This window comes from Hirundo rustica, chromosome 6 (genome assembly GCF_015227805.2).
Source record: "Hirundo rustica isolate bHirRus1 chromosome 6, bHirRus1.pri.v3, whole genome shotgun sequence".
Classification (NCBI taxonomy): Eukaryota; Metazoa; Chordata; class Aves; order Passeriformes; family Hirundinidae; genus Hirundo; species Hirundo rustica.
The window spans coordinates 44,932,701-45,221,058 of NC_053455.1; the positions used below are offsets into that span (position 1 = coordinate 44,932,701).

General features: G+C 41.2%; 3 protein-coding genes and 2 long non-coding RNA genes across 13 annotated transcripts in view; 1 reads left to right on the forward strand and 4 right to left on the reverse strand.

Moving 5' to 3' along the window:
• Positions 1–18,076: 18,076 nt before the first annotated feature.
• PPP6R3 (protein phosphatase 6 regulatory subunit 3) lies at positions 18,077–70,506 on the reverse strand. 7 transcript variants are annotated; one of them, XM_058421048.1, is made up of 27 exons: positions 70,367–70,506; positions 59,043–59,136; positions 56,668–56,838; positions 50,999–51,126; positions 48,848–49,080; positions 47,651–47,837; positions 46,691–46,828; positions 46,070–46,135; positions 45,095–45,207; positions 44,497–44,610; positions 43,692–43,821; positions 42,458–42,610; positions 40,378–40,527; positions 39,807–39,871; positions 37,266–37,381; positions 36,789–36,874; positions 35,500–35,586; positions 33,800–33,897; positions 31,805–31,859; positions 30,995–31,125; positions 30,250–30,368; positions 28,768–28,921; positions 27,626–27,732; positions 26,566–26,716; positions 23,710–23,727; positions 23,258–23,380; positions 18,077–21,293 (listed from the first exon to the last, which is right to left on the reverse strand). In XM_058421048.1, exons 4-27 carry the CDS (start codon positions 51,008–51,010, stop codon positions 21,242–21,244), a joined length of 2,658 nt encoding a protein of 885 aa, XP_058277031.1. In that variant the 5' UTR covers positions 51,011–51,126; positions 56,668–56,838; positions 59,043–59,136; positions 70,367–70,506; the 3' UTR covers positions 18,077–21,241. The 7 variants fall into 7 exon arrangements, with proteins under 7 accessions (XP_058277031.1, XP_039923718.1, XP_058277033.1 ...); XM_040067784.2 differs by lacking the exon at positions 50,999–51,126; XM_058421050.1 differs by lacking the exon at positions 23,710–23,727 and having other exon boundaries at positions 33,800–33,846.
• A 12,014-nt stretch (positions 70,507–82,520) lies between these two features.
• On the reverse strand, positions 82,521–85,860 carry LOC120754360 (uncharacterized). Its single transcript, XR_005701401.2, has 3 exons — positions 85,745–85,860; positions 82,972–83,097; positions 82,521–82,818 (listed from the first exon to the last, which is right to left on the reverse strand). It is a non-coding gene; the product is annotated as an uncharacterized LOC120754360 (long non-coding RNA).
• Positions 85,861–85,979: 119 nt separating this feature from the next.
• LOC120754361 (uncharacterized) lies at positions 85,980–87,471 on the forward strand. The gene is made up of 3 exons (XR_005701402.1): positions 85,980–86,099; positions 86,276–86,397; positions 87,299–87,471. It is a non-coding gene; the product is annotated as an uncharacterized LOC120754361 (long non-coding RNA).
• Positions 87,472–97,212: 9,741 nt separating this feature from the next.
• LRP5 (LDL receptor related protein 5) lies at positions 97,213–230,648 on the reverse strand. The gene is made up of 23 exons (XM_040066760.2): positions 230,460–230,648; positions 199,074–199,470; positions 185,636–185,833; positions 181,884–182,080; positions 179,609–179,740; positions 163,927–164,323; positions 163,302–163,473; positions 124,808–125,024; positions 123,028–123,317; positions 120,772–120,998; positions 120,276–120,460; positions 118,756–119,079; positions 117,801–118,003; positions 117,294–117,505; positions 115,218–115,408; positions 111,625–111,834; positions 109,264–109,389; positions 106,063–106,299; positions 105,398–105,508; positions 102,542–102,778; positions 101,141–101,280; positions 98,178–98,275; positions 97,213–97,672 (listed from the first exon to the last, which is right to left on the reverse strand). The coding sequence occupies exons 1-23, from the start codon at positions 230,545–230,547 to the stop codon at positions 97,411–97,413; spliced, it is 4,851 nt and encodes a 1,616-aa protein (XP_039922694.1). The 5' UTR covers positions 230,548–230,648; the 3' UTR covers positions 97,213–97,410.
• Positions 230,649–269,191: 38,543 nt separating this feature from the next.
• C6H11orf24 (chromosome 6 C11orf24 homolog) overlaps positions 269,192–288,358 on the reverse strand; it is a 20,687-nt gene continuing 1,520 nt past the window's right edge. Inside the window, exons 3-7 of one of the 3 annotated variants that reach the window (XM_040068546.1) lie at positions 285,375–285,471; positions 273,271–273,509; positions 272,118–272,234; positions 269,978–270,982; positions 269,192–269,465 (exon numbers count right to left, since the gene is read on the reverse strand). In XM_040068546.1, the coding sequence (XP_039924480.1) occupies positions 269,221–269,465; positions 269,978–270,982; positions 272,118–272,234; positions 273,271–273,427 (1,524 nt within the window). In that variant the 5' untranslated portion in view covers positions 273,428–273,509; positions 285,375–285,471 and the 3' untranslated portion in view covers positions 269,192–269,220. Of the gene's footprint in view, positions 270,983–272,117; positions 272,235–273,270; positions 273,510–285,374; positions 285,472–288,358 lie in introns of all 3 variants that reach the window. The other 2 variants (XM_040068547.1, XM_040068548.2) reach the window with 2 other exon arrangements.

Below are 288,358 nucleotides of genomic sequence, written 5' to 3' on the forward strand. Positions count from 1 at the left end.
GAAGGGATGCTTGAGTATCAACCAGGTCTCTTGAACACCCTTACCATCTAGATCCCTACCCCATGGGATTCCTCCAGGGAAATCCTTGAGGAGGCCAAAGGTATCTCTCCTGAAGCCAAGGGTTTTGATCCCATTCATTGCCTGGCTTCCTCCCTGTTGGATCCTGTACTCCATGGCACTGTGGCCAAGGTTGACCCCAACATTCACGTGGTTAATGGTTGGACTTGGTGAACCTGGAGGTCATTTCCAGCCTTAGTGATTCTATGATTCCCCAGCCAGTCCTTCCTTGTTTCTCAGTACGAGTCCAGCAGAAAACCTCTCCTTGATGGTTCCTTCACCACCTGTGTCAAAATGTTACCATCAGTGCTCTGCCGGAACCTCCTGGGCTCCTGTGTGCCCACATGAGTTGTTTTTCCAGCAGAGATCAGGGTGGTGGAAGTTCCCCATGAGCACCAGAGCCTGTGGCTGTGAGGCTGCTTCAGCTGACTGGAGAATTCCTCACTGTCTTCCTGTTCCTGACAGGGTGTCCTGTAGCAAACACCCACAGCAGTGTCACCCACGTTGTCCCTGAATTCTTACCCATAAGCTCTTGTCTTGTTCTTCACCCGGCCCAAGGCAGAGCTCAGTACATCCCAGCTGTTCTCTCGCATAAAGAGCAGTTCCACCACCTCACGTTGCTGGCCTGTCTTTCCTAAAAAAAGTAGATAGCCATCCACGACAGCATTCCAGTCATGTGAGCTATGCCGCCACGTCTCTGTAACTGCAGTGAGAATGTGCGCACAGATCTGTAATTCTGCCTGGTTTTCCCCTGTGCTGTGTCTGTTGGTGTACAGGTATTTCAGAGAGGTAATTGATACTGCTGCCAAAACACTCTGAGTGGGGGCTTGTCACTATTTTTTTTAACCTTATTTTCTTTTTTTGTGTGTGCTGAGGAGCCTCCAAAGTGTTTTTTGTCAAAGACCTGGTTTGCAAGACAAATGCAGGAATCGATTTTGTTCTGCCTATCCTCTCAAATGACAAAGCACAGGACAACCTAGATGTGGATGGAACTGACAAAATATTTGCTCATGGAGAGACCTAATCTGGATCCTCTCAGAGATACTTGGTTATTTGTGCACAGAAACTGCACACTCTGAGTTTTGCAGTAGTTATAAAGTGGAAAAATTCTCAGGTATTGGAGCAACGTTAGAGCTTTATCCTGGCGAATCAGCACTTCTACATTATATGAGCACCTTGATTCTATGCCATTTTCAAAACTATCTGTTAATGCTGATAGCCAAACATGAATTTTCAGGCTTCAAACTGAGTGTTTCCTCCCACTTCTATCCAAGGATAATATATGTTTTCAAATATATATATATACACACACACATACATACACACACAATCTTTTCTGATCCAATCTATATGCATTACATACAATCTCTTCCGATATTATTTCAAAGGACTTGAACTTCCAGAAGAAGATGACTCATTTGTTTTGAATGAAAGTTAGAGATTTCTTCTAACTACTAGCAAATAGCTGCAAACTCTTCAAGAAAAAAAGCAAAAAGCAGTATCTCCCTGAGTCCTTTGGATTGCCATCTTTGGAATTACCACGCATGTTTATTATGTTGTACCAAGTAAGTCCAGATGAAGCCTGCATTTTATCCTTTCTATTTTCCCCATCCACACCCATTTAATTCTTTAATAATATTTTTTAATGGGTAAAAAGGAATAAATTTGAAACACTTACCAGAGGAACATGTTACCTTCTTTCTGGTTGTTGTCTTTGTTCTATGTTTCCTAAGAGTTACTCGGGGATATTTTGTTTTCACCTGAGGGTAAAAAAAAATTATTTTATTTTTCAAGTACAGAAAATCATTATTTCATACACTTCAGCAAGATTGTAAAGTTTAGAAGTACTGTTCTATGGGTATATTTTAATCAACTTTCACTTCTTTATTATCAGTGTAAGAAGGCCATCAGAAAGTTTTGGGATTGTTTTTAAAGAGTTTGAACCAGCAGATAATTTTTAACTTGTTTTGCTTATATATATAAACATGTATAAGGCAAAAAATATTGAATTTAGTATTTACTAAGTCACCTTCACTGGATCACTTCTGTATGTTGCAACTCAGAGTAAAATTGTTGCCATCTTGGTCAATGATTTTATATTAATTTGCAAAAAAACCCCTTAACTCCGAAAATAAGAATGCTTCATACCTCTTTTGGGACTACTATTTCGAACTCTTTATAGGTTCATGAAGACAGCATTGCAGTTCAGATGTATAAGTACCTAAATTAGGGATCACTGAGGTCTCAAGAAAGGGATTCTGAGTATTTGTTAGCAATTTCTCTCTCTGCTGAAAACACAAGCGGCTAAGAATTTGTATTCAGTCTTGGTTAAATTCCAAAGATTAATGGTGTAAATGCCTCTTTATTTAAACAAAAAAATAATAAAAAAATTACCCTTGCCTATATTATCTAGCAGCCTTTAAGAACATATTAAAGGTATGTTCTTCAGAACTTCAGCCACCAATGCCTGACTTTATAAGTCAATCTTCACTGAAAGATTAAACTTCTTCCCTTTTTACAAACAGTAGAAGTTTATCATTCACCTCAAAATTTAATTCTCTAAATGTACAAATGTTGAGGTAAAACAAATGGGTAGTTTTTCTTTAATTAGTTCTGTGTGTTTATTCTTTATTTTTTCTTTCTTTCAGCACAGCAGTTCAATTATTACTGAAAATTTACAGGCTCCATTTTCCCTAAATAACTGAATAAAGCAAATTAAATAAACCAGAAGAAAAAAAAAAAAAAAATCAGAAATAGGCCTGTCAGGCAGGTACTTTACTAGTTTTCTTGAATAATTTAATAATATTTCTCAAATAAGATTTGTAGAACTGAAAAAACAAGAAGTATTATGAACTGTGAAAACAGTTTTTCCTGTTCTTCATTAGAAATCTTCAGAAATTTCATAAAGGTTTCTGTAATGAACATTTGTATCAACGTAGCCTTTCCCAGCATGATGAAAGCAGGAATATTGATGCTTATTCTTTTTGCAGTTGGTTTTCCTCTGTGTGTCCTGGGTATCTTTAATGTATCATTGTAAAAAGAATTCATATCAGTAGCTGCAGAGTCTGGCGCGTCCCACACGTTAACAAATAAATTAAGCAATGTGGGTGCGCTAAAGCTTTGCCTCCACTCTTGGGTAAAGATGTGCACACGTGCATAAAATGGACCTTTGCTTTTCCCTCTGTTTTTGGCTAACCAAAAATGGCTTTTTCTAGTCTTTGGAGGTTAGTAAATACACACTCTGGTGAAGGTTATATGGAAATGTGTCATAATCAAAGCCCTGACATCAAAAAACTACACATTTTAACGGACATCTCAGTTGCAAGACAATACTCTGTGGCAAGAAGAGTGTTTTGCCAATAGGAGGTTTTTATACTGAGAATTTTAAAGATTGTATCTGGTATTTTGAATTAGGAACAACAGGCAGGTGAAGAAAAGTGGATTGGGGCAGGGTAAGAAGGGAAGAAGTTGACTTTTTACTTGCAAATGCCTCTCTAGGCTACAGAAAAGGACATTTAAACACGAGTAACATTTATTTCGCCCTCCTACCTTTAGGCAGCTGTGCTGAGCTGGTAAGCTACTCCGATTAAAGAGAATGCTTCAACACTGGAACTTAGAGTGCAAATCCATCTCTAGATAACTGTGTACTTCAGGATGAGATGCATCATCTTCTGAATTCCACTGGCGTGTTGTCTTTCAAATACAGTGCCACCTTGAACAACAATTTCTTACGTAAATACCCTGTTACTTACCCAGTGGTGAAAACAACATGCCAATTCTAGTTACTTTATGGAAAATGAGAATGCTATACTTGTTTACAAGGGGAGGACTTTGGTGCTCCACCAGCTTTAGGTTGTCTGTTCCAACTCGTCACCTTTGTAGGTGTACTGGTCTGGGCTGGGATAGACCCGATTTCCTTCATAGCAGCTCGTATGTTTGAAAGCACAGCAGTGTTTCAGCTATTGCTGAACACCATCAGGGCTTTCTCTGCTTCCCACTGGAGTTTACAAGAAGCCAGGAGAGGGTCCAGCTGGAATTCCAGTCCCTTCAATAGATCTGCAATGTATATCAATATTCTTCCTATCTGATTGGCGTGGCAGACTGTTTGCTCTGGCTTCCTCACTGACTTTGTCAGGAAATTTGTTTGTGTCAAGTAAATGTAGCCCCCTTTCAGAAATTTATGCTGGTAACTTGTATTCTAGGCCCTGGTAAGTAGAATCAGTACAGCAGTCAACTGTGATAGGAAATACATTCCTCGTGTTTTGTAAGCAGGCATTTATCCTCACTGAGGAACTGAAGACTGAGGTGAAACTGGACTCCAGCTGAACGCAGAGAAATAAGATGAAGTAACAAATCTGAAAAGAGCGTTGTCACAACTGAGCTTATCATCTTTCAAGTTTTTTTGAACTAACATTAAAACGGTCTCTAGAGTCCCACAGACAAAGAACTGCTAAAGACTTGCTGTTTGTATTTTAAGAGCTAAACTTAAAGCATCAGCGGTTGCAGGATTTCTCTGTGTGCTGTGGGGAAACAAAGCAAGTGCTGTCTCTGCCTGATTTAGCAGCAGACATCTTCTGAGTGATCGGAGAACTTCCCTTGATCTTCCTTCAAGGGAAAATGAGATAGCCCCTCTTCCTTTGCTCCTCTCACATATGCCAAGATGCCTCAGTTTTGAATTAGGTCATGCCAGGTTTCCACTGGGAAAAATAAATGCTTCAAGAGGAGGAAGAGAATGGAAGAAGGATCATTGTCCCATCTGTTAAATGGCAGGATGTCTGATTAGACACTAATCAAAATGACAGTGTTTTCCTTATTTTAACTTTTTACCATGCAAGCAAACTGAAAATGCAAAACGAAGTAATTCCTTTGCCAAGGGATTCTGAAGAATATTACTTTTGATTAATCCTTTTTCTGTTACAGACTTCAACATGAAGAAAACTGGTTTGTTAATAAAGCAAAACCCCTAACCATTAAGTTGAAAAATTCATTTTATTGTTTCCATTCATGAATGTAGTTCCAGATTTCAAACTGTGCTTGTTAAAATGTGGTTTTCCTTTTTCATTTGTAACCCAGTTAGTAATAAAAAGTCAGTTAATGAAAAAAAAAAAAAAAAGCTGAAAGATTGTGCATAAAAGAGCACAACACATATTAGAGCTGGTTTCATCTATTGCAAAGGTCCTATAGATACTGTGCACATAATACTTTAAAAAGGTATTTACTGTCATTTTCGAAGGCTAAGAAAAAACTTATCCTTTGAGGCGGCAGTTCTGGTTTTTTTCTCACATGAACCACAGATACTAGAAATAGCTAGAAAATTTTCTCTTCTGTGATTTCTGTCACCACAGAGATCTTCATCTTGCTTTCACTAAAGAGCATCCCATTTTTCTGTCAGTTTTCACTGTGTGGCCTAAATGACATTCATGGTTTATAGAAATGAAATTTACTCATTTTGTGTATATTTATGGTTAGCTTACTTATTTTATTAGCATTTTATTCCTGCATTAACTCCTATTTGAAAAAATGTATGTGATATTTAGGGAAATTTTAGTGCTTTGAAAGACATTTCAATATTTAGAATTGTCTAGAATATTTTTTATTAGACTTTTGTAAACTAAGACCTTTAAAATGCAATTGGTGTCAACCATGAAGCCTTGTGAGTCATTCTGGGCTATTAAGAAGCAGATTCATCTTTTCTCAAGATGGCATTTTTAAAACAAAGTACTAATTCACAGAATATTCAGAAAATCCTAAATAGCAAACTAGTCCTCTCATTTGCAAAATAATCCCACTGTAAGCAATGTGAATTACATTTGTTTTTGTGCACTTCCATGCATCCTGATCACTGTTTTTTGGACACTGCTTTATTGCTCAGTCTGATTCATTGGATATTCTCCATATTGAGTTTTGCTGAAATAGTTCTCACCCTTTGCCTTTTTGTTTCCCTTCTGTTTGCTCTGAACTTCTCCCTCCCCACTCTGCATCCCCATCCTGGCAATGAAACTGCCCATAAAGTTTCAGGACTTGGCTGAAGATTGTATTAACACTCCTTGGGGTGTAGAACTCTTGTCCCAGTCATACATCAATCGGTTCTTTTAAAATAAGCCTTACCTTTAAAGCAAATGCAGTATGGAGAGGTGTTAACCTCCAAACTTCCTCATTAAGCCATGTTTAAATAGAGTTCAAAAAAATAAATCCCTAAATTTAGGGTTCTAACTCTGTATTAGGCTACCTTAATATATTATTTGATTACCTGTGAATTCTAATTAGCCTCTTTGCATCCACTTGCATGAAATATTATGTTTTTGTAAAATTGTAACACTTACTCTTTAGTTAAGATGGGACTAAAAAAGTCCAATCTATCAGCCTACATCCAACCTTATTTATGAAGCGTCTCCATGTAGCTTTACCTTCTAACACTCAACAAGTATTTATAATTTATACAATTTAAAACTGCTACAGTCAGATTTAAGAAAAAAATATCAGATTACCATTCCTCCCTGAAATATTACTTTGGAATGACATCCATCGTACCAATCTCCCATTCACCCTCACTTTCCTTTCTTTAGGGGATTTTTAAGACAAATAAGGAAGAGTGTCTTTAGTTATTAGCCTACATAGGGTCATGAAAATCTGTAAGTATTTTCCAGTTTCAGTCACCGTTGGGATCATTCCTTCGGCTCGGTTCCCGTTTGCTGCATTGTTTTCAGCAGAGCATGACCACAACACCTCAGTGCCACTCCATCCCTTGTTCCACGTCTCCCTTGTCATGGTAGACAAAGCTCCCTCAGTGTTTCTGCTCCTAAGGTGTGCAGACAGTTTGTCCCTGGTGAACCACAGCCAACACAAGCATGCCCTCTTGCTGAACTTTGTTTTTCAGTGTTTTACCCACAGCTGCCCAGGGGAGTGGTAGAAGCATCTCTCCTGGAAACACTCAAAAAGGTGTGAAGGTAGCACTTGGGGATCTGGTTTAGTGGTGCTGGGTGAACAGCTGGACCTGACCATCTTAGGGGTCTTTTCCAACCTTAACAATTCTGTTATTAAATTGCATTCACTGGTGTTGCTTTTTCAACCATGACATTCACTGTTATGCAGTACATGAATAAAAGCACATAATTTCATGTGTATCCTTTTTAGGCTGCCAACAATGATATCTGAGTGAAAACAGGAAAACTGGGATAAGCTATAATTACCCAGACTGGCCTTTGAACACAACACAGAAATCTGTGGTGCATTCATGCAATGAGTATTATGGGATGTTGTTGAGCACAGGCACACAGAACAGCTCGTTTGGGAACCCAGCCACAGGAGCTCCTCCTCTTTCAGCATCTGCCCAGTGCTTAACACAGCCCTAGCATGCAGTCAAGCTGTAGCTTTTTGCCTTTTGGGTGGCAGCTCTTTTGGGTGTCGGGTATGAAGCTCTCCATGTACCTTGACTACAGATGTGCAGGTTACATGGTCTTGACTTCCCTCCAAGCATTGAGCTGTGTGACATCCTTCCCCTTAAAACTGTCCTTCCCCTACGCCTTTCATTTGTTGCTGGATATATTTCCCTTTCTGTATTTTTTCATTTAATCCTTTGCTTGGGGGTTTTCCCATTACCTATCTATGTTTTCAAACTTTGCCTGTTCTGTCACAGGCACATTCTTGTCATAAAGGTTCGTCTTCACTTTGTATTGAATAAGTAAGGATGTGGCTTCAGATCCCACTCAGGTGCTTTAAATCTTAGGCAATTAAAATGTTGTTGGTACACATTGAGAAATACCTCTTTAAACAATATCTTGGGATGTAAAAGCCAACAATCCTTGGCACCAGTACTGAACACTCTTTAATTTTTACCTGATTTCCTGCAACTTGTAGCCCAAAATGGGCTGACATTCATGCAAAAGGAGACAGTGGGTCCCAAGGAGTTCCTCCACATCACTGTAGAATGAACCTTTAACTCACAAAATCACAGAATGGTTTGGAGAGGACCTTGCTCCAACCCCCCTACTGTAGGCATGGATATCTTCCAGTAGATCAGATGGAGCTCAAAGCTCCATCCAACCTGACATTTCCACATCTCAGAGCAATCTCTTCCACACAGCACAAACTACAGACTTGTTATTTCCTCTAGCAGTACAGTTTCTGCAAGACCTGAGGATGAACAGAAGAACAGCAGCAGCACAAAAGCCAACAACTGACAGGGACTCTCCTTGAGACCTCTCTAAATTCAATTTTGAACAGTGAATATCTTGTCTGAAACAAGATTTGTGACAGGAGGATTAAAAGAAAGATTGCAAATAGTTACTGTAAAACATGGGGAATATGATTCCTGACCCAAGTTCAAAATATCTACAGACACAGAATATAGGAGAGGTATGTTCTGTCTCTTGAATCTATTATCTTTTGAATTAAGAAATATAAATTTCTGAGATCTATAAAGTCTTAGGAGAAACTATAAAGGAAAAAAAAAAAATCTTATTTTGAATTCTTGCTTCCACAACATCATGATTTTCATTTCTGCAATAGTTTTGTGAGCCAGTGGGGTGGTGCCAAGCAATCAGCTCATAATGCAGCTCTGTTTCATTTGCTACAGCAATTTTGAGTAACATAATTGCAAAATTACTCTTTTTGCATTTTCCTAATGAAATGATGCATCCTCCACCCTCTGAAGACTATTCTGATATTCTGTTACCTATGTCGAAGATAACAAATGTATCTTCATATGATATAAAAAGGAGAAAATAAGCTTCTTGTGCAGCTTGGAGTCTGGATTGGGGTTTTTCTGTCCTAGATACCTTTAGCCTTATTTTCCCCATACACTTTTACAAGATTTTTTTTGCATTGCTACCACCTAATGGTCATAATGCCTTGTCTTAACTCTAATGGTAGTAATTTTGTCTCACTCATGTCCAGCTTTCAGACAGAATTCATACAATAGTTTTTGTCTTTTTATAAAAAAGTAGAACAGTAGTAAAATACTAAAATTACTGCCAGACTTTCATCCCCCATTTTTTCTATTTGCATGCTAAAGTCTTTTTCCTCAGTGCTCCTGAAATTCTAATGACAAAGAGGGATATGATTAATTTGTAGATAGAATACCCCTTTTGTAAATGCATACTGCTCAATAAATGAACAAGCTGCTTACAGTAATTAAAGTAATGTCATGCTGTGCTCAAATTGCTTGTGCTAATAAAGCTAATTGGCAACAGCAAGCATTAACTGTGATTAGTCATATGCATCTAATGTCATCACCAGTGCCTATAATTTTCCCCACAGAGGGAATTTCACATCTGTTTTAAATCACTTGTCTGTTGCCTGCATGGGTGTTCTTTCAAATATTATTAAATCATAGGTTCTTTTACTACAATAGATGATAAAAAAGTCGATTTTCTTTTTTCAAAGAAAAAACTCTGTAGTAGAGAATAAGATACGAAGCCTTTCCAAGTAATTTATTCTGAAAAAAGTGCTCGATTTCAGTTAAATAAGCAAATCTGCATTTTCCTTCTTTTGCATGTAGTCTGATATTCCCTTCAACAGAACGTACATTATTTGCAACAGAACATTCATTTTCTCAATTTAGACTGCGCACTGTATTTCCCCATAAAATGGATGAGTCAAAAGATCCATTTTGTATTTGTTTTGGAAATCTGCAAACAATCATTATCAGGAAGACAACCTTTTGCACCATACAGTAACTCTTAGCCGTAAATAGAACAATAATTATTTGCTGTGTCTATCCAAAAAGGTAAACATTAAATGATCAAGAATCAGGAGGCTGAAAATGGAGTTTTAGAGACCAAAATTATCAACAATCCATACAAGTGTTTTTCATGAGTTACATTTACTAGACCTCTCCAATTTGCATAGCTTTCCAAGCTGTCCAAATGGGTACATTTTTCTACAAACACAGAAGTGTTCTCCAGCTGAGATATTTTCCCTGTGCTGAATGAATATTTTGTGCATTAATCTGTTTGCTGCAGTTCTTAGTTTGCTTTTGTCCAGCTGTTTGGATTTATTGATCTATGTTTAGCTGATGTCCAGCCTTATGGCTCACAGCTTCCTGGACGATGTAAAAGTGCGGAGCTATCCTGCCACCTCAGGATCAGCAAAGGCAAACCAATCCACTCAAACTTACACAGGGAGATATCTCCAGGAAAGGAAAGAGAACATGTGCTCTATGAACAGTCATCCCTCTTTTTTTTTTTTTTTTTTCTTAACAGCAATTTACCTGACTTTTTCCATTTCAGTTCTATGTCCATTATTCAAAATGTTACCTAGCTGATTGCAATTTTTTTCTATCCCACTTCAGAGTACGATCAGGTCATGACCTTTCTTCATCATTTTTCATTTTCTAAGACTAAGTTCCAGATGTACTCATAAAAATCCTCATAAATTTGGAATTTGACATGATTATACTCAAATGCATCACTGTGACCCAACTCTGTGGTAAATGTGATGATACTATCAGCACTCTTTCATAGAAGAATCTTAAGTTTTACAATATAACTTAATTGTAAAGAGGTAAATATCTACCCATAACAAAACATGTAGTTTTGAATCGGCTTCAATTTCTTGGATTGCTTTTGCTTACATAGACCACAAATGGTTTCCTTTTGTTGGGGTTTTTGAGAGATGCAGTAAAAATCAAGGATACACATTTGAAATCACATCTAGAAATCTAGAACTGCAGGTATTAACTTCCACTTTATTAGATGATGACATCAACTTCATTTTTTTTTTTTTTTAATTATCTAAGCAACTTGTTTGTGAGCTCAGAGGACATTTATCATATGGCTCACTTTTACCTATGTGAGTAAGCAGCTGCATGGTGTTGAGTTGCTGGCTGGGGTTAAGTCATGACAAGCCCAAAAACTGCAGGGTTTTTTGGTTTTTTTTTTTGACAGCTCAGACAACTTTTCAAGTTCCCAGAGCATTTGTAATGACAGCAGTACTTGTATTTTAGGAAGTAATAGTCCTGTTTGCTTGGGCACACAAAATCAGTAATCTACCTCTGTGAAATCTCTAAAAAAACCCCCAAGATTTTACCCATGCATACCCAAGAGTACCCAGCATTTTTTTTTCCGAGCTCATCAGCACCACTAAAAACCAGTTCACTCTTTCTACCCAATATGGTGAACTCAGGTACTTACAAACACTGTCCAGGGAGCACAGATAGGACTCCTGGTCTTGTGGGTGACTGGGCAAAGGTGGCTAGCGAGAATGTTTTATAATTGAAGACTGCAGGACCCAAGTTCAGATGCTCTCTGTTACAGACGTTTACTGTGATTGAAAAGACAGAGAGAGTGCACATGATCAAATATGATGCAACCACAAAAATAACTGATGTTGAGACTGGTTATGAAGAGAAACTACTTAGTCTGTGACTAAAGGAGACACTGCAATGACAGGAAAAACTTTTAAGTTCCTCATGCCTGCTTTCAGGGGGGTTGGGTGGATACTCTGCATTGATTAATACAGCGCTGCATTTGTTGTAATCTGCCTTCAAGAGGGTCAAAATTCCTCTGACAACAATGCTGCCTGTCAAAGGCAGAATAAAGAGTAACTGGTTTTGGCTGATTAATACTACTTTGTACTAGGAGTGGAAAAGCACAAAATAGGGGCTATTTTTATGGGGCTGTAGGGAGACCAAGCTAATAACAAGCATAGGTTGTAATAAAGAATAAAATCAGAAAATAAGCAGATAAATGCAATCTTTCTGGCAAACATGGAAAGTTAAAGGGAAGCTGTGCCTCACAACTGTGAGATTTGATATTAGAAATAGGGTTGTGACCTTTAAAGCTAATCCTAACAATAGAAACAGATCACACATTTAATTTTTTTTTTTTTTTATTTTTTTTTTTTTTTTTTAATTACTGATCAGAATCCATATGCATCTGAGGCCCTTGATTTGTCTGGTGCTACTTTAAGATGTCATACGATGGTTACTTAATTCCTTTAAACTTTTCTAGTCACTGATTCATCTTGCTACCCTTCTCAGTTTGAAAGCTTTAAGGTTCTTGCCCTCACTTTGGATATTACATTCTACAAAGTTACCCACCAGCCTAACAGGTAAGTAGAGCAGGAAGGGGCAATTTGACCTGCCTGAGAAGGAAATGCAGCACACTGCTTCTTATGTAAGTGCTGTTCAGTGCTAAAGAATACCACTCACATTTTATTTGTACTTAATGTTCTGCTGACTAGAAAGCAGAAAATTTGAAAGCACGATTGCCTTCCTCAACACAAAATCAATCTATTCTCACAAGGATGGAGGAATGGGGGTAAAGAGCATTCTAGGGAGAGAAAACTCAGTGTTTTTGTGGAAGTACTCTCTGTATTGCTCAGTCTTAGTTAATGTAATTACATCATTACACATGACAGATACTTCCGTAGGCTTCCCTGATAACCACTGGAGAAACAGGTTCCCCTAGAGCATCATTCAGGATCTACTTAGTGCAGCTCAGGAATACTGCCTTCTCAAACACAAAAACCACTTAAGTCCCTTCTCTCAGACTAGATAAATATGACAAGGATGGATAGAGATATAGATGGATATAGGCAATCGAGGTTATAGAAGTTAATCTTACATCAACTAATAACGTTTGCTGATGCTAACACACCACTCATTCACAAAATGTGTTATCCTGGTCATTGTTCAAATGTTTTCTGCAGAAAAGTGCCAAGTTCTGACTAAATGTCAGTTTAATGACTTGTCAGACCTTTTAAATTTTAACATATGGGGAGCATCATAAATTCCCTGGCCATACTTCAGTACTACAGCCAAGACTCTGAGTCTTTCGGGTTTGGGGTTTTTTTTTTTTTTTTTCAAATGGAGTTAGTAAAATTATTTGTGTGTATTTCATTAAGAATTTTTAAAAAAATCTTGTAAGATAAATTTGTCCACCTTTTTCTTCCTTATGCTTTCACAGCCACAAGAGTCAGATTATTGATTGCAGTGTAATGGATGATATGTGCAATTGAGGAGTTTTACCATGCTTTTTACTGTGTGCTCAAATTGTGAAAAGGAGCCGTTTTTCCCTTTCCTGGTTTTGGAAGGACAGCTGTGTCTTCCAATATCACATTAACAGCTGCTGGAGAACATGCCACAGCTACTGATTATCTGAAGTTGTAAAAAGCTGTAAAACTTGATGAAAATAACAAAAGCTTTGATCTCAAACCCATTTAAGCAGTCATATTTTTATTTAACAGCTCTAACCTATTACAAATAAGTTTGGATCTTCTAACTTAACAAATGCATTCCTTTAAAGATACTGACAGTAGTAAAATATACTATAGGAACTCATTTGGAAACTTTTAAATACTTATAAAGTGTGTAGAAATGCATCGTGGGGGGAAAAAATGCCATGGGTGGGATGAGTGGTCACATTTTCCTTTCTCATTGTATTGTAACTTGGCTGTGCAGCTCAGGTTTTGAAGTACTGGCTACTATTATCTAAGCAAATTGAACTGTACAAAGCCTCACTGAATTCCATGTCATCCCATCTCCATTTTATTGATGGTTCCGAATTTTGGTTCAGAATTTTTCCTTCTTCTTATTAGCATTTCATTTCTTCAATTTCTTCTCCTGTCTTCTAGTTTCATATTCTTTCCTGATTTCAGCACCTCAGAAGTATTATTTTGGTAAGTTTTACTTATTTTCAGTCTCCCATAGAGGAAAAATACATCCTATTTGGATTTCTAATATTCTGCCATTTCTCAAGTCAGTGAGGGCAGGGAGGAGAAATAGAGTGAGAACTTAAAACATCAATGATCTTAATTATGGTGTGTGAAGTCAAGTTAAGCGGAGTGCTTCACAGAGTTTGTGACAGACCAGAATTCAACCTGATCTAGAATGAAGTGAAATTCTAGTCTTTGCTACAAAGATTTGTATAAGAGATATCATTAATTACCTCTTCCAGCTTTTACTTAGCAGCCATCACATCTATTTAACTTGCAACATCTATGAAAAAAGAACTTTGTCAGAACTATGTCCTGAGAATGTGGTTTTTGCAGTCCTAATAACAATTCATTCTATCTTTCCACAATCCCAAATAGTTCTATGAAATCTTCCATGAGAAATCAGGCAAAAGAGATGCAATACTGCCAAGATTCTTAATGGAAAGTAAGGAACAGCTCCCTGTAAATAATTCAAAACCTGCAAACATTTATCTGTCACCCTATTTGTTATTTTCATCCTCTGACTGTAAAAAACCCCAACATTTCTAGCACTGGTTCCTTTTCCTTTATTTCTGTAAGAAATTATCCTGATATAGCACTTGGAGAAAAAGGATACAAGTTTCCTCTAATGAAAAGCATTGGGAAATGCTGACTTGGATTTTGCTCTCCCCTTTTTTCTTAGACTAAGAGCGGTTTGTGTCAAAGTTCAAGTATTATTACTGTAGGAGTTCATCAGTCCCATCGTCAGCCACCACAGAAGCTGCTGTGGCAGCAGCAGAGTGACTCCTAGACACATTCAGTAAAGTGAACACCTAATAAATGCCTGTCAGCTTAGCAGTCAGTCTCATTACCTTTATTTCTCCTCAATAGAAAAGCAGTAGCTAACAGAAATGCTTATTTTTGAGTTTCTAAGACATTCTTAGAGGTTTGCAGCACATATCAAGGCCACACATTGTTTATAAACAGGTCATTCTTGCTCCATTACCCTTTCTGCTCCGAGGTCAAAAAAAGGGGGTTTTTGTCATAAAAACATACAATGCAGATCATCCGAGATACCAGTATTCAGGCAGTGAAACCCTGGTGTCAAAGCTGGGGCAAATCAAAAGTCCAGAGGCCATACTAAGTCCTACAGTCAGGTAAAGTACCTGTGGAATACCTTGATGACACATATGGCTGGACATTATGATAGTCGCAAAAATAATCTTAAAAATTAACTAGTTACTCTTTCAAACATGCCATATTATCAGATGCACCCTTTATGAATAAATGAAGATTAAATTCACAGTCCTCACAGCAAGTTCAGACAGAGGAAGGTCTCGTAAGACAACTGATGTTAACACAAAACCAATAGCCTGATTTTGTCTAGCAGCAGCAGTCATTCAAGTTTCTGAATCTTCACATTCCAGAGGGCCAGATGTCACTTCGTAACACACAGCCACAGCGTGAGTATAAATTCTGACTTCATTACACAACTTACTCAGAGGATTTCATTAGCGTGTAATTTCTTCTCCTATTGCAACTTACAACTTCAGTCTTTTCCCTTCATGAATAACATGCCACAGGCATCACTGCCATGAACTATGAAAAAGAATTCTTCCAGGAGCCCAAGGCCACTTGAGGATTCTTGTTTAGAGCAATGCATTATTTCACAGGCAGCCAGCCAGGATGTTTTCATCTTTTTCGAGCTCACTGAAGTGCTACAATGACCAAAAAGTGAAATGAGGCCTTGCCTGAGATTAAGAACTTCAAACTGCCTTTCTCTGCAATCAAAGCTTTGCCATTTCCCTGCTTTATTTCTTTCAAGCCAGTATCTTGATACTTGAAAGCTATCACCTTTCCATTTGAGGGTTGCCTACCCATAACCTTTTTGCACACTTGTGAACACAGACTTCTCGCTCCCAGTAAAGGTTTTAATGTGACTAGATGATCTAGTTTCTGTACAAGTGTCACACTACACCATCACTTTTTTGATTCCTTTCCAAATACTTGGCAGGAAAATGTATCCAGAAGTAGCTGGAGTACTCCTCTCACTGAAGGAACTGGTTAGTCACTCAACACATAGTCCATACCTTCTAACATAACAAAAAAATATATTAGAGAACAGCTCCGATGGAACAGCACCAAGCATGCACACGGACAAAGTCATGCTTAACATAAGCCTTGCCCTGCATTTAGTTCTACAATCCAAGTCCTTTCCTGAGTTACTCCATTCTAGATCATAATTGAAATTATAAGAGACTCCCAGTGGGATATGTCTTACCACAGGCTCATATCTGTCAGGCATCTGGAATAAGAAAACATCAGAGAAATCATCTGACAAAAGCTGAAGTTCGCCTGTGACACCAGAGGCACCAGTTCTTCCTCCCATCAAGCTGGCTGGCCAGAGACCACTGACAAGGTTTACACATACAGACACAAGCTTGAAATGCTTTAGAATGGGCTGTAGCCTGTTATTTGTTATTTGTTCTTCCTGGTATTCGACAGTTCAGTGCACTTTGGAAATGCACCACAGGCACAGCAGCAGCCATGTTGAGAGACTGTATCCTACACACTGACATGCACGCACACAGGTGGAAATCCATAGATACTTATTTAAATAGTTAGGCTAAAAATTGTCCTCAGTGCTTGTACATAGAAATAAGTATGAATTCCACATCAATTGTGTAACTAAAGTTTGAAACAATTTACTTACCAGGAAGTCACTCACCACTTTCCAAGTTCAGAGATTTATCTTTAGAGTAGCTCTAACTAGACAAGCAAAGTACTAGAATTAAAAAGAAAAGTGGCACATTTCATCAGCCCTTTTATCTTTTCAAGCTACTTTATTCTGAAGGGACTAAAGAGAAACAATAAAGCCCAACAGCCCCATGAATATCTCACAGTTCCCTGTTACTACCTCATCTGTCAATATGCACAGTCCTCCATGGCTCACTCCAAAGCATAGTACTTCTCATCTGAAAGCACATCTCAGAATTTTACGTTCTGTAGTGACTAAAGAAATCCAACCCTTTTTAACAAATACAGCATTAACAAATGTTTCTATAAAGATATAGGAGGAAAGGTGCTTTGGAGAACTCCCAGCAACAGAAACAAGGTGACTTATCTTAGCAATCTCGTGCCTGTGTCTGACATGAGAATCAGTAGAAGACAGTCAACATTTTTTATCTTTCATTTGAAAAAATAGCAGAGTGATTTCCCAAACACTTAATTCTGTTTGGTGCAAGAAAAAGCAGGTTTTATTTACAATGTCTGCAGTCAGGGTTCGGTGCCCTTGCAAAAGACCCAGACTAGTGCATTACCCAAGGTGAAATTGTAACAATCTTTGACAGATAATTGGTGTAGATAAGGGGAATGGAAGATCAAAGTGTGTAAGAAAGGTAAAAAAGAGAGAAGTGTGGCACATAGTGGAGTTTAAAAGCTGACCTAACAAATCCACAACAGGTCCAGGTTCCATCTGAAAAAATGATGTCTGTTAGACCCCTTCCCCTGTACAAATGGGCAAACATATCTCATGGGACAAGAGCGACAAAATCTACACAACCACAGCTAGGCAAGGTGTAGCTTTCTTATTCTGGATGGCTGTATGCCAGGAGACAATCACCATCTAAATTACAGTCTATGGAACCATGATTTGAGACACAGAAAACAGAGATCACAGGAAAGCACCCACTCCATACACAACTCAAATCCAGAATGAGGCCCTTAGAATCAGAATTACAGTACTTAAGCTATAGCCAGACAAAGGGAATCCCACCTCAATTTGCAAGGTACTTAGCCACTCGGACAAGACAGAAATACAGAAAGAGTATTTCTCCTCTCCAACAAAAAATATGAAAATGCTAAGCCCAGACCCATCTAAAAGAAAAATTCTGAAAGACACTATAAACAAAACCCAAGGTAAAGTTTGGGTCTTAGTGCTTTAGCTAGTGGCAGGAGAGTAAAAAGTACACAGGTCTCCTTTGGATTTCATTAGAAGCGTGACTACATCCAAGTCAGTAACAAAGACTAAACACAGGGCAAATCACAATTTGAAACAAGTAACAGAACCCGGTCTGAGCAAGTCCAAAAAACGTCATGAACTGTCCTACCTAAAGGAGACAGAATAATGCCTCTACCTTCACAATATTTTTTATTTCAATTTTATTGCCTTCATATCCTTCCAGGCTGTAACCTTACATACTCAAACAATAATGGAACAGGAAGATGCCAAATCCTTACCTGATAGCAAGTAAGATGCAGAAACTAAAAGATGTTAAAACCATTACCAAAAAAGGGCATTTTGCTGCCACAGTCACAGCCATTTTCCATCCTAGTTTGGAAAATAACACAGACACTTTCATAATGAAACTCAAAGCACTTATACTACACTGGAGAAAGCACTATTTATTCTGAGACAGTCAGAAGTCATTAAATCTATTAATTGAGGCAGTTATATACAGTAAGTACGTCCTGATATAACTGTATGAGACATATGTCAGAAAACAAAATCTCCAAGGAAATTAATGCTTTAAAATTTAAACAGAAAGGTAAGTTTATAATGAATGACAGTAAGAATCTGATTCATCTTCCTCACAAGTCTCCTCAATGGATTTCACACAAAGAATGAATGTCACAGTAAGTTTCCACAGAAGTATGCAGATGACAACACAGAACTCACTGTTTTCAAGAGGTAGATACAAGGTTTAATAGGTGCAAAAATGTAGACTTCACTCAAGAGCACGGTCACATGGGATTCCATGTACAACGACATAATGAGATTGTTTCCACTATCTTGTTATCTTTTCAGTGAATTAAGAGCAATGTTAGCCAAGATGATGACTTATGCTTTTACTTAAATGGAACAATCTTGCTATAAAACTAATCCAGGGCTTACACTTAAAAATAATGGTTTCATTGGTCAAGAAGGCATGATTCATCCACTCTGCCAGGTGGGAAGACGCAATGAGCTACTACAGGTATTACTGGTCTGGCCACTTTTGAAACAGACTCTTGCTTGAGCAAAAATCCTTTACCAGAGAAATCTTGAGGGTTAAACCCACTGCCCATTGACATCAACTGACACCATTATTGAGTTTCAAGTGACTGAGCTTTTACCCATTTCAAAGAGCACTGTGGAATGTGGCAGTGGACAAGCCTTTCAAAGCAAGCTCATTTCATGCTAATTGCTGCTAAAAACACTGTAGGAACTCAAACCTACACAAAGGTACTAGACTTCAGTCCACGCTGCAAGTACATTAAAATACCTTTTCATGGAGAAAACTCAAATCCCACTGCAGGCAAGTCAAATCTGATTAAGCAGGCTGGTGTAACAGCCGTTCAGGATTCTCGCAGTACGTTCAGACCTTCGTAAGGCTATGTGAGCAGCACATCAGCAGCGGTGTTGATAAAGGACAGCAAAAGAAGTGCGTTTACACCACCCCCCCCCCGTACACCCTCCCCTCCCCCAAACACACCTCCAATGCTTTCAAGTTCAGGATTCCTGGTGCAAGTAATAGAGTGAGTAGGTAAAACACACCCTACACTTCCTCAGAACAGTGGACTGATATGACAGTTCGTGAACAGAAGGACAAATACAAGACTCTGCTGAACTGAAGGCAAAAGGGCCCAGATTCAATTTCATCTACTGTGTTCTCCAGTTTTCACGGCTACAGAGCTAGATAAACCAACTTTTTAGCATGGGACAAATAGTTCCACTGGAAAGGACTCAAGTTTTTCTCCTTACAAACATCAAACTTATGCCAACCAACTTGTTGCTTGCCTGTATTAGGAATTTCTACTTGACTCCAATTCCTGTGTCAAAATAAGCAGTTTTGTTTCCAAAGCTGCTTGTTCGGTGACAGATCAAAGTGACGAGGATAGCTGCCAACCTTAAAGCTAACACACAAAATGGTTTTGGTCAAGCTGATCTGAAAGTAATTCTGAACTGATAAAGAAAACTTAGAAACTGACTGGGTTCCATCATTTATAGAGTACAAATAAAATGGCAACCATAGTTACCAATTCCACTTATGATATTGTGATTTTACGTTTTCACACAACTGATCGGTTTGCAAAAACTTCCAAGGACGAGTGCACTGAACCTTGCAGAAAATGCAAAAGAGAAAGCAGTAAGGGCAGCGACATACATGTGGGTTTTTTATTTCTGTATGCAATGTAATGTTTAGGCACGTTGTTTGGGACGCCTTCTAAAATAAATCATTGGCCATTGTTTAGAATATCCTTTTGGCTTTAAATACTGGTCAGGAAAACAACTGATGTAAAAAATAAATGAATATAACTATTACAGAAACAAAAATGGTTTTGTGTCTGAAAGTGCAGGAGTATTTTAACCCTTTCACCAGACAATGTGGCAATATACAGTATATTGCTTCTGTTTGTTTGAGAAGGCTGTTGGAATTTTACACTGACATAGAAAATTATAAATTACACAGAATTAGTTTCCATAATCACTATATATATACATAAACCAGCTGTGAAAAAACTGGTTTAGAACATACAAATGAAAGCCTCACACAGATCAGTACAGTGAAATTACCAATTAACATGCTCTGCTGCCAAAATTTGTATTAAAAACACTATTTACTTTTAAAATGCAGGTACTGTAATTATATTAGCAGCATGAGCATTTCTTTTACTTGACTTGTCTAAAAGGATTATAGCGTTTTAAATACGCAGATTGTTCTGAAATGTTCCATTGTATAATGCTTGGTATTAAACTAAATCTTGGTGAACTGTTTAAAGGCAGGTGAATCACTTAAACACAACAAGCCATGTGCACTCCAAATATTCTAGTGTTTCACCCGGAAGGTATTGTTTCAAGCAAACTAGACTTAACAGAACATATGGCTTTACAGTAACATCAATTTGTCAACTAAGCTGTTGCAATAAATACTTTAAATCTCTACCAATAGACTTACATTTTTGATCTGTTTTGAACAATACAGAAAACAATTACCAATTAAAAAACCTGTTGTAAAATGTTGAACACCAAAAAATTCTTATTTAAATCACTTTTGTAGGCTAAACCAACCAAAATAACATTTATAGGGCATTTCAGTTTCAGAAAAAACATGAATTTTCTTCTTCTTTTTTACAAGGTGAAAAATGTAAGAAAACTGCTAAATACTTTGGTCACACTAATCGTCAAATAGTTATGTCTCAAATACATTAGATTTTTGTATTCACTTTTTTATAAAACTATTCTTACAGCCATTTTAACTATAGTAACACTACTGTCATCATTACATGGGTAGCAGGATCTTATTTCACAGGCCCCCCGTTATTTAGAACAATACAATATAAACATACGCAAAAATTATTGGTATTTCTCAATGTGCAATATTTTTACACTTATGAATTTCTGTACAGTGTCTTAAAATCTAGAATATAAATGTTGCTGGTCCTGATTCCTTGCGAAATTAGTGCAGCAGTGACTGGCTTCAACAGGGTCTAGATGATATCCTCGAGAAACACTCAAACACCTGGACATCAGTTCTTTCTCTTCAGCCAAAGCAGTAGACATCACATATCATACAGGGCCATTAACAGATGCCTCTCCTAAATGGGTGTGTTGATCAGTCCTAAGAGGCCAAAAAAAAAGAGATGTAAGTACATGAGAAGAGTCCAAGCAAATTCAGGTAGGTGCAATGAAAACCAAACCAAAAACCAACAACCCCAGATCCTGTGTAGCATAACCCGTGAATGGAAGGAAGGAAATGTGCCAATAACACGCTCATCCCAATTATCTTCTGCAGCCCAGCATTTCTGGAGTCCTTATTTCCTAATTAAGCATAGCACTCAATTAACTGAGCACACCACTGAAGAATGTGTGATCTCCATTAACTGAGATAAGTGATCTCTAGAGCCGTGGTATCTCAGAGAATTACTAATAAAGAGCACATTTCTGATACTTATCCCAATCTTACTCTGTGAGGCAAAATGTGATACCAGGAGTATTTAAGTTGCACTGGAAAGCCAGCAGCTAAGACACAACAGGAAAAACAACAGCATCTTAGAAAGTTGCTTTAGTTATTAATCTAATCTACAAAGAGCCTTTCACAAACACTTTGAATGTCAGTCCGTTAGGATGAAACGTTGATGAAGTATGGAAGAAAATGGAGAGCAAACCTAAAGAGTGAAAACAGTAACAGTATATACATTTCTAGATTAAAGTTTAGTGTCAACATGGGCTCAATTGCTCTGGACTAGCACAAAGAGATAAAACCAATGCATGAGGACATTAAAAATACGCAAGCAACAGAGGCAAAAAAAATCTCAACCTTCATTCAGTGCAAGTCTATGGAATACATCTGAAGATTCTCTAGAAGAACGCAAATACTGCTTGAAACTACAGATGAGGAAAGTTACCTGTAACTCATGTTCTCTGATGGTGGACATCACAGAGAAGCCACTCTGGGGTCCGTGCTCTACATGCACATGACCAGCAGGAGCCCCCTAGCTAAGTCTCTGACTGCTAAGCTCTAAAAACACTTTTTAAAAAACATATGTGAACATTAGAGAAAAGACAGACAGAACTAGACAAAAGCAAACACTTTTTAGAGAAACCTGGAAGGTAACAAACAAATGTTGCATGGACAGGAAGTGTGACAGTCTGTACAACCATCACTCCCTTATAAACTGGAAAGAAGTCCATGACAGAACAGGGCTCCTAGCAGAGATTACTTCTGCTAGCCACCAGCCAGAGACCAACCTAGGGGACTCCTTCCACTAGTCATATGTACATGGAGCCCCAAATGCACCATTAGGTTTATCTTGGTATTTATCCTGTGCTTATGAGGATCTACTGCAACAGCCACCTTTAGAGAAAGTTCTGAGCTTTGCTGAAGCCTCTGCTGAAGGATTCAGCGAAAGGAGTTCCTTGAGATTTCCCACAAGCTAAAGGCAATCTAGCAAACTGCTAGCTCTGAGAATCCTCTGCTGGTTCAGAGAAGCGTCTTTACTCAAAAGGCAGCCACCTAGTACCCAAGGACTTCTTCCCTACAATTTAATGCTTATCAGCATTAAAAAAATATTGTTGTGTTGATAAAGACAGCATCTCTAGGAGACACTGTGAAAGAGGTTTTGGGTTTCCCCAGTTTAAATATGCAGGGCTGTTTTTTCTGATTAGAATCCCCTTCTTGATCAAGTTCGAGATTTATTCAGAGCAGGAAGTTAGAAGTAAGGACCTAGTTAAATACCTCATAAACAAGCCTTAAAAACCAGAATCTAAATTTTTCAAACATGCTAACATCTTTTTACTCTATATATAGTATAATCAGAACATGCATTAGAGTTCTGTGCATCAATTCACTATTCTAACTTGGTAACATTGTCACAAAACAGAATGGGGATATTTACAACTCCCTGCAAGAAAAATACACTGCTGATGACTCAAGAGTCTTATAATCAACTGAAAACATGACTTGTAAGAATTTAATAAAACAAAAGCAAGACTGAGCTAAACTCAATCTCGTTAGATCAATCCTATTAGAAAAGCACACAAACTGCTATTTAGAGAATTGAAAACATCCTTGAATGCAGTTACCTCTGTTCTGGACTGCTGTTAGTAGGCTGAAGACCTGAAGGGACCTCTTCTGCAACCTCTGTATTCTCTTCTACTACATATTTACAAGAAGGATCCTGCGAGGTAGTCAATTTTCCTTCCTCACTTAAAAAACAAACAAAACAAAAACAAGAAGTTATTTAATGTATTTAACTTCGAAGTTTATTTACAGGGAGTTTCAGGCAACAGGAGAAAACTGAGACGGGTCCATATTTCACATGCAAATGGATTTTAAGTTATGACTGCAACATGAAGATCAAGCACATGGCTCTAGATTTTACAAACACCTAATGATGCACTGGTGTTTACATCCATTTAAACTTGACCGGATAAAAGGGAAGGAAACACAGTGATTGCAAATAAGATCAGAAAGAAAAAAAGGAATGTATGTGATGCCTGAAGTGGTAACAATCACGATCCTTTACTATACATACCGATAGGATTTCAACACTCTGAAGCCAGAAGTATGCAAAAATGGAAGAAAGTATAAAAGAAATTCAAGATTCCCTCAGAAACCAGCATTAATAAAGTCTGTCCATGAAACATACCAGCAAAATCATTAACTCATCACTATCTCACATAATAAACTTCCCAGTAACTCCACAGTGAACACTATGTACGGTTTATGGGGTACAAAGAGTGCAGCCCAATCTACTGCACAAACTTCCTCTTGTAGACAAAAACAAAGTTCAGTGAAAAAGCTGTACACTCACACTATGTAAGACAGTACCATGTAACCAGGCAGCCTCAAAAGTCATTAGCTAACAAATCTTCTGGTTTGCCTCTAAACCCAAACTTTTCTGTCTCTCTATTCCACCCTCTTCCACCTCAATCACACCATTATGAGCGAAACTAAAATACAAATTTGAGCATATATACCTGCAAGAGATAGTTATAAAGTAGCTCTGAAGTAGACAAACATCAATCTTATACCTCTGTGGCAACAAATCTATTTATTCAAGAAGTGCCAACCTCCTCTGCTGGTTTTCTTCCTATTCTCACAGTTCTCCTTTCCATGGGTCCTTTAAATTTCAATGAATCCTTCTCTTTTCTCCTTCTATCCTGCAGAGCCTGCAAAAATACTGTCTTTTGCATTGCAATCTCTCGTCAAGTTTTCCCCATCTAATCTCCCCATCTCACTTGCCTTGATACTCCTCACATTCCTTCCAAATAAATTACTTGTCACCATCACCATTGAAAGTGATGTCCTATTTTTTTTTATTTTTCCTACTTGTTCTTCACTCTGAACTAAGTTCAGAAATCACATTTTTGTCCTTTGCGGCTTTCCACAAATGAACTACTGCGCTTTTAAATCCCCTCGAAGCTGACTTCAACACCATCAAATTTCTATTGACAGAAACCTAGATAAAGCTGAAGTCTGGAAGTATCCATTTTGAAAGGCAAACAGGGCAGAGTAGGACTTCCCCTCACTTCTCTACATGTACCTTAACTTAGACCTTTTCCTAGCAAGTTGGTTTAAAAAAGGCCACTTGAACATTGACTCACTATGAAGCTGCACATCTGTATAAGAGCAGAACAGTCTCTACACTTAAGACTTCATCTTTGAGCACCCTTGTATGTTTCTTTTTACATTTCCCTTACAAATCAAGACCCTAGAGTCCCCATTACTAGAGAGCCTGGTAATCTCGTCTGGGCTCCCTTTCCCATGAAAGACTGAACTGGATAAACTGTCGAGGTTCCTACAGACTGGGGCAATTCTATGGTATTGCCTCCCCTTGCATCTCTATGTCCTTTTAACTACAGCTCCAGCAGGTAATTACATGAAGGCAGGCAGGAACTGCCACCAGATCCTGCCTCCTCACAATAGTTTTTGCACCATTATCACAAGTCACACAACTTGAAAGTGCATGTGAGCTAAACTAGTTTAAGGAGAAGTTTAAAGACACCATGGATAACTAAACCAAATTTGTAAACATCTTAGAGTGAAGACCATGTAAAAGCATGGTGCAAAAGACAGAACAAATTGGAGAGCAGACACATCATTTACTTAATCAGCAATGCACTACGGATGGCTTCATGTCACATCGATCTGCACAGAGTCCTAACACTTCTCTAAAGTGCTGTGGTTCATCCCTCTATCAATGCCATTTGATTTAGAAGCACTGTGCAGTGATTTTCCCTCCTCTGTGCTGAAAATCCATAAGAAGTCACTCAGATAATCAAAAGGATGGAATCAAGAGTGACGGAAAGCTGTTTGGTTTTCAAGGTGCATTCATTTTGGATGGTTCAGGAATTACCTCCCACCACTAATGAAGTAAATTAATTTAAACAACAGGTGATGTAAGGAGTAACACTGGAAAAGTTTCTTATACTGGAACTGACTTGGGGTTGCTTTTTTTTAAGCAACTTCCAAGACATACTGACAATTTCTTTTTAGTATATGAAGCTAGAATAGGGACAGATGCAAGGAAGTTATTCTAAAAGAATGAGAAGAGGTCTGCATGCTCTACCAATGTGTTCCAATTTGTCAGCATCAGGGTGGCAGCAGGACACACCAGCCTCAATAAAGGCAAAACTTTTGCACGTCATTCTGTTTGTAGCATCTTTTTTCCTACATAAGTATTTAATACTAAATAAAAAACACTTGATCATTAAATCTGAGATCACAATATCTTAGTAGATGGGATGAAGCAGACAACACTGAAATGTGCTTTATTCTCATAAAAGGATCACAGTGTTGATATAAAATTTGACTATGTTGTAAGACACTAATTCCTGAATCTTGGTATCAGAAGACAGCAAAATTGGGAAGTTACTCTTCCAGTTATTCTAGAATTCCATGTGCAACCTTTAGTCCAGAACAGATTTAACACCATCGTGCATACCACCAACAGCGATCACCCCAGTGTCTGATGAGCTACACTCAAAAGCAGTGCCTGGCTGGTCTTCAACTTTTGCCTTCCATCCTCCTGGATGAGAAGAATCAAATTCCAATCCAAATCTAAGAATTATGTGCAAAATTTTAAAAGCTTCGTTTTGGCATGCAAAGTTAAAAAAGAACTGTACGTGAAAAATGCACAATAATGTGCATTATGTACAAAAGCTGATGAGTCTTCTGCTTCTAACCTTCCACTGAAACTAACACTTGATAAGTAAAGTTGCAAGTTATAGTAACTAACTAGAAATGAAATTTCAAAACAATTACTTTGAAAGGTTTCTAGTTAAAGCCTCAGGAATTATCATTTAAAAAGAACTCTCTTTGATGATACAGTGCTCCATCAGCAGTGTTCTATTTACATGGTGTGAAGACAATAAATAGGCATTCTCACCTTTTGAAAACAGCAGTTTCAGTTTTAGCATCTACAGTTAGGCTCAGTGTCTCCTTCATGCTGCCATTCATGACTGTCTCGGTTACCTTGTCTGCATTTTCCACATCATCCTCTCCATCTGAGCTGGCCTCCATAGCAACACTTCCTGGGGCTGCAAGTAGAAATAGAAACAATTGAGTACAAGGCTGGTTGTGCTTCTATTTCATGTGCAAGCCACTAAGCCAATAGAACAAGTATTTTTGCAGTTTTGCACACTTCTTGAATTCTTCCTTAGAGAGAACGTTACCTTTCTGCAGGTGCCACATAGAGAACATGAATATTACTCACAGATGGCCTAAGAAAAAGCCACAGTCTGCAGCTTTTTTCATTTTGACACAATGCTTACTCTAACAGTTTTGCCTTAACAAGGCCTTAGTAGGATTACAGTGATGAATTATTTTTCTGTACAGTCAAATTCATGACAAGTCTGCACAGTACAAATTTGACTCAAAGCTTCCAAGTATTGACAGATCTTTGGGATGTCCAGTCTGCCTGGACTTCTCACCTGCACTTCTTATTCTCTCTGATAATAACAGATACAGAAAAGGCTCATTAAAATATTTTTGTCCTTTTAACCAGTTCATACATGTAGAAAAAACAATTAGGGCATGCATAATGAAGATGGCTTAGAAAGGCATAAGCAGGAAGGAGAAGTTTGAACACATTGAGGCTACTGGCCTACTGCCACACAGGACAAGACTGGAGGCTACCATTCTTTTTGGGCATCTAAATACATACACAGGTAAAAAGATTCTCTAACAGGACAAACTTGGTTTCTTTGTAATGCTTTCCTGTTCATGACGTGCAGACTTTTTGGAGATATCAGTAACACTGACTTTTGTTTTAAATTAGAAACTATTTTAAATAGTTTATAAATTCTTTGAAAAGTCACTTTTTAATACCTGTCACAACAGCCAGAGAAGAATCTCTGGAAACATAAAATCTTGAAGTTCAGGAAGCTTTTTCTTATGTACAACTCCTACAATCAAGCCATTTGCATTTGGGAAAGCAGTTTACTTACTCTCTAGCTGTGGTGTTAGAGTAGTTGCATTTGCACTCAAGGGATCACCGGGATCTGCGTTTGTTTCCATTTCCACAGGAGAATTACTTCTTAAGGAGTCTTTTGAGCTTCAAGTAGAGTAAAAAAATTTTAGAAACATTTCTGAATAGCGAAATGAAGTGTTCTTAAAACAGTATTAGTCCTCTATGAAAACTATAAGGCCTATACTGAAAATTAATTACAAGTTTGTTTCTAAGAGTGCTGGAAAGACATGCTAAATAGAAGTTCAGTAATGCAAAATGCACCAGAACTGAGCTGAGGGTGTTTGATGGTAATTTTATTTTTACTTGGCTTTGTTACATTACCCATACTAGTGGACATGTCCCTGGTAACCAAGGCATACATGTATCACCAGCTCCCTGCAGTGTTTCCAAATATTTTTAACTGTTTTGCTAAATGCTTTTTCCAACTTGATAGGTCTCTGTCAAGACTGCCAGTGCAGTCATGAACTAATACAAAAGTGATTTCACCACTTGGTTTTATATACAGTGTAGCTACAAGTTTTTCATTCTAAAGAAACTCAGGTAACAAGATTTGGCCACTTGAAAAACTTCTCACCATTTAAAGAATCTATCTCCCATCCAGTTACGAGGTAACTCCAACTCTTCATTCTTTAGGCCCTTAATCTGATTATCAATTTACCTGCCTCAATCATCAAACACTGTTTAATGCTGAAAAAATCATACTTTTATATCTGAGCTGTTTTAATGCCCAGACAGAAAGTCAAAAGCCAAATGTATAAAAGCCAAGTCTTCCAACATGAGAAGGAATTAGTTCTGGACTGCCAATATTTGGCAACTCAAAAGTGACACCTATTTGATTAGGTACATACACAAGACTTCAGCAGAGTGTAGAGTTCAATCCAAAAAAAGAACAGCATTATCTTGGGTGTTCCCAAAATCATGCAGAACTACTTAACCTAGTTATCACTATTCATAACAGTATGAATTTAAACCCAAAACACCAGTACCCACCCCTCCTGGAAAGGGAGATCATACAGACACATGCTGTTAGAACACTTTACATACACCAGCAACACGGGCTTGCGTAGAGATGGACATCCCACGAAAACCAAACTCACCCTGAATAACTAACATTCTTACCTCAAAGAGGATGTGAAGTCAGAAAAGGAAGCCCAGCCAGTTTCTTTAGCTGGCACAGGTGCTTCAGTACTCCACACAGCAGAGCCAACAGAATCCAGACTGGCACCATGTGCAGTCTCCATGGGTACATCGAAGTTTGCTGACCAGTTAGGTGCTGAAAAACCATCATGAAGATCATTGGGAACAAATTTCTACAAAGAACGTGAGTGCACATATGCCTAACACACTGATTCTCTCTATGTACATTCCATAAAGAGAAGCAATATTCATAACTAGATTTCAAAGCACATGCAGAAAAATCCTGTACATCCTGTTTAAAAAATGAAGGTATTCCCTAAAAGGAAAATTCTGCTAGTAAGGCAGAATTTCAAGATCAGTAATTCAGAGTACTCCGCTAAAAAAAAAAGTTTATCTGAAGAACAAAACTAATAAAACTTATGAAACCACAAGTACAATCCCACCTTATCTTTTAAATTAACCTCAACATTTGTTACCATTTTTCAAACATTTCTATAATAATGAAAATCATGAGTTTTCATCCCTTTTTCAATTTCTCATGCACTAACACCACTGCTAAGTTTCAGAAAAGTTTAAGGCTTTTTACAACTTAAAATACTTATTGGTATTTTAAATTTGGGAGCAACTGTGAATAGCATCTCATTTAGGATAGGTCAATTCAAAATATTTCACCTACCCAAGGGAAACATGTTTTTCATTAACACTTACATACAAAAAAACAGGCTGAAAAGGAAGCTCTGACTAGCAATTAGAAATTCCAACCCAGGCAGATATGGGAGGAGACCCACATGGATCAAAACTTGTTTGACACACAGATGCCAACGACACCAATCTGACAAAAGAAAAGAAAACCCTTAACTTTTCCTTCTAATTTAATTCCTTACAGTCTAGATAAAACACAGGGCTTTTACCTACAGACATTTCCAATTTAACAAAAGCCAGTTTAGTATGACTTGAATGTGAACACTCTTCAACCTATTACATCAGTTAAGATTCCACGTAAGAGTCTTTTGATGTGTATCTTCCATTCACATTTGAAACCAGAACAATGCAAGTTCACTTAGCTTCTGTAGGAAGTCTTCTAAAAGAGCATTGTTAGACAAAAAGCTGGTCTAAAAGGCTTCCAGTAAAAATACTATCTTTTGGGTTTGGATAGTAACATATTAGGTCTTTGCAGGCACTCAATATTTATAAATGAGTATTTAATCCTCCCCTTTCTGACTATTCCTCCTTTTTTACCTCTTAAAGAATAGAAATATGAATTTTAGAGAGAGTAAGTAATTTAAGACACATAAGGAATTCAAACTTCCCCATATGTGCATGCTCTGTGGCAAGTAAGAAAGACTACTTCAGGACAGTTGGAATAAAAGCAGTAAGCAGTCATCGAGGAAACTCCTACAAAAATCAGGCTGCCAGATCTAACAATCTCCTATAATCCAACCAACAGGGAAAAAAGCTACGTACGTTCACTTAAGTCTACTTCCATTTTGTCCTCTGTATTGGTGTGGGATTCGAACAAGTCTTGTTTAGTTCCATCCTCTTCTTCAGAATCTGTACTTTCTTCACTGTCTGTACTGCCCGAACTTCAAATACAAAGAGAGAGTTTACATTCTGTTCTTAGTATAACACCCTGGGCACAATGAAATACTGCAGTTTCAAGCTAGAAAGAATTACAATTATTTCTGATAGAATACTTGGGGTATAATCTTTAGCTCTTAGTATTTCCCTCATTTCTCTCCCAAAGAAACAAGGTTTAAGATTTTTCACTTGATCACATGAAGAGGCTTTCAGCAGATATTGAGGGAGGCAGCACAGCCCTGAGTTTTGGGGACTAGATGCTCCTTCCACTCAATGCATTTTCCTTTGCTCACAGCCATACTGGTGCTCTAGTGAGGACAGCAAGGCGTAATAGAGGTGTGGTGCTGGGCTGCCTTGTCCAAAGCAAGGACATCTGGGCCAATTTAAAAGCAGAAGGAAAGAATACACAGCAAGGAAAAAAACCAAAACCAACAAGCTACAAAAGCCAAAGTGCATCTTCAGCAAATTATGGCTGGTAAACAAAGCACTAGAGCCACATCTCCACTCATTTCTCCACAGAACGGAAATACCTAGTAATGCTGGACAGTCTGTACTAACAGACAGAACCAAAAGTCAGGTGCATAACTGCAGGCTCACTACAACTGCTATTGGAGTGAAACACCCTTCTCACCTGGAACGCCTCTGGGACTCTGGTGCAAATGCAATATGTTTTTCTTCCCAAATGTCTTCTTCATCAGAGCCACCATCATCAAACTGCTGTATCCGCTCCTTACAGCATGCCTCAAACAAGGCTATATTGCCCTAAATATAGATAAAGTATAAAATCCATATTACATTAATAAAGATCTTGAAAATACATGACTATTCTGGAGAGAATCTTAAGCATTTCTCTAAAAGCAGCAGAAAGCCAGTATGTCTTAATTTAAAGCTTGTCAAGAAAATATGCAGTGTTGTTTGTTTTACTTGGCTACTAACAAGCTGAGTGGACCAAAGAACACTTAGGATTTTCCATCATGTTTAAAAATGGAATGTGCAAGTGACCCCAAAGAGCTTTCCAGATAACCAGAGCACAAAATATTCCAGCTTTATTTTCCATAGTGGGGGGTCATTTGAGCTCAACCAACAAATAATATCGAGGTTCAAAGACTCTGTTCTTACTTTCCAGTCACTACAATCACACTGAAGATTTAAATAGCTTCTAATCATTAAAACACAAGTGTGCAACATGCACAAATCAGATCTAAGCCCAATCTTAAACACAGTTATACAAATTAGAAGCAATTCTGCTTAATACTGATCAAAAAGAAAAATAATAGTGACTTCCAATTAGCAAATCGCATGATATGGGAATAAAGTAGCATAATTATTTTCTAGTGATTTCCACATAAAAGGATTAAGTATAACCACTGCCAGAACTTTGAGGTCATGCCAAAGTTGAAAATATAGTAATTTTTCTGGTAATACTGGAACACATACTTACACTTTCATTTGTATTGAGGGTAAAGTTGATGTCCGAAACCCGATCAAAAGAAACACTACAAGAAAAAAAGAAATGTACTCAATAAAACAGCATTTTCTACTGTGACATGAAGACATTTAATTTCTCTTTGGTTTCTTATTTTCCAATAATCTAAAAATAGAAGATAAAAGACAAAGTAGTCACCAACACAGAACAGTCAAGATTACACACCAAGAAGGCCTGGCATTTCTGTGATTTTTTTAACTGTTAAATATTTTAAACAAAAACACAGAACAATGCCATCTACAGTTAGGTGCAAAGATACAACAAGCCTAAACAAGCATAACTGAAATTATATATCCAACATGCACTGGAAAAAACTTGGGCCTAAAGAATGCCTGACCTGACTATGCTCTACCATGATATACCTCAAAATCCTGCAAATATCTGCATTTGCAGTTCTTACATTTTTTAACTGATTTCACCCTTCTATCAAAGACCTTTTCAATAGGAAGGGACAAAATGAAAAATATCAAATTCTGTTTCCTAACAACAGAACCCCACAAATATATTTTTTAAACTAATCACTGAGGCATTTTCCCAATCATAATGCTATATATTAGGCTTGACACATCTTTACATATCAGAAGAGTTCTTATATTCTTTGTCTAGGCATGAGTGCATTCAGCAGAGCACACACTACTTCTCCTATAATATTCACTGCATTATGAAGTAGGGAAAAAGGTGAGTGGTCTAAAGGAACCTAAGTTGCAAGTGTGACTGTACTACTGCACAAGACACCACCTGAATTACTGTACAACCCTATGCAGGTAACTTAGAGTGTAATTGATTCTTGCACAGAAGGGACAACTTCAAAGTAACTTCCCCTAGAGCTTAATTCAACTCCTAAGTACATCATTAGTGTTATCTGTCACAAGTCTCGAGATCTCTTTATATAAGTAGTCATCTTCTTTCTACCAAGAGAACAGATTTCCAAAAGCATGAATTTAAAGGAAATCCAACTCCTATCCCTGCCAAAATCCACTTGCTTCTGACAAAGTTCAGTTCCTCTACCATCATGTCTTAATCGCTAATCTCACCAGGTTCTGTGGTGTAAAAAGGCAGCAATGCTTCTTGGATGAAGATACAAGCTTAAGTCAGACATCACTTACTAAACATATCTTATAGAAGAAGAGCACTGAGATTATTACAGAAATTACATTCCTTCTCAAAACCACCTTGACGGAATGTTCTTTATTCCCACCTGCATGTTCTGGCATCCCGAGCCATGAAATCTTATAAAAACCATGATCAACTCTAGCATCAGCAAGAACCCCTATTCTCCCCTTTTCCCTTTACTGCGGCCATTTACTTACAAAGATACCTGCTTTTGTGAGGGGTGTTCTCTGTTGTGTGCTGGGTTTTGTTTAGTTTGGGGTTTTCTAACCTTAGCAAGACTGTTCTCATTTCCTCATCTTTCACCTAAGGCTATTTGTAGAAATCAGTCTTAACTTCCTTGATCTTATAAACAAAGGTCAACTTCCAATATCCTTCCTTCCTCTCCCCTACAGAAAAGTAGACTCAGAGATACGTTGTTCCTGTCATTTCTTCTAGGAAAACTTAGAAGTAGAGCTAATGATCTGGTCATCAGCAGGGGAAAAAAATCCACCCTGAGACAAAGTGAAAGTGACCCAAACAATGGCAGGTCAACAGAGAGCCATAGCTCTCTGTTAAAAAGACTTTGTTAAAAAGCAGTTATAATTCAGTTTTTTCTTCACAAGCACAGCATTCTCAACATTGGCACAACCAGGAGATTAAAAAAGAAGAGAAGCTGTTGCTTTCGTCTGTTCAGGGAGGCTTCTGCCAATGCACACAGATGGCACAAAAAGACAGGACTGATTGGCAGCTGCTTCACATCAGTAAATGTACTTGTTATCAGCAAAACCACAGCCAAAAACACAGCAAGAAAGAAAACCCACAAGACTATAGCCAAATTCAGTGTAATATTATACTCACTTGCCAATGTCATCTTGATCAGCAAACTTCTCATCGTTGAAGCCAAACTGGTCAATAAAATTGGACGTCATTTGTTGCATCTGATAATCAGAAAAGGCCTGGCAACCCCAGGACCAACGACAGTGATATAATGATTCTACTAATACTCTAAAATCTATTTGCCCATTTTGCTTCAAAGAAATAAGTCTATCTAAATTAAACATAAAAGGACAGGAAAAGGGTTTTTTTTTAACCTCTGAATTTTGAAAGGTAGCATCAACTATGACCCTACTTATATTTACTGACTTGAAAGCCAATCTAACAGCTTTCAATAAAAATTTAAATCTGTATTTTAACCACATTAAGCAGCACCTTTCCAAATGCACCCCAAAGAAACAGAGAAACAACACTATAGAAAAGAAAAAGCTGTCTTTGCTCAAAATAATACAAAGTTATAAATAGTAAGAACCAGAAAAGTAAACTATATGTAGATACTGAAGCACAGTTGCACATTTACGATGCAGATATCACTAGCAAAATCAGTCTCGGGCTCACAGACCAGCAGCATCTATTAAATATTAGAAGAATGGAACCACTGAACATTTTACATCTCAGTGCAGTGTCACTGACACAACTGTGCTGGTTTTTTAAATAAAGATGACAGTTTCAACTGCCAGCAGATTGGTATATACACTATGCTACATGTGGGCATCATCTAGCCATAACAATAGCTTTTGTCTCTTATTTCCCAGGACTATCATTAAATTATAAATTACTACACATCCTCTAGGGACTTGTAATAACGTTATTTCCATGTGTAAAGTCAGCCAACGCTAAGATATTCTAGGAAATAAGTTGTCACGTCAACTTTCGGTTTCTTGCCCAGGTAGTTGAGGGGACACAGTATGGTGGTAAAGTTGAACAATGTGAATATGGAAAGAAAACGAAAGAACAATCAAAAAACCCCAAGTTTAGATTAAGGCATTATGAAAACTGAAGGAAAAAGAAAATATATATAAAAGGAGGAGGTATACAGCAAGACAAACTTGAAAGAAGCAGCACTGGACCATCTGCATTTCTCCAGATTAACTACCTGGAACTGCTGGGATTGCCTAGGCACAGCAGGTCACTAAGGGGATGCATGAAAAGCACAGAGATATTAGAAGATCTTACTTTCTCACTAAAGCTGCTACAGACAGCACCCAACTTATCAAGTTTTTGTACAGGTGCACCTTACAGGTACAAAAGCACTTAGTCAGACAAAAATGCATCAGATTCTTTAAGACTGAGCCACCACCCACAATTAAAATTTAGACAAGCAATTACTTATTATAAAAACTATAGAAAATGCGTGAAATACCAAAGCCAGTTTTAGACTAGGTAGTTACTACACAGCTGTTAGTGTGATCTGAAAGATTTTGGTTAGTCACCCAGACAAATATTGCCATCTAAAGCATGTGATTCCATCTAAGTGATCTATTGGCAATCTTGTGCCACAAGGCTCCCGCTCATTCACTACCAGCAGAAGAATTCAAAGAGATGCTTATGAGTCTGGCAAGACAAAGCTGTGTGCATGCACACATGCCTAGGTTTTAATTTAAACTTCCTGGATTTAGATTTGCTTGTGAGAAAAAATAAAAAGTTCCACTGCTTTTAAAAAAAAAGTCTTAACTTACTTTTACAGAAAGCGCAACTTAAGCTGTTAAAAGAATTCAACTCACCTGCTGCAAAGAAGAATCCTGTGAGAAGCCAGTTTCTTTAAAGTCTATTTCATCATCGCTGGAAGAATGAATGTGGCAAGTAGTAACCTATACAAAGATATTGGGTCATTGGCATAGTATGGAATGTATTTGTTTATTTCAGATAAAAGAAATTGTTTTAGTGCTCTGTCTTTCTATTCTACTGAAAACTGTGGAGTTCAGAGATAAGTTTTCAATTAAGTTTTATTGTTATCAAGTACCTTCAAGCACATTATTATATATCTAAAGAGCCAATTAGTGTCATTTTTTATAAATTCTTCCTCTTCATACGATCCTTCTCTTGATTTTGCCCAAGAAGTAGTTTCTACCCAGAGGAAAAGTAACATTGACCTGCATGCTGTACACACTTCTTTGCACAGGCTCAAGAAAAAAATGCCTTAAATACATCTTTTGGTCCTGTTCACAAGTTGCAGGGTTTCAGATGAAATTTCCTATTGCTTTCATTGACACCTATTAACATCATGCTCCAGTTAATATTTATGTTGTAATAGCTAATTATGGACTACTAATAGTCCCAGTAACACAGGACTAGCACAAGTTAATAAAGCCACATGCAAAGCACTGCATTTCTGAAGAAGTCAGGTAAAATAAAATTCATTAGTTGGTCTGTTGACATCAGAAACTGCCTCTGCTTATTAAAGTCTCCAAGTGATTACTCTCAGACTGTATTTGTAACATGATTACAGAAACCTCCTCTACTTAAGTGTTTTTCCAAAAGTGTAATTGCTACAGCTGCATGTAGAAGAAATGTGGCAGGTGCACGACAGTAAGCAAAGTTACTTAAGCAAGGTCAGTAACACAGGCAGTGGAATGCAGGTAGCACTCCTCTGTTAAACTTGTACTGGGTCATTTACATCCTGTAGGTAAAGCAATCAACACCAGCTCTGCACTTTTAGTTTGTACTCTCCAGCAGACAGGAGTTTTCAAGGACACTACCTTGAAAGAGGTACCTTCTTTACCTCAAAGAGTTAAAGAAATCCTCCTCCTTGCAGATTGCCTGGGATTAGCTACACTAGGTAATGAGCCAGTTAGCTATTACAAGCTGATCATCTGCATTATGCCGGCATAAATATTAATGATATGGCTTTTAGCTGAAAAGTAAACTAAAGAATTATCAGTTCCACAGCTCAGCAACTAGAGGGACTCCTTACAAGCACACTGGATTCTGGGAGACTGACAGTGCTGCTGACAAAACCAAACTGTCCAAGTAAAGCAGCTGCAATTTTCACACCTTACCCATCACTACTTACCAGATCCACTGTATTCCTCTTGTTGGTTTCTCCTAAAGAGCTTGTGCAGAATGTTTCCCATCGCTCTCTGACCTCCTCTGGAAGCTCTAGCACAGGAAACAAAAAAAACCAAACCAATTAGAAACTACCAACAATGAATCATCACTTAATTTTCAAATATATTTTTCTGCTCTAACAAAAATACCAGTAAGAACATATACATCCTCTTAAACCCAGAAATTATACTCCACCTAGCAAACAAGTCCAAATTAAGCAATTCAGCACCTCTTTGCCTCTATTTCAGGGAGTTTTAATGCTATTTGAAATGAAAATACTTAAGCATTTGTTTAAGGATGACTACTTTAAATTGAATGCTTCAGAAGTAATCCAGTTATTTTCTTCTTTAATGCAACAAATACCTTCTAATTTAAGTTTGCTTAACTTCCTCAGCATTTGATAATGAAAGCCCTGAAGATAAAATTAAGAATGAATAAATACCTTTGATGAGCTGCTGGACTAGTGTGCTGTTTGGCCCCTTATCTGTACTGTGCACAATGCAGTTTGCTATCCTTGTCAGGTGACCCATGTAGCCGTGCCTCCTTCCTCCTTCAGCCCTGCAAGAGACCGAGAGAGAGTTCAACTGCTGTGCTCAGAGCAACACTGATACCATATGCTGTTGTAAAACACTGCCAGAGCCAAGATGCACACAAGACAATGAACTGGGTTATTAAGTTAGAGCTGCATCCTAAAATACCAGGTTCACAAAAATACTTTAGAATTTAAGGTATCAACTGGTTTGACTTCACTGAGCCGGTTCTGGAGACTTAACAAGCACATCAAGTACCAAGAAGGACACACAAGTGTTTGTACTGCCTGTGTGCATGTAGAAACCAAAATGCACAGCATTAGCAGAACAATGACAGAATTAGCAACCGATTTAGAGTTTTTAGGATATATCTGTTGCTGCGAGTATTTTGCAAAACCCCAAAACACCAAATATTCGCTCACTTTTCAGCCCATGATCAAAGGGAAAAGTATTCTTAAGCATGCCTTAGTATTTCAGGGCTTCTTAGCATTACACGTAGCATACCCATTTAAGTTAGGGGCACTGTTTTTCTGAAGTTTAGGAACAGCATTTACATGCTTTTTACATGCTTACCAAAGCTAAAATTATAAAGCCAATTAAATATTTCACACAGAACTGCTCTGCAGAAACAGAAAGTACTGGATGTTAGAGTAGTACTCTGAACACCTACTGCCAGTCGGAACCATTCTAAGTCTGACCAAATAGCGATCATGAGAGGTCCAGCTTGAACTGATTCTCTAGCATTTGGCTGCAAGCCAACGAAACTTCTGCTGCATCAGTTTAAGGTTTTGTGTTTTAAACAAAAACCAAAAGACCCCCTCACACAGCTAGACAAACCTGCCATGTCTGTAATCTTTGTAAAGTGACAGCAGCTCATGAAGTACCTTACGTTATGCAAACACACATCACGTGATTTTATTTTCCATCATCAACATCTAACACACGAGGTAACTGAAATTATGTCTATGCAAGATATCATGAGTAAACTAGCACACTGTTTATGGCTTGCTTAGGTAACAAGCACATTCAAAACAAGCAGCATGTGATAACAGCAAAGGTTATAGTTTCTAATACAGGATATGACACAGAGTGCTTCTATTTGACAAACAAGACTGACTTGTCATTGCCTAGCCAGAAAGTCTGGAATACAATTATATCTTTTGTTAGCAAGTGCTCATTAATCCCAGCGAACCAAACAACTTTTACTATGTCAGATTTCTACCAGCAGAAAACAGTCACCCTTAAGCTTCTAGAGCTGCTTGAAATAACATTAAGTGATAAAATACAAAAGGACTAAAAAAATACCCATTTCCTGAAACAGCTAAGCTAAAAGTACCCTTAAAGATTTATCTTTTACAGTTGGAGCCACACCTCTACAAGACTGGAGAAACAAGTGAACTCATTATGTCTGTTTTCACATAAAAGCATTACCTAAGGTTTGAAACACAATTTTCTTCACCAGTATTCCAAAGTGTGAGATTAAATATTTAATTAAATCATTCATATGGTAAGCACTGGATCACAAACAGTCCAAGTAAAATTTAAGTTTTAGGTTGGAATTACAGGGAAAACTTCTCATATTTCTCTCCTATGAGAATCTAACTGCCAGTAAAGTTGGCAGTTCTCTATAACCTCAAGAGAATTGATACAAAAAGGAAGACATTCAGGAGAGCCTGTTTTCTACAGTTAAATTTAGCACATTCGTTTTTTTATTACCCTCCCTCTTCACCATCCTTATTTCCAGGTTAGTTATATTAGCCATATATTTACTATCTGATTCACTTAAGATAGGAACAGGGATGTTTCGGGGAGTGGAACTGTCTCACCATTCCACCAAACCAGCAGCACTTCCCCAGCTAGTTAACTCACTATTTTGACAGGTCAGAACTAACATTTACTGTTCAGTATCTCCAGAGTTAAAATTATTTGGCCTTCATGAGAACATTTTACCACCTCAAGTGACAACTGAGGATTTTTTTTCCCCTGCTACAAGAACAGTTTCAGACAATGTTGGCCAGTTGACGCTTACCTCCTTTCAAACACATAATTTTAGAAGGTATTCTACTGCTGAGGAATTGGCTTTTACTATTTAAGAGTCTGATGCTCCCCAGTATGTGATATGCTTTGATGTGTTCATAAGTAATTCTCAACTGCTTACTGGGGAAAAGGATCTCCTGTCCCCTCAAAACTTACAATATGCTTCTGTACTCAAACATGGGTAAGCTTTAAAGTTCACAGTAATATCTTATACATGGCAAGAAGGACAACTCTTGTGCTCTCAAACGGTCACAGGAAAAAGAATGCTACCAAAAAGTACAAAAGAAAGCTTTAACCCAAGTATTAACATATAAGTGATTTCAGAACTGGCTAGATCACTTAATTGGTTATACATTCATTTCACAACTCAAGTCTTATTTAGACAACTGCAGGGAATGAGGAAACTAATTACTCACTGCTTCTTCTCATTCATCTCCCACGCTTCAAGTATTCTTTCTATTAATCGGCACTTAAGGAAGAGCTGTCAAAAAAAGCAATATATGCTTAGCAGCAGTAAAACAGAACACTATTTATGCATTTTACAATTGATACTAAAGTCTGCAAGACTATTAATTTCACATTCAGGATGCATACTTTCATTAAGGGTTGAAAGTCCAGCAGTCAGATCACAACCCAAAACCTAAAAGCTAAATCTGGATTAATTCTACTCCTCTTTCTAAGTGCTGAGTTGCTGTAGTAGCACAAAGCTACTGAAATAGCAATTTTAAGCCTTAAAAATAGGAGGAACTTCAGGGAAAATAAATACTTGCAGCTCTTCACCATGCTCACTTCAGAGCAAAACAAACAAAAAAAATCCTTACTTTATGGCAGTTTCATAACATTTTAAGTAACTGAACTAACATTTTAAATAAAACCAGAAAAATGCTCTTTTCCATTCTATACATTAAGTAGAACTGGGGTGCATTTTATATAAAATTAACTGCATGGAAACAGGAAAATTCAAGAGACTCACAAAACACAACTTACATGTTTCAGTAAGAGATTGTCCCCACTGGACTCCTGATCTGTAATTGTGCCGTTTTCTGTGTTTTCAAGAGGACTTGCAAGAATCAATGCAATACAGATTTCTACTTGAGTATGCAAAAAGTTATTCCACGTATACTTAAAAAACATGTCCTGAAAAACAAATTCACTGAGGTTTACACAAAACAAGATCTTTTTGTTAAATGTAACCAATAGTCTCACCCACTGAATCATTTGAGTGACTACCCTGGAAGAACTCTTCAAAGTTTTATACTAAGTATTACTGTACAAGAGAAAAATCTGTGACCCACAAAACCAGTAACTTTTGTGCTTGCCATTATCTGAACACAAGGAATACTATACGGGATCAGAACAAGAATGCAACTAACTGGATTTATTGCAGGGGTCACCAGTAATTAATGCACTTGCCGACTATGAAGACAGGGAGAAATAATGCTCCCCACTTACATTCCCTCCACCAGCTGCAGCCCAGAAAGCCCCGAAGTTAAGAAGTGTTATTTATGACCTTAGAAGCCCTTGACTTTTTTGCGTTCAGTTAACCTTCCCAGTATCTATTATATCCTTTTATAAATGTGCTCATTACTTCAGTGAGATTCCTTACGAAATTTTATCTGTTTCAAATCCATCATCCACAACCTCAGATAATCTAGAAGCAGTTTAAGATTATTGACAAAGCACAAGACAAATACTGAGGTTGAGATACAATAAACAGCATCCATTTAGTCAAGTTCCTGCTTCTCCCCATTTCTCTTAAACGCAAGAAAGGTTTTTGTGGAGCCTAGTTATTTTAGGCTACTCATTGCAAAATTCAAATGATTGCTGTCACTGGTAAAATGAAATGAGTTCTGGAAACACGTGCAGTGATTAGAACAGTATAGAGCAATGTTAGGTCTCATTCAAAGTACAGCTAAAGGTCTTCAATCTATCTTCAGTCCTCCTAAAGTAATGACACTCTTCCATAACTTTTCCTAAGTCAAGTCTGCCCAGCAAAACATGTGCTGTTTCAGCAAACAGCTTGAAGCACTGAGAGTTCTCTGGCTACAATTACATTTTTCCTTATGTAAAACCTGCAACAGAAAAGTGTGTTCAAACCTCACTGAACTTAGTTTACAAATTAATCTATTTACAAGAACATTCAAGTATTCATAGTGTGTATGCTCCCTTAGACAATGGATCTAGGAAAAACTTCAGCTCCAGTGAAGTCAGCTATTTGTATTAAAGTTAGTACCTGTCTGCAAACCCAATTGTGAAGAAAATTTGAGATGAAAATACTTCAATCACACTATTAATCAGTCACAAGAAAAAAGGGGTTTGGACTAAAATGAGGGAAGAGAAAGTATTTACACTTCAAGCTTGCGACTGCCAACTTAGAAGTTTACATATTGTTATTCAGTAACTAACTTAAGTTCTACATGATTTGCCAGTTATTTTTAATCAGCCATTTGGATTTCTTGAGCGAACCTAAACACAAAGAATAATCTGCTATAGTAGAAATAAGAGGTAGGAAGTACTCAAAGAACATGTTGACACCAGCAAAGAGCAATGAGTTAGGTAACTGAGTTTGTTCTATACCACACCTTGCTTTGAGGTTTGAAGGAGTATAAGCTACTGAATAAGAATAACTGTTCCTTTACAGGACACTGCTGGGATACCATTTTGTAGGCCATATATTAAGTGAGAAAAAAGGGCTTTGAGGAAACAACTTAGGGAAAAAATGAAAATAGCAGTGAAGCCTTGAATATGGCTGAAAATTTGATAACATCCAGTAGAAATTAAGCTTCTTAAGAAAACCACTTCATGTACTTATGAAGGTGCAGCAAGTAAGAACCATTCAAGTGGTCAGAGGAAAACGCTGACCTCAGACTGACTGATTAACAGTAAAATCCAATATTAAAAGTTCTTAAACCAAGCAATAGACATCACAATACAAAGATGCTGAAAAGTCAAGCTGGAAAATAAGTTAGACTGGAAAATTATCTGGGGATAATTTCACATTCAGAAAAAGCAATCAAGATCTTAACAGCAATCCATAAGGATAAAGAAGACCGCATAAAGTTCTTACCAGTATTACTCCTATGCTGTTAAGTTCTATGAGCTCCTGATTCACACTGCTTGTATTTATCTGTAAAAGGCTAGATATCAATCTAATCACATTTAAACGAGTGTTTCCTACAGGTGGATCCAGTACACCCCAGGTTGTCTTCATGACGCTTTTCTGAAAAATATTAATACATAAATGCCTTAAAATATCTTATTTAAAAAAAAAAATCAGATTATCATTACTACATACAATGACTAGCGCTTAAAAATAGATACATTTAGTCCTTGAGCAACTGTCTTACCTTCATTCTGCAAAAAAACCCTATTTTTAATTCCAAATACTGTATCTTATTTTAATTCCACAGACAGGAAGCACTAAAACCAGTCACATGAAAGCAACAACTTGGTAAAAAAATGATTGCTAGCTACAGACAGGATCTCAAAGTAGATGAAGTTGACCCAATCTCGACAGGAATTAAGAGAAGTTTCTCAGAAATAATTCTCACTCATTAATTCAGCTATATTCTACATTACTACAGTATACACAGAACAGCTAGGTGGACAGTCTAAATATATTATAATGTCTCAGCAACCCTAACTTCATATATTTAACAACAATTTCACGTTCATTTCTCTGTTAAAATCTGCAGCACCCAGTTCAGGGTGAGGTGCTCCAGCTGAAATTCTGCACTGAAAATGTAGAAAATACAAATGGATCACAGGTAAACCCTCTATTTATACTTTTTTTTATCTTTGGAAAGAGCATGACATAGGTAAGTTGCTTAAATCTGTTAAAAAGCCCAAGGAATTTACCATGCCTAGAGTGCAGGGATGTGTCATGGAGCTAATCTGCTTGGGTCCTGGGAAAGTCAAGAGAATTGCATGAGCCTAATGTGGGCCATTCCAAAGTTCCAAACAACTGCAGCACCTATAGTCCGTGTTTCCTACCCAGACGGAATTTCCAAGCAGAAAATAGGACCTCCCTTGAGAATATATAGCAAATCTCTTTTAGTTGCTTTTAAAAAGAAATAACTGCCGCAAGGTTACTTTGCTAATTAAAGTTTGTGCTGGAAAAGCACAAAACATTGCTGTTCATTATTATTGTTTGCCTGAGCCAAAGCTCACAACAAGCCACAAAGTAGCCTGGGTATTTGCCTGAAAGTTGTCAGACTGGGTTTTGTTTGTTATAATCTGCCTAAGACAGACACGTGGTGAGTTTTGCTTCAATTAATTTGTTAAGACAAGATTTCACTTACTTTTGGAGGCTCTAGTAGGAGCTCATGGAAGGATGAAAGTCGTGCTTTTATGGCTTCTAAAACACTTTTGTTGACAGAATATGTGGAATTGCTCATGCCTGGAGGACAGATCTCTATATGGCCCTCAAATCTAAAATGCACATAGGCAAAATTTGATAATTAGTACAAAAACTAGTTGTAAAACATCTCTGAGGTATGTAACAGTTCTGAAAGGGTGTGAAAATAACAGAGGCAAAAAATGCAAAAACACGAGGTTACACACTTATAAAAATTAAGCCTGACATAATGGTTGAACAAGAGATTTTCCCAAGCACTAGCCCTAGTATTTCTAGGTTTATTGTGCTTGAAATCTCCAAAACAGTTTTGAGATTAAAAATTACATTTTACTTTCCTTATTGAAGCAGATAAAGAGCTCCATTTATCTACCCAAAATAACGTAACTTGAATAGACCAGAGAGATCTGTTCAGCAGTTTCTCCATACGAAGTTGCAATACCATTACAAATAACTTTTTAAAAGGTCAATATTCAGTCACTACACTGTACATATTTACTCTATTTCCTGTATGCAGAAACAAACTGATGAAATGTAGTTAGTCTGATCTATCTGTTGGTACTCACACTAGCTTCTAGAAAAAGCTGCACAAAGACCAGTCATTTGGTGAAAGTGTAATAATGCCAACCACAATCACTTGATTTGCATTTTCACTCCTTCAGCTACAACAGGTCACAGAAATGGTTTGGGCACAAGCACAAGGAAGGCATTTGCTACTGCAGGCAGAAACCAAGTGAAATAATAACACTTACGTCTGTCGCCTTGTCTCAAGTAAGGTCAATAGGATTTGGATTGCACTGACTATTGCAGATTCATTTTTTTCTTTATGAAAAATATTAGACAGAAGCTGCTCTATGATTTCTTGTCTGAAAAGAAAAGCATTGGCAATAGATGAAACTACTTCAGGATACAGCTGTTAGCAGAAGTAACTACCATTTGCCTACATAAAAAAAGGGAGAAGGGAATACAGGACAATCTTTTCTGGCAGGAACATACTTAATTAAATGAACTTAATTCAATTAACTTAGAACAAGTAACAGAAAAAGGCTGAAGTCTCCCATATTTAGTCTTCACAGTATCAAGCTGACCTCCACATGTAAGATACCATTCAACGCGGCAGCACAGTAAATAATTTAATGAGACAAATCCTCTCCCACACTCCCCACCAGAAAATCCTCCAGGTGTGCTCTGCTTACTTGCCAAATTATTTTTCATTACACAAACAAAAGATGAGCGGTCAAGAAAATTCACCTGAAAAGAGGGTGTCATTTCCGTAGGTTTTCAAGGTCAAAAGTTAAAAATTAGTTTCTTATGAAGTGAGAATAAAATCAAAAATTCAAACCAACTTACTTCTCTAAACTTGCAAGCAGTGGATCTGGTTCTGAACTGTTCTGTACTTGCAGCATCTGGTCTCTGCTCAGACGAATAATTTCACAGAGTGACTGTGATGCATTTGAATGCCTCTGAAACAGAAAAACAGCACTTTTCACTATAAGAATAGCAACATGCTGGATTCTAATTCTTCAGTTAGAAAAGGCGAAAGCTTCAACATGGACAAGAAGTCTCCCACCCAAAAACCCTAAAAAAAAAAAAAAAAAAAAAAAAGCATTGAAGCATGAGGCAAGAATCAATTTCCAATAGTAAGGTGGCAAAACATGAGAGCTGAATCTTCCAACAACTCCAAGCATGCCTTATCTTCAATACAGATCTCAAAAAAGGGGGCAGAGAGGTAAACAGAACCACATAACCTTTCTCAAATAACCACGTTTAATACTGAAATCAGCTTACTGAAAAAAGCAAGCAGAAAACAGTAAAACTAAAAGTTCTTACACCATGTTGTACAGCTGAACAGGCAGACCCAGGAGAGTGCCAGTGATGCCTTAAGTTTCAGCTTTTATATTTTTCAGATCCTGTACCGCATTAGTGTGTAACTCTGAACTTCATCTAGAATGTTAGTAAGCTCTCTGCACACTTTGCTCAGACAAAACAATCCTTCCAGGCCTGAAAACCAAAGTCACCATCACAGCCTCAGGCCCAAAAAGTATAAACAAAAGTGAATGATGGGGAGGGGGGGAGAAGCAAACTGGGGCAATGTGACTTCAGTACCTGAAGCTATAATTGGACAATTAACTTCTGATATGCAAATAGACCAAACTTACATCTGTCTGAGAAAACTCATGACCACCTTCCATCGTGGGTATAGGCTCCTGCACTGCGCAAGGTGTATCTGTTCAAGGCCTTTAATAAACACCCACCTCATTCTCTAACTCTATCTAGCCTCTGTTCTAGGTAGCCAGTCCAAGGTATCATCAGACCCATACTTACGTCTTCATCTTGAGATGGGTGTACGATTTCCACAAGCCGCTGGATAATTCTCTCCTCATTCAGCCACTGTAAAAATGTTTGTGGATGTTAATAAGAATTTCTCCCAAGTGAATGCATTAGATGAACTCACAAAATTGAAAGGAGCCTTTAGACAACTGCCGCAAGTCATAATGTCAATACTTCTAAATAAACATTAACAGTACTTCAGAAAAAAACCAAAAAAGTAAAACTTTTTGTGGCATTTCTGAGCCACAGTAAAAAAGAAACTCTTTGATTAATTTCAACAAACTTTGATGCCGTAAGTGTTTGGTAAGGACCAAAACAGTTTTAAAATTGCATCCGTCAGGTCCAAGTTAGACATTAAAGACCACAAGAGACCAGCCACTCGGATTCTAAGTTGTCCCCAGCAGCACTGGGGTTTCACTGGAAAGGCATCGGCAGCTCAGAAAAAAATACAAAAACCAAAAACAAACCAACAAACACACAAAAAACCACAAATAAACAAAACCCCACACATCTATTTTCAGCATATTTAAGAAATAAACTTAGTAAAGCCAGCAGAAGTTAAGACAGCTTAGAGTTCACACAAGTCAGAGCAAATTTCTGTGACATTTTACTTACATTGAGCACCTCTTGCCGGGGCTGTGGAGGTTCTATGCAAGTCAGTAGCCTGAGCAACAAGTCCATGATAGCAGAGGTCCCTATGTGCTTAATAATGAGGTCTACAAAATCATGCTTCCTCTTTAAAAAATCCACAATCTGGAAATGAAAAAGTAAGCTTATATTTGCTGTATGTATTTTACATGATAAATTGCACCAATCACTTAATTTCACTCTTCTACCGAACCAACAAAATAGATGAGAACTTCTTAAATGCTTCTGCCACTTAAAGCCTGCAGTACAAGACAAAATAAAAACCAGGCAGAGAAGAACAAAAGCGGCACATGGCAGATCCATACTACATGCAGTGTGTCCTGGGTGTCCTCTCAAACCACACTTGCTGACCATAACCTACTTATAAACCAATGCAGAGTCAGGTTTTCTTTTGATCTGAATCAGCCTCATCTCATCTTAGCGGGCAAAGCTCAACACAGCAAAATTCTTAAAACAAACAATATCTCAGGTTTGAGAGTCAAGTCATTGCAGCTGTTTGCAGTACTGCAAACGCACTGAGTGTAAGAGCATTTCAGAGCAAGGACTCCAAGTGTTTCTCTCCTTGTTCTAAATAATTCTTCACACCAAGTCAGAATCACTATCACTGATTCAAGTACTTTACATTTGCTTTTAACAGCAATAAATGCAAATGTGATCATATAAAACACTGAACTAAGCTAAGGCAAAAGGTAGGCACTCACACACTGATTGCATGAACAGCTCAGGCAAATCTAAACCAAATACATCCTACTCAAAGCGTATTTTTTAACAGTGGGCATGATGAAAAGGTGTCTTCAGCTAGGATGGAACCTGAATGCTCTTTTGACTCTGCTGCTATCCCCCAATCATATAGTCTTAAAGCAGAATTGCTGAGAACTACAGCTTTATCTGAGCACTTATTCAATTGGTAAGTTTGCAAACAGTTACCTGTTCTGGTTTTCTGCTGATAAGAATGCTTAACACCTTGCTGAAGAAACTGGCCAGTAGAGGGTTTAGAGGAGATTCATTTAAGAGGAAGCTGTACAGTTTCAGGAGTAAGGATTCTTCTTCTCCCAACCTATCATTGATCTGAGAGACATCTGATGTAAGCAGCTCACATGATATGTTTGGGTATCTAGGGGAAAGAAAAAACTATCCATTACTCATACTTTGGAGTTGTCATACTTCCAGCTCTGAATTCAGAACCTGGTAATGCATCTGACTAAATTATCAAGCAGGACTGCTCTACACTAAAGTAGCAAACTAACACAAAGTAATAAAACTGCACAGTCAGCCTATAAGCTCTGTTTTCATTTCAGAAGGGCATTACTTTAATCTTCAGTAGCAACAGAACACCAGTAGGGAAGGAAAGAGAGAAAGGAAAGAGCAAGCTTTCATGTCAAGACCTATTGTTAAATCCATCTCTTCAAGTACTGACTTCTTATTTGCTTCTATTTCCAGCTCTACTACATTTACAGGAGGCTTGGTTTACCAGAAACTGAGAAGTTCTGCAACTAAGAGCGTAGCTTATTTCATGTTAACACACCATTTTAAGAAAAAAAGCAGCTTTCTGTATGGACAACACTAAATAGGCCAAAAGCAGAAGTGCTTTTCTACAAACTGCTAGACAGATTTTGAGTTTGAACCTTCTCAGCAAGCCAAAAGTCATGGCCACATAGGAAAGGAAAACCCTTTCATTTAGACCCAGCATTTCGACCCTAAGGACATTCTTCCAAGGAGTACCACAAATCTTCTAAAATGCATCTTCAAAACATCTCACAAGTCAACAAAACAAACCTAACCATTCAGTTATAGTACCCAAAAAGGGATTCTCAATTATTTTCTTAATCACAACAACAGGATTCTTCATGTGAGCTCTGGTTGGACCTTTTTTTGGAAACTCCTTTGGATATTAACTGCTTGCGGAAGCATTTGTGGATAAGAAGCTTCCATTTGCAAATGATGCATATATTAGAACGATTTACTTAAAAGTTCCGTGAAGCCTCTTGAAAACATACTTAATCTAAAACACACCAATATTGTACTATACACCAGCACACAGGGATTCACACTATCAAATTAACTAGATTTTTACAGTCCTCTTTCCACCTTCCAAATCTCCCCCAACCCCAAAAGTTTTCCTACTTATATCGAATTTTTTCATCCATGTCTTGAGATGGCTCTTCAATAATAAATGAAACTAAGTCTTCCAAACATTCTGACTTCAGAAGAAACTCTATAAGTTTGCGATTCTGAGCCTTGCACTCCTGTAGAACATCCTCTTCATCCATCAATTCCTTCAGTGTTACATCTTCTCTCTCTAGAAGTGTATCTATGTGCGATGATGAATGGAGATCAAATTTCCAAAACATGCTGGTCTGTGTAAGAAGAAATGCAGTATATTAGCAGTAGCCATTATTCTAACATTCAAAGGTAAGAGTTAGACAGTTTTACTTACATGAAAGGCACATGCTGATTTGCATTAAAGAAAAAGGTATGAAATTTGCTTCTCCCATCCCTTGCTTTTAATCTATGCATTGAGTCAAATTTACAATGATTTGCTCAGCAATTAATCAAGCTGGACGAAGATGAAACAGACAAAGTAACTGCATTGAAATACCACCCCACCATTGTAAAAAACATCTATAAAGGTAGAGGAAATAAAAGAATTTTAGCTTGCAGGAAGCACACTTCAGAGTACAGGAGCTAATTTCAACACTATGCTAATTGTCCCTACCTCCACAAACTTGATAGAGGAGGAATATCAAAGGCCAAGACGTGTTACACAAAGAAGGGCAGTGGCCCCAACCACTCAAACACTCTAAGAGGCTGTAACAGATTTGTAAGAATGAACAACTTCACCTTTCCCTATAAAATGTTTTGGCACCTCTATATTAACTCTGTTTCTCCAAGACACCTTTTGAACAGTTGCTACTGAGACTACTGTGCTATCAGAAAAGATTATTGTATAAATTCTTGCTGTCACCTCTCATTAAGCTCCATACAAACACTTCATTTCCCTCCAGCCCTGAAGACAGGGCTTTACCATGACATTTGACCTTTGACACAGAATTAACTGGGCTTACATGAATGAAGATTTTAAGTGGACTGAAAAGAGATACTAGAGATACTACAAAACAGTAAGAAAAACTTTCCTTTTCTTACAGTTGAAAGCAGCAGTTTTGAGCAGCACTCTTAAAGAAAGAAACACTCCTTTTTTTCCATTAGTAAATATTTTCCAAATGTGAAAGATTAATTAAATGTATTAGTAACTGTTGTGCATTGGCAATATCAGCTGTGAGGACATGTAGTTAAGGCAGGGAAATTCAGTGAATAGTATTATTTTAGCAAGGACACTTCTGTAAACTGTAGGCTATATACAGGAGCAAGCTTAAAGGCAATAATCCAACTATGCTGTTGTCATAAACTCAAAACACCCCATTAAATTAGAACAGAAATATCTAATTCTTTTGCATCTAAGAGGCAACATTAAAGCACTTATTTCCAAGCTAAAATTGATTCAGCATTGATTCAGTACTTGAGCAGTTTGGAAACAGAAACAACCTCAAGGATCTAGAAAAATCTTTCCACAATCTTTTGACTAGCAAGACTTTCAGTATTCAGCCTAAATATTTTAAAGCTTGATATATTCCCTATGAAGACATTTTAATTGCTTTTAATTGTTGCTTTAACCACTACATACTCATCACCTTACTCCACTCAACCTTTTTTCAGAAGTTAGAACATTCATAACTGGCCCTGATGACATAGTTTTCTGTTTATAAAGACATGAGGTTCAAACAAAATCTATCAGGCAATGCACAGATGTATTCGTCTGCCGTATTGGTACTAATCTAACATCCCATGCAAGCATTAAATGATTAGGAAGCAGAAAAAAATTATTTTGCCCTAGAAGTATTAGTAAACTTTCAAGCAGGGTTTAACACACCTGCTCTTACAAATTAGCTTAAATCAACTTACACAGTTATGAAAAACACTAGCTTGTGGGTAATGCAAGCCACATACACACTTATTGTAAGGAAGTGGAACCAGCGCATTATTAAAGCCAGAGGATATTTTTTGATTGGGATTTTTAAGCCTCTGGAAAGTAGATCAAATCCCTCCCCTTGGCCAAATCAGTGAAAATACCATCATCATAACTATCAATGCTAATTCCAGATGTAACAACCTCTATAGTGATTAATGCTCATTTCAGTAGCTTCAGTGTATTTCTCAGTCAGTTATTTCAAGAGAAATTCAACAAGGAAAAGAGCAATAACAAAAAAAGAGGCGTACTACTGCAAACATGTTACTGCGTTATTTCACAAACTGTCTCCCAGGCAAGCTCTTTTAGGGGCTGCTCCCTCAACATGTCAGGTGCCGGCCACAGATTATTCCATCACTTCTCAACAGGAGCCCAGGTCCTTTGAAATAAGGAAAAATAAACAACATAAACTGTGCCAAAGGGAAAGTCCAGGAACCCTGAAGAGAAGAGAATTTTCTTAGGCATTATTACTGACAGCAATCTGAAATCACCCTAGCATAGTTCTGATTGGAAGTTTTAAAATCAAAACATGTTACTGCTATTTTTCTCAGAATCTACTGTTCTACCCTCCCTCCCAAAATCTATTAATTCTGAATCATCATCATGCTTTTTCAAATTTCAGTCCCATTTACAGAGTCGGTATTAGGCCTTCTGCCTAAATTTATAGGTGTGCTCCTTCCAAAACTTCATTACCTGCAAATTTACAAAAAACTCAATGGGACAAATGGGTTGTATTACTCCCAATGTTACTTCACTTTCAGTCAGAGCAGAACAAGACATTTGGACTCAATGCAAGATACACTGGCCTTCCAAATACTAGACATGCTCAAGGTTAGAAAATACAAGAAGCAAAATAATCCAGGATGATGTTAAAAACTCTCACACGTGTAAAGACAAAAAGGGGTAAAGATGGTAAAGGTGCTGCATGTATTTGACTGTCTTTTGTAACATGTTAGTTTTCTATAACCTCTGAAAGTTCCCAGTAAGCAAGACTGACATTCAGTTCATTAAACAGTACTTAGAAAAGTTTACATCAACTTGCTCATACACAACTTATGCCAATTCAAGATCCTGAGTAACATCTAATATCCAGAAAAATACTGCTGTTTTTTCTTAATTAATATTGTTAACAGATTCTTCTCTGAATGAATGCTGAATAGCATCCCACGTAATAAACACTTGACTTAAATCTGAAAGGAAAAATGCAGTTTGAAAAAGCAAAGGAAGCCCGCTTTCAACTGCTGGCATACAGGTAACAGAAATTCTCACTTTTATTATGTGCTAAATGAAAGAAAAAAAACTTAGAAACAATTGTTTCAGACTAAGAAGGAAAATTAGATCTTCTGTTACAGGGAACGAATCTGGTACAGGGAAAGAAAACCACACAAGTACTTTTAACACTAACTAATCAGTGGTTCTTTCTGGAGGTCAAGTGCTTTTGCAACATTTCTATCAAAAAAAGTTGGTAACAGTTGTATCACAAAGTCTCTCTGCAGCTTCAAGCGATGGTAGCTGTCATGTCACACGCCTTTCCTGTATAGACACGCTCCTGTTTTCAAGCTTCCAGACTAAGGTGAATTCCAGCCAGAAAAGCATACGGCTTAATTTTGGACAATGTCTCCTATATTGAACCTTTTACAAAACAGATTAACAAGTCTTCAAGGCATCCAGAAGTCTTTTCAGTATAAACTAAGCTGTTCCTTTGAGATGAACTTTTAAACATCACACTTTGGTTAAACAAACATGAGAAGGATGTTTTACGCTGAGTTCCTTCTGACTCAGCACCTCAGATTTCTACATAAAAGTTGAGTATTGGAAGCTCCAAGCAGACATGGCCATCTAGACCAGTGTAGAAGGAAATCCAGAAGGATTTCAGTAGCCAGCTGAAGGTTCTTTACCTAACAACTACACAGATGTCAAAAGCATATACATAGAGCTTCAGGTAGGAACTTCACAGATTTTACTGCAATGCCCAGTTTCATTTTTGAAGCAAGCGACATCTTAAGTGTATCAGCGTCAAGCTGAAGATTCTGTAGTATGTGAAATTCTGAGAAATGCTACATACAGAGTTGTAACAATCACTGCATTATTTAAAAAAAAAAAAAAAAAAATCAAACTCAGACTCTGTCACTTTTCTGTGGGCACTATCTTATTTTCTTACTATAGGGTTCAAATACACAGATGGAAAAGAAAATCAGTTACTTTTGCACCAACAAACATTTTCACAATTGAAACATCTTAAGTGATACAAACTACTTCAGCAAAACAGGATTTATAATTTCTGTGCAGCAACTAGCAAAAGCCAACCTAGTTGTCGGATGCAAGGAGAACAACCACCAAAGAAGTCCTTGATTTTAAGATGGTCTTGCACTTCTTAATGATAAAAGCATTTCCAACGCCTTGACTCCTAAAAACCACGTAGGTAGGTAAGTTTAAGGAAGGACAAAGTAAAGATGAAGATAATTTATTAAGCTTTTATAATTAAAAATTTTGGTAGATTATCTTCTAAGTCCTTTAAACACATTAAGATACTTATTTCAAATGCCAAGCATGCCCTTCCACCAGCTTCACATAACCTCACCTAGTTACTATCTAGGTATGAGATTCCAGTTTGGGGCAGAGGGTCCCCTTTCTCCAACCAATGGACAGCATTTATAAAGTGCTTATTTTGACACTGAAAGTGGGCCATCTGTTCAAAACAAAACTAAGCATGAATGCACGTTTGGAAAAAAAAAAAAAAAGAAAAAAGAAAAAATCAGAGCTAAAGAGAACTACCAGTGAATGAAAACGAGAGAAGACACTCTAGCTGCTACTTTTTAAACTGCCTGCTGTACTCGGCAGATCATCACCCACTGTAAACTTGCGGTCTACAACTGCCTGTCCTCACGAGCTATTTGGAACAAATTTCTTTTCAATCAGAGCAGTGAGCTTCCCTAAGTACTATTAGCTAGAAAGATGTAAGTTGGCATTCAAAATCCCTAGAATTAATTACAGTACTTTACAATTACACCCAGCAATCACAAAAAATAAAGGCAGTAATTAATGAGCATTTTCATGGTACAGTTGCTGCAATTCTTAAACAAAATGTAAGATCAATTTCAACAGAATACGAGTCTCAAGTGAATACAAAATAACATGCAGCTGTTTCTTCTGTGCCAGAACATCCTATTCACATCACAAACCTGAGACCTAGTAGAAAAGGAATACTTTATTACTTATAATAAGCTAGTGAAGTTTCAAAGAAACTCTGTGGAGAAAAGAGTGAATAAATGGTTTGAAATTAATAGGAATTAAATAGAAGAGAAAACAGAAACATCTATACCTCAACAATTTAATACATACTTCTAATACCATGCACATACCTTTCTAGTCCGTGGGCATAACAAACTAGAAGAGATACTAAAAAGGAAACAAAACCAACTAACAATTTTTTCAGGAAGGCTGGGAGATCTTGCGCAGGCTGGCTGCACTTCTTTCCTCACATCAGGAATTCTGGATGCTTCTTCTCAGCCACTGCTGAGCAGAGGGGGCTGCAGAGTGGGAGATTACCAAGGGTCTCTGACCCTCCTGCCAAACTGCTGCCACTGCCTCATGTGGGGGACCCCAGACACAGGATGAAGAGCAGGCTGAAGCTCAGGCACATGAGGGGAGGCAGAGGGCAGTCCCTGTGCCCAAGGAGCGGCAGGAACGAGGGAGTGATCCCTGAAAAGGGGCCCTCAGTCTACCTAAGCCTCCTTCTCCCACCTGAGCACATCCCTCAGGCCACAGCCTCCCCAGCTCCCAGGACAGCCATACTTGGCCACATTCACTCACAGCACAGATGCTCCTCTGCTAACTACTACTATACTTACAGAGGGTCACTACATCCTCTTGAGAGAAAAGCAGGAGATGCCATGTTGCAGTCTTTTCTTGACTGGGAGAAAAACATGCCAGAAAACTGTATGAAGACAAGGTGCCACCTCCTACTGGGGCAAGTTATTAAGCAGGGACTTTCACTTCCCTCTCAGACATGAGAAGGAGGAGTCTGCTACTGTTACAAAACAGTTAAGAAGCAAAGCGAAATCACTTTTAACCTTATTTATCAACCCAGTCTCCCTTATTTATGAATCCCAGCTGCACTCCTATCTAGATGAGAACTATAAAAACACATTTGTGGATGAGTCAGCAGTGTACCCTTGTGGCCAGGAGGGACAACGGTATCCTAGGGTGCATCAGGAAAAGTGTGGCCAGCAGGTGGAGAAAGGTGATCCTGCCCCTCTATTCAGCTCTAGGGAGGCCACATCTGGAGTGGAGTGCTATAATCAATTTCGTTTCCACGGCTCAAGCAAGAAAAAGAGCTACTGGAGAGGGGTCCAAGAGAGGCCACAGAGACTGATTTGAGGTCTGAAGAATCAGTTATGAGGAGAGACCGTGGGAGCTGGGCCTCCTTAGTCCAAAAAAGAAAAGCCAGAGAGCATCTCATTCTTGCATACTAATATCTAAGCTGGGTGCCGAGACTATGATGCTGGACTCTTTTAAATGGTGCCCAGCAACAGGAATCCGGAGCAATGGCCATAAGCTAAATGACAAGAAGTTCCACCTCAACAGAAGGAAGAATGTCTTCACACCAAGGGTGACAGAGGACTGGAACAGGCAGCCCAGGGAGACCATGGGAGTCTCCCTTTCTGGAGACACTCAAACCCCACCTGAGAACGCTCCTGTGTCACCTGCTCTAGGTGACCCTACTTTGGTAGGGGGGTGAATTAGATGATCTCCAGAGGTTCCTTCCTACCCTAACTATTCTGTCATCCTATGACCTTTTACATAATACATTATATATATACACATACATTATGTGCATACACCCCCCCCCCCGCGCTTATGACTGAATGCCCCAATAATCAATAGTTTTGACATGCTGAAGTCTGTAAATAAATCCAAACTAGCTGAAGTTTACTCCAAGACACCAATCCTCCAAAATTCAAGAGGTTCAACAGAAGTACAAGAATCAGGTGAAATCTACAGTCTGCAGTGAATTTACAAGAGCAATTTTATACTAAGCAACAACTATATCCTCATCAATTCCTACACTATCTCAAACCACAGGTTACTAGGTGTTAATAAACACAGATCTTAACTACCTGCAATAACTACAAATTAAGACACTAATCTCTCCTGCCCAAGTAGAGAAGATGAATAATTTTCTAGTAATTCCACATCAACTGCCAATTACAGATAGAAAATACTCACTGGCAACAGAATGCAGTTAGATTTTTCCTATTCTGAATTCTTCCAATTAGCTTCAAAACAAAAATGAAGATATCTTTGCACTAGAAATGTACATGATTCCATAATAATATAAAATGCAAGTTCAACAATGCATAGCTATCCAGAAGACACTTTTACACTGAAACATTACGTTTAGTACCAAAAAATGCAATTGCAGAAGACAGTATTACTTCAATATAATAATCTATAAACATCACTCATACCTACTATATGTCAATTCATGAACACATTCGCTTTGAAACTCTTTCAAAAAGGTTGGGCAGCAGATACACTTCCTGGTACAAAAGCAAAACAGCGTAAGACAAACAGAGTATCCACAACAGTGTGCCTGGAACACCCCTGATTGTCATAGTAAACCAAAGCAGGGTAGAGAAAGAAGACAGTGTAGCAGGGTAGGTTAAAAGACAAAGCTAGAATCAACCAGCTAGAAAGTAAAAAGCTGCAAGCAAAGGGAAGGCATGGCCACAAAGCCTGAACTGAAGGAACTGCAGCTTAGAAAGTGGTAAAAGTGAACCTACGAAACCAGGTGACTAACGGACATCAGGGACATGAAAAGTTTTAAACTTAAGTGGTTTCTGAATGCTTTAGGGTAAGGCTTTATAGATGCAGAAGCTAAATCTATTGCTGTAGGTGAAGTTTAATAGTTTCTTACCTGTTAAACACAAAAGTTTTTAAAAATTAAAAAATCAGAACGTTTTGTACTCTCTCAGGCTTCTTGCCCATTACAGGGTATCCTGGCAACAGCAAAAAAATCTTTCAATCTACAGTACTAGCAGATTAGCAGGACTGAATTAGCATTGAATTAGATGAAGCAGATTTCTTCCTACAACGACAAAAAAAAATTGTGTAATTTAATATTGTTAATAGGTTCTATTCAATAGCTCGACAACTACATGAATACTAAGGACTGTTTTGCAACAAATTACAACACGTGAACAGAGGAAGGAAACAACTCGCTAGGAAGAAAAGTGTCAGTTCAGCGGAGCACTGAAAATAAAATGAAAAGCAGCATATCATCTGAAATACTTATTTACTTTTAGACCAATTTTAACATCTCCCTCCATTTTTGGGAGTCAAAGGAAGAAACTTCGTCCCACTGAAATGAAACTGCCTTTATAATCTGCATTTCACCGAAATCTAACATAAATTCAAAATTTTTAAAAAGACCTATTAGTAATTTCCCATAAAGTAGCATCTTCGGATCTGGAGGATCTGAAATACCCATTCCTAGAGATTTCTGCAGTAGTTTTCTTCCTATCTTCGTAACTATTCCCTTATATTAATGTCATTTATCCACAAACCTGCACAGAAATAAACCAAGAAGCACTAAGAATGCCTGTAACGCTGGCACAAGTCTATAAAGAATTCAGTCAGTTTCAATCTGAAAACAGGCCAACTTCAAAAAAACCAACACAGACCACATCCAGGCTTCCAAGGTAACAAGCTGAATTAAGAGAGCACTCAGTCACCATCATGAAAATCTCTGCTTTTGATAGCTTAATGTTCATTTGTTTTACACCGGAAGAATTAAAGAGTTCTATCAGGTGTCCTTAACCGGCTTCGGACTGATGCTTACCCATCTGTGCTTTAATCAACACCAAATAGGCAAGAAAAAGCATCCTACAAACTGACTTTTCTAATTAGCTGTTTGTAGTAGTTGAAGGAATAATTTCTTAAAAAAAAAAAAAAAAACCTTCACCTTTACTTTCTAGCACTCTGAGGGGCTTTTTGATTTTGCTTTTCAACACAGGTTTCAAGCAATACAATACTGTGGTTTCTTTTGGGAACATGGGTGATATTGTCTATGGAAAATACAGTACTAGCAACTAAGAAGCATAGTAAAATTTGTGACATGCTTTATTAACTCAGGTCAGTGACTACCCACTATTTGGCTGAGAAGCTCTGCTATCAGCTTGTCACAAGTGTATCTTCAGTTAAAAAACCCAAACTATTCAGCCCAAAAGCATTTCAAGTATTCTGCCAAAGAGAAGAATGGTTTTACACCTTCCATGTTAAAGATAAGGAGCTGTGTCTTCAAAGCTGGTTTTTGATCTTTGCAGGTGATTTAACAGAAGATCTCCGACAACCTAAAGATCATGGATTTAGAGAATAACTTGGGTTGGAAAGGACCTTAAAGATAGTTACTCAAATAATCTGAGAAATTAACATACACATGAACTGAAGCTCAACGTAATACACTAACCATAACTCCCCTAAAAGTCTTTTAAGTGTGTTTTTTCACCTTCAGACCTCAAGGTCTCCATTCCTGACGGACCTGTCAATCCCCTATGAGTCAAGCGATGAACTAGAGCAGAAAAAGTAAACAAATTTTCTGGACTCAGTTCACTTTGCTAAAGTTTTCTAGGTTATTGCTTCTGCATTTTAAAAGTGTATCTACGCTCCAAAGCAGAGCTCCAAAAAGGGAAAGAACATCACTTCTTCAGTTATATCACACGGAAACAAGAAGCCTGCTTAGCTTAATGCACTTTCAGAAAAGTTTATACATTCTTAAGATCCACAGATTTCAATTGCTAGTAGAACTATCCAAATGAAAACCAGTATTATTACTCCCGTTACAAGGATGTCTTTGTTATTTCTCTACTCTGTTTCTTTAAACTCTTTCTGTTTGAAGACTTCAGTATCTAAATACCATTGTCTAGCACTAGAACAGATGGCTTCTGAACTCAATACAGTAAGATTACATAGTAAATCAGAGACACTAGTGTAATCAGAATTAGCAAGATACTTGGAGCACACGTATTAGAGCATACCCTGTGAATGGTGTGCCACCAGAACCCTGCCTTGGTCAGTCAGGACTTTTTTAGTCCACCTCAGAATCTGCAAGAGTAGAAAGCTTGCTCTAAAGACTGACTTACACTTAGTGGTACATATGGTTTATTAACTCAGACTGTTCCTCTCTGCAGCACAGATTAGGTATTGCATTGCATTATGAAAAAAGGGACAAACTCCCACCCCCAAAAACCCACAGGAATTCTTTCCATAAAATAATGTAAAAAAAAGAATCACCTGGCTGGATGAGGTTCAAGTCCATTTAAATCTGACTTTCCTACATCCAGGGGCAGCTTACATTCAGCAATAGTTCAGCCAAGTTAATACAGTCCTGTCATGAAGAAGTATCAAAAGATGGAAGGTCAAAACCTTAGACCTGAAGGTAACACGCAAAGGCACACGACAAAGGAAGTATTGTCGTGTGTACAGATAGATTACATTCAAACACACAGCTATGAAGACTCGTCACAACCAGGACCGCACCCATGTTCATGTTTATCTGATAGACCCAGAAAACAAAGCAAGACACAACTACCCAGGGCATGATCTATCTTCACACGAAATGCAATAGCATGGCAAAGTCTGTTTCAAGTATTACCTAACAAACTTTATTCACACATTTTTAGGTAAGAGAATCACTATGTGACCAGTTGCCATAAAGAGGACTAAACTATATTTATTAATGCTGCATGAACTGGGCCATGTCTGTTTCTGAAACCACTCCCATGCCTTTCTATTGGCCCAAACACTGCAACCAAACAAGTGCCTCTACTAATAGAAACCAATGCAACATTTGTGCATCCCGGTTAAAAAGTGCAAGAGCTGCAAGCTCCCGAATAGTGCTGCTCTTACAGTAATTCACTGCATGCATTAACTTATATAACTTCATATATCTGAAATAAAGTTGTTACATAAGCTTGGCAAAACCACTAGCAGAACACCAGCATCTCTTCTGGAATGTAGGGGTCTGGATGACAATTAGCAAAGGGAAGCACAGCGCATGGGATGGTTTGGTTCTATCACATCTCTGGGCCAGAAGAAGTCCAAGAATTCTTACGCAACACACATGAAAGACAGCTGAAGCACAAAATGGTAGAATTTTTTTCCCTTCTTCCACTGGCTTACTGGCCCAGAAAGATCTGCCAGTGAAATTACAGTCTACAATACAAAACTGTTTAAAGTAACATTATGCAGAGCACTGTGAAATCATAAGTTAAAACTCAGCATTGCTCCCTACGACACCTCTCCAAATGTCAGGTGAGAAAAATCAAAGTAATGTGCACTCCTTAGAACACTCATCTGTTACCACACAACCTGGAACATCTCTTCCCAAAAACTTTTAAGTAACCCCTTGGACAGACGGCTCTCAAAGAAACTTGACCTGAAACTGCTGTCCACAACCATCAGTTTGGTAGTGGTGAGAGCTGAAGGGCCAAGACATTGCTGCATCTGAACTAGTCTAGAATTCTCATTTGTGAACTAATTAAATTCACAGAAAAATCTTCATGATAACCAAGGCAATTTTTAAACATTAAGAAGGTCACACTTAAACTTTGACTGCTTTGGTTATCAATTTCCAACACCTTGCTTAGAGGATACATTTGTATGCTGAAATGTCACCACCACATTCAGAATGAGGATAAGGACTGAAATTCCTCACAGTCTCTCACAGGAGTGCTTTAGGATGCTAAATTAGCTTATGCAAAGCAGCTCTGTTCTACCCCTTGCTGTGCAGTCAACCCTCTGTTGGCTCCCCAACACTGATGAAACTTCTGCCAAGACATTTCCAAATGAAAAAAAACTACTCCAAAAGTGGCAAATGCAGGAGGAAGAAGGGAAAAGAGGTTTTCTGCCATGGCCGTGGGACGAAACAACTCAAAGGGTCAATCAATCACCAGGGCCAGTGCAGCCATTAGGGACAGTGCCATCAGGGTCTGACTGTTCCATCTTTGTCCTAAATTATATCACCTCAAGCCTGCTCAGGATTACAGAGTAAAAGCTCTCCTGAATACAATAAACAAGACGGGTGATGTTGAATTTGGACAATTCAGCATCAGTTCTACTGTAGTCTCAACCAGTTGATAATCTGCAAGTGTAAATTAGTCCTGAATTCCTGTACTAGTACTCCAGAAATGCAAAAAAACCCCAGTAACACTGACTCGCTGCTTTAGCAGTAAACTTACCTTTTTTGTTTGAACATTTTAGAAAAAACTACTGTAACTTAAAGAAACAGTCTTAAGATTAAAGGCATGAATTTTACCAGAGGTTTCTTTTGTAAGCATGTGCTTTATTGTGTTCACTGTATTAGTTCAAAGACAGCATGGGTTTGGATTTTTTTTCCTCAAGTTCATCTTCCATTCCCCTTGTGTACTAGGCCTTGAAAGTCAGACGTAAATCAAATCTTGAGGCACACGAAAAATACATGGGGGTAAAAGAAAACAACTTCAGCAACTTCTAACCAGGACATCAGTGCTCTTTCTGTATAGACAGTGCATTCATGTCTATTATTTGCTTTATTTTTTACATGCAAAATCCCAGTCTTGTTAAAAAGAATATTAAAGACCATTTGGGGTTCAGAAATGGAAGTCAGCAGCTTCCAGGAGCACATCAATGTTTTGCCTCCTGAAGCTCCAGTCAGCTACAGCTGCTGCCAGAACTAGAGTGGATTCTTGCATGGAGATAGCAACTTCAAAATTAAATACAAAGCAATTTGTAACTTCTTGCATAACTCTTCACTTTCATTAAAGGTTTCTGGGACCTGTTGTTCAGGTAACCTGAATTTTCATTGTAAGTTACATGAACGGCACTAGTTAAAGGCTCTGGGCAAAGAGTATCTTCCTGGTTTTCCTCATACTAAGCCATCAAAACAAGTTTTGTAAGCTTCAAGTTCTCAAGTTCTTCTAATTAGGATATCAAGAAATGCTACTATATCCTGAAAAAAATGACAGAACTATTCAACCCACCCTACATGAACAAAGAAGCTAAATATTCCCTTAATGACAGTATCATAAACACGTTTTGTTTTTCAAAATGAAAGTTTGAATCCCTAACACTCTTCAAAGAGTGCTCAAATCTAACATCGTGAAAAGTTGAAGATATTTCTTCTTTTAATCTTTAATTTAAGCAAGTTAAAAAATCTTTTATTTTGGTTTGCTCATGGGCAAAGACTACTAAAATGACTGGATTTACCAAAGAGCTTAAGCCCCATCTATACTTTTTTCTACAATACCAGCATTTTCAAGTTTAACAACACAATCCCTAAGACAAAAGTAGAAAAGTTCTTCCAATGCCAAGCAAGAGAAATAAAATTCAGAAGCAGCACCTAGATACAAGGGCAGTGATGCTACTTTAGCATATTCACCTCTCTAGATTTTGGTATTTGCATTTAACAAAATGCTTTAGTGCCACCTGGAATCTTCCCCTGCCTAGTGCCAATCTTACAGCTTTATTTGAGCCTTTAACCAAATAAGAACACCGCCTTCTTCCACAGAACATACCCTGTATATTCAGGAAAAACAGCTTCCCTACCTCTGCAGATATCCTGAGGATGAAGGTAAGTACTTAGAAAAGAAAAATATTCTAATAGAATGTCAATTAGGTACTTGATGCCGAAGAGTCAGATTACTTTATCAAAGACTAAGACAGCTGAATAGTAACTCAATATCCTCCTTCTGTAATACACAGTGCTACAAAGACAATTGTCCAATGTTACTTAAACAACGAGCACTAAAAAAGCATGAGCAGCCTGACTTTTCTGAGACCCATCTTAGAAAACAATGCTCTAAATGGCAACATTTCACCAATTCTCACCTATATAAGCTTAATGATTTACCATCATTTTTATTTAGGTACATGCAAAAATATGTTCCAGAAAAGAAATTAGAAACCCAGCCACATCATGAAACTTCAGTGCAAAAAGCATTGAAGTCTGAAGTGGCTCTTAAGCTAATGCTATCTTTCTTTCCCACTCCCCAGCCCCACAGGCAGTTTATATTTTGGAGACTCCAGTAATGCAAGCTTTGCCATGCTGTGCTTTTACAAACCACACACAGAGAGCAATCACACAACATTTTTTTAGGCACAGATGCCTCTGGTATCTCAACTGAACAGAAGTAATGCCTTCACCATGGAACTCTTCTATTTTGCTGAACAATAGTATAAAAATCAAGACTGCCTAACAGAGTAAGACACCTTCTTCCAAGTGAGCAGCACTCACCCTAGTTTAATGGAAAAAAAAAAAAGAAAAAGCCAAACCTACTCTTTTCTCTGTGATCTTTAAAATAGTATTTTTAAAATTCTACTTCAATGCTTCTCTCTGGAGCATCAGAGAAGCAGAATTGAGTGCCTTTCAGAATTCCAATGCAGTGGCAAGTGGCAACTATGAGGTAAGTCTGTCTCAAAGATTTAGCAGCAGTTCTTAATAATACTGTTTCCAAAGGGTGATTAGTCTAAATTTTTACAATGAAGTGATCATCAGCTGTGCAATACCATAAGGACACTAGTATGTACTTGGAAACAGAGTTTAAAAAACCCATTCAAGCCATTAACACAGTTAAGGGACACAGTGTCCTTTTGAAACGACTCTTCCTTCAACTGGCTGTCTTCTCTTTCATTTCCTTGGTGCCCTTTCAAGAGAGGGCTACCACAAAGTAACTCACCACAGTACATTTAGCAACTACCAATCTATCTGCCAACAGTCTTCTTCTGCTGCAAGAAGAGCCTCGACCAAGTGTTACTTTACTAACTAGAAATTACTGAACACACACTGTGAAAACTAATCCCAATGCAAAACTGAAAACAGCACTGATAAGTCATAGTTATACAAAACTACAGTGATACTTCTATGCCCTACGCCTACTCAAGGGATTTAAAGCATAAAGTTTCAAAGAAGCCAAGCAATTTAAAATGCAAGCTCAGAATTTAAAATGGTATTTATGACAGCATTACATGATAGAGCCCTAAAGAGAAATACCCTGCTGAGCCAAAGACTTAGAAATCAATTTACCTAAGACCTGAACTTAAGTCTTCTTAGGGTTCCACACAGACTTTTGTCAATACAGTCTTATTACCATTCCAAAAAGTCAAGTTACTGCTATGCCAGGTGGCACAAAAATTAACTTAGTTTGAAATACCTTGAAGTGTATAACAAGACCTCTTAGGTGGTTTCACTCAATGTTCACTACCTACAATAATTTTTTTAAAAAAATTACACATTTGGATAACCTATAATCCCTTCTTCTTATGACGATGAGATCAGTACCATATTACAGATTTTTATTGTCTCTATAAATAATTTCATTGCTGGCTGCATGGGGCTACAATTTCAACTTGGGAGGGAAAAAACCCAACCCTACTGCATTCTAATCTCCAGTTCTACAGCTAGGACTGCAAGTTAAACGTAGAATTCCCAAGTCCGGAAGAGGGGAAGACTGGACCAGTGCATTTCAAAGAAAAAAAATCTCATACAAGTATTAACATCATTGCTTTCTGCTATGCCCTAAAAGGCATCCAGTTTCCCATAGTGAAAAACATCTGCAGGTGTTTCCTATAATAAATAAATATATAAGTAAGTAAATACATAAATCCCATGGGTTTTTCAGACTTTGAACTTTTTTCCACTGACACCCTCATACATAAAAGATTCAGAATTACTCTTGTCTGCCTTTAATAGTCTATCTCTCCAATTCCAATCTGGGCAACTAAATTCCCTAGTCAATAACCAAGGCATTAGGGATTAATTTATACTTATAACTTGCATTTTTGCAAATTATAAATTTGCATTTTTGAAGCAGAGCATCCAAGCCAAGTGTAGCTGGTACTCAGTTCAGCTACGTTAAAGTTCTTTGGGTTTTTGCTCTCAAAATAAGTAATATTTAAGTACAGCAGGAGGGCATACTGGACAAGGCAGACACAGGGGAAAAAAAAAAAAGTGCCATTCTATGACTGAAGTCATATTAAGATAACTGCACCTGGCACAACTACTGAGTAATTAAAGCAACCAAGCATTAATGGGTTGAGAAGTTGTAAGTTCAGTCTTCAATCACACATTATTCATATCAGAAAAAAATGTATAAACTTTTCTATTGTGACTCTAGAAGAGTCTTAGCCCTTACAGACTTCTTTCAGGCAAGCAGCCTAAAAAGACACATTTAGTTTTTTATGCTGATCATTAAGAAATGCAGATCTCTCATTAATATCATCACCTTTACCATCTCCTTTATCAAACGAATTTTACTAAACACAGAGTTCAATGAACAATTTCTTGGTATTTAGATGTGGATTAAAGCTGTAACAAAGAGCCCATCATCAGCATCAAGTAAACACTGAGAAGGATCCTTTGATGAATGTTTGCTTGTCACAGCCAAAAGGAAGAACTGATACTTCAGAGCCAGGTCACTGTACCTTCCACAGCTGTCCCTCACAGACATGAAAAGACACCTACATGTCATTACCCCTTAGAGCTGCCATGAGCAGTGACAAACTCCTCCTTCATAATAGCCAGAAAGAACAGAGAAAGACAAACAAGGCCAAGGGGAACAAAACCCTTGTGCTGTGGCAACTTCTAGGTGCACTTCCATCTAGACTGCCCAACACTGACATGAAATGGATGTTGAGTTCCTAGAGAAAGGAGATGCTTACATCAGTAGGAACCCCCCCTTACTTAAAAGTGGGTCTGTTCCTGCCATTACCACAGCTTTGTTTTAGCTGTCTTGAAATTTTCCATCCTTTTCCAAGAAGTCTGGTGACAACAGCTGAAGTTGTCAAATGTAACATACAACTTTTTACTTCCTAGAAGACTTAGCTTTCAGTTACATGGACATCCAGCAGGTCCGTCAAGACAGTGGCCAAAGAAATAACAGGAATTCCAATTCTGCAGTTCAAACCAGACCTAAAGTTTACAGCTGAACTCTTAAGATTGGGAACTGGTCAAAGTGGTAGGTACATGGTGAGCAAGAACAGAATATGGAGAGCATTACTTCTGCAAATCACAGAAAGAATGCGTTTTTTCACCAATACCTCACCTATTATTTTTGCCTTAATGAAACATAGAGTAACTGAAACAAAAAAAACCCACACATAAAAAACCCCCGCACTAATTATATTGAAAACACAAGACTTATTTTCCACTATACTTACAAAAAAAAACCCAAATAGCACTGTATTTTCACCGTTTCTATGAGAATCACTAGTTGTATAAGCACTCTGCTACAAAGATGCAGAAATCCACACTCCGGAGGCAGTGGCTTACACTCCTTTCACAATGCAAACAGCACTGAAATAATATCAACTTGTAGCAAGGCAAGCCTTGAGAGTATCTGTTACTCCCTTGTTTTCTGCTCTAACAAAGGCTCAAACCAGTTACAATACAATGGAAAATGCAATCAAACCTGCACTAGCATTGCCCACAGCCACTGCATAAAGCACTACTTGAAGCTTTTAATCTATCAATTAGGCTACTCCCACAAGAGAGAAATGTGCAATACACAACTGAGGATTAGAATCTTAGGCTTTGCTCTTCTAAAGGAACCTCATGCACTTTTACAAAATAGTTTAGGAAATAATGGTATTCACTTCAAAAACCCACAGCAGAAGTTAAACTTGTACAACAAAATCTCATTTTATATACTGGTATCCAGTTAGAAATCCTGCCAATGGTCATTTAAGAAGGGGACTCACCCACTATGTAACAGTGGTGGGACGTCTGGGATTCAATTCTGTAATTAACAATCAGAATGCTTTTAGTACTGAAATAGCGATTCCAGAACATATTTAATTAACTCAGAAACTACTTTTTACTAAAAAATTTGAAGTTTTCATCCTCCATCCCAAGTGTGCTTTGTTACCAAACTGGAAATCACATGGCCATCTCTCAAGCCTCACTCACGATGGGCCTGGGCATCCTAAAAAGGCTTTAGATTTCTTCATATTTAAAAGCATCTTTTGGCACAGGTGACAATAGATGGCCTACGGTGTTTCTGTCCTCCTTTTCAAGAGGTGAACACAGGCCAGAGACCACTAGGCCACGTACTCCACCTCCTTACAGATGCACAATTTAAAATGCCTCCCATTCAAAATGAAATCAGATAAAGTTTTAACAACATTCCAAGGAAACTAATCAATCCTCAAATCTCACCACTGGGCAGTTTCTGCTTGTGCACACATACATTTTTTTAGTCTCCTTCCCTTCGTTAATCAAATCCCCACTATGCATTTCCCAGGCACTCTTCTCTGCCATTCTGCCAACACGCCTAACAACATAAATCTCCCCTCCAGTGGAGTGTTACAGCATCACTGGTCCATAAGGTTGTATGCTGAGCTGCTTTTGCTATTCTTTTCCACAGCTGGCATGCAACGTATCCCACAGATTTATCACTGAGCATTGCAAATTCAAGAGGAGAAGATATATCCCTTTAATATAATTAAGGGATGACCGCATGTATGAACAAACAGCAAGAAAAAAAAGTCAAAGCATTAGAGAGCAACTTTTTCACCTACTCCAAATCACATACACCATTTCAAAAATGCTTCTTGACACGTTATATAAACTATTAAATAATCAAGGGTCACGAAAAGTCTTGTATTTCATACCAACAATTTTTTTTTGCCAATATTATGTGAAGAGCTATTCCATAAACAGGGAAGCTTAAACCACATGTCCTCCCAATCTTCTCAAATCAGTCTATTCCACTTCCTGAGAAGTGTCCCAAACTAGCTATAAAGCTACATATAATATCCAAGAGTAGAAAAATATTTTACTTCAGTTGCTTAGTAGCATATAGTTTCTAAAACAGATGCTGGCACCCTGACACACTACAGAAACAATTAAACATGCTACGCAGAGCTTTCAACATGATGTTCATGTTCTCTGTGTGTCTCCTCCCTGATCTTTCAGGCTTGCTTCCCATCCCAAAAACATTAGGATCACTAGTTTCTCAAGCTCTTTGCTCTTTTCCTCCAACTCACCAAAATAAAAAGACACAAGCAAGATATTATTTCTCATTCACCCATACTTGATTTATTATTGGGGAAAGTTCTGCCAAAACCAATGGCTCTACATCTTGCTCTTAGGACAACCCAATCAGACATCGGTTCTTCTAGAATTTGGGTGTGAGATATTAACTTGAGATAACACAGTATTTTTAAACCTGGCATATGAGATAGCTGAGTACACAGCAAGCTTAAGGATCACAGGTGAAGGGGCTACTACAAAAGACCAGAGGGCAGACAATGCACTGAAGCCACCCTACCTTACCACAAAAAGAGACCACCATGCTCATACCGGCACCTCTCGTGCCCAAGCACAAAAGCCATGTTCGCCACCATAGTTCTAAAGGCCATAAATTAACTCAGTTGCCCAAGAAAAGTCAATACAAAAGTCTCCCACCTACAAAGATACTGTGTACTACGCTGAAATACTGAAGCTAAAAAAATGGCTGATTGCAATATAGTTAACTATAGAGTTAAGTACATACTTCAAGGCTTTTTAAGCACTTGGACAAAACAGGACATTAATAGACAGGAAGGTGAGTGGACCAGACACTTCACATTTCTCCCTTCTGTCCCAGCCTTCTGACTGGTTGGTTTTGAGCCAGCTCTTTAGCATTTCACAGAACATGCACGTCAAGCTTAAGCTGAGTAAATAAGCAAAGATGTTGAGCCATAACAACAGAGTTCACTCTCTAAACATCTGTCACTACTAAAGCTACATACACAAATTTCTGCTCTAATACTGATAAATTCAGGTTCCATTTACTAATTCACTTGCATTTCACTCTTGGAACGTGATCTGATTCTCTGAGTGGTACACAAGCTATAGCATCACCGCCCTTAAGTGTAAGACAGAAGCATTCCAAAGGAAAAAGTCACTTTTGCTCATTTCAGCAACGCAGCAGAAGTGAGCAGCTTGCAGGCAGTATTGTGAAAAGACACATAAACTACTCGGTATCTTTAATTCCAAAAGGGAATAAGAGCTAGTTGAATTGTATTTAAAAAAAAAAAAGTCCAAAGCTGTGATGCTTACAGTAGTTTACATACAAATCTAACTGGCTTGTAAAGAAGCTCTAATGCACTACCCTACTTAAAGGCATTCCTGTTAAACAGGTTGCTTTTCTGGAATTTCTAAACTACGGCTTTCACTTAACTCAATGTTTTCCTTGGTCATTGTAAAAAGACCTCAACAGTTCTTCTGGCCCAAACAGTATTTCCAAGTAGTTTTAGAAAATAAATTCCTTTGGTAACTCAAGACAGTGAAGCATTCAATGCCTCTACATTCTGCTTTTCAAATAGAAAGCAAATAAGAAGAATCCCTTATGTTCAAATACTATCACAGATGGGCAAAACAAGTAACTTAAGTGAATGTAAAAAATTACTTTAAAAAATTACAAACTGTCAAGAAAAACATGTAAACTGGATATCACTTTTGCAAGGCGTCTCATTAACAATTTACATATTGAAAGATAATTCTGCGGTGTTATTTTCTACTTGTATAATAAACTTTCGTAAGCTTCAGTTAGTCCAGGTCTTGCTACTGAAAACATAAATAACACAGCGCTAAGCAACTACTCTAATTTGAATGTCTGTCGCACTGGAAATAGACCATTCAGTTCAAATAACAGGAGCAATCTTTCTGTTCCAGAACACTGAAACAGAGAGACTCCCCATCTTTCAGCATCCCAGGGGAAAAACAAAAAAACCCCAAAAATACAAAACAAAACAAAAAAACACCCAAAAAACAAACAAACAACCCCCACACATTTTAAACCTAAGCAATACCACCAGCAGTAATTTTTCCTTTTTAAGTTGTCAACATCTCAAAGGATCCCTTCCAAAAGCTATCCACCTACTCCTAAGTTTTCCCCACTCTTCCACTCAGAACACTTTTTTAAAATAGCAACACACCCATTCAAAGTATCTCACTATTCTGACTTAAACAACATTTATGCTGACAGAAATGATCTTTAGCCTCAATTGCACTTATGTCATACAAGATAGTCTCATATGACACTAAATAGACTAAAACACTAATTCACACTTACACTTCGGAAAGTTCCTAGCAACCAACACAAAACAAAACCAGAAAAACTGGCAGGTTCTAAGTGAGATTTTGCCAAGCGTATTTAACAGCAGTTAAAGCTTACCCAAACACTGCTACGCTCTTAAAACATTATAGCTCAAAGAAGCTGCATCGTTAAAGCCCCAGAACAACCCGGCTGTCCCAGCAGAGAACCCCCGCGCGGCACCCGGGGGCAGAAGCGGCGGCGGGCAGGGAGGGCTCCGCGGTGCGGCCCGGCCCGGCCCGGCCTCCCCGCCGCGCCCCGGCCCCCGCGCCCCGCAGCCGCGCCCCGGCCGCTCCGGGCCCCGCGCTGCAGCTGCGGGAGGCCGCGCACGACCGGCCCCGGCGGCCCCGGCAGGCCCCGGCCCGGTGCCGCCCGAGCAGCGCCCGGAGCCCCCGCACGGCCGTGAGCGGGCGCCAGGCCCGCGCCGCCGCGGAGGAGCCGCCGCCGGAGCGCCGCTCCCCTGGAAGCGGGGGAGCGGAGATCACGGCGCCGTCCCGGCCGTACCTCGGCAGCGCGTCCCCCACCACAGGCCCCGGGTGCCTCCGCTCAGGCGGGAAAACCTCCGCTCGCCACCATCACCGACGCTCCAAGATGGCGGACATGGCAGCTCCGGCGAGCCCTCCTCTGCCTCCGCCCACCTGCCAATCACTATGACCCGGCACCGCCCTTCTCCCGGGATCGCCCCTTTCTATTGGGCGCTGTGCGGAGCTCGGCCTCTCACTGGCCGTCTGGCCAACGTCAGTCACCCGGCTACGCGGCTGCGACAGGGTGAGACGCTGATGGCTGCGGGCCCTCGGCTTCCCGTTGGCCAGTCAGCGCATGGGGCGGGTGCACCTCCATTCCCACCTTCCCGGCCTAGCAACAAGGGAACGTCACGCTGACAGGCGTCTCCTTCGTCCAATAGAGAAAGCAGATTCCTTTTAAAAATAAACCCGTTCCGTCCAACCCGGAGCCGAGGAGTTCGGAGGCCGCGGCGGGGGCGGGGCGGGAACCAGCGGTGGCGTCCGTCCCGCAGCCTCACCCGCCGCGCCTCGCCATTGGCCAGCGCGCCGGGCCACGCCCCCGGGGCGCGCGCGGGCGCCAAACTGCCTGACAACAGGCCGCGGGGGGGAGGGGCGCCGGTGGTGTCAGAGCGCCCGTCTGGGGTGCGCGAGGCGGCCGGATCGGGGATCGCCTTCTGCACCTGCGGGATTGGCCTTTTTCTGAGCCTGCCTCCGGACAGGTGCCCCCGAGCCCTCCAGTGCCGCCTAAGATCCGGCAGTGCGTGTTTTATGAAACCACAGAACCGTTAAGGTTGGAAATGACCTACCTTTAAGGGGATCAAGTCCAGGCGTCAGCCAGCAACACCACCGTGCTTACCACTAAACCAACTTCCACCTGCCTTTTGAACACTTTTAGGGATGTTGATTGCACCACTTCCCTGGGAAGCCTGTTCTAATTCATGACCATTTTTTCAGTGAAGACATTTTCCCTAATATCCAATCTAAACTTCCCCTGGTGCAGCTTCAAGCGATTTCCTCCTATCCTGCTTGCTGGCTGGGAGACGAGGCCAGCCCCCAGCTGGCTACAACCTCCTTTCGGGTGGCTGTAGAGCGTAATAAGCTCTCCCTTGACCCTCCTTTTCCCCAGGCTGAGCACCCCCAGCTCTCTCAGCTGCTCCTCACAGGACTTGTGCTCCAAACCCTTCTCCGTCGCCCTTCTCTGGACACGCTCCAGCCCCTCAATGTCTTTGTTGCAGTGAGGGGCCCAGAACTGGACACAGCACTCGAGGTGTGGCCTCACCAGTGCCCAGTACAGGGGGACAAACACTGCCCTGGTCCTGTGACCATGCTATTCCCAACACAGCTCAAAGTGCTCTGGAATAAATGTGTGTGAGATCCAGGGTGGGTGCTGAGCCTCAGCCTTGACAAACCTCCCTGGCCTCCACGTGAGGAGCTGCTGGTGTGGCTGCTGCCCTGCTGCCGTTTGGCTGAGCAAGGCGGGCAAGGGCCTCTGCTGGAAAGCTCAGGTGACACACACCGGAACAGGCAGCCTCTTGTGCCCCACAGCTGGCACAGGACACCCACGCTGCGTGTTGAGCACCCCGTGTCTTTAACGCACGAACAAATCCTGACCATCCAGGATACCTTTGGCTTTCTCTCACAAACCCTCCCAAAACAGCTCTGCCCAAAGAGGTGGTGACCCCTCTGGCTCCAGTCCCTTGGCTTCTCAGGGCAGCCATCCTGGTTTCAGAATGTCACGGTCAGGACGACATCCGTGTCCCTGTCGGAGACCACCCAGCTGTGGTCAGCAGCACATCGCCTCTGGGCAGAAGGTTACCATCAGGTACCTGCCTGGACTGGTGTCCACAGGTTTTGTCTAGTTTTGGTGGGCTTTTGGCTGGCTTCAATGGGATTTTGTCAGGTTTCAATGTGGTTTTGACTGGATTCTTATTAAGAGGGCATGGGCTAGTTAAGGCAAGGACTCATTTAATTTATTTATTTACACTGAGGAAAGAAACAACAGAACTGAAATGATAGTTTAGCATTTAGGGTAGTTCTTGCAGGCCCCTCATGTAGAGGATGTGAAAACTGAAGGGTAGCACTGTGTTTATTTCATGTACCGAAGGGAAGGGAAAACAATACCTTTCTTTAACTTCATTATGAATCAGCAGTTTAGGATAAAGCAACTCCACTGCGAATAATGTATCTTCACATCTTTCACGTGCTCATCTGACAAAGTTAAGCTCAGTACAGGTGTGCTTACATCTTACTGAAAAACAGTCAGCAGGTCTGCTCCCATTAAGACAAACCTAGTGATATTACAAAGAGAAATATTGAGGGTGCTGCTGCTCAAAACAACACCTTCTTCAGGAGAGAAACAGTGATCGAAGCTAGAAATGGACTCAAACCTTGGTCTACAAGAATAAGGTAAGGGGAGCCTGTCTGTACATAAAACATTTTGGGGTTTGTACAAAGGGATGGTGTAATAGCAGCAAATGCTTTACAGTGTTTGCTTACCTTTCTGTGTGTGTCCTTTTCAGATCAGAGGGACTCCACACCTCCTTCACGATGGTATTCTGTTCAAGAATTTCAAAATAGGCTCTAGGCTGCTTGGGGCTTCTCTAAATACAGAAAACCAGGTTAAGACGCTTGCTTCTAAAGAAAAGGTAGCTACCAGATTTACAAAAGCTGCAAACCGGCTAAGGTGGCCTGGCCTTTGTGCTTTGTCCGGAGACTCTTGCCAGCTGCTCAGGTGCTCGGTTTCGTAATGCTTATTGCATAAAAAGCTGGCCACAGTGTCAGCTTTCTTTGTGTTACTGCGTCTTTCCTAGCAGTTGACCAAGCTTTGGCTCCTGTCCTCTGCAGGCATTACTGGTTCTCCCAAAGACTGAGTTGCAGCGTGCATTGTCCTACTGAGAGCTGTGCTTGTGCTTGCTGCTCTTCAGTATATGATGGCACATCCCTGTTTTACAAAACCTCTGTGAGCAGAAGCCCTCCCCAAGCTGTGAGCCTGGTGGGTTGCTTCCCTTAATAGAATTTTGTTGGCTGCCAGCACAGACACATGATCATCTCATTCTGCCTGAATAAGTTAGTGGAGCTGCAGCAATTATGGATACATGTGATCTTAATGTGTCACAAACACAGGGTAAAAACTCAACAGTGTGAAATGTATTTTGTATCTACTGCACACAGTTACACCGTTAGGTCTCTGAGAATACAGCCTGGTTTTTGCTTTCTTTTTCATACAAGCAGATTTGTTCAGTAAAATGTACAAAAAAAAATACCCTTAAAACAATCAATATGAAATGGGACATTGTTTCTTTATTCATCATTTCAGCGGGTGGTCAGTCCAGAAATCTCTCTAGACTGTATTTGTTCCACATTTATTGTAGCTGTCTTCTTTTTGTTTTCTTTCCTTTCACTGTGTCTGGGTTTTTTTTGTTTGTTTTTGGGTTGGTTTTTTGTTGTTGTTTTGTTTGGGTTTTTTGGTTGGTTGGTTGGTTTGTTTGGGTTTTTTTTTTGTGGGGTGGTTTTGTTTATGTCATACCACTTGCATGTTCCAGCAGAGAGTACTTGCACTACCTATAACAAATGGAGATTTCACAACATAAAATGTGTAGAGGCAGTTCTGGTTGTGTTGTCAATTATAGTGTGTAGGAAAGACCCTGGAAATTGTGAGTAGAGACTTAATAGGAAAGAATGGGTCTAAACAATGGATGGATGAGTGTACCATGTTAAATGGCATCCCCAGGACAAGCAGGTAGGTTGTTAAAAGAATAATGAGATTATAATATATATATATATATATAATATAGCAAGCACCAGAAGTGGTATCTGGAGACAGGATTAATAGCTTGAGTGTAGAACAGTTACAACAGTAAAATAGTTAGGTACCTAGTATAGTTTCTATAAATATTAAACATGACCTCACAGGTAACTAGGGGTTAAAGTGTGCTGCTGTGGGCACGTCCTTTATTGTGAGCAAATATGCCCTGGCAGCAAGGGTTGCATCTCAGCACAGAAGAGGCAGGATAATTTTTGCACTGGCACATATCTGATTTTCAAGGGTCCTATCACCACCATCACAATTCCAGAAGTTTGGGACTTCATAGGCCCTGTTTTTATCTTAGAGATTTCCTATCAATATATTCATAAATCTTGATTTTGTGCAATTATTTTTTAAAACTACAGCTGTCCAGGTGAAACTGCCATTACCATGTAAGTTGCTAATGCCAGGGAGCTACTGCCTCAAGGTTGAAACACCTCGTGTCTATAAAGAGTATCTCAAAATGCTACTGAACAGCTGGGGGAAATGGGCAGGTTATATGGCTTGCCCAGCATCACACAGTAAGCTGAACTGGAGGCAAAAGAATAAAATCCCAGTCCTTTATCCCTGGGAGTTATGTGCAAATCTGAAGATCTCCACACCATTCCTATGCCTGTGATTACAAGCAAATCAGAAACAAAAACCTAGCCTGCTTCAGTTGACCAGTATTGTATTGCTGGTGGGGGAACTCTTTAGGCAATGGACCTGAAGCTTGATGGTGTTTTACTAAATCACTAGGCTAGGGTTTCAAGTGTCAATATCTTAACTTGGTGATGGATACTGCCTGTGGCACTTTGAGAGACAGCACTTCTGATGAATTCCTCTACTCCCTCGAGTAAGCCACTTCCTCAGCATAAAGTGACAGGCAAATAAAAAATTACAAATAATCAGCCTGCTCAGTCACCGTCCCCCCATCAAAGGATATTGTGTTTCCTCAGTGTGCACCTTTAACCCCCCAGCCATAGCTGTGCTCCCTCCAGGAGCTGTGGGCTCCAGTGGGCTCCCTGCAGGTGCCAGGGGAAGCATTTCTTAGGGCTTGCTGTGACTCAGCAGCTCTGCCACACCTTGGAGAACAAACTCGTCTTCCCAAGAGTGGCACAGCCTGCCAAGCCAGCTTGTCCCGTGGCTCTGCAATTGCTGGATGTGACAGCAGAGGAGGACAGACAGGACTGTAGCCTTTCAGCAGCATTTCACCATTAGCAGCTGCTGCTGCTCTCATGGAGCCTTAATGTCAGCATGAGCATGTGAGGTGTGTTTCTGCTTCAGCTCTGCCAAGTCAACCACAGTCCAACATGTTGTCTTCCCTTTGTCTCCCCAGGGCAGCTGAGGGACCCTGTGAGAGGTTATTTGTTCCAGTTTACCCAGCTTGCAGGCTTGAGCTTCCCTCAGGCACAGGGAAGCACCAGTGCCTGCAAGGCAACGGGAACACCTGCACACAGGTCTGGAGCTGAACCTCCCCACTGGTGATATCTGGCTGTTCAATCAACTCAGGCATAAAATGAAGTCATAGCTTAACCTCTTTGAATCTGGTTGAGGTTCACTCTTCTGAGTTGAATGTAGGAAACAGACATAGAAAAAACAGGACAATTGGGTGCCTTGCACCAGAGTCCCCATCTCTGTTAACACTGAATGAATATTTGTAGAGTAAGGTCAGCCAAGACAGAAACACCTCTAGTTTAAACATAGCCCTAACAAAATCCATTGTTCATCTTATAGTTCAGGAGAGAATAAAGTCTATTAAAGAATTTTAATGATTTAATGTTTAGCCCAACATCTTATTAAAGTTGCGAAAACTAAGTAGCTTTAAGAAGAGAGAAGGAGCATTACTGAACAATAACTTCATGGTTGTGCTCCTGAGTGCGAGCATGGATGTTTGACTGCACCAGACCCACAAGTTAATCCATTTAGTTGAAACAAAATGTTCAAGTTCAGTTTTCTAATCTCATTTCAAGCATTGATCCTATTAGCATTTCTAAGGCAAAGCTGCTGGGGAGTAGGGTAGGACCTCCACACCATGCTTGTGGCCCTGCTGAAAAGAACATAGGCTTAGAGGGAAGTTTTGGCACCAGCTCACTTGAGTGCTTTGGCCATCCCCCTTCCATCTCCATGGGAGAGCTTATATCAGTATTGTATCATTTTCTCTCACTGCCCAGCACTAGCAATCAATGGCGTATCATCTGGGAGCAAAAAGCAGACAGAACCTGTTAGCGTTGCTGACCTGCCAGCAAAGTGCACAGTGTGGGCCCAGCATGCAGGTGTGGGAGCCTGCTGGGTGGCTGCACAGGAAAGTTGTCCTGACTAACCAACCCCATCCCTCTTGAGATGGATCCTCTCTGAGAGGATGCTGAAGGCTGGCAAGGTATGCCAGCGCTTTGGGCAAAGCACCGATTTCTTCCCTTCCGTTTTCTAAAAGGGCAGAGGAAGCAGTGATTGCTGAAGGCATGGTCAAAAGGCCATTTGATGTAACTTGTTGAAGAGTCCTTATACATTACTACATGGGAAAATGGGTGAGGAAATGGAAGCCTAATGATCCTAAACATTAGGTCCTGGTGCTACCACTGTCCCCACACCACCCATATATGCAGGCTGGTTTCCCTTGAGCCTTTGGGTTATTTTGTCCAGATAAAAGGGTTGGAGGCTTACAGTTTATCTCCCATCCAAACATAACACTTTGGAATCATGGGGAACCTGATTACATCAGTTATTAACATTAGAAGCAAATTATGCTCTAGTAATAAAACAGAGAGTGTACTGTAAGAAGAAATAATGTATAAATTCCAACAAGCATCTGATGCTGAAACCCAAGTCTAGGGATAAAGGTGAACAGAACTTAATTTAACATCCGTTAAACAACATACACGTGCAGCACCCAGTGCAGGTACAGAAAAGTTGTCCCGGATGACCAGTATAGAGCACTGCTCATCCTTCTCTGGTCCTAACTGACCTGACAGGAGCCTGGCAGAACATTCCCACCCCGGGAGAGCTTGTAATCTGGTGATTATAAGTACATTTGGGAGGTGCAGGCTGAAATTTCCATGGCAAAAGAAAGGAATGGGAGCTAAACCACAGTCTCATTAAGACTTGTATAAGAGGAGCACCCATCTCCACTTCTTTTCCCTCTGGCTGTACCTCAAAAGAAAACATCCCCCAGGACTCCTGAGCTCTAAGAGTCCAGTATCCTGGCAGTAGGCCTAGGATTTGGCATGCTGACCAAACCGAACTCCTGGGCACTCAGGCCAAATGATACAGAGCTTCTGCACCATGATTGAGATGTCACCTCTTTGGGCCTCTCAGGGCCCTCCCAGCGATGTTTTGCTACCTTAAAGTTTACAGTGCAGCTAAGCAGGATTGCAAGATTGCAATTTTAGACTGCAGTGTCTTAATCCCATTCCGAGCAGTTAAATGCTTTTGATACAGATACTAATATGACAGAGGAGAAAAAAGAGTAAAAAGCTGCTAGACAAGTTCTTGAATATAGATCCCAAGAGAGAGAGTGTTCATTTTTCTTTTGCTTCATTAGATGTGCACTGGGTACTGGTTTTGTTATGTAGTTACCTATTAAAAGAATGTCACACTGTTCAGCAACACTGCTAATTACCAGCATAACCACATGACCACTCTGGTCTAATGATAGTCCTAAGCCCATGTTATCTTTTAATAGCTAAGCTGATTAAACTAGCACGGAGGAAAAACAAGTTAGAGAAATTACCTTCACGGTACTTTTCCTAGGAAAATTAAGGTGCTTTTCAAGCGTGCAAAGTGCGTATATTGTGTCATTTCCCAACCAGCCATGATACAGCTGCCTAGTAACTACTGAGTTTCTGTGAAATGGTAGCAGGGGACTGAAAGAGGTGACAGAAACAGGCTGGATTACCCAGGCAAACTTGTGAACACAGTCATCTAATCAGGTGTATGTCATAAGCAGCAGTTGCAGGTTATTTTTGCTTTACACTTTTTCTTTCTCTTCTCTTTCTTCCCCTTTAACTCCACCACAGAAAAGGGTGTGTCATTCCCCCAAACTGGTCAAGATGAAAACTTGTACATAGTTTAAGTACTGCAACCTTGAAATACAGAGCCAAACTCTGGTTTTAACCCATTTTTCCACAGGTAGGAAGGAAAAAAGGAAGATGTTTCCCTGTCTCAGTGCCGGGAAGGAGCACTATGATCAGCTGCCCCATCTTTTGAGAACTATGATGCCTAAATGAGCAAAACAAAGTGAAAAATTACCGCCACAGTACTTCAGGAAAAAATAATATGCTTTCTCTTCCATTCTCTTCCTATCTGTCCTGACCTGCTGCTCTCATGGTGTGGAACATGTATGCAAAGATGAGGAATGCCTGTCAAAGGGATTAGGCTCCTAAAAAGTCTGAGTGCAATTAACTCTGCAGGTAGTTCCCATCTCTAAGATAGGAAATGCCTTTGCAGAGATCTCATGACCCACTTGACAATGCTATTTAAGCCTTTTTAAATTAGGAAAGTGGCACAGGCACACTAAGGATGCCATATCCAAGCTGAACAGAGCTTGAACTAACCTTAGGATGGATCAAGACAGATGCCAGAATGCAAGAGTAGGTCTCTAGCCCCTGCTTGAGAACAAATATCTTCAAATTCAATTGATCTCACCAAGGACTTGACTGTAGCAAATGTGTAACACTCCCTGACTCCCCCTCCAAGTCTGGATTTTAGATAGGTGATTTAATTCCTCGTGTTTGAGGATTTCATCTACAGCTTCTTTCCAAAGAGTAATTTCACTGCTGGTGTGAAAGAAATAGGACATTAATGAATAAGTGTTTTTTAAACTGTGCTTGTTGAAACGTCCTGCCCCAGGGAGCTCTGAAGAGTGCCTGGTAACTGTTCTGTGATACCCCCAAACAGATAAACACCCCACCCATATGTTTTCTGCAGCATTTAAAGTATTTCAGAAGTTTCTCATTAAGGCATTTAGAAATCTATAAAAGCTAAGAAATGTTCTGTTTTCTGAAACAAATTACACAAAATAATAACAGACCATTGTTGGTTTTTTTTTTTTTTTTTTTCCTGAAAGGTCTTTTGTGTTACAGTGAGTCCTATAGCTTTCTTCCTCTGGGGATAATGTGGTATCAGGAGTGATCCTTATGTGCTGGGACTGCTTTTATGTCTATCAGAATTTGTCCTCATTTTTAAAAATAAATTAGAGACTATAAATACTGAATGACTCTACCCTGACCTGACCAGAGAAGCCCACCGAATTTCCTCTCATCTCCTTTGCATCCCATCTGTCCTGACCTTCTTGCCACAACAGCATGATTAGGTTCCTAAAAATTGTAGGTGATTGTAATTAACTGTTCACATAATTTCAACATCTGAGAAAGGGAATGCCTTGCAGAGACCACCTGATCTGCTTCAGTCTTGCTATGGAAACTTTTCCTGTTAAGAGAGACATAAGCACACTGAGGACCACATCCTCAGAAGTACTTGCAAGTGTCTGTCTTACAAGGACGCAGAAAGACATCAACAGGAGTTAGTACTTAGCCTTGAGAATCTAGGCCTAAATAATGTGCATAGGGCTGCTGAGAAAAACCTGGAACATCTGTCCAAGCCTTGCAGATGGATAATAAGAGAAATTCTGCTTTAATTGGGTGTTTTTAATTTCATTTTTTTCCTTTTCATTAGCCCCTCCTCTTATGTGATTGTATATACATTTGTGCAGGTAATTTTATTTTTTTTTTAATTAGTCTAAAATAATAGCTCTGTATGGTGTGTTAGAAGAGCTCTGTGTGTACTTGAAGGATTTCTGTCAGGCTTCTAAGGCTCATTCCTTGCTGTATTACTTGGCTTTATTTGTGCATTGATGCAGTGTCGATTTTCAATCACCCCCCCGAGGGCAGAAATAGGTGACCTACTTTTCAGCCCTGGACATCTGCTACGGTAGCCATCTCTCCCTCTGTCCTTTAACCCTTTCTTCCCTCTTTCCCTCTCTGCAGAGCATATGGTGTCTCCCAGCCCTTCCAGGGACCTGTGGCTGTCCTGCAGACTCCTTTAGGACCGTGGGGACTGCTCTGCAGCAACAGGCAGATAATCTAGGAGGCAGTGCCGGGGAAGGACTGCACACATGACATCAAAGATGGTTGCAGTTCTGCCTCTGTGCTACAGAATGTCATCTCAATAGCATCCCAAAAGCCACCCAGGCCCAGTTAGCAGCTGAAAAGTCCCAGGACACCTCACCTCCTTCTCACAGTCACCCAACCACTTCAAGGCTGACCAAAAGTTGAAGCATGTTATGGTGTCTCCGTTGGGAATTTTCCCTTTCACAGAGGCAGCGCTTCCTCCCAGAGGCCTCCTCTGTTATCACTGCTCTTATGAAGCAGATATTGGGCGTTGCTTTGTAATCTGCTTCTGCAGCAGTTTTGCTGTCCTGGCTAGACCATTCCTTGCTCTGTGTTAGAAACTTTCAGCTGGAGGGAGCAGGGGTGTTTGCTTGCACTGTGGCTTTTTTAGGCAGTGCCTATTTCGTGCTTTGGCTCTGGATGGTAGGCAGTAATCTGCAAGGTTGTCCAGGCTCTGACCTTGCTGGCCCACAGCATTTGTGGATTTGCAGGTCAATAGTGACAAAGGATGTGGAAAAGACAGTGCTACTTAATGCCTTCTTTGCCTTAGTCTTCAGTAGCAAGACCAGCTGTTCTCCAGGTACCCAACCCTCTGAGCTGGAAGACAGAGATAGGAGCAAAACAAAACCCTCATAATCTGGGAGAAAATGGTCAGTGACCTGCTACACATCTAGACACACACAGCTCTAGGGCCCCGATAGGATCCACCCAAGGGCACTGAGGGAGCCGGTGGAAGAGTCTGCCAAGCCACTTCCAAACATTTGCCGGCTGTCCTGGTGAACCAGGGAGGTCCCAGCTGGCTGAAGTCAGCAGCTGTGCTGCCCATCTACAGGAAGGGTTGGAAGGAGGATTTGGGGAACTACAGACCTGGTGCCCTTGGTGCCAGGGAAGGACGTGGAGTAGATTGTCTTGAGTGCCAGCACGTGGCACATACTGGACAACCAGGGGATGTGGCCCAGCCAGGCTGGGATTCCAAAATGCACCTGCTGCTGGACCAGCTTGATCTCCTTCTGTGTCAAGGTGACTCACTTAATGGGTGAGGGAAAGGCTGCCTTTGACAGCTTTTTCCACAGGATTGTCTTGGGGTAACTGGCTGCTCATGGCTTGGATGTGTGCACTCCTTGCTCAGTAGAAAATTTGCTGGATGGCTGGGCCCAGAGATGGTGGGGACTTGAGTTAGATGCAGGTCATGGCTGTTCAGAGGTGCTGTCCCCCAAGGCTCAGTGTTTGGGCCAGTCCTGTTTAATATCTTTATCAATGGTCTGGATGAGGGGATCGAATACCCTCAGTCAGTCCACAGTCCCAAGTTGGGTGGGAGCAATGGCCTCCTCAAGGGTAGGAAGGCTCTGCAGAGGAGTCTGGACAGGCTGGATCAAAGGAACAAAGCCAACTGCATGAGGTTCCAGGTGAAGTGTCAGGTCCTGCCCTTGGGTGACAATAAACCCAAGTAATACTACAGGCTGGGGGAAAATTGTTTGAAAAGCTGGCAAGTAGAAAAGCACCTGGGGGTGCTGGTTGACAGGAGCTGAACATGAGCCAGCCGTGCCCAGGTAGCCAAGAAGGCTAAGAGCATGCTGGCCATCAGAAATAGTGTGGCTAGCAGGACTAGGGAAAGGATCTGTACTTGACACTGGTGAGGTCACATCTTGAATCCTGAGTTCAGTTTTGGGCCCCTCACTCCAAGACTTTGGGGTGCTGGAGTGAATCCAGAGAAGGGCAACAAAGCTGGAGAAGGGTCTGGAACACAAATCATATGAGGAATCATCAGCTGAGGTAGATGGGGATGTTCAGCCTGGACAAAAGGAAGCTCAGGGGATCTTATCAGTCTAGAGAGGTTGTCTTAAGGTGGGCGTTGATGTCTTCTCCCAAGTAAGAAGTGACAGAACAAGAGGAACTTGCTTCAAGTTGCAATACGGAAGGTTTAAATTGAATGTTGGGAAAAAATTGGGAAAAATAGTTGTCAGGCATTGGAACAAGATGCCCAGGCAAATGATGGAGTCAACCATCCCTGGAAGTGGTCAGAAGGCATGTGGATGCAGCAGTTTGGGATAAGATTTTGTGGTGAACACAGTGGTTCTATGCTAATGGTTAGAGCCTATTACTTGTAGGTAATTTCCAGCCTTAATGATTCTATGATTCTAAGGGTGCAGTGTTGCCAGGTGATTTTTGTACAGAGGCCAAGATCAGACTCTAACCTGTGGCACCCAGGACTTTTGAACGGTTTTGCAAGGCAAATACAATTCCAGTTTGGTTAGTTTATGCACTGGCTTTATTGACTATACATGTCTCCCTTCTGACAAACAGCAGGTGGCATGTTTTGATCAAGAATATAATTGCTTTCAGACTCTGGGGAGGCAAAGGAAGATGCAGAGCGATTGGGGGGAAAAAAAATGCAGTAGAGATGTCCTTTCTCTAATTTTTCATCTTAATTTCCAGCTGCCACGAAAAAATCCATTCTCCTGGGGCAGTTCTACCTCTTCTTGCTAGTGATGGTCCAACAGGAGGGGAAGTGTAGTGTTTCCCCTTGCAGCAGCCCAGATGAAGGTGCTCAAGCACCTCAGCCTGTGGGAATGGCTGAGAATATAATATGCCCATGCTGACACACTGCTGCTGCATTTTAGACATTTGGTGAAGTTCAGTGGTGAAAGCCCACACAATGTACAGAAGGAATTAACAGCAGGGGCCAGGAGTAGACACTAAGTTCTAACTACTTACATGTTCCCATTTAGGTAATCAGTTGCTGTACTCCCATATGACTCATGTCCAAGGTGTGAGTTCATAGACGTTTCAAACTTCTGATTTCCCATGCAAGGAAGAGGAGGACTTCAGGTATTTCATCAGCTACAAAGAGAAAGGCCACCCAAAGTAAATCTCTGCCCTCTGGACAGAAAAAACAAAGCAGCTCTAGAAGTTTAATCTCATTGTTGTTGAATTAAACTCTGGACTTCTGCAACGGATAAACAGCACAGTTTGGAGCAGGCTTTGCTTAGACACATTATTCACAAGGACCCAGCCCTGAGTCTGGCTCTTTCCGGCTCTGCCAGCTCCTGCAGCAGCCTTGGGACCCTAGAGAATCATTCTTACGTCCCTGAGGTTTGATGTGCCTTTTGAACGAAGCCTTCACAAAGGACAGGAGACTCAGCACAGCCATTTAAGCCTATGGCATGGAGCAAAGCTCAAAGAAGGGACAGTAGAGAAGTGATGAACAGGGGAATAAATGTATATTTTCTACATGGGAATCTGGCTTGACTTAGGATATACGGGGGTTGATTTCAATTCAGCAGTCAAGGATAATTAGTTGATTCCTCGGGATTCCCAAGCGCTCATATCTAAGCATATATAGAAATTATAAATATATATCTAGAGAGATATAGTACACATATTTACATTTATGTTTTATATACATAACCTCCAAAAAGGGACAGTACAGAAGTGAGGGACGGGGAAGAAACTGTGTATACATATGTGTATAGACAGAGCACTATTTTCAACAACACCAAAAGGATCAGTTGCCAGAACTTTTTAATGCCACACAGATATGCATTATTGCTGGGTGTCTTTCTTTTCAGAAGTAACAAAGGCAAAACACTGGCTCTTCCAGCCCAAAGGACCAGGATGTCTGTGGGCAGGTTGGGCACTGTCATACTTCTTGTTAGAAAGAAACTGAATAGTCTACATGAGAGAAATTATTTCCACCTGCTGTCAGACAACACGCACTCAGCAAACAGAAGTAGCTTCAAGTGTCTGCACTTACTCCATGGTAGGCAAAAGGAAAAGAGAAAACTATAGATCTGCTGATGATTCCCTTTACTGCACTGCTTTTTCCCGGTTATGATAAATCCTACCTATGCCGCTGACAAATGCAGGTGTCTCTGCAAACAAGTGCTATAAGGACAGTCTCTTCTTCCCCCCCACCCAAAGATCATTTGTTCTCTCTGGGTATTTGTCTTTTCCAGATTCTCATCTCAGTATTTTCATGCTGTCCATGTTTCCCTCCAAAGAAGAAAGTGAGGGGATAGATAAATAGATTGATTATCTTGTTCTGAAAACCTGCATAAGTCTCATTATATTAATGCTGAAATTAAGCACCAAACTATTGCCTAGAAGAGATGCTGCTTCCACCAGCAAAAAAGGGGATTGGTTTACTGTTACAGATTTTCTAGGGCTGAGAAAAATGACCAGGAGCAGCAAAACAATGCCATGTAAGTATTTGCCTAGTAGGGTTTTATTATATAACAAAAACTTCACTCTCAGGAAAGCTACACCCACCATCAGTGTTTACTCTGTGAAATCAAATGCAGGGGTGGAGAGAGGCAGAGTGATTCCCCCTTGAAAAGGGAAGCGCTGGAGCTGTTTGCTTTGGGAAATGAAGTTTGGTGAAACTCTTCAGAGCAGATGATTGTGCCACCTTGTGGCTTTGCTTAGCACTAAGCTCCGAAGTATTTATATGTATTTTAACATGGATGTCTCCCCATAAATGTCAGATGTGCCCAGGAGGACTAAGGCAGTGATTGTCCACCTGTATTGGGCACAGGGGAGGCTGCATATAATTTGACAGGTTTCAAAAACCAGAAGTGGGTGACATAAAAATGTGAAGGTAGAACATGCCACTCCAATTAAAAACACTAATCCACACTCAAAAGATACTGTAACTTAAAGTGTTTTACACAACTTCAAATGACATAGAACATATGAAGGAAGTGAAAATTCCTTTAAAAATTACTGTCATTTATTTTTCTCTAGGCAAAGAAAAAGTAACCTTTTTGCAAAACTGGAAGAAAACATACTGTTCCTTCGACATCTGCCCTCTCCAGTTTTTTGTGGGTTTTGGGTTTTTTTTGTGAGCAAGCTGAAAAGCCATCATGTGCCTCTTCAGGTCTTTCTTCCCCAACCTTAAATGCAGTCATGCAATGAAATCCAATCTTCTGTTGTAAGACTGAGAAGAGGTTGTCCCTGCACCTGCTACTGTCTTTACAAGGCCTCTGAGAAGTACTTCTGGAACAAGACTAAAGACAGATTTCTAAACGTTTCCTTGTTTGGCTGCTTCTCTAGAAATCCAGCAGGATCTGGAAATAAACTAGACTCTTCAAGTGCTCAATTCACAAAACCTACCATCAACTCTAGATGGAAATAAGATACCAACTTAAGAGACAAAATACAGTATCTCTCACAAGGCCCAATTTGGGACAGGGTGCATATATTCCTCAGTCTCATTCATCACCAGTTCCTGATTTTTCAGGTCTGGTCCTCCAAGGAAGTTTACAAGCAAAGACAAGTGGGTTCCAGTTCAAATTTCAATTGATGTGTGCTGCTTCATCCTGTACTGACACAGCAGTCAGCTTTCTACATTTTATATTCTCAAACTTGGAACTTCCCTGAACCCTGTTTAATTCTTCCAGAATTTGTTCACACACAGTATTCACCCCCCAGGTAACACGGTTCCCCAGTAACTGGCTGTAACAAACAGGTCCTCTGACTACTTGCTTACCTTGCCTCTAGCTTTAGACTTCAATATTTCATGGATACAGCAGCCAAAAGTGCAGAGGAAAGGGGTAATACTAAGGACTAAAATCCATGAAATACTCACATATCCACCAGACTTCCTTACTAACCTTCCTGTAAGGGCTAAGCTTAATATTCAGGTTGAGAAATGCAAAACACCTGGGCTTCAGTTTATTGCTGGCTCCTGTAGTATATCAGGCATTAACAAGAAGGAATGGGAAGGGAACCTTTCTACCTTTCCCCCTCACTTCTGAGAAGAAAGGGTTTCTTTTTCAGTTGGGGGAAAAGTGTGGCAGGGAGAGGGAAGCTTCCCACCATTGGTTTTCATTATCTTGGGCTTGGTGAGCTTTGTACATGTAAATCACCCTCTCTTTTTCCACTTTTTTCCGCTTTTGTTACAGTGTTGTTGCTGTCTCGGTGGGGGCGCTGAATTGGAGAGTACCATCCCGAAACCATGACAGCACCTCAGCTCATGAACTCCCACCTACCTGAACATTTCTGTCTGACCTGGATCCAGGGACTCCAACTACTGAACACTTGCCACTCTGTTGTTCCCAGTACTTGGGCTTTTAGTACAACCACCTACAACAGGAAGGAGAAGCTGAGGATATCGACCCTTCCAAATGCTGCAGGCTATGTGTATGTATGGGAATTGACAAACTTTTGAAGCCTGATGTCCAAATTCTATTCTGATTTTTAGTGACTGCTTACGTACAATGCCTACAGTAAAATGAGCGTAAGCATTAAATCTGTTTCCTTACAACCTAGAAGGAATTCGGATCACAATGAGAGAAATTGTCTAAGAATTAAATCCTATTTAAATCTGTAACAATAGCCTGGTAAACCAAATTAAAATACAACGGACAGCATTGTCCCTGTTCTCAGGAGTCTTTCTTATACCCTTCTAGGCCACGCAAAGTTCAGTAAGCATTGCTCCCCAAGTAATAGATTGTCAAAGCTGTTGCTATCCCTTAAATCAGATTTATGCCAAAGTAGCTCTGCCTTTGGGAAATTGTAACAGAAGGCATTAACCTCAATTAGTGCAAGCCCAGATCCCATCTTTTCAGGCTGTCCAGAATATATGTAGACAGCTGATAATTTCTGTTCCAAAAGCCACTCTAGCTTCAAGCCTATTTACTATTCAGGTTAATTACAGACAAGAGACCATTCTCTAACTGCAAGAGGAAATTCAAGGCCTTGTCCTGCCCTTGCCATGCCTCTTCCGTGTGTGTTGTGTTCTGTGAGGAATCCACCAAAACCCAAATTGGGCAGGCCAAAGTAAATTACTTGTCCTAATCTTCACTGTAGCTGTGATCTTCACCAGCTGATCTGGCAATACCCCTTGCAGTTATGATCCTTGCCTCATTCCTTCAATATTCTCAAGAGTCCAGCAATTAGCCTGGTTCATCAAGCCTCCATTTCTCAGATGCTACCTTTGTCTCTAGTCTTACAGGCAGGTGCCTTTTTGTGATGCCTAAAACCACAACAGCATTGGCTCCCGTGCACACCAACCCTCTTTCTGTCTGTGCCTTCTGAGCAGATTCCAGCGTCCACCCGCCCTCCTCAGTGGAAGGTTGTGCGCCGCTCCGTGCCGTCAGCAGCGATGTGGGCAGCCTGCTGCAGGGCTGCTCCTGCAGAAACCACAGAGCGTGCACTGCTTTGCCTCCACCCTGCTCTCCACAGCACCGCACACGGCCTCAAAGGCTGCCCCACCATCCCCTAGGTGTTCACTCCAAGGACAACCTGCATTAAACCCCTCCAAGCACAGGTGGACGGAAAGCAGCCACAGCTGGGCAATACCTGTCCTAAAAAGCTTTAGTTTCACATGAACTCCTCCCCCTAACTCTAAGTGGGCTTTTTGGCAGCGTGTGGGCAGTTAGCTCACTGTATTGGGTCTGCCTGAGATGGAGCTCTTTTTCCCCAGATCACCTCTCACAGTGCTGTGCTTTGCATTGCTGGTAAAACCCCGGTGTTTTGGCTACTCCTGAGCAGTGCTCCCACATCACCAGTGCTGTCTCTCCAGCACTAACCCCTCATTAGTATGGTGTTGTGTGTTTTTAGGAGCGGAGCTGAAGCCTAAAACCCAAGACGCCTCCCCGGTGGAAAGGCCGCTTGGAGAAACTCAGGCAAAGCAGTGAAGCTCACACATGCACACACGCCACGGGGCCGGCTCAGCAAGGAGGGGCAAGAAGGCCTTCGCACTAGATCACTTCCAGAACGGGTTTATTTCCAGGAGCCAAAGGCAAATCCAGAGTGGAAGGAACAGCACACGTGCCGGTCTCAAGGTTAAGTACGAGCTTCAGCAGCCAGTGGCCTGGAGGCACGGGGGCAGAGCAAAGGGCAGGTAAGGTCAGGGCCCCATAGGGAAAATGGGGCTCCAAACCCAATGGAGACACAGAGGGAAGGAGAAACCAAAGGGCCAGGGGCATCAGGGAGGGGAGAAACCGGGGCAAAACATCACGTACAGAGCACCCCTGGGAAGTCCTCAGTCTGGGCAGGTGACTCTGATCTGTCCTGCCAAGGCCAAGCCCTGGGTATTATATCAAGGAGCTGCAGGGACCCCACACACCAGTAGGTTGGGGGGTGCGCAGGATCCTGGGAGGGGACACCCCCCACACTGACCGAAGAGATATATATATATATATTCCATATGATACAATGTCTGCTCAGCAATAAAATCTAGGAGAAAGGAGGAGAAAGGAAGGGCAATGGTTATTTATGATGTTTGTCTTTTGGAGGAACCACCATGTGTTCAGAAGCTTTGAGGCTGGGATAAAGCATGGAGCTGAATAGGTTAGGACCAGGCTGTTCTTGAGCGCAGCTTTGAGCCACCCATGCTGTGGCAGAAAGCATTTCAACCACTTTAGCCACCTGCTAGCACATCCAGACACAATTAGTTCAGTGATGCTGCACAAAATCAGCCAAACACCTTGCTCTGCCCTGCCACAGACAGTAACAGCTGGGGCAATTTCATAAAAGATCAGGACCAGTGGATTTGGAATTAGGCACCCTTCCTGTGACCACAGGTTCAGCCCTGAGAATGTATTCAGATTCCATTCAGACAAATGATGTATCAATCAGCTTTATTTCTCAATTACGTTAAAAAATCTGTAAGCTGTGGGAGTATAAGGCTACAAAGATCCATCCAGACAGCTGAGCAAGCTTTTCTGCAGCAAAAAGAAAATACTGTGTCCTCTGGTTTCAAGAAAAATCTGGGATTAAGGCACTCGAGGAGTCGGAATGATAGGTATGCTGTGCAGAAATCTGTATTATTGCGTGGGATATATAAATCAGACACCTCCCTGCAACCAGCCAGTGTCAGACAGAGTCCGCTCCAAGAGGACCTTGTGCATCTTTTCAGGAGAGAAAGCCTACAGCCAGGAGTTCCAGAAAAAAAGAGTGGGACTGTTCTGCTTCAGGCCATATGAAATCCTAAAAAATTTTCTCTACTTCTGGGTAATTTGGTCCTGTCGGGTTTAATTCCCCGGCATTCAGGTGGTTTCAGAGTCTTTTGCCCCACCCCCCACAGCTCTGAGCCAAACCGAAGGAAGAGACGGAGTCTTCAGGTTTAGATTTTTCAAGGTTGCATACTTCGTTTATTGTTTCTTATCTTACCATTTTCTCAGTCCAACAAGATGTTTGCCGTGGCTTGGACTTCTCACGTCTCCCCCCGAGCTGGGCTGTCTTTATCTTTTATACTAATTGCTACGTATTTCTTATTTACTGTTTCTTGCCAATGCCTATCACTAATACTAAACAGGTCATCTCTACTCTGACCCAATCCTCACTAACTACTTTGTGCTACATCACTGCAGAAAATGAAGTGAGGGAAGGAGAAGGAAGAAGAAGGAGACAACGCCCCAAATTCTCCATCTTGTCCCCATTCACTTCAATGCTATAAACCTAAATATACTGGTTTTTTCCACCCTGTGATATACTAAACAACAATCTTTCACACTCTTGTGGCCTGCAATACTTCCTGCAGTGCAAGAAGCCTCTCCCATGGACTGAGATCAAAGCCAATGTCTCTCTGAGCTCTGGGCTGGGGTCCCAGACCCCCCTGCCCAGGTCTCTGACCCTCCAGGGCAACCAAAGGAATGCCCTGGACTCCAACATGGTCCAACTATTCTAACACAATAGGATGATAGAAGGCCTGTTCCAGGCTGAGCAGAGCACCGAAGTTCAGATTTGTCATTTTCCTTCTAGCTACAAATCCATCCTATCAGCAATGGTATAAATCACTAGGTCTAGGCAGTCACCATATGACTGCTCCAGGTTCCATTTATGTTAAGCATTATTAGCAAGGATAATGTGGTTAAGAGGAAAAATTCTTTTGACGTTTTCTGATTCAGTTTAATGCAAAACCTGGAGGAACTTTGTAGGAAAAAAGCAGGTCTCTGAATGTCTATGCTCCATTTTTTCTCTCACCTGGAAAAATCAGAACAGAACTGGACTTCACCACGACTGCTGATGACTGCTCAGGAACACTTCAGTCTGAGTCCCATCTAACCAGCACCCAGGAGAAAGGATATCTCCACTAAAAATCATTTTGACTTCTAGGTTAAATCACAAATCTGAGACCAACAATACTGACTGTACAAATCAAGACAAAACTAGACTCAATGGAACTAGTTCTCAAGTGTATTCAACATAAAAAAAAGAAGCCATTATTGAAAGTTTATTTTGATATCCTATAGCATCTGTTTAAAAGATATCATACAATTAAAAAAGTAATACAGAGCAGATCTGGCCTAGTCGGAACAACTGAGATTGTTCCTGTGGAGTGTAACAATTTTTGTAAGGTCACGATGCTGTCAGACTTTTGATAAGTTCTGTAGCTAACAGCTCTAATTCTAAAGGTGATTTCCTTTCCAGCTCTCACTGTTGTACATTTTAAAATTAAAACCATGGAGACAGCACTATCCTTATCTTAAATAGTATCTAAAACAGTTGTGATACTGGCTGGTTGTCTCTACTGTAGGTGATGAAACAGCTTTGCTCATAAAATGGCTGCTAAGCATTTCTTTTTAAAGCATTTATTATAAAACAAAATCCACATAATCTATAGTACAAAAGCAGAGTCTGTTATCTGTACAAATATTTATACAAAATACCAGTTACTTCAAACAAGCCTTTGGTTTTGTTAACATAAAGAAACATTGCAGTTTCATGACCAGAAAATTGTTAACGTACAATGGTCTGAAGTGATGACAGCCTCAAACATTTTTTTTACAACAGTATTTTGTGTGCTAGAAGGCCGTGCTTGGAAAAATAATTGATACTTTCTGTAACACAATAAAGATTTTATGGCTCTAATGAAAATCGTGACATGCTGAAAACAGCATTAATTTAATCCCCAAACATGTAAATATCAGTTACTGGATTTTTTATTTTTTAAAATGCTACGTGTTTTTGACAGGTATTGGGATGTCTGTTGAAATAGATATGAATATATAAACCAAAGTGAACTCGAAAGAATGCATTTGAGAGAAACTCCAATATATAACAAATTCAAAACATGCATGCTCTAAAAAAACCTCCAAAATTGTAAGCTTTCAGTTAGTTCCACAACTTGTGGCTGTATGTATTTCAACTGAAGAGAACCCTAACAATAATACAAAGCTTTGTTAAAACCAGCGGAGTACAATCTACTCCCCGCCCCCGGTTTATATGTTAACCTGTTTAAAATACACAAGGCACTGAAGTATTGGGTTTGGTTGTCTTTTGAGGTAACAAATGCTACAAAATGATACACATATAAAGCTGTAATTATTAGGCTGTTTGCAGAATACACAATTTAATATAAATATAAAAAGATTACGTGTGGGTTATATAAAAATTCTTGGTACTCTTTGTATATTCCTGTACATTTACAATAGCAGCAATTGCGATACAAGTAAGTGAGTAGGAAAGCGGTCTGGGTTAGAGTCGAGTTTATGACACCCCCCAAATTTCACACAGCCGTCCTCCCGCTTTCAACGCTTTTTGTTTTACCTCCACAGGCTGATGAATTCCACGTTCAGCTATTTACAGGCTGCAGGGCCTCTGTACAAATCAAATGGGAATATCGCTCCCTTCGTCAAACGCAGCCACCCCAGGAATGCTGTCACCAGAGCGGCCTCATTCTTATTTACAGGAAGGTGCATCAGTGGGAGCTCTTGCTTTTCAGAGGTGTCAGTGGCGCCAAATTAGTCTGTCACTGGAGCTGTCAAACTTGCTTTTCTCCTCTGACAAGCCCTTCGAAGCACATTCTCTGCATGCATTTTGTCAATATAAACCGACCTGTTTAGGAATTATCATTGGGATCTTCTATCCACCAGGATTCTGTGTTGGCTGGTGAGGACCTAGCCCTGACTCCAGAAGTGGGCTGCAACAAGGGCCGTGGTTCATGCTGGGAACAGCCAGGATGTGGCAGCTTGTCACAGGAGGTTGGGAGCACCGTCAGCATGTCAGGACATGGCATTTTGAAGGATTTTATTGTGGAAGGCAGAAGACGTATCAGACTGGTTTCCATCATTCCTATCAGCAGGCTTAACATTGATTTATATATATTTTTTTTTTTTCCCCTTGCAGGGAGTATGATTCTATGTGAAAAAGCCCACAGCATAGCTGGCCAACCTCAAAATAAACAAATGAAAGAAAATCCCCCTTTAGAAAATCTAGAGTAAGCATTCTCAGGAAGGAGAGGTAGAACACCTAACAGGATTGAAAATATCTATGCCTATTAAATATTTCTTTTTACGTGTAGTAAATACTTCAAGCTGTTTAGCTAAACTTAAAACTGCTGTAGAAAGGGAGTTTCGTATATAATGATGAACAGAAACTGTTGCGGTACCCAAGGGAACAGCAGCAGAAACAGCAATCACCTCTCAGAGTTTATGATTCAGCCTTCCACGAATCTCTTAGAGACAAGGCAAATTTACAAGGAGGACTCTACTTATAATTCATAATTGAGTCACAACCCACAACCACCAAATGACTGAGCTGTAAACAGTTACTTTGACTGTTGTCTAGCTTGTCTAAGGCTCTGTCCACACATGGACCTTTATAAAATGTCCTTCAGCACTGTAACAGCAAGTATATTCTAATTCAGGGCTCCGTGCCAGGCAGTCGTGCATGTTATTAATTATTGGGAACATGCTTGCCTTCTGTTTTCATTTCCCAACATTAATTGATGTCATTTGTAGTACAACTGTAAGCACAGCTACACATTTGGACTGCCTCAACATAAACCCCAACAAAATGACAGAAGAGATCTGCTTCCAAAAATGCTTGAGGCCAACAGGACACACAACTTTTGTGATGTTTAACTGAGCACACTTGTGAAGTAGCACAATAAGCTTGGAGAGGCTCTGAGGAAGGACAGCACAAGAGCCCTCTCCAGCAAAGGGATCGGACCCTGCAGGTCACCGAGGAGTGACATCCGCCCAGTGTGACCAGCTCTCACTCGAGTGCTCCTGCTTGCAAATCCTTTCTCACTGCTGTGCACAGAGCATCAGAATGTCAAAAGCCCCAGAATCCAAGAGGCACCAGTTGGCATAAAAATGGTGAGAACATCAGGAGTCCTGGACCATGCACATGACATTCTAGATACGAGGTGGAAAACAGATCTAGGGTAAACAAGACTGGAGATTTCCAGAAAGCCCACCCTAGGTCTGTAAAACAGGGACTGGGGGAACAGACCATTTTCTTTGAAAAGAAGGAGAACTTTTAGGGAAGTGCCAGTACCTTTGCAAACCACAGGAATGAGGGCTTATTACTGAAAATCAATTCCATTATTCCAAAAGAATTTTGTTTCCCACTCATTTCTGCCGTCCACTTTAGAATATGCTGATAATGGCATAATCTCATTTTTAGACGCAGAGCATTTTGTACTATAACACTATCCTGGAGAAACTATTATTTGTCATATATACAGATTTAGCTTAATCTTAGCCTAAGAGCTCTCTAGCGATCTGTCCAGAGAAGAAATCTGAGTAAGAAATCTAAGTAAGGCAGCTGGGATAGTGCTCATGAAGACTCCTCCAACTCATCCAGAAAAAATTCACTACCTCTACTGCAGATTTAAAGGTGAAGTGGCTATAGACCAGTCTAGCTGAAGTCAAGCTATAATTTGCACAAATTGTTCCTTGAAATGAAAGAATCCGTGACTGTCAAAGATGATTACTTGCCCATTTACCTTACAGCCTCACACTGCTGCCACACCTGCCCTGCAGAAGGGACAACTTGTACAGGATGGAAGACCCAAGTGGCTGCTTTCATGACAGCACTGCAGGACAGGTAAGCTGCTCTCTTGGGCCATCTGTCCTTTAAATCTAACACAGAATCAACCGTATCATTTGCCCATTACTGGCTGCTCTCCAGACATCTTTCCTTGTTACACCCTGAGTTGTTTCAAGTGCTAATATGCAGTCACAATGGGCCTGGAAAGTAGTGGTTGAAAACACTGATTGAAGTACTCACAAGCTCACACAGGTAGCTGAATCACTTGTATCCCTCTGCAGGTTAGTAGAACTCTTAAAATGTTTCAGTCAGCTTTCTCACAAAAAAAAATCCTGCATTATTAAAACTATGCTTAAGCCTCGCCAAAATGCAACTTTCCCTCCCCACATTTCCTATTCATCCCTGAACTGCCCAGAATTTGTCATATGCACTCACTAATTCCCTGCAAGTCCTTCTGTCATCCTTATCTAGAAGAAAATAGCACCTACTTTCTGTGCTTTAGCCTGAAAGTTCACAGGATGGAAACCTCTAGAAGGACACAGTGGGGATATTCTGGAAAGAAGTTGTTCATCCTGTTGTTCAGATTTTCTTCCTGGTCTTTTCTAACACCAGGAGTGCAGTAATACTTTAAAAGTATACAGTCTACAGAAATCAAAAATAATATTTAGTATTTAAATGTTGAGATGCCAAATTGGTATAAAACAGTTTTTTGGAAAGGCTTTTAATGTCAGTAATATGGAGCAGTATGAGGCTTTGATTTTCATCACCAAACTTCAAGTGCCTCAGAGAAGGCAATTCTTCAGCAAACATCAACAGCAAGAGGCTAGGAATGTTCAACTGAAATAAAAATGTACACTTAATTCAGCAAGTGCTTCCTTCCTTCTTAAAACCTAAGCTCCAAAAGAATGTGACTCTTAAGGTAGTTCAGCTCTCAGTAAAAATGCTAATTTTCTTGGACTCAATTCCAGTGTTTGTAATAGGACACAAATCTTCAAATGAAGCGGTTAGGATTCTTATGGTTATGGCTCTTTAAAAAGATCACTGGTTTAATTAAAAAAAAAAAAAGTAATTCTGCATCCAATGTCATCACAGGAATACAGGAAAATTAATGTGGTATATCTCTAAGCTAGAAGTGTGACGTGAAAGAACTCATGAATTCATTATAAACAGTGAATAGTTATCAAGCAGAAAACTACATATGACATGAAATTGGACTACCAACTGCTGCAATGCGGAACAAATACTCTTTTACACAATTCATGTGGCACATAAAATACCCTGTGGACATATATTCCTAATTTAGTTAATTGAAACATGATCATATGAGAATTGCTTTCTTTCACCAAACCATCAGTTCAGGGATTGGCTAAGTCACTCCAAGAGTAACAAACTATGACCTTGCCCATCACAGCATAGTAAAAAACTGCTAATGTTGATAGGGAATGAGGAAAGAACCCATTTTTAAACTCCATTTCTGTACTTTTCTCTATGAAAAATCATCTCTCAAGTTAAAATTTAGACATGAAGGTAGTAAAAGCTACTTTAGGAGTTTTTTAGTAACACACTAGGGATACAGCACAAACCCTATCCCTGAACTATGCAGACTGGAAGAACAGATCTGCACTAATAAATCTGAAAATACAAAGTGGATCAGAACACTGTGGTCCCAGCCCTTCCACCACCACAACAAAGACCTCTCTCCTGGAGCTGTAGGGTTCCTCTGATGTGCTTTCAAATAACTTGCTGAAAAGACCCAAAGCCAAGTACAATTTTAGTTCAAACAAGAAGAAATTTTCACTGCTGCCATCAATATTAAAGCTGCTGAAGGCCCAACACATCTGTTATTGAGCAGCTGTGGAAACAGGTGCAAGTTTGCATATTCAGAACTTCCCTCAGATGCCCCAAGCAGGCACTCACATTATCATCACCAGTGCTGAATTTATGAAGTGCCCAATCCTTTTGCTATAAAGAAAGAGCAATTAAAGCAAAAAACTGTCTTCTGAATTTGAAAGGGACTGATTCTAGCTCCCCCATTCCCTAATTCTTTTTTTGTAGGAATGGGAGCAAGCAATTTGCTGATCTTGATGTCCTCAGGTTACAGCAGTTTGTACGAGTTAATAATTTTTAGATCAACATGAATAGAAAAAAAGTATTTCTCTTTTCTCACTCCTCTGTTCTTTTTTCTACCTATTTCTAAATCTGCATCATGTGGCAAATTTTTATGATATATGACTAAACTGATTTTTGATTTGAACTACGCAGATAAGATTTTTCTGCAAACACCAGTTAAAACCCAAACAACTTTCCTCATCTGAATACAAGTGGCCACTTTGTTCCACTTTAGAAAATGAATATTAAGAGATGAAGCAATTCTTTGATCAAGTCAACACGGTTGAACACCTCAGAAACCTGGCACAGTGATTACAGGACTTTTGAGAAAAAGAAAACTAGCACTGTGTTTTAAGAAGCTGCTGACTGTTACAGCTTCTTCCCAGACAGTCACCAAAGCTTCACAAGGAAGGGTGAAGGAGCTTGGTTGCATCACTGTGAAAACGGTGAGTCTGACCAAATCTGCAGTTTGTTGGGCATTTCTCTTAGCTTAAATACCACTTTACACTTGACTCTTGCTCTCACCCACAGCTCAGTACAATTGCTCCTGCGACCATTCACCCGGTCCGGTGGAGAACTGGTTGGGACTAAATCGGGTTTTTTAGGACTGATCTTATTTAGCCTGAATCAATTACAGAATTGGCCACGTGCAGAGTGCCACTGACATGAGGTAGGACATGATGCCTGTGGGTTTAGTTAAGCTGGAAGGTTTGGCCAAGAGAAGTGTTCTTTCAGTTCAATGCTAAGCAGATGGAGAGGGAGGTTTGAAATTCAGGTCTCGGCACTCAAGTTCTGCTGGGAAGCATTCAGCTCACTTGCATCTAAGGGTTGTGATCCCGCGGGTTTTCTTCCAGTGGTGGTGAAGGGATGATACTGACAGTTGTACTTAGATGGGTTTTTCTTCTCTAGGGATAAGCCTACATCTTTCTTTAGATGACTCCCCTTCCCACAAGCCACTTAGTTTTCTTGTCTCACATTAACAAAAAGAGCTACATACACTTTTTGCATGTAAAAAGGTGACTTAAAAATGCAGAAAGTTTCAACATTCCCTCCCCAAATCCTTTGGAGACTGAGTCAGATACATGACTTCAAAAAGGCAAATATGGCACAAAAGAATGGAAATTAAGTTAAAAAAATCAATTTTATAAATATTCTTCCTCTGTACAATTTTTCACAGCCCCAACCCCTCCCACCCATTTTTATTCACATTTAGTTTTGTTTAATTCCCCTCCCCCCCGATTTATTTTTAAATCATAAAATATATATTTTAAATCTGTTCATATTTTAAAATATTTACAGGAAAAGTTCCTTCTGTTGAGGTCATGAAGAGTCTGTACAAGGAGAGGGTGGAGGGGGGTAGAGGTGAAAATAGCTTCGTTCCGTGGCAGGAGATGGAGGGCAACTTTCTTCTGCCGACATGTACTGACTGCGAGGTGTGGGTGGAGGGGGATAGGGGTCTGAGTCTGAATTTAAATCTATATAGTATTTGTTGGCCTTCCATCGACTCGTAGTATAGTCACTGTCACAGACATCTGTGCTGCAGGGGGTTGTGGGTGGAGCTATCCCTCGTATAAGGTACGGCCTGCACAAAAACAAAAAAGAAAAAAGTGCAAGTGTTAGCTGTAATCTGGGGGGAAAAGAATGAAAAAAGAAAGAGATTGAACAGCTCAGTGTGTTTAGTAAAGATCCCTGCTCATTAATACCACATGAGCCTTAATTCAGACTCACAGAGAAATCCAACAAAAGCTACCTGAACTGTGTCAATTTTGAATGGCACAACTACCTCTGGCAGCAGCACGTTCTGCCAGCCCCTAACCTACCAGAGGGGACCACCGTGACCATTTAGCCCAGTCACTTACAAATAGGTTGACTCATGAAATTGTTTTAAGATAAGCTTAAGGGAATGAGCAGAAAACACCAACCTCTATACAGGATGCTCAGGGACTGTTACACAGCAATGTAACGTACATAATTTGAATGGTCATTTGTTAAGAGAGGAAAAGATTTTTAAAAGAAGTCTGAACAAGATCCAAAACTAAAGGCAGATAAATAGAAGATTTAGCAAAACCTTTTTATCTGAACTGTACCTGTAAGATCTTGTGTTTGAAGGAATGTTTGAGGAATAAAACATCTCTGCATTGTATAGGGAGCGATCGGTAGCTGGGGAAGGAGGCGGGTTCAAAATCTAGAAACAACCGGAAAAAGAAGTGTGAAATTTTGGGTTAATGATACAATTTTACATCATTTGAAAACACTATTTATGCCTTCACCCTGTCATTCATCCTTATTCTAGTTTCCTCTCCTAGCTGCTTGGATGTGTTAATGCATTTTTAAAGATCACAGATGTTCATTACAAGACTTTATTTTGGATTTAGGTACTGTGCAGGCATTCAAAGTTCTCAGTACAGGGAATTTTCTTCCTTGCCACATCTGTTATTATGCTGGAAAGCTGGAATAAAGCTGGAAACGAACCCAGTTTGGCTGAATCTGAGTGCACTTCCCTGGATATAAAGACTGATAGCATCCTCAGCAGATGCTAATGGTAAATAAAGTATGTTCCACTCCCAGACCCTAAACATGTCCTTAGTCAATAGTAGGGTCAGGAAGCCAAGTTCCTTGACTATAACTAATAAAACCCCATCCTTCCCTGAATGCTTCATTTTTACTCTTGTTCTGTAAACATATAATTTTGGCAGAATTCACAATGCAGAAAGCCTATGAGCTAAAAAATATTTATAGCCTGTCTGTGTGTGCATATAGGCAGCATACACACATATGCCTCAGCTGTGAGTGCTTACACACGGCTACTGGTAGCCTTCACACAAGGAAAAAGTTTAGCAGGTTTCAAAATTATTTAGGATTCTTCCAACAGCAGGAAGCTGAACCTCTGACACAGCCATCAGGACACTGGCTTAAACCCAAGAAGAGTATTTTATCTCTTCCAGTGTGTAAAATTACACCATTGCTACTGATGCGTGCATCTTGTACACTGCCTGCCCTGGGCCAACTCATGGCCTGCCCCACTGACCATCCTTCCTCTGTCTCTGCTCTTCTCCCACAAAAACACTCTAAAATCACTGGAGTGGGGATCATTGTTTGGGTCTTCACTGTGCAGCATCCAGCAAAGTGATTCCTGGCCTTTGAGTTGAGCTCACTGTTACTAATACCAACAAGCCCTGCATCCAGATTCATGTGAAGGGAGACAAGCTTGAACAGCCCCCTTCACCAGCTGTAGGGAGTGATGAGTAACTGCCCCAAGAGCATCTTTCAGAAATCCACTGCATGCTACTTGTGGATTCACTCCTACTGACACCCTGAGCTGCATCAATACCACTTCATGCTGAGACTAAGTACAGCAAACAGTGCCAGCCAGGATGCCTGTATCCAGGTTCTCAGGCATATAAACTGGCATAACTTCATCGACACCGACTCTTTCCCAGTCTCTAGTCACTGGAGCACCTCTCAGTACCACTAAGATGTGTTAAACAAACCAAAAAAGCCAAGAAGCCTAAGATGCTCAGATCCGTCCTTTTGATTATTAACATAGAGCTGGGTAATTAGCTACCAGGCAGAACTCACCAAAACATTTGGATCAAGCAGTACCTTAATGTAACAACACCCTTGCAATAGCTTCCTCCTAAGAACCCAGCATGCCTTTCATGAAGGAAATGCTCTATCATCCCTGCAGGCCCTGGCTGACATAGCAAAGTGTGGAAAAAGAATTCCCAGCAACAGTCAGATTAATTTAGGCCAAAAGTCAAACGGAAGAGTTGATCTTTTGGCAACCACAGACCCCATAGAATCACAAAGGCAAATCAGCTCCTGGGCTTCTTTTCTCTTTCAAGCTTTATTTAAGTACATGTTTTTTCTGTTCATCCTTTTTAGTGTAGTACTGACACATCAGTCAGGTCTAGCATGACATTGTTCAGCACATTACAGAGACACTGGTGATGCATGAGACAAGCTAAATTAGGAGGGCTGCTGAGTTCCAAACATCTGCTTCTTAATGGCTTCACAGAGAAGGCAATGCAAGAAGTAAGCACCCAATTGTACCTTACCAACAGATAAGCTCACAAGCCTCTCTTTTCCATTTTTTGCCCTTCTTAAAGGGAAAGGACCTTTGTAACTGGCCAAAATGCTGTCCATCAAAATGCCCACACAGAGCCTAACAGCTTAAGTGAAAACACAAATGCATGTATACCCACACAGCATGTGGGCTCCTGATTCAGTACTACACAAAAATCCCCTCCACAGCTGGCAGATCAACTCTGGCAGCTTGTTGTGGGTACCCAAAAGCCAATGGAGGTATTGATCAGAAGCACAATGGAAAAAAAAAAATGTCACGACAAAATATGCTGACAAACAGGAACCTTTGTACGTCTCTCCTACAGATTCAGAGAGGACTCTTTCCATTCAGAATATACATCTTGGAATTTGTGGAACTGTGATATGGGGACAAGAATTCTGTCACTTCCAACAATAAAAAGTCAGAAATGGAACTAAATCATAGCTGAAAAAATGCAAACAAAGTAACCTCTTCCTCACCCTGCTGTACCAATTTTTTCTCACAGTACATGCATTTGGTTTTCTGAATCAACAATCGACACTTTAGCTAAACAGCAAGTCAAGCTTATTTCATACACGTTTGCATTCCAGTCCTGTTTCATTTTGCTTGCCTTATTACTCCATGTGTGCCTGCAAGATTAGGCAGTGCAAAATGTTATTGGGCCATGGCCATCAGAGTCAACAAAGAACAAAGGAGGTGGCATCTCCAAGGGCAGAACAAAAATATCCAGGAACAAACCAGCTGAGTATCAGTGATAACTAAACAATTTGGACACTACTGTATAGTCCTGAGGGCACTGTATAATCCTAAAGGACTGCAACAAAGCCCTTTTGTGAAGTTCAACGAGTGTGAAAATGAGCCTGCATATCATAAACAGTAACACCCAAGAGTTGTTCACAAGCAAGCACAGAGTTTCACCTTTCTTTTCTTCAGAAGCAGGAGATACCTAACTCACCAATAACTTGGTATATTTCCAAGACATACCTGTGGGTAGAAAGTGGCTTTAGTGCTGGATGAGCTACTTGAAGATGCTCCGGTAACATGGTTTCTGTCATACAATGGGGCACCACTGCTTCCTCCCATGAGACTCATGGAGCTAATCATGGACTTTCCACAGGAGATGCCTGCATTTGAACAGAGAGGAAAGCAAGGTTAGATAAACCACAGTGTTATCTATCAATGCCAAACAAACCAAATCCCTAGCTCTGCAAACCCATGCAACGATAATGGTTGTCACACTTTGGGAAGAGTGCTTTATGTAAGAACTTCAGGATTACAAGGAACGACACATTTTGTAAAGAAAACATTTTACCCTCAGACCACCTCTTGTCTCACTGCAGCACTGAACACCTCACAACCTACTATAACACTGCTGAGAAAGGGATCTTCAGAACAGCTGATCCAAACTGTTCATCAAATTAACTAAGAAATTTTCCAATTAAACAAACCGAGGCATTTGCAAAAAAACCCCCAAAAAACTATACCCAAAAATCAAGCTTGAGACCTCCAAAGTTTCAATTTCCACTGCAAGAAATTCAACTGCATGTACATGAGTAACTGCAAAACCAAACTATTTTTATTGAAAATAATCACAGATAAAACTGAAAATCAGCAGAGACAAAAGGAAGAAAACCTGGGTTAGAGAAAAATGGAAGACATCATTCTCTAATCTGTTTTACTACAATATACTCTTAACTCAGATAATTAATTTTCAGCTTCTTCCTGTCAGACCATTCAGTGCTAATGCAACAGTTAAGTCTGGAAAGTTTTCAGAATTTTTTTTTTCAAATTAAGGAAATATTTATTACAAGCAGAGTAAATATTTGTAATCATCATTCATGACTAAATACTCTTCTCAGAAATACCATGATATTAGAAACTTGTCTTTTCTTTAGAATTAACATAAATAGTAAGATTTTCAGCTGCTGTAATTTGTCACTACAATATGGATTACAAAAAGCTAACAAATATGGATGAGAATCAGAATGACAGCTTGGTTTAGCATTTACAGAAGTACAGATGAAAACCACTGATACTTGCTTTAATTAAAAAAGCTTTGGTGTGAAGTCCAATTTAAAACACCCCTGCGAAGATTTCACCTGCAACTACTTCATCCTCTAATTTTATTTTCACAAAAACCTCTCGATAACCATAGTAACATAATTTAAGCAGGAATAGCTGACCATAGCCATTAAAGTTCAAGAAAAGCTAATAGATTTACGTATTTGATTCAAATGACAGATTCATCCCCAAACCATTGAGCAGACCAACGTCTAATTTCTGCTCTTTGAAAACTCCACATCCAGCAGCCTTAATAACGTGTAAAACTCGAAATCCAGACCATGTAAGAGAACTGATTAGATGCAAGGTCCGTAGCACCCTTACCAGTGAAAGTGCCATGTTGAGAACTTCCCGGAGCGATAAAATTGAGAGGGACGTGGGGGGTACCACTGACATACTCATGTGGAAAAGGGCTGTTGGGCCCGGCGTAGCGCTGGCACACCACCCGCTGGCACACGAAGTACATTCCTCCCATGACAAAAAGGGACAGTATTATCCCAATGACAGGACCAATGGCACTGCTGTGTGGCTGGGACTCATCTGAGGCTGGCTTCGATTTTTCTGGAAAGAGAGGAGAAGATTGGAGATGGTCAGCGCACATGGAGCAGTGTACATGCCGCTGTCCTGGAGGTCATTTAGCAAATCAGTCGGCACACAGCCATTCACTCAGTGCCTTTAAAAGCATCTGCATCACACTCAGGAGTCGGTAACTCCAGATATTCTGATTCAACACACAAGACTTCATGCCTCCTCTTTCCCTCCATAAAGCAGTATGGTCAAAGTACTCTTTCTTTTTTTCTAGCAATTTATCTTGTAATGGGATTACTTATCTTGACAGAACAACATTCTAGAAAGTTTCCTTTTCTTTTCTGCCCTCCAAAGTCACTGGGTCAAAGATAGAGGATACTTATTAAGTTCTTAATCAGATAGGATTGCTCTCTCAAAAGCCATTTGGGCTAGCAATAACATGAAGAATCAAGAAAATTTGCCAGTAGGGAAGCTACCATATATATTAATAAGTGGATGTCTTCCTAGCTAATACAGGTCTTTAAATAATACTTTTCCTTCCTAAAATATGACTTGCTTTCAAAGAAACCCCACCTTACAAACTGGAAGGAAAACATAATCCAAAATATCTCAAATACTTTCTACTTATTATTTTTTCCCCCTATGTAGCTGAATGTTAAATAATAAAAAGTGCTGCAGTATTTGACATGAGCTACACCTCACATCTCCCCCTGATTATGGGTAACACATTCAAAATTCTTGCCAGATAAGGCTGACACCTCTCTGTTTTTCACATATGCAATGTTCTTCAGGGAAAGAAAATTTTTCCATGTGATTCACATGTTTGTAATTTTATTCTTTAACATACATTAATAGATACATTCAAAAAGTGGAAAAAAAATCAAAATAAACTTGTCCAAATTTCACATGCTTAGTTCTAATTATAGATCCCTTCCCCCTCGATGACGTTGTAAGAAGTGAAAGGGTTCATGTAAGATTCAGGCTTTCACTTCGTAAAATTTTTCTCCAGTGGTTCTGGTTTTCACTTCAGCGGAAGAGAATGAAAAACAGCTGAAATTTGAGAAGGAAGATAAAGGAAATACAAAGATCTAGCAATAAACTATTAACAGCTCAGCATCAAGAACTTATTTCTGTCTTAAAGTCTTTATGGTTTTTTCACACTTATTACTGCAAGACAACTTTTAGTCAGCTAAGGTCCTAATTTTCAAATAGATTAGTTCAGCCATAATACCAGAAAAAAAGCAAAGTCAAAATTTAAACATGTTCCCAAATTAGCTATTTTAAAACACACAATTCTCATTTTGGTTAAATCTAGCTTCTTTTGAATGCAAGATCTTTCTCTAGAAGGTAGCAACCATTTTTTTCCCCCATTTGAGTTCTTTTCCTCAGTCAAGTGGGAAACCAGAGAATGCTCAACTCTTCCACAAAGAGGTCCAGAGGAGACAATTCTATGTCTACGTTAACATTTAAACCAGTTAATACCTAATTGCAGGACTGGACCTAAAGTGCAAACAGGAAACAGCTGCATTAACTTGGCAGCATGAAAGTTTGCCAAATGCACAAAGAATGCCTTATATTATCCAGGAAACTGGAGGAACTGGATGAAAGCTAAAGAGATAAATGGAAGATGTGGGAGAAGCATGCTCAGTCTGAAATTTCCAACAGTTTCTGTCTCCATTCTTTTAGCCTTTTGTGCTATTCACAACGAGGGCTCCTCCTTTCACCATCCTTACTCATGAATGCTTTTACTTGCAGTATCAACCACAAAGACGGAAGGAAGAAACAAGGCTACCTTGGACCAAACCTGGTGAACCCTCCTCTCATCCCAGCAGTGGCACAGCTTCTGACAACTGGTGCTTCAAAACGTGATAAGATCTAGGATATCAAAAACTTCTCAATCCGCTAAGGTTGGTTCTATAGGCAATGTAAGTGCAGCATTTCTCCACACAAACCCAGTGCAAGCTATTTGTTCCAAATGAACTACAGACAGACCAGCACATCTATTTGCTTTTATTCTAAAATGCTTTGTTCCAACTATTATGTTAAACCACTTGTGTGATCCTAAAGGCTGCCTCCATCTGCCCCATTGCCTGAATACTTCACGCTCTAGTCACTCCAATGGTGTAAAACAACAGAAATTGCAAGGAGAGCAAAAGTAAGTGAATTTTAGTGTCCACTTTGTACTGCAAAGTAACAGACTCTCTAAGGACTAACACAACAGCTGCCATCAGCATGGCTGTAACTTGTGTATAACTACTACCATGAGAATTCAAAGTCACATTTTTCCCAGAAAAATCAACACCTCTCCATATATTCTCTTCACGCCTGCACTGTAAGAGACTGGTTTGTGGTCTCTTGTAGACACTTGCTCATTGCATGTTAGCTCTTCCACATAATTAGCCTCCAGTCTGGCCCTGTTATTGCAGTGGAATAGGGCTGCACATTTTTAAAAGCCACTCCAGGCTTAGCAGCAGCTCTGCAAGTTCCAAGGCACTGAGCACAGTCAAATCAGGTTTCCCTAGGGAGAGTTTTGAAGGCCCTCCTGAAGTTTTCTTCCCTGAAAGAATATTGCTCTGCAAAGACCAGGGCTCTGCACAGGGGTGTAGAACATGCCCAAACACAGCACCTGAACATCAAGAAAAGACCTCTCACCACACATGAGCTCGTCAGAACCGTCGATGCAATCGGGAAAGGAGTCACACTGCTGCTTCAGGAGGATGCACTGGCCGCTCGCACATCGGAACTGGTTGGGCAGACAAATTGCTGCACAGAAAGAAAGGAAAAATCAAGTACTGACAGCACAGGAGCATTTGAGCCTCTTGAGAAAACTGAAAGAAGTGAATTCCGTATTATGATCAGGCAGACACCGGAACACTGCTGTGGGTAAATTGCAAGCCTGTGTATCTCTGGTTCCTCCTCCTTGTTGTTATACATCTTACTCAGTGGAGTGAAAATAAAATTCTGGTCCCAATAACTCCCAATGCTTCATCAAATCAGTCCTGCTGGGGCAAAACTAAGATCAAATCGGCATGAACCTCTTACAATGCCTAACAAGGTGTGGTTGATCACCTGACATGTTAACAAAATGTAGTAATGTGACATATTATGAAACCTTATGTACTCCATACCTATTTTACGTCGACATATTCAATATATTATGCGTAATACATCCTTACTAAGTAACTGCTAAATTTCTTATCTATACTCAGGAACTTCTGTCTCAACAAAAAGGACTTGTATCTATACATTTCAAGAACAGTTAGAATCCCAAAGGGATGCTTGTGTTAGAACCATGAGTTCAGGAAAATCGATCTTACTATCACAATCTGCTTCATCAGATTTATCTTGACAGTCAATTTCTCCGTTACACCGCAAGTGTGCATCAATGCACTGTCCCTTCTCACACTGGAACTGGGATGCAGAGCATATGGGGCAGCTGTCTTCATCACTCTGGTCATCACACTCAGGAAACCCATCACACCGCCACGCCATTGGGATACAGTCGATCTCTCCAGTTGCACACGTAAACTGGTCTGGGGAACAAGTTGGAGGTTCTGGAGAAAGACAAAACAGGTCAGATTTGTATACTCAATCTTATCCCTTTCAACAGAGTAGAAGTATGACAGAGTTTGTCAAGAAAAGCACACTTATTCCTCCCCTGGAGTTCTTCTGTGACTACATTAAGAGTCCAGTTTAGAGGAAAGCATGATTTTGCATAGGGAATGATATTTTACCAATTTCATAACAAAAATTGGATGCATGCTGATAGAAGAACTTTGCTTTAGCAGTCAAGCACTAAACTAAGGACAGGAGCTACAAATACTTACTCTACAAATACTTGCTTTGTCTCTAGCAGCCACCTTTTGGAAGACACTGTCATATACATAAATTCAAAAGAATACTCAATTTCTGATTGCAAACCAGATTCTAAACAATTCTAATCCCTGCAATTAGATTAGCCTGGACCAATTCTTCATTAAAAACCTTGAATGGTTGCATTAATTGGCAATGAATACATCTAAAACATATAATATACAACTTCTTCAGTTTCTGTTCCATTATTTTTCTAGTGGTTTTTACAGAAAAAGATTTCTGAGTCAGTTATGAATAGAAAAATACAAATGCAGAAAAAAAAATCTGTATAGAACTGGTAAACATTAAGCTAAGTTCTCTTGCTGGGAAGTCTCTGGGCTGCAGGTCAGTGAAGGCTCAGAAAACAGTCTAAGGTGCACTGCAGACCTGCCCTAATCTTACATTCTCTCACTACAGAGACCAACCACTTTAACTTAAGCACAGTCATTTTTATGTTTGTTGGAGCTAAAAAAGCTGGGACTTCCTTCAAGTTTGACTCCTCATGGACCCCAAGATTCTGGTATCCCTCCTTTTTACATCCATACTGCTGTTCAAGTGGCAGTGAGGCACTGATAGCATTAGGCAGCAGCTACAACACCATACAGAGATGCAACAATTATGCTCTTATCCATAGTTGCTTTCTTCAGAATGTCAGCAGACAAACACAGTCCAGATCAAGAACTGACTGCAAAAAATGCTCCAACCTCTTACATACAGCAAGTTAGCAGACAATTTTCCACCACTGTTATCAATGAAAGAAACAGGCAATGGGCAAGTCCACTCCGTTGTTATCAGTAATAATTAGTTACAGTCAAAATGTGGGGGCCACCTCAAAACACTCCTGCAGCAATCACACACATTTCCACTGATTTGAAAAGCTGCTGGGTAAAAACCCTGCGCCACAATTAAATCATTTAGCAGAAGCAGCCACTCCTCCCTGCAGCTGCTGTTGCCCGGTAATGCTGAGTAGATGCTTCCCCACTCGGATTTAGGGAGAACCACATCATACCCTGCCTGTAACAACAGAATGATCAAGCTAGAGGCGTGCTCTGGCACTGGATGGTAACACTCCTCTGGAAGCCCACTGGGCTTTTCTTAAGATTCAGGCTCAGGAACAGACTTCACAAAGAACCCGGCATAAGGAAAGTTTGTCAGCTGTATGAGTATTTTTTCTCCTGAGGGTGGCGTTAAAAATTCTAGAATTACATGTGAACAGTTTTCAAAGTGCTGCCGTCCTTTCTTCATTAGGGAGAAAACACCCAAGAACGAAACAAAAGTATAAACAAGAGCTTGAAAAATAAAATGCAAATAGAAATCAAAATGTGCTTGGGTTTTGAAAAAATTATTATTTTTTAAAGTTCCTCATTTATGATTATTTGGAGGACCAGTATGAGAATTACAAATGTAGCCAGTGACCTGACAGCTGTAAGTAAGATAAAGATGTCAGACACACACATTAAGGTAATTCTTGAATTAAGTTTTGATACAAGTGTGCTTGTAATTCAACGGACAGATCACTACTTCTGCATTTAAAGGCACATTTAATGTTGCACTATGGTTGCACTTGGCAAGCACAAACTTGTGCAAAAAACTTGACAAAAGCATTTGTAAGGATGTCCAGAACATGGACAAATGTTCTCCAGCCAACTAAGCTTCTTTGGAACACTGATTAGTGCCTGTTACTGGGACAAACAAGATGGGTTAAAAAGTTGTTGCAGGCTTAGTGAAGGATTAGAATTTAAAAGACACTGAAATGGAGGCTCCTGAATTTTTAGATTTATAGCTGAAGATCCAAAGGAGTGGAATGTGAGACTCTGAGACTCTCTTGCTGTCCATGCTGTGCAACAGCACTACAGCAAGAAGTATAATTAGATTGATCCACCCTGCCCTCCCCATGTAGCCACCACTACTCTAAAACCACATAACGTGTTGTGGTCATGGGAAAGAAAACAGTTCATCATGCAAATGACTGTCCCATGGGAGTCCAGAGTTCAGCCAGAAAATGAAATCCACAGCAAAACAAATACATGAAAAGAAGTCAAGCGGACCAACGGAGCCAAATAACTGAAAATATGATGCCTCCCAAAAACAAACAATGTTTTGTTTTGAATCCCCTCTGCAAGTGTAATGTTAACAGTTTTTAAAAATACTAGGATGGCAAAAAGGGAAGGCTAAAGGAAATGTCTACCATGTGGAAAGAGGAGAGCTACCTTAATTAAAATGAATCTCGATGGAGCCTACATTTGATAAGCAGCCAGTACCGTGTTTCACGCTACAAGGCCAAAGTCATTTCAAAGACTGGAGTCTCATACTGTGGGGATCATAGGTACAATTTCTGCTGCTAGGTCATCACAGGTTGATGCAACATCATCTTATAAAGACTTGTTTAAAGCACAAACCTGTCACATCATACAGTTATAAAAATCGCAGTAGAAGATGCAAGTATTTTAAGGTCAAAGAAGAATATTCTGCTCAGAATGAGAAGTCACATGCCCAAAACCTCAAGCAGAAAACAGCTGGCAGAACTACCAAAGACTAATTTAACATTTTGCAGCACAACATGTACGGAAAAACTGTGTGTAAATCCACATTTTGGATTGCAACGCAACCTCAGCTGCCACGTTTCTGATACAAATTGATTAGCATTGCTGTTAAGCATAACTCACCTCCACATGTTAAGAGATTTTGTAGAAGCACAAGGTGCTCAGGGCATGAACATCTTGGAGTTCCATCCCCTTTGGCAATGCAGATGTGTGAACACCCACCATTGTCACGGGAGCATGGATGCACAGCTGGTGAAACACAGAAAAAGAATATTATGTAGCATGAAAGAATGAGAACTATTCCTTGATAGGGTAAAATCAAAACTACTCACAAACCACTTTTGTCTGAGTAACTAAGATTTCACAACAAATTATTAAGAAGATACATACAGGATTTTTCAGTGCAACGCTTGAAAGCGGATTTATTACTTCGTAAAGACCAAATTTCTCGCCGTCGTGGTAACAGAGCAACCTGATCAAGTCAAAGATGCCCCAGCCCATTGCAGGGGGCTGGAACCGATGACCTTCAAAACGTCTCTTCCAACCCAAACCATTCTATGATTCTATCATATGGAGACCTTTCAAGAACTTCTAAAAAGAATTTGGGAGCTGAAGTGAAGAGAACTGAAAAGGCAGATTTGAGAAGGCTGCATTTACATCTTACCTAGATACCCTACCTGCATTTCTAGGGTAGGCATCAAGAAATAATATATGTCACTGCAGAATGCCAACCTGCAAAACCCTCAGGATTTCTCCTTTAAAGAGCTTTTAATACCTAGTGCCTCAACTTCCCTGTTCCTCACAAAACTGCAGTACAGGCACAAATATTTTTCAGTCTCTTTTTAAAGATAGGAAGCTACACATTTGTGTTCCCAATCAGTTACTCTCAGAAGCACTGAGAGGTCCTAAAAGAACGACTTTTAATGAACACTAGGTGGATACGAAACAGGCACAGACATGGGAGGTCACTGTCTGATGACCCCAGCCCAACAGAGTCAGAAGAGACTCAATTTCTTGCCTGCTTATTCAGGCTGATAGCTGAGCATCTGCTGCAGCAATCTGTGGGGATACAGCCTGTGTTATTTGTGATGCTGCTCAACACTGCATTTTTTCCTACTGCTCAGGAACTAGAAATTATATAGATACCATAATTTTTCTGCCAAACATGTTTTCCAACTGTCCAGGCTTCTCGTCAACCTGCTTTCTACCTTTAACAAATTTATTAGTTTATACAGGGTTTGAGACATGAGTTGTTCACAGAAGTGCAGGTATATATACACCTGTCTGTGCACATGTGTATTTACTCCTCTGTTGTAACAGAAATCACATATATAGAAATTTTTCAGCTGCAAAAGAAGATTAATTTTCCCCATCTTTAATAAACACATGGGGTAAAAGCAAACCTCTTTTTTAACACTGTTGAGAATTAAAGAAAAAAAATCTTTTTGCTTCAGCCAGTATTACCTTTGAAATATACCAATATATGTGAAATGTATTCAGTGGCACAGAAGAAGAAAAGCTGGGTATTGCGAAAGAAAAAAAGAACCTCTGGATCATGATTACCCCATAGAATCTACTGCAGTTTAAATGTTTATGTTACCTGATTTGTAACAGCTTACCCACATACACAACTTCAAAAATACTTCCAGCCATCACAGACACCAATGGATGTGACACAGAGCATTTGTTGTGAAGCTGAATCACTTCTGAAAATTAAAACCTTATACACCAGTGTACCTCCCTATATAAGACAACTAATCACATGCAACAAAGAGACCCCATATCTTTTTTGTGATTTTATATTCTCTTTTACAATCCTGTTAAGCAGGAGGAGCAGTAGGTTGTCACTTTGAGGAGCGAATCCTTGAAGAGGTTTCTGCACTCTCCACCAAACCACAGTAATTTGGACCACTAGACCAGAAAAAGAACATCCTACATGCACGATCCCTTTCAGATGTGAGCACCTAAAATACTCCACCTCTGTTGGGAGAGAAATTCCACATCCACAGTACAACTCATTGTAGGAGCTTCCTCCCCACTTTGCTCCCTCACTGCAGACTTTTACATCATCCACCGTGCCAGGTCAAAGCAGTCATACCTTTACACATGGGTCTGAAGCACCTGGAGAGAAGGCAAGTACAATCCTTTTGGTTCTTATTAGAGGTTTTTCCAAGACCTATTACTTGATTGTACTTAGAAAATTAACCACCAGAATTTTAGGCAGCTATTAGACTGAATTCAGTGTCATGTGAGCTTGTACAAATCAGGTAACTCAGTGCCACGATATCACATGTTCTAGCTGTGCAGCAATAGTCCCCTCGAAAAGAAGGAGAAATTCGTTTCTCCTCCTCTCCTGCAATCCAGACAGGTCAAGTTGAAAACATTCCACGGCTTATTTGAAGGCCACGGGCAACATTATTACACTATTCAGCCAGATGAGGACTTTGAGATGCAATGACCAAGACATCAGATACTGAAACTCACAGAATTCTTCCATATCAAGCTCTTCCACAGCATGAATGCCTGTTAGGTGAGCAATCCGGCCTTGAATTCTCGTCCTTTTGTACCCATTCACTTTCTCCACTCTCTCAATCATCTGCTGCTGACGATCAATCCAATACAGGTGATTCCCCAGCACAGTGAGTCCCATGGGCTGAAGAATGTTTGAGTCCTCCAGGGTCACACGGTTCGCACCTGAGACCAACAAAAACAAAGACTAGTTTTACACCAGTCAACTTCTAAGTTATTCCTTACAAAAACATCACAAAACAGCTTCCCAGCTAAAATCAAACCAAACCTTGGAGACCGTGAGCTACAAGGTCATTGACTTTATCTGTCTCTGCAGACCAAGGCTCTGCTTGTTCGGTCTCATCTCAGGTAAACGCTACCAGGTGCCACATCCCGAGGGCAAGCAGGTAGAACCCAGCTCATCCCTGCACAGACAGGCTGGTCAGCCAGCCATGCTCAGCCTCACACTGACATCTCTGTTATGTGCTACTCTGAGCACTCCCAGAAGCTGATGCAGACTCAGCTCTCAGGCCAAAACTCTTACAGTGCACTCACACACGGCGCAGTACATTTTTTCTGGAATCTATAAGCAAGAGTGAAATACAACCAATTTAGTTTCACTGCCCGTACTCAAATAAAACATACTCATCATGCAGAGCAAGAGGCCAAATCTTGTCACAGCCTATGTGACAACCACAGATACATGATCAAAAAGGAAAACCTCTTTTAAAAAAACCCAACTTTTTTTTATTTAGTAACCCACCAGAAAACCCCAACTTTAAGCAACTCAATATGCTCCTAAATAGGAACACTGTTAAATGCTCAGGCTCTCTGCTTTATAAAAATGCGTAAAAATCAGCTTTAAGCCAATGAGTAAAAAAGAGGTCAAGTAAAAATGCATTTATTATCAGTTTTCACTTTAATTACTTGAAGTCTTCTACTGCGTACTGCCCTACACTTAGAGCCATTTAATTATTGCTTTTATTATTCTTTTCTAGGGTGAAGATATTCCAAATCGTTCTATTAATTCACTGAAACCATTCTGACCCTGTGTATGCCTATGTAACTGGATATATTTGATTTAAAAAATGAAAATTTAAAACAAAAGAACTTGGTGCTGCTTCTGCTCTCATAATTAATTTTGGAACTATGACCTTATGTCTGCTTGTATATAAAAAATGTACGATTTTAGTATCTACACAAAATGAGATTATACAAATACTATGAGAACTGGATTCAACTAATTTGCTGCATAAATTATCCAGAGCTCAGCCAAACATGAGAATGTAACATTAGCACGTTCTATTAGTTTTGCACATGGACCTGTTAGAACAGCTCCAGAGGAAGGTCATGAAGATGATCAGAGGGCTGGAGCACCTCTCCTATGAGAACAGGCTGAGAGAGCTGGGGTTGTTCAGCCTGAGAAGAGAAGGCTCTGGGGAGACCTTAAAGGAGCCTTTCATGATACTTAAAGGGAGCTTATAAAAAAGAGGGAGAGGAACTTTCTGTATGGGCAGATAGTGATAGGACAAGAGGGAATGGTTTTAAACTAAAGCAGTTTAAAACCAGCTTTTGGTCTAACTCCAACTGAAAAATTCCAGAACTTTGTAAAGAAAATTGTTAGATGGGTTTATAGTTCTTTCATCCCTCTCTGAATGTTAAGCACTGACATCTGAGGCTATTCCCTGGTTTAGCAGGATGCTTTTAATCAGGGTACAGCTCAAACTTCAGGAACCTCCACAACCATGTCACCTCTACAAGTCTACGATGGAATAAGGGTGTCTAGACCAATCTAATTGGCATGAAGGATGCTATACACAATTTTGGTCCCATTTATTCAGCAGCCTTAGTTAATGCTAAAAACCTTTTAGTAACATATGCCCATTTTAAAGTATTTTGCACAGAAAATATTATTTAGAGGAAGTAATTCAAATCAACATCACTTTGGCTCTCAAATTTCTTCTGAAGTTGTGATGTGAGAATGAAAAGCATTTTAAAATAAAAATATGCTGCTAACCCGTTAAAAATCAACATCTCAATGAATCAAATTACAGTGAGCTCAGCTGGATCAAATATAACCACAGTTTTCTGGCTACAGATACATCTCTCTCTAGTTTATAGACATTGTTTTCTTTTAATCCTGTAGCTTCCCCCTACATTTATATTACTTATAAACTTTGATTCTTTGGCTGTGACTGGATGTAATTTCTATATAATTTTACTTGGTGCCTCCTCCTTCGCTCTTGGATACCACTCCAGCATATCTGCATAACATGAAGCCTTGTCATCTTGTCATTTCACTTTCAAATGTCTTCCTAGAGCACTTCTTTTATCACTAGAGAAGCCCCTCTCAGTATCTATGATGCATTTTGTGTTATGTGTCCCAATCTGTCACCTTTTCTTCTCAAATGTGGTTTGTTTCATTGGTCAAAGTCTTGTCTTCCTCTTAACTTATTTTCTCCTACAAATCTTTGTAGGTTTCTCTGATGCCTATCCTGGACTGAACATTTTGTGGCTGCTCAGGCAGTTTGACAATACTCCCCTATTCAGCTTGGGAACTGAAGAAAGCCATGGGCTGCTCTACCTTCCCATCTGCAGCTTCATCGTTTTTATCCCCTCTTTGGAAGAGTCCAACCTTGAGTCAGTTTAGGTGCTCAAAAGAAAACTATCCTTGTAAAAAGGTGAACAGCTTTCTGCTGTTTTAGTTCATTGCTTCACTGCAACACAAGGGAAGGATGTGACTACGTGGCAAGAAGAGTCACCAAAATTGGAGATTCAACCCTTTAGGGGATTGTACCGATCACGGTAACAGCCCAGCTTCTATTCCTTCACACTTGTTCCCTTCTCTCTGCACGTCCTTTATGGGTTTCATTTCTCATCATGGATGATGATGAGAGAACAAATCATGAGACAGGAAGTAGGGCTATTGCACCCTCTGTTCTACACTGCTCACCAGAGCCAATTTCTCCACTTCTTCAGCACTCAAGTGCTTTTAAAAGTCAACGGTGAACCATTCTCTCTAAGATCCATGAGATGCTATTGCTTTGTATGTGGAGTAGTAATGCTTTATATTGCTGATGTGGGAAAACTGTGATGAGTTAACATCTCTCCACTGTGTTGCAACAATGCTATTTCAGATGAGCTGTCTTATCATCCAGATTAGAAAAAAACCCCAAATCACTGCCCTTTCTTCTGTTTGTTTTTCTCAAGCTACCTTGATTTACTAAGCTGTAAGCTCCAGAGAAAGAAAAATTGAAAAGTGTGCAAACTTTTCAAACCACTAAGAAAAAAAAAGGGGTACAGAGGAGGTGATTTAGGGGCTCCATGACTAACAACCCTTTCAGAACATATCAAAAGTCAAATGGCTGTCTTGGAGGGTGCCAATCATTACAGTCATGTCTATTCTAATTACATCAAAGATGGGAGCCCACCAGCAAGTGCTGTCTGTGACTGCCTACACAGAAATGGCAACGGTGGAGATCAAAGTCACCAGGGTCATCATCAAAGAGGGAATGATGTCCTGTACATGTTAACACTGCGCTGCAAATGTTTAACTTCATACCACATACCTGACAGGTCACAGCTTTCGATGCGCTTCAGATCTGCATCCACCCAGAAAAGCTTTCCAAGTTTGTTGTCAACCACCAGTGCTACCGGTCGGATCAGGCCGGTTGTAAAAAGCACTTCTCTCTCTGTGCCATCCAGGGCTGCACGCTCAATCTTGGGAGCTCTCTCCTGCATGTTGGTGAAGTACATGTACCTGAGAACAGAGACAGCACCGCTGAACTGGGAGCTCCAGGGGCAGGCGACGCCCCTTTGCGCACAGCGTCTTGTAACCCACGTTGTAAGTGGGAATAGTTTCACAGGAATGGCTGGGGTGACTGCTCCCAGGTGCAAAGATCCAGATCCAAACATCTGCTAACTGACACACTCAGCCTGAAATTAATAGGATTTATCTCTGGGCCACAAAGTGCCTCAGCACTGCTGCACCAGCAGAACTGCTCCTGCATGGAGTCTGGGGTTGTAAGAACTACCACAGACCTTCGGCAACTCTCCCTGGGTAAAGCTGTCCCCACTTACAACTCAAAGAAGTCCTTTCTGACAAAAAAACATTAACCACCACCTCATCTCCTTCTAGGTTACCTCTCCTTCTAAGCAAGTAGAATTTCCTACCAAACTTGAGAATCAAGATTACAGAACAACAACTGAGGATGGCATGTTCCTGACATCTTAGTTCCATTAAATTTTTTCTATCTCTCTAAGCCAGTTCAGTTAGTTGCAAACAAAAGCAGTCTCTGCCCTCCTCATGCATAGAGAAAAAAGAGTTTGTGGACTCCCACGATGAACTGACACCTCTTTAAAAGGAAAAGTCCACTATTTTTCCAGTGGTGAGTTACATGGGCAAACTCTCCAACAGCATGGGCTGCGTTGCTGCAAAGCCTTTCCTTATGGCACCAGGAGGGGAGGCAGCAGTCAGAACATGCAGCCAAGGGAGAGGTGGAGGAAGGAACTTCTGTAACCATGGCAGAAGTTGTTGTAGATCACTCATTCAGCTCTCCCAGGCAGTCAGTGTTTAACATAGTGTCTTCCTCATTTTTCCTCCTTTAATTTATAAACGGATTTAGCGTTAAATCACTTGAAAACCTGACTAGAAAGGTTGAGAGTTTTAGAGATCAACAAACCCAAACTCCCATTTTAATGGAGACAGCAGATAAGCTTTTATAAATACAAACCGTATCCAAGTGACTTAGTCCCAATAAGATTAGAATCTTTCCTCTAATCCCCCTCTCCCCACAAGAGCTTTTGAACTGTGCAGAGTACACTAGTATAAAACACCAGTCCTATAAACGCTCCAGACAGTCTCTGAGTACTACTGAATCCACACAGTTGTGAAATATTGTCATTCAACATCTGTCAAGCACATGGTAAGCCATTTAGCAGTAAACTGGGATTTTAGCATCCAAGTTACTCAAGAGAACAGTAAAGGACCATATTTGACATCTAAGAAGGACCATATTTGACATCAATGTACTAACTACCAGAAGCAGAGAGGGTGTCTGTTGAATCTAACCAAAACTGCTTTGCAGTAAAACAACATATTTTCCTCCTGTGGGAAATCACTCTAGTGTATCCCACCTGCTTCAATTAATTTCAGATGTTTTAAAGATATACATTACAGCAGAACTAACTTAAGGGGTTTAAGTGTTCAAGCCTTATAGTACTTCATTATCAGGAACAGTTGTAACAAATTAGGGGCTCCTTTCTTTACCCCCAGAAACATTTGTTTTATGACAACTAAACATTTTTGATCCAGTTTCTGAGGTGACACAGACTCTTGTTTTTCCTGTTAGGTGGCAGGGCTGTGCATCCACACAGAAAACAGGTTAAGGTGGTTTTACTTTGCTGTCCCCACCTGGGTTAATGCCTCACACGTGGCTGTGAGGACAGAGGCAAAGGAGAGAACAGGAGGAGCAACCTGGACACCTTCAGAACCCAGAACTGGATAAGCAGTCACCTACACCCTGAGCAATTTTCTAAACTTCTCTTTGTATAAACAGACATCTGCAGCACAAGATTCCCACACACAGAGCTGGCACAGGTGCCAGGAGCGCCCTGTACAAGGTAGGAGCAGGAAGGAAGCTCACCCTCGCTCTGCGTTCACGACGATGGCTCTGGGCCTGTCGTGGTCCCCTCGCAGCACCATCCCGATGGATTCGCCGTTCAGCCGGTGCACGTTGACGGAATTTGTGGCCTCACAGGTCCAGTACAAGGTATGGCTGTATATATCAATGCTGAGGTCGTGTGGCTGCTTCTCCGGGTTCTGACTTTGGTTTGGGGTACTCATTACAGTGAAAGGCTGCAAGACAACACATGGGCAACAATTTCCAATCATTATTCTGATGACTGACTGAAGAACACTGATTGCACAGAAAGCATGGTTTACCTGCCTGATGGTTTAGAAACCCCAAAACCCACAATCCTAAAAACGTTCAGTAATTCTCATATATAAATAGAATATCCGTGAGTAAGCGCTGACAAGAGCAGTTGACAGTGATGATCCCTTGGTGTGGCAGATAGAAGAGGAAGGTCAAGTATAAAGCAAAAGCACACAAAAAGACTGACACAAAACTATATACAAGATGTACACTTGCCTGGGTGCCATCATCTTTGGCTCTTTTTATAATATTCTGGCGTCCATCCACCCAGTAGATCAATTTATCTAAGGGATCGTAATCAATAGCCTTGACATTTCTCAGGCCATGCATAGGTAGGATTATATCTGGGCTTTGTTGGTCATCAGGTACCATCCTGCTGATGGCAGATTTCTGGCTAAATAGCAGGAAGCTAGCCGGGGCTGAAACAAGGCAGAACAGAATGCATGAGAAAGAAAGTACAATTCCCAAAAATAGATCCCCACAGAAGAAAGAGAATTTTTAGAACAAATTCGCAAAGAGACATTAATATTCGCAACGAAAATGAAATAACTCATAACTGGGGATTTTTGCTATAAAGTTGAAATGTTTCTTTTATAGTTATAGAAGGAGATCAGATTAAATCTGCAGGACTTGCCTTTCAAAAACTCACCCTTTCATTCAGTTAAAATTGTCTTATATGCTACTATGCACCTGTTTTCTATTCATGTGCCATTTTTACTGGAAACTTAAGTTCCTATTGGTCAACCAATCAACTCATGATGCAAGAAGAAAACAAACTTGCATGTATTTCAAGTGCATCTGCAAGCTGGGCAGTTAGACTATTTACCGAGTGTTATTTTAGCTGGCTTTATCAAGCATTGTAAGAGAAAATGACATTTTTTATCGGTAATTTCTTTTCCACCCACCTACACACACAGCTGAATCACCTAGAAAGCACTTCTGGTAAAACTAGAAAGACCAGACTTGACAGCACTGTCATTTCTAAGACTTGAAATACAAATCTTCAAGCCTAGTACATGTCACAAAAATGGATATAAAATTCCATACTCTGTCCTCATATTCAAAGATCACTTTTTAAGCCAGAACCTTTGAAACACACTTAAGACCCCATTCCTTTTGCACCTGGGAGCCACAAGCACTGAAGAAAACAGTAGAAAATAAAAAGGCTTACAACTACAGTTCCTGCTGTTGGGATCCAAGGTGTAATGAGCAGCACAGCCACACCTAAATCCATTTGGGATGGCAAGGCACAAGTGACCGCAATGGCCGTTATTCTGCACACAATCATTCAAGCCGTCCTGACGAGAAGAATGGAAGACCAATATATCCATCACAAAATCCAGATGGCCCTGAATAAGCGTCCTGTTCTTCCCACTGGTCTTGTCTGCTCTTTCTATGCTGTGAAGATTCCAGTCTGTCCAGTAGATGTAGTCACTGTACTGGGTTAATCCAAACGGATGAGGTAGATCATCTGCTATGATTTCTCGTTCTTGTCCTGCAAAAAACAAGGATAACCACCTAAAGGACAATTCCCATGGCATAAAATGAAGAGTGTGACTGGCAAGCAGAAAAATATTTTCTTTCTTTTTAAAACAAAACCTCATTTTCCAAATCAGCATCATTGGATTCTTTATTAAGGAGTATCTGCTCAAGAGGTAACATAAACAGTTGCATTCAAAAGCCCTACCTTGATACCCTCTTGCCTACAGAGCAATTTGAAATGATGCCAGTCTATTGTAATCCGAGTAAATACTACTTCATATGTCTCATGTTTATCAACCCAAATAGACACTGAAAAACATATTCAAGAATACTATCAGCTCCAGTAATCACTTAGGCCAGTAAAAAAGTCCATTAATATGCATGAAAGCAACAACAAACTTGATATTCACAGAGAAACTGCTATGAGAAATTATGGTGCTTCACTAAGGAAACAAATCTTTTGCAGTGCAATTTAACATACGGCTATCCCAGGAGTTTAGGAAACCATTTGTTTGGCAGAAATCTCGATACTCCCACACTCAGTGGCTCAGTTAGCAACATTTATAACAGATTTAACACCTTCTAGAGGATGGTCTCTGACAGAGATGCATTACTGAAGTAGATAAAGTCTTACTTCAAACCACCTTCCTCAACATTTTCAAGCATAAACCTCTATGAATCTCTGCCATCAAAGATGTAGCCTTTAGCAGCACCATCTCCTTCTGTCTCAGACATCCAATGCTACCTCATTTTTCTTCCTCTGCCCTACTTTCTATTTCACCAAGACTTGAGAAAGAATAAAATAACCATAAATCAGAACATGAACACTGGTCAGAAGCCAGAAATAAGAGATAGTACTTCAACAGAATATTAGGCTAAAATATCAGGGATGATTTACAGTGAACCTGTAAGTTGTCCTCACTTTGACAACTCAGAGGCCATCTCTGCTCTGGTACAACACAGACAGTTTCACATCAATAGAGAGAAATGACACCTTATCTCACCACCATTATAAATCATCATATGGTTACGAATTTATGAAGGTTTTTTTAAATTTTCTCAAACACTTAACCCTCCATTTCATTTTATAAGAAAATATATACACAGGTTTACTATCAGCTACACTGTTCAAATTTCACATTATTCAATTACTTTACTATGGCCAGTGCATATTTCTGTGCTGGCTGGTGTAATATAACATTAGATTACCCAGCATATTTGATGACTCAATCATGCTTGTGTCTAAGTCAGTCCAGTAGAGCCTTTGGTCCACATAATCGATAGTGAGGTCATTGGCACGCCCCACTTTGTCCACCAAAGTGATGCTGTTTGTCCCATCCATGTAGGCTCGAACAATCCTGGGTTTACCTCCCCACTCAGTCCAGTACATGTATCTGCAATGAGAAGTGCAACAAAAACAGGACATCAGCCAGGTACAGCTGCATGCTCTTGCCTTTCTAAATTTCTTGGCAGCACTTGGAAAAACAAAATAACCCACACAGTTACGTGCAGCACCAAAATGCTCCTTTTTTTCCACAAAGGCAGAAGAGCATTTTTGACAATTATTAATTTTTTGTTACAACCCATATGACTGTGTAAGGTTTACTGCCTTTTCAAAGACTCTGAAGAAACAGAGCTGTGCCAAATAATTCATTACACACAAGAACACCCACACAAAGCTTTGAAAAACAACGGAACCCCGTACCCTTTGGTGGGATCAAGAGCCAGAGATCTTGGGTTGTCCAAGTCCTTCCACACAAGGACCTGCCTGTACTGTCCATCCAGGCGGGCGACTTCGATGCGATTGGTTCCAGTGTCTGCCCAGTAGAGGTTCTTTCCCATCCAGTCTACAGCCATTCCCTCAGGATAATCCAGCCCAAACTCAATCACATGTTCAACAGAGCTCCCATTCATGAAAGCTCGGCTTATGGTCTGGAAAACAATGGTGTAAAAATATTAAAGTGCTTATGAATGCCCCAGTGAAATAAAAAAAAATAATTAACATGAAGCTTGGTGTACAAAGAGAAATTAATACAAAAAAATCCAGTCATTGTTACATTTAAACAACTAATTTCTGTTGTCAAAAACGACATAGAAATTGTCAGGAGAAAAACACCTGAATTGTCAGAAAGCTAGTGGTTTCTGATGGCCAAACCAAGACATCTGAAAAGGACATGATTTTCAGAAAGCAGTATGTAGCTGCAGATTTTTCCTTGACCCTTCTCCCTCTCTTCTATTTGCACACAAGAAGCTGTTTTTAAAAATTATTTAATTTGCTGTAATGTTTTAAATCTCAGAAACACATCTCAGTGGTATCTAAATTAAATTGATTCTCACAATCAGTCACCTGGAGCACATTTACTGATCCCATCCACATTTTAGTTATGCACACTCATCAAAATAAAGTCATAGGGCATGGACTGCACACACATTAAGTGACTCCTAACAGCACTGAAATAACTCCCAGGTAAACAGTAACTTCCAGGACCAAATATTCACCCTTGCTTATCAACACTTAGCAATCAGTCTGCATACCTGCCAATATTTCAGTTATTGATTTCTTAATAATTTGATACATGAACACATTGAATTATTAAGAAATCAATATGAATGAATGTGTAAGGGTCAGAGACATTTTATACTTTTAAAGGTAAATGCCAAACCCTGAAATCACATAGTGTGGTTTTTGAAAATGCGTCCTCCTACAACCAGAGGCAGGCGGCGATCAGGGAAGCGGTGGTCTCTGAAGAAAAGGGAGATGACTGTGAGCTCTGAAGTTATAATACCCGCTCCTAAGCAGCAAGATGTGGGGGACAAGGGGATTGAGAACCCAGAGGTGCTGGAAGATACCTGGTATGGAGTTGAAAATACAGTATGCTGGAAAATTCAGGAGGCAACAAAGAAGTAAAATGTTTTCCAGTCCTGCACAAAGTGAGACTCAGATCTACTCACTGATGCAGCTGAAGTAATGTGCTTTCCAGAACAAATGGTTAAGATGTCCATTACTCCTGCTCTCCACGTGCTTGTGTGAGATTTATTTAGTAACTGTGTCTACACTACACTAATTTATGACATTGGCACTCTTCCTGAAGGAATGGTATCCACGCCACAAGCAGCACTGTTAACACTGAAGCACAGCCCTCATCAGTCTTCACAAGAGAGGCTACAGAAACTGCCCGAGCCCTGCAGGCTCCAAAAGTGACCTTTGCCATGTTATGGCTTGGGCACACAGGCAAGGAAACTCTGATTGCTCTTGGAAAACCTATTAAGAGTCTAAATAGAATAATTTAGTTCCAGTGAAGTGAATCTGTCATTTTCTACCATATACTTAGTTCACTGCAAAAGGCCAACTAACACTGATGAAGAGCACAACCCCTAGTTCAGCACGCACCTGGATGTGTACCAAACATCACAGAAAATGTGCTCTGGGGCACACACTGAGATAGAACTGGGGGCAGGTGGGCCCTTAACGCAATGTGGAGGAGAATGAACAAATTCCCTAGCTTTTTCTGTGCCAAGCTGGAGCCACAGACTAACAGCAAACAATCCAAAGTCCACTTGTCAAATGTTAATACTGAGTACAACTGCCTTGCAAGAAAAAACTGGAAGAGGATAGAAAACTCAGGGGCTGCTGAGCTCAATGTTTAAATGACTCTGCTCTCTGACACAAAATCAGCTTTTCTACAGCAGGTACATATATGGATGCAATACATCCAGCATCCCAGATTTAGGCATTCGGTACAAGCAGACACCACTCTGGATTTTTATTTGAAGCAGGAAGATGCCTGTCACCCTACTGTGCATTCAGCAATGCAACTGTCTTCATCTCCAAGGGTCTCCTTGGATGCAATTCAATGACAACACTGGCAACTGCAGGACAGATCATGTAACAGAGACCTTTGTTAGATCAAAGTAACTGCTTTGCGGCTTTATAGTCAAGGAATTCACACGTCAGTAATACCTTCAAACTAACATCAGTCCAATAGATTCTGTTATCAGAGACATCAAAATCCAGAGCAGATGCTTCCTTGACTCCAGTAAGAGGAATAGCAACATCATTATTATTGGTTTCAAGGGAAATCCTATGAATTGCTGCTCTGCTTGTGAAAACTAAGAAGGCTTCAGGAATGATGCAAGTCTTCATGTCACTCAACAGCTCAAGGCCAATGGGACAGGCACACCTGGCCTCCTGGGGCGTAAAGAAACACAGATGGCTGCAGCCTCCATTGTTCTCTGCGCATGAATTAGTTCCTTTAAAAAAATAAATAAACAAAACAACAAACCAGAACAGATATTAGTGCATCGAATTAGTTCCTTTAAAAAAAAAAAAATCAAGAAAACAACAACTAAAACAAAACACATATTAGTACATTGTGAAGGTAAAAGGGAAAGGGGAACACAGGATGTTGAGCAAAAACAGAGTATAACTTTCCAAAATAAGTCAACACTATGGGCTGTCAGCAGAGAATGCTAAAAAAAAAAAAAAAAAGAGAGAGAGAGAGAGAGAGAGAGAGAGAGAGAAGAAAAAGACACTCCAAGTGGATTCCTTCTGTTTACCCAGGATTACAAAGCTGGACCTATCCCTCCTATTGTACAAATACAGTCTACAAACAGATCTCTCTTGTCTCCTCAAACATTAAATCTGAAGACAGATAATTAATTAGCTGCTTTTCACCAAGTACTCCATCTTTGTATCTCTTTGAAACCACCATCTTTTACAAACGTTCAGTCATACAAAAGGGTGAGAAAAGAGCTGGATAATCGCAGTTCTTTCCCACCTGTTTAATTTAAAGCTGAGAAGATTCATTAGCAGAAGCAGTTCCAACAAGATCACCACAATCTCACACTTTTTTTCTCATGTGATGGGGATGGAATGTGTAGGGGAAAGTAAGGACCAACACATAAATGAGTGCCTCTCTCCATCTGCTGGAACCAAGGATTTAGGTATTTTAAGAATGTTACCACACACACAAAAAAAAAATCTCCAAGATCAGTCTCAACCAGGATTCTTTTAATTTTCCCTTTTTTCGGGCATAAATACTTCAGACTGATGCCATTACTTCACTGCAACTCTTCTCAGTATTTTCAATGGTTGACTAATAAATCTGTTTATTGCTATGCCCAAATTCCGATGTTCCAGGTAGTTGGAAAATCTGTGGGGTACTGAAGCCAGGAGGTCCTGTGACACACTTGCTGCAGCAGAGGACCTAAAACACTGGCTGCACCTTTCACAGATGCAGTGGAAGGACACAGAGATCCAGCTGCTGGTACTTAGCTAAGGGCAAGTTTTAGTTGTTGAGATTTAGGTAAAATTGAGTTGTAGGTTAAGGGGTTAAGAGTTAAAATATAAGTGCCACATGCTTTGGGGCAACGTTGTAATGGTGAAACAGTAAGAAGCATTTTACTAACTGAGCATCATGGGACTTTGCCCTGGAAGGAAAGAGCAGTAGGAAACAGAGCATTTCCGTGACAATAATGATCCCTGCAGCATAGAGGAATAAAATCCTCATAAAAATTCAAAGAGCGTAGTGAAAGCTGTGGAACATTTATGTCACTGAAACCTGGAAGCAACTTCTTTTCCAACACTGCATTTTCCCAACTTTAGAAACGATAGGTGCCCTTTTCCTTTCAAACCCATCAGACCTCAGTTATTCTCATTACAAGTGGTCAGCAGCTGCCTAATGAAAGCAAGACCATATATGCATACTCCTAGAGACCCATGCTATGTTGCCCATGCTTACCAAACACTTTGGTGACACTCGTTGCCTTCAGACCCATTAAATCTGGCAGCTGATCAATTATGATGTCTCTGCTGGCCTTTGTCTTGTGAACTCTTTCAATGCTTCGTCTCTGCCAGTCAGTCCAGTAGATGTAGTCCCCCAGCAGTGTGAACCCAAATATATGTGGAAGCTTGTCTTCTAAGAGGGTTTTCCTCATTGTTCCATCAACATTTATGACCTGTGGGATGCAGGGGGAAAAAAAAAAAAAAAAGGAAAAAATAATCTTCTCCAATGTGGGTACAATTAAAATGGCAATATCAATTGTGTTTTGAACAGCTACTGCTATGCAATAACCTCTTGAAATTCCCAGCACTTCCTTTTCATGATCTGTAACTGAGGTTTTAAATAACCTCCCCTTTGCTATTATTTGGAAATTGTTTATTCAGTCTCATATTAAACCTGTACCTTGTAGGTGATTATGCTCCCTCCACCGTGCAATGCTTCTATTTTCTTGTGATTTAGGGATCTAACTTTTAATTAAGTGTTTAAGCAATATTTATTTTTTATTGCAAATATGTGTAACTCTAATGTAGTATAATATTAAACCATTAAATGCCTAAATGTGGGCAGTCAAAATCAACCATCATTTTTACCACAATTTAATAGAGTTGTAAGGCTCTGTTCATATACAGTAAACAGCAGAAGCACCCAGAATTAAATTTTTTCACATGGCAAATGACAATTACCACATCTTTCTAAACTAGTATGTGAATTTCAGTACATTCATACACACACAGTAGATATTCAAATAAATTTAAAAATGAAAACTCCACTTCAAAACTTTACAGTACTCTACAGATTTATGAAAACAATATGCATTTAGATTTGATTGGCCATAAATTAATTTCCCCAAGCTGAGCCTGTTTTGCCTATGATAGTAACAGCAGAGTGATCTCTCTCTGTCTTTATCTTGATTCACAAGCCTTTCATTGCATTTTCTCACCCCTGTCCTGCTGGGGACTGGAGTGACAGAGCTGCTTCGGTGGGCACCTGGCAGCAAGCCAAAGCCACCCCACACGAGGGACATGCACTGGATTTTCCAGCTGCCACCAGCCAAACAGCAGAGGTGAGCAGTCAGCTACTGCTACAACTGTACCCACCTATGCTGTGCACAAAAATCATCGCTATAACACATGTGAATTTGAACAGAGGCTACAATGGACACCTCTGGACTCCTTCCAGACAGAAAGCCTCCTGCTGGAGACAGTTAAAAATAACACTGGCATTCCTGCAAACTAAGTTTCAAGGGAGCTCTGTATCAGCCCATCAACTTATGATTCTTCCACGGCTCGAAGGAGTAGCAGAGCCTGAAGTTTAATTATCTTTTTATTTTGTTAAACTAAATAGAGTACATAAAAAAAAAAAAAAAAAAAAAAAGCTGTATCGGTGGTTGAAAGCCAAATGGTTCTGCAATTATGTCATTCCATCATGTCCCGGCAAACCCCAAATGCTCACTTATTTAGAACACTATCAGTCCCACAGGCAATACTGCAGGTTCAAAAGTTCGTCACGCATACTCAGGTGCTGGAGCCAAACTGGTGCCACACAAAGTAAAGAGGACACCATTTCCTTTACAAGAGCGCATCAGCAGGATGAGGATGAAACTTCCACATTCCCATCTACTTTTACAGAAACGGACAGTAGAGGTACAATTCACATACTAGAGCTGCTGACTAAAATGTACAAGAGAAGATGCACTCAAGGATGCAGACGCATTTATTGAAACCCATGCACATCTGTGGATGTTGGAGACAATGCCAAGCTGTTGAGCTTCAGGAGTCTCATGAGGTTCAACAAGGCCAAGTGCAAGATGCTGCACCTGGGTCAGGGCAAACCCTGGTACTGAAACTGGCTGGGATATGATGGGATTGAAAGCAGCCCTGCTGAAGATGTGGGCATGCTGGTAGGTGAAAAAAAATCTCCACAGGCCAGCCATGTGTGCTCATGGCCTGGAAAGTCACTCATATCCTGGGCTGGACCCAAAGCAGCGTGGCCAGCAGTAGAGGGAGGAGATTGTCCCCCTCCACTCTGCTCTGGCAAGGCCCCACCTGGAGTGCTGCATCCAGCTTTGGGGTCCCAGTACAAGAAAGACTGAGAGCCAGTTCAGAGGAGGGCCATAAAAATCATCAGGAGGCTGGAAGACTTCTGCCATGAAGAAAGGCTGAGGGAGTTAGTGTTGCTCAGCCTGGGGAAGAGAAGAGAGACCTTACTGGTGAGACTTTACTGAAGCACTCCCAAATTACAAGGCTGTTCAACACATCGGGAATGGAGATCCAAAATGTGGAATCAGACAGCAGTAAAACGTTTAACAGCTTGTATTTTGGCTAAAAAAAATGATGGAATAAACATTTGCTGTCTCCCTCTCCCAAACATTCCTCCCCAATACTACGGGAGGAACACCTACACATCCAAGCAGGCTTCCCTTGGATGCAGAAAGGACAGCTCTGACTCAGAGGATTTTTCTGAGCTGGGAGCAATTGAACCCTCTAAGTGGTAGTCACTTGACAGCAACAAGCAGGGAATGCTAACTCTCTCCCGGAGACAATCTTAGAGTAGGAGCCAGGGCAAAGCTTGAACAGGGAGGTGTCACATGCGGGTCAATACAGGTACATGCACACAGTCTTTACTTCAAATTTTGCTGCCATTCACCTTCCCAGAGACGCAGCTCCACTCTAGCATATCAAATGAAACCACAAGGATTCAAAGTAAAAATCTACAAACGAGCCTCACAATATGGCCAAAAGCACAACTCCTGTTATTAAATCAGCACCTCTCATTTCTTCAAAGGGACTGGAATAATCCCGTAAGATCTTTACCCGCTCCAAATTCAAACATCTTCTCAGCTCAACAGATCACTAAAGTTCTCTGGAAATAGCACAACATTTACCATGTTGTTCTTCTGCTGGTGGTACTGGGACTGCAAGAACCTTTATAATGTACATGTACAACATGGAGGAAAGACAAGAAAAGATAATAAAATACCATATTAACTCATCTTTTAATATCTGTCAACTAAGATCTGCTGATTGCAGACAAAAGGGAAGACTTTAAGGTGCAATCCTTATAATTTAGCACAAATTGACTAGAATAGGCTTTATTCTACTCAGGGTTTCCTTTCTTTCTCTGTAAGTGATAAATGGATCTCAAAGGATAAATGAAACACTAAATCTGTTGTGCTTTACACACGGAACACTGAAAGCTCCCCCTGAACAGCGTCACACACTGAAAGCCCCTGATTAGTCTCAAGACTTCAATAACAAATCTCCTAATGAGGCCCTGCCAAGCTCAGCTAAAATCTGTTGTGGGCAAAGTGAAATCAACATCAAACGCCTTAATGAACTGAATCACACAAAAAACACGAGAAGGTGGTAAGGTGTGATATTTTTTTAGATGCTGCTGCAATGTATGCAAAATGATTTTACAAATATTTCTAAATATAACACTCAAAAGCTCTTGGCTCTTTGAAGAAGATTAAAGTAAAACAATGCAATTAAATTCTACACATCAGCATGATTCATGTAGTCAAGCTGTATTTCAGGTGCATCTATGAAAAAACAGCTCTTCAGCATAGATACAGGACATCTTTTGACAGAACAACAAAGAGACCTCTAAGACCTTACCCCTATATTTCAGTCACTAAAAACAAAATTTATTCAATTGCTAAAGACAAAGAGGTAGTCAAATGGAAATCAGTTCTTGGGCTGAGCTAAATCACTACGTGAGCAGACAAAGCAGGTTGGCAACAGTAAAATGTCATGACTGGCATATTCAGGAGACTCATGTGGCGGGCTTGTAGCTCTGACAGTCTTGCAGACCTTGTGGAAAGCTACACTTTTCCAGTGCAGGTGACTGAGAACTGGAACAGCTCAAGGAGGCTGTGGAGTCTCCACTGTCGGAGCTATTCAAAACTGATCTGGTCATGGCCCTAAGCACCCATCTCCAGGTGACCCTACTTGAGCAGGGGTTGGACCAGCTGAGCTCCAGAGGTCCCTCCCAACCTCAACCCCTCTCTGAATGGCTTCTAGGGATTCCCACCAGCAGATTCTGAAATGGCACTTCAAGTGAACATACCCAGCCTTCTCTGGCTCAAGAAAGAACTTGTGAGGTAGATCAGGTAGGCAGCATGGAAAAGAAAACAGCAAAGTTGGCAGGGAAAGTAAAAGAAAAATGGAATGACATAGAAAACTCCTATGAGTAAAGAAGCCTGCCCCAAAAAGAGAAGAGTGAAGCAGCTGTGAGCAGTTTATACCACAGTCCATATTCAGCTGAGTGTAGGCCATTCATTAGTATTTCCAACTGCTGAAACACAGCCATCTTTCATCAATGCTTTGGGATAAAAGTGAACACCTTTTTTTTTTTTTTCTTTTTCTTTTTTTTAACGTCTGAAGGGGCCTAATGTCGGGCATGTATTGGCAGATGCTGGCAAGCAGAAAACGGAGTAACATTCAACCAAACAGTACCAGAAGACATATTATCAAAAAAGAAGAGATGGATGGACAACAGACATATCTGGTAATTTTCCGCAAAGATGGGCTGCTTGAGGCTCTCAGCAAACTGTTGCCTCAAGCATTTCGGTATACTCAAGAATTTATAAAGCAGTTCCTCATCACTGTCCATAGTTCTGACCCCCTTGACAATATTCTGGCTACCTGGTAAAAGCTGCCTCATAAACAACATTCATCAGGTTTCTATTGCTGCTACATTTCATGGATTAGTCCTACGTGTACTGTTGTGGCTCTTCTTTCAGACAAATTTTGATGATGGCATACATTTATATCATTATTTTCTGAATTCCTACATTGCTTGGTTTGTTGTAGTTCCAAACTATCATCATCCAACTACATTCAGAGCAAGCTATGAACCAAGAGAACACCGAGAATCAATCCAAATGATACTGTGAGTGCAACACCCCTGCTGAACTGTGAATAACCATTTGCTGCTTGCAAATGCATGTAGTGACCCATCACCATCCTTTTCTCTCATATTCTCTTCCTTCCTTTCAGAGATATTTCTCCCTTCTCACTGAAGAACATGCCATTGTACCTTGCTGAAGACACAGCATCACAACATACTTCTCTACTGCTACACAGATGGGCCATATTTTTACTCATAATATAAAAGCCACTTTGAGACGCTCGGCAAAGAAAATTCTGAAGAGGATCACGGGATGTCAATACTCTTTTTTTTTTTTTTTTTTTTTTTTTTTTACAATCTCCCTTCAGAAGTACCTTTGCAATCTCCTAGAGCTAAAGCACAGCAGTGGTGGCAAACCATCCCTGGTGCTTGGCTCTCTCTTGAAGCTGTGGTGGTGGCCTTCCATGGCTGTCAGGGCAGATGTGCCAGTCCTTAGAAAAGCAAAGCAAAGTAGGTGATGTGAAATACCAAATTATAGCCCTTGGTAAAAGAGCCTACACTCAAAAGTTTTTCTGACAGTCTTAGAAACAAAATTCTCTACAATCTAGCAATGTCAGCTTCTTGACAGAATACTCTAAAACTTTGCTCCAAAGGCAACAACTCCAACATATTTTCTTTATCACTTTGTTCTGTCTCATGCAAAATAAAATCTCCACTTATAAATTAATGTAAGACAGCTAAGTAGTGACTTGTTAATAACCCATAAACCAACCCAACCACCTACAAAGATGACAAATGCAATAGAATATAAATCTACAGGATAAAACTTGCCTTGAAGACAACTGTTCTCTTGGGTTGGTTGATGGTGCTAATGCACAGAACGGTCCCCCCATTATCCAAGAGGAGGCAGTCAGAGAACTGCTGAGGCGCTTGGATACTCATAAATCTATGGGCCCAGATGGGATCCATCCCAGGGTGATGAGGGAGCTGGCAGATGAGCTTGTAAAGCCACTCCCCATCATTCACCAACAGTCCTGGCTCACTGGAGAGGTTCCAGATGACTGGAAACTGGCCAATGTGACACCCATTCACAAAAAAGGTAGGAGGGAGGATCCTAGTAATTATAGGCCAGTCAGCCAGACCTCAGTACCTGGCAAGATAATGGAACAGTTTATACTGAATGTCATCACACAGAATTTACAGGATGGCCAGGGTCTCAGACCCAGCCAGCACGGGTTTAGGAGGGGTAGGTCATGTTTGACCAACCTGGTCTCCTTTTATGGCCAGGTGACTCACTTGGTGGATGCAGGAAGGGCTGTGGATGTTGTCTATTTGGATTCAGCAAGACTTTTGACACTGTCTCCCACAGCACACTCCTGGATAAGCTGGCAGCCCGTGGCTTGGACAGGAGCACTCTTTGCTGGGTTAGGAACCGGCTGGATGGCCGGGCCCAGAGAGTGGTGGTGAACGGTGCTGCATCCAGCTGGGGCCAGGCACCAGTGCTGTCCCTCAGGGGTCTGTGCTGGGGCCAGCTCTGTTCAATATTTTAATTGATGATGGGGATGAGCATATTGAGTCTTTCATTAGTAAATTTGTGGATGACACTAAGCTGGGAGCGTGTGTCGATCTGTTGGAAGGTAGGAGGGCTCTGCAGAGAGATCTGGACCAGTTGGATGGATGGGCAGAGTCTAACAAGATGAGGTTTAACAAGTCCAAGTGCCGAGCCCTGCCCTTTGGCCACAATAACCCCCTGCAGCATTATAGGCTGGGGACGGTGTGGCTGCAGGAAAGGGACCTGGGGGTGCTGGTGCCAGCAGCTGAACGCGAGCCAGCAGCGTGCCCAGGTGGCCAAGAGGGCCAATGGCATCCTGGCCTGGATCAGGAATGGTGTGGCCAGCAGGAGCAGGGAGGTGACTCTTCCCCTGTACTCAGCACTGGTGAGGCCACACCTTGAGTGCTGTGTCCAGGTCTGGGCCCCTCAGTTTGGGAAGGACGTTGGGACGCTTGAGCGTGTCCAGAGGAGGCAACAAGGCTGGGGAGGGGCTTGGAGCAGAAGACCTGTGAGGAACGACTGAGGGAGCTGGGGTTGCTCAGCCTGGAGAAAAGGAGACTCAGAGGTGACCTTATCACTCTCTACAACTCCCTGAAGGGTGGTTGTAGACAGCTGGGGGTTGGTCTCTTTCTCCAGGCAGCAACTGACAGAACAAGAGGAAGCAGTCTCAGGCTGCACCAAGGGTTGGACAGGTTGGACATTAGGAAAAAGTTTTCCACAGAAAGAGTGATAAAGTACTGGAATAGTCTGCCCGGGGAGGTGGTGGAGTCACCATCCCTGGATGTGTTTAAAAAGAGACTGGATGTGGCACTCGATGCCATGATCTGGTTGAGGTGTTAGGGCATGGGTTGGACTCGATGATCTTGAAGGTCTCTTCCAACCTACACATTCTGTGATTCTGCGAAAAAGTGGTAGTTTATTGTGATCCACCATTTTCCCTGGGAATAATATAAACAGAACATATTCTTATCCTTGTGCTCATGTAATCACCATGTGAAGCAGTTATTTATTTGCAGTGTTGATCTGTTCATATTTTTCCATATCAAAGCACCTTCACACCTAGCATTCTCTTAGGATTTCACAACATTTTTTTAGTTCCACAGAGAGACAGACTTTCCAAAATATGAGCACATGAAATAGGCTGTAGCAGACACTGATAGATGGATGAACTTCTTCTTGTCAGAAAGGCTGCATTAACATGATGGTGATTTTGAACCTGCTTATGTTTTACAAGCCTCTTCTAGGAGCAGCTATTGTCCTCCATGATTTACATCAGCCTGGCATTTCCAGAACTTTTTTTCTTCTTACAGCAGATCAGAGGATTAAGGGTGCAGCTGGTCAATTCTGTAACTTATCTCTCATAACCAGGAACACGATCACATACTTCAAAACTACTTAAAAGGGGAAAAGTTAAACACAAAAAATAATTTATGGCAATGGCTGGCTAGACCCTAAAGCACACAGAAACTACTTAATTAGTATTCCAGTTTTATTTTTGGGAAGAAGTTGCAATTTAATGCACCTGAGGGAAATTTTACCTTCTGTAAATACTTCTTCATTCTCAAATTCTGACCACTCTGAGTTTAAAGGGGCATGCAACAACTCTGAAATTTAGCTAACACCCATTATGAAAACAATATGCTTTTCCAACTTCTAGATAACTAGTCTGGGAAAAGTGAAAAAGAATTTAAACGTTTTACAAGAATATTTTTAAAACTCATGTAGCTTACTTTTTCCCTACTTCTCTCCTGATTTCCTAATACTTCCAAGGGACTGGAATAATCCCGTAAGATCTTCTCTCCTTTCCAAATTCAAACATTTCTCAACTCAATAGACCACTACAAGTCTGAGGAAACAGCACATCATGCAAATATTTACCATGTTGTTCTTCTACTGGTGATATTGGGACTGCAAGAACATCTATAAACGTATATGGATGACATGAAGGAAAGACGTGAAAAGAAATGCAATGAGCTGGATATGAGAAAAAAATTGTGGTAAATGTTTGAGTCCAAAAAACAAATCAGCAATTTCAGCAGTCAACTGGAATTTCTTAAGAAGTCAAAAGGATGCCAAAACCAGCAGCTACAATAGATCTTGATGAAGAAAGTGGCACCAATACTGGTCAATCTTTCCAAAGAAAAAACATGCCTCCTGTCCAATGTTACCATGCTTAACATTAACTTGTAATGAAATATAAAGTAAGATGAATGTAGTATGTACTACTGCTATTTTAATCTTTTTTGTTTCCTTCCCCCAAAATATGTGGATTTTAGTGTTTTTTTCAAAAATAATCTTTTTATGTCACAGACAATGAGAGGTTCCTGAACAATTGATTGAGAAACACTCATCAAGCATGGCCCCCTCCTGAGGCCTTACAATTCAAGGTCTCCTGCAGCCAGCCTCTGTCCACAGCAAACTGAGATCCAGCTACTGGTGTTTTGTCCAGCACAGTGGGACCCCTTGCTCAGAACTCAACTTCTTAGCATTGCCCTGGAGAATTGTAACAGATTCTTTTTCTCAGCCTCACCACAGTGCAATTATCTGAAGTCACTTGTAGCTCTTCACACCCTCTTCATACCGTGGTAGGCACATACTGAGCTTCAAAGAGCTCAGTAATGAATCCCTTATGCTCTAAGTCACCACAAGTGTCATGCACAGAAATTCCCCAGGAAGTCAAAGGTTAAATAGACCCTAGATTAGCTGACATGTCCATTTGTGGCACTACACCTGGAAGAATGGATGCTTTTATCCTAATGTAAAAACCTATCCGCCAAGCCTCATGTACCTTCCTTTGTTATTCCTCAGAAGCTGAATCAAAGTTCTCTCATTAAATATTTCTATTGAGGGAGACATGAAATATTAATCTAATACAAACACAACCAAAGGCAGTGGGCATGCAATGCCACCTTGGAGGGAGGCAGTGAAAGTCGAAGGACTCCTGTATGCATTGACAAACATTCATACCATTCCTCATCTCATTAAGCTTCCTGGCACAAGTAAACAACAAATGCTAATGATTCCCTTCTATGTGTACCATTTATAGAAAGTACATTGCGATAGACTAACCCAGTAAATCCAGTCTTACACACCATCAGGCAGGGTGTATGTCAACATGGCAGAAGTAAAAGCCATGCACAGAAAGCTGAACCAGGTTGTCCACAGTCAGCTGGAGTATCTACAGCTGCACAGAGGCCAGCCTACCACACTGTGCTAACACAACTTCACTGCCATCTCCGGCAGAACTAGCCCAGGTGCCTCTGACAGCTGAAATGTGTCTCCAAAAGAACAGATAATGCCAAGGCCTCCTGCCTTGGTAAGAGCCTGCGCTCCACTGTCACTTGGGATAAGTGACACTATCAATCATATCTATTTGAGGCACTATTAATATTAGTAAGTTCTGCAAAGTAGCATTCAGAGAGTTTATGGAAAAAAATGCGCTTACCAGATGGTCTCCAGTCCCTACAAATGGTTAAAGGCTAAAAAGGCAAAACATTTAACTTTTAGCCATCACAATCTTGATCCAAGCTACCTTCCTCACTGCTAAGCCTGGCAAGACAGACCCTTAGAGGATGTTCTGAAGCTCAACCTACAGGAAACCAAGTCCTGCACAGCTGAAGGTCCTGTCTCTGATGCCTGTGGTACAGAATGCGTTCTGTGGTGTCACACAGGGAGGGTGCCACTACCGCAGCCAAAACGTGTGAGTCTCTGGTGGGGTAAATGTAGCACAAGAAGACGCTCCATTACATTGCTCTCTCTTCATCAGCCCTTTCTGCAGGCCAAACCACCACATGAATTACCAGAATGTTACCTTTTTCATGCAGCTCTCACAGTTGCATAATCTAATTGACCCACCCCGAGGTGGGTTCTTAAACACCTTGAGGTTCCTGATGGTAAATCAAAGTAAGGTTGTTCATTAAGAGCTTCCCAGATCAAACCAACATGAAATAGTGGAGTCAAAAGTTTAGTCAAAATTTAGGATGTCCTTTTAGCTTACAAGACAAATTTTCAGGGCATGATTCCCTGTACCCCTACAATAGTAAATAAAAGAGGTGTATTTAGCCTCTGCTGGTAAGAGAAGAGCAGATATAACATCTTCAGGCAGTCAGCTACAATCAACTGCAACTTGCAAACTGCTCCTCTGCCTTTATCAGGCTGGTCTACGGTTACACTTAAGAGCTCTACTCGAAAAGAAAAGTACCTATGAGTCCCTTCTACCTGAAGTTGAGCAGTTAGCTTGGGAATCAAGAAGATGATTGGGTTTTATAGCTCAAATATTAGACAAAGAGAGATCCCAGTGTGTACCCTCAAGTAAGTCACCCCATCTCTCCAATTATTTCTATGCATGCATGAAATGGATAAATTTTTTTCCTCTTTTCCGAACCTTGCCTTGTCTGTTCAAACTGCTTCTCAATACCAAGGAAAGGAGACAAGATCTTTCACAGCACAGTTCAGAATTTGTAGGCGGTTCTGCTCAGTCCAGTTCAAGAAGAAGCTGCTCCTCCTCACTCCCCTGTTCACATTGACACCTTCTTGCCAGGCCAGCACAAGTACTTGTGTGGCAGAAAATGTATCAGACTGAAAAATATAAACCTTTCTGGCTGGTATTTTTCAGCTGGATCAGTTCCCTGCTGTTTTTCCACATGGCTGCACAGAGTGCTATGCCAGCCAGGACAGAGCAGGAACACACTATGACAGAGGAAGGGCTGGGACTGCCTTCAGGTACTGATGTGAAGAACTTGCGTAACAATAAAGCAGTAAATAATTGATGACTAACACGTTATATACTCGACAACCTTACCCTGGAGGGCTGACATTAAATTAGAAACTAATCACAAAGCTTGTGCTTTCTTAATCCTATGCAAATGCCCCAAAAGCTTATATTTAATGTGAAACCAGCATTATCTGACAACACTTAATCCCAGGTAAAAGGGGCAAAACACAACCTGTGCACACGACTGAGTGACCCACAGGGTATGTCTGCAAAGCCAAGCAACGAAAACTGACCCAACACCAATCTTCCTGTAATCTGCCAACTAATGACTTTCTCTCGGAATACCTAAAATCCAAAATGCCACACTTGCTTTCACATTATTTGTTATGTATGAAAGTTGAGGGCTCTGATGACAGGGAGAAGAGCACAGCTTTTTCACCCTGAACTTGAAGAGGAGGCAACAATTTCAGCTTCTTGCCTCCTAAGATTTGTCTTTCTGCCCTGTATTCCCCTGACTGTGCAAACACTGGACTGGGATAAAACCTTATCTTAACAGAGATTGCAACGTGATGCTTCCAAGTCTAGAAGGCTCCAGCAGAAAACCAGGTTTCAGTTTTAGAGGTGGGGATGAGAAACCTACATTTTAAAAATACTTAATTAATGGCAGTATTTCCCTCCCTGAAGGGCAGCACAACTGAAAACCTGCTACTACAGGAGACTGGGTTTACAAGAGAATGACAATGAAACATCAGTAACTACATTTCCACTGTTTTGGATTGAAGGGCTTGTTTTTTTTTTCAAGGATGTTTATTTCTAAAGGAGTTCTTTCTGTAGCTGACAAGCAGCTGCTCCCATGGCAGCTCAGGCTAGAGCAAGAGTGATGGAGTAGTAGATGGAAAAAATAAAGCATTTTGTGTGAGCCGCAAACACACTCCTCTAACAGTGTATTTTAATGTAGGTAAAGGCAGAACTGCTGATGACTCAACTCCTATCTCCCAGGCACCCAAACTAAATGGATCAATTGTCGCCCTGCCGCGTCAAGGGAAAGCCCCGAGCTTAAAAATAATCGAAAGATGAGAGAGCTATTGAGGTAAATAGCATATGCACACCCAGCTTCTCTTCTTCTATAGATACCTGGTTTGGTTCACTGTTGGAGTTAGAAACTAGGACCAGATGGACTTTGGCCTCAGCCCACATGCCCTTTTAAAGTTCTAAGTAATTGAATAGAAAGTCCTGAAAGGAACAAGAAGTAAAGTTGACTTAGAAAGAAAGGCTACAAACGATCATCTGAGGAAAGTATTTCCTACCTTCTGATACTAATTAGGAGGGGAAGAATCTCCAAATCCGAATCCTCAAGGCCCCTGAGGTCAAATATGATTTTAGCTGTACTCATGCTCTTAAAGGAAAGAGAGGTATCACAGCAGATCACCAGCTACTTGCTGAGGTCCTTCAAATGCCTCTTCAAACAATACAATTCTCAAGTGCAAGAGGAGGGAGAGCTTGAACTGATTAATGTCAACTCAAAACTGAGTCCCACATTAACAGTAGACAAGAGTTTGTATCTAGAATGGACATGACCTTTCTGGTTCGTAATACATTCAATAGAGAAATAAGAGGTGAAAAGGCCAAGCCAATGCTGTTCAATACTCCTGGCTTTGAAAGAACTCCACCAAATATGATATCCATACACAGCAGTGAGCATCCAGGCTGGATGCAACTTTCACCTGTTAAAGTAACACAAAATCATAGAATGTGAAAGGTTGGAACATAAAGCCATAACCTTACTACTACAGTTGTTCATGTCGTTATGTTTAGGAATACATGGCATGACATTGCTGCCTTTTTTTAATTTTTTTTTTAATGCAGTATAAAATCACGTTTTCTAAATTAAACAAAACTATCTGCACTCATGTTATCAGTCTACTTTCCAATACTTGTACAGAAAGTTTTCAATTACTCAGAAACACATGCTTAAGCTTTATTTAAAACTGATGGACCTTATGACAACAATATAAAGCTTTGAGGAGCCACTGATAAGCTGCCTATAAGAACACACAAAAAAAATTCTAAAATTCTGCATGAAATTCCTGAAATCCTGAACTAAGGCTTACACACACAAAAACAACCCCCAACTCCCCCCCTTCCCCAAAAAAAGTGCAGTTCATTTCAGTAATACAGAATGAAGGCAATGCAAACTTTTTTTCCTCATTTCTTAAGGAATTAGAGAGAAGGCTATTCTCAGCTTAGAAGAGGCCAATGGCAGAAATGAAAGATGTAGCAAGGGTATTCACAGAAGCCTCCTCAGGAGGCAGATACCCAATATCAGAAATCATATTCTACTGGAAAATTAGTTTAAAAGCTGTTTCTGTGAAAACAGTTACATAATCAAAGAATGTTTCCTGAAAATACTTATGTGTAAAAAGGAATCTTAGCATTTTTCAGCCAAGAAAAACTGAAGTACGGTAACTCAAACAGTATTATTTCTTCTCGTGTTAGTACCTCTAGAAATGCATATGAAGAATTCTAGCTCTCTTTGCTTGCCTGTTGAAGAGGTATGTGAATACAAGAAGCTGGTTCTCCTGGATCTTGTTGCAACACTAATTAATACACCTAGGAAAAATTTCTTAAATTTGATTCTCCTCTTGCTTTGGATTAAAGGCTACAAAAGCCAGTGTTGTGCCACAGGTATCTAGAAGAAGCCTTCTTTTCCCCACGTGGATGCTTGGCTCCACTTGAGAAAATGGAAGGCAGCAGTAGAGGTTTTTAGATGCTCGTTTGCCTCTCTTAACGCAGCTGAGGTTATAAATCTATTACACAATAGCCCAGCAACTCCATGATCATTTTCAACCGCTGGAAGAGTCAGTTCAAGAACTTTTCCTACCCATCAAACTTTGCAGCTCATTCTCATTTCCTCCTGTGCCAGCACCCGCCCTTCTGTGGCTGTACAGCCAGTGGGACTAAGAATTTGATTCAGCGTAAGACCTGAAACTTGTCCTGTCCTCTCTCAGCTATAGGGCTGTGTGAATAAAGTCCAAGTTAAGCAAGACATCCTAAGAATGAGCCACTCTGAAACACAAGAATGGCACATTCTTCTCTTGAATTCCAGTCTCAGACTTCCAGAACAATTGCAAGGTGTAAACTGCTAAACTGACAGAAATAGTGTAAAGAGCTACATCTCTTGGCCATTCATTTATTTTTGCAGGTGTAATGCACACTACATCTTATGAATACAGGTAGCTTGATTACCCTTGGACAAAGCATTCATACAGAGCTCGAGGCCCACATGACACTACTTCTGCATTTAGCCTTTTCTGTGGCAAGGTCAATGACTATCTACACAGACTGTACCAAAGTATCCTGCACAAGCTGGGTGTCCCCCAGCTGGAAAGCAGCTTGGCAGAGAAGGATCTGGGGGTCCTGGTGGAGACCAAGCTGAATATGTGCCCTTGGTAGAAGGAGGGTGATGGTAATCTGGGCTGCATCAGGAGGAGTGCTGCCAGCAGGCCAAGGGAGGCAATCCTCCTCTACTCAGCAGTGACGAGGTTTCCCCTGGAGTACTATGTCCAGTTCCACGATCCTCAGCACAAAAAGATGTGGACGTGCTGGTGTGGGTACAGCAAAAGGCTACAAAGGTGATCAGCACCTTTCTTATTAAAAAAAAAAAAAAAAAAAAAAAAGAGAAGAAGAAGAAGAAGGAGATTGCTGGGGAGGATGAAGCCAGAAAGCCCTATAAATATTATTGCTTAGATTCTGAGAATGTGAAACCTGTAAGTGAGATAGAATTGAAAGTACATTTTGATGTTTGAGATGTCCTAGCTACTGGATGTCTGGGAAAACAGTTATGTGACCAGCTGAAGGTCACCTGCAGCCAGACCCAGAGGTCAAATGGAATGTTCTGTCTCACCCCCAATGTATGGTTCATCCCACACCTGTAACCCTCCCCTGAAGTATCAGGCATCTGTAACCCCATTGGCCCAAGTCCTGTTCCAGCCCACCTTGAAGACCCCTGATAAGGGGTCCCCAGGGGGCTGGACCCTCTTTTTGCCTGGCACCCTTCCCCAAGGACTTTCCTCTCTTGGAATTTCCTCTCCCCCACTCCCTACCTCTCCCTTCCCCCACCTTCCCAGGCCTTGCCACGAGCTGCAGCCTGGCAGCTCAGAGCAAGGCCCCACATCCCTTACAATAAACCTCATCTTCTAAAACCCAACTTCAGAGATCTCTCTTCTACATTCATCCACACCGTCCTGGAGTCTACAGCAGTGAAGTAATTTCTACAGGAGATATGTCTGTTTAGCCTGGAGAAGGCTCAGGGAAAATCTCATTAATGTATGTAGATATCTGCAGGAAAGGAGTAAAAAACACAGAGCCATGCTACTTTTCAGTAGCACCCAGTGACAATTAACTCTGACTCAAGCCCAGGTGATACCCTCTGAACATGAGAAAATACTTTTTCACTGTAAGACTGTCCAAGCCATGGCACAGGTTGCCCAGGAGGCTGTGGAGTCTCCATCCTTGGAGATGTTCAGAAGTTAAGTGGTCAGGGCAACCAGTTCTAGGCGGCCCTGCCTGAGCGTGGGGCTGGACATGACCTCAGAGGTCCCTTCTTGCATCAGCAATTCTGGGATTCTGTGTGACTGCTGTTTTAAAAAGCCCTTTTAAACTGAAAAACAAGGAGATGAGTGCTTCCCACCTCCACTATTTGCACTCCAGCTCGCACTCTGTAAATCCCTTCACGTTGTGGTCTCCAGCACATATGGAATCCATTGTGAACAGACAATCTGCCAGCTCTGAGAACACCAACACTGTTATAAAACAAGAAACTTTGACCCTGTTTTTGGCACAATTATGTTAGTAAGGCCCAAACATAACCATAAGAGAAGGGGGAAAAATGCTGCCTTTTTTTTTTTTTTTTTTTTTTTTTTAATTAGATTAAGAGAAAAAAAGCTGCACTGTGGCACATTACAGAACTTCTAACTTCTCTTCCAGATTTAAAAAAAAAAAAAAAAAAAAAAAAGTACTTCAGAACTGAGTCTTACAGGGTAAACTTAGGTTTCAGATATATTTCCTAGCATTGCTTAAAACTTATGCATAATTAACAATGCAAAATTTCTGTCTGGTTTTGCTATCTAGAGGTAATTACCACCCCACAAGAGTAAAGTCTCCCACATGTAGCCTAAAGCTGCATCTTTCTAGACAGTCTTTGTAAGCATACTCTGAAGTAAAAATAGGTGAAAACCCACTCTTGAAATCGTGTTTTTCTTCATAGCCCCACACCTTCTCATACACTTGACAAAATATTTAGTAGGAGAAGAGGAAGAGCATCTGCAGTATCACTGCAGATTACAGAAGACTTTTTGTCATATCTATGTGGTTTCATTCAATTAAAAAAACCTCACTGTAACGCATTAGAAAAACCTGAGGAATTGTTGTGGTTGGGCAAACCTGCATGCCACATGTCAGACTAGCAGGAGACTTCACACCAAGGATGCCCTGGATCTAAAATTCATTTTGACATAGTAATGAAAAAACCTCTTGACAACAACAGACTATTACCAAAGGAAAAAAAAATATTTCTCTCATTCAGTACTGCATGGGTTCAGGAAACTCTTGTGATTGTAGTTTGAGACATGGGTATCAGATCCAGCTTTTGATATATCAAGAGAACACACTACTAGTAAACAAATATCGCTCAGATACATTATTATCCTCCTCTCAGTCTACATTAATTTTAGGAAAGCACTTGCATACTTTGAATTTGTTCTTCCTAGAGCTTGTGGTTAATGAAAGCAAACGACGTAGCTGCCTTGTCATTTGAATTATTGAAAAAGCACAAGACTGGGGGGCAGGGGGGAAGCTTCCTAACCAAAGGCCATGGTTTCAGTGACTCCCAGTGCTCTGTTCATGGCACTACGTATTTCTCCCAGCGCCTGCAGGCTCATGCACCTCCTCTAAGCATACACACATGGACAGTGCAAAAATGCTTCTCCTCTAAGAGGTTACTTTTCACAATGGAATGAACAACAACAAAAAAAAGAAGTGCAACATCTGATTTTAGTGTTGCAGTCACTGTCTTCTCTTTATGAACTGTATTAAGTATTCAAATACCCCTTTTCGACTGTGTGGTCAAGATGCAGCCTACCTCAACATACCACAGCTAATATTCCACTCACTCCTACAGCCAACTTTAAAACAAAGCAGCTCATAAAAAGGCTAGACAGTCTGCTTTAGCTACCTTCTGCCTTTTCATTTAAGAAGTCTGCTGCAAAAGTACAGCAGATACTCAGAATGAGACACTGCTGCATTCATAGTTCATGAGTATAAACCATTCCCTCCAGCCTCCTACTCAAGGGTCAAGTCCAGCTCCAGAGAGCCATGGTTGAGGTGCATGTCTTGCAAAACATCCCACCTACAGGGGTCTAGGTATTAAGCTCCCAGTACCAGCTAAAACACGACTGGGCTGTGGAGATAACCCCTCAACCCTTTACCACAGACCTCTGCCAACCCTGTATGGTATTTTAGTAATTTCTTATTTAGCAACCTCAGTAACTGCCAGTGTTTTTTATTTCCATGATAATCTCCACCACGTTTGCAGGCCTGCAAATGGACATAAATATTCAACTTCTTTTCTAAAGTTAGATTTAGACTTTGGCTCAAAGGACAGGGCCCTCACACTTGTGAAGCATTCTACTCCTGTTCCAAAAAGGGCTCAGCATTCCTGCTTTAGCTCCAGCTATCCTTTTAATCTCATACCTTGCACAGCACTCCTGGCTTTATGGCTGCTGTCCCATTCACTGGAAAGCACAGAACGAAAGGCTGTGTTTCAGGGATGAGACTTGCCTCTTCAAAAACCTGGTCCTTGGATGTCCACCTGCACATCTGTTTTTCAGTCTGCTCATGTTTTATTTTTATTTATTTATAATTTGATGAAAGTCATTAATGTGTATGCACCAAATCATCAGTTTCCCTTGTGCAGTATCTCCCACCAAGGCACTCCCAGTGCCTTCACCACTGCTGATGGAACAAGGGAAACAGGAAGCTGCGAGCCAAAGAGCACCTAACAGACTTCTACTCTGACAGAGACTGAAAAAACAGCGCTCTTTTGCCTCTGAGAGGCAATCCAATCCCCTGATTTTTGGAAAGAGGACTTGTATGTTCAGAAACAAATGATCTGTGGATAGGCACAGGGCAACGGCGACCAGGGATTCAGTTCCAGAAAACAGAAAATACCTTGCACTGCAGCTGCTCTACGTCCTACTGTGTCCTTGCCCACAGAGCAGAGGATTCTCAAAGTAGCTGTGAAGCATCAATAGCCCCTGGGTAATGCACTGCCACTGTCAGCAGTGCAGATGCACATTTTTTTCTTTGTGCAGTTCTGGACTTAAATACAAAGTTTTGCTGGTTTTAGACTCTATTCGAACATGGCAAGTTGTGGCCACTGCTCAAGAAATAGCTCAAGATGGGACCTGGATGGCTTGCAGTGTCTGAGAGGGACCAGCTGATACACGCTTCTTGTTTCGGGGGAAAAGATCTTTTTGCCAGTTTACAGTGTGCAACACCCAGTCAGAACTGTGGGATCTGACTGTGCTCACCTTGACTGCTGAGGGTCACAAGATTTTTCCCCTCTTCATCAAGTCACTGCTGATATGACCATGATCCACATTACCCTTCAGCCAGAGTAAAAGATGAATTTGGTAGGGAACTTCTGGTGCAGCAGAGCTCAAGGGAAAGGAGCAAAGCAAAACCAGGGTGACAAATGCAAATGTGGCCAAAAAAAAAAAAAAGCCTACTCCTCTGGTTGGGGCAGAGCAGAATGCAGCTGGAACACAGCCAACATTAAATACTTATTAAAAAATAAGCAATCAAGAGCTGAATCACTAATTGCACCTGCAGTATTAACACTCAAAATGCCATTCCTCCTGATTCTACAAACTTCTGGAGACTCACAAACCTTCTGTTTTACTCTGTGAGGAAGAAGTAGGATGACTTTTTCCTTTGTTCCTGCTACTGGCCACCTGCAAGACTGAACTAGTCTCTTCATTTCAGTGCTTGTGTCTCTTCCTCTCCCCTGTAGTTTTTTCTATTTAGCTTTGGGGCTTTGTGGGTGGCTGCTTGGGTATTGTGCTAGATTTGTGGTTTTTTGGGGTTGTTTTTTGCTAGTTTTTAAATTTTTGGAGGGCGGGGAATGTGTTGTAATTTTTATTTGGCACTTTACTTTTATCTTCAGCTCTTGGGAGACACTGACTGGGACGGAAATTTGGCCTAAATTGAAATATAAATGTTTTAAGTACAGTGGGTTTCAGAGAAATTCCAAAAATGTAACATGAATCCCTGAAAGGCTTCAAAGATAAGGGCGAAAAGCAAGCTACAAAAAGTCATTTTAAAGTCCCCACTTTTAAGAAGATCTTTAGGAAGAAGAGCTGATACATGCGTGAGCTGCACTGCCTGGGGCAATGGGACAAACCCCGGGTCTGGGTTTAGTAACACTGGAACACCCACACACTGTGTTTTCAGGCTGTGAGTGGCATTAGCAACCCAAATTTAAAAAAAAAAAAAAAAAAAAACCAAAAACCAAAACCTTCAATTTCTCCCTATCAAAGTTCAAGCTGCATGGACTCTCTCACTCCTGGAGTAAGGGCTGAGAAGATTCAGGATCTGGCTATATGTATGTGTGTGCCTGTGAATCCACACATATACATATATTTCTCTGTGTGTGCACGTGTGTGCATGTGCGTGTTTCTAATATGTTTACAGAAATCCCACTTCCTGTTGGAAGATTCAAAGACACGAATAACCCACCCATGGACAAATCAGTTTCATATTCTTTACTTCTCAAGCCAAATTTTCCTGGTGATACATAATGAGATTTTACATTCTTTGTGCTTCATTGACTAATTAGATCAATGCAGGCTACTCCCCCTGTCCCTCCCTTTTTGTAGTAGGGACTTTCATCGCCTGTAGCTACACAAGTGTGGTTGCTTTTGCCAAATACTTGGAGATACTGCTAATGGCTTCATTTGAACTCTGCATTGCTGCACATTAGTACGGAGGAGGGTGGGTTGTGTATTTTAATCCATACTGTGATTGCTTTGATGTTGTTTGTAATGAGGAATATGGGTTTATTTATACATATCAGAGCTGTTATAGGAATTTGTGCTTCCCAAAGGATTAGATTTCCACTATCAAACAAAACACAGTGTATACTTAGAAGAAGGAGGAGGCTAACTAGAGGTCAATTTTCCACTCACAGACTACAGTGCTTAGCCTCTCTCTCAGTTCTTTCCATCCATGGATCCAAACACTTTGTAGAGAAAGCTATCAGTTACCCCCACACTGCATGCAAGAAAACAGTCAGGACACCACCACACACTGCTGTAGTTCACAGGGATGGTTAATGCAGCATTAGTGAAGCCACAGGAGCCACTGCTGCCTCCAGATTGACACTGCCACACGCACATTTTAAAAAAACCACACAGGAACTACCAAAAACAAGGACGTAAGTTTTACATCCTTGACAGATGGTGGATGAGAGGGTAGAAAGGATGAAGTTGAAGGCAAGGGTTGGCTGAACATGTTTTTAAAAGGAATACAGAAAAATTAACCAAACTACTATGTATGGTTCCTGTTACTCCTTATTCCAAATGCTGAGACCACAAAGCTACAGTACTACTATTTTCCCCTCCAGAAGCTCAAAGTCAACGTACAAATTATTGCAATTATTTAATCTTGAAATTAGGCATTTATGCCAGAGGCAAAAATGAAACTGCACCTCCACAATATAGAAAAATGATATCTCACTGCTAATCTCCAGGGTCAAGTACGTAGTACCCAAGACAGAGATAACTGTTCCAAAAAATAAAAGCAAACTCACCATTAAAAGAAGTTTCTGACACAGCTCACTCCCATGTAAATTTAAGCCTAACTATGTACCGGGTCCTACTGTACAAAAGCCTGGAAAATAAATCTGTCTTGCTAAACTGACTTTTACTTCTGAGCTTCAGGGGCTCTTATCATTTCAGCTTCACAAATTCCTCTAAGTGTCATTTAAACATTTACTTTTAACATGAGGATCTTTTAAAATTATAGTACCTGCCACTTACAAGGTGAGAAGAGCATTTCAGAATACTTTGTGGACTCTCTAGAGCTTCCCTTTCAGAACAGATCTGCTTGGGGTATAGCTTTGTCTCTTCATATTTATTAAATACTAAGTTTTGACCAGTTTAGTTAATTACAATATTCGGATGGAAAGAAATTATGAGGGTGAAAGTAGAGGGAAGAGAGAGCATTGGTGTGACAACACTCCAGATCAGGTAGAAAAGGCACTTTTACAGACCTCTCAGCACCCACAGATGAATATACTGCGGAACTACGGAAGGAAGAGAGCTCACGGACAATACATGGAGAACCTGGATGCCCTTGAGTGCCAGAACCTTGCTCTGTACTCACAGGTGGTGTGAGAAAGCTGGCCTTTTCCTCTGACCCAAGTGAGCAGCACTTATTCCAACCACTCTCTCAGAAAGCTCCTGCAATTGCTTATTTACTATGAGAATGCAAACACCATCGGAGTAAAACCTCCCAGCACTGTTGGGTGACAGGACTCAAGGGTATCGTTCTCCCCTGACCCAAGTGGCCATGGTGAAGTGGCACAGCACCTCTCTGGAGCAGAGGTGAGGACGGACAGATATTCCTCAGTCCCACGTGCCTGGCACTGTGACAGCCCCAGCTGAAGACATCAGGTTTTACCTGCTACAGAAAATGGCTCGAGGCCGTGTCTGAGCCTCAGTTCCCAGCTCACGGGCAGCAAGGATGACAAGCCAGGTCACAGGGATGCTGCAGAGGACCCTGTGTGTCAGCAGAGGTACAGACTCACAGAGAACTTCTTCCCCTGGTTTTATTAAACAAGGCTGAAAGCAAGAGAGAGCATCCAAACAGACCAAAATAAGGGAATTTTTATCCTGGACACCAAGTTGACTTAAAAGAACTGAATTTTTAAAAACAATTCTGTGGATCCATTGGAAATGTATGGGTGTTTTGGACAGGAGGACATGGGAGGAGGCAGCCACTGTGATTACAAAAATATCAGTTTCCTGTTTAAATCTGAGACTGTATTTAGACTTGATGGCTTATCGTCTGAGAAGTTTCTCTGGATATAAGGAAGGTTTGTTTGTTTGTTTATATTAAGGATAACACAGTTTCCTGACTAGGATGACGGTGTTTATATTTCCCAATTTCATATCAATTGTGAGTTAAAAAATCAGCTAATTTACTCAAAGATGGCCTGTGGTGAATTTGTTCAGTACATCCAACCCCAATTCTTTTTATAAAAGAATTGGCCATTTCCACACAAAAAATATTTCAAATTTTGGGAATGCTTGGACTATGCAGCTGTTATGCAGTAAACTATTAGATACTCAGAGGAAATTCCTCTCAAAAAGGAAGCTAAAGCTGGTTTGATCACAGATAGGAGACTTCCCATGACCTTCCACTGCCTGTATCTTAATTCCTATGTCAGAGTTCCAACTCTATATTCAACACATGCCATGTTCTATACTCCTTGACCACAAACAGCTGGCACTGCCTACTCCATTGGCTCTCTAAGGAGCTGTCAAAAGAAACTGTGTCACGGACATAAAAGTAATTGCAAAAAGCTAGGGTGAAAACTTCAACTCACCTATTTGGAAAGACACCAAAGTGAGACAAGTGAGATGCTTTTGGCTTGTCTAGTACTCACCTCTCCAAAGCAGAAAATATCTGAGAATTTATTAATATTAATTTCACTTCATTCTTTCCTGTGGTCTCTAATGGAGAAGCTCAAGTCAATTTACTTTAAATCACCAAGGCTGAAAAAGACAGTGGTTCTCAAGTGGATTCACCAATGGATTTGTTGCTCAAGAACTCAAAGATGAGCAAGGACCTGGATGTTATTGGAATAAACTATTTAAGTCTCATGTGCTGACATAAATCTATCAGATGTTAACAGCATACAGATGCAAATCTTTCATCCTCTCCTCTTGTTTTGGCACAGAAAAATGTGCATTTGTACTAAGTTTAATCTGGAGAAAAAGAAATTAACTCATAGCATGAGGTATCCTACTCCACTTTGGAGATGAGACTTATCTGATATGTTTAAGAAGTCTGTCTGCTGCTCCATCATTAAATGATTTGTGTTTTATTATCAATCTATAGCAGCAAATTATCTTTGACCTCATCCATTTTCCCCCTCCCAAACCCCACTGGCAATCTTCTGAGAATCATTTGTTACGTGTTTTCAATTTCTTTGTCAAGATGGGATATTCACCAACAAAACCAACTTTAACTTCGCACTGACAAAGCTGTCCTGTGCTACTGGGTGCTTTATCACAATCACAAATCCAAACTTTCAAAAGCCAGGAAATAGATAATGAGGGCAAAGACTGATATGACCTCTACTGTGTTCTTAAAAATGGTAACAGCCAGCACTGATTTTCATACATTGTAGCACAATCAACAGGTAATTCATAACTATGAAAATGAAAGGGGAAAAAAAAAAAGTACAGTTGTCCTGCAGATCTCAGAAGTAGAAGAAAATAAAAACCATGGATGAGAAGCTCTTGACCACACAGAGATGACATCAGGAGCACTGGCTCTGTGGAACACATGGGATTCTTCCTCCCTGTGAACTGTCTCCATGGTGGGAACAAACCGGTGACAGACAAGGTAGAACAGTCCCAAGGGTGTTACGTTCACACCAAAAGGAAACCCCGTTCATGCACAAGCACCATACAAAGCCCACAGACCCACATTCCATAATGGCATGCCTTCAAAATGTCAAAGACAAGAAGACGATGCTGCTTTCCTTGCCTGCACGGCCATGCCAGAAGCAAAGGGCAAATGCTTCAACCAAGAACATTTGGTCTGCTGCTGAATCCTCAAAGGCAGATTCCTTCAAAGATCAGAGCATTAAAAGCGTAAACCATACAGAAGAAAGAGCAGAGGCCAAAGGAGAGGCTGTGGCAGTCTGCAAAGATGCCTTAAATCTCATTTGCTGGCAATAGTAAGTTTGTATTTATGTAGCATTTAATAAAACTTAAATTATCAAGGCTTTAACAAGCTAGAAAACACTAACCTTCTTCCACTGCAGGGGCACAAGATGCTGAAACACTCAGCCAAAGGTCTTGCAGCAAGTCAGTACAAGTACCACCTACTTTTGTCCCCCAGGGATCTACTTCATGCTGGAAGATTTCTCCAGTGCAGCTCTGCCAGAAACACCCACTAGCAGAGGAACATCTCATACTGAAGGAAGGAGGAGTGATGGTGTTCTCAGGATAACACAAGTGCTCTGAGGAAATGACCTTCCTGGCCCTCACACAGGCTGAGGGACACGACTTCTTCCACACTCCTAACCTTCCCAACTCCTAGACCTGGCCCGAGTCCCAAATCTGACCCTCTCCCAGCAGCTCACTTAATGTCTCAATTTAATAATCTGTAAAGTTAAGCAGGGAACATCACTGCCCTTCATAAGAGCTCTTCAGCTGTGTAGAACTGGGTGGTACAAACTTCAATCCTTCTCAAAATGGGAAGTACTTATGTTTCACTGCCTCACAAGATGCTCTAGAAAGTTGCTGCAAAATACAGAATCACCCCAGGGGAACAAATCCAAGGCTGGACCTTATTAAACCTCTGTTAAACACACCCACCATATAAGGAAAAAAAAAAAACACCAAAAGACAAAAAGACAACAAAACCCCAAACCCAGGAGTCTTGTAATTATTCCTCTGGGAGAATCTTCAGAAAGTTCTGGTTCTGACCTCTGTCACCTCCAAGATTCCCCAAGGAATCTGGCATTAATTGTTCATTTTTCTGTGCCCAACATTTCTGAATCACTAAGGTAACATCACACCTTAGGCTGGTTTTTTAAGGCCATTTTTAAGTAGGAATTCAGCAGGGCATTCAGTACATTTCTTGTACTTTTTTCCCTAGTTTGGACTAGCAGAAATTTCCCAAGCACAGCACAGAATTCAACAGTACTTCCAATCTAAGTATAAATTCGCAGGCAAGAGACTTCCCAGCTGCAGTGGTTTGTACACAAGCTGTCCAGGCAGTGACAAGCTGGGTGTTGAAAATTTGCTTAAGTTGACATTATTTTTGTGGGAGCTGTGCAAACATAACCCAAACAATTCTCTTTTTAATGCTCATGACAAATACTTCCCTTGCATTTTATCAAAGACACATTTCTGTGATTCTAGTCCAGGTCCTGCTTCATGTTGCTGCATGCAGGGAGTACTGGTTCTACATTCAGCTGCTGGTTGCAGCTTTTCTTTAAACTATTTTCACCGATTTGATTTAATAATATGCCACCCATTAATATTCTGACGAGAATATTAATGGGTGGCATATTATTAAATCAGTTCTAACAGACTTGAGCAGTTCTGTTATTCCCAGTGGGGATGAAATTCGAATGTTCAGAAAGGGGTTACAGTTAGTACAAGGCATATGTAGAATATCCTATGTTGCTGTATGACAAGACCATTTATCAGCGGAAAGCACAGAACTGTTTTTTGAAAAAGAAACACAACTGCTTTCCCTTCCAATGAAAAAACCTGACCCCTGCCAAATCACCAGTTCATTAAACGGTTCACGAATGTCCATCTCAAAACCATTTAAGAACATGAGGCCCAGGTAAATTCAAATGCTGGTCCACACCGAGGTCCCTCTAGTGGCACTGAATGTCACCCATCCACATGCCACAGGCAGAGTGGATGACACCTACACGGCCACAGAGATGCACAGCTCCCACTTGTACAGCATGCTAACAGGAACAGGACCATGTATCAGGCTGGACAGCAAACTAGAGGGAATATTCCTTCCTAACCCCAGATCCTCCTGAGTCTGCACACACATACAAGACACCTCTTAAGAAAGAATTTTCTCTATCACCTCAGACAACAGTGCCAGGCCCCCAGATGTGGCCAAGGTGATTAGGTCTTCTTGGTTACACACAAGGCACAGAAACCTTCTGACTCCTACAGGAATGCAGCTGGAGCCGTGAGAGCTAACAATGCTGCTACCTCACAGGGTCAGAGGGAAGAAAAGTAAAGCAAAGACAAAACCGATGGAACACAGAAGGATTCAGTAAAAGCAGTGTTAAAATAAAAGAAACATTTTTATTCATATCTAACCTCACTGGAAAAGGCAATTAAATCACTTTTATTGATCACAGGTAGCACAGAATTTGGATGAGACAAACAGCCATGGTTTCTGGCTTAAGAAACCCTCACATGTGAGAGCAGAGAGGACCAGAAGGTAAATTAGAGGACTGACCATCCACACCGTTTGAGCACAATTTGTAAAACCCTTCTAATGCTAAGGGGAGCGAGACCTGAAACCAAACCAGATCTTTCCTCACAGACATTCACCACATTGACGCATGGAGTTTGTTAATTCTGATGAGCTGATAAAACAAAGATCCATTCTGAGATGTTTCCAAGAGGCATGGGGTTTGAGTGGTGGCTTTGCTCATGTAGATCTGTATTAACTGCTGGGGCCTTAAACAGACGGACAGGCGACAGGACTGGAAGGTGACAGCAGGGTGGCTGAGCCCACAGCCTCACTGCTTCAACCAGCCTGATAAGGAGAAACCCCAGGAAAGAGGAACAAACACCACTTCTGCTCTCCTGGAGACAGAGCTCACTGACTTCTCTCCAAGGACTTCTCTCCAGCTTTTGTGACTAGGGCCTCTCCAGTGCTTCATCTACTAGGTGACAGCAATGGGCTTTTCAAAATAAGATTAAAATATTATTATATTTGACAAAAAGGAGGTGGGTTTTACAGAAGAAACTACTAGGTTCTAATGTCTGATGTCCTTCCTGGAAAGTTTCTTCTTGCCTTAAAAGATTGATAATTTAACAAGAAATAAAACCAGATTCATTAAAAAAAAAAAAAAAAAAAAAAAAACAACAAAAAAACACTATCTGTCCTTGCCACCCATTTTACAAATCACAATGTTTTACTTTTAAACACATAAAATCATCTTATCAATAAATCTAAAAAGCACATGATCCAAAATTTCATATAATCATGAGCTAGTGGACAAACATAATTAAAACCAAACCAATGCAATATTTGATCTAGGAAAAAAAGTGCTGCTTTTTTTTTTTTTTTTTTTTTTTTTTTTTTTTTTTTTTTTAAATCTGGAAAGTAACTTTAAGTCAATTGAAGAACTCAAAGGCAACTCAGATGAATAACTGGCAAAATGTAACCTGACCAATCACTTGTCTTTCTAAACTAAGAACTCTGCTCAAGGGGATTTATAAAGGTAAAACATCCCATGAAGAAAAGTCAGTTCAAACTGAGAAGCAGGAGAAAATTTTCTGTAAAAATATCATCTACGATGAGAATAGTACCAGGCAAATTTTACAGCTCTGAGTGGATGGTAGGTGTCATCTACAAAGTGGCCCCAAAAGTTGGATTGAAGTCAGGAGAGGCAGGGCAAGATGAAAACCAGCCCAATGTGTTTTTACAATGGCTCCCAAGAGGTTCCTGAGGGAAAGCAAGGTGACAGAAATACCTACACCTACTGCAAATGCAGGAGCACATTAGAGGCCCATCAGAGGTGAAGTCAGTCAGACAATAAAGGCGACAAGGGAAACACACAGCACTGCAGAAACCAGAACACAGACAGGAGGTAAAATGACAATGATGAGATGACAAGGATCAAGATGTCCTGGTAGTCAGAATCAAAAGAAGGAAATGACCAACTCGACTGTATTTCTCTACAAAGCTTGTTATTCATTTGTCCTGCTAAGAAAAACTCAATTGAGTGACACTGACCATCAGTTTTAAGCTAAGAAATTTACAATTTAGCAAAATACAAAGAAATTAAATATTACAGAATCTCTTATCTCCTTAGTCTGCTTGGCGACCACTCGAAAACTGCTTTCCTGGTCTTGCTGAAGAGCACATTTCCTTTTCTGCTTTTCCTCCCTTCTACTAGAAATGTGAACAGTGCTGCCATACTGCTCCCCTTATTTCCTGTCTGTTCACTGTTCCTCTCATTTTTTACATTAGCACTAATGCAAAAACCACTGCAAACCATGCACAGGCTGGGCTTTAAAGAAACAAGGTATTTGTCAACCTTTTAATTCCTCTGTTAAACAAAGGAAGAGAAAAACCACTCCACAACTAGGTTTCCATAAGTAATGGAAAGAGCAATGCAAAGAATCTGTAGACCCATTCTTTAAAAACTATGAGCAGGGAAAAGAAGACTATGAAAAAGGCTGCCCTTGCTAGTTTTTTGAAGGTAGAAAAAAAATGTGAAACAAAAGGTCTGAGAAAATAAGAAGCAGCTTTTAAAATAACACCACACAAAACACCACTGTGTTAGGATAAAAAAAGGGGAAGGGTGGAAGAAAAAAAAGAGGAGGAAAAAAAAAGGGGAGGGGGGGAAAGGGGTGAAAAAAAGGGGAAAAAAAAGCCAATCCAACAGCTTGAGTGCTAGGATCTTTAACAGTGCCAACTCACAAACCTGTCAAACATTTTCCTCCCATCTACTATGTGTCTTTCTTCAATACTACAATCCTTCTGAAAAGGGGAGGCAGAAGAAAAATGATTGCACTAAATTTACATAACTGCACAACACGGGAGATTTATCAGCATTTTTTAACAGCCAAACAAATTGTCTGCAGAACTGCAACAGTAACCTACTGGAGCCCTCCATCGGCAACATCACAAGTGTGTTGGGAGAATCAAATCTTTTATTATAAAAATCAATCACAATTCCCATTCTGTTCCTCGATCCCTTAAAAAAAAAAAAAAAAAAAGCCACAAAAACCTGAGTGCTGCTAATTTAGCCTTCTCACTAAAGAATGAATACCAGATAAAAAGGGAGCCGACAGCTGGCCCAGAGCCAAAAAAAAAAAAGCTTTCAGGCACAAAAATTGCCGAGAACAATGTTCTGCACTCAGAATTTTTTTACATGCAACTCTGTACAGACAAGACAGGCATATCTGGCAACATGGCTAAGAGTATACATTTATGATGGAGTACACTGCCTTTTAAAAGGAGAAATAAATTAGAGATTAACGCCTTTTATGCAAGCTGCAAGGAGAAGAATTCCTGGAGCAATTCATTTCAGCTCAAGGAACAAGGCTTCTTTCAAAAAGTCACCCTTTAACTGGGAAGGGCGCTTCTTTGCAGGGAGTCTGAACTCAGAAATACGCAGCTCCTTGCTTTCTATTTATAGTCATTCAGGCAGTGAATAGCCTCATTCCAAATGCCACAAGGCATACTCACAACCTTTTATTCCAGAGACCTGATTTGTGTTTCATTTTAAAAAGTCCAGCCTGATGAGGGGGGAAAAAAAAATAAAAAAAAAAAATAAAAAAGAGGGAGGGAGAAAATCGTCAACGCGCCTTGCAACAGAAACACTTTTCCCCCCCTAAATTTCCCTTTATGAAGCTGGTGCTGGAGAGTGTGGAAAAGAGAGTGGGTTTTTATTTAGAAACTTCCCTATGGGAAAGGAAAGAAAGTGCGAGCTTTGGAAGTGGACGCATTTTTACCCATTTAACACTGAATGCCAGTTGCCCTGCAATTTAAGCAAGTCTGGGGGAAGGAGAAAAAGGAGTGAGGGGTGAAAGCATTTCAATTACTTGGCTTTGAAGGACCCTTCTGAATGAGAAAGAGACAGAAAACACTTGTCAAATGCAAGTTCAAGTGAAAGCCACTTCTGCCAATGAAGTGTGCAGATGGCTGTGGGGGTTCCGCTGAACCCTAACTGGGCCTCTATTATGTCTTTATTGCTCACAAAAAGGCCAGGGTCACCTTCAGTTTAGAATAAGTTAGCATCCTTTCCCACAGAATGACTCTGGTCAATCAAGCCAAGCAAAGGAAGTCTTCCTTTGAGTGACTGCTATCCCATCAGCGCACTGAAGAATTTTTAGAAAGGATAAATAGACACAAAAACCTTTGGTCTCATCCACACTACCGACATTTATCAGAAAAATTTCCCACCGCTGCAGGCAAGCTTGGGAGAAGCAGGGTAGGCTGGAGGTGGCTGTCATGTCTGTCTGTTGGATTTCTCTCTCGTTAGGCCTGGATGATACGAGTCTAAAAATGGCACTGACAGCTTTCAAATTTTCACTAATAAGATGTGGCATGAAAAGCAAGCTCCACACCTTTGTGTGTAGTGTGAGTTCTTCAGAAACACGGGAACCTCACCAGGCCAGCCCAGCATACCAAGTTTCCTGTTTCTTACAGCATCCACATTTCACATGTTTCACAAGCGAAAACTGCAGAGGTTTGTGCTGATTGTGGTACCGTCTCCTGCCCTCCTAGCCCTGCTCAAGACAATCCAGCTGGAACATTCCAGTATGATATTCCGTGGTGGTGTGAAATACCGTCACAAAGGCAGATGGCCTTAAAAAATGACCCAACAAAGCTGAAATGGGAGGCTGGAATTTGTGTTTGTGGCAAAAACTCTGTATTCTTCATTGAAGAAGATCACACCTAAGGTCACTAAACACCAAGAAAGGGTTCAAACAAAAGCAGGCGGAGGACATTTTCCCAGTGAAAAGTTAGTTCCCAAATTATGGTGACAAACTGTGCATATCGGCACAACTATCTTCAAAACATCAAAGAAACAAGTCTCTTTCAACACTGCTACTAGACAGTATTCATGGGTTCACAACTCCTGGGCAGCAAAAATCACCTACCCTCTAGGTCAGAGGTAAGCTCTATGGCAAATTCAGCATTTTTCCCAGCAAAATATAGAAGAAAGTACAAAAATGTGAGGTAACAGTATTTAAAGGGAATCATTCACAGCTATCATCAAACAATACAGCAAGTAACTTCGAGAAGGTTAGCAAGTTAAAACCTCTCTCAACTATCCTACCTGCTAGTCTGACAAATGCAAAGTTACTCCAACTTCCACAGAAGCCAATTTTTTCTCAGCAATTGGAAAAACACATACTTGTTCTGTGCGAGAATATACATCAGGTCCTCTTAAAGGGGGGCTCATTTCCACACTTCACAGTTAGACAAGCCTTTGTACCACTACATACAAAATCCCTCTTTTAAATACAGGAAGCTGATCCCAGCAATGGAAGCAAAGCAGAATTCTCTCCCTAGCAAGAGGAAAAGAGTGATTTGATATCAGATAGCCTAAAATAATTCTTCAGGGAGAAAGGAGAGCCTCAAACATGTAAAACTCAAATAATTCTTCAACTTTGTAGTTTAATACATCCTCAGGATTTCCTCTCGATAAATATGGCAAAAGCTGCACATACAGAAGTAATTTCTGAGCACTCCACAAAGACTAAATTTAGAAGCTGCCTGTCAGTTGCTTCTTTTTAAAGTTGTCCCCTTAAAAGACTAGGGCAAAACAAGAGTTCCTGGATAATTACACAAGATTTAGAGGGTTTTATGGCAATACAGCAGCTCTAATAAATCACAACTTGTTACAGATTAATATAAGTTCATACTGGTAGAAATTTGAGTGTGGAAAGACTCAAAGGAGTATTTAAACTACCAGTATTTAAACGATGAGTTTTTTCACTTTGAAGCTATTTGATACAGTACCAAGCGGGGCATATAAAAGTTTAGGAGAATCTCTGATCAAAACCATCCTATGGAGGGATCTCATTCAATCAAAACATTATTTGAAAGTTTTCTATTGGTGCATTAAGTGACATGACTAACACAGGCCTCATCATCTCCTGTATCATCTAGGTGGGACAAGAAGTCCCTGCTGCAGCTGCTTCTACACAATGAGGTTTTGCTGCAGGGCTGGTTTTGCTCTGCTTCACAGATGAGAATTTCTGGTTACTTATGATGCTGAAGACAAGGTCAACTAATATGAACCTTGCACCTGGAACAGAGAAACAGAACTCCTTGATGTTTTTCAGTCCCTGAAAATGTGGGAAGAGGGAAAGAGAGAAGGCTAATCCAGTATCTCAGCACAACCCCTAAGACAAAATTCTCTTTACTACAGAAAAGATTCGCCTTTATTGTGGAAAATCCATTTATGCTCAACAGTAGCCCAGACAACAGTCTTTATTTCAGACACGTAGCTGCCTTTTCCATATGTATGGCTTAGGCTGTGAAGAAAAGAACTGGCATCTTGAATTTGATTTGTAGTTAGTTATCTGGGAAATCTCAGCTTAAAGAATTAAGAATGTACTGCCAAGGAGACATGGCACATACCTTGAGGACTGAAGCCTCCACGCCCCACAACTGGGCTGCTGCATTTCAGCCAAGAGGTGATAAGGACCAGACTAACTGAGGCTAGGTCATCATTCACCTGCAGAGGCACTCCAGTGTCCCACACCATCCTATCCCATCCAGAACAGCAGAAAAAAAAATTTCTCAAGAAATATTTGCTGAAGAATAGAAAGTTTTATGTATCTTCAAGAGCACTACTGAACACATGTGGGATGGAACCAGCCACAGCTTGGATGTGGTCCTTACAATAAACACTTTCTTCTGCAACAGTGTCATACTTTTCACTTGCTAAGGGCTCAGAGAGAAGTTCACCTGGCAGCTAACACTGAAAAGGGACAGGGAGAAATTCACCTTCATAAGTTCATCTTCTTCCCTTCAGTCAATGAGTCTCTCTGCTCTGTGAACACTTCTTTCTACTTAGATTAGAGCAGAAAGGTGTGACCCTTCTGTTCTGATATAAAACACCTCATTCTGTGAAACTGGATCTGACTTTCCTCAGCAGCTTCCACACTTGACAAAAGCCCTCTTAGAAGTAAACAAAGCTCATGCGGAGCAAGGTATAAAATAACATATTGAAATGTCTAATTAAGCAGTAAGCAAAACACAGACAAACTGATTTTGTAATTACAAGAGTGGAGTTGGAAGGCCCTATGCTCCTGAACAGGATATGTGCATTGTTTGTTGGCCCGTAGAGGCTGGCTGTGTTTCTGTGCTCCAGAAAGCGGTAGTATCACATCAGGAAATCCTGAACTACAGTTCAGGGTTTAGAAACATGTAACAGACTCAGAAGAGTTTAAATTCACTAAAAGCCATTTAGATCTGAAATCACTCAGCAGTCTGACCTGCTAAAAGTACAGATCATCACATGTCATCCCAGCAGTCTGTTCCACACTACAGGCTGGTGTGTACAAGGCTGCACAAACTGCAACACCATTTCTGTGGTAGCAAATTACTCAAGAAAGATCATTCCAAATACGCATGAGCAGAAAATTCTTCGTTGCAGAGGAAGTTGAGACTCCACCAACATCCCTGGGAGTCTGAACTGAGGTGCTTACTCCTGATCCCAAATCTGGAGACGAGCCTGGTGCGGCAAGCACAACACAGCCAACAGGCAGATGAAAAGTGGGGATTCTTAAAAAAGAGAGAATAAAGATCCTCTTCCCCTGCCTGCCAGGCTTCCTTCTTCTTCCTCCAGGTGTACACCCTTGTGAGGCCTTACATAATTTTGTAGAATTAGAATTTGTTTTAGTCAAAGATACGGCTCTCTTCCCTCCCAGAAAGTCTGTGTTTCATCCCAGCAAAGTCCCTCTGGGAAAAACAAACATGACTGATTTGTTATCAGTCTTTACAAAGTCTAAGAACTGTCACAGAATTCACAGAATCACTAGGGTGGATGAGACCTTCAAGATCATCGAGTCCAACCCATGCCCCAATACCTCAACTAGACCATAGCACCAAGTGCCACATCCAGTCTTTTTTTTAAACACATCCAGGGATGGTGACTCTAGCACTTCCCTGGGCAGGCCATTCCAGTACTTTATCACTCTTTCTGTAAGAAAAGAACCCTGTAACAAAATTGTAAGGTAGTCCTTCCTCCAAATGACTCCTCCTATCCATTCTACGACGGCTGTGTGGCTCCAGGTGCAAATCTGGTCCCAAGCTCACCAGTACAAATTATATTCCTGCAGAAGCTTAAAAGATAGTTGGTTGTACACCAGGTCTTTGGGCGCTGCTACAAACAGAGCACTCATGTGATAAAGTTTGCTGAGCAGCTCCCTTCAAGCAAAACAATCCCCATCCACCTACAACAGCATTCACGCTTGCTGGTTCCTCCAGCTATTGCAGAGCAAGACAGAGGTCTAACAGCTACTTCAGATTAATAAAAACACAGCGGTATATAATGCTCACAAACCACACAGACAATTCCCAACAAAAAAGTATACTCCACAGCCACAAACATGCACACATGTCACTCCTCCAACAACATAGCTTAATGCCTGTCAGAAGAGCAGTGCACTGCAAACAGAAAAACTAGAAGTGGAAAAAGAACTAGCATCCAGAGGAGCTCAGCAGAGCTTATACAAACTGCAGGTTTGCCAGCCCAATTCTGACATGTGCTGTTCAACATTAACATACTGTATGTCAACATCATGTGATGCATATCACTTCAGACATGTAGCACTTGCAGCTGGAAAGAATGTAATTTACTAATTTATCAGAAGTAAAACAATACAGGTTGTAGTAAAAAGTATAGGAGATATATATCTCATTCATCTGAGGACCACAGTGTAAGCTTCAATCAATAACATTTCTTCGCCACAGTTTTAAATTGAATTGAATCAAATGTCACTGAAAAGTTTCAAAAAAATACCCACTGAAATGAAGGCTCCCTCACTATTATAAATCAAAGTGATTATGTTAATGCACCTGCCTATTGGGACTGATCTAAGATTGTAGATCTGTTCTTTCAATTAAGGGGATCCTGCATTCCTTATTTCTATATCCACTTACCTTTTCTGTTCTCATATACTAATATCAATATGCAGCATGGGAATTATTCACATTAATATAAGTATAATCTAGGTCTTCTGAAATGCATTTATATTTATAGAAAAATGATGCTTTGAGATTTTTAGAACTAATTAGCGTGAGGCAGTAAGTTTAAATTAATTGTTCTTCCTATAAGATCTGACTGTTTCAGTAAACCAGTCCAGGATGTCTTCCAAGTAGTTTATTAGGGTTTTTTTTTAATCCTTTGCTGAAAAATGAAATACACCCACAAAAAATGTATGGGAAAATGTCTCATGTATAAGCTAAATACTGCATCTTTTAGGTCAAATACCTGGAAAATGAAGTGTAATATGTGAAGTATACTTGGATTTGTTTAGAAAAAGCAGCCTTAAGTTAGTTTAATTATTATTTTTTCTCCCTAGTACAACTGACTTCTACAAATCCTACTCCTATATTTAAGTTGCAAATGTTTCCAAATATCCTCTTACATTATTTATGCAGAGTGTGATCAACAACGCACTAATTATAAAGCTTGTTTCCTGAAAATTCAAGGGCAGCCCGCACAACTGCACCTTGGAAAGAAATTTCGGTGAGCTCCATGATCCTCATCTGGTGCTGACCTCCACTTTAAACTGAAAACACCCTAGAAACTTGCAAAGACTTACTGTATGCGATGCATTACTGTGTATGTGGTAGTTATGTGATTATGAATCTCCCACAAAGAAAAACAAACAAAGGGCATTTGTCAACAGAGGGGAACGGGAAGAGGGGGATGAGGGAAGCTGCCAGAACGGACAGTCTGCCGAATACTTATTCCAAGAATATTGCACAAGCTCAACTAAAATGCATATGTAATGACAGGCAGCTGAAAATTTCATAATTGCTCATTATGCAACTGTACCTCAGGCGCTTTAAGCAAATACTGAAGAAATAATACATGGGAAAACCTGGCTTGCCACATATTATTTTAAAGGAGAATTAGGAAACTATACACGTGGGCTTTTGCTTCTCTCTCTGCTGGAACCCTGTAATCCTTATTAATCTGCTGTTTGTTCCTGGAAAGTAACTTTTCTCTGTCAGTAAAAACCAAAGTTCAGTTGGATTAATCCATGCCCTTCACTTGTAGCTGAAGCCGCGCGGACAAACACATGATTTTGACAGATGCAACTCAAAATTTGCTATTTTCTACTTGCCATACTCCTTGTCAAAGTAATTAAAAAAAAAAAAAAAAAGCAAACTTAAAACCTGGGAACAATGTTACCACAGGGTGCCAAATTTGCAGCGAAAGCCCCGTAGGCTCCTGTCACGCAAAATTTTGACAAGCCTTGCCAAGTGGTTTCTTCAGGATGCAAACTGCTTGCAAAGCGACCGGGCCCTTTGTGTCGCAGCTGAATGCTGCAGACGGGAAGGTTAGCAAAGGGGTTTTGACAGGAAAGGGTAACTGCTGTTTTCACCCCGTGAAGTTCTCCACGCACACATAAAACACGGTCCCCTGGCACAGGGTGGTGCTTGGTGTACCCTCAACAGCTCTGCAGAAGTTATTTTCTGACCGAGGAAGAGCACACTCAAAAGTAATGTCACAGTGTGTTACCAGAACTGAACAAAACCACCCCTGAAACCAACCAACCAACCAACCCACTCAGGGGCATCCACAGGACATTTCAAACCCGAGGTCCAGCAAAAACATGACAGATGCCTTCAGCCTATCAAATTTCCAAGCTGTACAAAGTTCATTCACTGTTGAAGAACTTTAAATTCAAACAGGCCTTCGCAGTGAGAGTAAGATGACTCCCCGCAGAACTAAAATACCAGAAACCAGAGCAGAATACCAAGCAGAGATACACACAAATACGCACAAGCCATATTCGCTCTTGTGTTTGGTTCTATGTAGAAGGCAGCTGAAGGCATGCCACGTGATGAAAGCAATTCTCAATTACCATCTAATAGCAATTTGGTACCCCATCTTCAGCACAAACAAGGCAGCACCTTCTTTGCCCTCTGCAGTAGAATGCAGCTGCTGAGTGCAACTTTCTGAACTGTGTAGGGACAAAATACTTGGTTGAAGACTTCTTTCTTCAGGAGCACTCAGCATAAATCTGAACATCGTTTAAGAAGCAGCAAGAACTCCCTCCTTGCAGTGTAGCAAAAGACTAAACCACCCAAACCATCATCAGCTTTTTTTTTTTTTTCCTTTTGCTATCCAATGAGCTACAAAATAGTTAAAGCTTACTATCCACCATCCCATTTATGCTGGGTTTAGATTATAATAGAAAGTAAATTTACCCAGTAACATGCTTCAAGGTAGTTTTAGATGTCTATTGGGAAAAAAAGAAAAATCCCAACACTCAGCTGGGTCAACTGAACTACAAAATAGAAATATGTATCCTCGACTTGAAAGTGTGCTGATTTTTGTTTCTGACAAGCTGTGGATGGAACATACATACAACAAACATATCTACAGAACAAATCACTGAGACACAGTGGCTGCTACTAAAATGGCATGTTCTTGGCAACAAGACACACGGACAGGAAAATGAGTTTATGCCGAATGACTCCAGCAGCAAGTGAAACTGGAAATGCCCCACCTCAAACGACATACAGTGAGGTTTTGTGCATATTAGGGCCAGCAGAGTAGCACAACAGAAAGACTAAGCAAATCAAAGGCCCTTACATTGGTTTCTCTGGTTTTGCTAGACTTTGATGTCAAACCAAACACAGGATTGCTGGATTTGCTGCCTGACAGCAAAGTGAGACAGACTGAACAGATTGCTTAACCCCATGAAACACAAGGCATAAGTTTTGCCCCAGCTATAAAAGGTGGCATCTGGAATGTTCCCTGTCCTGCAAGCTGAAAGGTAAGGGGAGACAGGATCTCTCCAGCAGTCAAACTCAGTATTAGCTACTGCCAAACACTGAAGTTAAATCTCTGGACCTAGCAGACAGTTTAGTCTCCTCTCTTCCGGATGGCAAAATCTTTAGAAAGCAGTCATTCCTCAAAATCTATTTATCTAAATTATTTATCAAAAAAAACGTTGCACATGCACATTAAAACTCAATTGATTTCACAGGCCATGACCAAGGTAGAAATTTCCCTCCTCACATTCAGGGGCAGACTGCCTGTATTGTTTTCAAAGCAGTAGGTACATTAAAAATTACTTCTTGTACACAAATCTGGACACCACATAATCATTAACATACTGAAATAATGGCTTTCCAGGGCCTCCATATCCACTGGTTCCTGTACATGAAACTCCTTGCACTGTCTTTTGCATCCAGCAATTTCAGATAGCAGTTCCAAGCACCACAGACAAGCCAAAACATCTTTTAAACAAATTTTACCTGAGTGTCCCAATTTGTTGCAAAAGCCTCAGGTAAAACCTGAGATTTCAAGCAATCAAATTATACTTGGAGCAATGTAGACATAACAAACATACAATTTCTTGCAGAAATTTTCTGAACCACATGAATGTACTTCCTTTCTTCTCAAATATGTTTTGTTATGCTAAATATCATTTTAATATTAATGAAACAACAGACTCCTCCAAAAATGGGTAAATGTACCCAAGACAAAGCTGCATATGAGAACTGCACAGTTTTCTACAAATGCACCCAAGTATGGCTCTGTTACTCACCTCAATTTTATCTGTTTTTGCATCTCCCCAGTAAAGCTTGTTTTTTTCAAGATCCAGTGCCAAGCCATTAGGCCACCCAAGGGATGTATTCACCAGAACTCGCCTTTCTGAGCCATCCAAATAAGCACATTCTATCTTTGGACTTTCACCCCAGTCAGTCCAATACATGTAGCTGTAAAAAAAAAAAAAAAAAAGAGGGGGAACAGTTAATGCACGCAACAGGCAAGACAAGAGTTAAGGTCTGTGTTGCTTTCGAAAGAATTTGCTTTCTGCTTCCCCAACAGCAGCAAACAAGCCAACTCAAACTGTAATCAGCAAAGATAATATAAAGTTTGAGCAGTAAATAAATTAAACTACTGAAAATATGCAGTGGCCCAATTCTTTCATAGTTAGGATAACACTGAAGATGCAGAGAAAAGAAAATTCAACTAAACACCCAATGTACAGATTCATTGAAGAACACTATATTTAGAAGACACCTTTTATGTACACAGTTACTAAAGGGATGATTCAAGGGAAAACCAGCCATTGCCTGAGTATCTGACAAACGGTACACGTCACCCTGCAATTTGCACATTTTCAGTTTCAGACCTACCACAGGGCTCTCACTAAACACAAAACTTACCCCATTACAGGATTGAGCACTATGGCTCGAGGTTCATCTAGGTTTTCTGAGATAAGTATCTTCCTTGACGTCCCATTCAGCCGGGTCACCTCGATGCGGTCTGTGCCAGTATCAGTCCAGTAGAGGTTCCTGGCCACCCAATCCACAGCAATCCCATCTGGATGGTTGATCTCCGTGGTCACCAGAGTCTGGGCTCCAGAGCCATCAAGATAGGCGCGGCGGATTGCCCGGACATCATCATCAGTCCAGTAGATGTAGCCTTCCACAGGGTCATAGTCAATGGCGATTGCGTGTCTGATGTTGTCTATCTGCAGAATAATGTCAGTGAAATCCGGCATGTCCAGGGAAATCCTCCTCAAGTCAGTTCTTCTAGCGAGCAGCAAGACTTCCTCAGCGCCTGGGGAGAAAAGCATTCACAGCATCATTTCCATTGCTACTGATGTGAAGACTTCAGTAGAGCACAGCAGGCTGTGAACTGCTACTGTCGCTGCAACAGAAAGAGATTTCCTTAAATAAGGACATCAAGCCTCCATAAAAATATAGACTTGCTTATATTTTAGATGACAATTTCTCCCAGCGTCCTAAACTAATACAGATCTGTCTCAAGAATCTAAAAAAAAAAAAAATAAAAAAAAATAAAAAAAAATAAAAAAAAAAAAAAAAAAAAACCAAAAAAACAACAATTTGGTGGGTGCAGGTTCAAATATTTCATCACATTATAGAGACTTGCTCAGCCAAATGTCTCACTAGCTCTATCAGTGCACTAGACAAGTTTTCACACACGGCCTACGCAATAAATGACAGGGGCTAACAAAAGACTGGAGTATTTTGTAAACAAATTCCATTAATCATTTACTCCAGACAGTCCAACAAGAAAACAAGTCACAACCACAGCAAGTATTTATCATTTGGCCCAAGTTGATGCAAAACAATTTTAAGGCAACAGGATTGTTGCTCTTTTCTCTCCTCTATTCTTTCTCCCCACTGCAAAGTTTTCCTGCTTGTGGAAAGGGTGCCAAACAACTTGGAGTACATTTCAAGGACAAATGGCATCTTCAGTGTTGTCTGTCACTGAAGTGGCAGCTTCTTTTATTAGTGCAAAAAAGAGGACAGACAGCAAACATGCAGTTGCCTAATAAAGTTTCCCCACATCCACCCATGTATGCTTCAGTACAAAAAGAGAAGTATGTGGGGTGTTTCCTATTTCTGTTACCAAGCTGATGCTGTGTATTTTGACACTGACGAGGAAATGTTATTGTTTAGCAACACTCCAAAACTGGAAACCTGAATAAAAGTCATATGCTGTATTTCATCCAGACCAGCAAACACCACAAGGAGGTGGCAATTTCCAGATCCTCCCAGCAGCTGAGATTCAATGAAAATGGCCAACATGGGGACATATCTTTTGACCCACTAAGAATAACAGAAATTCAAATCCTCCTGAAAATATTCTCCTAGAAATATTTCACACCTAGACATTCTTATGTAGTTCTGGAGACACAGAAGTTGAATTTAGTGTACAACACAACCAAATTCACATTCACTGTTGGTGCTGGATTTGGGGTTGAGTTTGGAAATCACGGTTTAGCCTCCACATATCATCTCAGAAGCTCTGAAAAGAAATAGTGCACAGGGCACAAGTGTATAATGACAGAAAGAATCTAAAAGAGCAGCATTTTAAGCACTTTGAACTACCTCAAGCCATCACAACTCTTGGATGAAGCAGTGCTGCTCTCCTCCTTGCCATGGGCTGCTTGTCCTCACTTCTCTATCACCCATTCTCACATGGAAGCACAGCCTGGCCTTGTACTATGGCTGCGTACCGCAAACCACGCCAGAGAGCTGATCCAAACAAAAACTAACCCAGCGGAAATAAAGCCATCGGCCTGAGTTAACAACCAGGCCTGCAGAGCCCCACAAACACTTGTGCTGGCACAGCGAGGGGCTCCAGCAAGAACGCTTCTCCCAGTCAGCATCAGCTGACAAGGTCTGCAAAGGACAGCATCACCTTGAGGGAAGGCTTGGGTAAAAGGAGAGGAACAACTCAGAGCTCAAAAACCCCCTGGAGAAAAAGGAGGAATGAAAGTCCATGCACTCATGGCAGCAAAGCAAGAGAGACGCAGCAACTGCAGCAGAATTAAATAGCTCACGCAACGAAGTTTCACGTCTAGTTTCTATGTTTCTGAAATATTTCACTATGGGAGTCAAAATAAAAACTGTTTAGCGCAAGTTAAGTAAAAATTCAGGCCTCAAAACTCAACATGGAAAGGGGGACGTAACCGGTCATCTAAGTGTTGTGCAAACACAGAGGGGTTTTAAATTATCCATTTAAAAAGACAGATGAGATGTCGGAGCTGCTTTTTATTCAAGGGAGCACACCTGGAGCACACGGCACTCTGTCTCAGGGAGGATGATGAGCGAGTCAAGACTTCATGGGTTAGGATTAGAGAACTGACCAGTCAGGGTGACACTGTTGTGGGTGTTTGTTACAAGACACCAGACCAGGAGCAGCGAGTGCATGAGGTCTTTTCCAGGCAGCTGGAAGGAGCATCACAGTCACAGGCCCCGGCTCTTACTTCAGCCACCCCCATCTCTCCCGGAGGAACAACGCAGCTGAGCGCACACAGCACACGAGGCTCCTGCACAGCACTGATGACAACCTTCTAACACAGGTGCTGGAGAGGCCAGTGAGGAAAGATGTGCTGCTGGACCTTGTGCTAGCTAACAGCAAAGAGCTGGCTGGGATGTGAATGCTGGGGGCAGCCTTGGCTGCAGCGACCAGGACATGGTGCAGCACAGGATCCTGCAGTGAAGAAACGGGGTCCTGAGTAGGGTCCTGAAGAGATAACTGATCTCTTCAGGCACCTTCTTGAAACAATCTCATGGGAACATGCCCGAGAGGGAAGAGGGGTCCCAGAGAGGTGGTTAATACTCAAGGAACAGCATGGCAGCTGTTTGTACACCAAGAGCACTCAAGTTTATATCCATCTTAACTTCTGAATTTCTACTGTATCAGTGTGTCTGCCATCATAACCTTAATATTTAAGTACAAGCACTGTGAAGCAGAGGACCATCAAATACATGCCTAGCAAGCGATAACACAGCAATTACCAATATTACATGTATTTCTACGATAACCAACATTACAAGCCTCATTGCATGGGAACAAACAGATAAGAATCAAATGCATGTGTTGCTAATATGTTTTGCCTCTTCACACAAGGGATTGCAGGTTCACCCTGGTTCACTGCAAACAAGTTCCGAGGAAGGAACCATCAGTCTAAGGCCAAGATTATGTCTAGAAATGCTGACTAGACAAAGGGCTGAAAGATACTGTTAACACCCCCTAAAAACCACAAGTAGTACCAAAACAGCCTTCACTTTTTCACAGCAGCAATAATTAGATTTCTCTCATCCAGTTCTGTGATAGGTTCACTTCTGCATAAAACCAAGTATGTATTTGCAGGCAAAGTACTATTTTGACCAGGAACAGGACAGCCCAGACACCTTGAATCAAGTACATGACTAGAATCTTCTTGCAAATACCAAAAGAAACAATTTGTTTTGGACATATTCAGCTGCTCTGACCTTTTCTCCAAGCAAACACACTACTGCAGATATATTCCCAAGCCCAGGTCTGTCCCATGGACATATATGGCTAAAAATAAACAGGAAGAAGAAAACTTCTCCCTACTGACCTAGGAACAAAAAGAAAATCTTCAGCTGACAACTGGGACATTTTGTTGGTAGTTGAATGGGATGCCTCTTGGCAATTTCTTCTATTTTCTAACATACCCTAACTGAGGCTTGTGGGGAAAAAGAATTAATAAGGGGAATGAAGTACCTGGCCAATTCTGTGGGGATGCTTAAAATTAAGTGAAACCTTACACGAAAAGACTCTTGACAGGCATGCACCTACATCCTTGAACATTAAAAACACGTCAACAGAGAAAATGTTACCGCAGCATGTATCACTACGCTACACCCCCCCCCACTCGAAAGTCTGTAATAGATTGTTATCCTGATAATTTTTGATAGGTGCAAAATATCCTGTCTTTTATTACAACACAGTTTAAAATTACAGTTGGTTATAACTGTATTTGACTCGATTAACAAATTTCTGCTAGAGAGAAAGAGTTGGCAGCAGGCTCTGAGCACATCACCAAGAGATGAGAACTTGATGCTGGCTCTCTCTAAAAACCTGGACAAACACGCTTGTCTGGCTCATTAGTTTTATCTGTATCATGGAGGTATTTTGATTATTAATGTTGGTAGGAATGTTTTCAAGGCTGCAGAAGTGTTGTGCTGTGACTTGCCCAGAGTTATCCTAGATACCCTAGAATCTGTTTAACACATTACAGCCAGCTATTTACCTAGTGCTAAAGTGCTATAACATATATTTAATTAACTTCATCTTCAAAAACCTCTCTCACTGCTGTCACTTCTCGAACCACATGATCAAGAGATTCCCAATGGAACTGCTAACTGTTACAACATGGTCATTTATAACACCACACAATGAACAAAAGTCTTTTTGGAGGGGAGTGGGAAATGCAAGCTATTCCAACATCACAATTGCAGCAACCAAACACTTCAGCAAAAGTTTATGATAAGTTTTATATGCAAATCATAAATAGGAAACCAGAAGAAACTAAATCAATCTAAAATTTCCATTTAGAAAATATTTTAAAATATCCAAATTCAATTTGTTTTACTTTTTCAACTGGTTTAAATTTTGAACTGCTTATTTTTCTCTATTCGGCCCAAGCTTTCTGCAGACCTTCAAGAGAAATTTTCAGTAGACCTAATAACCGTAAGAGCTGATGAGCTGTTCTGGTTGACACACAATCACAGAGAGGTTTGGGGAAGGGGCCTCGAAGCTCACCTAATTCCATCCCCTCTGTCATAGGCAGGGATGCCACCCCAGAGATCCGGTCCCACACAACCTGGCCTTGAACTCTTCCAGGGATGGAGCATCAGAACAATATCTGAGTTTACCAAAAAACCAAATAAGAAGACTCTATACTCTATTTGCAATTAATAAATGCTAGAGAAACAGGTTAGGAGACCTTTCTTTTTGGGTTTTTTTGTTTTGTTTTTGTTTTGTTTTGTTTTTTGACACTTACACAAGATGTTTTCCTGCCATACCCAGAAATCAGTATTTTTAATACCTACGCTAGGATATATATCATGCTTGCTTTGATTTGGTTGGTTTGTGCTTTTGTTATTAAAAATTCATGCTTCACTGCTGGAAATGGCAACTGTATTCTATCTGCAAAATTAACTGCAATCAGAGCTGACAGCGGCAAAACAGGCCATCTCAGCAGCTTGACAAGACCCTTTTTCATTCTCCCCTTGGCCCACTTCACATTTGACAAGTAACAAGACATCTATAACACAGTAACAAATGCTCCAATTTATTCACCCAACCGAAACATGTGGACTGCAGTGGCTGCCTCTGTTAATCTTTGCCAGAAAAGGCCATGCTATTCCTTTCCCATTTGCCTGTCTGCTAATTAGGCTAGAACAACGACCTATTGTAGGACTCATCCCCCAGTTTTATGTATATGCATGAGCACGCACCTGCATGTACAGACTGAGCCCCGTGACAAACAACTCTGGAAATCTCCATACTTGTGGGGAGAAAATCAGATACACCGTAAAAACAGGAAAGATTTTAGCTCCTCTCCAAAGAACAAAACGCTAAGTGCTTTTTGAAGAGAGTGTGTTAGAAGCACTTTGACTGCAGGCAACTCCTTTACAAAGTGTTTGAGCACAGCGACCTCAGCACTCTTGAAAAATGAGAAAGATTTATCAAAAAAGCGAGAGATTTTATTGGTTGCTGCAATACAGTGAATTACCCAGCAAAGTGTATGGCAAAAGGGGGCCAGAGTATAGTTCTGGGAGAAAACATGGAGTGTATGAATACTGGTAACACTGCCAAGCTGCGTAATAAACTTTCCAATATTCAAAACAACTACCACACCTTGCACAAGGGTTTAACATTAGTCACTCTTCACACCAAAAGAAAAACGATGTAATGAAACTGACTGGATTTAAATCAACAGAACTCTGTAAAGCCCCCTTCTTGTTCCTCAACCTCCCCAGAAAACAGTAATATTTAAGGAGTTGAAGCAAACTTTAGCAGTACCTAGAAGTGAATGGAAAATCTTTTTATACATTCTCCTTGGTTACCTTACTAGAGCCAGTTGCAACATGAACAGCACTATGCATTCCAGTTCAGGCCTTTATTTATCTTTCCGTCTGAGAGGAAGACAGGACTGCTGCTTCTCTCTGTGCGCCAGTGGTGGGCTGTGAAAGGCTGGCCATGTACTCTCCACCTGGACACTGCAAGTCAAAACCAAGGACTGCATGCAGTGGGAGTGTGCAACCAGCAAAATAGAAACAGGAAAAGTTTCTTTGAAAGAATGTTTTGAGTGGCCACATTCAGACAGGACTTGATTTAATTGAAAGGTAAGTAAGCATAAGGAAAACTAACAATTGTGACAAAGAAAGGAAATACCAGAGCACTTACGTAACTCATAAATTACATCATATCTGTCTGCGTGTTACAGTGAAAAGCTATTGTCTCCTGTTTCTTCCACTATCATAGCAGCAGACTTCTAACTTTGCCTGGACCAGAAAAAACACCTATAAATCAGAGTTTTGACACATTCACACAGCCACCAAAATGAAATCCCACAAATGGAATATTAGTTAAACTGCACAGCTGATAAGATCATTAGCACAAAGCAGCTGACTGGGACAAAAGTAATGTTTCTTTCAGAAAAACCTGCTGCAAGACAGATAACACAGTCACCCTGCTCTACTTTAGGATGGAGCTTCTGTGAGGCACGTTCAGTTTCACACACTTGTGAGCACCAAGGTCTGAGAAGCTACTACTGACAGAGTAGATAACTCTTAGGAAGATTTACTCAAAACAGCATTAATGGAAGTCATAACTGCATTGGTATTAAGCAGTGCCAAAGGTCAGCACAGCCATCTGGCTACTGCTGTACCAAGCAAAGAAGCTGCCCTTACACACAGGTTTCATCCAAAGACTTCAAAGCACTTGAACAACTAAGTTTTACCCAGCCCTGGGGTCTCTCTATTCTCTGTGTGCTATAAGGAAAGAGAAGAGAAAGTTGGAAATGTTAAGTGGTAAATCTGATTATTACCCTACGGATATCATACTCCCGGCTTCTACTCTTTATTAACAACAACAACAACAAAAATTAACATCCCTTTGCATAGAATTCTTAACAGCTCATGGCAAGCCATAGGAAAAAGGATGGGCCAAGAAAAAGTCTGTCAGAATTCCCTACTGCTAGAAAAAGGATAGGCTTTGGATTGTGGTGTCTCCTCACAAAGCAAGGTTTTAAAGTTTACGTGTACCTGCTCTCTGCTGGAGAGACACAATCCCACTGGCTCAGAGTAAGGAACCACTGACTTTAGAACTGACATCCATTTTACCACCTTGTTTATGTTGAACAGAGTTTTTGCAGTAACACCTCAACTGCACAGAGACAAGAATCAAAAATTCATTACAACTCAACAAGATACATAATTAATATACTTTAAAAGCGAACAGAAATACAGTAGGTTTTCTACAATCCCACTTCTATTGACTTCTAATTGCAGATGTTTCCCATTCAGCAAGAGGCCTTGAACATATTAAGTTTTCTCTGCACTGCTGTCACCCTTTACACAAACAGAAATAAATACACCCAACAAGCCCTCTCTGAGGCTGAAAACTGTACAATGCTTTGAAATTTAAGCATTATTTATTATGTGCCAAGTCTGATGGAGCCCCAGAAAATTCAACTTTGAGCTGACACAATCAAGAGAAAAGCAAAACAGCAAAACAAAACAAACAAAAAAAGATACAAACAGCTGCAAATTAGGTTTTGCAAATCTAGGGTGAGTCTCAATCTCACACTGAGGCAGTAAAAGGGAGACTTGGCCACCCAATGTCGGAAGAAGCAGTCAAGCCACAGCAGCTTAGGCAGTTATCACTGGGTCTTAGTGACTCTGCCTGTATATGCTCCCAGAAAATAGTGAATGCAGGATAACAAAGTCTACATGTAAACCTTTTCAGTGCAGACCCAGGGTGTGGTTCTTTTGCAGCATAAAACCAGACTCAATCCAGAGACTCAACAGAGCTGAAAAGGGAGAGCGTCGCTATTTCCTTTATATGCACACACCAAAAAAAAAAAAAAAAAAAACCAACCAAAAAAAACACCCACCAAAACAAAAAACCCCTAACCACAAAAATAAGCTCTAACTAGACAGTGTTTCAGAGTTCTGGAAAGTAGTCATCAATTTGAAACATGCACCAGCAAAGCTTGAAAAGAAAGTTTCATTCACCATAGCCCAGGAAAACCACCAACAACAGAGCTAGATGATGTGGCAGACCTTCAAGAATGCTCCTCACTCCCTCCAGGTTTGTTTCTTATGGCATGTTTCTAATGGCTTTTATCCAGTGAAATTATAAATAAGGCTATTTCCATATGAGGCTATTTCATTTTGTCACTACACAAAGTAGTCCCCATTGAGAAGCATAAAAATTGCTATGAATAGAATATAATGTAATATTTTCATATAAATCAAATAAACTCATCAACATAACACACTAAAAAAAGCAAGGGAAAAACAGACTCAGAACAAAGATCTACACACAAATGAAAGGAGAAAAAAACCACTCACAAAATGGAGTAGAACAAGAAGAGAATTCCCAGAGGCTCAGTTACCCATCACTGAATAGTTTTCAATTACAAACTTGCAGTTTCAACAATTTTTGGATAAGCCAAGGAAGTACAATACACCTTTGGGAGTACAATAGGGAGAGAGGGAGTGAAGAAAAAGTCTTCCAGCTCCTGGATAACATCTCCCTACAGCCGTCAAACACCAGGCACAAGACAGAAGACACCTAAGAAATCAAAGCATCTTGCAACCAAAAGCCCATGGTTTTTGGCTGTTGCATTTCAATCACAAAGCTGTCAACAGGGAGAGACAGATGTCAAGGTTCTAGGAAATAAGATAAAATACAGATTTCTTTTTGCTTTTTTATCTCATGACAAACAGATGAGGACATGAGTGCTGCTTCCCAATACAGCTCCAAATCAATACTAGAATGTATTCAGTTTATCTACTGATACACCAGGTTTCTCTTCCAGCATCTTTCAAGTGCTAGGATACTCTGGACAGTTATTCACACAGTGCCAGCAGAACCTTTATCAGGTACTTGAAAGAACTGATTCTACAGCAGTTATCCCAAATAACAAATATCTCCCTGACCCTTCTCAGAAAGGCTATTCTTCTCAAATTAGTGGATGACCTACTTAATCAGAAAGTCTGGATTAATCCATAATGTTCCTCTTTTTTTGTCAGAAGACATGGTAGCAAAGAAACCTTCTCTGGTGGTTATATGGCATGAGGTAAGTACTTCACCATGAAGGTATTTGTCTGCCAGCTTGTCTTGCTTGGAGGCTTAGTTGCTGTAATAAATTCATGACTGCTCACCAAGGAACCACAAACAAAACTTTTAAAACATATGAAGTGCACGAAAAAATACACAGGTAATGACATGAAAGTGCCTTAGCATTTCTTCCTTCAGTACTCTTCTATCTACAGCATATAAAAAAACCACTTTATGCCCTGCAGTATCAGCCAGCAGGTTCCAAAAACACTGTTTGCTATTTCGCAATGTGCAGAACGGCAAAGAGAAACAAGACGCTGGGAGTAGTAGCCAACCCTGATCAACTGCCACAATAACAGGATCAAGGATAGAAAAAGGCTAGCTGACTCTTCAAACACCCAAAGCAAGTACCTCCTCTTCCAGTTACGAAAACATGGGGGCTTTTTCCTGGTTTTCATTTGGGAGAACAGAATTTCCTCATTTATTTGAGAAACTGCTGCTGTCACACCTTCCTGGAAGAAACACGACAACTTCTAACAGCACACAAGACCAAGTCACAGTCTCCCATTTCCGAGCAAAGAACAGAACACTTGCCTTCCACTGGAGAAATGCCTCTGGTGAACTGAGGTCAATGAACCATGTCTCAAATGGCCACTTACATTCTGAGATAGCATGGACAATATTATTGCTAAAAGCAGCTGGCTAGTTACATCTAGACTGAGATACCTAAAAGGAACCAGATTTCTACAAAGTACCTATCAACTGAGGTACATTTGAGGAGCAGAGGCAGAAGAAGGATTCTCCTTGTTACCACTTTAAAAACAACCAAAACTCCTGCCACTGAATATATATAAAGGTTCTAAAAATGAGTAACTTTTTTCATTTGACTCGTGTTATGCTTAAAGCTCAACATACAGCAGTGGTTCTCATGCTGGCTTTAAGGAATGCTCATGCTGATGCACAGCAAGAGTTTAATTTCCACATCTCAAGCAGTGTAAACCCCTTCTTGTGTAAGGGTAGATTTGCTGTGCTAAAGAAGCCATTAAGCTAATTGTGAATTCAGGTACCTGTCTCACTGTCAAACCTGCTAGCCACCTCAGCATTAAGGCAAGTCACTAGCAGGAGTCGATGCAATCTCGGGTATTTATCCCTAACATATTTTTGCACAGCCTTTAGAAAAAGAACCCCTCATAGGAGCAATCCTTTACCAAGCATTGCATGGCTAACATCAGCTCATAAATCTGTCCCCCTGTAGACAGGCATTTACTTTTTCTGAGTTCAGTAATAATATCTGTGTATGCAGAAGCTGAAGTACCTTAACAATACGGTTGCTTTTGCAGCCAAATTCTTTGTCCTCAGCTATGGCAGAGGCTCGTTTATGTTTTTATAGCCCTTCCCAGAGACAGTTTTGCTTGGTCTACTCAGTCATAGAATATCTCAAGTTGTAAAGGACTATTGAGTCCAACTGCCTGCTCTTTCCAGGACCACCTAAAAGTAAACCCTATGACCAAGCACATTGTCCAGATCCCTTCTGACTTAGATCTATACTGAGCCAATGCCTAGTGTATGACAGGAACATACTCCAGTTGGCACTGCCCTTATTTCCAGGCAACACTCCTTTGTGCAAGCTTCAAAATATCAACAGCATTTCTCCAAAACTATGGCAAGCTTGGATATCACATTTGTCATCTCCCCTTCGCATGGCACGCAAATACACTTGGATCTCAACCACCTTTATGCCTTCTTAGCAAGATGCCTCTCACATGGCTTCCAAACACAAGAGAGGCAACAGAATCATGACCTTTCCCAACACAAATGGAAAGAATAAATCAGAGCAAAATTAAATCTCCAAGAGATTCCAGTGCCATAGAAAGGCTTGGCTTGTTTTGGTTTGTGTTTTTATGTGGAAGCAGGTAAAAAAAGATTCCTCTTAGCAGAGACTTAAATTTGGTTAAAGAGGAATTTAAATACATAAAATGGATCAAGCATTAATGATATCCAGGCCACATCAAATTGCTGAAATGAATTTGCATAATGAGTAAAGTAAAATTCTGTAGCATTAACTGAAATTTTTTATCTATATACTGCAGCAAGCATTACATATTTAATGAGAAGCAAAACAAAATTCTGAAATATATCTATTTTTTTAAAATCGTGGGTACAGAGCTTCCAGAAGCTGCATGCATCTGGACTAATTCTGACACTGTATAGCTCTGAGTGTCCCTGCTGAAGTCAAAAAAACATAAAATAAAAAAGAGCATTAGCTGAAGTCCAGTTTATCCATCCTACCTATTACAGCTTCATAGCCACGGAGCCAAGCTAGTAAAGACTTGGGAGAGCAAGGTGCATAATATTGAAAATATTTTTCAGATATCAGCCCTGTATAATAGGTTTTAAAATGCTATCCCAACTAATTCTAGTTCATATACTTTAAATAACACAACTAACTTGATACTATGATATCAGAAAATTATGTGCAATGAGATTAAGAACCTTTGGGAATGCCACACTGACAGGCAGAGGGAATTTAGGAAGTCAGAGTGACCACTTACAGGAAATATATCCACTTAGAAAAAAGATGAGGCTTTTGACATTCCTTTAGAAGGCCTGCAGTGATAGCTGTATGCCATTGACACTGAACACAGCAGAAAGAAATTACATATTTTCCAGAAACGTAAGAGAAACATGCTGCTGAATGCTGTTTACAAAAACCAACTCAATTTTGGAAGGATGCACACACATAGCTGCTGTACAAGAGACTGGGATCAGTTATCTGGCAAGATACACAGCAAACATCTAGACTTCCCTGAATGTCATTAAACTGAACCACATGGTCAAGTCACAGAAGGAAGGAAAAAGCAGGGGGAGTCATCCAATATTTTGAGACTGCAGCTTCGCCCAGCAAAGCAAAACAAACCTGCTCCACAAAAGTAGGACAGAGTGCAAAGATCCAGCTCCATTTTATCTGGAAACCTTCATTTTTAAGTGGTACAAATTACACCAAAGGTGCACCAGAGCTGGTGTGAGAAACAGATAAATTCATGTCATTCACTGTGTACTGAGGAAAGTGAGAAGCATGAGGAAGGTCAATCTGCTCAAAAGAGGCAACAGGTATCACGTGAAATCTCTGCCCTACAAGGTAAAAAATGGAGCAAATCATCTACTGCTGGAGACAAGACAGTACCCATTAATACATTTGTGTCTCACAACACTTCAAACCACCACTGGCACAACAACAGAACTCACTAAATACTAGGAAGGGAACCCCAGGAGAGGAGAAAGAACAGCTTCTTCAAAGACATTGCACACAGACAGAAGACTCAGGAATCAAAATACTTCTGTTCACAAAGAAAATAAATGTGATCCTCAAGCAATGAAATAACGGAAAACTTCAGGATAGTCCTAAATCAGCAAAATTACTAAGAGAAGGTCCCCAAGCTTGTGAAAATTCCACCCTTTTGCTCTGCTTTTAACTGGCCTATTTGCTGGTAGAATTACACAACCCTTCTAAATGACTGCTACCAAATTTTGGTTCCTTCCTGAAACATTCATGCTATTGCTCAAGTCAGCTTAGGAAAGGCTTTCAAACAAATGAACAAAATAAACAAAAAACCAAACCAAACACAAATCAAGAAAACTACCTAGTCTAAGAACTGAAGCTCCATTTGGAGACAGGAAATTTCACTAGTCAGTTATTGTCGAAATTTGCAGGGTGTTACTACCGAGTAGGCCACTCTCCACAGGCACAACTAGAATCATCAGACTGATAAATCATCAGCCTTTACAAACTGTGACTTCATTATCTTCTATGCCAGCAAGATTAGCTTCAGACACCTATCTAAAATCATGTGTTTGACACATCCAACAAGACAGTAGTGGTCCAACACAACCTCCTAAGTAATTCCAAAGACCAGAGCTTGAATGTCCACTTTGCTAAAAGTACATGGTCAGGAGCAGCTGATTTACTTTCCGAATTTGTAACTCCCTTGCTTGTTGGGAACTTGAAGGAGGTTGCAGAACATTTTCAAGCCAACAGAGGAAAACAGACTTAGCACCACAGGTCTGCAAAACAAAAAATTTACCTGCACAAAACACGTACACATTCCCAGAGGAGAACATATACTTGATGCCAGCTGCTAGCTATCTATCTATCCATCCATCTATCCATCTAATAGCCATTATTAGTGATGGATATTTACTGTAAAGGTAGGTTTGTTTATTTATTCAGAGCAACTCTTTAGAACCAGAAAGAAAGCAAGAATGAATCAACACCAAAAGCTAAAACGACGGGAAAATTAATTTTTATTTTAACGCAGACACAATACTTAAGGTTCCATTCAGCATATCAATGATTAGTTTAGTCAAAGTATAAAAATCCAGAGTTTCAGAGTTTCATTACATACAGATGTAATTCAGCAAGGCAAATACTGGCACAGCCTGTCCTTGAATTCATATTTTTTGTTAATTACTAGGCCTTTACCATTTGTAAAAGCTACAGAGTGCTCTCATCTGAACACTGCCAATGTAAGTATATTTCAATATTCAAGAGAGCTAAAATTCAATATTCGAGAGAGCTACCTAAGCACCCCAGGGCTTTTCTGCTCAAGAATTGTTTCTGACAGATACATACAGTAACATTATATAGTTATATCTGAACCATTAAACTCCCCATGTGGACTGGGATTTTGAGAACAGAATGCTTTTTCTTTCTGCAGATAAACCCGCAGCAGCTCTTGTGTGATTCACTTAACAGCCTGAAGTCAAAGAAGCTCATGTGCCCAAGTGACTCTGCACTTTTGCACCTCTGCCCAAGCCAACAGGGAACAAAATGAAGAGGTGGTCAACACCCATGGATCTGCAGCTCCTGCTACAACATCACTACAAAGTGCTCGTGTGGGGAACAAAAAGTCAGTTCCTTGCAACCAAGGAGTTAATTAGTAAGATGGGAAAGAGAAGCACATGGATGTTGGCATAAAGCAGACAGGGCAACAAAAGACGTGGAGCTTGGGAAAGAAATAATCCATAAAACTGAATCAAAAAGCCACATTCTTATGCAAAACCAGATTTCCTGTTCTCATCCCACTTTTTTGCCCTCCTTTGACAGAAAACCCTTGGCAGACTGTCTGACTTGACAATGGAAAGGTGAAAGCACAGTATAAGCAGTCGGTTCTGCTTGTGCTATCTGCCAAAGTGCCAAAAGCAGGGTGAACTTCATTCCTGCTACCACAAACATGAGGTCAATATGAACGTCTAAAAAGGTTGTCCTGAGCATTCAGCGAGGTTTTCTTAAAAGCAGTGAAAGGGGAACTTGCCAAAGCTGGAAGGAATGAAGGAAAAAGTCTCTTAGCAGCTGCAAAACTACCTTATAAGCCTTTCAATTACAGCAGGATGAGCTAATAAAGCCAGCCCTTAAACCCTAGAGATTCAGTGTTAAATTGTGCTTCTAGTTCTCAAATGAAAGGCATCTCTTATGCTTGCTGTAGTAAACAGAGGAAACGAGCCCCATCAGAAAACGACTAAATTATTCAAGTAGACTCGAAAGCGCACTGGAGACCAGCAGTAGAGTCAGCAGTATACTCTCCAAAACCTTGCCTCCTAGTGTCCTACCACCCTCTCAGTGTTAGCTGCCTGCTTTTCTAAGATGAATCTTTAAAAGAGATTTCTCAATCAATGAAAAAAACCAAGTTTTCAAAGTATACCACAAGGCTCATTCAACCTGTGGATACAAAATATGCATTTATTTACACTTTCTAATTAAAGGATATATTCCAGCTATTGTTCTCTAAACAGCCTTTTATCGGCAACACACCAGCCTCTCCTACTTCTCAGGGACATGGACAACTCTCCTAGAACAGTATTTTCTCACTTATCTCAACAACTCAGCCAGCACTGATTTATCATAGATCTCTTCTGGACAATGAATGGGAGGGAGCAGAAGTTTCTCCATTGTCCAAATGGAAAAATGTCCTACATTAACTTACTTCTGAAAAAAAAATCCTTCAGCAATGGGTTGCATATACTACTTCATTCTTACAGAGAACTGGCAACCCTAAATACAGACAAAATTCTCTGATTTCTACTACGAGGGATTACTTTAGTTGATAAAAATCACTGTCTTTGGTAGCTGGGTGGGAATTTTGGATGCAAAATGACATTTTAGTGTATCAGGCAGCTCCTCTCAATCACTTCTTCAAGGATCAGCACTGAAGCAGTGAACCCAAACCACACCAACACTGTGACTGCAGAAAAAAGCCAAGTTCCTACCTGCTTTGCACGTCCTGCCATCATCTTCCAGCTGCACACCAGTGGGACAGGCACAGCTGTAGAAGGGGTCCCTTGGAGACAGCAGGCACAGATGGGAGCAACCACCGTTGTTTTCTTCACATGGAGTGTGAACTTCAAGAAACAAAACAGATTTGTTCTAATTGTTCTAGAAGCCTATAAGCCCTGTTTTCTCCATCAGGAAGAAATTATAGATCCCAAACGACTGGCATAAGCTTTAGTGCTAAAAAACAGAGCAGACACAACATGAAATGCTTGATCGCCCCCCTCCCCAGCATCTTAACTCTAGGGGCACCTCAGCTGAGATGTATGCAACTGATGGGATGACCAGTCCCAAGAAAGAAAAGAAAACATAACAACTTGTACAATTCCCACATTATAGTACTGTTGCATGTACAGGACAGGGATGGACATACGACAACTGAACACTCCCTTCTCCTTTAGATAGGGGAAAAAAATGGCAGCAAGACATGAAACCGTATTAATAAGTATTTATGGATAAATATTGCCCCTTATAAAAAATATTTGCAACTTTTGCAAGATTTCTGCAAAACTGTAGTTTGAATCATCATCTGAAATATAATACTTTAATATAAAAGCACAAAATGTCTGGCTAATTTGACTTTTGTTACTTCCACTGACACTCACAGAGCAAAAAAAAAAAAAAAAAAAAACGGTGAGGAAGGAATCCAAGCCTGATCTTAATGAAGTCGATGGCATCTGAGCTATTTTCAGCATATGCTCTTTCTCTATGTGCTCTATTTTCTTTGTGACTGACTCAAATACTGTGACCCTAGGCTGGGACATTCCTGGAGCTAAAAGCAATGACAAGAATTCAGCACAGACAAACTCTTATCTGGAGCTTCGAGATAGACCAGGGTGCTGTGCATACCCAGCAACCTCAAGGAAAACTTGCACATGTTCCATCCCCAAGATGATCTCCAAATTCCTTTTGTTTACTTTCAGGCCTATTTACTCACATCCTATAAACTTCATTGGAATAACAAATGTTATCTTTAGGGAAGCAGATTTTACAGATGGAATAAAGAAAGAAGCCACTCCAAATGGCAAGAGTATTTCCTCTGGACAAGAGTTAATTCTTCCCAGAGCTATTCAATGATATACATTTTACAACACTGCTTTTAAGTCCCACTCTTGCAACCCTAAAAAAACCTCCAAAACCTACAACAGCTGCCACATAGAATCATATGCACATACAAAATATATGCAGCTCTACTCAATTTTCAACACTTCCTTTCAAGTAGCACCCAAGAATATATAGAAAAATAGAGGCACATGTGTGTTCATATGAAAGCTCAAAACTAAAACCCTTCCATACTAAGACATTCACAAACTATTTGATATGTATTGAAGACAACCATGATCAAGCCTGGACTGCAAAAATGGCACTTATAAGTACAACATGAACATTACATATTTTGTGGCAATTTTACTTATTTAAAAAAAGGTAGTTATAAGCATTTCCTACAGTTGTCTTTAAAGCAATGGCATTAAAAAGATGCCAGGTAAGTTGGTACTGTTCTTGTTCAAATATTCCAAACCAAAAGAAGGCACTGAAGTACTCCACTGGATTTTGCTGCCAACTGGGACAGTAAGTGAGCTCACACCAATTCGGGCCAGAATACTCAAAGCAAGGTACAGGATTCAAGCACTTCTTCCCTTAGCAAACTGATGCCTTGGGAAGGCTGACCTGAAACAGAGACGGGACAGAGCTAGAGAATAAAGTACGTATTTACTGAAAGGCCCTTAGGGTACACCTTGGGCAGGACAAGAGCCTGACCAGGGCTACACCCAAGGTGGCCTAAAAATGGCCACAAAAAAGGGACCACCGGTCATGAGGCCATACATTTTTGTAAGTTTTGGTCCATTTGCATATTGGGGTTTAATTGTCCAATTACAGCTTCAGGTTGTGAGGTCTCATCCTTCTTGTTTCTCTCTTCAGTCCACCGTTGTTTGTGCTTTTGGGCCTGAAAGCTGTCCTTGGCCCTCAGCAGGAAAAGGATTTGCTTTGTTTACCTACTCTGTGAAGAGAGCTTACTGGCACCTAATATGAGGCTCCGAACTACACCTAAGCAGCGCAGAATCTGAAAAACACGAAAGCTCAAACTTAAGGCAACCAATCCCCTGACAAGTGTGCAAAACTTTGGAACTCCACACTAACCACTTTTGTGACTAACGCTTTCCCTGACAGACAAGCAAGAGTCATGCAGGAGGTGTGAGGGAAAGCAGGACATACAGTACGGCTGCCGGTCCGGGCTCAGGACCTGGATGTCCATGGGCGAGTAGAGGGCAGACAAGATCTCTCTCCTCTTCTCTCCCGTCCGCTTGTTACAGGCATGGATGGAGCGCGTCTGCCAGTCCGTCCAGTACAGAGTGTCCCCAGACAAGGTCAGAGCAAAGGGATGAGTAAGGCTACCTTCAACAACTTTTTGCCTTTTTGGGAGAAAGAGAAAGGATTAAAAAATGGATGGCTTCCAGTTGTTACCGCAAGTTAAAAAATTTGGCTCTGTAGAAACTCTTGCAGGAACTGTCGTCTTTCAACAAATTCATGGGACCAAGAGATTCACCTGGTGATAAAAGTGACAAGCAGGCTGAAAAATGTAAAATAAGGTTTTACCCCTTCACAGCAGTAAGGACACAAATATATCGGCTTTCAGAGCATCAAAGTATCTGATTCAGGCTCTACAATGATGCCTTAAGTTCCTTAACTTCAGGAGCTGTGCAAATACCCAAAGACAAGTGACTTTTCAAGGAAACTTAGGTCCATAGAGTGCTGCTCTGATTAAAGCAGTATGTGACATCTTTGCCTGGAACTTCAGTTGCACTCAGTCTTTTCTTCTAGCAGAAAGAGGCAGGAATGATCTACGAGTCTCATTAAATGATGCCTCTTAACTTTGTCTCCAGCAGAAATAAGTATTTTTCAGATTAAATTTTAATGTAGAGCAAAGGTCAGTTATACTTTTCTTAAAACTAAATATTTATAATTAACACAAATCAGAAACATTTGAGATATTTTTTCACTGACATACGGCCACACCTCTGACAATTAGCTGAAGTGAAAGCCACAAAACACGTGACATTTCTAACATGTTTTCACGGGATCTCCCAAAATTCACACCTGGTGCAATAAATGCATATAATTTAGATTCGGTAGTTTTGAAGATATTTATTAAGTCAGAGAAAGGATGCTTGACAATTCCTCAGTCAAAACACTGGTACTGGGTTTTCACAAAATCCATGCATTTTATGTATACGCCAAGGTATGCACACACCTTTCAAACCAGTGTTGTGACACAGCAAAGCATTATTCAAATTCTTTTCATCATATACGACTTTGAGAAAGCTGAAGTCTCAGTGTCATCCTGAAGGAAAATGAGGAACTTAATTTTCTTATACCTATATTAAATCTGCATTCAATCTTTTTTTCTACTGAAGATATTTAACGAAAAATAAAACCCAGCTAACATTTGGCTGGAAAAGGACTCTGTTTCATTTTGAGCAGCGTAGGTAATTATCTGCATTTTCCAGGGTAGAAGGGAATAAAAAGTACCCCCAAAATTCTTGATATATATTCAGACATGGACACGTTTAAAATAGACTGATACATGCACACAAGTACCGGCATATACATGAGAAAACAAAATTAATAATAAACTTTCTCTTCTAGAGAAAGTTAAAATTGAAACCATTTGAAAATTTCTGTGCAATTACCACTACTTCTTACCATAAAACACAACATAATAAATACAAATACTAATTTCACTTTCTCTTTCCACACTCCCCATTGCTTTTTCCTCTTAACTAATAACAGCAGTGGCTGTATCCTAATATCATAACAGCTGTTTTCCACTAAGTATTGCCCCTATTTCCATCATTCTTAGATATCAAGTCTCCCTTTCTCCTGTAATTACATCCCTTGAAATAGTTCCAGAAAATGTGGTTGCAAATTGAAGCTTGCTAAGACGCAGATTGCTCCAGTAACATTAATCCACCACAGAGAATTCAAATTTACTTTTTATTTGAATTTTGAGGTAATCCTGAATGAATTCTGGCACGGGAGGGGTGGAAGCACTCGAAACATCACAGATCTCTTTATTGTCTTGTATGAGTGAAACTTGCTTGCTCCATGTTTAAGGAGCAGAAACAAGTTCTCAAGTTACCACTAGTCTGAGCCCTTGCTGAAGTACACCTTAGCACCAGAATCCAGGAGTCACAACTTCACAGACATCTGTTTCAGCACTGATCAGAGGAATGGAAAAGGGAATAAATAAAAATTTCATTTAAAAGGAGTTATGATTAAGATCAATCTTCATGGCATTTTATCAATTTCCATAATACTTTAGGAGTTATTATGTTGGACAATACCTAAAAGTTCACGTGCAGTCAGACATCAGGAACTTCCAGAATGTACCCTGTGCAGGGATATTCTGACTTCAAGCGTGCATTTACATGCTCTAGCAGCTGAGTAAAATATGCAAGAGTGAGACAATTTTTTCTTAATGCAAAATACATTGTTTTTTCCTAAAATACTATTCGATTTATGGTTCAACAGAAATCTGTTTGGGACACGCAGCACTGATCCATCAGAAAGTAATTTGGACAGGTTGCTGGAATAAGTGTATTCAAAGTCTTGCTCCCTTTCACGTGGCCCTTCTCTACCTTAAAATGTGCAGAATAGATTTTACTTGCCAATTGCAAATTCAAGATTTACACACATGTGTAAAGTCTGCACAATTTGTACGTGCATGAAGGACACAGAAACAGCCTGGAAACCTCAAACTCTGTCACTCGCCCCCAGATCAGACAAACATAGTCATGTTGAAATATATGAAAATCTTTCTGTCTACGAACCTGCAGCCACACTTGGAGCTACCACTGCCTTCCACAAAGGCCTTTTCCCTTGTCTCTACTTCGGACTGTCAGTCAATACTTGTCACTGACTACAATGCCACCATTATCCAGCTCTTACACAGTGCTCTCAAAGGAACTTCAGAGCGTTTTATAAAGGATGTCAATATTGCTATTGCTCTTTTATGACTGTGAAAATCAGGCATAGAATACATCTCAGTAAAAAGAAATGGAAAACACCATGGAAATAATGTTTTTTGGGGGAGGAGGGCATATTATTCTATTACACAGAAATGTGTAAAATAGAACTCCTCCAACTTTTCTCCAAGGCAAAACTATTTTATTCACAAAGGCATTTAAGATGTTAGGAAATCATGAAAATGAAAACGTCCTTTAAAACTATCTGAAGACCAAAGCCAGACAACAATGCAGAGATTACTTTGGCAGGACATTTTACTGCACGTGACACTCACCCTTCAGGACCAACACAACCTGCCCATCGAGCACTGCACAGAATTGAAGATGCACTCTCAAATCAGTCTGCCCTGCCTGAAGTGTCCCTTCTCCACATCTACAAAAGCCAAAACTTAACAGCACACTTGGACAGCAGACACCAAAAAACTTCCATACTGCGCTTTCCAGCAAGCTTGAGGAACATCTGCTTCCTAACTACTCATCTGAAACAACCCAAAATCGTTTCATAGGTATGACATCAAGGACATCTCTGGATGGGGCCACAGACAACTGTGTCTCAATGTGTATTTCTTGATGGTAAAAAAATATTAACAATACTGTAAAATACCAGTCACGAGTTAAATGTTATATTGTCTAGGGTTAAAAAATAAGCATCTCCAACTATTTTCAAGACAAGTAAGAGGCTACAAAAAGAAGAAGCCTGCTGTACACAAAGGTTTGTGAACAGTCTATAGTGAAATACTGATACAAATAGTCTTAATACTAGTTTTGTAGTATGTGAGATTATTTTTTGCAAGGCCATTAAGAACTGCTTTAAAAAAACCCCAATTTTCAGTAGGTACTTGCATTACTCTAGACTACCGGGGAAAAAAAAAGTTTCATTTCAAAATGAACACAGAAAGTGAGAAATAACTTACACCTTATTACAGACTAAAGGAAGCTTACCTAAAGGAACCATCCAGATTTGCCCTATGAATGAAGCTCAGTTTTGCATCGGCCCAGTAAAGTTTCTGCTCGTCGAGATCTATCGTGAGTCCATTTGGCCAATAAATATCGGAATCAACAATGATCTTTCGCATGCTGCTGTCCATTCCTGCCCGCTCTATTCGGGGGGTTTCGCCCCAGTCAGTCCAGTACATGTATCTGAAAGAGACACGCACACAGATGAAGCCACAAGACACGCTGGGATAGCAGCTCTTTGTAAAGCCTGTAATGGTACACACATACGATGTTTACTCCCAAAACTTGAACACGTCTCATGAAGTAAATCAAACCCCAGGCCCACAGGGCACAAAATAAGTCCTTTGTGAAATCATCTCACAAGCTTTGCCTCTGTGTAATGCATTTACCGTTCTCTTCCAATGCTGAGCGGTACCTGATTGTTACAAGCACTTACAACTGAGTACCATCTTTGCGTGGTCAGTTATTACGAGTTAATTTCCTAAATCACATTCTGAAGTAACTAATTACCTATCCAAGCAGGAAATGACCACAGCTTAACCTCCTTTTGCAAATCCATAGAGAAAAAAAGAACAAAATCAAGTGTCCTGAAATTTAGTTCTGTCCAAAAATAAATCGTGAATCCACGAAGACTGAGAAAGACATTAAATTTCTGGAAATTTTTTTCCCCATTCCCATCTATGTCCCAGTTTCCCTATCACTCCACCTATGGGCAATTTAAGTAGCCTGAATAGACACTAACAGCACGTACCAATCGGAAAGGACCAGATCAAAGTGTGGCAAATCACCCAACATCTGCGAGAAAAGCTGAGATTGTACAGCTACAAGAGAAATGGTCTGGTGAGAAGAGGCCAGCCAGCTCACAGCTGCTAAACGTTATGCAGCATCACGTAAGCAGCCTGCAAGTCTGACATGCAAACACAACGCAGGCAACTCCCAGCACAGCTGCCTCAGGCCGGTCAGAGAAAGGACACTGCTTCCCCAATGCCATTACAGCCATCTGGGCACGGGGCTGTGGGAGAAGGCCTTTGCCCCGAGGAAGCTCTCAAACAGAGCCAGGCGTCTGTGCGCCGGACGCATCACCTCCCCAGGCTCCCCGAGCAGTGTGAGACCAACAGGAGCACCAGCTGGGCAAGCGCACTGAGCGGAGCCCTCCTAACACTGGAGCTCCAGAAGAGCACCGTAAAGAGACACCTATTCGGTGCTGCACAGCGCTTAGCCAGATGTTTCATAACCTGGATTATGCCAGACCCTGAGCTGCCCTGAAGAAGACAGCACTTGCTATGCAATCACAGCAGGACCCACAAAGGAAGTAAACGAATGTGGATTGTGAAAACACGCTTACACAAAAAAAGCTTCATGCTTTATTTTATGAGAGAGAATGTTGTCCACTTCAGGGATGATGTAGGGAACACATTTGAAACTGCTGTCAGGTTCCTCTGCAGCGTGGTCTCCCCTGCGCAGCGCAAGATCCTGCTGCAAACTGCAGAGGCTCTGGAGATGCCTTACCTGCAGCTGCAGCCATCATTCCAGCCAAGGAGGAGCAGGCAGCTCTACAGCTATTACCAGCAAATGTCCCTCCCAACACACTTGACCTTAAAATGCTCTGATGTCCACGTGCATCCTCCACCCCAGCTGAGGCAGATCTCCAGTTCCAGGGCAGTCAGAGCACTTACACTGCAGCATATATAACCACAAGCAGTTCACCCCACTAAAGAGGGGAATATAGATAACCATACACATAGACAGACAGACAGAAATTGTTCACTTGTATCACAATGCACACACACCTGAGTGTGAGGGTCAAACAAGTTTTCTAGCTGAAATAAAAAACTTCCACACAGGTGAGTCCTCGGATTTCTGCGATAGCTCGCACTGGAGTGGCTGAGGGACAACCGTGTCCCCAGATGCCTTCCCAAAGCTTCCTCAGCTCCAGCAACCAGGACAGACTGACTGCTCCTGAAAAAGCAGCAGCAGCAGCTGAGAGCTGCCCCAGTTCACAGGATAACCTATGAATGTAAATTGCCACTCATTTTGGTTTGCCTTAGCAAGTCAGGCTGCAATTTGTGGCAACTCAGACTGTGTGGGGAAGCAGCTATTGACAAACAACTAAAGACAGAGAAAAGCAGAGATAAAAAAACCTGTCTGCACAACCAGCTGCTGAATCACACTGTGAAAGTGAAACAGTGAAATATTCATTTTTGGTCAGGTCAAATCAGTTGTCTGATCCAGCTCATCTGCACTAGCTTGCACCACCTGCATCCAACTCTACTGGAATAAAGACAAAGGATAAACTGTTGAATGAGGAAAAACGTGGTTATCAGAAGTGATTTTGGGCCGAATCATGTGGCTATTGAAATGCATTAAGTGCAGACTAGAAAGGAGCTTAGACCAAAATGAAAAATCTGATGCAAGGTACCAAAAAGAAAAAACAAAGGAGACAAAAGTAGCTAAGTCCTATTAAACTTTTAAAGCAGGTTAAAAAGATGAAAAAACATCCCCTAAATTATCATGGAACAAAATTCCTCTCCTCAAGCCTTCCATTAAAATTTCAGCCTGCACTCTCAATGCATTCAGATGAAAGGGGAAAAAATAAATTTTGTTAACCAAACGGCCCTCATGGCTTTTCTATGATATTAAAGGAGCTCCAACTCAAGAGCACCTTCCCAAAAAATAGTGTTGTTTAATTTCACAGGTGATGTGTGTTTACCCTTGGCCTCATAGAGACTGCTGTACCTCTTTTTACCAAACACCTAAAGATGTAAAGGTTTCCTTCCCTCTGCGTGCTTCACAAAATCCCTGTGGTCCATCACAGGAGTACACACCAAGCCACTTATACCAAGCCAAGCATATACAAATTCTGCCTCCATTTAACTCCCCTCTCCTTTTCAAAGAGGCTTCTGTCCTTTCATCAGGCAGCAGGCGCTGAATTGCCATGAATTCTAGGAAATTTGCTCTGATTTGGGGATCTCTCAGCACATCAAGACCCTGAATTGGGAGTTTGGAAATCAATTTAAGATGAGATCAGCTGCTCCTGCAGCAGGACTGACCTTCTCTGGTCTAAGTGAGCCCATTTATAACCATGCCATTGCCAAATGGAGCACTTCTTCCCCATGCCCACCCCCGGTGTTGGCATTAGCATTCTACAAGGAGACAAAATGAAAAAACCCAAACCTTTCAGGTACCTTAGCAAACGATCAGTCCTACCAATGTTCCTGCAGCAGTGGTGCTTAAACAGAAGGAGCAAATAAAGGCAGCAACCAGCCAGCTGAAGCCACCAGAGAAAGAGGCACTCACCTTTGACTCTACAATTAGCTAGGGCAATCCTTTCCATCCCTCTTCCTCCACCCTTCTCCACCCTAACATCTAGGCTCTACTGACATTTTTTTGGCAGCACAAAGTGCAACACAGCACTGGACATGAGACTCTAACAGGCCATAAAATGTCATGCTTTAACTGCATGGCTGTGAGGGATTTTCAAGAATGCACAAAGTCTCAAGTTATCCCTTTTTTTGCCCTCCTCTATTTTGAGTGACAAAGCTAGTTCAAGTTAAAAATACAGCATCCTGGCTGGAACACAGAGTCACCTGAAGACAGAAATTTTCTTTGCACAAGTTATAAATCCTAGAGAAAAGAAATATCCATGGTTATTATGGAAAGAATGACACAAGCTTAGCTAAACCAGTACTGCAAACTTAACTGGAACAGTAATTAGTGAAAATTTTGGGGCAGCAGGAAAGCTTCCTTGGTATGATTTGTGATTAAGAAAAATACAGAGGTTAACTATCCTTGAAATAACCCATGGATCTGATAAAAAAATATTAGTCTCCTGTCAAAAGTCATGAAATCTGCTTGCACTAGCTGGTTCATCAGAGAGAGTAATACAGGGAAAACAGTGGAGAAATTAAAGATTTTTGTAATGACCTGAAGTAATCATTAGGCCTTACAGCTTACATCTTCCAAATGCCTCCAGTATACAGGATCAATTCCTATACAAAGAGCAGAAAGTTTTGATTGGAGCTTTATGGACAGGGGGAGAAAATGGCAAAAAGCTCCAAGTGGCTTCTCAGAGAAAGCAATCAGTCAGCATGCTTTAACAGTTTTTATGTGGGAATTGACTTGATTCATCCTGATTTAAATTAACCTTAATCCAGGAGCCTGGAGTGACAACTGACATAGTATTTGGGGGGGGGAAGGCTTTCCTAAATTTACGTTTTAAAAAATGCTCAAGAGTCCACATCTCTTACTGATCTCAATAAAAAACCGAACCATTTTCAAACAGTCAAGACATCACCAATGTTCCTGGGACAAATGACCGTCCAGGACTGGGGGTTTTTTGTTTTTCAAACAGAATCTATTTTCAGGTATCCAGTATATCAACAATCCCTATCATTTTCATTTCACCATTTTAAAAAACTCCAGTATTGAGCCCAGATAACATTTCAGAAAAATAAGCAGACTAAGCAAAGAATCTCAGTCTGCTATTACCTGTGCTATTATGCCTCCCAGTTTTTGAAGCCAGCTGAAAAGATGCACACTGAATAACAATGAAGAGCCCAAGGCAGGCATTGGGGTAGGTTTTTTTTGTTCAGTTGGTTTTCTTGGTGGTGTTTTTAAATGTAAATTACAGAGTTTTAAATACCCCGGGGCCAGGGCACGCCACAACAATTGTAAGACACCAAAAATATCAAAACTAGTATCTCTGTGCACATTAGATCGATCACATTTTAGGACTGAGATCTGGCATCTGAGGAGTTTTATATCCTGCTTGCATTGCAACAGGTCAATAAAAGTCTAACAGCACTGAGGCTGTAAAAGAAAATGAAAACGTGAATTCCTAAAGAGCTAATGAAAGAAAAAAAAAAAAAGCCCTGGCGAGCAAAAATCACTGCTAAGCAGCTACCACAAATCAATACTCTTAAAAAAAAAGTAACCAAGCAGCACTACAGAAGCCCTAAACAAAAAGCAGACCTCGTACAAACTTGTGGGTAACTTTATTTTAGTTCTTCAGAGATGTTTAAGTGCCTTCCCCCCATGGCTGGTTTTAAACCTTAACTGCAGACTTTCAAGGCAGAAAGGAAGGAGGGGCAGGGCGACAAAGAGACTAACATCAAATAATAATTTCACAGCACTTGCACCAATTCTGTCCCTAAACTGAACTGCGCTTTGCTACCCCAAAGAAACCAGCCGGAACAAAGCAGAGCAAAAGCCAAAGCTCCATCAAAGCTATGATGTAAATTTATACTTTCTTCTGAACACACAGCCACTAACAGTCCATCCAGTCCAGCAGCCAGAAGCGCCAGACCCCAGAGAGCACATAAAATTCAGCTACTGCTCTATGTGTAAGCACAGTAGCTGCAAGCTCCACAACCAAGCTTTCTAGTCAGAACTTAATTAAATGCAATTTAACTGCAGTCAACGAGTCACTGGCTTCTGGCATATAAATTACCACATTGAATCAGGGCTTGAATGGTGCTTCCCTCCTATCAGAAAAAGGGGACTGAAAACCACCTTGCAAAAACAATCAGATTTTGAAGTTGGCAAACTGCACCCCAGTGGGGGTTTTTGCTGGCTTTGTTTTCGGGTGGGGTTTTTTTGTTTGGTTGATTGGTTTGTTTTCTTTCCCCTGCTTAACTCATTTTAAAATTCCAGGTGCAGGAGCAAAAGCAGGATGAAGACCGTGTTTCCCCTGGATTTTAAAGCCGCAGGTCATTTCTTATTTCCTGGTGCTTCATGTCTCTTGTCATCATTTACACAAAGATTAGAAATCAGGGCTGTGCCCTCCAAGAGCAGCTGATCAGCCATCTGAGCTGGAAGGTATCACAGACATAATAAAAAGCAGCCAACGTTGCCCAAACACTTTTTCCATCTCCCAAAATGCAGTACAGTTGCCAAACCTTACATAACCTGCTTACACAAAAGGGGCCAGTTGTACAGATGATATAAATCAGTACAAACGTCTCCGATTTCAACAATGCTCTTGAACTTATACAAGCCCATGGCACAAAACAGGAGTTTACAGGAAATTGCTATGAAGTTTAGATTCCTGCACATTTAAAAACTTCCCTCATCCCACCTTTAAAGCCACAAAAACTCCACTGTGAAATTAAATATCCCCAACTTTACAGAAGAAAAGAATGCCTATCTTGCATAGCATTAAGGTGCAAATTGCTTACTCAAATTACCTTTTTTCCCTTTTTTTTTTTTTCAAGCACTGAATTTTGAGACCTAGATGTTCTTGACAAAATCACTACATCAAACCCAAAAATATGCCACAGCAGGTAATCATTACAACTAACCACACAGTATTCAAAAATGTGTACAAAGCAAACAAAACCCCTGAGAACTGTTCTCCACAACAGTTTTCCTACAATGTCTTTTATCCTGATTTATCCTTTTAAAACACACACTGGTAAGATGCCCGTAATGATCTCTGTGGCCCTTTGATCGGCTCGCACCAGCCTGTCCATGTCTCTCTCCTGCTGAGGAGCCCAGAACTGGGCACAGCACTTCAAGGATCATCTCACCACATCTATATCTACCTGAAGCTAAACCTAGGTTTCTTCCTCTCTCCACAAGGAAACACTGAATTACAACATATTGGGACAGTCAAAAAAATTGTATCGACAATTGTACCGACGTAATGGAAGATGGGGTGCAGCAAATGTATTGAACAGCAGTAATGCAACAGTGCAGGTGGCTCTCTTACCCACAGATCTCACAATTGCTCTTAAACGTTTAGCTCAAGCCAGCACATTTTATGTTTCACTGTGCTGATGCACTTTAACTCAGTGTTTAGGGAAAGGTACGCTCCAACTACAGACAGGAATTTGTCAAGGCATGCAGCTTAAGTGTGGCCGCCTGCACCCTTGTAATTTCAAACACAGTAACAAACAAAACCCTGAGAACACCCTCAGCAGGTTACGGGGAAAAATTCTTACTTCAGCTTATACTAATGCTTCATTTTACATGGGGAAAAAAAAAATAAAAATAAAGGCAACATGTTTTGAGTTAAACCAAAGCAACTCATCTGTGACAAACAGAACAGTGCCTGTCCAGCCAGACCAACGCGTTGTACATGCCGTGATCTCCACATTGTGCAGCTATAAAATGCACCCAACTAAGTCATCTAATCAAAGAGCTTCCATCACCTCTTTCATCCCAGAGCATTCCTGACTTCACCCAAGAAACCACTGCAACACGCACTGGCACTATGACAACTAAAGCCATCCTGCTGTTCCTTCTGTTCCCTCAAGAAATGGTGGAGAAATTTGGAAGATAAGAATATGATTCCCAAACTTACTAAGACTAAATGTGCTCATGGCAAAGAAGTATCAGCCTCCAGGACTCAGTATGGCAGGGATCACAGAATCTGTAGCAAAAGAGCGCAAACATGGGAGGGAGTTCAATGGGGTTTTTAAGGAAGTCTACACGTTTCCACCTCTTTCCCATGCAATTATGGGAGGTAGGGGAGAAGTAAATAATTTTTTTCCATCATCTCTGAACAGGCAGGCCTGCTCTCAAATGAAGCAAAAGGTCTTTGAACAATATATGCCCTTTAGTCATACCTATGAGCAGGAAAAGGGAGAAATAAGCAGAGGAGACTAACGAACTATTTAAAGAAAGGCTGTCACCATCAAGGACAATCATCTGAAAATTACAGTAAATAACAATTCCCACAAAAAGGTCAACTTTCATATGTATAAGACTATTTGCAGCTATTTGGAAACACACACCAAAAGCTTTCCAAGTCCCAGAAATTACAGCCATACCAAGATACTGGATATTACTGTGAACCAATTTTACAGTTGAGTACTTTTCTTTCATATTGAGATAATAATTGTGCTACTCATATATTACAGGGTTTCAAATAACGAACCAAAAGCTTCAAAATAATTTTATATTTGCAATTAATTACTAACTAGAAGCACATAGGATATAAACTAATTTCTGGCTTTCAGGCAGCAATAAGCATGTTTCACTCAAAACCCGGGCATCTTCTGCATTTTAACCAAGCAGCCACGAGTTAGGGTTTCTAAAAAGTACAGTCTTTACTCAGAGGATGTCTCTTGCTTTTCTTTTCCACCACTTGCAACAATCACAAGTTTTTCTTCAGTATTCCCTCTCCTCTCAACTATTCCAAAGGAGATTAAGACCAGAAGATACACTGCTTAAAAGATGTCATCATTCACACTTATTTGTATCAAAAAAGGCTCAGTCTGCTGCAGCTCATACAGATCCTGATAATTTCAACACAGCAGGCCAATGTGCTTAACCTTTAGTACCTGGCAGCCGCTGTGCGGGACCAAGGTCGTGGTGAGCCAGCAGCGAACACCACTGCAGCTTGAAGCGCTGAGAGAAAGACAGCTGTGAGTTAGAACAGCCCCAGGTCTGCTTCATGGCTTTGCTGTGACACTGAGGAAACACTGGATTAACAACTAGACATGTCTGAGGCTTTTAATTTTAGACTCTGTACTGAAAGCTTTCTAATTGTGATAGCTGTCCCCTCCTATATCCATTTTTTTAGTATCCCATTTATCATCTAATCCTTTCTTTGGTGCCAAATATACTTAAGGTCAACGACAGCCACTGCTTGCAGATTTTGGCTAATTTGCCATAAGTAACCTGAGGCAATAGCTAAGCTAGGCTATGGCACACACTCCCTTAATGCTGTTCAGACATGATCAGACTTGTTTTAATCTCTCAACTAATAGCCATTCTGCAGAATGCCAAAAGAGATGATTTATTTTTAGTACTCAGTAATTTTTTTTTTTTCTTATTGCTGCATTCTAATTTGTATGTTATTTCCTTCCCCTGAAGCTTTGCTATTCCAAAAGGGGAAGATTGCTCCATAAATGAAGTCAGCTTCTGTGGTGGTCCACAGGCACCAGCACTGCCTCTGCCCAACAGCCCCACACCATGCCATGGAAGACTTTAAGAACTAAAATTAGGGAGGAAACGTAGATAGCAGTTTGCAGCTTTCCTTCAGTCAGTCAAACCAGTTCAAAGGCGCTTATTCTCCTCTTTCACAAACACCATTTCTACAGATCCCACTGGAGTTAGCAGGCCAGCTCAGGTGCGGCAAAATCAACAACCCCAGTGACTGTACCAAGCAATGACTGTGGTTATACCCACACCAAAAAACCCACAAGACAACACACCTTTTCTTGAGGCAAGCAATCTTTCCTTAAAATAATCATTTCACAGATGTCCCATTTAGCCCTTTGTGCTTCAGCAAGCAGAGGGGGCAGAAATTTCTCAAGCATTATTGTCCTCTAAGCAAGCCAAGCTATAGAAAATACAGCCTGAACTTGGACAGTAAGGTCACTCCAGAAGGCAATACAGCAACCATCACACACATAGGAACAAATTCAAGATTTATATTAACCAAAGTAAATATCTTTAATACATTTGTAGACTTTAATAACGTGCACTAACTACTTCATTAAGCACTTAGTGAAAATCAGATATGAGGATTGTGGATGTGCTACAGATCCTCAGAATCAGAGCCCTGTGTTACATGGAGGAGGGTAGCAAGCCTTGAGATTTTTATGTCATAGATTTAATGACCCTTGTCAATTCACATTCTAGGGTGTTCAGATCTAAGACCTTCACTACAGGACTGAGAATTAAACCATTTGTTTTGGCTATTCATTCATGCATTCTTTTGAAGATTTCTTTTCAAGAAACTGAACTTTGCTTGCCATGACATGTGATAAAACTTGTTTTTGAAATACATTCCTCCTTCTTCAGACAATGTTCATGACACTTAAGTTCTTTGCGCTGCATTGCAGGGAATTTGAACTACCTCTTTTAGCTGTGCTTGAGTAAAATCTTTACATACAATAAATTCAGCTTTGCTAGAAGTTGCAATCCTGAAAACACGTAAAAACTTAAGCAACAGCTGCAAACTCAAAGTTAATAACACCAACACTATTGAATCCCCCATTAGCAGTCTACCTATCAAGAATGTATATAAATGCTAATGTTCTACAAAAGCAATACCACAAAGTTTAGCCTAACGTCCTCCATTATATAAACTCAGCTTAACATAACCTACAGCAGGACTGGGATCTAAATGTTCAAAACAAAGCATCAGCAAATTTGCATAAAAATATTTTGTACTCTCCTCTGTCTTCTCAGTTTATCCTTCATTTCAGGCAAGAATAATTAGATTATCATATATTCTGCTTCCTTTAGTTCCTAGAATATATGGTGGGTCCAGCAAGAAAGTTTTAATGTGTATGGGAAAGAAAGACGTTAGATTTTAAGCTGACTCCTGTTAATTATGATACTTTTTCAGAGTATCAGAAGACCCTGTACAATTAATGATTTTCACTAGCTCTGGGAAGAAGAGAGATGCACAGATAAGCTTTAAGTGTCTCACAGCTTGCCTTAAACAAATGAAATTTTAGGAGTGCAATGAACGATCGTTAGGGGAGAGGAATCTCTCTTTCCTAGTCATAACCTTGAGGTAATCACTGCCTTTAAAGAAAGAAGATAGGCTGAGTGTGCAAAAGATGCAGCTCTCTTTAAAAATGTCACTACACCACAATCATCTGACTTACTACTTAGGAAGCCCATCAGAACATCCGAAAAATCATACTCCTGAATGTCAATCGGAAATCACAGAAAAACGGGCTTCAAAAGGAAACTCCAGGAGTCAATCTAGCCCCTCTCCCATGTCCTAAGGCTTGGTCATTACATTTCCAATGTTCCTGAGAAATGATGACTGTATATTCAGTGTGTTCTTCTCTATTCTCTCAAACCAGTCTATGTCTTGAAGAATTGCATTCAAGATGGAATAAAACCTACTTATCAAGCAAACACCACACTGGGCGTAACACCGCACTGCAAACACCACAACACAGTCCTCCACCCACCTCTGCAGAGCAGCCTTACTAAAGCTAAAAGACACAACAACCTGTTATTTTCTCCAGAGAGAGAAAAATTAGATTTGTTTGACTTGGAGCATTCTAGACAAACCCACGTTCGGGTACTAATAGTATCAGCTAAGCATTTGCACACTGAGTATTTGTCCCATTTTGCTTCTGGAAACTGAAGTTGACTAACGAAGTTTTCTTCCTCATTTTCTAAGACTGCCACCCACATTTCTCCAGCAGAAACTGCTAAGAGGACAAAAACACATCTATGGAATAGAAATTCTTCCAAGCTGAAAGCAAATGACTAGCCAGTGACAGATCGCATCAACCGGTTCTAAGAATCATCATCTGAACTTGATCAGATTTCATGATCCAGAAAAAAAATCCTGCAAACTTACTCAGGTGCTCTGATCTAATACAGTTCTGACAGCTCTAGGAACAGTATTAGCCACTCAATTTCAAAAACTTATTAACAAAAAGACAAATAAAAAAGTATTAATTTTTTTTTTTCTCCTAGTGTCACCCATTTTTCTTCCCCTGAGAATATCTGGAACAAGGAACATATGGTTCTATGGGAGCTCAACCCTAGAGCCTGCTGTGCCAAAATTAAATGTTATGATCACTATGCCACAGAAATGGAAATATTTCAGAAATACCAGGTGAAATGAAGCGGTTGTAAAAGCAAACCTGAATGTTTTATTTCACAAATATGTCTGACTTTCCGCGTGATGTCTGACTTTTTAAATTTTAAGTTTAATATATTAGTTTTTCAGGCAAACCTGTCTTTGATTCAACACTTAAAGAATCAGTCAAAAGGAAAGGAACTGCATCCACTTACGAGAAGTAAACCTGGCACTGGCATGTCATGCTAAGTGCCATACCACTCTCTGTAATCCACTCTACCATGAAATACTCAATTTAACATCATATTCTGTCTTTAAATATACTACTGAACTCTACATCTAGTTAATCAACATTAATTAATTCTGCATAGATTACTTGCTGTCAGGATACAACAGGATTCCTGTTAATGTATTTAAAACACCTCTATACAATCTGCTGTGGGGAGAATTCCTTTCACCTGAAGGCATCTGCAAGGAAGACAGGACTAAGAGGATAAGGACCCCACTGGAAAAGTCCTTTGGCCCAACAAAGTCACTCCACTTCCCCTTTTACTGGTAACGGCTGCACCTTTCCAACCACTATCTGAAGGATGCACGCAGCTCCAGGCATTTGACAAGTCAACAAAACTAAGGATTTTGTTTCTTTGGGTACACACAGTTTCATTTAGCCTTTGTATGCCCTTTATGTATTAATCATAAATGTACCTGTAACTCCTCACGTTCATCTGGAAAACCTTATGCAGGAAACACTGCAAAAGCAACCAAAGTTCCTGGCTGTGGCATGGGAGATGCTAACATGGTGATCTTAAGTTGCCCTCTGTTGCCTGGTTCCCATTTTCTCTTCTTGCACATTTGAAGGAGGTAGTTCCACAAGAAACTGTCCACCTCTCAGAGCAGGATAAACCACCAAGTACTTTATTTTTATGGTTTATACTAAGGCCTTGCATTAACTCAGCATCATTTTGCAAAGAGGACAGACTTAGTGAAAATAATCAGCTAATGCCAGGTTTTCCTCTGTGCATACCCCTACAGGAAGATCAAGTGATCTCTGAGAAAGTGCTGTGAAAATGGCAGCAGATCAGGGGCAAGCCAGCTCACTTGTGTGGATCTGTGCACACAAGAGAAATGCACTTCAGTTCTCTTTCCTCGTTTTCACGAGGGTCTGCCTAGCACAGCACGTCTTCAGTCATCACTGCAGTAAGTGCCAGGCCCAAAGGACACACCAGCACCGCTTGTGCACAGAGAGAGCAAACAGCACATGTGAAACCCTGGGGAGGATAGAAGAGGGAGGGAGGAATCATACACATGTATTTTTTTAGAGCACTAGAAGCGACACATGCAGCCTGCACTCTTACTGCTTCTCAACATGGTCACTTTACAGCATTGAGAATCCACAGTTTCACCTGGATTCTTTCCCTTGCTGGCACAAACATTATTATTCAACATCATCACTTAAAAATATCCTGATTTTGTTTACTAGAGCATAGCAAGTGAGAATTCCTGCTTCAACGCATGCAAACTTGCACATGTTGCTGTCTACATTAAATAGACATCATATATGAAATCAAAGTTAACTTACCAGACAAGATAACTGAGAAAATAATAATAAAATGCTTGGAAAATTAATTACTTTTCCAAAGTGCTGTGGGTAAGCCAGGTAATTATACTGGTTGGATATTTGGCTTGGCACCTAAGAACCAGCTGTATTTTTCTTTTTGGCTCAAGGCCTGGGCTGCCATTTCTTGCCACAAAATATTTGAGCTCAAACATATGTTCAGTTACAGATCTTGAGAAAAATACCTCGGGAAAATGTAAAGTTAAACAAAAGGTTATGCGTTCCTTTTCTTTTTAGAACTAAAAACTCAACATAAATCATCACCATATCCATTTAAGCATTTAAGCCAAATTAATATTTACCCATGAGCCGGATCCAAAGCTATTGCCCTGGGCTGATCAAGGTCTTGCCAGAAGAGGACTTTTCTAGATGTTCCATTGAGATTAGCTACTTCTATCCTGTTGGTTTCTGAATCCGTCCAATAAAGTTTTTTCCCAATCCAATCACACGCCAGGCCGTCCGGGGAAACCAGACCAGAAATGATGACATTCTGCACCACATTCCCCGTTTGGTTAATGTAAGTTTGCTTGATGGCTTCTTCGCTCACATCTGTCCAGAAAACGATGCCTTGTGAATACTGGAAGTCAACCGCAGCAGCGTCCTCTAAACCACTGACCACCACAGTGGACTCCAGCTTCGTGCCTCCAGCATCCACGAGCCGAACATCCCGCCGGTTGGCAAAGAGCAGGAAGGGAGACGCTGCAGAAGGGAAAAATGAAAGCATGTTAGCGTTACAGGCGTCGACAGATGCTCAAGAGCTGACTATGTACGTGGCAGAGGAGGATTTCTTCTCCCAGACCGGGCAGGGAAGGGAGCACGGAAGTGTCACAGCACTGAAAATCTCCTCCTTCCCTATATAAGACAGAGGTGTAAATGAGAGATGGAAGAGCACGCCCAATTCTTTATCTATTGGATGTGAACAGCACCTTCCACATAGGAGTTCAAATCAAGACTGTTCAACAATACCTTCAACAACACCGCCTGTCTATTGTTCTAACAACAGACAAATTAGAACAAATTAAGTCTTCATGGTTTAAAAGCTTGGTTCAACTGGCTGAATTAGTAACAACATGCAGAAAGCAAGCTCTGATGCCTTTCAGAAGCAGACTGAAAGCTAACAGCACTAGACACAGCACCCTGAAATGCTCCTACCAAGCACCCTCCCAAACGGCAAAAACTGAGACAGAGTTTCAGAACTCCTGTCTTCTCTCCTGTACTACAGCAAGAGAAATTCAAGACGGAGTTTGAATGCAGACAATGACATGGGGTGTGGGTGGTGGTGAAGACTGATGCTAGCTGAGAGAGGCAGCGAGAGCAAAAGGACTACGGTTTCCCAGCTTCCCCAATATCACCCCAGTTTTTCTAACTCAAGCAGTAGCTGCTGGAGTTCTACACCCGTCACCTGCTGACTCACAGCTTCATTCAATGCGCAACCATTTCATTCAACGTGCTGCCTCCAATGCACAGTCACACAGGCCAAATCACTTGCTACTCAGGAACAACACACAGAATAGAGCAGCATGTATTACATCTCCTATGGTTCAAGCCTGCCATATAAATACCTTAAGTTTTAAATTCATGTTACTGCATGTAATATATAAGAGTTACTTCTTGATATTGTCTTTCAGATTCAATTCCTCCTGCACTTTTTAAAAAAGAAGACAGTTTATACAGTGTCTGAATTGCAGGTCTGCAATGCTGGCAACCCTGTCAGATGCTACTGCCTTTCTCGTGAATTCTGGCTCTGGCTACATTCTCACTATAGAGTGTGTGCCTCTGTACATCCTTGACAACAGCTAATGCATTTATGTGCAGGCCAAAGACCTCAGTCAGAATATGCAACTCTACTTCAGATGAACTCAAAAACATGCATAAAAATTCAGAGTTTTTATTATCATTCACCATGGTCTTTTTTTTTTCCCCTAAGTCAGGAAAGAGATTGTTTTATTTTGCTTTTTGAAGGAAGAGTATGTTGACGTAATTTACATCACCTGGTGGTTTCAGTGAGGGTCTTGGACAGCAAAGAGAACCAACTGTTATCATTACTGTTTCACTGAAGATGTATCTTTGTTCTCTACAATATTTAACTCAAGAAAGTTTATACAGCTTGAGGAGAATTACTTGATAAGAAATGAAGTCTCAGTATCCCACCTATTTAATTTTGCTGTCTTGCCAAGTCCTTCTCTCAGTCATCTCTAAAAACACTAGGAATAGTATCAGGAAAGCCCTACAGGTTTGTTATTGCAAACAGACAAAAAAACATCTAAAATACCAAGTCCTTGTTTTCTTCTCTGCAGCTCACTGGTTCCCCATAGCCACATGTGTTTTAAGGAGCACTGTATCAAGCATGTGATCACTTGGGCAGTCTCACCTTAGAAGGCTTTAAGTCACAAATTCTTTGGGGCAGAGACCTTCTCAAGTTATGCACACTGCCTCACAAAACCAGCCCCACAACCAGTCAAAGATAAAAGCTGTAAAAAGCCTATGTAATTTTTTTTTTTAATATTGTCCAAAAAACCTTGTTTAGAGGAATCTGAAGAGATGGATTTTCATCTAGACATTACCATGCTGAAGGCATTATTAATGCTGCTACAAAGGAAAAACGAACCTGAAATTTCAAGTCAAATCAACAGCAGAGGAACTCAACAGCTTCTTAACTAAAGATCAGACATGTAAAATGTCTAATCCAATCAGCATCAACATTATCCCAGCTCCCCATCCCTTTCAACGGGTTTCTTCCCCGCTGATGTACACAGTAGGGCAGCAGCAGGCAGATAGCGCATTAACCACCGTGCTCTCTGTCACTTCTGCTCCTCAGAGATGTCCTGATTGAAGTGCAGCTGCATTGTGCTGGCCATGAGCACCCAGCAGGGAAATCACATCGCCCTGCTTGCAACTGGGTTGGAACTTCACTGCTTGCAACTGGGTTGGAACTTCACTGCACACTCACGTAAGCTGATCGATTATTGAAAGCGGCCAGGCTTTATCCCCTTTAAGAACAGGTAAGTATTCCACTTCCTTTGGGGAAAGACAAAAGGAGAAGGCAGAACTCTGATTCTGAAAACTATATTCACTTCTCTGCTCCTTCCCACCAGCCTAATTTTTTTTCTCCAAATTTTATTTTTAAAATGGTTACGGAACCCTTTTAGAGCAATACTGGTTGGGGAAAAAAAAAAAAACAAAACAAAACCACAAACTAGAAAAAGACAAAAACTCCCAACAAAAACCAGTGATCTCCTTCTCTACAGTAATTCTTGCCTCAAATGCTGCTGAAGAAACCCCATGTCTCTCATATAAATAAAAGAAGTAAAGCAAAAGTCAGAAAAGTACTTAAATGCTCTGCTTTCACTGTCTTGTATTTATCACTTCAGGTCAGAATGTGATGGCTCATGAGCAGGCAAAGCCAGTTCCCCTAAATAGAATTTCCAAGATGTCCCAAGAAAAATTCACAGAACTTTCCAAATTTTCAACTTTCCCTGTTAGTAAGCAGTAAATCTGAAACAGGCAACTAAGACAGCAGATGTGTTTCCAGGAAGATAGACACACAGCATTTAGTTTCACAAAATTACTAAACTCAACAGTTTAGCAACTCTAAAAATTCATACTACATTCATACTCTACAACCAATAGGGTTTTCAAGGCATGAGGACGAGAAACAAAGCTCAAAAAGCATCAAAACAAACGGCATTGACGAAACACTCGATTTGCTGTGCCATCAATAAACCATGCAACGTCATTCCAACCATACATGGTATAAGTATTTTGAATCTCACATTAAAGTAGAATCAAAACTTCATTGCCAAGAATATGAATACCAATCTCCTTCCAAATAATGCTGTCTTCTCAGTCCTGAACTGGGCTTGATGGTCCACAGAACACTTATCCTTGATGCATTTAATTCTTTACTGCACATCTCTTGACAAGGGAAACTGGAAGGCAAGTTAACAGGAGCTTCTGAGGAGAGGGATGGGGAAGACCCAAAAAAAGCAGCAATAACTGACTACCATTAACCTTCAAATTAGCTTATATATTTCACAGGAGGAAATACCCCTTCCTTGAGAAGTTATTCCACGGTTAGAAGGTTAAGAGACTCAAAGGAACACTGAGTGTTATGCTCTGTTTTGATCAGCAATATTCTTGACAACTGCAAATTGCTTGAAAATGGAAACACCAGTTTCTATTTTGAAAAAATAGAATAATAAACAGTGAAAGGATGAATACTGAATATGGAGGATAAACTGTTTATATCCAGCCTATTACCACCCAATTGAAACAACTATTTTAATGTAGTAAAAAAAAAAAAAAAAAAAAAAAAAAAACCAAAAACAAACCAGTATTCTTTTTCAGTAAAATTAGAACAGTTCATATTTTTCCATAATAGGCAATATTTAAAACGTCTGTACATAGCTGCAGTCACAGTCTTTTGTCACACAGACAAAAAAAAAAGAACCTGAAATCCCACAAATTTTCAAATAAACTCTGAACTATGCAATGTTACAGAATTTCTTCTTGCAGCAATTCTACAATCTTACTTGGATCATGCAGTACTTGATCAAAACCACTTCATTCTAGAAAGACATATTATTTCTTTGCAAAACCCCACCAATTTTCCTGTGGTTTTCTGCTAACTGGAAAACACACCCTTGACTTGACAATGCAGTGAGCTATCTACAGAGAAGCCTTTTGTACAACAGTGTGAAAACAGCTTCTCATCAGTCTATTTACTGCAGAAAAGGAAACACTCCTGATCAGGCAGGGGAGGAATCAAGCAAGGGTTTAATTTCCAGCTTTGCCTTTGATCCTTTAAATGCTCATTCCTTATCTGTGGCCAATTACTAAATTTTAATTGTTTCACCTGCATCAGGAAAGTTATTTTGTGCAGACATAACTTAAGACTGGAGGATTTGTACACTTTTGCATCATTTATTTGCTTGACCACCATAAACAGTATCGGTTTCTGAATTCAGCCATTAACTTCCATTGTTTTATCTGTGCCCATTTAGAGCACTCAAGTTTTATCAAGTGCTTCAGGGGGACCCGTTAGCCCCAGTAAACTCACATGGAACAGACAACTAAAAAATGCACATGGTCCTTACTATTAGTTTCAGTAACAGCTTTCTAAAAACCAGTCTGACAAGGCTCAGCATACATACTAAGACTAAGATGATCATGAATGATAATCAACAGTGCATTTGTCATCAGTGGCTGGTTTTTTGCAAAGCTGCAACAGTTCTAAGACAAGTTGAGCAAGAGTTTTAAAAAGTTGTATTTATACTACTGCTTCATACTTGTTGACATGCCTACATTTTGTCTCCTTCCCCTTAAAGCCAAAATAGAAAGACATGAGAATACTGAGGCACATGCATTATTTCTACCCTTGAAAGCACCAGAAGGACAGAACAAACACAAATCCTATGTATAGCGCAGGAGAAAAGCCTAACTTACAAGTTCTTAAACCAGTTAACTAGGCTGAAGTTCATGGAAAGGTTTTAACTGTGATTTTAAGAAAAGCAACTGAGGATCTTGGGAACCTGGCACACAACATGAAATGAGGGTCTCATTTTAATAAGCATACAAGCGAAAATAGCCATCCAAAATTACAGCGTGTGCACCAACTTATATTTTAAATATTATTTCAATCCTTAACAGGACAATTGCAACGGAGACCTCTGCGGTTAAGCCATCTGTACGGCTGGACAGAGAGAATAGCATAATTCTTGCAGCAGTCAATGTCCCAAACCACAAAAACATTTATTACCAAAGAGCAAAAACCCCCCACACACCCCTACCACAGGCATGCAAGATGGTAAAAAACAAACATGTCAAGACTTTTGCACCCAAGGCTGCACCATGTTACGGAAACTCTTAGGCAGGATATGGAATTAGCATGCATCAGCTCTCTACCCTTAAAAATAGCTGCTATGCAGAAACAAGACTGGGTATGTAGGGTCCTAGCAGCCATAAATTAATTGGAGAAACCACTTCTACAATACAAAGTGATCCCTCTTGTCCAGCTCTAACTCTCTGGAGCGTATGGAGGCTTAGACCTTGGATGCCACAGAATCACAGAATGGTTTGGGTTGGAAGGGACCTTAAAGATCATCTATTTTCAATTCCCCCTGCCAGGGGCAGGGAGACCTTTGAATAGGTCACTCAAAGTCTCATCCAGCCTGGCCTTGAACATCTTGACAGGGATGGGGCACACACACCTTCTCTGGGCAACCTGTTGCAGGCCTCACCACTTTCAGAGTAAAGAAATTTCTGCTTAATAGCCATTCTAAACCCACTCTCTTTCAGTCTGAAGCCATCCCTCTTTGTTCTGTCACTACATGTTCTTGTAAAAAGTCTCTCTCCATCTTGCTTGTAGACCCCTTCAGGTACAACTAGGTCAATCCAGTGCCTTTTTTCTCCATGTTGAACAACCCGAATTCTCACTGCCTTTCCTTGTAGGAGAGGTCCCCCATCCCTTTAATCATCTTGGTGCCCACTTCTGGACTCTCCAGCAGGTCAAGGTCCTTCCTGTGCTGGGAAATCATCAATGTCAAAAGATAAGATTGAATGTTGATCTTCCTGTACTAACTGCACATACTCAACCCAAGTTTCAGCTTACCAGGTAAAGGCCTCTGAAGACTAAAGTCCTCTGAGGGCTATGGCTGTCATCCTCAAAACACATTATTGAAAAAAAAAAAAAGTGATTTCCCAGTGTAATAACTAAATTACAAAATATTCTGGCTGCAATACAGAGGTAGGTAGTAGCAGTTCTAGGACACAAGACTAAAAAAAAAAATCAGGACTTGGTTTCAGTCCCATACATTTCTTCTCCCTTAGCAAAGAACTTGAGCAGGAACCTCAGCCCAACAATTTATAAAAATCATTCCTCCTGCTACAAACATACCCTTCCTTCTGCTATTAATTATCTCAAAGGGCTGCAGTGAAGCCACTCTTGCTCAATAAGGCACTTGAAGATATTCCAGCAAAAGGCTCAGTGATGCACTCAGCTTTTCATTCCCTAATGGCTAAGACTTCTCTGTGAGCTGATCCTCTCAGTGATAGATGGTTGACAGCACTACTTGAAGAGGAAAATACACTCCTTCTCCAAATTACATCCCATTCCTCTAACCCTCCTGTTCAATCCATTTGATAGAAATTTTCCTTTCCAAACCATGAGGTGTTCTGGTTATCAGATAAGGAAGATTCACTTCCATTTTATCTGATTGTACTTAGAATCAAGGTCTGAAATTCAGGATGAGACTACTAAGAATATCATCCATTTACACACATTGTGCACAGCAGGCAATTTTTGTACACTTTCCTCTTTACCAGACTATATTTTAAATTACACACATGGTCACACCAGGCATACACCACTCTGCAGTAATCCAGTCCACACGAGTATCCCACATTATAAAGCATATTTGGTAAAAATTTTGTTTATATATGCTAATATTATCTTGAGTATCACTGCAGAATACCAGCAGACAGACAGGATCTCAGTGCTCAGATCTATTTGCTATCAGGCTATGGTAGAAGCAAGGCTGTCCATCCACTAATGCACCGCACCTACAAGAAGAGGCATGGCTTTAGCCACAAATGTATTTGGAAGTGGGTTATGTAAATAAATTACGCAAGTTTAAAGGACATCTGGCTTAGCAGCAGCAGGCTGGAAAGGGTCCACAGAAAATATATAAAAAAAAACATTTACGTGGCTTTAGAAAACATAAAGCTTGTTCTTCTCATTAAGAAGAGGAGCTGGTAAGGCTGTGAGATAAAAATTTAGTAAAATAACAGACCAATCAGCAAACACTTTCATGAGAGGCTGAAGTTCAGATTTTCTTAGCCAGTGGAGAAAGGACACACTGAAGAAACTAGATCGGGTTAGGCTTTGTGGCTTTCATTGATGGGGAAGAAAATGCAGACAGGAACATGCTCTGAAGATACTGGAGCACACTACAGAAGCTACAAAACTGCTTGCAAAAGGTGACTTTTTATAGCAGTTGGATAGCCATTCCCCTAGTATGGTTTTTGTAGTTAATTCCTGCCTCAAGAAAGGAGTTTCTTTTATGTGTCTTGAAATAAAGAAGAGGGCTCAGTGAACTGAACTCCTCATACTGCTTCACTGAAAATCTTGATTAAGCGGGTCTGGGATTGATTGTGTTTATGACAGGTTTTACACAAAATAGTTTTGAACTTCCCAGTAACTCACATCACTGTTTCTCCCAAAACATGGAGCTTTATCAAACAGTAATGTTAAAATATTGTTAAATAAACTTCGAGCTACTTTCATTTTTTAAATAAACAAGCAGCAGCTCTTTTGAAGATTTTGTTATATTTTTCGCATTGCATAGGGTTCCCACACACACAATAATGACAGGGTTTTAGGAGGATGAGAGTTACTTCAGACCACTGGTTTTGTTTGGCAGCCTAGTTTTTAAATAATAATGTTAGCAGTAACAACAAAATATAGCACTGATTATATACCATTTCATCTCCACTGGCCGAAATTAGTTCATTTCCCTTGGTCAAGAGATGCCAAAGTATTTCTCTGAAGGGCATGCTCTGAAGAACTCCAGCAAAGGTGCTTTACACAAATTATGAAATTTAGGATTTACTCTACTTATTTTGGGTAGCAATTAAAAATTTTTAAAATATCCAACAACATGCCCTAACTTATTCATTATTCTTCTGTCCTGTTTCTAGTTATACTGCCTACCTCAAGTTTAAAAAAAAAAAAAAAAAAAAAAAAAAAATTCACATGTCAAAAAAGCCAAATTATTGGATTCAGTGTGTGTACTTCAGCACAACTGTATCTCTGCAGATCCTGGAAGCAAGCCACGTGTGTTCAAGACCACTTTTACGTGGGCACGTTATTTTTAAGGGGGGTTTCTCAACTCTCTCTTTTCCCAAGACCACCCATTAAGACTCTCCTGGTGCACCAGGCAATGGCTCTCTCAGACTGCCCTTAGTAATGCTGTAGCAAATACTGAAATTGGTTACATAGGACAGCAGATTTCATCTTTTGACACAGCTTTAGCAGCTGGAAAGGACGACGGCCAAGCCCATGTGAGCTGACAACACTACAAGGACCACCAAGCAGCATACAGAATGTATTTAAAGATCCACAGAAAAACTAAACAAAACACAAAATATCAGCTGTGATTCGGGGACACATCAGATAAGACTTGCAAGCACTTTAAACATTTAGAGAATAACATGATTCACTAGAGCATAAAGCATTTTTTATTTGGTCTGTATTGTTAAGAGGAAATTTCTAAACATTATTGCAAAACTAGTTCTTGGCAATCTCTCTCCGTGCAATGCACAACTGGTGCTCAGCCAAACAGTTTTAAGGACTGCAGCCTCATGCAATCCTGACGAGCTAATGTTAAGCAGACAAAATCTCTGCAGTCTGAACCCCTACATCTCCCTGACCTCAGGAAAGTTCTCACCCGAGCCTTTTACAGAGGTTAAAATATACATGTGATTTTCCCAAAAGCAGTATACTGTTCACAACCACTTGTTTGTCCTTCTGAGGCTTCTGCTGCAATTTGCTATTTAAGAACCACAACGCACATGACAGCCCAAATACAAATATACCATCTACTGGGGATTAGGGAATTGGCTTCAGACAGACACCACCAACGAGCTCTGGAAACCAGTACTTCGAAAATGGCTGCTAAACTGGGCATTCTCCAGTCTCACAAATCAGCTTTTACATTTGGTGCTGGTTGGAGATTGGAAATGGAACTCCAAAGGAGCTTAAACTGACAATTTCCATCAAACTTCAATGATGATGGGCAAAGTTCCCAAAATACACCAAACCCCCCACTCTAAATGAAGACAGTAAACCCCACAAGAAAGGTGAAAACTTCCCTTCTCTAAGAACAGCAGGCAGCAGTACTTCACAGGTCTGCACTGGGAGGTTTGGGTCCAACACAGTGCCGAAGCAGAGGAACCGGAAAGCAGAGACCATCGCATACACGTGGGTGATCCACTGGCACCACAGCCAGCCTCCAACCCTCCTCTGGGTTAAATTAAGAACAGTGTGACACAAGGCAGGCTGTCACAGATCCCACACACCACCTGCTATTTCAGGATGTACCAAGCAACTTCTGCAGACCCATCCCAGACTACTGCACTGGATGCTCACCTCCTCCAGCTGTACAAAGCTGTGGTCCTTGTGCTGCTGCTCCGAAGAGTGAAAGATGCTGTAAGCATTAACAGTTTACAACCCTGGGACAAGAAAACTATATGGTATGGGTAACCTTTAATGACAAATTACTTGCACTGAAGGAAGAGGAGTATTGCTTTATAGTGTTCCTCATGCAAAAGCCCAAAGTGCCCCTACCTCTGCCAGAAGCTCAGTTCAGAAGTCTCTGACAACCATGGTCTGAGGCAATTCACTCAGCAAGTCACTGAGAAGATATCGTCACAGAAACAGAGATTCTTATCACAGGCACACTCACTTCAACAGCAAGTTCACTGCTTTGTCAGTCGGGTTTCACATTTTGATTAAGGATTCTTCAAAGTAAAAACCTGCATTCTGCCTAATACCATTAGCTTCACCAACAATAGCTTCAGTTCCATAACAGTGTTCACAATATTCCACACAGGGTTCACAACAGTTTTGTGAGAATTAATATGGCAGTCTGCTTGTACCCACAAAAGTGGGAAACAGCCATTACTCAATCAAACATTGAGATTTCTGATATTTTCTGATTTTAGAATAAGCAGAAGTGGCACTGAAGTAGTCTCTTACACAATACTGCTGCTTGGCTTTGCCAAAATGGGTAAGTGCAGAAGGCAGTGCTTAAAAATAGGGTTGGGGGATGTGACAGGAAAAAAATATACTTGGATGTTTCACATTCTGTGATGCAGAGTACATGGCAACAATTTTCCTGTTGTTATTCTAAATGCAACAGGCGTGGATTTCCCCCTGTCCCCATGATATACTCCACAGTTTTAAAACTGCAGAGGAAACTGAAGATTTGTCCTAATTCTGCATAAACTGGTTTAGAAGAATGCAGACAAAAGGGTGACTTCCTTGAACATCTAAACATGACTTTTTCTGGGAATAACAGTTCAGGTCAATCCATGAATGGAAAAAAAACCCTGCAGTGTCCCCTTTTTAGATTCTGGATGTCAATGAGAGCAAGGTTCTTTTCTGTTGTTTTTTCTTTTTCAGTATTCCTCCTTGGTTTGGCAGACAGCTGTCTGGCCAATAATAGTAGATTACACAGTGATGAGGGTTCCAAACTTTTAATGGATAAAATAGTGGTTCTATATAATTTGGAAAACTTGGCTTGCAAATTTTATCCAGGACTTGAACAAATACAGGCTTGACAAAGGTATGCTTGTTTCTGATCTGAATTGTTTCCAATTTTTAGTTCCAGTTCCAGATGTTAACTCCAAAAAACACAACTCTTTAGAAAGCTGAAAAAAAAGATATTTTACTTCTATTTCCACCAAAGGTACAATATGTACTGTATTTGTAAATTGCAGAAAAAGAGACTCAGAAATAGCATGTGCTGGATTCAGCTGCTAACAAATGTTACTCATTGGAACAAAAATGCAGTCAAGCTCAAATGTAGGTTCCACAATTTGTCGTGGTTTTCTTCTAACAGTTAAGAATATTCCCAAATAAAACCACCTTGTTAAATGGAACCTGCTACATGATACCAAGCTTTTGAGGGCGTAAAGTTAAGAGAAGTTTTTAGTGCCAAGTTGTAGACACGACTTCTGTTTTTTGCGCCGACTATGTTCCAGTCAAATATTCAAGATTTATTTTTTGTGAGAGCTTGTTAGGAAGGATGAAAAAAAGAGGATGAGGTGAAAAAGGTTATTTCAGATAATGAAATCTGTCACCTTGTACTTATATCACTGGTAATACTTAATTTACCACCTCGAAGGCAGTAAATAAACAGAACAACCTGTTCCAAGCTTTGCAAATCACTCCTAGCAGATTTTGTACCGTTTTAGCCAAGAACATTGATGCAACCAAATCAATTCCTTATGGCTCCTTTTATCTTTTTAAGGTCAGTATTTGTCATGCAAGCTATCTGGAGTTTTTGTACTGATGGAACTACAAAAAGGAAGATCTGCTAGCTTAGCTGAGATGATCTAAAAAGATCATCTATGTTATTTGTTTCTCCACAATGTAGAATTTAAGGACATTTCCAGAAAACACAGCTGTCAGCTCAAATCCTTAAGAGTCTCATTTGGAGAAGTGTTGATAATATTCAAAAGAAAACAGATTGCATTAGTTCTATATACCAAAGGTCTACAACTTATAGACTGGTAAGTTTGTGTGTGCAAGAAGGGAAACATGTTCTAGAATTCTGCCCCAGAATGCCTCATTTGGTTTTGGGTAAAGGTTTTGAGTCTAGATAATTATTTAAAAATTAAGAAAATCTGAGAGGCAATGGAATATTGGGGCTTTAAAAGTTACATAGAAGCTGTTTAACATTTTTTGTTTTGTTATTTTTATATTTAATTACTGCTCTGTATCATCTCAAAATTATTAACTGGTCACTCTCCTTGGCGTCTGTTGAATTCTGGTGTTTGCAGAATTGTGTGACATACACCTATTGACAGAGTGGTATATAATCAAGGATAAAGAACCCAAAAAGGAGACTAAAAACGAAGAAGTGCTAGTGTGGTGCACCAAGGGAAGGCTGGAAAACTGCAAAAAAACAGAAACTGTGCAAATCAAACTGCAGCTACGCTGTGTTAGGAGGCATCTTGATTTAAATCTGCCCTTTGCATTGGGCTGGGTCAGATGGGTTTTGTTCTGCTGTCTGATTGAATTGGCCACCCATTCCTGCCCCTCCCCGCTGCCATGTTACTCCCCATCCCCCAGTCTCCCACTACAACACAGACGTTTTGGTGTCCTGAAATCTGCCCATACAATTGCTTTCCTTGGGCTGATCCTGCCAAAAGGATCTTGGTTTTAAGATATTGATTTTATAAAAAGCTGTAAGGCAACTTCCTTGCCCAGCTCAGCTGCAGACAGAATATTGCAGACAGACCTGCAGAGCACCTTCTCTTGTGCTGCTGTGTCTTGTCCACACAGTGCTCAGGGGAAGGAACTTCAGAAGAAGTTTTGTGCCCACAAAAACTAATACATTGGTTTGCACAGGTCTGCTGTACTCTTATGCTTTAGGCATAAACCTAGCCACATACAAACTCCCAAACTAAAGATTTTTAAATATTTCCATGTAGAGCTATGAGAAATTATTAGCTATTTTTCAGGTTAGTCTTATTTGCCTCTTGAAATTCTCATGTGAGTCTCAATAACATCTTAGTGGCATAAGAAATTAACTGAACTGCATAGGCAAGAGGAGCTGCCACAATGGTATCTTTAATATTACAGAAACACAAAGTAGGAGAGGTACTAGGAAAGCACGGTGCACCTCAGCTTCGGTTAACTGTTAACCTGACAGCAGGTTAATTCCAGAAAGAGCCAAGAAATAAAAAGAAAAAAAAAAAAAAATTCTTTTCTTCCCAGGTCATTTTGAGGCTTAATTCTTCCTTTTCCTTCTACACGTGATTTCCCCACCTGTATAAACAGCCAAGCCTAATTATTGTTCTAACCCAACACATATCTGCCTTTCCCAAACAAGAAAGGAAATGAATGTCTAAAAAAACCTGAATTCATTATAAAGGGGGGTGGGGGAAGGGGGGGGATCAGAAGAAAGTAAATTTTGTCCCTGCAGAGAAACGAGGTGGGGAAAGGGGAAAAAAAAAAAAAAGAGAAATCAACAAACTTTATACAACAAGAACTGTGGTCATTCATACTGTGGAGACACCTACAAGGCAGAATTTTGATTTGCACCCTGAAGGACTCGGTGTGGACACGCTGGGAAGGACTGTCACAGCTGACAAACTTGCTCTCTATCAACACAAGGCAAAGAATGAAAGGAAATGCACAGAGGACCAGGATCAAGGGTCATGCAGTCCATGGCACAACTAAGGCAAGAGCCCAGCATGCTAATCAGGACCACAGCAGAACCATAGCCAGTGCTTCTTTCCAGACAAGAGTCTTTTCATACCTCAAGCTACCTTGCAATTCTTTTTTTTTTTTTTAAGGCATAGATGAATGGTTTGGGCATGATCTCAGCCACCCCAAATCTCCCATTCCTTTGGCAGCCTAGACAAGGTGTACTGCAAATAAGAAACAGGATTTCTTCAGTAGGAAGGGCACAAGCCTGCTAGCATTACACAAGGAAGCAGTATCATGGAGGGCAGAACAAAATGCATTTGTTTATACTATAACAAAACTAACTCAAGCAATGTGTGGCCACGAGTGATCTGATCATCCTGTTTTATGCACCATATTGCCTTTCTCCACCCTTCATTTGCACCACTTGGCTGTGCCCTCGTTGCTAAAGAGAAAGATGCAAATTTTCCATTGAGATAGCTATTTTAATGTAAAGGTGCCTGAGGAGAACTGGAAATTTTACATCAAGTAAAAAGTCAGTGGCATTATTTCACTCCTCACCCAAGATTTCATAAGCTGCATGGAATTGCACTGACTATCAAGAATTTTACATCAAGATTGGAGCATCAGTGTAATAATTACACCTGTTTCAGCAATGAAAACATGACCCAGGACTTTCACAGCAGGAATGTTTCTCTCTTGGTGTCTGGAAAACATCCAGGACATTTCAGATGAATGGTATTCCAAACAACTATTTCAACCACACACAACAGTTGAAAAAAATTAACAAAGACTGCAGTCCTTCAGACAACAGACGGGGAGTCAGAGGCAGAGCACACGTAACACACTCAGCACTGCAATGCTCTGCCCAGCATTGAGTGCACTCACAGCTGGACTAAGGATCAGTGCCATCTGTCCTCTGTCTGGTGAAAGCCTTTTAGAACAGTGAGCTGATTACAACCAGTTTTACACCTCTTCTATTTCCAGCTGTTGCGGACTGTTTTGGAGTTAAAATGTCCTGGATCCCACCCTCCCTATTAAACGTGCGTATCCTTTTACTTATTAAAAACAGCACAAAATACAACTGTTAATACAAAAAGCTATGTATGACCCACAGCCTAAAATCGTGTTTGCAATCCAGAAATGTCAGACCCTAGAACATTGTCAAGTACCAACTGCATTTTAACTTTCTATAACCAAGACTGTGCAGCAGACCGTTAATAAACATGAAATGTGTGCAAGAAATGCACATTTGCATTTAAGTAACTCCCTCCAGGTATGAATGACAATGACTAAATACAAAACAAACATCTGCCCTCTTATAATACAATAGGGGCTTGTGAACCCAATTTAACCCACAGATCTACATGCACAGAGAAGGGCTCTTTTTCCTACATACTGAAGATGGAAGATTTGCTTAAAAATATATTATGCCTCAAATGTAAGGCTTATTTAAATAGTGTCAAAGGCAAACAGAAGACACCTTAAATTTCACTTGTGAAATGCAAGAAAACTGAACGTGTTGCCTGCATTCACCTAACCTTTGATGCACAGTCTGAAAGAGAAGGCTGAGCAGCCGGAGTATTATTAAACTAGAGGAAAAACCTACCTTCTCTAAAAACTAGATGTAAACTAGACCACAAAAGCATTCACTTTTTATGAAAAACTGCTTTCTCCTCAAAAACACCAAAAAAGCACCTACCAACAAACCCAACAATGAAAACACCCCAAGCCACACCAAACATGGACTAACTCGAAGCACAGTTGACAAAAGCCCTTCACTTCTACACTAAACTTAGGGAGCTCCTGTAACTAAATAATTGCTCAGAGTTAAGGCAACCATCACCTTGTCCTTACAGAAAATACTGTAATATTGCAACAACAGTAGTACCAAGTGGAAACAGGAAAGTCCTTTACCAAGCTCATCTGGTACAGAAATGAACTAAGATGAAAATGAAAATTAGAACATTTTTCTCCTTTAAAAAGAGGACCTATATACATGTTATCACTTCTGCAGCAAGGAGATTCAAAACCACCGACTTACTTTATAAAAGCCACCCAGGGGCCAGTAACTACAAGTCATTATCACCCATCAAGTGCATCAAGAAGCTCTGAAATGAGAAGATGCTTTATTTCCCCTATGTTATTAGCAACATACGAGAACCATCAGCTTTCTTAAGTTTTACTTAGAGGAAGTTAGGGCATCTAAAACCTCTCAAGAATGTGTTCCACTGATTATAGTATTGTTTCCTTTATAAAACCTCAAAATACAGAGGCCATTTTTATATAGATATACACACACACACACATATATATATATATATGCACTTAATGAGGTAATAAGACTTGACATCAAATGACACCAAACATTTCTAAAGGCTACTTAAGCTGAAATTTTTAAATCAAAAACTTCAGCTCATGGAATAATTGTCTAAGGACACCACAACATCAAAGGAGAAAACATCTATCTACTCCAGAGAACAATTAATCCATACAATTAACCCTTCTTCACATCACATCACACTATAAATGCGAACACATGCTCCATTTCTGCATTGCTCAGAAGATTCTCCAAGATGCTATTCTCCTCACTAATGAGGTGCAGCACAAACAATTAAAGACTTGCAAAAAATAACACACAGAGCTTTAATTTTTTTTATTTAAAAAAGAACACCCAACACAGAGAACCCTCACATCACAGCCTGTGCAACATGTGAATTGCATAAAAACATGTGGCATCATCCTTCCTCTAAAGCTGAATATGTTAGACTCATCAAATCCTTGATCTTTCAGTATCACAGTTTTATTAGACTAGAGAAAATTTGAATTTAAGTCACATTTTAGCCTATGTTGTTGATCAGTCTTCCTCCTTCTCCTCTCTGATGCAGGAATTTATTAATATAATATGGTTGATGGAAGGGGAAGAGTGGTGATGAAGAACAGAAGGAAGTTAAAACAATAAAGTAATAATTAAAATAATGAGTAAGGATAAGACATCCTGTAAAACAAAAGATAACTAAGCAGGTTACTTTCAGGCCTAGTTTACTACATTACACATTTATACATGCTTGTGCTGTCACTAGAAGGAGCATGGAATTGAAGCAGAATGCTGCTTCAACTAAAACCACTGGACAAAACACTCCATTTGAAACAGCCTTGTCCTAATCTACAGCAGGTGTTTCCAACAAGCTCCTTCTGGCTTAGTGCAACACCATCAGTTCCAAAAAGTTCCCAATAGGCTCTAAAATATAGAAAACTGGTAAATTCACTGCATGGCACTACATTGTTGCAACTTCATCTGTATGATCTGTGCCTACATGTTGTATCAAGGGGGGAAAACACACACACACAAAAAACCCCACACAACCATTCTCCAGGATTTAGGAAGCAGTAAGGGAATCAGCTGTTGAGTTCTGTGTCAAATAAGCCTCTGGGTATGAGTGAAAAAATAACTAACACCAAAAGAAAAAACTGCAAATAAGTCAAATTCAGGTCTTTTCTGGAAGTGCCTATCTTAGAACTGTATAGAAAGATGTGCTTTGAGGTAGCCAACAGATGAGTTTCAGGAAACCTTGTTCTTTTAACATGAACTTGCAGCTGTCAGAACAAGGAAGTTTTGTGCCGTTTCAGACACTGGGAAGAATTCTGAAACCATTACTGCTTTGCCAGTGCAACAGGTGGAGCTGAAGTTGGGAGATCTGCAGTATCCAGCAGAGTCTGGCCATACACTCTGCACATGCTCAGCCAAACATGGGAGAAAGTATTCCCTGCCTATCTGCTGTACACTGATCTATTTGTCAGTGTTTTGGGATCATCCCAGCAAAAATTTTCCTCTTAGGATTAAGCAATATTTGTGACAAGGCTTTGAATAAGTTAGCATTCCATGTTTCAAAGTCTTTCTGATTAAAGATAATAAAACACAGTCACTTCTGGCCACATACACAACAGAGATCTTACAACTGACATCATACACATCAGTTACAGCAAAAAAAAAAAAAAAAAAAAAAAAAAAATCCCCCAAAAAACCACCCATACAAACAAACAAAAACAAACAAACAAACAAACCCACAAAAAAAACCCACTGATTTTTCTTCCCAGTCATCTTACCTTCCCAGTGAAGGCCAAAGTTTGGGAATTGAATTTGAATAGCCTAAAAGCTAATGTTTCATTAAAAGAAATGTTGCCAAGCACACTATGCAAACACAAGTTACTCAAATACTCACAGTAATCTGTTCCCAGTGTCCTGCTGAAGTTTAAATACGAAAATAATCCTGTGAAGTCCATTCCCTTTTATAAACAGCCAACATTAGTTCAGACTTTATAATAACAAACTGGTGCTAAAATTTCTTTTTGCAGTTTTAAGTGTGTACACATAATGTTTAAACATCCCCCACTGTGCTTGACTGCTCTATTCTCACATAAAAAACATTTCAATTTAAAAAGAAAAAAAAAAAAATCAAAACTAGTTCCTGGAGAAAATCAGAGGTTTTTGTAGAATTTGGTGTATTGCTTCTGCCTCACAATAAAGTGGAAGACAAGTTACACAGGAGAAAGCACCGCATGCAGCTGTAATTCAGACTACAGTAGCTGACAAATCATATTTTTATCCCTGCAACTTCCCCACAATCTCCAGTTGATGCCCAGGACTTGAGAAACCATGCAAAAGCTTTTCATTAGTACTGGAACATCATCCCTCAAGTGCTGTGAAGCTTTACTGACCCACGGATCGGCTCCTGCCAACACAGCGGTTTGCAACAGCGATGGCACTAGTGCATCAGGGAGGAGACACCTGAAGTCATTTTAGTTTCCAACAGAGACCAAGGTTTCATTCATAAAATTTAAGTAAGTAAAAAACAACAACAACAAATGAAGAAACCACACAACAAGAAACCAAACAAACCTGCTGCTACAGGTTCAAAATAAGCAGGAAAGAATGTGTAAAGCAGCTTCCTCACAGCTAATGGTCAGGGATCTAAACACCTGGAGAAAGTAACAGTAATTAAAAAACAGAACTGCAGCAGAATTGACAAGTAACTGAACGAATTCCTACCCCACACAAGTACACACGAGTTGAGTGTACCTGCCCTACACCATGGCTTCCCAAGCAAACCAATATTTTTCCTGTCAGCCATTCAAACAGTCCTCCCACCTACTTCTGCCTCATTGCCAATCAAGGGCCAAATGTGTCTGAAAGACACTCCTGCCATGGGACCCAAAGTGTTGCCACAGACTCCTGGAAGGCTTCTGCCCTCAGAAACGACCATTTGTGGACAAAAGGGTCCTAAGAGGCTATCAACAAATGTATGGAAGTGGGACGTTATAAACAGCCATGGTAATGAAAAGTTTACAGCAAGATGTGACCAGCAGATGCTCAGATTCAGTAACATGAGCCTGTAACTCACTCTCAATCCCCACAGTGTGAAATGAGTTCCAAGACCAAGACAAATATAAGACCATAATAAAATATTCCATAACTAATCTTTGTGGGAAAACCTTCAAAAATACAAGCACCCCAGGGGAATTAATTGTGGAATAGCTGTCAGATTTTGAATTCATATTCTACCTCAAACAAAGCAAGTTTTGTTACCCTGTAAAAGCCTTATAATGTGTACAAGGAAGGAGATTCTAACAGGCCCCAAGTAAGTTCCTCAAAGTTGAGCACTCAGTACATCTCGTTTAGAAAGAAATCTTTCTTCTCTGGCACTGCACAGAATCCCAGGAGTCAGAAAAGCACCAAAGACAGGACCCCAAACTCTTTACCTGTATCTACCAAGTGACTTCTACAGAGGTAGAAGCACGCATTTTGCATATATACGAGCACCACTGTCAAGAAACAAAGACTGCTTGCTTGGATCACCAAGTCAGCTGTATCAAGAACTTACAGTACTCCACATCCTCCCTCATTGCACACAGACTTCCTCAGGAAAAAAAAAAAAAAAAAAGGGGGGGAAAAAAAAAAAAAAAATCAAAAAACCCAACCAGGCAAGAGGCCAACACTCACAAAGATCCCATAGCCATTGTTCAGAGAAAACAAGTCACTTGCATCATTCCCCACATGCAATAAGCTCTGGGCTGGCGGTATTCTGCCTCTGAGGACCAGCACCAGATGTGCTCGATCTCCAGATGCCAGGAGTTCCACAACCTGGGAATCAGCAACCAGAGTCATTTTCCATGAACTAATTCAGTCACAAGATGGTGAAGGAACAAATGTGTCAAGGTGGTTAGTACCCAAGCTAAATGAATCCTAGATCACTCACATCTTTTGCAATGAAAACCTTAATTTGGACCATGCAAGTTAAGAGATGATGTGAACGCAGGTCACAAACAAAGTATTTCCACGTGCTCATCTTCTCTCCATTGTGCCCTAGACTGAATGAAAAGCAGCAATCCTCAAACACACACTCAGCTGCAGCTTCTCCAGTTTTACCAATTCTGTCATGGGCAGACAATGTTAGTGGAGCCACATGCTAAAGGGACAGCAGGCAGCTTTTCCAAACAGCCAGAAATAGCAGGGTGGTTTGGGGCTGGTTTTCTTGTTTTGTTTAGGGTTTGTTTTTCTGCCTTTCATTCAATGATGCTGCCTCATCATCCTGCTTAGGGAAGTAACCTAACAAGTTCCCAAGAGCTCTGCTGACCACTGGGTAATAAAAATTACCCACCTACAGACATTTCAGCCTTTAGCAATCCTGGTTCTTCACACAGTCAGGAGAGAGGGGGGAAGACACAAAGGAAGCAGATAAAAGTTTTAAGAACAATGTACAAGATCTCTGCCTAGAAGAGCTTTCAAGTGAAGAATACTACCAATATAAGGAAAGTGATACAGCATGCAGAAATTGTAAAGCAAAGACTGCAAAAGGTATGGAAAGTGGTTATGCAAGGTCAGATATTCAGGTGCAGAACACTGATCTGGCATGCAATTTTGATGAATAAAATACTCATTGTCCTGCTTTTAAGGAATACCTTACCTATCATCCTGTTAGTTTGAGGCTTCATTTCTCTCTAGTGGAACAACAGTCATTAAGAGAACAATGCAATGGCATCAAACAAAGCAGGTTTACTTCCAGATGGTTATTTTAAAACCATGTGTAGGAGAAGATAGCTCTGAAGTGCTTCTTGTGTAAAACACTTGAAGATGCATTCAGAGACCATTTCTGTATCACTGTCGCCTGTTCTCAGACAAAATGCTGAGAGTTCACGGCCTTCAGGGCATGCTTTGGTAACACCACCAAAAACAAAGCCAGGTATACCGAATTCCAGCCCCATAGCCGGCAGCTGTGAAACTCTCCACCTTAAATTTCTGTATTGACACCTAACATCAGGCATTCAAGTCTACATAAAAAGTACAGTTGTGGTTTTCTGGCTTATGGAGGGTGTTTTTTTCAGAAACAGGAGGTTACTCAATAACACACCCATTAGAATGAAAGGGGTAAAAAACAGAGCAGGAGAAACTGGTTAACCAAGTGTGTAAGCATGTGAGAACATAGATATTTATTGTATACATGTTCACACATATGAAGAAAACCTCCCCACCACCACCTTGTCCCCCCAGAGTCTCACACCTTTCCCTGTGTAAGTACTTCACCATAAACTAGCCAGGACCTTGCAAGAGATTACTTCTGCCTAGGTCAGCATTTTTCTGAGCTAGGAGCAACTCTGTCTCTGCTCCAGGAAAACCGAACGGTGTGGTAGCTACACACAAGCTACAGAGCTCACTTCAGCTGTCTGCAACTCTTACAGAACACCTGCAGATCATGGTTTATTCACTGCAAGTATATCCGACACTCACATTTTTGCTGGTGTCTGTACATTTCTCCAAATCTCACCAATAGCTACAATGTTCACAGAAACTAGGTTATGAGAACCCTTAAGAATCCAGTTACTCTATTCAAAAAGTCTCGAGGAATATTTCCCCACTCTTTAGAGGATGCGTGGTTCCTTCTGTAAGTCCCCATACCTGGATTTTGCAATTGAAAAGTGCACCTTTTTAACAGCATCATAGAAAACTTCTACTCCTGTGCAGAGATTCCAAAGTCACAGCTGACATCGAGTCAGGAGTGTGGGCCTGACATTTCTAAGTCTGAAGAGATTTTAGCCTGCTAGCAGTGCTAACTGTTTCCCAAGGGAGAAGTTCTCAAGAAAGCTTCTTCCCCAAACAATCTTGGCAAATAACTATCCTTTCTCAAATCAACCTTTCTCCAGAAGGTGTTTTGCTGTTTCTCTAGTTTCACCAATGGGATTAGAGAGGTGTTGTTCCTAGTCACCAATCAATCTTATCAGAACACCTTATAAAAGGTGGTAAGAATTAGACAATAATGCCTTTTATACTCTTTGCCTTCTGAAATATTTGGAGTCTTTTGTCTTTCTTTCGTGTCCTACAGCGACACAGGGGGGTTTGTGGCTCAGGATGGGATGGCTGTTGAAGATGGGCCAGATGAGACGAAAATCCAAGTTCATACAGGTTTTAGGGGAAGGGAAAGATTGCAAATGATTCAATTCCAATTTATTGAGGCTCCACTATAATTTTGCCTGTATCAGCCACACCCTACCTACTCTCACTATGTAGCTTGCCTAAGTCAGTCCACATGTGTAACTGTTTCGGAGTATGCCCTTTCTATCACTGAACACCTGCAAACTGGAGATTTAGAACATAAGTAATAATCTACTACACTCAGACAGTAAAAAACCCAGAGAGACCAAAATTCCCCCTAACTACGTATTTCTTTTACTCAGCTTTTGAAGATGCAGATAAATGTATAGATTTTTTTAAATCATCCACAGCTGGGCAGACTTTCTAAGCAGAAAATGCCACCCATGTGCATTTTCATCCTCTTAGCTCCCACTTGGGAACACAACTCCGCAGTTTAATTTGTTTTTATATCTTTTGGGATAGTCACGTCCAGGTAAGTCAGCAATACATATTTCTGAGGTTAAAACATTTTCCCTTTGGAAAAACAAAATATGCTTAAGTACCTCATACTTCAAGCTGCTGAATTTCAAAGAAGGGAAGCAATCAGGGAAAAAATCTAAAGCAAAAGTAAAACTATCTGTATTTTCGTATCATATTTTATGTCAAAATTCATTCCTATAGAGTGCACAACTCTATTCTAGCTTTTTCTAAAAAGAAAAACTTTCAGTGACTGAAAACAAAGCAAAAGGTAACAGAGAGAATAGGAAACTTGGTGGCCATAAGTAAACATCTTTAAAGGGACAGAATTCATAAGTGACACTTAATTTGAAATAACTAGTTACACAAAAGCTCCAAAGCTCTTGGAATAACATGCACAATGTAAGTAGGGACCAATATACATCTAACACTGGGTAATTTATGATTCAGTGGCCAAAGGTGTCACCTTCTACAAAACAAAGGATTAGGGGTTTGGTTTTTAAGTTCTGCTGCTTTGAGAAGTTCAAGAAACACCATACTGACTTTTGTATTAGCCTCAAGTGCTAAGAAAGAATGTTATACAGACATTCCCTAGTTATACTACAGAGAATAAATCTCATACCCTCCCATTCCTTTTCTTCCTTGGATCCTTCACTCTCATCAGCAGAGACAGCTTGTTATCCAAGAGGCAAACTCTCGCTTTTTCTCTCCCTCCATAATGAAATGTAACAGATAAAAAGATAGCTCTGTTTCAGAATGCATTCTCCTGGCATCAGCAAGACACTGGTCTAAGGGACTGGGCCTGTACTGGGTTGGTGTGGCAATGTTTTGGTAATTGAAGGAGCCACAGGGGCGGTTTCTGTGAGAAGCTGCTGGAAGTTTCCCCCATGTCCTGTAGAGCCAATGTCAGGCAGCTCCAGCGTGGACCCACTGCTGGCCAAGGCTGGGCCCTTGGGTGATGGTGGAAGTGTCCCAGGGGGGAATCAACAAGGAAAAAAAAAAATTCTTGTGTAGGTAACAACGTGTGGTGAACTGACTGCAGCCCCCTTTCCTTGTCCCCTGCACTGCTGGAGAGGAGGAAGGAGAAAATCAGGAATAAAATTAAACCAGGAAATTTTTGGTGAGGGATTGAGGGGTGAGGGATAGGTATTTTTAAGATCTTGTTTTACTTCTCATCATCCTACACTGATTTGATTGGTAATAAATTCAGCTCATTTCCCCAAGCTGAGTTAGTTTTGCCCGTAAGAGTAATCGGTGAGTGATCTCTGACTCTCCTTAACTCAACCCCTGAGCCTTCCCTTAAATTTCCTCTCCCCTGTCCAGTCAAAAAGGGGAGTGATAGAGCAGCTTTGGTGAGCACCTGGCATCCAGCCAAGGTCAAACCACCACAGAACTAAAAACAGTATTGTGAAGACAAACATGCAGCAGAAACATTTCCAAATGCCATGGCTTTGTGATTGTTCTTCTAAAACAATCATTTTTTGCCCCAAAAATCTTATTTTTGTATCTGCACAAAAATTTGTAGAAACTGTCCCTTACTAGTTATTTGAAAATAACCCTTGAACAAAAATTACAGTAAAGACATAAGGCCTTTCACGTTGCCTTGAGTATTGTGTACGTTCAAATTCTAGAACTAAAACTAGAGAAATCAGCTTAGAAGACTCTCTAAAATCTGACACACTGAGATTTCAACACTCAACAGCCTCTTCAGACAAAGTCTGGTTACACAGGAACATGCCACAGCTTTCACAACACCCTAGAAAGGACGGGCTGAAGAAAAACAACACGACAAAGTGCCCAAGCACCCCACTGGGTGCAAAGGAGCAAAACCTTATAACAGTAAGGCAGCTGGCAGATCACTCACCTAATGTCACAAAAAATACCCTTCAGTCTTACCTGAAGGAACAGATTTAAAGGATTTGTTATTTAGGAAGTCTGAGAAACAAAACAAAAAACCAAACAAAATTAAAAAAAACTACAAAGAAATCAAGATTCAGGTGGCATAAGCCAGAAAGCCCCCAGAGATGTGTCATGGTGGGAGCCCTGCAAAATCTTTACTTACACCGTGCACAACCCAGCTGTTTGGAGCACATAAAAGTACAGAAAAGGTAATTCTGATCACCACCATCACAGAAAGTCCGCTGAAAAAGCATTTCACCTCTTACAGCAAGGCCAAAAGGAAGCAACTTGACCTTCTTGATAGCCATTCTCTACAGCGTAATGTTGTGTGATAACAATCAAAACCAAATCACACCATTTAATAACATTAGTTGTGTTCTAAATATTTTTTTTTTTCCTTTCTTAAGCCCAGCTAGTACAAGTTCAGTCTGGAAGAACAGAAAATGATGTGTTTGTGCAAAATTAATGAAAAATGAAAAAAGGCCTGGAAAAAGCATTCATGAAACTGGAATCACAATTTCCACAGAAGGCAGGCTGAAGTAATTGACCAGGATTTAAGTATATTACTACTGTTAGGCATAATCTGTGCCTAATTCAAGCCCTGGAGTATATGGCTTAAGCCATAAATGCATACAGAATTCCATAGAAGTTCTCAAATTATGTATCGACAACCAACAGATTATAGCAGCACAGTACACGTTCATCATCTGAGTCCTCTCAGATTCTCTACTCCTTTTCCTTTTGATTTAGTTAAAACCAGCACTGAATAGCAGAAAAGAAAAAGAACACCTGCAAAATCACATTATAGTAACAGTATTTGATTGCCAAACCCCAAAGCCAAGAAGTTCTCTAAGCAGGTTCATTCAATCCACTGCTACTCCTCATCTGCCCAGAGGTGCAGAAACACAAAGCAGACAACACCCGTTCACACTCTCTGGCCTTGCTTTATGCTTAAAAACACTGCAGAAAGAAGGGATCAAGCTTCTGTCTCTACTGACTGTCCCCTCCCACCTCCAGTCTAATTCTTGAAGGCTGAGGATCAAGAATCCCCCAGGGCTAATTTATCATCTTAGCAATCACGTGTAACAAGTCACTTCCAAAAACCTGTATTAAAAAATGCATAATGCATCACATTTAATGCAACAACACGGTGAAATAAACTAAATATACGGTCACAGCATTTAAAGAAAGGGCAAGAGAGAACCTCTTGAATCACCAGCACAAAATGTTATCAATTCTGAGCCACATGAGAGATGAAGACATGAAGAGATGTCAAGATAAGTAACTCAGTCATTTATCTCCTCTCAGAAAAAACTCAAGCCAACAGGTGTCCTGTAAGGACAGAACTACCAAATTAAAAGCACTACACTTTCACAGAACACCATATGCCCTTTAACATGAAATCATGAGAAAAAAATGAAAATCAAGACCTGTGTGTAACCAAATAAAAACCAGAAATACAATTTCCATCTTTCTACTTTCCACAGCAGAGGGGAAGAGTTGCACCCTAACACATTTGCAAATTCACTTCCCCAGTTGCACCACCTTTCCCCACAGCTCAGGAGCACCACAATTGATTTATTCAACAATTACCTGGTTTACATCTACAGTCTCAATAGAAAGACCAGAATTCAAAAATTCTGCCTGCCACAAAGACAAGTTTTGTTACTGTTTAAAGTATGTGAACTTTAACTGGGGAAGCTCAATTCCTTTATGTATAATAGATAAGTAATAGATGCCATCCTTGCAGAACATTCAGAATTAGCTAAAAATACATACAGCATTTCAGAAAGTAAAAGTGCCAAACAGAATTCAGCAATTATTATATTGTTAACCAGCACATTTTTAAACACACATGCCAACACTTGAGCTTCTCAGACCACCGACAATCTCACCAAGAACTTACTACTGCATCTGCTGCCAGTGCTGTTTATTGCAAGAGCAAAAAGCCTTCATACTGTGAAATGAAGACAATTCTGTAGCTGATTTACAGTCAAGAATTCTCTTTTCCCAGTAGGCTGTTTCCATTAAGTTAATCTAACACACCACAAATTATTTACTGTTTTGAAAACAGTTTCAATTGCTTTAACACTTTTACCATCCAGAAGAAACACACCAATTTAAATCAAGCATGCGGCATTCAATTTATTGGCATCCTTGCAAAAGTCGCCCATGGATTTAATGTCAATACAAAATGACACCTTACATCTGTCCCTGCTGGCAGGCAAAGTGTGAGTCAAGCCAGAATAAAGGAAAGAACAGCTAAATTAGAAATCTTGTTTATTACAAAGACCCTCAACACCCTTACCAGCCCACCACCAATTCCTTACACTCTTTGGAGCTCCTCAGTACAACTGTGTGGCTTAACAGATATTTTCAATCTTTAGTAAACAGAAACCACGAAGATGAGACACTGCTTAGTTCCACAATCCATTTTTTTTTTCTGAGAGAGATTAAACCAGAAGAATTGTTGGCCCATAAGCTCCTAACAAACAGCTGTACTGAACAATACTTTGTGGAACATCGTTCCCATTTTCTTTCCTGCTCTCACCACAACTGTTTCATCACACAAAATCTCAAGAATTGCTAAAAATATCCTTTGACTCTATCATAAGCTTTTCCATAGCCTAACTTAAGGGCAGTAGGACTCTGCAGAATACTTTTACCAGTTAAGAAGTCCCAGATGTGAGCTATCAGGAGATGGCACATCTTTGCCTCCTTCAGAAAGACCTCTGTGTCCAAACAGCACACGGGTTTGGCTAGCCAGCATCTCTAGCCAGCATCTTAAGTGTTTGCTCCTGTCCTAAGTGAACTTGCAGTGCTGTTAGACACGTCCTGTCAGAAAGAACAGGGGAAAAAAAAAACAAAAAAAACACAATTGACATGCCCCAAAATCTAAGGAAAATGCTGTTTTCCACTGTGCAGAGTAGAGCTGCATTGTTGCTGGCCTGTGCCACGAACCTGGGGGAATAATTGTTCTACTGCCATTCCTCCCGTGAAGCTCAGGCTGGTACCTGTTTGAGTTCTCCACAGAGGTCTTGAGCAGAAAATAACATCCATTTCTTTCAAGTATCCTCAGCACTGTGGGGTTTTCTTCAGCCACATCAACTCCCAAGAGAAATTCTGAATTTACAAAAGCCAAACATTCTGAATGTTTAATAGCCATTGAGTTAAAGACATAAGGAAAGATAGAGGATTTATTAGAAAGGAGGTGTTGTAGGTAACTTTCTCTTCATTCTAAGAAGGGATTAAAAATTAATTATTGTCCTCAGTCTCAAGATGGCAGGCTGCTTTCATACAATACAGCAAGCTCACAAGAAATACTGATCTAACATGAAACTAATCTTTATCATTATAGCTGTTTCAGAGCACCACCGATTGAAATTAACCAAGTGAAATTTATTTCTGTTTTGACAAAAAGAGAGTTTCTTTGAAATGTATACTGCTGGTTAATTTTTAACTAGAGTCAGTTACAGTAGACACTCTTATATAGTAAGTCAGGTGTGTCTGTATTCCAGGAGAGGTTTTGTAACCTTTATTTCTTGTTACACTGCCAAATCTTACTCTAACACTAAAGGATAACAAGTTCCCAGAAACCATTTTTGTTTGCTAAAAAGTTACCTTGGCTTGCCTTATTCAAGAAACACGCAGGACTGAGAAAATTTACAGCTGGGACAAAACCCATAACCTACTTTACTAACAACTACATTATAAACAACTTAAAAAAAAAAAATAAAATCTTAAGCTAAAGCAGCAAGAGGCAAGGGTGGAACTTACACTGGGGCATTGATGAAATACGTTCACGTTCTTCTAAGTACTGACTTTGTGTGTCATGCTGATCTACGTATATCAGACATCTACAGTATGCGTGATTTTAAAGCATCTCTGTGTGCTTTAGAACAAATCTAAATAATTTAATTTAAAATGAAATAGTAACAAAATAGGCCACATAGCATATCTAAAGACACGTTAAGTCCCTTTAACTTAAAGTTAAACCCCTTTAACTTTCCCTGGAGAGAGAAGACTCAGTACTTTGAAAGTATTAACTTAAACTTCAGAGTCAACCTGAACTTTCATTATTTCCTCACTATTTCAAGAGGATTTATGACCATAATTTGTGACAGACCCTCACATCAGGCTAGTAGTAGTTACCAGGAAAATAGCCCCCTAAATCAATGACAGACTGACTGAAATGACACTGAAATGCACTTGGGGACTCCTACACAGCACATTTCCCTGTCATACAATTAGTAAGTGATTTTTCCGGCTACATTGTACATTTAACCACAGCAACAGGTTTCACTAGCTATAGGTTATCTCAGGAAAACAGTATGGATTAAAAGTCATTTTAGTCAAATGCATCTCTTTTTTCGTGCCCCATGCCTAGTTTCAAAGATTTGTAACCCTCACACTTCCCTGTGCCACACTTCTCTCTTCACCCTTCTGTATCCTGTGTTCATTGGTATCAGGCAAATAGTTGTTACATTAAAGAAAACTAAGATACAATCTCATGAATTTGGGAAACATTCAAGTGCATTACAAGACGCAGTTAAGCAAGCATTTGCGAGTTGAAGTAAAAATAATTCTTGCTTGAGATAGTTCTTAAGCAAGAATTATCTCAACTTACTTGAACATTTTAAGGCCCCCACATGAAATACCCACTGTGCAGTGGTAAGAATCCAGAACTTACAGTACTTTCACAACAATGAAAAAACAATAAATACTTTGTATAAGCAAGAAATTCCTCCCTTCAAAGAAGAACCAAGTGCAATGATCATTTTGTCTTTTCACAGTGAAATTAGTCAAGTACTGTTTCATATCTGAAACAGGTTTATCATTATTTCAAGCCACATAAATAAAAACATTCCTGACACCACCACATACAGAGCAAGAACTTAGCTCTACAGCAAAATTATTTCACAGTCAAAGTATTCAAGATCTATTATAACATGCCAAACTTCAGTGAAGCTTTAGCGCTGCAGAAGCTCCAGCAGATCCCCAATCATGCAGAGATGCATTTACATATTTGTAAGATAAGCACATCAAAATACTTTTAATAGCTAAAAGTCAGGCATCTCCTTACAGAGTAGAGATTCTCAGAAAGGGAATTAAATCCACAGAGAGCCTCTCATAGTGCACATCCATGCTCCTCCTAAAAAGAGAGGTGAACTGTCCTTAAAAGTACTGTCCAGTTCACCACAACAAAACCTTCCTACTAAGCAGGCAGAACAGAGGCAATGTCATTAAGATCTATAACTAAGACTCCTTAACTAATTATCAAAAATGGCACATTTGTAGCCGAATTCTTCCACGCATGTTAAGGAAGGTGACTGTTCATACCAAACATACACTATATTAAATGAATCACTGTCTCTCAAATGAGGTGAAAGAAAACCAAACTCCGAGTTGGAACTTATTCCTTAGTTTTATCATGAACTCTTATTTTTCTAAGAATTCCAAATGCAAAGTTATCCCTTTTTAAAAATATCCCTTTCTATCAGAGCCTGTTAAGTAAATGTAAGGAAATCCTTTAAGGAGCCTTCATTTAAGAATCCTAGAAGTCGTTTTCCACCCTCCAACCCCCCAAAAGCTACATCAGCTTCATTCAGTCAAGAATGAAGTCAAGTCAGAAAGCGAACATCTTTACACCTTTCTGAACGTAAGTGTTCAGAAAGGAACAAACCACACTTCAGGCTTTCAGATACATTTTTAAAAGATTGTGGCAGCGTGCATGGAGAAGGTGGACCCTGCGATATGAAGGGCATCTTTTTGATATAATCCAGACAGAATAAGCAGTGCATAATACACACCCACAGAGAGCTCCGACTAAAAATATAGACTGATGATGCCAGCAGAAAATGGTTGGTTTTCTTGCTCTAAATGACAGTTCTAATAATTACAGGAGGTTTGAAAAGGTGGGTGGCCTAATAAAAAGAGGCCCTGAGGTGATGTTCTGACAGCCTTGGCCACAGTGCCGAGTTTTCTAAACTACCTAGGAAATCGCAACAACCAGGCTTCGGTTTGCTCAAGCACCGAGGTGATGTATTCGAGCAGACCACATGCAGCATAAAAAACCCGAAGTCTTGCACATGCAGCCCGAACTCCCCGTCTCGGGCGAGCCAGAGTCGGGAGCGAAGCCGCACGCAGGAGAAACGGAGGAGGAACGGACACCGGCCCGCTCCCCACGGATGCTGCCGGCACAGCACCGCCTCCGTTTATTTGTCATTTAAAAGGATTAGCACACTCACTCAAAAACGGGACGGCCAAGTGAAAGCGGAGGGCAGGCTCCGTGCCCGGGACGGGGCACTCGGACTGCGGCTCCGGCATCGCCCGCGGGGCCGGGCCGGACCCCCGCCCGCCGCCTCCCGCCGGTGCCCGCCGCAGCGCCACCCCCGCCGGCAGCCTCACACCGGAGTCGGGGCGAGGGGGGCAAACACAGGGCACACGCACCAAACTCGCCTTCCCCCCACCCCCTCCCCGGCCCGGCCAAGTGTTTGAGCGACACCCGACACCGACCCCTCCGAACTCCACAGAAATCCCTGCCCGGGACCGCGGAAGGACGGGGGCGGGGGGGCAGGGGGGTGGGCGACTTTTGTCTCTCGCTTTGCAACTGTGCGCGTTCACCTGAGCCACCCCTGAGGGGAAGCCGCCTCGTCCCCCCAGCGGGATATGTCCCGAGGGAACAGGGAGGAGAGGCCTCCTTTTCCTGCGCACCCTTTTTGCAGGAGAGAGGGGCGAGGAGCAATAGTTTTGGGGGGAGAGGGCGCAGGCAGCCTCCCGTCCTCCTCCCGGCCCGTCTCGTCCATGTGCGCGTCCTCTCCCTCCGCGGGAGCCTGGCCCCGCTCCCGCCCCTCCCCGCCGCACTCCCGGCGGAGCGCGGGGGAAAGTTTGCCCAAGTCCGACAACAAAAGGGACAGCGGCGCTCGCCTCCCCGCCGGCCCGGGCCCCGCGACGCCCCGAAGAGCTTACCGCCGGCCGAGCCCGGCTCGCAGCGCAGCACCGAGGCGGCGAGGAGCCGCAGCAGCAGCAGCAGCGGCGGGGCCGCCGCCGCCTCCATGTTGTGCCGCCGCAGCAGCTGCCGGAGCGCACGGAGCGTCTCAGGCAGGCTCCATGCTCGGGGCGCTGCGCTCGGCGAGGAGGGAGGGAGGCGGGGAAGGGGGGAGGCGCCGGAGCCGACCCTCCTCCTCCTCCTCCTCACGCCGCCGCCAGGGAGGGGGCTGGGATGGAGGATCCCGCCTCGCACCGCATCCCGGGAGCGGGCGGGGGCGCACCGTCCCACGCGTGGGAACACCTGGCCGCGCGGGGCGGAGGTGGGGCTCCGGGGCTTTCTTCTTTATCTTGTTAACTCGTTCCTTCGGGAGCAATTCCTCCGGAACCAGCCGGGAAGGCTGGAGAAGATGGCTCGCTGCGTGTTCAAAAAGCAACCTTTCGCTGGTGGATTGGGAAGTTAACAGCGGGGACGCCCGCCTCTTTTTCTGGGTCCGGTTGTTTCTTCCCGAATGTGGGTTCGTTCTTGCCTTTCTCCTCCCACCAAAACAAACATTTTATTAAGTCACTCTTCTATAAAACACTAGTTTTCAAAGAAAAACGCATTCAACGGCAGTCTTTTGTTGCCTTCCCCTCCCTCTCCCTGTTAAGCATGCCACCTGCTCCTATAAACACATTACCACCAGGAAAGAGGCAGAAACTGCACTGTGGCACGGGGCTTGCGTTATGCCGGGGCCAGGTACAGAGGGCTCAGCAGCACTCGGCTCACGCTGAAACATCCCGCACCTTTCACAGGCCAGATACTGCCCCTGCCTCCCTCAGAGGGATAAAACCAAACGGCATAAGTCAAGAATTTGCATTAAGTGCCCATTTTTGGGCATCAGTGTTCTTGTGCTGACACTGATTTGACAATAAGAAAAAGGATTGCTAGATGGCCTTGTATAGAGGTGGAAAGCACGAGGGTCCGCCAGGCATCCCCTTTAAACGGTTTTTGCAAGACTCAGAACAGGAGCCATAAATCACAAGCAAGCACTTAGCAAATGGATGCTACATTTTAACAGTTTCATTACGTGTCAGAGATGAGCGACTTCCAGGTTGCCAGGTACTAATTTAGCTGCCTTGCTGTAGGTGCTAGTGCAGCAGCTGAGATTTCTTCTTGGTGTCCCATGGACCCCTGCCCAACTCAAATACCAGGAACAATTATTCAAGAATTGGTTTAGGTCCTGTCGGTTACTCCATGTCAGACGTCCTCTGAAAGGGAAAAGGCCGAGTGTTTTGCTTTGGTTTGTTTCTAAAGTCAGCAATATTCAACTCAGCTCAGAAAACAGTTTAAAATTTCAAGGGATTACAAAAGGCTCATAGTGCTGGCATTGCAAATCACCTATAAAGGGGAAAGGAAAGGTTTTCTTCTCTCTCTTGCTTCTGGTTTAACATATAGAGAACATGTGTTTTAAAGAGGATTCATTCTAGGTAGCATTTAAAACCTAGAAAGATCTTAACTTCCTTGAAGGCAGGAAAAGGAGATATTGGTCTTTGGTGATAGATCTGTAACAAACTGGAACCCAAATCTAGGCTGCTGTAAATCATTAATGGAAAAACTTTGTGTGAACACCAACTGAATGAGGGTTTTGTTTTGCATCTGCTTAAAGAAATTGCCCAACACCAGACAAATAACTGGAAGAAAGATTTCTTTGTTGAAGACAGTGATTGGGCTTCACTTTTGATGGGTCTGACCTCCTGCATCTTGGAAGTTACCCAGCAGTCCTGGCATCACAGTAAGTGGGGTTAACTGAAGTTAGAGGCAGAGAAAGGGCACATGAAGCATTTGCACTTGCAGCAGGCAGTGGGGAACAGTGGGGTATGTATCCCATCCCCAACCCTAATCAGCCTGGGGGCCATATACAAAACAGGTTGGTGTGCCTGCAGGGATGGCCAGGCTGTCCTGTGATGACCTCAATGGTACCAGGGCCATTGGGTTCCCTGCCCTTCCTGCCCCTAACAATCAGGGATCAGCTGCTGAGATGACCTATCCATCGCTCCTATGCCAGTGCCAAGCCATGTGGAGGGGTGAGTCTGCCCACAGGTTGCTGGAAGGCAGCAGCAATTTCTCTTTCAGCTTGCAGCTGCTCCCAGCCCTTGGTAACTTGGGTCCTAAGGTCCTATGCTAGGATGCAATAGGCTTGCTGCTATTCCTGCTCCATCCAAGAGTTGATTATTTCCCTATCTGACCCTGTCAAACTGCATGGTCAAGTTAGGGATGGCAGCAGTTTACACCAAAAGTGAGAGATAGCAGCATGTGAGCAATTAGCAGATTGGGCAATAGACTGACTCACAGTCTAAAACAAAATGAGGAGAGAGATCAGGCCATGGAGGCAGGCAACTAGGGAAGAGAATCTTTCCAGAGCACATCTTTGGGGCTTTGACCATAACACCTCTGCTAAAAAAACATTAAAGACATTCATCTAAAGTGATAGCAAATGCAGTAGCAGCCAGGAACACCAGTCTTTCTCCAACTCAGAAGATGCCATCTTAAATTTAGATAATATGTTGTAAGGCGAATTTGGAGGAAGTTAAAGTTGTGCAAATCTGAAGTAATGAGCTGAGCAAGCTGCCTTCTATCTATTTTCCAGCCCTGCAAAAATTCCTCCAACAAAACAGGGGAGGCATAGATGTAACATTCCTGAAATGTCCGATGTACATATTTTTGCAAGAAAGTAAAAAACAATGTAAAAATAAATAAAAAAAAACCACACAAAAACAAAAAACAAACAAACAAAAAAACAGTTATCAGGATAGCAAAAGCATAGTTCTATCCTTTGTTTTAATTGATGAAAGAGGAATCTCTTTTCTTACTGCTGCATCTTGCAGTGTCCACGAATGCAAAAGTAAAATAGCCAATGCCCCATTTCATCTAATACTTTTTGTGTGATTCTGGGCTAGTCACAGTACATTTCCTCCATTTCTCTTCCTACAATAAAAGGAGCAGAGGGAATAATTTTCCTAACTTTCATAATTTCTCTTTATAGTTTGACAGAAGCTGCAGCAAGTTTGGAGCCTGATTGTAGGAAGCAGGAAAGGGAGGGAATCCAGACTGGGAGCCCAGCCCTCCCCTGCCAAGGTGTAAAAGCAGGTCAGTTCCTGCATTCTTCATTTGCCATCCCTGATGGGGAAAGGAGGCACACGCAGAGATAAATGAGGGAAAACAGAGAGCTGTGTCTGAGCACTGGGATAATGTAACCATCCCACCACAGCTGGGGAACTTGGTTTGACTGAAATGCTCCAGATGTTTCTGCATGTTTACTCCTCCTGGATTTCTCTTTCCTACCCCAGTTTACAGTATCCTTCTCTCCCAGCTGCCAGAGCTGTCTGAGCTCCTGTGGAGCTAACATTTAATGACAACTGCAGAAGGCCCTAAAGTGAATCTACTGTTTTACAGCTGACACCCAGGTTTATTTCATGGTGATTATCAGTACCAAGGCACACATCTTTATTCCTCTAGGACCGTGCAGTTTAGTCCAGATGAAGTCACTAGACCCGGATAGACTGAGGCTGCTCTTTGGTGCTTTGCAAAGGAAAGGTAAAGTGATCAGTAAAAATTAAAGACATCAAAACATTTTCCTTCTTTACTTCTAAGGCCATATGACAAAATAATTTTCCTCTACCCACGTCTCAAATACGCTTCTTCACCCTTTCACTGCCATCTTCCAGCTAGAAAGCAGCCTCCACCTAATTATGTGTAGGGATCTCTATTTTCTATCACCCTGTAGCAGAAGAGAAAATGTTTACAGGAAATCTAGAACAAGTCAGAAATTATAGCAGGAAGTATTATCTAGATACAGGTTCCCTCATCTCCTCAAAAAAAACCCCCAAAAAAACAACAACAAACAAAACAACAACAACAACAAAAAAAAACACCACAGAAAAACATCTAGGCATTCAGCTGTAGTTAAGATTACCCCTCCTGGGCAGAAACCTGAAGTAGTCTTGGAAAGGGGTGGGTTTGGTTCTGAGGCTGCATGGGGATTTAGGTGTTGCTTTGAAAAAGGTGGGGGTTTAGGTGCCAAATAATACTTAATACTTAACATTTAAGCCTAAATCAGTGCACTGGCACTCATTAAACTTCCTGAAAGTGTGGGAAAGTGTCACCATCACCACCTTCTTATACATAAAGAAAATGACTGTAAGAAAAATAATACCTTTAATTGTATCATGCAGTTTCCCTGGCACTGCATAAGGACAATAGCCTATTTTTTTCAATATTCCCTGAAATATTCAGCAACCCAACTTTGTGTGACAGTTTTCTTCCCCTTCCTTCTGCTCCTTCCCCAGATCAACTCTGACACGCACTAAGAGTTAGACCACCACAGTGTGCCATGCAGACACATTAAAATCAAGGCTCATTCAGCCTGTGGGTTGTAAGGCCCTTTTAAGGCAGTCCTAAAAGAAACTATGAAAAGGAAGTCAAACTTTAGTGCATTCAAAATCTCTATACAGAACTTTTGATGCTTATTGGGAAATCTTTAGGATTGAAAAAGGTTGAAAATCTGAGGATGCGCAGTGAAAGGTTAAATATAGAAGAAAACTATGCTTTTCAGGCAGGCATGTGAAAGAGCACAGGTAAATTATAGGTATAACTGGGGAGCATTAGGCACGTGATTATCTTACATTATAGAACATGTAAGCTGGAGAACTTTCCTGCACAGAGAGCGCTCCAGTGCCTCACCTGAATTGCAACCCCAGTGTTTCCAGTGTGGTGACTGCAGTGAGGTTGGCTGTGGAGTCACAAACCAGACTGGGAGGGAAAAAAAAAAAATTAAAAAAAGTTTTTTAAAATAGTTATGGCATGTTTTAAGGGAAGACAGTGCTGCAAGTAACTTTGGTTGGACCACAGAAAGTACAAGACAGAATGGCAATCTCTCAGCATTTGCCTCTGCTTGAGATTTTCTGCAATGCTCAGGGCTCATCTGCCAACAGTTTCTGCTCCAAGTGGGATAAATGGGACACACGTGCCAGTAACTCAAATACAGGGAAATCAGAAGACACTGCAAGACAAGGGAGCAGAGTGCTACAGGACAGAGGCTTCCTGGCGGAAATGGTTTTAAGGAGTGAGATGGCTCACATAGGTTGCAAGAGGAAAACTAAAAATAAAAAGTCTGACAAATGCCCTGCTGCTATCTCATTTAAAAATCATTTAAGTGAGACAGTGAGTGTAAAGAGCCTGTTCCCAAAGCCGCATGCTGGCTAGCAATGTCAGGAACAGAGGGGCTGACGCTGCCTGAGAAACATGTCACCGTAAAAAGTTCTCAAAACATAAAAATAGTTCCGTGGGTTTTTTTGGTGGTGATTCTTGGACTCTGAATGCTTTTCTGGTTACAACTACACTCCCTGCTACAGCTACCAGAACAGCAGTCACTGCATTTCCCTGCACTGTATGAGCTAAAGTTTTTCTTTAAAACCTCCATGACAGCAACATTTGCAAAGCTGCTTGCAAAATTAACTATTGGTCATCAAAGTTCTGTATCAAAAAGAGGAAATGTTGTGAAGAGGCATGGAAATTGATTTACAGGGCAGAGAGAAGATGACCATCTTCAGTGTCTCAAAGGAGGAGTCCTCTTCTTTGCCCTGTAAAGGCAAAGTTGTGAAGGACCATCTTTTATTAGAAGCAATATCAGTATTTCTATAGCAAAAGCAATAGCAAAAATTAAAGAAGTCAACACAGAGATAAATACTGAGGAAACACTAAAAAACCCCACCTATATGAATCATAGAATTGTTTGGGTTGGAAGGGATGTTTTAAAAATTATCTAGTCAAATACCCCTGCAATAAGCAGGGATACCCTCAACTAAACAAGGCTTCCCAGAGCCCCATCCAACCTGGCCTTGAATATTCCCAGGGCCTGGGCATCTACCACCTCTCTGGGCAACCTGTTTCAATGTTTTATAACTCTCAATATAAAACATTTCTTCCTTATATTGTGGTAGTTTAACCCCAGCCCGCAACTAGTATCATGCAGCTCGTTTCTTCCCCCACCCCGCGGGGAGAAGAATAAGAAAGCAAGCAAAACTCATGCATTGAGATAAGAACAGCTTAATCAGTGAATTAAAACAAAGCATAATAATGACCATTGTAATAACAATAACAACACTGATAATAGCAATGAAAAGGAGAGAGGAATAAACCCCAAGAAACACGGGTGATGCACAATACTACTGCTGTCCACCTGCTGATGAATGCCCAGCCCATCCTCCAGCCATTGGTGGCTCCAGGCCAACTCCTCCCAGTTTCTATCCTGAGCCTGACATTTTAAGATATGAAACATCCCTTTGGCTAGTTTGGATCAGCTGTCCTGGCCACATGCCCTCCTTTCCTGTGCACCTCCCTCACTGGTGGAGCGTGGGAAACCAGCAAGTCCTTGAGTTAGAGTCACACTATTTAGCAGTAACTAAAATATCAGTGGTATCACACCATTCTCATAAAAAATCCAAAACACAGCACTGGACTAGGAGGAAAATGAACTCTATGCCAGCTGAAACCAGGACAGTTATATCTAGTCAGAATCTATCCTATGTTAGTTTTAAACCATTGCCCCTTGTCCTATTGCAACAGGCCCTTCTAAACAGGTCCCATCTCTCTTAGAAGTCCCCTTTAATATTGAAAGGCTACAACAAGGTCTCCCCAGCCTTTTCTTCTCCAGCTTGAACAACTCCACTTCTCTCAGCCTTTCCTCCTAGCAGAGGTGCCTCAGCCCTTTAATAATTTTTACAGCCCTCCTCTGGAGCCACTCCAGCAGTGGACCAGCAGGTCCAACAGCCTTTCCTGTGCTTGGGGGCCCAGAGCTGGATGCAGTAGCCCAGGTGGAGTCTCACCACAGCACAGGAAAAAGGGTAGCATGAGGAGCTTTCTCCAAGTGCAGCATTCATCAGACAGAACTGCCTTGAGCATCCAAGACCAGATGCTGAATGGGTCATGGAAAATTGGTGTGATTTAGGGTAGCATATTTACATGCCCCTGCACTGCTCCAAACATATCTGCACCTCACAAGCATCTGGGTACTGAAGAGAGCAACAAGAGGGTTTTTTTGAAGGAGGAATAAACACGATTTGTATACAAATAGCTGTCAGGTTCTGTCTCGCTGTACACCCCAAACAACTGCATGTCAAACAGCAGTGCATGACACGAGTATGTGACTCATATTCATTCACGCCTTCAGTGACAAAGCTCACTTCCACCATTAAGAACATCAACCAAGTAGGACTGGAAGATGTAGAAAGAGTTATCAGAACAACCTGGTGGTGTTGGGCTCCCTGAAACAGATTACTGGCAAGGTTACAGAATGAGGTAAGCATTTTGACATTCTCAGTATTAGAAGTTAATTTTTCTTTTGAAAGCCTCTCTTTCACTTTCTGAAACACAGAAAATGCTGTAGATAGGGGTAAAGCCATGCTCAGCTACTTACCATCTGACTAATTTTTGTGGGTGGTTAAGATGCCAGGCAAGACTTGCTCTGTCCCAGCAAGATGAAAATCTTTCCACTGTATGCAGTGGGAAAGGCCCTTATGATATGGCTCGGTGCCATGACTATTTAGATATTAAAATGGTGGATGTTGAAACCAACCCTGAATGCAGTTACATCAGTTCTACTTGCCATGTGCTCACTGGCAATGCTGGGAGCAGTTCTTTCTGGGATTACACTGCATGCTCCTGGTGGCTGCCAAACAAAGTAGAAGTTAAGGGAGGAAAAAAAGGAGAAAAGGGACCTGTGTGGTGAAAGTTGGAGAGTAGTGTAACCTGGGGGGGGGGGGGGGGGGGGGGGGGGGGGGAATCCCTACAAAACTCCCTTTTTCCTACAAGATATATATGTTTCTAGATGTCAATACATATGAAAATTGCATTTAACATTGTCTTGAACAGTACCTGGTCTGCACTTCGTAACAAATAAAAGTATATAGAATCATAGAATGATGTGGGTTGGAAGGGACCTTAAAGAAGAGCTAGTACCAACCCTCATGCCATGGGCAAGGACACCTTCCACTATCCCAGGTTGCTCAGAGCCCTGTCCAGCCTGGCCTTGAACACTGACAGGGATGGGGCATCCACAGCTTCTCTGGGCAACCTGTTTCCAGTGCCTCACCACCCTCGCAGTAACATTTTTTTCCTAGTATCTAAACTAAACCTACTCTCTTTTAGTTTGGAGCCGTTCCCCCTTGTCCTGTCACTACATGCTGTCATAAAGGAGCTGCAGGCTCCCCTCAGGTACTGGAAGGCCACAGTTAGGTCACTGCAGAGCCATTTCAGCCTCCAGGCTGAAACCCCCAATTGTCTTAGCCTTTCCTCATGGGAGAGGTGCTCCATCACTCTGGTCAGGAGGTGACCCTCCTCTGGACTGCCTCCAACAGGCCGATGTCCCATCCGTCCCGGGGCCCCCGGAGCTGGACACGGCACGGCAGGTGGGCTCCGAGCAGAGCAGAGGGGCGGAATCCCCTCCCTGCCCCACGCTCGACTCTCCGGGCTGCGGGTGCCCATCGCCTGTGCGGGCCCGGCTGCGTGGCGGCCCGGAACTCTGCCCGCGGGCCGAGCCGTGCGTCCCGGCCGTGCCGCGGTGCGAGGCGCTCCGGCGGGGCCGCGGCCTGCAGATGGCAGCCGCGGGGACCGGGAGCGGCGCCCCGGCCTGGCGCCCGCCGCTTCAGGGCCGGCGCTTGCGACGCTTGGCGTTGTGGAGCGCAGCGGGCCTCTGCAGCTTTGAGTTGCTTTTCACGTTGGTTTGTTGGTTGTTTGTTTATATATATTTTTTAAAATAATTAGTTTTTCCCTCTCTCATCACTGTTGGACAAAGGACACTGAACCAAATCAGAGCTGCGTCAGCAGCTCTAGGGCACTCCTGTCAGTGATAAGGAACTCACTGCAATGGGCAGTATCCAGTGACAAATAAGGATTGCTGCTGCTCCTGGAAGAGTCATAATTCAAGGTAAGTTAGGAGCCTAGTGATGAAAAACCACAGCTGCTATTGGTCTGTCAAGACTATTTAAAGAATGTTCATTTTCTTTTACAGGGAGTCCAGGATTAATTATAAAATTAACAAACTTTTGTTCGTACAGAACTACAAAACCTGTTCTCACTCCAGAGTTAATTTGAGTTTCAAACTCTCATGTGCCAGCAGGTGGCTGTTGAATTTCTGTTGTAAACAGCACGGGGGAACTGAACAGGTCGAACTGTATGCGCAGTGATAAGCAAACACAACAACACTCATTCAGTGACCTTCTCTACCCTCTAAGCATCAATTCTTACAAACTGGTTTTGGGGCTGGATTTTCCACATCTGTTCAGTTCTACACATAGTTCTACACATTACAAACCCATAGCATCCAGAAGAGAAGTTTAAAGTCGTGATCAGGACTATCATCCTGCTGGGGGACTTCTACAAATGGCATCTGCTGGAAAAGTAGCAGAGCAAGCTGTGGGTGATCCAGGAAACCCTTGGAATGCATTGAAAGTAAATTCTTAAGCCAGACAATAGACATCACTGCCAAAGGAGATGCAGACCTGTTATTCACCAGCACAAGTGAACTAATTGGTGACATCAAGACTGGAGTCAGCCTGGGTTGCAGTGATCCTGCTTTGGTGGAGTTCATAATCCCAAGGAGTATGGCAGAGTAAAGTCAGGACGCTGAATTTTATGAAAGCAAAATTCCTAAGTTTTAATTCCTAAGTTCAATTCAATAAGACCCCCTGGAAACTGCCCTTGGGGACAAGGGAGCAGAGCAGAGCTGGCAGATCTTTAAGGACACTTTCCACAGAGCACAAGAATTCTCAATCCCCTACCCGTGAGAAATCAGGAAAGGATGGCAAGAGCCCACCATGGATGAGTCAAGACCTGGTGATCAAAGTGAAAGAGCAAGAAGGAATGCACAGTCAGTGGAAACAGGGAGAGGTATCCTGGGAAGAATGTAGGGCTATTGCTTGTATGTGTAGAGATGGGGACAGGAAGGCCAAGGTGTGGCTGGAGCTGAACTTGGCAAGGGATGCAAAGAGTACTCAGAAGGGCTTCTACAGGTATATCTGCCAGAAAAGAATGTCAAAAAATACTGCTTCTGATGAACATGACCGGCAAACTGGGAACAACAAACAAGGTGCTCAATTTTTTGCCCCATCATTCTTCCCACACCTCTTGAGTGGGGGAAGGCAGGGACTGAGGGAGCAAAGTCCCTCCCACTGTAAGAGATCAGCTTTGAGACCACCTGAGAAACCAGCTGAAACATACATAAGCCTATGGGACCTGACAAGATGTGTCCCAAGTCCCAAGGGATTTGGCTGATGTGGTTGTCAGGCTGCTCCCCATGATACTTGAAAAGTCATGGCAGTCAGGTGAAAAAGGGAAACATTGCACACATCTTAAAAAAGGCTAGAAAGGGAGATCCTGTAAACTACTGACCTGTCAGCCTCACCTCTGTGCCTGGGATGATCATGGAACAGATCCTTCTAGGGCTCACAGCAACCTGACGTAGATGAAGATGTCCCTGTGCATTGCAGGGATGTTGGACTTTATGATATTTAAAAGGTCCCTTTCAACCCAAATAAGTATATGATCAGATACTGGACATATTCTGGACCTTACAGTTTTCCTCCACCCATCTTCTGATAACAAAAGTGCATGTCAAAAATACAATATTTGTATAACACAAATATATATTAGACAGGATTTTTGACAGAATAATACAGCAGACACATGCAGGCACAGGAACATGAAGCTGAAACACCATTCAGGACATCAGAACTTATGCACAAGAATTTATGTAAGGCTCATAGTTGTACTAACGAAGTAACAGCATGGCCTCAGTCCAATTAAAATAAAGAGCACATGATGTTCTGCTTAGGAAAGAGAAGGATTAAATTTTCATTTCTTTTTGGACTTCTATGAGATGAAAACAACTGTTTCAGCCAATGCAGCAGAACACTCTGCTGACAAGGAAGATGTGACTGAGTTAATGTCTTCGTCCTCTTCACTCAAGAACAAAATGGGGTCTTTACAAGAAATTTCTATCAGCTCTATCTTCAGTTTACTGACGTCACTTCAGAAACAGGCTGGCCTTGAAGTTAACTTTGCTATACTGATTTTCACAACTCTCCACCACACACACATCCATAATTTCTGAGTTTTCTTTGCTGCTCTTTTCCCTGAGGGATTTTGTAAAACAAGCATTTTAACTCCTCAGTGTGGCTGGTAAATTGGAATAAGATCTGACAGAGAGGGCTGGGGTAAATTCAGGCCATAAGAAAACAATTTAGAAACCAAATTATGAAACTTTAGCCAAACTGAAACATGACAGTGGTTACCTGTAGTAATCAGGGGAAGCAAGGAATGAGCTGAGACAAGAGCACAGGCTGCTCCACAGGTTGTTCAGCCATATGCAAGAAGAAATACTGTAGTTGCAAAATCTCTGAAATCACTCAGACGAGTATTTGATGCTGACAGTAGTGAAATGCAATGAAACAGAAAACCAAGGAAGAAAGTTGGTAGAGAAGGAGCAAACTATAAAATCTCAGAGTCTTAGGAGATAAAAAAAGTGGGAAGAGCAAAATCAGTTGTTGAACATGGAATTAAATGAAAATAATTCAGCTTCTGTGAGGAAAAACTCCATAGGAGCCTCCAGTTCTTAACCAAAGCACACCTAACTCACAAACTGTCCTGATGCAGAAAAGGCATGGACAAAGAGACTAAATCTTATGGTTCTTCAGCAACCTCCTCCACAGAGAGGAAGCATGTAGATTCTGGAAAAAGATAAAAATTACAAGCAATGATGGCACCGATGTACAGAGATGAAAATCAGAGGGGCCATGGCAGAAAGCAACGTACAACTAACAGAGGAAAAAAAAAAAAAACATGTTAAAGCTCGTATTTGTACAATATTAGTAAAAGGAAAACAAGTGATGAACAGATCTATTAAGAGGCATTGGAAGCTCTTATTAAACATCACTAAGCAAAGAAGTGTTTAGTGAATCTTTTTGCTTCAGTGTCTATTAAAAAACCACTACAGATCAGGCAGCCAACAAAATTAATACCAGTAATATTAGTAATATTTAACCTCAGGTTAGAATTCATAAAGAAAAAGATAGATAAGCTATATTGGTTTTAGTTGGATGAAATGAACCCAGAGGAACTTAGAAGAACCCTCAGAGCCATCAGAAGTGGTATCTGACAGCTTGTGCAGGACCAGGATGCTTCCAAAAGACTTGTAAAGACAATTACCATCTAGAAAAGGGGAAGGGAAGGAGTCATAATTATGGGTTTCTTCATTAAACTTGAACTCTGAGAGAAAACAAAACTAACAAATCACGTGGAAGCATCTACCCAGTATTTGGGAGGCAGTTAAAATCCCACCCCTATCTGTCACAGAGCCAAGGAAGTGTGTTTCTTTCCATGGCAAAGACCTTGTATAGAGACCAGGCAAGCACAAAAACCCACATACACTGACTCTGCTGAGAGCTTTAACAGTGTTTCATGCGACTTTGGCAAAAACAAACTAGGAAAAATATTGTCTGGGTGAAAATATTACAGAGTAACTGGGGTATTCATTGTAAAAACTGCATCAGTAACTGGAATGTTCATCCGCACTGGCAGCTTAAAGGAAGAAGAACTGAGAGGGGAGGTGAGAACACTATTAGTTGCTGTAAAGTGGAAAATAATAACTAGTCTCTGTGCCCTTGGTAAACATCTCGAGTACAGGCATCAGATCACAGCAGGATGGAGGCCTGAGATTTATATGAGGAATAACATTACAGTGGTACACATTCCAATCCTTTCTATTTTCTCCCCAATTGCTGTGTGAGACTTGGAAAAAAAATCAATAGATGTCGACATTAGTTGCCATGAAATAGCCTAGTCAAGGCATAGTTCTCTGGCATTTTTAATCATGCTTGTGCATAAACCCTCTCAACTCAGGGAAAGGAGAAGCCACAGGTCAGAGAGGCTGGAGACTTATATTCTGGTTGTACTCTCAGTTCAGCACCTGATCTGCTGAATAACTTTTACATGTGCTTTGGCTTACCCACCTATAAAAGGGGAGGAATTAAACTTACTGAAAACTCTGAAATGCACTCAATTCTACCAGTAAAGCTCACTACATGGCAGCTACACACAGGTTCCATCAGTTCCTCACATGAAAATCAGCCTGTCTTTACCTTTGAGGCACTAAAAGAATTTCATGGTGCACTGCCAGCTCACAGGAATGGGCACAGTGGGCAATGCTGTTTTGCTCTATGCAGTCTATGCTGCAACTTAAGCCATGCTGACATCTGCTGCTATTGTGAGAAGACACCATAACTCAGGAACTACCCAAAACCAAATGGCAATAAGGAGAAAACACAACAGGAAATAATATTCTTAGCAATTGGGCAATAACAAGCCAAAGTGGAAAGTTTAAAGTGGCTACTTGCAAAAAAAGACTTTGCCCTTTATCTGCCAAGACTGGGGGAAGGGGAAAAAAAAAAAAAAAATCAACCTCAAGAAGGCATGCCAGGGAAAAAAGCATCTATAAAGGGGCAACAGCTTTGTGCCTGAGAGCATTGGGAGGTGTAGGCCATAACAGGTTATTCAGCAGCTTGGCATTGAGAAAAGCCAAATGTTTATTTCCAGACCTCTAAAAACTGCAGGCTGAAATGTGACCATGTGTCTACTTACTATAAAATATGAGGACTCCTGAGGTTTGAATTAAAAGGTATGTCTTATTCTGTGAATAATTTGAAATGAAAAGGCAGCCAAGTGATGTGCAAATCTGTGGCAGTTAACTTAAGCTAGAAGCTGTGAAAAAACCCCAGTGTAGTGCTGCTTGGTCGAGGGGGGAAAGCACAGAGGCGAGCCTAGGGAAATCTGCCTGTGCCTCCTCTCTGAAATGCTGCATTTGGAACGTGAAGGTTTTGTTCCCAGAGGACTAGAGAGGCAAAAACGAGAAGCCACATCCTGTGGCATTTCAGCTGACAGGGAAGCAGAAGCCAGACCTACTCTTCTTTGCAAATATTGCAGACTGGGGAGCCAAAAGGAAGAGAGATCTAGAGAAGCAACATCCAGGCTCAACTGAGCAGTGCCTTATCACCACCTTCTCCTCTGCTACCATGGCTGGCACATCCTCTGCACTGTTTGCAAGAGCAAGGACACAAAGCCCATCGCTTACCTTGTGCTCCAGCCCAAGGTGAATCTGAACGTGAAAAGTATAATACTTGTTCCCATTTCTCACCTTTATTTTTAGCCCTTTTAAGTGATTAATAATGATGATTTGGGACCTAAGGGGAAAAACAAGAAAGGTTGAAAGGGGAGGGATGGGGGAAGAGAGAGAGGAAACAAAGAGGTCATCTAAGCAGACTTTTTTAAAGGCAGAAATGAAAAAAGCTAAAGGTCTAAGCACTCAAGGAACCCGTGATGTTACAGAGGCAGTCTGTGCTCATCAGCCTTTGCTAAAATATTTACTTTGGCTCTATGGCTCCCCTGACCCAGGCTCTTGGCACTGTGATAGCACCATAAGGATCCAACACCAGACCCCTGGGAGGAGGGGTGGTCATCAGGCTGGTTTTCTGGCACTGCCCTGGCTTAGCCATTGCCTTCCCTGCTCCCCATTATCTTACCAGCGTGTCCACAGTGAGCAGAACAGCTTTTGGATCTGACTTTATTTCCCTGCTGTCTGCACTAGGAACTCTCCTTTATTTGCTCTGTAACAATAAGAAAGTATCCAAAAGGATTTTGGTAGAGCTTAGAAATTGTGGGCACAATCCATTCTGAAGAGGTGGAAGCGAACAGGTTTGCATTCAAAGCCCAAGCTCATCAATAATGTGATATCCCTGCAGTTGGGATATTATCACTGCTAAGAGTGCCACTTCAAGAACTGGCAAAAGTAATTCACCCCTTCTGTCTAAACAGGAGAACAATTAGGAAAAGTGAACTATCTTGATATCTTACACAAACAATCTTAGGAACATCCTGGCCCTCTTAAATGGCCATAAGTACTCAGGAACAGAACTGTATATGCAATTTACATGACAGGGCTCTACCCGTCTGCTACCCATAATTTTCTTTTTCTTCCTGAAATCTTTTAAAGCTTTTTGACAGTCTTGACAGAACAAGAGAGGGCTCAGACACACCATATTCACACAAGTTCACAGAAATAGGTGCCTAATATTCCCATGAAGAGGAAGGGAGAGGCAGGACATAAACTCTCCTTAGACACCAGAGAATCTCTAGCAGTCAAGACCCTTTACTGGACTCCCATGTGTAGGTAACTTTCCAAATCAGATCTTCCCTCTTATTAGGCATTGAAGGCTCCAGCTGATCCATAGGAGAGCAGATTCGTTCTGACATCTGCCCAGGCACCTACAAGCTAATCTCTCACAAACCACTGGCTAAGAGTTGAACAAGCAATGTTCAGAAGAGCTTCAGCATTCACTTCTTGAGAGCAGATATTTAAATTAGACTGGCAGTCAGAGAAGCATCAAAATAAAGGGCTGAATGTCTTAAACGTGTGAGTGCACCAATTATGGACAGATTGGTCCTGGGGTCACACCTGAGAAATGTGAGCCCAGCTGCTTTGATTCGTAAAATCAGGATAGCTTATCCCACTCCACTAACTCAGGCACAAGGAAAAGGGATGTCCCCTTTTCCCCTGGGCAAGGTCCTTCCAACAGCCTAAGCAGCCCAGGCCCGGGTCACTGCTGAAATCCAGGGAAGCAGCTGCACAGGAGCTCATCCAAGAGGTCCCATCCAGGAGGAAATGCACAGCACAGTTAGAGAACGTCTCAGTGTCAGTCCTGCTGGACAGCTTTGTTCCAGCACTGGGACAATGCACCGAGAACATCCTGTGACTGCAGTACTGTCATTTCTGGTGCCCCTGACCCTCCCTTTGCCAAACTCATCACTGGTACAGGACCAAACCTTCTCAGTACTCTGGGGGAAAAGAAAAGAATGAAGGTGTATCTCTCTTCTGTTTTCATTGCATATTGCATACAGTTTACATGAACTCATCCTGCAGAAAAAGAAGCTGATGCTCCATGTGGAGGAGCAGGGAATGAGTGGACAGCTTATCCAGAGCAGTGCAGAGTCCAGCAGGAAGGGCTGAGACGTGGTTGCACTGCTCGTGCTTTGACAGCAGCCTGTTTCCTGGCCCTGGACACATTATTTCACACCTCTGCCCCCTGTGAGCAGCAGGTGATGGTGCGTGCCTCTGCGCTGGCACATTTCTAGATTGGGCTCGCAGAGCTCTCCTGCACGCCCCTCACCTCCCCTTTTACCCTCCACTCCCTCTGGCAGAAATCTCGATGGAAACACAGCCGAGCAGCCATAAATATTAACACTTCTTCCACAGTACAAGTTCAAGCTGGCCTGAGAGCACAGTTTAGAATAAAATTTTAAAAGCAAGCATCACATTCTTAAACACAGCCCATGAAAAACAAATGCCCGGCCCCTGGCACAGCTTGGAATTGCACTGCAGTTATTGCCAGGTGAGGTCAGCAACTTGTTATTTCAGTGGAGATGGGGAAGAAAACGTAACCTTATGCCAAATTCATTCAGGTTCCACCTGGACTTAGGAGATTTCCAATGTCCTCCAGGGTCCCTCTACACTCATCTCTGCCTGCCTGCATCTTCTACACCAGCTCTACCATAGTAAACAAGGTTTCCTTGTCACCAAGTCCTCCTCTCTCTCCCTTATAATGAAAAACAGCTGTGGCAGGCATGTCCAAAACAAAGCTTTACACATTCCTGGTGGAACTGCCTCCTCACCGCCAAAACCCCCAGACTTTATATTTACTACAGAAAATTCAAAACACAACCACTTTTCCTCCTCCAAGCTGTAATTTCCTCCTTGACAGGCCTGTCAAATTTAAGATTTCACTTACTATTCTTATCTCAAGTCTCTGCTTCCCCCCCGCCTCACAACTTAGCAAAGCTGACAGCTCTCCAGCACCATGAACATTGCTATAAGTAGCTTCTGTGGAGCAGAGCAGGACATTCTCCCTTCTCCAAAAAAGACTGCAGAGGGTGGTTTGAAGTAGAGATAGGAAAATCAGTGACACAACAAGAATCCTTCTGAACTGTACTAGACCTTCTCAGCAGGTTTAAAAACAGGCAGGTGGTAAACACCTCTCCTCTCCTCTGTTTTACTTTGCATTCTGTTTTCTGATAGCTTTTCCCAGAAACTAGCTTTTCCCAGAAACTAGTATTGCAAAATTCAGAGGGAAAGCCTGGACTTTGGATATTTCAGGCCCAGTTCTGCAAATTGAAGCAGTAATTCAGGGTAATTCAGCTTAGGTTTCAATACAAATAAAAGGGATAGGGGCGTACTGTGAACCAATGAACGTTTTACACCTCTGGTTTGACTGCAAAAAGCCAGGTCTTGAGCTTGGCCTTTAAACACAAAAAAGCAATTAAATTGATATCTGGAGATTGCGCTCTGAAAAATGTGAGGACAAACATGCAAGGATCTGAACAACTCTAAAAACCCCACTGAGTGACCATCTGTAAATCCTGCTACTTACAAGAGGGAAAAACCACTTTATGCAAGCCACTGACATAGCCGAGACACATAGTTCAGGCACTAGCAGTACCTGTTAGTGTGTGCTGCTGTAATGTAGTGGCTTTACAGTGATCTCTGAGTGAAGCTAGATCGAGTCCCACACAGCCCTCAGCTGCCACACAGGGGTTTTCAGACAGGTCCTAGGATACCTGGTGGAGTATCTTTCCATGGACTGGTACCCACACCACCATTCTGCTCCTCTTCCTCCCCTCCAGCTCTTCTAAGTCACTGCCAAGGATGAGGTTGGTGATGGAGCTTAGCTCATTCTCGTGAGAAGGATCTAATTCCACCAGTCAGAGACTGCAGTCTGGAAATGGTGAGGGGAGCACAGGGATGTATATTGGCACAACCTGTGCAGCCTTTTGCAGAGAGGGTTTCTTACACAGGCTATGCTCACCCCTTAGTCTGGACTGAGCTTTCATACATGCTCCTGCAAATTGCTGCTGAGGTCCTGTCTGCCTTTTGCTGCTCAATTCTTGTCGTACCCAGCAATCTTTGTTACAAGAACAAGGGCAATCTGAGCTACAATGGCCTCAGTAATAAGGAGAAGGAGTGGTCACCAGCCAGGGGAAAGCAGTAGCACCATACTCTCTTTCTTGACCTTTTTTGCCAGTTGTTTGAGCTCCAGGCCAGCAATTTAGGTTATCAAAGCTTGCTCCAATGTTATGCAAACAAGCAAGGGAAAGTCTGAAATCAAAGCCAAGCAGAGGAAGGTCAAAAAGCAGCCTCTTCTCCTATGAGACCTTTAAGAACGTTATTTCTTGAATAGCCAGGATGTATTAAGACTACCACCACAAGGCTTGCCCTCCTGCAAACTATCTTCAGGCAACAATTTCCATAACACTGGGATTCTTGAGGCTTAGAAAGGAAAGTCTTCTGTCAGCCTGACTGCCAAAAAGCAAGTTTTCCTGCCTTTAATTCCTACCTTCTTCTCCTTCTCAGTCCAACTACTTTGCTACATAGGCAGCATGATAAGATTACATACTACGGAGAGATCATTCCCCTGCAACCTCCTCCTTGCTCCAGATGATCAGGAAATCACTCAGCAATCTCAGGCAGCTCCATCTCACCAGAGTACCTAGAGGCCATTAGTAGCAAACACCAGCCTTCATGGGACTCTCTAGAGCTTGTACCTGCAGCTATATTTTTAAGTCTGGCAATCCTGGCCACATCCACAACCTTCTCAAATTCCCCCTCCCAGTGAGGTCCTTTTTACTCCAGTGAGTTGATGAGCCTGTTGGCAGAAGTCCCCAGAGGGATAGTTTGGAAACACTTGCTCCTACCCACCCTCACAAGAGATTTTCACAAACTGCTGGCAAGCCCGGGTATCTGCGCTCTTCCAGCAGGAGGTAAATCAGTACACCCGACCCTTTAGTACCACAGCACACACAGCATTCCGAACTTCTTACCTAATACAAATCTACCAATAAGAAGGAATCAGCCCGTTCTGTGTTGGCAGGAGATGCTCACTTGACCTTTGGGCTAGAGCATTGCTGTGGCCACAACCAGTCTGGCTGCTCCAGTGCCTCTGAGCCACCAGGTGGGTGGCCTTAGGGAAGAACTGAATCAGAGACAGCTTCTGGCCACCAGTTGGCAATCAAAGCCAATCTCGGCAAAATCTACATAGAATGTGGTTGCCAATATTTGGTCTATGATTTCCTGCCTTACACACGACTTTATTGCCCTTTAGTATAGATGCAGGGCCACTGTATGATTTCTACACCACCCTACACTTACCAGCTCCAGCGTCCAGCGGTGCTCTCTGGAGGATCCCTCATAATTTTCCTGAGTAAGCTATGGAGAATAAGTAGGAAGATGAAGAGATGAAAAACATTTTCATGATAGCTATAGAGACATCTGTACAGCAATTCCTTTTTTACTGAATCAGACCTATAACATTGCTGAAGCAGGACAATCAGGGTGGTTCTCTTTTGGGAAGAAAGTGTGTGGGACACTTCTGTGCAGGAAAGAAGTTTTAGATTGGGTCAAGGAATTGTCAAGACTGGGGAAAAAAAAAAGACAGCTTTGGTGATTTCAAACTATAATCATAATATACTTCTTGATCTTTCATTAGCCTCGTGAATTAAAAAATGTGCAACCTCTTTTCTAAAAGCTCATAAAACCCCATAAAATGTATTTATAGTGCTCTTCCAAAAACAGTCCAAGAAGCAGGACTTGTCTTGGCACAGAATGCTGTAGCACTTCAGTCTTCCAGAGCGGTGTTAAACCTGCAGGTCACTTCAGTCCAGCTACAATCCTGCAGAGCCATCCCTGCTAACATTTGGACCAGGTCTTGCCATTCCTCTGTTTTGGAAAAATGTACGTATTAAATACATGCAAGAGGAAGTGAATGATAAAACACACATAAAGAACAGGAAAGACCCACTGTTTTCAGGAAGGAAAGGGGAAAAGAGAAGGAGTTATCACGTTTCTCTCACCAACTGCCATGCTGCTTTGTTGAGATGCAAGAACTCCCTTTTACAAAGTGCTAGAGGTTCTATGGTAACACCCAAAGCCATTAATTCAGATCATGTTTGGAAGAGGTTATGGTAACCTTTGCTGAGGACATTGTGGAGCTATAATAGTTTTAGGTTATCTAGTTTTAGAACTTGACAAGAACAAATACACGCTGATGTGCAATACCCACAGCAGAACTCCTCCGTCCTTGGAGCACCATGCAGGGACAGTCCTCAGCCTACGGCAGTGGCCTGGAAAGCTTGCAGACAAGCAGGAGAGTCCAAACGAGATCCACCAAGAAATTTTCCCTCCATCTTCCTCTGGTGGCACAGCATTGCACAGGGACACCAAGGCTGAGGGTGCTACCAGGGGACAGATTATCATCCCACTCCCAGCCACCTGCTGGTGCCCAACAGCCCATATGCCAAGCAGTCACGGACTCCTGGTAGTGAGACCCTGCAAAGAAGGATTTAAATGATTTACAGTGCACTGCTAAAAATCAAATTTTTGCATTACCTAAGCTTTCAAGAAATCAAAAATTTCCAACTATTGTTTTAATTGTTATGGTTCATATTTCCCATCTATTCATCCTTAAATTCTCAGATGAAAGCTTTGATCCTTAAGTGATCATCTTCTTTGTTTAGCTGAATGGAACTGTTAAGGTGAAGAATTGGCAGACTAATTTTGCCAGGGACCAGCATTTAATATTTACTTTCTCTTGTAGAACTACGAAACAAAGCAGATGAAAGAGGTTCTAGGTCTCGCCTAGTAGAGTCAGTAATAACTTCTCAAAGTTCATGTCCCACATGACAGGAATGTGCAGTAACTGTCCAAAAGTGTGCTCTCATTCCCTGCCATAGATGAAATGAGTCCCTTTAGATCCTGAGTGAAGACAGGCTGCTGCTTCTGTTCCGACAAACAAAAATACAGGTCCACTTCAGCTTGAAGTTGTCAACACCAAAGCAAACTTTTGGTTGCATATCTTGTGAGAGGAGAGCCAAGCAATTATCATAGTTTTTCTAGAGATGGTCCATTTTATTATTGGACTTGGGGAGTGATCTGCTTTTGTTTCTAGAAGAAAGCCACTGCTGCCACAGGCCTATGCAAACATGCATGATATGGAGGACACTTGCTATTTCTCAGAATGCAAGAGCTGATGGGGGATAAAAGGGGTGGGAGCAGTGGTTAAGCTGCCAGGCAAACACATCTGAGACAAGCTGTGGGAAATATGTTTTTCATGTGCATAGCACGTAAATTGAAGAACTCAATGTCACCAGATGCTTTGAAGATTAACCATAAAATTTGTCTAATCTCTTTTCCAGTCAATTGAATTAGCCCATCAGGGTCTATTAAATGTGATGATAGAAATGCAACCTCCAGTTCAGGAAGTTTTTAAGCCACTGATTGCTGAAAGCTGAGTGTGCCTTGTGAAGGAAGCATATCCCAATTTTTTAATTTTCCCTATTCATTACTGGACATATGACACCCACCACTGTTTTGTCTGAGTTGGTATTAAAGGGTCTTTCTACAATTATAGATCTCTACCTTAGCAGAGTTTTAACCTCTCTCAAAACTCTCTCACTCAAACTGTGATCTAGTTGAAGGAAAATGAACAATATTGGTAGTTCAGGAATTATGACCAAGAAAAAAGTGAGAAAAAACACAATTATTTTGCCTCACAGGAAGAAAATTAGGACTCTATGGTAAAACACTGTAACTTTGAACTTTTAAAACTAAATTGCATTGTTCAAGTTGTTCTCTGCCTGGAGAAGAAGATAAAAGGCTACAATTACAAAAAGCAGGACTTCAGTTTATAATTCCAACAAAATTTCTTAATTATAAAGTTAGTTAAGTGTTATAGTAGAAACAGATATAGAATCCTCTTCATGTAGCATCTTCAGGAACAGGTGTAGACAAATCATTGTCAAGATGTCTTGATAAGGTCTACAGGGTGGTCCAGGTATGTTGATCCAACCTCTGCTCATGGGAAGAATTGCATGATTTATCAAGTCTTTTCCAGCCTACATGTCTAAGACTCCCATGGATTCAAGATGCCAAGAATGAAATTAGCAAAGACTAAAGAATGCCAAATATAGATGAGGCAATACACAAGGGGAGTCAGAGCTGCCCTTGGAAGAGGATACATTTTATCACATTGGCATTTCTAAAGCCTTGTGAGGATGTTCAAAAGAAATCCTATACCCCATTTGATAAAGAGGGTAGTAGGAGAGGAGGGAAATCTGCACTGATGATGATAAGCTGCTCTGATAAGAGCAGAATTGATACAACTCTTTTTCCAGTAATGTATGTCCAGTGTTCACTGTGATACTTTCACAGCTAAAAATCCTTCACCTCCCCTGTTTCATGCTCACCAGGGAAAAAAATATTGCTTTGCTGCTGGTAGAGGGTTGTGTACAGGCCGATCATCTGTCCAGCAGATGTGCTGGGCTGGCCAGCCCACATCATGTTTGTTTGGGAAAACAGATCCTGGGGCAATGTCACAGCTGAGTCCTGCCAGTCTCCTCCCTGCTCCAGGCACAAACCTGTGCCCCTCACTCCTGCCCACCCAGGAGATCCACTGAATTTGTAGACACTCAGCTGCTACCCTCGTTCCAAGTCCTCTGCCTAATTCATCATCAGTGGGCATCACTAGAATCGTCACAGGAAATTAATTATTCAAGAAGTGATTGGTTCACCTACCGGTTTCAGTGGGATCCAGCTTTCCTCTAAGCTGTTTAATGGAAGATTAAGGGGTGATATGATAGTAGTTTAGATGAACCTACTTTTCAAAATAGAGAGCCTGCCATTACCACTGACAGGGATTTAATAAACAGAAATTGTCACATACTAAAATCTTAGAATGGTTTGGGTGAGCCTTAAAAATCATCTAGATTGAACACCTCTGTCATGTGCAGGGACAGCTTCCACTACACCGGGTTGCTCAAAGCCACATCCAAGCTGGCCTTGAACACTGCCTGGGATGGGCCTTCTCTGAGCAACCTCCTCCAGTGTCTCACCACCTTTAGAGTAAAGAATTTTTTCCTGCTATCTAATTTAAACCTACCCTATTTTAGCTTAAAACCACTTCTCCTATTGCAACAAGCCCTGCTAAACAGTCTGTCCCCATCTCTCTTATTAGCCCTCTTTTAATATTGAAAGGCTACAATAAGGTCTCCCTTGGAACCTTCTTTTCTCCCTGCTGAACAACCCCAACTCTCTCAGCCTTCCCTCACAGGAGAGGTGCTCCAGCCCTCTGGTCATTTTTGTGGCCCTCCTCTGAACCCACTCCACCAGGTCTGTCCTATGTTGGGGGCCCCAGTTGCCATATCCTGACGCAGTAACTTGACTAGCAAAGGAGTGCACATTTTTAACTTTATCCCAAGACATTTTTATATCATCATTTCTCCCTTGCTCTCACTGCAAATTGCCTCCAAAGAAATATGCAGCACTCAGGTGGACATTCTCCCTGTCCTCCAGCTACCTCCAGATTCCCAAAATCAGAAACGTCTCGTTTCTGGCACGGGTTTCTTCCCCATGTCAGCAACAGTGGTGCTTGTAGGTAACAATCTATTAGCTATAATTAAACAACAGGTGCTGCCTTGGGAATTGGCTGCTATAATCTGTTGTATTAAAAGGATGAAAACATCATTTTGGTCAGACAGTTTACAGGAGAGGACATGATTTACAGGACAGCAGATTACATTATGTGCAATTAAATAGCTGGGTTAAGTCTCAGGGCTTGAACCAGAACGTAAAACAGACAAGCAAGCAAGCAAGAAACCTTGTTACGGTCCTTCTCTCTGCACAATCTGCCACCTCCACTTGAGGCTAAGATCCACCTAGATTTCCTGCTCAGAAAGGAAGATGTCAAAAATTGGCAGCATTGCCGTGGGCAGTAGCGCTCTAGCCACTTACAACAAAGCCAAACGACAGGCAGCTTTAGTTATTAATGGCTGCAAACACTGACCCTCTCACCACTGCTGTGCTTGCTTCAAATCTCTATCATCCTCTGCCTCCTTTACTGAGTGCAGGAAGGATGTGGTTCACCGAGAATCCTTTCCCAAATTCATCCCAATTGCTCTATTAATTACCCTTCAGCTTCCACATAAGGAAGCAGTTTCTACCTTCTGCAGCAGGTCTATTTTTAGTGAAGCATCAATTTGCCTCTATTTTGTTATCCCTCACTGTTAATCCTGCCCACACAACAAATCTGGCATTGATCACTTGTGGCAGCCAAATATTTTTGGCTTAAGCTATGAAAGACGCATGAGGAAGGGTGTAGAGAAAAGGAGTCTTAATAATCAGAAAGAGTATCATTAGAAATGAGAATTCATATGGAGAAAACAAATCTAACAGAAAGAAAAAAAAAGAGGAAGGGTGGGGCAGAATGTGTTCTTAGTGCGCGTTTGTGAATATAAATCGACAAAAGTGACAAGAATCCCTCAGCTTCTGCAAGTGCAAATTCACATCAGCGAATTCAGGTTCATATGAAAGGAGGCTTCAGTGTTGGGTAGCATTCCCGGTGTTTCAAAGACAGTCCTGCCTGCTGCCCAAGACCATCCCTTCCTACAAAACCATGGACCTAGCACAACAGAGGAGGGAAGACTGACAGATCTTTTTGCTCAAGAAAATACTGCTCTGAGGGATGGTCCTGCTGTTTGAAAGGGGAAAAGGACGGGACAAAAGAAAACATCCTCCTTGTCTCCATTCCCCCACCTTGTAGTCTCAGTCCCTAATTCCATGTTCTGTCCCTCACCCAGCCCATCTGACCAGACCTGCTTTCCCTAGAGAAGGTCTGAAGATGAATCCAGAGCTGGACTAGATACAACTGATGAAGCAGCACAAACTGTGTCCACACCATAGTGCTTCTGTTCCATCATGGGGATTTAATCACTAAATGACAGAATTGTTCAGTTTGGAAAAGACCTTTAAAATCATGGAGTCCAACCATCATCTTCACAACTCACCTTGCAACCTAGATCTTCTTGGAAACTGCCCAAGCTGGGGAAGGTGAAAAAAAGCAGCATGGGCAGTTCCCTTTGACCTGTATGCTCTGTAATGGTGAAGGGCAAAAGACACTGAAGAATTATAAAACTAACTGGAAACTTTACCTAAGTCCCTGTGTTTGTGAGCTCAGCCTGCTTTACACAAGCCCTTCCACAGCACTGGCTCTCTGCTGTGGGCTGTTAAGGGTTTGAGGGCCTTGGAGCACCTGGAGGTTACTGCTGTCCCTAAAACCCAGTCTGTGAGAAGCAAGGGGCCTCCCAAAATTAGGCAAGCCAAAGAAAGCCTGAAACTTGATGACTGTAGTTTATTGGACTCGAGACAGCAAGAAGCAGACTCAGCTCTGCCTGAAAATATCATTAAAGCTATAGGTCCTGTTATAGACTGAGGAATCCATAGCACAGTAGGAGGCAAAGACAGAAGCACTGGGAAAGGCAGAAGGGACAAAACTATTCATAAATTGGTTGTTGCTGTGTGCATACATGCCTAACACTTTTATCCTTCAGTCACTATTTTGATCTATGCTAGCCTAGGATATGATCTCCAGCAATGGTGTGTGCTAGAAAGGAAAATAATCCTCATTTGATCTGGAAATCTCATATTCCTGACTCTGACTGCTGAAAGAAACATCTCCCAGACAGGCCAGGTGTTTAAATAGCTTGGAACTGGAATTTACTGCCCTGAGCCACAGTTTAGCAGTTGGTAAACTTGGACATCTGCCAGTGCCCTAGACTATTAACCATTCCTGTAACTCTATCAGCATTTTTGTCATCTTCTTCTGGAAAACTGAGGAGCTTGAAGCAGACAGACAAAAAGAGAAACTAAATCTCAGAGATGGCTGTGATCAGTCCAAACACACCAGCTGTTTACAGCTATGAGTATGTCCACCCCTTCAAATATAAACCAGAGAGAGGGAAGCTAAGCCTTGTGGCAAGATATTTATCTTAGTGCTGTGATCCAAAAGAGTCTTCAGGAAAGGAGCACAGTTTGGGAGGCAAATTAGTAACTCAGAACAGCTCCCAAGACCTCTGTCAGTAGCTAGGAGAAGCAGGAAAGGAAGGTTATGAGGCTCCACCTAGAAGTCTGCCCCAGAGCCCCAGGCCAAACGCTGCTGCCTCCCATCCACTCCCCAAGGTGTGGCCAAACCCAGCGTAATCGCCGCACCCTCGCCAGCTCTGTGCAAGGTTCATGGGCACTGCTGGAGTCCTCTCCCGTCATCCCCTTCTCTACATCAGCAAACAAAACCCCTGAGATTACACTGGCACATTTTCTTCTGGGTTCCCAAGTCCATAAACATCTATTTAGCTGGCTTTCTTGATGTTGTTGAATTTAGGCAGAGGAAAACTAGCCTGTTTGGGATTCCTGCAAAGAGGAGCTGAAGCTAGCGGAAAGTTAGAGCAGAGAACTGTCACATATGGAGGATAAGCCAGGCCTCTCAGTGCAGAGGAAGCACATGCTGTCTAAGGGAGGTTGCTCAGAGGCCTTCAGCTGAGTCTTCAGTTATGGTCTCCCTAAGCCATCTTAGGTATGCCATCAGCTCTTCTCACATCTTATTCTTCCTCATCAGTAGAAAAATCTCTTGTTTCTCTGCATAATCCCTGCCCGCCTCCCCAGTCAGATACTATATCCTAGAGAAGTTCAGGACTATATCCTAGAGAGTTTCAAGTTGTGGTCTTAGTTAAGATTTGAGACCATGAGTTCACAATAGAGCTGAGCTGAACCCAACACCGAGGGAGGCAGACAGAAATCCCTTCTCATCTTCAGATTTGCATGTCTCTTCTTCCCAAGGAGCAGCACCTATGCAGATACATTCATTCCCACAGTGCTATCACTGCTAGGAGGAGGGAAACTTTCTGGAAGTGTTCTCTCTCTACTTCAGTAGGGCAGAGATATTTAGTCTTTTCTTCCTCCACAAGCACCACACCTAAGCTATAAATCATATTTCAGAAGGGGGAGGATTTTTTTGGAGTTCTTTTCCCCCATTTTAACCTTTTGCTAGGGTGTGGAAAGTGAATAATCCCAAATGAGCATTCCTTACTTAACAAATTTACGGTTGGCTGCTTAATTAGGAATTTAATAAATGTGACTTAATTATCTCTTAATTAGATTGCTTTATTAATGCCCATGGCCATAAGCCCTTAGGGCTCTCAATCTTGTTAGATCTCAAAAGCTAGGCTGAGTCAACACTTGAATAAACAGCTGCCAATAAAATACCTTGTGCTGCCAAAGCTGGCATTTGAATTTTACTTGATGATTCCCTTCCCAGGTTGAACTCTGTACCTTTGCACAGTGCCAGCTAATCTTTGCTCTCAGAGATTTCTTTTCTGTGTAAGATGCAAAGTAGAGAACAGACCACTTTTGACAGAGCTCACAGCAAGAAAAGTTTTTAAAAATCTTACTGGCCAGGCCATATTCCAGCTGCAGTAATTACAGTTCCCTTTACTTAATTCAATTTTCACCAGAAACCAGTTTTCTCCGCATCTGAAGAGCTCCTTGTGCAATGCTGTCTTGTGCTGTTGATGCCTGTCACCGTGATAGATTTTTGGCATCTTCTTAGGTACCTGAATTACCTATAAAACACTCCTCGACCATCTAGAACTCTCATTACTGCTATTGTTAGAAGAGAAGCACATATGGACAGCTTTCACTTCTATTCCCAAGTAGCTCTTTTCAGCTGTAAGCAACTTCAAGCTTTTCAGGTGGAATTTTTCCCTTCTGTTTTTTACCAGAAAACCTTTTGGAAAGTTTAGTTCAGCTGTTTTTTTTAGTTTCAAGACAGTGAGTAGGCAAGGGAAAATACAACTCTTGCCATGATTTAAAAGTTAAAATAGGAAAAGGGAACCTTAAAGTTGGCTCACAGGTCCTCTTGTTAGTTTTCCAGTGAAAACACATCTCAAATTAACTTAATCACATCATTGCCCACTGAGCTAACCTACCCAGAATCCGCTGCTTAAAATCCAGGAACAAATCCAGAGATGAGTGTCTTAGGCAATAACCACTCAATAGCAGCAATAGTGATAGAGGTCATGGTCTTTGAATGCTAGAAAAGACATTTTTCAGAGCCTGTTCTTGAGGTCAGAGGAAGGTGATTTGAAGGAAATATTGCATCCAGCTCCCGAAGAGGGGAAGATGATGCTGGAAAAAAAACCCTGTTCCTGATTTTGGTTTGAAAAAGTAGAAAAGCAATCAACACCTACCCCCAAATAATCCTGCTGTTAATTCAGTACAGAGCAGAGCAGCAGAAATAGCTGAATGAGCTCGTCACTGCAGATGAGGCAGCAACACCTGAGAACAAACACCTGATGAGGTGACACCTCAAAAAGGGCCTGTAGCTGACAGAACAGCAGCATGAAGCCACGGGTTCAACAAAAGTCTCTTATCAGCTAGCAGAAGGAGAGGCGATATCAGTCAATGAAATATCTCCTATTTTTTGTGATGGCTACCCCCCACTCCAGAAAAGGTTAGAAAGAGATCTTTATGAAAATCCATGGATTTTAGGTCCTTGTACTCAGCCAACCATCTCTTGTCTTTTCAAGGCATACTGAGCCTTGGTGCCACGTTTTCTCTCCTGCAACGTGAAATATCCATTGTTTCTTACATGTAAAACCACTGCAACCCTGTACACATTTTCGCCTTGCCTGGCAATAAATAAAGGTGTGTTTCTTGGCAGGCACTTTGTTTCTCTTCCAAGCCACCCTGTTTGGTCTGTTCAGCTTTATAGCCAACGTGGAGTGCTGTGGCACAGCACACTGAGAAAACATCCTGAACAGCTTTGTCCGGGGTTGGCATCTCTGACAGGGAGCCAGTGCCTCATGGAAAGCCACGGTGCAGGACTAACACAACCTCTCGAGCATGACAACTTCTGTTTCCCTCCCTCCTTGCCACAGATCCTTCTTGTGTTAAAACAGGGCAAGCTGTATTGTCAGGAATAGGGTGGGAAGCAGGAAACTGGAAATGAGAGGCCCAGCCACTTCTCTTGACTTCACCACTCTCCTCCTCTGCCTCCCTAAGTTGGTGGCCACTTCTCCACGCTGCCTCTCTGCTGAACCCCAAAGCTGTCTAGGCTGTACTTGTCACAAGCTCTTTAAGCCATGGTAGCATCTCAATATATGTATGCTTCCAGCCTAATGCAATGGGGAGCTGGGCTAAAATATTTTAAACATCATATTATTAACATTAAATATTTAAACATTTAAAATATTAAACATCAAATAACAAATCCCATATTGTAAAGGGAGGGGCTGGTCAGCTTTTCTTCTTTTTATGCACTTGAAGGGTAAATGCTTTGTAGCACAATTCTGTGCCGGCTAATCTGGGAAGTGCAACGTTAAGGAAGCATCTCTTACTCCTTTGTCCCCAGATGTAGAATACCTCTGGCCTTTTGTGTGACAGCCACAGAAGGATGGAGGACAGACCCCACCAGTAAGGTGCTTCAGAACATGAGCAGCAGGGCTGGCTCTTGTCATCGGAATTCACTTGTCACCCATTTTCAGACACTCACCCCTCCATGCTCTCACCCGTCCCACAGCTGCTGCTTTCCCAGCTGTCCAAGCCCACATCTCCAGCCAGTCTCACATGCAAGGGAAACTGGTGCTCTTGATCAGCCTGTCCATGCAAGGACCGCTCTTCCTGAGCAGGCAGCCAAAATTCAGCAGATGGGGTGCTTGACACAAAACTTCAAGGACCTGTCTCCTCTTCCTCCTGCTCCCTATTTCTACACAGCTTGTTCTACGCAGCTTGCTGAACACTCCCTTTTTCTGCCCTCCCTGACTCGGGTGAATAAAGCTGTGAGCCCCAGAGCAAGAACAGCCACCCCTCAGCATATTTTCAGTTCTCCTAGCCCCTTCTCTTCTGAGTCAACAGAAGGAAGCCTTCCCTGACAACAAAGTTAGAATATTAGTGACCTCCCTTCTGCTGCCTGCACGCACAGATCACCCAGAAAGCAGTGCCAAGGGCAACCAGTAGCTCTGGCCCCACAAGTGCCAGGCCACCAGCACACACACACACAGGGAAGAGGAAGTTGTTATCAGGCCCCAGTAACACAAAACATCTGTGCTTGGGCAGGGCAGCCTCTGCTCACCCCTGCTGGGGGCTGAGCAGCAGCTGTGCTCCAGAAACCTTCTGCTTTAGCTTGTGGTCCAGATCCAATGAATAAGGAGGCGTCTCAGGAGGTCCCGATGAAATTAGCAGCCAAAGTCTTCATTTGCCTGAGCTGTTTCAGCAAGTCAGCCCACAGCCCTTACTAGCAGGGCCTTTCTCTGAAGACACCCCTTTCTCCCTGAGTTTTGCTGGCTCAAAAAGGTGATGCTGCAGCACTTCCCAGTAAGTGACAGCTGTAGCTAAAATGTATTGGCCAGGCATGTTGGAAACCTGAAAAACGTTGGGAGAAAAAAAAATAGAAAGGAAGAAAAAAGAAAAAAAAAAAAGGGAAAAAAATGTCCATCTCAGCCCTCCACTGACCTGCCTTGGCACCACAGCCCCACTTCAACTTGCAGCACAGGCTGCTCTGTCTGGCCCCCACCCTTGCTCAGCTCCAGTGCAATTCCAAGCCAGCTGCTAAAGGTAAGGGTGTCTTGTGAAACCTACACAAGCACCCAACAAGAGGGATCTGCACTGGAGAAAAGCCTTCAACAAGGCTGTTCTAGCTAGGACATGAGCAAAAGACAAGGTAAAGGGATTTAAAATGCACCGTCCCCAGCGGTACTGCTGTCTCCTACCCAGTGACTGTTTACCTGTCAGGAGCATGGGAAACTTGCAAAAGGACTCACGCCAGCACTCATGGAATTTCCTCTCTCTCAGAGTACATAGGTGGCCCAAGCCAAAAGATTGTACAGAAAATAATTTTCTCAATGTCAGAGGCTAAAATTATCTGTGTAAATATTATAGCAGTAGGTTAACAACACAGGCTACATCCCCAGCCAGCCCACACAGTATCACAAGGCAGGCAGGTCAGCTCCAGCACAGGTTTCAATTAAAGAGCACACTGCGGTTAAAACTGTCCCTGCCTGCTTTGCTTTGGGGTTTAAAGTTCCTCCACAATGCAGCTGCTTTTAGTGCAGGTTTATTATTAGTCTCTTCTACATTCTACATTAGCCTCCTCAACCCACTGGAATGGCCAGGAAAACCATGGAGAGAGAACAGATACCACTTGGCATTCTGCAAAAAGGTACATGGTCATTTGATAAGTGGAGATTAGAATTAATTAGCAGTGATAAAGGGGGATTTGCAGTGTATCAAATCTCAGAATAAAAATTAGCCTCCCTCTGGCACCTTGCTGGTCATTTTTGGCAGGAAATGGCAAGACATGAAAGAATATCAAACCTCACAGTTCAGGACTGGAGCCACATTCAGAGATATGGAGGGGACCTTTCAGACTTCTTTTTGTTTAGTTTTTAAACAGGAGAGACCTTGCAGTTTTATTTGAAAAGAACCATGACATCTGTATTGGAAATAGGTGAAGAATATATACTTCAAAGTTGTTGTGGGGCAATTCCTAGACCAAGACATGCCCACATGAATACAGTCATTGAAGGTGGGAAGAACAGCCACAGCTGGCATCCACACACCAGAGTGGGGGCATGAGGCAACCTCACCTCACTCTGCAGCGCTCTCTCCTCAGTGACACACATCAGAGTAGTTTAAAGCTAAGAAAAGGACATGGTAATGGAGCAAACCTTTACCCAGTCCTGTGGCCAGAAATTGGCTCTGTGACTGCCACGTGGATCTGCTCACCCTGGTGTTTTCAGCCAGCAACTCAATGGGGAGAGAATTGACTTGAGCACAAATATCATGTACCTCAAGGAATGATTCTGTTCTGGCTTTTAATTCCCTCTGCAGACAGTTCTATACAAATGCATTCAAAGATATATTTTGCTTTTATCAGGCCAGCAATCACATACACCCAGAAACATAAAGAACAATACCCTCAGTTGTGGAAGGACTGTTCTTCACGGAAATGCCTGATCTTCCTGCACACACGATCTCTCCAGCTCACACCATTCATTACTTCTCCACACAAGAGTTCTCAGGTCATCCTTTCCAGGATGCCAGGACTTGTCCTGTGCTACATTAAGTCTGTAAGGATTTGAACTCCTGTAGGGATGCTAGTCCTTCCCTTGGGAAATCATTACAGGGTTTGACAGCTCTCACTAACATTTTCGAGCATTTCCTGCTGTCGAACAAAACTGCAAACATTCAACAAAAAGTACACTCTACCAAGCCTCTCACACACTGATGGCAGAACCAAGGCTCACAGCTGGAAAAAACCACATGGGTTGTCCCACTGCAAGCCATGTGCATCTGCTGCCCATGTGGAGCCCTCCATCCCTGTCAGCCACTGCTCCCCCTTCCTGCTTTGATTCATATGGATACGATTTTCAACAGGTGAGATCATCTTCTGAAAAAGTTTTATGTTTGGCTATGAACAGGCCTAGGACTGCGTGTGATTTGGGAGAGGCATGGAGGTCGTGTTCACGAAGCCCACCATTTCCTTCCAAAGGAGATGCTCACTGCGTGTCACCAGCTGCTGGTCTATGACATTGCTCTTTCTTGCAGAAGAGTCTTTTTACTTCTCCTTGCAGGCTGAAGTAGGATGACAAGCATAAAACTTTCCACAAAAATTCCCAAGGCAGTTCTGGACCACAGGAACCTGCCTGACCTCCTGTGAGATGCTGGGGATTTAAACCCCAGCTAAGGAAAGCTCCACTGAAAATTGACCCACTCCAGGGTGCCATTAGCAGGGAAACTCATGGTGTTCTGAAGATCTTTAGCCAAATACTGCTTCAGTCTAAATACTGAAGACACGTAGGTATATGTAAAACTCAACAAATCAGGGGAAAAAAAGCTGAAAACAACTTGCCTTGAGCTCTTACAACATCTCTGCAGTACACTTTGACCCAGCAATCAGGAGAATGAGATAGGACAGCTGGCTTTTCTCCTGCAGATCAGACAGATTTTTGCTTGGAACTTGTAGGTACTGGCTGTAGCACCCACAGCACTGCTGCTGCTCTCTCACTGTTGGGAATACTCACCAGGATGTACACAGGAGGAGCCAGTTTAGAGCGAGTAGAACCAGCAGCAAGTGCCTATGGCTGAGCTGGTCAGAAGTACACAGTTCATCCAAAGTCGCTTCCATTTGCCCCCTGTCCCTTGAACAAACATATTAGCACCTCCCTACATAACAAGCTTCACCTAGTTCTGATAAAAGTCACCAGCAAGGATTTCAGCTGCTCCCTAACAGTACTGCCCTGTGCACCAATATCAGTAAAGCATCCTCCCTGAGCACACTCTCTTTTCTGGTACTTTACAGGCACATCTGCTCCCTGGCATCACCTGGATCACACAAGGAACCACACCTGACAAAGAGTATTCTTGTCAGTACCTGATGCCACCAGGGTGCAGGACCAGCTGGCAGCCACTGTGCACTTCCCCATTCTACTGCAGTAAAAGGTTTCAGTTCTGCAAGAGCAGGGAAACTTCTGCCCCATGGTACAGCCCATGTCGGTCATTAGTCAGCTGCTGACTTCAGCTTAACTGCAGTGACCAAGGATGAACAAAGTTGCTTAGGAAAATGCCTACAGTGGGTGCAGCACTTGTGAGAAATCACAACATAGGTACTTTTGAAAATTCACATTTTTTAATCTGTAGCAGTGACCGTACTCTCAAGATTTGAGAGCAGAAATTTAAACTTTAGAATGTGGTTAAACCTCGATTGGATTTTGTTTTAATTAGCCATGATAGTCACTTCTAAATGTGAGCTTTTTCCAGCTGAATAAATCCCTCCTCCTTTCTTCTTCATCCCTCAATGTTACAAGTTATGTGAAAGATGGAACGGTATTCACACTCACAAGCTTTGGCTACATCATCTGCAGTAAAGAACAAGTTGCAGAAGTCCATGACCCTCAAAAACAGCGTAATTGGTTTCACTTGTCCCAGCTTGAAAGAGTTAAAATAATTTAGCCACTTTTCATGAAGACAAGTTGTTTGCTTTTTCAAACAGATTGTACAATTCAGTCCAAACAGCTTTAGCCCTTTCGATTTGGATCAGCAGGATGCTGGGCAAGTTCTGCGTGCCTGCAAAGGACACCTCTCCTTCAAACATCGTAACACAAACATAACTCCAGCCAAAGCACAAGTTGAACACCACCCAGGGCTAACCAGGAAGCCCCGGATCAGGCGGAGACTTCTTCCCAGATCCTTCGGGCTTTCCCTGCCAGAGGGAGGCTGAACAGACAAGCTCTTGTGGAGCCCCGCAGCACAACCTGCTGGCATTTCTCAGCCAAGGCAGGGCTGCTCTCAGCGCATCACCCAGCCGAGCAGCAGCACAGAAAGACAAGATCCAAGGACGTGAAACTACAAGGACATCCACCCCAAATGCTGTAGAGCAAAGATCAGCTTTCCCCACAATAACCTGCTACCCGGCAAGCCCAAAGAGCCAAAGCAACCCCTAACCCTGAACTACCTAGCCCTTCCAGCAGACAGGAATCACTGCAGCTCTAGGCTCTGCTGGTCTTCAGCCTGGTTTCTCCTAGAAAAGCACAGTCTTACAAGCCCATACTTTGTGCAAGATGAAAGAATTTGCTTTTGAACCCACGGGCCAACTTCAGCCAAGCACAACAAAGGAAATTAAGTTTCATGAGACTCAGAGGCCATGGAAAGGAGGTAGCTGGGGTTGCCCTTGTTGGGGAGATGTCGCAATCTGAACTCACTTTTGAAGCTTAACCCCAGCTGGCAAATGAGTACCAAGCAGCCTCGGGCTTGCAACACGTAAAATATCAGGGTATTGTCAATGTTTTTGTCATGCTAAACCCAAAACGGCACTGTACCAGTTACTTAAAGGAAAATTAACTCTCACCCAGCTGAACTAAGGACACTTGCCTTTACTGCATACCAGAGAACCCACAGTGGAAAAAGCCCTCAGAAATGCTTCAGCAGAGAAAGGCTTAGGTTTCCTTTTTCAATGCCAAAAATAAGCAGCCACCAGACAAATCCAGAGAAACTAACTTCATGATACCTCCATTTCCAGACCTTCCTGAACATTTTCCAACTACATACAATAGCTGCTTTAAAGGTCTGCTAAAGAGTTCTGCATATGCTCACTAATTCTCCGGACACTACATGGCATATTGCAAACTCATATTTGCAATTGCAAAGTTCTTGTTTCCTTCTATTCCTTTAAATGTTTTAAAATTCTGTTACTTCCTTTCTTCTCTTCTGTCTAGAGCAGCATCCTTCTAGCACAAGTAATTAAACAAAAGGGAGGTGGCATTTATAATTAATCTAATCTAAATTTAATTCCAGGATGTTCCTGTTTTAGGCCATACAACAGGCTGAATCCCAATATGCATCAGATATGTTTCACAGCAGCAGAATGTTGTTCTTGGCACTTCCGAGGCAGATGTCTTCTAGATAACCTGGTAGGACCCTATCTATTGCTATACTGGGAATTCTGCAAGCAAAATTCCAAAGAGGTTGCATTTTCTCCCTTAACATACTATTAACTATTTCAACACTACAACATGAAATGCAGCAGATGGGCCCCCACTGCAGCCTCAAAAGCAAAACAAGGGAAGCCATTCCAGGAGGATGATCTTAGCCCGGAGAGAAACAACGGGGTGGAGGTAGAAACAACCAAGTGGATGTTTGTTGCTGGCGACCTCCAGCCCAAAGAGCCAGAAGGAAAGAAATCCTAACTGCTTTAGATTTGCACATCAAGTCACCACTGCAGAAGAGCCCTTCAGAAAACTGCACATGCAACCCATATTTCATGGTCCCACTGACCTTCTTCAATGATTACAAGTAGCTAGACACAACACATCAAAGTTGACAAGTCTTTACAACTGGGTCTCAACGTACAAGCCAGAAAACACACCTAGATTTTCAGAGCCAAAGGTCCAGCCCAGGTTTTTACGATTTGGGTTTTTGTTTGTTTGTTTGAAAATGCCTAAACTGAGCTATTAGGAGACCATTGGGCTGCAAAGAAAAACCTACTTCAGCTGGCACTGCAATGTGAGCACCATTGAGATAGGACAAGCAGTAATGGTTTTACACTAAAAATGGTAGATCCAGACTAGATATAAAGAAGTTTTTTCATTATGAGGGTGGTAAAACACTTGAACATGTTGCTCAGAGAGGTGGTGGCTGCCCAATCCCTGGAAACCTTCATGGTTAGACAAGGCTCCGAGCAACCTGGTCTAGTTGAAGATGTCCCTGCCATGGCAGGGGGGTTAAAACTAGATGACCTTTAAAGGTTCCTTCTAACCCAAACCACTCTATGATTCCATGGAAAACAAAGATCTCCACCTTGTATGCAGAATGCACTGAGGTAAGACCCATTCTGGTGCTCAGCTTTACACTAAAAGGCTCAGTTTCTGTTGAGAAAGTAATTCAGACATGGAAGTGCAGTAACTCAAATAAGAACAAAAGACAGGCTGTGCCAGTATCTGATGAGGAGACCTAGATGTAAACATACCAGGGCTGTGGGAACTTCATCAAGATTCTGATGAGTACTCACCTTCCTGTAAGGACCTGCTAAAAAGCCACAAAGATTTTTATAGTGGTGGTTTCATTTAGCCATGGTGTAATATTCTCACCATGTCCATGAGAAATTCCCCAAAACTCCTGTAAATAGAGTTGTAACTCAATTCCAACTCTTGTAATTATATCATACCCATGTAAATTATCCCTGAAGGGTTTTATTTGTTTTTAATATACCAATCTTCAAGTTTTAGAAAAAACTCAAGAGTTTCTTTTAAGTAATGTCACTTTCCCTTCCTAGCTTCTGAAAGAAATCAATACAAGAGTCTAACACCTCTTCAAAGAGGAAAATAAGTAGCAATGCAACTTCACAAACTTCCACTCCACGGAATCTGGTGTCCAGCTTCAGCTCTGTGAATAGATGCACAGAGACCAAAAGACAAAATGCCACAGTGAGTGCAAAGCTCATGAGAAATTTCCCCATTGCCAGGATAAGCAATTACAAGACCAATGATCACAGTTTGTGTTTGTGGAAATGGCTCAGGCAACTTAGATAAAAACCAAAAAAATACTGGGGAGAACCAGCAGAAGAGCTGCAACACTGACCCTTTATGTAGGAAGGCACTTCCTAAAGGCAGGAATTCACTCCATAGGCAGGGAAGGAGGAGCACTTATTGCCTGGATTTGTCCTATCAGAATGCATTTATCCTAGCTGCCTAGGAAGAAAAGAAGTGAGCTGAGTCTGAGGAAAAGCTCATCTCCCTACTTGGGAGATGGCAGGGAGCCAGCAGACAGCTCTTATCTCAGTATCTGGAGCAGAGCTCAAGACCACATGCTTGGGTCTGTGGTTAGTGACTCACCGGCAATTAAGGTGAAACCCGTAATCACTATGGAAAGATAAATCTCAGGACTTGGTGGAGGGAGAGCAGCATCTGCCAGACATCTGCTAATTGCTCAACATAATCCCAAGCAGGGACCTTGACAGGGTGCAACTCCCCAGCTGTGCTGGGGGATGCTCCCAGCACCTTGTTTGCACAGATGCTTTACACGGGTGGCTCCTGGAAGATGGAGGATTGGAACTCAGTTCCCTTCTGCTCAGGGAAAATCAATTAATAGTAATCTTAAAATACAATAAAACTGAGACCCTCAATATTCTGCCCCCTTCCCCCAGCCTGGGAAACATGGAGTAAGTTTAGTGGCTTATACTTCTTATACTTGTAACTTTCCAAGGAGGTAGACTCCCCAAACCACTCTACCCCTTTACCCTGTGAGATGCTCTAGCCTACTGGCATGCAGATGAGGTCCATGCAAAAGTACAGCTAAATGCACCCTGATGTTGAAAACCAAGTGATCTCGCTTCCAAAGCAATCTTTTTCCCCAACACACTCTACTTGCTGAAGTTTTGCCCTCAAAATTTGTGTTGGGTAAGATTCAGGAAAATCTCTCCAGCCTATTTTGTTCAAGCAACCCCTTGGCCGTGCTGCTGCTTGTGTTCTCTGCAGCTGTTTTCACAGCACTCTCAGCTGACAATGAAGTCGTCTACAAAGTAGCCTCTTCCAGGGTAAAGGCTCCCTCCAAATTCTAAACAGCCCAAGAATTTGAATAAATAATCAATCTGAAACTCAGTAGCTCAGATTCTGAGGTTTGCTTATTATCACTCTCCCTCAAGATTACATGCAAGCTGGCTTAAAGAAGAGTCAACTAATTGAAAGTGAGAGACAAGCTATCAATATGGCTTAAAAAACCCCAACAAACCTCAATCCAGCACTTTGCTATTGGTATGTAGATGTCATCCAAATTAGACGCATGAATCACTGAAGAATACTTTGCCTAAAAATCAGGTGTTTTCTACTCATTCTCTCAGCTGCAGATCTTGGGAGGCAAGTTGCAACTGCATGTGCAATTAAGTTTCCAAAATACTAACAACTCTGTGCTGGTCCTAAATACAAAAGAAAAACCAAAACAGAGGCTGATGCTCTAAGCATGAAAGATAATAAGCAGTAAATGGGTCTGCATACCTGGGAGACTGGCACCATAATGGTTTTAAATTACAGAAGCAGTACTCTGGAAGATGATCAGTATCTTCTGGGACATGTCCACGCTTTCAGAGAGGTCTTCAAAGCCCCCACACTTGGAATACTGAAGTGAAGCTAATTCACTTGAGCCCTAAAAGTCCATTTGGTTGCATCTGAACTGGCAGAGACAGCAATGAAACGAGAAACACAAGAAGATCTGCCCTTCCAGGGCCCCATTTATTAACTGAATATAAAAATAAGATCATTTAAGTGCAGAGGCACAGTAATCCACTCCGTGGTGAAAAGATACCTTGGGTTAGCAGTAAACAAGAGTTTACAATACCTTGTAAACAGACCTCTTTCATAAGCAAGAAGCACACTGAAATATGACACACACCGGATTAAAAGTCCCCTGTTGCAGCAGTACTCCACACTTCTCATCTGGCTATTTGGGAGCACTTCACAAAAGGTGACAGCATCCTTTGCTTTGTTTCCAGAGGAGCACACATGAAACAAATGAAACACAACCTGGAATGTAAACAGCTGAAAAGCGCCACAGCATTTTCAGAGGGTGGCAACTTACGCTTTGTTAGATTTGTTTATAAATGAATTACAATGGCCAAAGCTACTGTGCCTTATGAAAATGTTAAAAAATTATTCTTTTTTTTATGGTTTTGCAGCAACCTGTCACACAGTTGAATAAAAAATTATTATTTTTTCTTAATACAGTACATGGCATTTCTCCTCAATTGCACTAGAAGTAAATTTGGAAGCACTTTCAGTTTGTGTTATAGGCAGATAGAAAGGAAAAACAAGTCAGGCAGACTTTAAATCTCCTTTCCATCTCTTGCCCACTATTCATCCCCAGTTCTTCACATCTCTGAGTCCACATACATTCCATTGATCAGATAATCCACTTGTGTGTAATCTTTCTTCTTGTAGCTCTCATAGGCCTGCATGAGGAAAAGAACGATAACAGTTATGAAAAAGAACGTACCAACTAAAAGCACTGCGAGTAGTGAGCTTTTATCCACTAAGTACTGAGTCAGGGGCTCTGCAGCAATGAGAAGATACTCATTGTCTGTGTCCTGAGTTTCTGCGAGGCCCAAAGATGATGTTTTGGCTGCATCTGTTGGAGTCATGGTTGTTGAAAAGACATCAGATATTGACTTTATCCCATGTTCAGTCATAGTTTCCACTGCAGAGGCTGTAGTTAAAACCATGGGGACTCTTGTAGAGCCCAGAAGAGAAGTTGATTCATTCAGGGATGCTGTAGTTTCATTTGCTTCTGGATTTAGATCTGGCAATGTGCTAGCATTCACTGGGCTCATCGAGTGAGGACTCTCCGTCGGGATGGGTGCCGTGGCGTGCGTGGAAGCTGTTCCTGCATCCTGCGGGATGGGGGCGGTCAGCATTGTGCTCAGTGTCCTCAGGTCAGCTCCAGTAGTGGTGGGACTGCCAGGGTGAGGAGCACTGGTGCTGGTGGCACCCGGACTAGGCTGCTGTGCTTGGGTACCTGCTTCAGAAGTAACAGTGAGGGGGGCAGAAGTGGGGGACAATACTGAGACAGAGCTATTGTTTCCTGATTTTTGGCTGGTGGTCAACATCTGGGTGACATGCCTGGAAGTGGAAGTAGATGTGGTACTCTGAAGGGGAGAAAAGGCAGAGGATGGCATGGCTTTAGTCAAGGTATCAGAACCTCCAGGGGTGTTTGAGGCCTTGGCAGTTGTTTCATAAGTGGTAGAGAAAGTTGTATTTGTGATGTTTGTTGTTATGGCATGGGCAGTGGTGGTAGCATTGCTTGCCATTGATTTTCTAACTGAGACATCTCTCTTCTCAATCCCAGACAAATGCCTCAAATGAATGCTGTGAGGCTGAGTAGTTAGAGAGAACGTGTTTTCCACACTGTGTTGGTCAATCCGTGCATTCAGCACCCTCTCTGTTTTCTGCGGATGGCTCTGGTGGTGAAATAGGGCTGTTTCCCATTTGCCGCTGACAATTTCTTCCAAAAGACAAAACAAATTACTTTTGTAAGAATAAAGAACTCTCAAGCTCAAATCTAACTTCAACCCTCCAACATGCAAGCCAGAGCACATATTCTGCAGTACACACAGTACAAGTGGAATAAATCTGTCCTAATTCAACAGGAACATGAAAACTCAAGACTCCCCTGCCTTTATTGCACATAATCCCTTTGAGGTTTTTTGGTTTGGTTTTTTCTGCCACAGACCTCTAGTAACTAGAGAGCTACAACGCAGAAGCACAGTATCAACAGGAGCAGTCTTACAAACGTCAGTTCCTGAGAGGAAGACTCATGCTTTCAAAGTTACACATCGTCCACAAGCCTTTGTGCCTAGATTCTTAATTTTCACTTGTCAAAACTAAACATAAATTTCTACTTACACCTTCATGCATCAGGATAATTTCCTTCACAACTAAGTGAGATAGATTTATAGTGACATAAATAGATTTATAGTGACATAAACACCATCTGCTTATCACAAGTCCAGTTGTTACATTGCAGAGAAACCTTTGCCAACCCAAAAGAGCCATGAACAAATTCTTGTTTTTAAACTTGGGTACAGTGAACTCTTGAAACAAACTTTAGAAGACTGATTGCCCGATTATAAATAAGCTCCATTTTGTTATTGTGGCACTTTATTAAAATTAAATACCCTGGCCCTGGAAAGTCACCATGAGCAATTGCTGCTCTGATTAAAGAAGCAGTCTGTTGACTCTGGAAGAAAATCCTGGCAATCTGAGAAAAAAAACAATGCCAGGACATTTTCCTTTCTCTGAAAAAATATATAAATACATCTGTTATGCCTTTATTTTCACTAGGACAGCATGTGGCATGCAAATGCATTGAATGAATGATGTCTTCAACATGGAGACAAACTGTTTCTCAGTAAGTGTTACAAAAGCTATTCAAAGACACATCATGCACACATCCAAGTGCCACAGTCCCTAGGACAAAGTGAAACAGCTATTCCAGTGAACTCTACCTACAGAATCACCCTGCAGGCATTTCACAACCCATCTTCCTCAGCTGAAAGCCTATCGAGGGTTAAACGTAGGCATTTGAAGCAAAAGAATCAGGATCCTGGATTTCCCAGAAGCCTGAAACATGGCTTTACCTGCAAGCAGGTCTTTGATGTCTTGTTCTCCAGCAGTCTGGCACACGCTCAGCTGGTGACACTGCAGGAGGAGGCAGTGATTCTGGTAGGGCACAGACCAATTACAGTGATGGCTCCCTGAAAACAGCAGAGAAAATGGATTGCTGCACACAGGATACCAAACACACTGCTTTGTGTCTCTAATTAAAGAGCTGAAGAAGAAAAAAAAGGAAAAAAAATAAAACATAACCAAAAAAACCTCCAAACCACAAAATATCTAGAAGGTGTGTCCTCAAAGGATCCTGACTCAGCCTTAGTGCAAATAACCAAAGAAAGCCAAAGAAACCAATATTGCCAATGCACCCTGCCCACCTGTTTGTCTTCTGGCACCAGCATCTCCTGACAACAGCAATTGACTCACCCAGAAAGGGACAAACAAAGTGCACTACAGTTAGGACCCATGTAAATTCATCTAGATGCCTTAATGAGGAAAGTGACCATTAATGGCCATTAAAACCAGCATCTTTATTAGGTTCCTAACCCTCTGAATATCAGATACTCATCTACCTGAAACAAGGTCTCATTTTCATCACAGCATCACCAGCTTTTTGTAGGAGCTACAAGCTTTCTCATCTGGCTAGACAGGATTGGGGCCTTCATAAGGACAACTCAAAGATTATTTTAGAAATTTAATTCTTTATAAAGACATCTCAGAGGTAGTGAGAAGGCTTCTACCTCAACAGATTTAACCCTGTGCTTGGTTGCAGGACAAAGCAGTCTCTTCTACGGCAGAAAACACACACAAATACCAAAGATTACTCATTCTAGTGCAGCTGTCTACAACAGCACTGCTCACTTGCAAACATCTGGCAGCAGGGAATAATCATTCTTCAATTCAAGTGCCCTAACGCTGTTTGCACGCTATCAGTGCACACCAACAGCACATGCTGTTTCTTGTGGAAGCTCGAAGGGCCCTGGGAAGCAGTTGTCCTGGATTCAATTTAACCAAAGCTGTCAGAAGTTATTCAGCACCACAGCACCGCACAGAGAAGCTGTAACTGTAAATGCCTGTAAACAACTGGAATTAAAAAAAGAAAGTCATCAAAGGAGCAGCAGAGATCTTCAAGGAGCAGAAAACGCAGCTGAGATTCCATCCAAGGGATAAGAACCTCACCTGAAGCACCTGGGCTCTGACAAGCCTGTCTGCATTGCTCTTCACTTGTAAGCCTGTTTATTTGCACCACATGGACTCCTCTCCGTTTCAGGACGGAAAACTGGTGTTCACATAAACAGATGGAAATCAACAGGAAGAACACAATGGCAGTCCACATCTTGAGGGCTGGCCTTACAGGGAAGCCTCTCTTCCCAGAAGAAATCCTCACTTATATCACCTTCAAATCCACTGCAATATACCTAAAAAAAAAAAAAAAAAAAAAAAAGAACAATTTGTATCCCTATGAGCAGGAATGGAAAATAAAAACATACAAAGCAGGCAAGTATTGTTACACATCACAAATAAGCAAGGGCTCAGAGGCAGGACGAGTAAAGACATTTCCCAACTTCCCAGAGAGGCTATTCCTTTGGAAAATGTACTTTGCTCTCCTTCGCTCACATCCCAATGGAGAACAGCTTAAGTCAAAAGCCATGTGTACAAAGTCAATCTCAAAGCCCAGAAGCATGTGGCAGCACAGATACGATGTCTTTGGACTCCTTCTGGGACCCTCACCGTTGTGCCCAGGCAGAGCAGAAGGGTTTTCACCTTAATGTCAGCATGCTTCAGTTTGAGCATGCTGATATTAAGAGGAGCTATAGTCCTGGCCCTGCCTTAACACCACGTCAGTCAAAACCAAGTAACCATGGTTGATTTCTGCTTTGGTTTTCCTGCTCATTACAAAAAGCTCAAAGAAAATTTGATTGATAACAAGCATAAATGATTATGTCAGGTCTTCTAAGACATTACACAGACACAGCTGTTATTGAAGAATATGCCTATCCACAGTAAGCCTTCATTTCCCCACAAAACATAATGTCTTTCCTTCATTATTAACACACACATGTGACTTTAACCCAATGGAGGGGGTTTCGTCCCTGAAGACACTGAAACAGCTCCCACTGACATCAGAGGAGATTAGTAACTTCTATCTGGATTTACCCCCTTGGTTCTGAGGTTTTTGGAGCTTTGTATGAGCCAAACATTTCAGTCTGAACCAGACCTATTGTAAACCTGTTCCCTAAGTAATTTTTAAGGGCAATCCTCTTCCTCACCACTAAGGCAAGCTTTAGTCACCATCCTGAAGAGAACTGTGACAGCCTTCATGAAGCATTGAGATTCAGCTTTGTGTGACATCTCGGAGATGGATGTGATGACTGCAAAGGCAGTTCACAACACAGAATGAGCAGCATGTGTGAATGGTATAAATACCACAGTGAAGAACATCTAACAGTCCTCAGTAATGTGCGTAAGACCCTAATTTAGCTGTCCAGGCTAGAAGTCTCAGTTTCAACCATGAGAACTTCAGTTTCAACCGTGCTTGTGAATTTAAGAATCTAAGAGATATTTCTCCTCAAAAAAAGCCCCAAATGTTTGTTAGCTGTGACTCAGATTGCAATATTTTGATGCTTTGTATCATTAAACCTTTGTTTCCAATTTTTCCTTCTGCTATATCCTAAAGCCCCAAACAGGGCAACAGAGTTTTAGCTTCAAAACCACCCTGTCTGAAAAGGGGTGAAATATAAACAGCTCGCCCAAGCTTCTCAGAGGACAAACAATATACAGGTCCACACTAGACTGTCAAAGAGCCAAAGATGGGGACAAAACTTGATACTGAAATGCACTGCCTCAAATTCAGTTTTCCTAGTCAACCTTCAAGTTCCCTGAGGAACTCAAGAGTCTCCTCCCTGACAATTTATTCTAGTAAAAAGAGTTATTTTACCTGTTGAAAATAGATGTAGCATTTTTAGATCTTCTGCTCTCCCAGAGAGATGGGAAGCACAAAATGACTCTGGGGCCCTCGCACTGCTGACCTCAGCTCACGCACCGCTCAGCAGCTTTTTCCCTGGAGCAAGTGCGCACAGCATCACGCTCATTTTGTGCGAGCAGGTTTCTCAGCACAGCCAGAAGTTCAAGCCTGCATCATCTCACCTGGCAGCTGGAAACATTTCCAAATCTGACCTGACAAGAGAAGTCCTGGCAGGGAAAGGCAGCCCAGCAGCCCCATCTAGTCCTACGTACCAGCGACTACGCCCGGCGTCCAGCCAGCACCAACTCCGCCAGGACCTCTCTCCAATTACACACTATGCAAGCACAGCACACACTGACTTTGCTCTTTCCTTATCACTTCTTCTTCCAAGTGCACCTTAGCAAAGTTGAAAGAATCAGGACAGGCCAGGAGATGACCTGTGCAATACCAGCACAGCTTTTGCAACATGCTACACCAGCACTGGCTGCTCAGGAAAGCAGCCCCATGTTCTCCTCAGGGAATTGGCAATACTAATTTGTGCTGTTCAGCCAAATCAGTTTCCAATCCTTTTCCCACTGTCCCAAATTGCAAGTCACTTTTACAAGTTTGTCTCAGCCTTTATCACACTCTTGCTGTCACTCTTTGTATATGCTGTAGATTAACTACTGAAAGCTGTAGGTAATAGGACTGGGAACAAGGGGGAAAGAAAGGGAAAACATTGGATATTCTGCCCACGGGACATTTTCCTAGAGCAGACAGCAAGGACTTCCTCTGAACCCCAAATCCTTCAACTTAAAGCAAGTGAATTGGGTTCCCTCAAAGACACTACGGGTACCTCACCTCAGAGCAGTTTGGCAGCCTGCACCCCCATCACATGGTGCCAAATTAAGTGTACTTTTTGGGAAGTTCATAGGTCATAAGACCTATGAAAAAAAGCAGTACTTAACCCACAAACAAAAAGGAAAAAAATAATTAATGTATTTCACATTTTAAAGAGTGCAGCTTATGCCCCTTTTCAAGGTCCAGGGTTTATAATAAGCGACCCTGAGAATGAATTACCCATGTAAAAATGTATGCATACACTGCTTTAAATAAACTAGTAAGGAATAACAGCAATGAATACAAACATTCAACATGTATTATAGGAGGTTTTTTCACACCTTTATTAATAATTTTGCAATAACAATAAACACCCTCAAAGAATAAACACCCTGCATTGCATTTTGAAGCTGCAGCTACAACAGCATTATAGCTATAAATAAATACTATAATTATTATTACCATTAAAACCTCAGTTTTAGGACCAACAAAATATTAACAATCTCAACCAACCCACGAATATATTTGCAAGATCAAATGATCACACCAGTTGCTAGAAGCTGCATTAACATGCATCCCCTATGCAAAGAGATGTTTTGTATCCCCAACCACATCAATTCACTAGAAGTCCTTCCCATCACAGCTGACTTTGGTTCCACTTGACTGCAACAACTGCAGAGCAAAACAAAACCCCAGAAAATGACTCTCACCTCTTCCAAAGTACCTGGCAGCCTTTCTGGATTAGGCCAGCATTGGTTTAGGGGGACATGCCAAGCTCATGCACAAGAGATTTGTCCTCCCTTTCCCTCTCACTAAACATGGTCTCCTCAGGGGCCAACTGGCAGTACCTCCCCTAAGGCACTCAATACGAGATTACAAGCTTAAAACACTTTTCAGTGTCCTTTAGCCAATTATAAAAATCCCTTTGCAGACTGCAGAGTGAGTGTGTGAAGCAGACAAACAAATGCACAGACTCTAAGTGCATCAGACAAGCAAACAGATCCTTTCCAAGACCAGTGAGAGGATAACCAGTTGCAGCCATACCTTAATGCAGTACAGATGAGGACTGGGATGCTGTATTAAATACCAGAAGCTCCAGCTAGAGGTGTGTTTTTTTGGCCTCTTCCGCCTTAGCAATTCCATTCACCCAGAACAGGAGTTACAATTACGTGCAGATCACTTTTCCCAACTTAACAACTGCCTTCTATTATCACAAGAAATAAGCTGTATTTCTGACTTCCTGTCACACTTCTAGCCAGTCCCACATGGCTCCATCTGCACTCAGAGACCCCTGTGGGCACCCACCCCCACACTGACACCCCAGAACAACACAAACTATACCTTCTTGGCCAAACCATGTTGATCCCTGTCCGGACAGCACAGTGCTACTGTTCCCCTCAGAAGTAATTTTGAGAAACTGGGGCAAAATTCACACCTCAAGCACTACGTTTTCTACCTATAGAACATCCTCAAGGAAATTCAAAGCCAAACCAAAGCAAAACCAAACCACATACGACAGCGACAAATAAAATCTGGGAAAAGACTACACTCTGGAAAACACAAAGTTCACTTTTGTTATCTGTGGCTGTAACTCAGCAGGGAACAAGCACGCTGGCAAACCAGAATAACTTTGAGTCAACAACTGAATGACTGATGACTTTGCAATGTACACACGTATCCAGAGGGCACTGCCTGCTGCGTTTCAGAAGAGTTCCTCGCTTCCTGCTGATCTCACAGTGCTTAAGCCAAGGAATTTACACAAATAATAAAAAAAAAAATCATTATTTCAAAGAACAATGATTGGGATGATGTTGCAAGAGCAGAGAGGAGCCCTTGGAATATAAATCTCTCGCCTCCATGCCCCTCCCCCAGTAGCCTCAGCTGGTCCTGGTTAAGCAGCTGCAAGGTGCACGCAGCGACCGCACCAGGGTGAGAAGAGAGACAGAACTAGACTGAAAAAAACACAAAAAGAGGGAATGTGGGTGTTAGAGATCGCAGGTACAAAGTGTGCAAAGCAAATCATTTAGGGCAACACATGCTCCTTTGAGCTGTCACTGAAGAGCCAGCAGACACTGCCTCAAAATTCATACTCACAAGTGTGCAAAGACTAGGTATGAAATAAGGTCAGAGTTGCAAAGAAATAGTCTATCTTCGGTATAACAACAAAGCAGGGAAAACAGGGGTGGAATACCTTTTGCAGGCAACAATGCTACTCTCCCATCAAACTGAGGAGGCATAAGGCCTGTTTTCCACTTGCATTTGCTGCTAAAACATTTGACATGTTGTCAGCTCTCTAAACAAGCGCAATGTTTCTCTCTTTAGAAAAACAGAATTACACCAGATTTTGCTAAAGCAAGACAAGCACATCTCAGTTTGTAAATCGAGGCACGAACACAGGAGACAGGGAATTAGCACTGCAATCCTCAGATGCATTTTACTGCCCAAGCTTCTCTCCAAGACTGAAGATGCACATGTAGATAGGTTTGGAGACAGAAGGGGCAACACCAAGGCCCATGAGGCTGACCCAGTGTCAGCTGAGTATGACCAGATGAAGTTATATGTTTCCCTGAACAGCAGCTTTAGAGCAATTTCATTCCTTTGGCTCCCCAAGAAAGTTACTGACAAGCTGCAAAGCTGTTTTTACCAGCTATACCCATCTCTGTTCCTTGGTTGCCCACTTGGTTCCTCTCTCAGGGCACAAGACAGACAGCTTATACAGTTGAGGACAATCCACATTGCCACTATTGAGGCTTCATGGCCACCTCACTTTGCCTCTGAAGAAATAAATGTTAAAGCTTAAAGCTCCTAAACTAGCATCACCCATCCATCATCCTTTCTCAGCCATATTAGTGCCATGTGCTGCAGTTTTGATGCTGAGAAGTACTACTCAGCAAAACATTTTTCTGTGAAAAATGATCAGACAGCTACTTGATTTATGAAAATGTGCCTTGTTTTGAAATATCTGAAACAATCTAGTTTTAATATACAGAAAAGCAAGCTGCCAAAGGCTAACTGCATAAAGCTGTGACTGAACAATAAATCTGTCAACAAAAATACCTTTAGGCAATAAAAATGTGTACTATGGCTCAACTGCAACCTTCCCTAGTCTGGTCTGCACCCGAAGCAGATAGAAGTTTTCAGACGTGTTGTTGTCTCATGGGAACTGGAGATCACATGCAGGGCATTTCACACCATGTGTTTCAAATTAAGCAGCTTTCAACAAGACCCTCAAAGGAACCATCCCAGTGGGCTCCCACATGAACTCTGCAGCCCTTGAACTAACAGAGCAAAGTTCATCAAGAAGGGTAAAAGGCCAGCTCCTGACACTCGTTTCTCCAAGAGCCTGCAGAAGCAGGTACTCTGCACTGCAGGTGCTTCATGTTTGCTGAGAAACAGCATGAGAAGCTAGTACCAGCACATTCCACATGCACAGAAATAAACTGTGCCTGAGGTGCTACTGAATCCAAAACCGACAAGCATGGAGCTAACAGAGACTTAGCAAGCAGCACTTCAGCCTGAAGGTACAAATAACCAAGTGGAGCAAGTGCCAGTGTGCCAAAGTCTGCTCACACCCACCCACCTCCTGGCCTGCAGAATTTTACCACAGTCAGCAAATTCCTGGCAATCCAGATCAATTCAAGTTTCACTGAAATGCTATCTTCCACTCCAGATATTTCTGAGAAATCATTATGCTCCTCTATAGGCTCATGTAGCTGAAATACTAGGTTTTGGCCCATGGAAACACAGGACATGCCTGCATCCAGAACACAAGGTTCTGCAACTTTGCTCAGGATTTTAAGCCTGTGCACGGTTTTCGGCAGAGCTACAGCAAAAATGTCACCTTATGTTACAAAAGCATCGGGCAAGACTGTGGGAGCTCAGAAACTCAGGAAAAGTTCAGAGCCTGGAAACAGCCAAAACATGACCCAAGTGCAATGACTGAAAAGGAATGCCTGCTCGGCCCTAAAACAACTGGAAGAAAAGGAAACATCCTGGGCTGTTTCAGCTTTCTTCAAGGAAGTAAGATCTTTGTGCATGTCCTGAAATATGGAAAATAAACACAAATTTAAAAAAAATTCCAAACATATGTGGGTCCACCTCCAGTTCTCCTCACAAGCAAAATAACCTCAAGTCCCCTAGATCATAGGAGGTTTCCTCTATTTAAGCAAACCACTCAGGTTGAAAAACAAAAGTAGTTTCATCTGGAAGATCTCCCAGGTGAGATGCAGCAAAAAGACACTCCAGCTTATCTCAATGCAATATGACACTGGGAAAGTTTTTACCATACATATGTTAGGACAAAGAAGAGATTCTTCCTGAAGTCTCCAAGCCAGGAATACATTTATAGTGATACCATATAAAGTCTGTTGGCACATGCAGCCCTGCTTTGTGATTTTGACAGGTGTGGAAATCACAGGACAGAGTGGGTGGGAAAGCTTAGCCAAATCTATTTTTTTCCAAACAAGGAAAGAATCAAATGCAGTAGCAGCTCTCCTCATCCTTGGTGGTCTTCTCTGTGGCAGGTTCTTCTTAGCCAGCAAGTCTTCAGGTCACACATCAAGAATTTAAACCTATCTGTTATCAGAACATAGAGGAAAAACATCCTTCCCTCTCCTTACTCTCATGGGCTGCCAAGGCAGCATCTGCAGAACTGCCTGAGCCCAGCTCTTGGGTCTCATCTACACACCAACAGGGCAGCAGCTGTGCTCTCCCACCTTGTTCTAGGTTCCCTCTTTTCCATTTCAGAGTAACTCTTTACCACAGATTTGAGTCTTGATACTCAAAAAACTGACTAACAAATCAAAGTAAAATAAGCTTGGTTTGAGCTCCTCAAAGATCTTCCAGTACCACAGAGCCCCTCATTCATGGAAGAGGGACTACACAGGCAGCAGCAGGTTCTTCTGAACCTTCCTGATCTCAGTATAGAAGATCTGTCTGTCTGCTGCTGATGTGGCTAACAAGAACTCCAAAACTATTCCAGTGGATCACCTGAGTGTCACGGGCATCTACAGAAAGTCAGAAGAGCAGCTCACCAAGAGAGATTACAACTACCACAAACATCAGTTTAACTTGTACCAGAGACACGAATGCAAAAAGTGTTCTGTATTTGACTGGACAGATGGGGTCACAAATAGAGATATTTCAGATGCCTCTCTGTGCTGGTATCAGTCTTCAATTTTTTCTCAACAGTACAGCAACAAACATAGAAAAAAACCCAAAGTTGAAACCTTTCTCTCAAATTTTAACACCTGAACATGTCACAAAACCGAGAGATTATTCTTACTCCTCCAGCAGCTGTGACCTAAAAGCAGCAGGAAGACTGAACCTAGCAGAAACTTCTGCCTACTGATTTTATACTGAAGATGCTCCAATCCTGGAATCAGGGGAACTAGAAAAGCCAAACTACCAACAAGACAGAACCTAGTTACATCCTGGTTCAAAGACAAGCTCACCATACACTAATTATCTAGGCCAAGAGTTTCCCTGGGAGAAGCTGCCCAAGCTTGGACAACAAAAATAAGGGAAAGGACAAGCATGTGAAAACCACACTACAAGCAGTAACTCTTACTGCTTGCTTCTGACTGGTGTTCTGAAGAGTTCAGCTCCAGTGTACCTGTCCAGTATCATCAGATCAGCAGAACGCCATTACAGGTCAGGAATCAACAGGTGGAACAGACTGTGACTGAATGAAATCAGATATAAAACAAAAGATGTGCCAAGAATGAAATAATTCACACTTGAATTAACATGCACTTCCATCTATCAAACAACACCTTTTGTTTCAAATTGTTTGCTGCTAGATACTCTGCAAGACTGGAATGAGAAACAGCTATAGAAACCCAGGCACTGAGGTACAACACTTCTTCAGCCTCATGCTTTAAACAAAGTTTAGGACCCTTAGAACTACAGACCACACTAACAAATCCAACTTGAAGGCTGAAGAGTCCCATCAGCTGGCTGTAAGGATCTCACACCCATAAACCTGCCCCTGCCCTCTCAGCTGCTCTTGCTCCTGTTCAACTGTAATGAAGCAGAGGGGTTAAATCCCACCAGTAAACTGCCTCAGAACACAAGGTGAAGTGGCACCAGTGCTGCTTTCCTCAAAAGCTGCAGTTTGTAATAAACCAAGGACTGCCCTATAAGCAGCAGAGTCATCCCTACAGAATGTCAGGAATCTCAGAGTGATACAATGCCCAACTGTCAACTACTGAGAAGTGTGTTTGCTTCTTAAAATCATCCAGAAATCTGAAAGTTTCCAAAAGAAATCAGAGAAAACTCCAGACAGCAATGGGTCAGAGGGTCAGAATGGGTCAGAAGTCTTCCATTCAGGTTCCTTCTCTATTTTGGGCAGTTTAGAACCAGCTTCTTCTTGGGATGTAATGGAGAAGAGCACTTTCACTTCAATTGCCTGGAATTGTATTGTGAAATAAACCTGCCCAAGCTGACAACAGAACAGAAAAACTGCACTGCACTGAGGATCATGTGTTGAGGATTTTGGGGTTAGTTTTGGGTTTATATGCCTTTTTTTTCTGGCAGCCATCTGAAGAGGAACTTACTTAGCAAACGCTCTAGCACCTACAGGCCAAGATAGAAAACTCTCTACCTATGCAGATGCATATTAACATCTACAAAATCAAACCCAAAATCAAACCATCTCTAACCATTTAAACTGCATGCCCACCATTTCAGTCTTTGCTTTTTAAAGCACTTCCCTCCAGCAGCAACATTCCTAGAGAGGAGAGAAAAATACTGGAATAATTTTGTCCATGTATTTTATTTACAAATTCTCTCCTACCCCTGGACATCTTTTATGCAGATGAATCTCTGTATGAAATTCTGTGTTACAGCTCTGTGTTCACTGGATGGCATTCGCTGTATCTTGCAACTTCTTGCAATTTACAGTTGCAAGAAGCAACTGTAAAAGTGAATGCCTGAGTCAGCTGTTTATCACAATTTTGGAGCATGTATTTTAACTCCAGAAGGGGCCTCTGCAGGTGTTATCTTACTGATTTACTGCAAACAAATTTGTCCCAAGACATGCAATAACTTAAGAGCTCACTCAGTAAAGGGGCTTGTTTTCAGTCAGCTCCCAGGGGAGAGATTGCCTACTCCATAGTTTGCTTTACATCTGTTTCCACTTTCAGAGGGGTCAAAGACCAAGTGCAGAACATACCACCCAGAAAGAACTGCTTACTAATATAGCCAAAACCTCCAGGAAAAAAAAAAAAGGCAACCAAAATCCCCCAACTCACCGGCATTTTCTGTTTATATTTTATTTTTAACCTCTTTCATTTAGATATTCCTTAAGAGGACAGATCATCAGCACTGGAAACTCACTTCTGCTACAGCTGTTAATTCACATATTTCATTGCATCAACATATATCCAACTTCTATACATTACAAGATTTTCAAAGCCTAGAAGTCCTTGCTCCCTTTGCAATGGACAGAAAAGCAACAAACAGGAATCTATGAATACATGGGATTCAGTCAAAAGCTATTTGCTAAACAGCAAACAAACAACTTCCAGCTTTTGCTTACCAAGTCAGCTGGTAACAAAAGCCACCTGCATTAGTGCTCAGACCAGGCCACATGCTTCTCAAACTCAAGCAAGGGTCCCTGAAGAACGTTATCAGCTCTTTCCACATTAGCATATCTCTCTCAGGCAGTAATTCTTCAAACACACAAAGCCCATGCTTAACTTTATATGTGAGAATAAGTCTAGCAGAACCTGTGAAACCTCGGACCTGCATAAAATTGAATAGTGTAGCCACCAGCAGGCTCATGATATTGCCTTTCCTTCTGGCTTCACCACCCAAAATGTGCCCCTCAGAGTCAGGGATATCCCAGACATTGTCAGTGATGCATTTCAGCACGTGCCTACTCCAGCCACCTCAGAGATGGTCATTACAGCCAGAACAACGGGTCCTGCCACTTCCACAATGCAAATATAAACTGCTGGCAATTCCTAAAAACAACATCATCATAGAGGAAGATACAATTTGTGTTTTAGCAATGCACGCTTGCAGCTCAGAAAGCCTGGGCTGCATCAAGAGCAGCCTGGCCAGTAGGGGAAGGGAGGGAATCCTGCCTCTCTGCTCTGGTGAGACCCCACCTGGAATGCTGTGTCCAGCACATCTCCTATGAAGACAGGCTGAGAGAGCTGGGGTTGTTCAGGCTGGAGAAGAAAACATTCTGGGGAAACCTCATTGTGGTCTTCAGTGATTAAAGGGGGCATATAAGAAAGAGGGAGATGGATTTTACAGGGGAAGACAGTGACAGGACAAGGAGAGATTTCGATTAGATGCTAGGAATAAGTCCTTCACCGTGAGGGTGTGTGATAGGTACCCCTTCCCTGACAGTGTTCAAGGCCAGGCTGGAAGGAGCCCGGAGCAGCCTGATCATCTCTGCCCATGGCAGGGGCGTTTGGAACTTGGTAATATTTAAGGTCCCTTCCAAACCTGACCTTTTTATGATGGGAATAAATGCTCTTTGCTTACGCATAGAGAATTTCAAGATATCACTGGGCTTTTCTCACCTCTCAGAATTCCCCATCCTTAACCCCTTAATAAGCTGATCTCTGTTTATCTTATGGGGAAAAAAGAAACAAAACAGAAAGCCTTCTTCCTCACCCCATTCTCCTTTTTTAATTAGATACAGGAGTTTCAATCTAGATGCTACTGCCAGCAAGACAACACACTGATGACATACAGTTTCATCAAAAGGATTGGTGGTGTAGAGGACTTTTGCTGACACAAAAACACCAGCCCAACCTTTGTAATATGGGTTAGTCCATAGCACAACAGGGCATCAGTTCAAAGGAGAAGAGCAGAGACAAGATAGATCAACCCTCCCTTATCTCACAGGGTGGGAAAAGGGGTGTGAAAAGGCTGAGTCATTTGTGAATAGCTATAGGAGGAACTGGTCAGAGCTGGGAGTGAAAATAAAAATCAAGTCTCTTGAAATCCAGCTTAGCACACAGCTACAAGACAGTCAGCTTTTCCTGTGAAAGCACAAACGTATGAAGTGTGTCATTAGGAGCATCTCAGGAACATCCAGAAATACCTGCTGTGGGATTTGTCTTTTCAGATGGAGAGAGGGAAGAGGAATGTTCCTGTAACAAATTACAAACAAATCAAATTCCTGTATCAATACTGATGTTCAGGGCACGATGTACACTGAGGAATGTGGAAGTAAAGAAGTAACACAAATGCATGAAGCAGCATCCTCTCCAGTTAATGGTTGTAATATTTGTAATAAACTTCAACCAGTTTGCATTACCAGCTTACATTTCAGACCACTTCTGCCATTATTTCCTGTTCTCCAGTTTATTCCTGGTTGGTGAACAGAGATTAGTTTTGTCCTCACCCCTCTGCACATGCTTAGTTCCTGCTGAGTTCTACAGAGTTTCTCTCTACTAATTGGCTTGTTTCACAGCAGTTTCTAATCTAGCCAGAGAAACCAGAAGCAAAAATAATGATTTTCAGTGTAGAAACTTACCATGCAAACACTTGTAACTGTTTTCTTGCTGTCAGGAATTATTGCGCCTTTAGGGAAAGCAAAAGCCAATAAAAGCCTGGATACAGTAGGACTACAGCTGAAAGCATAGGAAAAAAATTTGTAAAATGTTATTGTATGCAACCAGGGAGACATTTCTGTGAGACTATCAAAGCATTTTCACAAAGAAGTGGAAGAGTGGAAAGGTTTATCCCACTTTCTATATAGAGAAGCCAAAAAGAAAAAAAAAAAAAAGAAAAAATAAATAAAGAAAAAGAAATAGAGAAGAAGACTCAGCAAAAGAACATCCTTAATCCTATTAAAATTAATGAGATTTCATCATGGTCTCCACATACTAGTTGTAGCTGGAGTTTAACTTAAGTGGATTTAAAACCAGATTTGGTTAAAGTGCTGCAAAGTCTCCTCAAGCCAAACAAATATAAATCCAACACAAACATACATTCAACGTAAATTTTATCAGCCACTCTCCTTCACCCCTTCTTTTTTTTTAATAAATCTGTAATCAGGACACCGGGACACAGGAGAAATACAGACTGACATGTTTTGCTGGAGTGTTGCATAAGTAGCTCTCTGGGCTTGGCACCAAGTCAGAGTCAGGTGGAGCCAGGGAGGGCAATCCCAATGCCCTCCTGGACAGTCACTGTTAGCAGAAGCAGTGAAGGGGACTTGCTGAATGTCTCAATAAGTTGATAAAAAGGCTCTTGTACACAGACCACCTCTCCATCCCTCTCTGCGTACTTGGGGAATAACAGAGGGCTTGGACACCCCATGGCTGTGTTGCCCTAAAGGACAATTCCGTTGTCCTTTAGGGAACACAGCCCAGCTGAGTCTCCCCAAGCAAAGGTGCTAGGAGCTGTGGTGATGCACAGATACAATCCAGGCACACCCCTGCAAGCCGCTCTGCCAGCACAGGCTGAACTTCCTGCTGGAACAGGGGACCAGCTGGTTCCTCAAGCAGGCGCAAGATGTACAAACGGACTGTGGGTCCTGCCACCCTGGGGGACAATCCAGCTGGCTGCAAATAAACAAGTACCCATATCCCTGGCTCTCTGCCTTCTGTTCCTTTCTTCACAGCACACCGTCCTGCAACAAAACAACCAACCAACCACCCAGCGTGCTTTCCAAACAGTTGACAAGTCACGTGAAACAGGAGGAAAGGACGTGACAAAGAATCCAGATCCACACACTGTCATTCCAGAGACCTCTGAGTGTGCAAAGGGTGTTTGAAGACCAGCCTCCCCACCACGGCAGTGCCACCACTGGAGACAGGGTTTCAGTCCCATCCAGTTTGACAGCACTACACAGCACCACCTTGGTGCCAGTGCCTCAGCACACCTACTGCTCTCAGCACTAAAACCCAGGATCTGAGCCTTGAGGAGGCTGTGACCGGAAGAGCAAAGAAAAATAAAGCCAGCAAAGGAAATGGAAGACTGTCAGATGTTTTGGCACCTGTGGTGATGGACATTCAAAACTGCCCTGAGGAAACCTCATTCCAGTGAAATCATAAGAACAGCAAAGCAGAGCCCTCAGCTAAATGCAAGGTTTTCACCTAGAGAACCAAAGCAACAAGCAAGCCAGACAGCAGAACAGCAAGCAGCCAAGTGCTACTTTACACACCAACAAGACAATCATGTGTTCCACTGAGCATTAGAGCCCACTTCTGCAGTCCTTGCTACTTACTTTCATTGGATAAGTCGTTCACAGGAACATGGAGAAATGTCCGTGCCGACAATCCTTCAAGAAGGGGGTCTCCATACCAGGGTGGAGATAAACTGTCCTTTCCTAAATGAACTGCTGCACCACAAGCACCCTCAGCATCTTACCTGCATGGGCATTCTCTCTTGGATTGCCAGCAGTCAAAAGCTGGAAGGGCTGTGAATCCAAAATGCACAGCCATGTCCTGCCTGCACTAACTTTCAGCACTGTCACATTCCCTGCAGTGCCAGAAGCATCCTTAGACTCCAGCTGCCAATTCACAACTCCTTCACTAACACACCCAGTCTAAGCTGTAGGAAAGGAACCAGAAATGACTGGAGGAATGAACACATCAAATGCTTGCTACCATCAAGCAAGAGAGGCTCCAGTAGCAGTTTATTTCACGAGACTTCTTGGCTATAAACAAAGCCAACAGCCCCCTGGGAGCCTTTTCCACAAGCAGACAGACTGGGGTTCATTGACATGTGGGGTGAGACAAAGGATTACTACCTGCAGAACAGGCTGGAAGCTGGGAAGGGAACCAACCTTACTGAGCCAGAGCACACAGTGTCAGATGGCATCCAGCAACAGCACACACAGCAGGGACACTGCCCTCCCAGTCCTTTTAACGGCAGGAGGAAAAAAAAGTCATAAAGATCATCTTGTCTGGCTGCTGGTTCAGCACAACCCATGGAGTTTCATCCAACAATTACTGTGTTGGACAGGGGTGGGAAGGGAATCTCATATACCTCACAAATGAACTTTGAACCAGCTGTTCAAAGAGAGCTCCTTCAGAAAAGCATCCCATCCCAACTGAAACAAGGACGAATGGCCAGCTGCTGTGGGTTGTCATCGCTCTGCAATGCGCAGCAGCTGAGGAACCACCTGCAAGTCCCGGTGAATTGACTGCTTTTTCCTCCAGCTTTCATCTCCACAAACATCTCCATTCCTTAATGTCCCTGCAACATTTTCCTTGAAAATTTAGCCAGTAACATACGAACGAAAAGTCTGTTAGTACCTTTCCTGTAATCCAGGGTATGCATCCAGACATTTTAAATGCATCACCAGGTCTTCAGCATTGAAGTTTTTCATCACCAAAGCTTGAAATTTTGCTTGCAAATCACTCCCATAGCCTTCAAAAAGCCTGTGCTAGGAGACTTCCCTTAGAAGGCTAAGGCTTTAGATTGTGTGGATGTGCCAATAAGAATTTCAATAATAGATAACCAGATGCACAGTTTGTTTCCTGGCAGATAGGTCTATAAATCCACCAG

Bases quoted from the DNA above. Each gene is read 5' to 3' on its own strand.
- PPP6R3 (XM_058421048.1), bottom strand. The intron at 45,208-46,069 runs GTAAGTATGGGT...TTTCTGTTTCAG, and splicing joins ACCCATCTCAAGATGAAGAC to AGGCATTCAAATGCATCACA. The intron at 37,382-39,806 runs GTGAGTAATTAG...GGTCTCTTGCAG, and splicing joins GAGATGAATGAGAAGAAGCA to GGCTGAAGGAGGAAGGAGGC.
- LRP5 (XM_040066760.2), bottom strand. From the start codon at position 230,547: ATGGAGGCGGCGGCGGCCCCGCCGCTGCTGCTGCTGCTGCGGCTCCTC. The intron at 182,081-185,635 runs GTAAGCTTCCTT...TCTCCCAAAAAG, and splicing joins AATCTGGATGGTTCCTTTAG to GCAAAAAGTTGTTGAAGGTA. The intron at 125,025-163,301 runs GTGAGTAACAGA...TGCATCCCACAG, and splicing joins CAAAAACAGATAAAATTGAG to GTCATAAATGTTGATGGAAC.